Source organism: Paramormyrops kingsleyae, chromosome 1 (assembly GCF_048594095.1).
Source record: "Paramormyrops kingsleyae isolate MSU_618 chromosome 1, PKINGS_0.4, whole genome shotgun sequence".
NCBI lineage: Eukaryota > Metazoa > Chordata > Actinopteri > Osteoglossiformes > Mormyridae > Paramormyrops > Paramormyrops kingsleyae.
The window spans coordinates 25892687-26181044 of NC_132797.1; the positions used below are offsets into that span (position 1 = coordinate 25892687).

At 43.8% G+C, this 288358-nt stretch overlaps 6 protein-coding genes across 27 annotated transcripts; 5 read left to right on the plus strand and 1 right to left on the minus strand.

Annotated features, from left to right (window-relative positions):
* The first annotated feature begins 2480 nt into the window (after positions 1-2480).
* LOC111850071 (laminin subunit alpha-1-like) lies at positions 2481-58076 on the plus strand. 3 transcript variants are annotated; one of them, XM_023823541.2, is made up of 64 exons: positions 2481-2842; positions 6402-6572; positions 7162-7274; positions 11790-12032; positions 12774-12953; positions 15400-15489; positions 16263-16380; positions 18213-18391; positions 19243-19348; positions 19817-19974; positions 20055-20195; positions 20524-20643; positions 22481-22582; positions 23183-23397; positions 23629-23740; positions 23942-24052; positions 24620-24747; positions 24913-24957; positions 25651-25737; positions 26918-27129; positions 30072-30178; positions 31553-31733; positions 31831-31967; positions 32946-33179; positions 33632-33775; positions 34652-34831; positions 35175-35342; positions 35556-35677; positions 35763-35883; positions 36119-36256; positions 36638-36759; positions 36963-37049; positions 38031-38224; positions 39060-39193; positions 39420-39518; positions 39618-39729; positions 41792-41936; positions 42086-42296; positions 42566-42682; positions 43110-43264; positions 43488-43605; positions 44410-44512; positions 44702-44812; positions 45305-45487; positions 45568-45722; positions 46345-46488; positions 47205-47338; positions 47791-47938; positions 48030-48154; positions 49163-49322; positions 49517-49661; positions 51390-51531; positions 51814-51928; positions 52039-52206; positions 52306-52454; positions 52689-52874; positions 53222-53366; positions 53906-54012; positions 54591-54780; positions 55128-55286; positions 55723-55876; positions 55970-56103; positions 56921-57143; positions 57628-58076. In XM_023823541.2, the coding sequence occupies exons 1-64, from the start codon at positions 2743-2745 to the stop codon at positions 57798-57800; spliced, it is 9210 nt and encodes a 3069-aa protein (XP_023679309.1). In that variant the 5' UTR covers positions 2481-2742; the 3' UTR covers positions 57801-58076. The 3 variants fall into 3 exon arrangements, with proteins under 3 accessions (XP_023679309.1, XP_023679311.1, XP_023679312.1); XM_023823543.2 differs by lacking the exon at positions 24913-24957; XM_023823544.2 differs by lacking the exons at positions 2481-2842; positions 6402-6572; positions 7162-7274; ... (3 more) ...; positions 16263-16380; positions 18213-18391 and having other exon boundaries at positions 19283-19348; positions 19785-19974.
* LOC111850137 (rho GTPase-activating protein 28-like) lies at positions 57870-85750 on the minus strand. 4 transcript variants are annotated; one of them, XM_072712359.1, is made up of 15 exons: positions 85375-85750; positions 71503-71708; positions 70787-71004; positions 67052-67139; positions 66015-66157; positions 65711-65879; positions 65517-65608; positions 63406-63483; positions 62571-62730; positions 62296-62378; positions 60684-60881; positions 60402-60539; positions 60132-60259; positions 59969-60033; positions 57870-59850 (listed from the first exon to the last, which is right to left on the minus strand). In XM_072712359.1, the coding sequence occupies exons 1-15, from the start codon at positions 85644-85646 to the stop codon at positions 59759-59761; spliced, it is 2130 nt and encodes a 709-aa protein (XP_072568460.1). In that variant the 5' UTR covers positions 85647-85750; the 3' UTR covers positions 57870-59758. The 4 variants fall into 4 exon arrangements, with proteins under 4 accessions (XP_072568460.1, XP_072568461.1, XP_072568458.1 ...); XM_072712360.1 differs by having other exon boundaries at positions 59969-60030; positions 65711-65882; XM_072712357.1 differs by having other exon boundaries at positions 65711-65882.
* A 28284-nt stretch (positions 85751-114034) lies between these two features.
* Positions 114035-181738, plus strand: LOC111850092 (lethal(3)malignant brain tumor-like protein 4). 4 transcript variants are annotated; one of them, XM_023823606.2, is made up of 19 exons: positions 114035-114134; positions 121680-121736; positions 123424-123518; positions 123733-123787; positions 127892-127977; positions 128757-128861; positions 129025-129160; positions 129500-129591; positions 129813-129967; positions 136257-136333; positions 139363-139448; positions 139596-139706; positions 141819-141933; positions 144438-144540; positions 153595-153774; positions 158285-158367; positions 174576-174748; positions 179601-179663; positions 180166-181738. In XM_023823606.2, exons 2-19 carry the CDS (start codon positions 121730-121732, stop codon positions 180325-180327), a joined length of 1884 nt encoding a protein of 627 aa, XP_023679374.1. In that variant the 5' UTR covers positions 114035-114134; positions 121680-121729; the 3' UTR covers positions 180328-181738. The 4 variants fall into 4 exon arrangements, with proteins under 4 accessions (XP_023679374.1, XP_023679377.1, XP_023679378.1 ...); XM_023823609.2 differs by having other exon boundaries at positions 129816-129967; XM_023823608.2 differs by lacking the exon at positions 114035-114134 and adding an exon at positions 114508-114864.
* A 661-nt stretch (positions 181739-182399) lies between these two features.
* LOC111850093 (transmembrane protein 200C-like) lies at positions 182400-195747 on the plus strand. Of its 4 annotated transcripts, none has more exons than XM_023823613.2 (2): positions 182400-183504; positions 192794-195747. In XM_023823613.2, the coding sequence occupies exon 2, from the start codon at positions 192827-192829 to the stop codon at positions 194393-194395; it is 1569 nt and encodes a 522-aa protein (XP_023679381.2). In that variant the 5' UTR covers positions 182400-183504; positions 192794-192826; the 3' UTR covers positions 194396-195747. The 4 variants fall into 4 exon arrangements, with proteins under 4 accessions (XP_023679381.2, XP_023679380.2, XP_023679382.2 ...); XM_023823612.2 differs by lacking the exon at positions 182400-183504 and adding an exon at positions 183742-184771; XM_023823614.2 differs by lacking the exon at positions 182400-183504 and adding an exon at positions 185426-185582.
* Positions 195748-212978: 17231 nt separating this feature from the next.
* Positions 212979-266607, plus strand: LOC111850085 (band 4.1-like protein 3). Of its 6 annotated transcripts, none has more exons than XM_072712379.1 (25): positions 212979-213002; positions 235127-235298; positions 235911-236102; positions 240581-240685; positions 240759-240801; positions 240990-241065; positions 241840-242058; positions 243647-243734; positions 244543-244695; positions 245417-245514; positions 246775-246950; positions 247867-247950; positions 251070-251290; positions 254517-254567; positions 255490-255525; positions 256047-256235; positions 257177-257254; positions 258584-259180; positions 260625-260744; positions 261724-261798; positions 262031-262162; positions 264104-264205; positions 264641-264721; positions 264870-264986; positions 265548-266607. In XM_072712379.1, exons 2-24 carry the CDS (start codon positions 235137-235139, stop codon positions 264978-264980), a joined length of 3189 nt encoding a protein of 1062 aa, XP_072568480.1. In that variant the 5' UTR covers positions 212979-213002; positions 235127-235136; the 3' UTR covers positions 264981-264986; positions 265548-266607. The 6 variants fall into 6 exon arrangements, with proteins under 6 accessions (XP_072568480.1, XP_023679361.2, XP_023679360.2 ...); XM_023823593.2 differs by lacking the exon at positions 212979-213002 and adding an exon at positions 223390-223474; XM_023823592.2 differs by lacking the exon at positions 212979-213002 and adding an exon at positions 223419-223512.
* A 784-nt stretch (positions 266608-267391) lies between these two features.
* top1mt (DNA topoisomerase I mitochondrial) lies at positions 267392-278134 on the plus strand. 6 transcript variants are annotated; one of them, XM_023823597.2, is made up of 24 exons: positions 267392-267676; positions 268157-268291; positions 268527-268593; positions 268686-268726; positions 269662-269731; positions 269847-269869; positions 269996-270112; positions 270277-270334; positions 270485-270579; positions 270777-270831; positions 271021-271313; positions 272459-272574; positions 272729-272850; positions 273221-273343; positions 273581-273768; positions 274248-274392; positions 274824-274967; positions 275356-275541; positions 275913-275981; positions 276227-276341; positions 276826-276953; positions 277069-277163; positions 277387-277536; positions 277649-278134. In XM_023823597.2, the coding sequence occupies exons 2-24, from the start codon at positions 268194-268196 to the stop codon at positions 277749-277751; spliced, it is 2601 nt and encodes an 866-aa protein (XP_023679365.2). In that variant the 5' UTR covers positions 267392-267676; positions 268157-268193; the 3' UTR covers positions 277752-278134. The 6 variants fall into 6 exon arrangements, with proteins under 6 accessions (XP_023679365.2, XP_023679366.2, XP_023679367.1 ...); XM_023823598.2 differs by having other exon boundaries at positions 267392-267635; XM_023823599.2 differs by lacking the exons at positions 267392-267676; positions 268157-268291; positions 268527-268593; ... (6 more) ...; positions 270777-270831; positions 271021-271313 and adding an exon at positions 271398-271825.
* Positions 278135-288358: the final 10224 nt, after the last annotated feature.

The window sequence follows — 288358 nt, forward strand, 5'->3', positions numbered from 1 at the left end:
TGTCGACAGGTTTGGTATGACTCCGTCTTTGTGGAAAGACCCATAGTCACGTGTAGTTTTGGTTGCAATAAGTAAGTTTGGTGTAAGGAAGGATTTTGAAAGTGTGGAGCAACACAGTTTTTTGATCTCAAGCGGGATCTCAGTATATTCTCCTCAATAACGGTTATCTTAAACACATCTTGAACCACTCACTATGTTATCAGTTGGTGCAGGATTTTCAGAGCAATCTTTCTGTATGTTTTGCTGTCATCTAAGCTGTCATGTGAAGAAGAAGCTATAGGAAGAGATACTGGGTAGTAGCTTGTGTTATTAGTAATACTTACCGGTCTTCCGTAACCACTTATCCAATGTAGGGTTACAGTAAGATATCCCAGCAATGACCCCAGATGAGATGTCAGTCCATCCCAAGGAATGCAGTGTCACACCATGGGGAAATTAGACACACGTAACTGCCTGTCTGCTGCAGAGGAATCCCACATAAACACATGGAGAACATGCAAACTCCACAACAGGTGGAGGTAAGACTCGAACCCCCACGCCTGGAGGTGAGAGACCACAGCACCATGCACTGAGCCACTGTGCAGTCCGTGTGTGACCTCCTGTTTTAACATCTTAATTTTTTAAAAAAGTGAAAAAAATGTTGTGCTTATACAAAAATTGTCATGCCTTTCAAAGACAACATTAAGACCTGACTTAGGGATTCTGAAGGATAAAAAATACATGGCATCTGTCATGTCCTGTATCCCTGACCCTCCTGTCTCCTCCCTCCCGTGGCCCCGATGAGCCTCGCCTGGTGCGTGTTGCCCCTCATTAGTCTTTGTATATAAGTCCCTGTTTGCTTCGTCAACCTCAGTCCGGTCATTGATGTCGGCCTTTCTGGTGCCTGTGCCCTCCCTTGTTCCAGTCCTCCCTTTTTGATCCCTCGCGATCCTGTTTGTTTCCAGCTTCCAGCTATTCATTTAGTTCAATAAACCCCCGTGTGTCTCATCACAATGCCTGCCCTTGAGTCCTTCGTTCCTCGAGATGCGACATTATCATCTTTAGGTCCAGGTAAAAATAGGATGATGTAATATGGATGTGAAAGGAACATCCAGTCCATCATCTTACTGTTCATATCTAATCATACTTTTGAGGATTTTTTTTCCAGCACTGAAGTGACTGAGTCTAATGTGTCGGTACCATGATGTTTATCCAACATTATTGCCTACTTCTGATTTGAGTATCAAGAGAATGAATTCCATCAGAGCAGAATTTACCTATAACCCATAACTGTAACTCAGAGTCCTGTGTACAACGAACAATACTATTTGGCAAATTTGTCCTGTCCCTAGAAACAGTCATATACTGTAACACAAGTAGGCCTAATGCAAAATAACATTATTATTGTGATTATTATTACTATGACTATTATGATTTATTACTGTAGCACTGGTAGGGCGCATGTCCCAGCATGCCCCACGTGCAGTTGTAAACAGCCCTTGTTGTCTTGTTGTTAATGTTAATGGTTACATTCCTTATTGTTGCGCACGTGTTTACCGGTGTCTTGTGTGTACCCCGTCAGATCCCCGTGTCTATTTAGCTTACGTAAATCTCCCTCAGTGTGTGTATCTTGCAGTTCGGCGTCTGACAACCTTGTGTTTCCTTTGTGTTATTGGTTCCGTGCTTGTTGGGTGCCTTATATAACCCTTTTCAGGACCGTGTAAATTAAAGACACGCTTGCTACATGATCTGGAATCAACCCTGACAAACTTATTAGTAGCACACAAAATATCCTCCTGATACCCCACCCATTCATTTATGTCCATTGTAATGGACATTTTGTTTTTGCATCTATCTTTTCACTGATGTAAGGAAACGTATTTATTCCTGTTGTACACTAAAGAGGACATGCTGTGAAATTAAAAATAAAAAAAAAATTGAAAAAATCTAAATTGTAAGATGTATTATTTCCTCCAAAGACAAATAACCTAAAATTGAAAGACACTTTTTTCCTTGGGTCTCAGGAGGATATAGTAGGATTTCAGGTACAGAAGTAACGCATTTAATATAAAGAACCGTTACGTTCTGACCGTATTCTAAACTAGACATACTGCATACTCGAGTCTTGTAACTAACTCAGCACTTTTAATACTGTAAATCACCACACATAGTTTCTTAAAATATTTGTTTTATTGTTAATATTGATTGGTGCTCCCCAAAGTAATATACTGCGATACATTTTGAAATCGCTGAACAGAGGTGGAGATCAAGGCAGTTTTTAGCTATTGAAAAAAAATCTGTGGCTAAGTCAAGTTTACCTGGGCCTTGACTTTTTTTTAATTGAAAATAATTGGCATCGGGGATAAAATACTCGGGGCCCCGAGTGATCGGACCTAACGACGCCCATGGCGGGATTAATCCTTGCGTATTATGTTTCGGGAACCTTTTCCTTACGGTATAGGCTAATAAAGGTTTCACAGAGGTAGCATAGGTTAAGTAGTCTAAATGTGAATCGATCAGAGACTTGAAGGAAAAAATTAATATATATCAATTTACAAACAAGAATAACTATTTTTGTGCTTGCCAGCTGATGTAACACCAATAAACAGGCCCCCGACAGTCGAATCCTCCACCCGCAAGGGAGGGGTCCTAGCTGTTTGTAGACTTTACAACGGCACTTTAACTTAGAGCTGAGCTCACGTTAATGAAGCAACAGAAAACAAATTAGAAACGATAATAAGAAAAAAAACAAAGCGAATTACTATGTTCCCGTATAGTTCTCGTTGCGTATATGATCATATTCTTAAAGTTTACTTTGCAGTGCTGCTGTTTTGCGCATCCTCTGTGGAAAGTCAACAAAGAGGTGAGTTTTCTTATAACTATCATAAGTTTTGGTGTATTATTATGTATTGTGTACATAAAAAGTGGTATAATGTACCATGTCATGATGTGTAACGTTACATTATGACAGGAACTGACTGAAAAGCTCTAGACAAGCAATTTGCGTAGTAATCTATCCCCATTTAAATTATTGTTTCACATGGTTTTTTATTGTATTTGGTTGTTCGCATTTTATTTAATAATTTGATATATGCCATTATTTCTAAATGAAAAAAATGCATCAATCCCGGTCTTCAAAGTATTTAATGCTTCCGGAACATTGTTAAATTACTGAGCAAAACGTTATACCACGCAGATTTCGGAGACCTGGTGTTTTTATCAGTCACATAATTTCAGTGCGCAAATCGTTTTAAAGTCTATTTTTTTTATCTTGTTCAGTCCATTGAGCCGACTGCAACAGTGAGCCCGGACCTTTGTTTTCTTCTGTTACTTTGTATCCACTTACAGTAAGCTCGCGGTCTAATTAAGCAATTGTTTTAAGAGATGCATTTAATGGTTCAAGAGAAAAAACTCCTCCGGGACTTTTTTCCAGCACACGTTTGTGGTGACCTGCCAAGCGACGGTGCAAAATTAATATCAGGACCTGCTGTCTCCTGATAACAAGGAAAAGGAAATTAGCGAAGTAAACTTTACAACTTGCAATATGAAACATTGTTTAACGGTTATACTAGCAGACTGGGAACCGAACCCAGGATTGTTGTAAACTGGTTACTTTCAAATGGCACCTTTATTACTTGTGTATATAATAGGTGGCAGGCACAATTACACTATAAGAGATTTTTCACAATAAATTACATTCTTTCAAAACGTTGTTTTCTGTAGGTATCGCCGTTGTGCCGCACAGCGGCAGGCAATAAGCCTACACAATCTAATTACCGGGAGGCAATTTGGCATCTGAAGGGTCGCTGCTGTTTTGATCCCTGTCTGTTATGTCTAATCTTCTCTAAATTGGTAGCAGCAATTTCCCTTTTGAAATTTCGGTTCATAACATTACGGCGCCTGACACTACAGAACATCATGTTGTGTCTGTATCTGCATCCACAGTGCGAAATTGCAACGTGTAATCCAGGGGTTAACCTGCCTTGTGAGGCGGCCTTTCAGAGCTGCCACGGTCATAAACGGTACACGGCGCTACTCTGCACCATGACGCTCTCAGAAAACTGGACCCCTGGGGTCTGTTAAGCAAGAAACACGACAAAGGAACCGAAGGAGTTGAAAATTAGCTAGATGTTCTTCCCACAGTCACCTTTTCATTTAAAGCTGAAACCGTATAGTTACTTACGTAACTTTTATTCAGTAAAGTTAATGGACAAGTTCGTAAATTCTTTCGAAAGACCAGGCATGGTTAGCATTAATTAACACATTTTGCTTGTGATTTTCTTTAACTTATAATGTAAATAAGCAGAGGGTAGGCTATCTAACATGTTAATCCCGATGTTATGTTTAAAAGACTAACATGCCCAACAACATAAAGTTATATTTGTTTGTTTTTAATGTAGCTCTTGGTGTCAGAGCCAAAAAGCATGTCAAACAGATTCACACTAAATCCAGGAATCCATTTTAAAAGTAACATATGCTAATGAGGTTTCGGCGCAACAACCCACTAAATAATTCATTTTTTGTCTTTCCCAAATTAACCCAGACAACATACAGTAGTAGCCCCTTCATACTGTCAGATTTTTAATTTTTTTTTACTTCTGAACATGTAAAACCAGGCACTCATCTAAGTTTTCCAGCACAAGACAGGAGCAGACCATGGGGGTGTAATTGAAGGGAGCTCGGGGTGTCCCAGAAGGTGTCAAGGAAGTGGGCCATGTCCTCTTCCGTCCTTGTACACTTGATCTGCAGGTTATCCCCAACCAGCCACATTAGTAATAGCCGTGGGAATCCAGTTTCCCCATTACCTCTGCCTGCTGCTAATGGAAAGTTTAGCAGCTTAGACGATGGTTATATTCAATGCATCTCAAATATTTTTTCCATTCATCCATACTGTAACTGTATAAATAGCAGGACCCTGTCTGAGGCAGCACAGGACCAATGAAGGGGAAAACCCTGAATGGGACATCAGTCCATTACAGGGCACATACACGATCACACACTACAGGCCAGGTAGAGACACAAGATTGCATATCTGCATGTCCTTTGACTGAGCAGGAAACCCCAAAATGCAGAGGAAACTTGTAAAATGTGGGGAGCATAACCTTACACTGAGCCTGGGCTGGCGTTGGTATTTTTTCCCTTAAACCCTTGGATACCCAACCTGCTTAATAGGCACTAGGAGAAGGTCCATCCTGAGATGGCCATTTGGGACAGCAATCCTTGTTCCTTATCGATTTTGCTTCATCCAGTGGTCTGGTGACTAGAGAAGAGGAAGCTAGCAAACGAGACACCTACACTGGCTCACCGAACCAAAACAACCACCATGAAGGAACATGAAGAAGACCTCGTAAGCAATGCAACATTCAAGACTTTTCAATGCTCCACACTTCAATGCTACTGACACAGGTGCTCCTGTGGATATAGAGTTCAGTCTTTATGAACCCAACTAATGGTGTCAGACAGGAGCGCAGGGGACCAGTTAATATTAGAAGCTGAATTATGTGCAGTACCCCACAGCTGAATACGGTGGCAAACCGATGCCGTGTCCTTCAAAGTCAATTTTAAAGTCCTTCTTTTAACATCTGGCTCCTTTCCTCAAGACGTCCTCCTCACTCTGACCTCAATGCATTCGCAAGATCTCTGCCAGTAGGAATTAATGCCTTGTCACTTTTGCTGGCTTTTAAAAATGGATAGAAAGATCTTCATATGCTCTTACACAGTCCTTACTGTGGTGTTAAGCCTACCCAGTCTCTGCAGGTTTAGAAGAACTGAAGATTTTGAAGCTGTGATGGCTTTGGTTATTTGGCTTTTTCGTGGTTATTGCTTTTTATCTTTAAAATATGGGCCCCATCATTGTCCAATGACCCATTTCTCTGCATGAAGCAATTAGGGGCAGCTGGGTGTGTCTTCAGCTTCTGCTTTAACTCCTGGCCCTTCAAGTGGCTTCTCAAGCATGGCTCATCTGACAGTCAGTTAACATTGAGTTTCAGGCTAAAGAAATGTATGTGATGCCCCCCCCCCCTGTTCGGTGCTGAATGTCTCAGTGTGAAGAGTTCAACGATTCTTTTAGACTAGGAAATGCTTGTTTCTTTAATTAGTAGTGCCTTTCTCGAGTGGTTTGCTTTAAGATACGGAAGGGAGGACAGGAAGAAGACGAAGACTGTTTACTGTGGGGTTATGGCTTGGCCTCAGAGGAGGCTGTGTGAGATGTGGTTGGTTTAACCATCAGAGGTGTGATACTAATGTAGCAATGGAGCAGAGTAAGGAGGTGAACCAAAGATTCCCAGCCAGTGAATGAGAGACCCAGGTCAAGCACATCAGTTTTCTCGACCACAGAGAATGGACTTTTAGGGTATTACCAGGGGGGGGATTCCTTCAAGGATATTCGAGCCACCAGCTCACCTTCATTCATGTTCCCTTAGGGCTCTTCCCGTCCATCTTCAACCTCGCCAGCATCTCCCAGATATCCACCAATGCCACCTGCGGTGACCTGGTCCCTGAGACGTACTGCAAGCTAGTGGAGCATGTTCCAACACGACAGATCCTCGCCCGGCAGTGTGGGATCTGTGACCTACACAGCACCAACTCAGAAGGTACCAGCCCTGATGTAAACACCTTCGATTGCCAACTGAATTCTGATATGGTCTTAACTGATTCTTGCCAGTAGCAGGAAGCTTTAATACTGATATTATATATGTTACATAGTTCATTACATAAATTGTCTCCGATGAGAACTCCTGTTCTGTTGGATGTGTTTGGCTTGTTACCGCTCCCAGCCAATATACTTAACTCAGAATTACTTTCACAAGCACCCAGCTGTCTAAAACTGACTAAAAGCACCTTGTGCGTTAACTGAATTACAAGTCTGGAATGAAATGGTCTCCCCGATGGGCAAAAACTCTTCGAGCTGAAATTATAGCCACTCCGTATGGGGTTTTGTCCAAAGCAAATTACCTGCATTTTACATTTCAGAATTTATACATTGTCAGAAGTGTTGTTAGGCAACACCTGTCGACTAATTAAAACAGCAGGGCTCAGCCTGGGACTTTCACTCATAATCTTTTAGCTACAATCCTGTGTCGTTTTCTACTACATAATCCGCCGTCCTGATGATAAGCTATAAAGCAGTCAGACGATGTGCTTGGAATTATGCTCTGACCAATGTGTTGCTATGGGAGACAGAGAGGCATCCCATTACCAACGCCATCGACGGGACTAACGCTTGGTGGCAAAGTCCCAGTATCAAGAACGGCAATCAGTTCCACTGGGTGACCATCACTCTGGACTTGCGACAGGTAAGACACGGTGCAATATACACATACGAGTTACAGCAGATGGTTTAGCTACTCTCATACTGCTCACTGTTCAATGGCGCCATCTTGGGGTGGCATAGAGCCATCTTCAGTCAGCCTTCTTAGAGTGAAGTATGGCTCATTAATAGGCAGTCTAGTGGGTAGCACAGTGACCTCACACCCCCATGGAATTAGGTTTAGTTTCATCTCCTGGCTCTGTGCCAGTGGTCTTTGCAGGTTCTCCATGCGCCTGTGGATTTCTGGGAATTTGAGTTTCCTTCCACAGTCCCAAAGCATCATAGTTAGTTGAAATGGTATGAGTGTATGCCCTACAATGGTCAGGCATCCCATCCAGGGTGTCCTCTACCTCGTACCCTGTGCCTGCTGGGGTCAGCCCATGCTCACTGAGACCATGGATAAGAAAAGTAGTTATGGAAATTAGGAATAATACACCTTATCTTCTCATTCTCATTCCCATTCAAATTCAAATAAATTCTATACAATTTGGTATTGTGTTGTATTTCTTTAAAAAGCTTTACTGATGTCTACTTGTGATTCCTGTTACTTGTGAAAAGGAGAGCATAAGTTCTGCATTCGTGTGTAGATTTATATGATATCATTTTGAAATGGCTAGTTTAAAACAGTCTATTGTGCCGTCCTCCTTCCAGAGGTCGCTTGCGCTCATTAGGAAAAGGGGCTGTCTGTAATGCTGAACCTTCTCTGAGCTGAAGCCAGTGGCATCGACTTTGAATTCAGATCGAATTGCTTGTTAGAGGCGAGAGGGACACAGGACCCGCATTTCTTCATCTTGCCACCGAGACTATTAGCTGAACAGGAACGGCGAGCCGGTCGGATGGTCACGCGGACTCTAGCCCACTGAGGTGTTCAGGTTTAACACGACGATAAACAATGTGCTTTAGAACATCACAGATAAGCTTTGGCAGAAGTCGCAGTCTGAATCTGGAGGAGCCTCGAGTGAAGTTAGAGCAGGTCAGTGACGTGTCTCATCCAGAGGAAGTGCCAAAAACCCAGAAGTAGCTGCCAGGATGTGCTTCACAGGCGGTGAGATACAGGATTGTGAGCCTCAGGCGACAGGAGACTCATCCGGGAGGAAGGACGGCGCAGGGAGAGTGTATGACCTCCAGCTGCCACCAGTCTGAAGGTCTTCATCTAGCTCTTTCTGTCACCACTCATCCTCGGTGACTACGACGTGGCCCCCCTTCTGGGGGAAGCGGTGAAATGAACCAGGAAGAGATGGGAAGGAGTTAAACAGGGGCCTGATTAAATCAACCCCCCCCCCCCCAACCCAGTCTGCCACTGACAAATTAGAAACCCAGACGTGACCGTCGTTTCCGTGGTGATTTCGATGTCGCGGCTCTCATTTCGGAATCTGGCACGGATCAGCGGCTCGGCCGCTTGAGATGAGAGGATGGCTTCGCGTGCCGGATCCGACGGGAGAAGGTGGGTGACCTTTTCGGGAGAACTTGGCGTTAATGACCGCGGACGTGGAGGCAGGGTGGGCCGTAGCTGCCAGGAGCTCCTCTGCTGGGGAGAGACACACTACCACTCTGAGTGACTCCTCCAAATGACTGTTCAGGCTGTTCCCAGTGGGGAGGTGCGAGACCCCGAAGAGTCGCTGAGGAGTCATGCATCATAGGACACCAGCCCCTGATCCACTGGATGGAGTGACTTAAAATTCCATGTGACAAGTACCTCTCTACATTGCTAGCCGAGCACGGCATGACTCAAAGCACTTACAAAGCCAACCAGAATGATCTGTAAAGCAAAAGAGAGCAGAGTTCTAGAATGACCTCGCACTTTCACTGATATGGGTTTGATTCCCACCCACCAAAATTTGAGGAATGTGCATGTTCCCCCCCATCCAAAAACATGGCTTGCTATCCCAGTCCCAGCCTTGAACCCTTTACTATCAAGGATAGGTTCCAGGTGATGCTGTACTAGATATGTGGTTATGTAAAATGTAAAATGCTTTGAAAATAGATGGACATGTCTGTATTCCTTTTTGGTTTAGTTAACCCCTAATGTATAATGCGGAAATATTACCCTTTGCATCACCTACACCTATATGACATCAAGGAAAAATCCTTCTGATTTTCTTCAGAATAAGAATCAGATTCATTGGCCAAGTGTGTTAAGGTAACACTTTTCTTAGCAAGTCCTGTTTCTGAGATGCTGAGTATCTCAGTTAATAAGATGTTTATTATCTGGCTGCAGGCCAAAGCCTTCCCAGTAACCAGTGTCCGTAAATCCAACCTTTATCCAGGAAAAGTCTCATTTAACGGCTGAATTACATTTATGGAAAAAAAATGCTTATTGATGCTTTTTGTACAGAATGATATACAGTACTGTGTGCGAGTCTTAGGCAGTCAAAGAAAACAATGTTTAAATGATCTTCATGCTGGTGTAAAACTATGACATGTCTGTAAAACAACATCAGTTTAGCCGTTTTAAAACAACTCCAAAAGTCACCCTTGGATTTGCAGCAACCATCCAACACATCCACCTATTTCTTAGCTTGACTGCTAGCACACCTCGTGCGGCTAATCAATGCCTCACTGACTTTTTTAACGAATTAAATTAATTACTGACGTGAGCTGGTGGTGAAATTTAATGAATACCTGGAATGTCTGTGTTGCCCGTGAGGAGAGGTTTGGGAGCTGAAGCGATGTTCATCTAGCCATCCAATAATATATTAGTAAATTTTAGGAGAACAGGTTAAATTTTTGTTCGTTTTTATTGTGTTATTCTTAATTTGTATCTGTTCTAATGCTAAACTGTGTTTTTGTTCTGAGCAAATTTACATTTACTACCCAGATAAATAGCTTTAAACATTTCCGTTGTCTTCCTAAAACTTTTACATCACACTGTATATACAGATATTTTGTCACTGCCTTTGGATTAAACACGGTTTGCATAGTTTGCATGGAATAAAACGTGATTCGTTTATGTTCATTGATACAGGTTGTGCACTTGGATGTCCTAATTCCCAGTTAAGTTCGACCTGAATGGAAATAATTCTTTTGACATCAATCAAACGGAAATCAGGCTTGTGTGGGATCTGCAAAGACATCCTACTGAAAGCACATGCAGATATATATTAGATAGGTGTCATATAAATAATTAAAATATTACAGAATATTGGCCATCTCCTCAAGTGTTGGACACCAGAGCTTGCTGCAGCCTCACATGGGGGGGGGGGGGGGGGGGTGGGCGTGTGGGAGGGCAGCAGGGAGTCCCAACCACCCCCTGATGAATTCTGCCTTGAGCTTGCTCCTGCTGACCCTTCCCAGAGGCGTGGGAAGAGGTATCTCTTAGACTTGCTGGAATCTGTATTTCTCATTTGGGGTCTTTGGGGCAAAGCAAGCATGCAATGAGGCTCTGTACTGCAGTGAGCCCTGGTGTGAAGGGATTCCCTGTACGACTCCGTGTGGATGAGTTATTTAGCACTCAAGATGCTCCCCTCTATTTTCATAGCATTCTTGCTGGAATTCTTGCCTTTCGTTTCACAAAATCATTGCGTATGTTGCAATGAAAATGGAGGGTAACTTTTGCAGCATTTACCCATTGGCAAAGCCTGCACGGCACGTTGATCTGAACAGAACTTTGCGCAGACGTACCACCCTTTGAGATTATGGTTAGAAATACACAGGTTCCCAGCACGAAATTCTTATCTCTACAGTGTTTTTTGCTTGTTTGTTTTGTTTTGGTGCCAGTGCTGCTAGCCAAAGCTTCCAGTGGTTGACCAGAAACAAGTATGAGATATTAGTGGGGAAATAAAACCTCACATCATTTAATATCCCTCCAATAATCTAGTATGTGAAATACAAGAACACAGAAGAGCACATAATAGTGTCAAGCAAGCCATCATTTTTAGCGATTGATTAGACCAGGGATCCCTGGACAGTGGAAGTCTGGGCAGTTTCTCTGCATAATGTGTCTAATGACCACCTTCCCGTTTCAGCTTTTTGCAAAGAACGCAGCCTGTTAGCAGCTTAAAGGAAGCTGCAGCTCTTACTGATGAGGACTGTCACCACTCCTCATAAATTAGACTGTGGAACTCTTGTATTCTGTAAAAATTAGGTCAGTCACTGTCTCCATTACTTCAACGTTAATTGTCGCAGAGAATTTCTTTCTATTTCAAGGTTAGAGGGCATTTTCCCGGTCATGGAAGAAGCGTGCGGCAGATATGTTTGACTTTCTCAGCGGTTTGTGCATTTGTGGGCAGTGGAAATGGGTGAATAATATATCTTTCAAACAATATCATTCAACCTTAGCTGTCCCTGATGTGCTGCACAGCACATTCTGAAAGAATATCACAAAACAAGTAATTCAAACATTTGTATCATTTGTATTTGTAATTTTTTCATTCTGAAAACCTTGCATTTATGTGAATGTGTGTAGAATTAGACATGATCACCTGACCAAACACCAGGCAACAAAATGGAGATTTAGTGGAAAACCTTTTATGATTGTGTCTTGACTCCTGTATTTGTCCAGGTCTTTCAAGTGGCCTATGTTATTGTCAAGGCCGCTAACTCACCGCGACCTGGAAACTGGATCCTGGAGCGATCTCTGGATGACATTGAGTATCATCCCTGGCAATACTACGCCATAAGTGATGCAGAGTGTCTGACTCGCTACAACATCACCCCTAACACTGGGCCTCCTGCCTACCAGCAGGATGACGAAGTCTCCTGCACCTCTGAATACTCGCGGCTCGTCCCCCTGGAGCACGGAGAGGTATGTTTGGGCCGGCACCGTGGCTCATTTTCCCAAACATCCTTGCTTGAACGTTGGTTGTCTTGAGTCTTGGGAGACTTTACTGTAATACACCCTCAAGATGCATTGGTGGGCCAGCCAAGCTGACATACATGGAGCCGTTTTGCACTTGAACTTGCACTTGTCTCCCAAAAGCCCTAAAATACTCTCCATGTCTGACAATGATACAAAAACACTCGAAGCTAACAAATAAGTTGCAGGACATCCATGCTACCTCAATCCTTTATAAAAAACCTGGTGAAACTCTGTTTCCAGGTTAGTGTCTAGGGATGCATATTACTGGTACACAAGTACGCATTCACCTTTAACAGCGCAAACGCATACATATTTTATGTGCAATTGTGCTGCTATGACGAGAACTGACAAGGCATTTTAACCTTTATGATGTACGAATTAGCGTATATAAAGGTTAAAATGCACGGTAATTTTTTGCTCTGTTACAACAATCGATCTCTGTACGTATCGCTTTTAAGGTGAAATGCGTACTTGTGTATCAGTTATGCGCATCCCTGACCGTATCTTTTGCTAAGTGGACCAGACTTTTGGCATCTAGTCATGGACACCCCTTGGGAAACAACTGAATGTTATGTCAGTCCTTTAAATTTTAAGATTCTCCCCATTTTATAAAAACTGCATAATCCTTTGAAAGTAAGGGAGCCGTGTTTCTTTACCTGTGCTCCTTGCATTTGGCTTATCCATCAGATTCACACCTCCCTGATCAATGGGAGACCCAGTGCAGACAACCCCACCCCCGAGCTCCTCAAGTTCACCACCGCCCGCTACATTCGCCTGCGGCTGCAGAGAATCCGTACCCTCAACGCTGACCTCATGACCATCGCCCACCAGGACCCCAGTGAGGTGGATCCCATCGTCACACGGCGGGTGGGTGCGGCCGAATTGCAACCACCAATCATGCTTGGGGAGTATATAGTCCGCGTCTTTCAGGCTACAGCAATTGTTTCTCATTATATTTTTTGTGTCTGATGTTATGCTTTTTCAAGCAACTAATTAATTAGGCTTGTTAAGATGGTTGTTAATTAAATCCTCACCATTAATTGTCAGGGTATAAGAGCATGTTTTTTTACAGGTTTAAAGCAATTTTTATTTTTTGTTACAAATATGTTGAAATACGTGAGTAGGTGAATTGATGTCTCTCAATTGCCCTTTGCCTGTGGTTGTGTGTGTGTGTGTCTGTGTGTGTGTGTGTGTGTGTGCGAGCGGGTTTACCTATCCTTATGGGGACACAATGTCCCCATAACGTGATAAATATCTGTTTTTTTCTCCTATGGGGACCGGTTTCCTGGTCCCCATAAGGGAAAACTCTATTTTATAAAAATCGGTGACTGTTATGAAAAAACTAAAAATGCAAAAACTCTTGTATTTTGTTAGGTTACTTATGGTTATGGTTAGGGCAGGGTAGGGGTTAAGGTTGTCATAGTTAGCGTTAGCATTTTTCCCATTGAAATGAATGAGCGGTCCCCATAAGGATATGTTTACCCTACATATGCATGTGTGTGTGTGTGTGTGTGTGTGTGTGTGCCCTGCTAAAGACTGGCATCTGGATAGGCTGCAGGCTCCTGGCGACTAAAGACTGGTTATAGAAAAAGTACAGGGACTGATTAACTTCTCTGGGGGCTCTAGGCTGACATGGGTAGGGGGGGCCTTCAGCAGGCCATAAGAGAAATGAGGGGGAATTAATAACGATGGAGCATCAATAATTTACTAATCAAAGCGTGGAGTGTCAACAGTAAAACTCCGATCGGGGGGGGGGCCGGAGTGTCAGCTGTAAAACTCCGATCGGGGGGGGGGGGGGCGGAGTGTCAGCTGTAAAACTCCGATCGGGGGGGGGGGGGGCGGAGTGTCAGCGGTAAAACTCCGATCAGGGTGGGGGCCGGAGTGTCAGCGGTAAAACTCCGATCAGGGTGGGGGCCGGAGTGTCAGCGGTAAAATTTGCCAGTAGGGGGATGGGTTTCACACTGGCAGATCAATTGGCCAAATCTAGGATATATTGTATTGTTGTATATTATGCTTTAGCAATAATTGTTGCTTTAAAAAAAAGGGGGACAGGGGGCCCCTAGACTAGAGTGCGAGGCCCATAGTAGTTACCCCCCCCAAGTTCTGCCCCTGAAAAAGTACATTAAGTGACTTCTTTCAGTAAATTTATTGACTACTTTAAGTGGCTTGTTCTTCCTGTAGGTATATCCTGAAACGTTTATGCTTTAGCTGTGATATTAAATTAACAAAATGTGTATTTGGCTTCAATTTCAAATAATATATATTTTTATGGCATAATACTCCTAAATTTAAAGCTGGTATTATGAAAATCCTTTGGGGTGTTAACACTCTAGAATCATTGCAAAGTTGAATCATAGCATAAAGAGAATTGTTCTGTCTAGATTTAATGTGACAGCTGCTGTCATTGAAAGAATTCATTTCACATCTCAGTTTAAATGTGTATGAATTAAAAGCTTCGAATGGCTTCTTATTTATAAATGTGGAAATATAAGGAAATAACAATGATTTATGATGCATCTCAAGTCGAAGAGAAAGGATATTTATCAGAATATTCCATTCACAGGCATTCACCCAACACGTAGACATATTTTCACAGTCTCTCTCTTGGGAAGACTGCCATATGTTGAAAGTGCCTTTGCAACACACGCTGTAATCTGCATGTTTACAGTCATGACCGGCGGTGATTTGTGGCCGTCGCTGAACACACGGAAGTCCGCCGTAAATTTCAGCTCTTCGCGTCTGAAGACGACCAATTAGCGTCGGCAGCGAGATGAATCATAATGATGCATCACCCGCAGGCGTTGGGTGGCTTGCGTCGACGTGCAGCTGTAATTTGCCTGTCAGCTTAAAGTCTTCCTGAAACCAGAGTTTGGGCTTTGACTGTAATACAGTACCAGTCAAAACTCTGGACACACCAAGCCACCTATAACGGACATATGTCATTTTACAGTTTTGATGTCTTTATTGTCCCACTGGGAGGAGGCCCCAGGGAAGACCCAGGACACGCTGGAGAGAATATGTCTCCCGGCTGGCCTGGGAATGCCTCGGGATTCCCCCAGAGGAGCTGGAGGAAGTGGCCAGGGAGAGGGAAGTCTGGGTTTCCCTGATTAGACTGCTGCCCCCACGACCCGACCCGGAAAAGCTGTAGATGATGGATGGATGGATGGATGGATGGATGTCTTTATTGTAAAATGTAGAAAATAGTACAAATCAACGTATAAATCTATAAGTAGGTTCTGTCCAGACTATTGACTGGTGCTGCATAAGGGGACCCGTGTCACTAACAATGTCCCCCTGTGTCTCTCCTCCACAGTACTACTACTCCATCAAGGACATATCAGTGGGTGGTATGTGTATCTGCTACGGCCATGCCCGCACCTGCCCCTGGGACCCCGTCACCAAGGTACCCCCCACACCACCTTCTCCCAAAAGCTCTCAAACATATAATACTGTAGCAAAATAACCTGTAACCCTAATCAGGATTGGATGCATGGATGGATGGATGGATGGATGGATGGAAGGCGGCAGGATCACCATTAATCTAAGCAGCCTCCATTTTAAATGACATTTCATGCCATCTTTAAATTGAAAACATTTATTTCATTTTTGTATCACATCACCAGAAGGTCAACCTACATCACGATTCTTTTTCCTCCCAAAGAGACGATCTGCTGATTTACCAGATCTGTGAGACAAGTCGAGTTGTTAAAGAACGCGCCAGCGAGTATCCGCTATCGGCAGTTATTGCCCCCCGTAGCAGGAAGGGAACAACTTAATCTTTCCTGCTTCCGATTGTCTGGCATGTGCTTTGACAGCAGCTGAGGACCATCAACGTTTGCAGAAAATGCAATTTCAAAATCAGCATGTCTTGCAAAACCGCAGCTCAGGACGCTTCTGTCCTCCCATAATCTGAGACAGTAAAAAAAAAAAAAAAAAAAAAACGACCCCCAGCTGCATCCTGCACGGTTCAGGCAGCTCGTTGTTCTTTTTATTGCCTCTATTTATTTTATTCGTGATTGATGAGAAACTGGGGAACAAGGCAGGAAGAGGGCAGAGCCCGGCTGTCGCGGCAAGGGACGTCAGCTGGACGCTCGTGAACGTCACACGCAGAGGAACGGGTCAGGGGAGATGGAGACGCCGGCACGGCTGTCGTGACTTTGGTGTGCTGCCATGCAGATGCTCCGGTGCGAGTGTGAGCACAACACGTGCGGGGAAAACTGCAAGGAGTGCTGCCCGGGACACCACCAGAAGCCGTGGAGGCCGGGAACAGCACTGAGCGGCAACATGTGTGAAAGTAAGCGGAGGCGAGCGCCGCCGGAACCCAGGCCGCGTCACACACTGCCATATATATATATATATATACACACACACACACACACACACATACATTATATTGCCCAAAGTATTGGGACACCTGCCTTTACACACACATGAGCTTTAATATGCAGTTGGCAATAACAGCTGCCACTCTTCTGGGAAGGCGGTCCACAAGCTTTAGGAGTGTGTCTATGGGAATTTTTGACCATTCTTCCAGGAGAGCATTTGTGAGGTCAGGCACTGATGTTGGACGAGAAGGCCTGGCTCGCAGACTCCGCTCTAATTCATCCCAAAGGTGTTCTGTCAGGTTGAGGTCAGGGCTCTGTGCTGGATAGTCAAGTTCCTCCACACCAGACTCGCTCATCCATGTCCTTATGGACCTTGCTTTGTGCACTGGTGCGCAGTCATGTTGGAACAGGAAGGGGCCATCCCCAAACTGTTCCCACAAAGTTGGGAGCGTGAAATTGTCCAAAATGGCTTTGAAATCTGCAACATTAAGAGTTCCTTTCACTGGAACTAAGGGGCCAAACCCAAACCCTGAAAAAAGCCCTACACCATAATCCCATGATTTGGGTGATTGGGGTGTCCCAATACTATTCTGCTACTTTGTGGCTCAGTTTCTGTTATTCCTAAATGCTTACATTTTGCAATAATACCTCTTAATACCAGATGACTGTGGAATATCTAACAGGGAAGAAATTTCACAAACTGACTTATTGCAAAGGTGGCATCCTATGATAGCACCATGCTTGAATTCACTGAGCTCTTCAGAACAACCCATTCTTTTAGAAATGTTTGTAAACCTGACTTCATGGGAGAGGTCTGCAATGGGGCGGGACACCCGCGGGACTCACGGGACGTGGTGCAAAAGCATGCGACGCGGGTCTACATTTGAGTGTTTCTTGCGGGAGCGGGCGGGAGCAGGACAGAAACTTGAAAAATCAGTCCCGCGCAGACCTCTATGTGGGACGCCGGCAGAATGGAAGCGCAATGAGCGCACTGACTGAGGTTGGAATAAACGCAGAGCCACGCCACAAATTTCAATGTTTCCCTATATTCCTCTCATTTTGACTGTGAAATGTTTCTATTGAGACTGTTTAGATATTTTTAATTCAGGTCTGTAGCCTAGTTAGAAACGTTGTTGGCTGTATTTTTTTGTGGAAAACTGGTTAGCCAAATGTACCCTTATATAAAAGACATCTTTAATTCGCAGCCGGAGTCGTGCCCACATAATATAGCCTACGTTTCATAAATTCCTGTATGTCAGTTAGACAACAAATAAATTTGGTACCTTATTTAATTTTTATAAGCCAAGATATTATAGCATTTAAAATTTTTGGCCCACCCTATACTCCACCAGCCTTGCTTGCGGGATTCAGCAGGCGGGAGCGGGACAAACCATAACAGATGTGGGCAGGAGCGGGTCGAAATATCACACATTTCTGCAGGAGCGGGACAGAAAATCAGTCCCGTGCAGACCTCTACTGCATGGCTAGGTGCTTGATTTTATACACTTGTGGCAGTGGGTCTGAATTAAACGCCTAAATTCAATAATTAAGAGGTGTGTCCCAATACCTTTATACATATAGTGTATAAATGTAAATGTAGATGTAGGTAGGACCCTTGATCTGATCTGACTCTTTAAATTGAAACGCCAAGCCTGGCATCGACCTGGTTATTTTCTCGTGGCATGGCGCATACACCCTGTGGGCATGGCGCATACACCCTGTGGGCATGGCGCATACACCCTGTGGGCATCTGTCGACTCGCTCCTCCGCTGTACAAACTCACTGCCGTCTGCATCCGTAGGGTGCAACTGCCACAACAAATCGGACGACTGCTTCCACAGCCGGACAGTAGCTGAACTCGAGCTGAGCCTCAACTCATACGGTCAGCGCTCTGGCGGGGGCGTCTGCATCAGCTGCACTCAGAACACCGCCGGTGTCAACTGCGAGAGCTGCGCAGATGGCTTCTTCAGACGCAAGGAGGTACAGTAGGAGCTCTGTTGGCTGCGGCCGGGGGCTTGGGACCCGAAATCTTCAATGCTGCATTCTGTACCTGGAAGCGATTCATTTTTTAATTATAATGCAATTATGAGATGTTATTTAAAGAAGCGTCAGCTGACTTATTAAAGGTGTCACACTGCACTTATTTTTCTTGATTTCTGGTTCATTTAGAACCATTTGACTTATGTGTAATTAAAGTAAAATTTTACAGTGAACAGCTAGCTAGGGTGGACTAAGCTTTCTAAATTTCCTTTGGAATTAATAAAAGTATCTGTCTATCTATAAAATGTCATTTTCAGAGTACATTAGTCCCTCCAAATTCACAGGTGATACGTTCCAAGACCTACCACAGATAGTCGAAACCATGGATATAACAGCGAACCATGTGCAATTAACCACAGAAAGACATTACTAACATTAAATACAGTAATAATAAAGTCCATTGTACATTATTATACAGTTACTACACAGTACTGTACTCTCAAATAAAATGGCTCCTGATGTTTTAGTGTAATTATCAAGAGATGATAAAGTATTAAAAAAATATCATGTATCAAGAGATGACAGAGCAATGAAAATCATACTTTTTATGCTCTTCAAAGGACGATGGAACAATCAAAAAACATTTTACAGTGACAGTTTTTTGACTGCAGTAAACTGCAGATAACAGAAACCAGGGTAATGAAATTGCAGATAGAGGGGGACTGTTGTATATTGCTGTGTCATAAGCATGATAAAAATCAGGGAGGAACAGACAAGTGTGAACCGTCTTGGCTGAACGGAAACCCAGCGTAACCGCAGCTGACTCTTTTCGCCCTTTCCCAATACTCGAGGTGTCCCCATACGATGACCACCCGTGCGTGCAGTGTGAGTGCAGCTCCATCGGATCCCTGAGTCAGGTCTGCGTTAAGGACATGGAGCACGCCAGGCCGGACGAAGGTGCTCAGGACTCCTTTTCCCGCTCCTCCTCTTGTTTCGGCATCATCGCTGTGCTCTAGGAGTAAACTAGCAGTTTTCTCCTCTTAATCAGGAAAGAAACTGTAATTACTGCTACCAGGGGGGCACAGTTTGAAATTTTGGGTCCCCTGGTACATTTTGCCAAGGGGGGGGGGGGGATTTTGTCAATTGGGCCCCCAAACACATATTTTTGGGGCCCCTATGAAGTTCTGGGCCCCCAAATGTGCCAGAGTATCCATACCCCTCCGACCCCTCTGACTGCTGCCGATATAAATATCTCTGAGGTAGCGGTATGTTAGGAACAAAGCATAAAAAAACAGCCAGATACGATGCTGTTATATGAGTTTGTTCTAGGTCTTTGGAGGCATTGAAGTTACCGGGCATCATTGAATGCAACGATATTTTGCATTTCCACCAGGGGTTGATGGTGGGTAAAACTGTGTCGCTCAGGTGTGCTGCCTGGACAGTGCCCCTGCAAAATGGGCTTTGCCAGCTGGCGCTGTGATCACTGCGCCGCCGGTTACCGGGACTTCCCCTCATGCACGCCCTGCAGCTGCAAGCTGGACGGCAGCCTCGGCGTCGACCCCTGTGCACAGTGCGCATGCAAGGTACAGCACGGCCTCGCTCTCCTCGTATTCACGATTCACAGACGTCACTTGACCACGACCTTCTCGAACATCCCGCCCAGGCCAACGTCATGGGGCAGAACTGCGACCGGTGCAAAGAGGGATTCTACAACCTGCAAGTGGCCAACCAGCAGGGCTGCACAGAGTGCTTCTGCTTTGGGGTGTCCCAAGACTGCAAGAGCAGCCCCTGGTTCAGGGGTCAGGTCAGCCAATAAGGACATAGACAAATGTTATCAGGCAATATTAATGATACCCAACAACCAAAACACTCAATGCAACCAAAGGGGTTGAAATTACCCAGAGTGCACCCTATTTAGGTTTGCCAAACAAGGAAACCTAATTAAAAAGTGTATCACAAAGCCTACAGTGTTTATCACGGAGGTACACTTTATTGTTATTGAGCATATTACACAAAATTGTCTTCTTTCTGTAAAAACTGTCATACCTGAAACATGATTGAGGGGGCATTTATGTGTCAGTGACACATAAATGTGTGACAGAGGCTGCGTCTGACAGAGGCTGCGTCCGCAGGTGATGCACCGTGGTGCTTTGATGCTTCCGGCCCCCCTAACCATCCCTATGGCCTCCCCCCTCGGAGCCGCAGAGCTCCTGTTCTCCTGGGCTGCTCCCAGATCATTTTTGGGGAACAAGGTGAGTTATTGGTCCTGGCAGGATGGTGAACAGAAAAATGTGACAGTGAAGAAGGAAAAGGGATGTCATTTGAAGAGAGGAGAGGAGAGGAGGGCCGGGGAGGGGAGAGGAAGCCAGGGGAGAGAAGAGGAGGGCAGAGGAGAGGAGGGCAGGGGAGGGGAGAGGAGAGCCGGGGAGAGAAGAGGAGGGCCGGGGAGAGAAGAGGAGAGGAGGGCAGGGGAGGGGAGAGGAGGGCCGGGGAGAGAAGAGGAGGGCAGGAGAGAGAAGAGGAGGGCAGAGGAGAGGAGGGGAAGGGAGAGGAGGGCCGGCGAGAGAAGAGGAGGGCAGGGGAGAGAAGCGGAAGGGAGGGGAGAGGAGGGCCGGGGAGAGAAGAGGAGGGCAGAGGAGAGGAGGGTAGGGGAGGGGAGAGGAGGGCCGGGGAGAGAAGAGGAAGGGAGGGGAGAGGAGACTGGTTTAGAAAATGATGGGGATGAACAATAAGAGCAGTTGAGGGTAGAATGGGATGTAGCAGGGTTATAATTGTTTTAATGAAAACTAAAACTATAAGAGGACTTTTTCATAAACTGAAATGAATAAGTAACAAAAATACAATACAAATTAAAACAAAATGAAAACTGTAAATATTGCTTCCAAAACTTAAATAAAAACAAACATCAAATACTTTCCATTACAATGTTTTAATACTATTTATCTAAATGAATGGTTTATTTATCATCCCTCCTTGAAACGCAATTTACTATATTGGCTTTAGATGACCTGGAGCATGTTTTGCCCATTTTGAGGACATTAGTACACTACAGTACATACCACTGCATTGTGCATTCATCTAAAGATCAGACACATAAAATAGCTCTACAACTTTCAGTATACCCCTAGTAATAAAATTATTAAAAATGAAACTTAAAATAGAATGCATAAAAACTAAATAGAAATATATATTTAAAATAATAATAAAAAACCACACTGAAAACTAATTAAAACTGAACTGAATTTCAAATGAAAAATGAATTAAAATCAAAGTATATTAGACTGGTGTCTAAGGTCCAAGACCCTAAATCTGGGTTCCTTGAGTGATCGGCCTTTGTCCTCCCCCAGGTCTGCAAGCCCCCCCCCAGTACCCAAATACATGTCCCTATCATGTAATGCCCCGACTTGTTCCTCTCTAGAGTAGCTAGCTCTTGTTATGGAGCACGTAGTAAAAGTCAAGTCAATTGGACTGCGCCGACTGCCTTCCCCGGGGGGTGCGCGGCATATTTTGCCGTACTGTCTCTGGGCATCGTTTTGGGCTGGGGTGGGGTGCAGGGGTAATGAACTGCGAGTGTTGCAGAGACAAAATTGATTTGAACAAGCTTGTAGGATTGGGGAAAGATCTCTCGGTGTCCCTCAGGGACCTCGTCTATTACTGCGCACCATCCAATTTAAATTCTTCTGCCCCCCCCCCCCCCAAAGTTAATGGATCATGGCCTGTAATTACATTCGAACGGAGCTGGGCAAATTATGAAACCTAGGAATAATTAGGTTACACTCTTTACTAATACACGTACCCATTAGCCCCCCGTGTGATTAAGCGAATTTGAATTCGTAATTATCCATGACATTTACTTCACATTTTGAGGGAGGGAGAGATAGGGCAAGTAATTATCTGCCTCTCTGATATCTCCTAGATACTTGGGGAAGATGTAACGTGTGTAAAAGTGTTACGTCAATTTACTCGGGTTGGAGGTTGGTCACATGGTTCGCATCGAGGCAGCAGGTCATTGAAACGGACGTTGTCTGTTGATGTTGGCGTTACAAAGTTGTGCTAACGCGTCCTCCGCATTTTCCTCTTTCTCTGAAGCTCACGTCGTATGGTGGCTTTCTGAGTTATGCCATTATGCTGAATGGTTCCGTGACGGGCAGGAGTCGACCCCCCTCCTCACACTTCTGTATCGTTATTCAGGTAAGTAGTTCTAGCCTGTGGGCGTCAGGCATTTAGTCATAGGAGTAAATCCGCCATGAAAGGTTTTCGCTGGGCTATTACTGTCAATGGAAATGGGACGAAGAGAAATTACCCCGCTCTAATCAATCCCACCATGGATTTTGCCGCTGTGCCGTTTTCACGGTGGCCCATAAAACATTCAAACATAGCATCTTGATGTGCCTTTAATAAACCCAGGAATATCAAACGTCAAGCTCATCCTTGCATCAATTTCAGAGCCATAACTTTTGTAAGTACTCAATAAGTTGAATACACCCAGTGCTCATTTGGAAGCTAGGTCATTACAGAGGCGGTCTTATATCGATCTGTAGACATGTTTTACACAGCTCCTTCAGCTAAACTTCTTTATTTAAAAAAGGATGTATTTAACTGTGAATTAAAAGTGCATAATATTATTTTACATGCTGAGTGCGATTTTCAACGCTTATTTTAAATCTCATCCTATGAGAAGTGCAAAAACACTTTTTTATCTATATATGTCAGCTTGGTGTGAAACATAAACATAACGATGTCAGGTCAATCAAAAGAAATGATCTCCTTAATTTTCTCTGGCGCCCCCAGGGGAATGGGAGGACCCTTCGGCAGGCAATGTCTGAGGAGCTTCAGCTGGTCCCAGGGAAGGAGTACCATGTCGATGTGAAAATCGAGCCAGGAAACTTTGTGAACCTGGACACGAGTGTAGTGGCCAAGCGGGCCGAGCTGATGACCATTCTGGCTGACATGGCACACCTTTGGATCCAGGCAAAATCCATCAAGAACTTGGATGGAGAGCTGTGGTGAGGCAGGGTGACCTTCAGGACCGTGATTGCCGATATGACCTGAGATACAAAAATGTTTCACAACTAAATTCTCATTTTAATTTTTAGAGAATATGAACTTAGTGGAAAGGCCTAAAATCCCATACAATAGTTGGAGAAAATTCTAACTCTGTTATTTTTGTGGGCTTGGCTATGGCTTCAGCTGGTCATGGCCTCATTCTCTGATGCCTCTTTCTTCGTGTCTGCCAGGTTGAGCTCTGTGGCTATGGACATAGCCGACCCCAACGGCACCAGCTACACCCGGGCCTTGGAGGTGGAGAGCTGCGAGTGTCCCAGGGGCTACGCCGGGATGTCCTGCGAGGTAGGGTGGCCCGGCCCGTTCCCCTGGCGTAGGAGTGACTCTGCTTCACATAGCATTGATTTTACTTCACTGGATGCTGACCTCCTACCAATATCTAATGAAGCAGGACTAATGGGGTGGAGGAAACTAGGGACCAGAGAAGCAGCAGACAGGAAACCTCTATTTCCAAGTTCACCACATGGGGGGGCTCTCCGTCCACAGCTCTGCCTACCTGGGTTTTACCGTGTCAACGGGACTCTCCATGGCACCTCCTGCCTCGAGTGCCAGTGCAACGGCCATGCCTCACGGTGCGATACCAGCGGCGTCTGTCTGGTGAGCCCCTCTCGCTGTTTACCTCTCGATATAGAACAACCTTTCAGGGGTCACGTCCAGCACTGATGAATAAGCAGCTTCAACCAATCATTCTCTGGCTGTTCTGCTTTTTCAATCTTTGACATTTACTCACTGCTGTATCAAGCTACCAATTTTATAACATTCATCTCATTAATATAGATTTTAATGTAGATTATACTATGATCGATTAGAATGCACTTTAATCCCAGACGGAACACAACTGAGTGTCATTTTTATCACTGTGTGATTTTTGTATTGCTGTAAATGCACATGGGACTCATGTTAGCATGCGCTTCTCGCTCAAGGGCACACATTAGTGCTCCAGGCAAGAGCACGACCTGCAACCTCCTGCTCGTAAAGCCATTTCCATAATGGCTGGAGCTTGGCGTGCCCCGATTGGCTGAGATGGATCACGGGGGGTGGAAAATCGTGCACAAGCACAGCGCTGTCTGCGATACCATGGAAGACCATGGCAAAAGTAGCATTTCTGGAGATGGTTGCTTGAATGTGTCATGGGCAACCTGTGCGATGCTGTTTCCACCCCAGGGGTGTGAGCACAATACCACCGGCCCACACTGCCAGTGGTGTCAGCCTGGTTTCTATGGTGACCCCACAGCGGGAACCCCAGAGGACTGCCAACAATGTAGCTGCCCGCTACCCACCATGGACACCAAGTGAGTTAAGCTGCCAGCATCAAAGCTAATCAATAAGTTAGCCGTCATATTAGAGAAGAATGACAATAACGCTGTTAAAAAGAGCGATGTCCCAATATTGAATGAAATTGATCCAATTTATACCTAACAAATACTCCTAATGGCATGTTTACATTTCTTCCTCAGACTTGTTCATTTTAAGCCACAAGTGGAGGAATGTGTGGGTTTATGGTGAGATAATTTCTCATATGATCCCTAAGACAGAGTGCAGTACTTAGCACTAGACAGGGGTGTTGTTTTCCATTGCTGATAGGATAAAATAGGTGTAAGAGTGCTTATACTCTGTATAAATAAATTGCCACAGAACTACAGTCCCAGTCAAAAGTTTGGACACATGAAGCTACTTATAAAGGATAGTGATAGTGTTGTATCACATGACCAGGCCACCTGACCTAAACACAGTAAAAATTGCTTTAGAGGACTTTGACTAGAGGGTGAAGGAAAAGCAGTCAATGAGTGCTCAGCATATATGTAGAACCTCCTTCAGGACAGCCGGAAAAGGGTCCCAGGAGGCCACATCATGAAACTGGTGTAGAGGAGACAGTATGGGCAGCCGGTCCCTGGGGTTAAGGGCCTTGTTCTAGGGCCCAATGGTGGGATCACTCTGCCGACCACGGGATATGAACCAGCAATTTCCCAAGCCACAGAGCTGAACCCTTTCTAAGGGTTTCCAAACTTTTGATTGGTACTATATTTATACTGTATTTTCCAGTGTTCAGATAATACAGAAGGATTTGTCTTTCTTAAGTTCATGTTTAAATGCGTTTTTACCAATTAGCTTATTTCCCAAAACACTAAGACAAAACAAAACAGAACACACTACGAGATTTGAGGAGGCCTGCTTTTAACGGCTAGCTGTTTCAGTTTTAGTCCCACTTGCCACCTTGACGATGAGGGACAGATGATGTGTGACCAGTGCCAGCTGGGCCACACAGGCTCCCGGTGCGAGAGGTGAGTCACCCGTGTGGTTCAGCCACAGGGGACATCACGACACGACAGCCATACAACAAATCGGAATGCAAACATACAAGTGGACTTGTGCCTGAATGAAGGGCCAGTAAAGACATGCCTTGATTATGTATAGAGGAGAAAAAACTATGTCTCACAACAGAAATGATCAGTCAGCAGGTAGTAAGTCTGACATGTTACCAAAACGTGGCAACTCCTGCACAAGACCTCGAGTCCATGACAGGGAGTGCAATGTCAGTGCATGGACAAGCACATCTGTGGTGAGACTCACCTGTTTCGGTGGCAAAATGTTTTGAGTGAGAAAAAAAACTATGTATGTCCTTAGCAAAAATTTTAATTTTGATCAAAATGTCTGTCAGAATTCATTATGGGGCTGCCCCCTGATCCATGGAGACCTGGAACTGCATGTGATGCCTTACAAATAGAATTGCTCTTATACACCATAGCTTATGGCTGGCAACCTTCAGTCAAGCCAGTCATGTGACTATCACACAACAGCTGGCACCACACCAGCTAACATTCTCCCTCTCAGCTAATTACATTCCATACCTAAACGCAAATTAAAATAGTTTATGGAGTTAATAAGACCATATATTCTGGCATAACCCTTGGCCAATACCACGATATTTACACTCCAGCAAGAAAATTAAGATCTGCTATGCCGCACGTCATTCTGGACCAGGGCAACGCAGCAGGAATCCTTGCCATGTTTAGCTGGTTAAATGGCCGATCATAATATAAGGTTTTTGTAAATATAGTGTTGCAGAAGAGGCACATTTGAGCTAGAAAGGATGATGGGGACACGATGTTGAAAATGTATCCTGTCTGATATTTTTGGACTGCTCCCATTGCACAGAAAGTAAAGCGTCGTATGAACAATGCAAAGGTCATTGGTTCAAATGCCAAGGAGCACATAAATTGTAACCCTTCCCTCTAATGTAAGTCACTTTGGATAAGAACGTCAGCTAAATGAATAAAATGTAATTGTGTGAGATGGGGAGCAAAAACGGTGGCCTTACAAGTGCGAGGCTACGTAGGTAAGGGAAGCGCTAATGAAAAACAGTAATGGAAAAGTAGTCATTGACATTTAAGGTAGCTATGCAGGGTTTATGGATTTGACATCTGTGATTCGCTGTCATTAACTCCGCCTTAATTCTTCAAGGTGTTCTGACGGTTACTACGGAGACCCCATGGCCCTGGGTGGAGGCTGCCTTCCATGCGACTGCAGTGGTAATGTGGATCCAGAAGACCTTGTCAAATGTGACCCGATCAGTGGAGAGTGCCTGAAGTGTACAGGCCACACGGCGGGCTGGCGCTGTGAGAGGTGCCGGGACGGCTACTTTGGGGATGCCATAGTTGCCAAGAACTGTCAGGGTAAGGGTGGGTCCCCTTACGTTTCCTACTCCAGAGTTGTGGTAGTTCCTCCGAAAGTAATTTCAAAAGCCATAAAAGCAGGATTTTGTCCCAGTTTAAGGGAGGTTCTCCCTCCGAACTGCCCCTGAATATACACAATATAGACAAAAGTACTGAGACACCTGGCCATTATGCTTACAGGAGCTTTCATGACATTCTATTCTAAATCCATAGGCGTCAATATGGAGTTGGTCCCCCTTTTGCAGCTGTAACAGCTGCCATTCTACTGGGAAGGCTTTCCGTAACATCTTGGAGTGTGTCTATGGGAGCTTTTGCCAATTCATCCAGAAGAGCATCTGTGAGGTCAGGCACTGATGTTGGACATGAAGGCCTGGCTCACAATCTCCGTTCTAGTTTATGGCAAAGGTGTTCGATGGAGTTGAGGTTAGGGCTCTGTGCAGGGCAGTCAAGTTCTTCCACACCAAACTCACCCAACCATGTCTTTATGGAACTTGCTTTGGGCACTGGGGTATAGTCATGCTGGAACAGAAAAGGTCCTTCCCCAAACTGTTCCCACAAAATTGGAAGCATAGAATTGTCCAAAATGTCTGCTGAAGCTTTAAGAATACCCTTCAGTGGATCTAAGAAGCCTAGCCCAACTCCTGAAAAACCCCATACCATTATCTCTCCTCCACCAAACTTCACAGTTGGCACAATGCAGCCAGGCAGGTAACATTCTCCTGGCATCCACCAAAACCAGACTCGTCCATCAGGCTGCCAGACAGAGAAGTGTGATTTGTCACTCCACAGAAAATGTTTCTACTGCTCCAGAGGCCAGTGGAACACCATTCCATCCAACGGTTGGCATTGTGCTTGGTGATGTGAGCCTTGCATGCAGCTGTTCAACCATGGAAGCCCATTCCATGAAGCTCCCGGCACACAGTTTTGTGCTTACAGTTGACCGTGGAAAATCTAGCAAGGAAGAAATTTCACAAACTGACTTATTGCAAAGATGGCATCCTGTCAGAACCACACTTGAATTCAATAAGCTCTTCACAAGGACCCATTCTTTCACAAATGTTTGTAAAACTGACTGCATACAGCTGTGGCAATGGGTCTGAATGAAACACCTGAATTCAATGACTGAGAAGTGTGTCCCAATGCTTTTGTTCATATAGTGTATATGCATCCGATCACAGAATGCACTGGGAACCAGTCACCCCATCACAGGGCACACACATGCATGCACTCATTTACACAAACAGTCACAACCGCAGCAGTTTAGAAGCACCGGTTCAATAAGCATCCCAACTGTGGCAGGAATCAGGGAGTGTGAGGACAAAGAATCTGTACAAACACATGGACACCGATGTAAACACAAGGAAAGCACATGGACACAAAGAAACAATGCAAACATCCGGAGGCAGGCGTAAGAACCAGGAACCAACACAAACACTAAGAAACTGTACAAACACCTGGAGACCGGTTTAAACACGAGGAAAGCACGTGCACACAAAGAAGCACTACAAATACAAGGTGATCTGAGTAAACATGAAGAACTCAGACAAACACGAAGAAACTGTTGGAAGACAGGGAGACTTGTGTAAGCACATGGAAACCATACAAACATATGGTAATCTGTGTTGACACAAGGAAACCATATAAAACAGGGGGAAGACGCTGGAAACAGACCTGGGGGGGCATGTTATAGCTGACATATGATCATCATCACATAATTAGTACATAATTATACGTAGGTGTATGTGATACACTTGGGCTGTCAGCGCTACCATGTTTAATGTGTTACACAAGGTGATTAATTGCATGCGTTAGCTTGTTAACGGCTCTCGCAGATTATGTATCGCCTGCTGAGATGCAGCGCTCCGGCACAGAGCCTGGACCTGCTGACAAAGCCTTTCATTCTCTGACTAGCAGGCATCTCCATTTCGATTTATTTCCACTCCCCGGACACAGCACAAAGCATTACATTTAGATTTATTACATTTCTTTATTTAGCAGGTGCCTTTGTCTGAAGTCGACGGACAAGTGAGGCAGATAATTCATCACAGGCTTACAGCTGTCAAGGAGCCACTGAGTGACCAGTAACAAGTGGAAGATAAGGGACTAAGCTATAAAAACCACTGCTTAGAGCCTAACGTCAGGAAAACTATACGAATAAATAACACCAGGGCAATTTGGAACGAGCTGTAATTAAAATATAATAACGGAGCATCTAGCAGTGGTAGTACGGTAGATGGTAGAGTTCCCGCATTTATCCTGCCCTCACGTGGTCCCACGGTCACCCTACTGAATGGCAGGAATCCCCGAACCTAGTACTTTCTTCGTTTCTCTCTTCCCTTTTCAAATGGGAAACTTTAAGGATTTCCGAGCATTGTGGATGCCTTCCTCAGGTTACTGCTGAGCGGAGAATTGGTTTATCACTGTTTTCCAGCATGTCTCTGACCACAGCAACGGAAGGCGAGTTCGATCCTGTGTGGGCATGAGGCTGGATCAGTTGCATTTAAGTGCTGATACGCCGTATTAAAGTGCCCATAGCGACATCTAGCGGGGGCAATCCTGCATGGCTCCTATTCTGTCTACCAGCATACTGAGAATCAAATCGAAGCCTTAGAAAATTAATATTTGAAACATGGCACACTGCTGTAATTGTCAAGCAGTTATTTATGTATTATTCCCATGTTGGATAAGCTTTGGTAACAAACTTACAGGTGCATTTTGAATAGCTTTCGGAGTGCCGGCGGTTTTGAGTGCACTTCTGGCGAGAGCAGCCGCGATGAAGCATCCTGCCGCGTTACTAACAGAGCCTGTCGTTATCAACTATCTTTTTTGTAGCTCATTAAAATAACTTTCTCGATGTCTCATGGAGCAACCGACGCTTCCCTGGGGGATAATAAGGCGCTGTTACCCAATGCTCTTCGGCTTGTGTGTTTGTGTCTATCTAGCGTGTGGGTGCCATGTAAACGGCTCCTACTCCGGCGTCTGCGACCTGACAACGGGACAGTGCGCCTGCAAGCCCAACGTAGCGGGACGGAAGTGCAACCGGTGCGAGGTACGGGACAGCTCACCCTGCTGACCGTGTCCACCCCTCCGCCCCCCAGGGCTGCAAACATATGCACACCCAGTTACGGGGTTGCCAGCTCTCACGCTTTCTGACTTTCAAACTCACGCAAGAAATCCCACGGTAAATCGATATTATTCCATTATAAACCTAAAACTAGCTACAACAAAAGCTTTGGGGTAGTTTGCAAACCCTACAGACTATTAACAAGGTAAAAAAAAAAAAAAAAAACTCTTACATACTTGTAAATGCGTGTTCAGACTTTTCAAATTGAAAATATCACGCCAGGCAGCTGACCAAAGTTGACAACCCTGCATCTACACGTATGTAACACTTCTGTTACCTTGTAAATAGTCTGTATGGTTTGCAGACTACTGCTTTTGATGTAGGTAAGTTTATGTTTATAATGGAATAATATAAATTTGCCGTAAGATTTCTTGCGTGAGCGTGAGAGTCTGAAACAATGAGTGTCACGCCAGATTCCTGAGAGCTGTCAACCCTGCGTTCCCCTCACCATTTTAATATTTGTGTTGTGCTCTGTTGCTACCTCCCCCCAATCCTTCCCGGATTCAGAACTGGGGCAAAAAAGCTGGCACGGGCGGGGGGAGCCAGGTTTCTTCTCTTCGCTCCAGCAGGCTCCAGGTGGTCCGGGACCGCAGGCGAATGTTTTCATAATTCATTATGCATATCAGATTGTCTTTTCACACTCGGGCAGAGGGGGAAATGACTGATTAGTTAGAGCGGGGGGCTGTCTGTCTGTGGCGCTTTGGAGGGAAGGAGCGCCAGTGGGCGAAGAGCAGATGTTCGTCAGGCCGAAGTCCAGATGTGAGGATACGGGCGACTCCAGGCCTCGGTGGGCCGTGGCGGACCCCCGCCAAGCCCTCGCCTAACCGCCGGCCAGCTCATTTCACATGCTGGCCCGGGAACCTTATCATACGTGCCCAAAATGGCATTTATAAATGCTGGGTAGTCGGGGCAATGCTGCCTCACGGTGCCAGCAGGCTGGACAGGATTTCCAGGCTGGCGTCGCCTTGATAAGTGGCCCTGCCCTCCCAGGGTTCTCTCCTGGGCTCCCAAAAGTTTCCGAAACATTGCGGATTTGGCAGCATGTGGCCCCTCCGTGTCGCCATTTTGGCGGCGTGCAGATAGAGCCCCGCCCGACGACCGCCAACGTGACATTGACTCACAGATTTAATTACACCCCAATTTGTGTGTGTGCCCTTGACTTTGGTGGCATTTCTGTGTCTTCCTCACCAGAGTAGTGAAGTCCACACTGAAGAGAACCTGGCATTGGGGGAGGGGGGGGGGTTGCAATTGATGGCGGAAGGATGGAAGGAGAATCTGAAATTGATGTGTGTGTTTAAGGTAGGATACTACAGCCTGCTCAGCGGGACGGGCTGTGTGACGTGTAACTGCAGCCAGGTGGGGTCGCTGTCTGACCGCTGCAACAGAGAAGGAGCGTGCCTCTGCATCCAGGGCGTGGCAGGGGTCAAGTGCGATCACTGTGCCCCCAACCACTATGGGACCGTGGAAACCGGCTGCAAAGGTGAGTCTCGCATGTCCTCGGTCCCCATAACCACCCCCCCGTTCTGACATCCACATCATCATCACACCTCACTACTGACGTCTCTCTCGCCGACCAGAGTGCATCTGCGCACACACGCATGGCCACTGCCTGCCGGACACAGGGCAGTGCGTCTGTCCACCCAACACACGGGGGCAGGCGTGCGGACTGTGTGAGGATCTTCACTGGGACCACAGCTTGGAGACGGGTTGCAAGGTAACCTCAGAGGGGATACGATCTGTCTATGAGCACTTGTCACCCTTTAACAATTCAGCATCTTCTATCACATAAGATACTCTTCCATATGTAGGCTGAGGCCATCCAGATCATTACAGTTAAGTCACATGCTTGCTATACAAAAAATAATACAGAGAAAGTTTCATTAGTAAACCTGGAGGGCGTTCCATGAAGCAGGATTTTTCTTCTAGCTTAAATTAACCCAGCTAACTGAGACATCCTGCTTTGTGGAAATCCCCCCTAGGTCTCAGTTATGAAACATTGCCTGCGTTGTCATTGGCTGTGTACATTGATTGACAGCTGTGAAACCCCCACATTGCTGTACTTGCAAGGGGTGGCCTATCTTACGATTGACAGCTATGAAATTTCACGAAGGGGTGTCCTGTTTTTCTGGTCACAACGGGTTTTAGACACTAAATTTAAACTGGCTTGCGGTTCAGATTTTCAAAGCCAGAAAAAACTATAATGATAAAAAATGATCTTTTGCAGGAGGCTGAGTGTTCTTAACCATTGTGGTGTTAAATGGAGTGACAGGTATAGGTACACTGAGCTTCGGTACAGGCCGGCCAAGTGAATCCAGATGTGATCCCTACTTTATTTGACTTGTTCAGCCCACTTAGATCAGCAGAGATAAAGGAGAAGGATGTTGGAATGGATATATGTGCTGTTTGTTGGAGGTCTAAGAGCAGGGGCTAGGGTTGCCGATTTGGTTGTGCCAAACCAAATTTGGTTGTGCCAAACTGTGCATGCAGTCGGGTTTCCAAGCTCAACAGTGTCTGCTGTGGGGGTGTGTGGGGGCTGGTCCACCCCCAAGAGACATCCGGCTGTGGGAAGCCTTAGAGTCAGTGTTTGCTAGCATCGCCAATCCCTGTAGAAAGGTGGCTCTCAGTGTAGCGCGTGACACAGCAAATGGTACTAATTCATCCCACCTGACTTGCTCGCTGTGCTCCTCCCCAGCCATGTGACTGCAGTGCCGTCGGCGCCCTGATGCCCCACTGCGACCTTTCTAGCGGCCAGTGCCTGTGCCGGCGTGGCTTCGATGGGCCCAGGTGCGACCGGTGCGCCCCAGGTTTCAGCGGCTACCCGAAGTGTGCCCCCTGCAGGTGCAACATGCGCGGCACGCGGGAGGAATTCTGCAATAAGGACATGGCTGCCTGCATCTGCCGCGACCGCGGCATCTGTGTCTGCAAGGTACAGATATAGTTGCCCAGACGTGGCTACGGTCAGCCGGTCTCTGGCTGTGTGACGGATGGTCAACGTCCCCTGTTTAACTGATTGGCTTTCTGTAATGTTATTACATAATGGGGTCCTGGCTATTATAAGGACATTTGGAATTTGGACTATCTGTAAGTGATGCTACAAAACCGGCCTCGTTCCGGCAGCTTAAATATCCCACAATCCTCTTTGGTTTCACAGTTTGATTTCAAGCCAAATGCAGTGCGTCGGAAAGAAGCTCACGATTTTACACTGAGCGCTTCAAGTTAACATGCTTTGCTCGCATGCTCAGATCTGCCTTTGTGAAAAAGGCAGCAGCCTTCTGATCCCAAGTGCCATTAATCAGCCGAAGGGGTCGTGATGAGGTCACGTCGGAGACCCACACCTGTGACGGCATGTCCTCCCCCCTGCCCTCTCTGGTCTGCCAGGACAATGTGCACGGTGTCTCCTGTAACAAGTGCAAGCGGGGGGCCTTCGGATTGGCGGCGGCGCTCCCCGAGGGCTGCAGTCCTTGCTTCTGCTCTGGGGTCTCCTCAGACTGCGTGGAGGCCACCAATCTGCTCAGAGCTTCCGTAAGCAGCGCCGTCCGAATGCTCGTAGACCGCGGGGAACCATGGCAATGGGCATCAATCAAACACTCTTAAACTGAATTTGTTTGTACTTAAGTATTTTAAACAAGGTATGTATGTCCTAACGCAGAAAATGGTTTAAGTCAGTGTTTCCCAATCTGGGACTCGGGGACCCCCAGACAGTCCACGTTACCGGGAGCTGTGAGGGAGCAAAAATGTGGACCTTCAAGGGGGCCTTGAGGACCGGATTGGGATTCACTGGTTTGAATAAACAGGAAGTGACATCATTAGGTGCAGGATATAGAATATCTACCCTAAGCTGAGCTCACTACTCCCCACACATTGTGCAGAGATGATGTGGTGATTAGGAACATCGAAATAAGTGGATCCTTATTAGCCTTGGAAGTTCAATTAATGCCCCAGTTAGCTTGCATTTAATTGGATCCGACAGAGAAGTAACGGGAAGAACAAACAGCTGCCGTAGCCCGGGTTCCATGGGACACCCATTTGCTGCAGGCCGACAGCGAGGCAGGGCCAAGGCCGCGTGCGTTTGTCACAGCCCGTGCTCCACTATACAGGATCTGTTGGGGAAGCGTAGGTGTGTTTGCACGCGTCTGTGGGTAGCTGGTGTTTGCGGAAGGCGGCGTGCATGTTTTGTTGCTGTTTGAACAAGGAAGTTGGAAATACAAGCCAATTTACAGCAGCCAAGGAATACTGGACAATGTACGCGATGCCATCGGGAGCAAGCAAGGCTTCCAATCCCAGAGTGAGCAGGATTACTGCTCACCGTCCAAGCACTGCTTGAACTTCTGCAGGAAAACCGGGATATGAGTTCAGATGGTTATCCCGCCTGCCCTGGGTTTCGTTCTCCAAACCTAGATCACGCTGGGCGAGTCCGACCAGCTGGCCATGGTCAGCAAAAAGGATGGGATAGGCGCTATGGACAGCGTCGTCTCCGATGAGAACATTGTAGGTCTGGACCCCAGCCCGGCCCAGAGCTCCTGGTGGCACACTGGTCCTTACTACTGGCAGCTCCCCCCCAAATTCAAGGGAAACAAGGTAATGCTGGTCACTAATTTAGGAACAGTCATATAAACTCCCTCCTACGGTAACTTATCTGTTAGTGTCAATATTTAAATGCATATCATTTATCTTTACTAGGGATTTTTATGGTTGTTTGAGATTATCCAGTGTAATAAGGCTTTGATTTATTTATTTTAACTAGCATAACAGGGCAGGAGTGTCCTGCCGCTAAGTGGTAATATCTTAAAATGACGGCTTCCCTTGACGTGGCATCAGGACATTAATGGACGTGAAGAATGGTGATTCCCTGAACCCAATTTTAAGCCACATCTTGGCATGTATAAGAATGGAGGGTTGATGCTTTTTTCTTTATGAATAGCTGATGTCTTATGGAGGTAAGCTCCGCTATGCCGTGACCTTCCACGCCCTGGGCGACACACCCCAAGTCCTCATGGGGGGAGGACACCAAAATAAAGCGGTCATCTACCTGGACGTTCCCGTTCTGGATAGCAGGATGAAGACCGAACACGAGATCTGGATGACAGAGGTGAGCATTTTGAGACCAACGGGGAGAAATTATGTTATTTAACAAGATAACATGGGATCAGCTGGGATAGTTCCTACAGGACGGTGTTGCCGACGTGGGAAAGGGTGGTCTGAGGATTCTGTCAGATTGTGTTTGTTAATTAGGACCAAGGCAAACTTGAACTGTGTCTCTGCGGGAAACTTCATTACAACTTTCCCTAAACTCTCTCGGCAGCACAAGTGGAAGTATTTCGGCTCCAGCCACGGCGTCACGCGTGCAGACTTCATGTCCGTCCTGGGCAATGTGGAATTCATCTTAGTCAAAGCCTCACAAAGCAGCGAAACGAATTGGAACAGGTTGGAGCGTGTTTGTTTCCTGTGTCTCTGTCACCATATATCTGATGGCTAGGCGATCCTCACCGTTGGTGCTCGTGTGTTCCAGGCTGACTAACTTCTCTATGGAGACCGCGGTGGAGGCTGGGGAAGGTCCGATGGGCGGGGAGGTGGCTCGATTCATCGAGAAGTGCAGGTGTCCATCAGGGTATGCTGGACTCTCCTGCCAGGTGTGAAGTGCCACCCTTTACCCTAAACTGTGTGTGCAAACAAATGGATACTGACCTGACATCTAAATGCTACACACTATGGATTCTGTGATATCAAGTTTAGATGAAGCTTTGAGTCATACTGTGTTCTGTGGGCCAGTTCAAAGCCCGAGTGCTAAACCCAGTTCCTCCTTCATTGCTTTAACTGTCTGGTGCCACCTTGACCATGTGCCATCTTCCCCACCTGGGGTGTCAGGATTGTGCCCCCGGCTACTTCAGAAAGGCCAAATCAGCACTGAGCCCTGGAAGCGAGGATCTGTCTGTCCAGCCCTGCCTCCCCTGCCAGTGCAACAACCACAGCTTGGCCTGCGATGTGCTCACTGGAATCTGCCAGGTATACCTCTCGTCCTGTCCCCACCTCGCCCATCACTGGATCTCACCTGAAATGCTGTTTGTCCCCACCTCGCCCATCACTGGATCTCACCTGAAATGCTGTTTGTGCCCAGCTCACACCTTTTACATTAGTGACCAAAATTGTGGAAACACTTCCAGTTTTTAGAGATTGCAGAACTTTATTCCAGTTACTCCAGTTACTTATTTAATCGTCCAATGTAAGATATTTGTAACATTACCGCCAGTGTAGTAATTTTTATAGCGTAATGCCAAAAATGCTAGGTGTTTCCACAATTTTGGCCACTAGTGCACATTAATTAGGTAATAATAGCAAGCATTGCTTATTTTGCAGCTTTAACGATAACATTTTTCTCTTGACAAGGACTGTCAGCACAATACCATAGGGGACCACTGCGAACTCTGTGCCCCAGGGTATTATGGGAAAGTGGAGGGCTCTGTCAGTGATTGCTCCATGTGTTCCTGTCCTCCTGGAAATAAAAAGAGGTACACTCCCTTCACACACTTCCATCTAGCACTGCCCGAGCATTAGCTTCATTTCTCCAGCAGATGGCAGAAAAGTTTCAGCAGCCTAAGTATTTGCGTGGGTGGGAACAATAGATCCGTCAACAGGCTTACATGTGGGGGCGTGCTTACGTGACTCCGCTCCTGCTACTGTGTGCTTAGTTCCTCCACCTCATCTGTTGCAGCTTTAGCCCCACCTGTCATCTGGAAGGCATGAATGACTATCGCTGCGATGCTTGTGAAAAAGGCTACAAGGGGCAGTACTGTGAACGGTGAGAACGCCGCAACGCTATATCCTTCGAACCTTGGCAAGCAAGGAAAAGCCAAGTTAGACCTGCATCAGGGTCCAGATGTATATACAGCACCATGCAGAATCTTTAAAGCTGCTCATATCAAGTGTATATGTGCTCAGAACAAGAAACACAACTTAACTTTAGAACATGTGCAAACTATGAGAAACACAACAACAGCTAATAAGAATTTCCTCCATTCTCCAAAAAGTTACTGGTGGACGGCTAGATGAACACCGCTTTGGTTCCGAAACCTCTCCTTAGGGGCACCCCAGCCAGTCCATATGTTTGTGACATTTCACATCCAAATTATCTAATTAATTAATAATGAAGCAAGTAAGAAAGTAAGTTTTAAAAAGTCAATGAGGTATTACTTAGCCAAAAAGGGGGGGTAGTGGTCGAGACAAAGAATGCATGTCAACTTTTGCTCAGTATTGTGTATGTATGCGTCTATATATGGATATATATATATATATATAAGCTGGAACGTAGGGGGCGCTGTTACATAACTAACATTCTTCATTGCTGTTTTGTGATTCAGAACAGAGCAATGGCCTTTGGGGTCGTGAGGTCCTCACCCTCTGTGGTCGCTAAAGACCTCCTGGTGCTGATGGAATCCAATAACGCTAGCCTCATTCAAAGACTGATTAAAAGGCTTTACCTTACCCAGTATTTACATTTTGCTTACTCATCTTCATGCCCACTATGTGGGCTCCCTGGGATTTAAACCCAAGACCTTTGCATTGTTTCCAAAACTTTGCAATATTGCACTTGCTGAGCTACATGAGCGGTATTGTGAGGATTGTAATGGGGGGGGGGGGGTGAAATATGACCAGGGTGAGTTACCCTCCGTCACACTAAATGTATAATCTTACAGCGAAGAGCAGGCTTTGCAATTGGGTGGTGTGTAGCTTAAAAAGCCCCCCCCCCCTTCCAGGTGGTCCATGTTCAGTGTGTGTGCAGGTGTTCCCCAGGTTACACGGGGACCCCCACCGAGGCTGACGGCCGCTGTGAGCCATGCCAGTGCAGTTCCAGCGGGGCCCTGCACCACCGCTGCCACCAGCTGACGGCGCAGTGCGAGTGCAGGCCGGGCATCCGCGGGCTCCGCTGCGACGAGTGCGAGGAAAGACACGCCCTGTCCGGGGAGCGGTGTATCGGTGAGTGCCGTAGAGACTCCCGCTGCCACTGACAGCCCCCGTCCACCACTCATAAGGCCAGTCAACTTGCACTTCCTCTCTCGTGTTTTATTTAACCACCCTCTGGATCAGTGGTCACTGCAAAAAAGGCTGGAGACCTTTTCCCTACATCGGTGTTTCCCAATCGGGTCTTCCAGAATCCACGGACAGTCAACGTTTTTGCTCCCTCCCAGCTCCCTTCCGGAGGGAGGAGAACCATGTTCCGACTGTGGGTGCACGAGCACCAGATTGGGAAACAACACCCAAGATAATTTAACGTTCATTATATATCAGCAAATTAACTCTTAAATTCCCATTCAGAATTTTATGCTTTATGTAATATATCTGTGGAGTTATGTAACTCCAAAGGCAGTTTGCGTTCCAGCACGGCTAAGCCTCTCTGTCATCTGAGAGTGATGCTTTTGAAAGAGCCAAGTACAGGGGCCAGAAAGTTTTCTTTAGTTCTGTGGTTGCTATACATGTAACAAAATCCAATATCCCCCTTGAAATCTGCACATTCAGACATTTCTGTCTTGAATTTAGCCAATGAATTTGCAAAATTTCCTCACTTCACAGAACAGGACAATGTGAGAGAGGTGTGTCTGTGAGTGTGTGGCACGTTTCCCTTCCAAAGAAAGATGTTAAAGAGGTGGTTCCCAGTCCAGTCCTTGGGGACCCACAGCCAGTCCACATTTTTTCTCCTCCCTAGCTGCTAGTGTGACTGCCTGTGGGTCTCCGAGGACCGGGTTGGGAAACACTGTGCTAAAGTCATTCTGGCTGGACGTGATGATGAACGTGCATGCCTCTCCATCTGCAGCATGTGATGATGAGTGTACCGGAGTGATCCTGGACGAATCTGAAGGATTGGATCAGTCAGTGAAGGCTGCTAACCAGGTCCTAGTCCCATACAGCCTTCTGTGGTCCATGGAGAGCAGCACAGAAGAGCTGAAGGTCGGGTGCTCCTCATATTTGGCTTTGTGTCTTGCAGGAATGCCTTTGTAGCTACAGCTCTGGCCGCTGTGGTGTTTTTGTGTTTCACCACAGGGACACTAGTAGCACATGGCCATCTGAACACTCAACTTCATAAGCACTACTTCCTACATGAGAAGCATGTATCTGCCCCCGGATTCTGTTATGTGTTCTCAGGGCCAGTTTTACTTTGCCTTTCCACACGCAGACCCTCCTGTCTCCTGAGACGCTCCCAATCAGTTTGTCACTCCAAGCCCAACAGCAGCTGACAGAACTTTCCAAAGACATTTCAGCACTGCAGATGAAGGTGAGCCACCAGGCCTGCTTCTCACTCTGAGACCATTGCAGCCTCATGAAATAAGGGCCACTCATTCGACCTATACCCACCGTTTGCCTCTTTTGTTAGGCAAACAAGCTCTTGGATGAAGGAGACGTTCTGGATGAGGACACCAAACAGACGCTGACCATGAGCCAAGAACTACTGGCGCTGGTTGCTAACATCCACTCGGAAAGTTGTGGTACCTTTTCACAGTACTTACTCTCAAACCTCCCTCCAGTAATCTTCCTGTATTCCAAAAACCTTCTAATTAGAGTTGTACATATACATTGTGTAATTTTAGGAGCGCAATAATCAAAAAGAAATCATTTGTCAGTACGCCCAGAAAACACACTCTGGATATACAGTTGTGTTCAGAATAATAGCAGTGTGTCTAAAAAAGTGAATAAAGCTGAAAATCTTTATAATAGTTTTTATTTCCACACATGCAAATGCGTCGGGAACACTACACATTCTATTCCACATCAAAACAAGAAGAGAAATTCATCACATTTGTGTTACTCCTTTACAGAAAGTGAAGGAAAGGGAATATTAGGCTGTTCAAAAAAATAGCAGTGTCCACATTCTTCTTTACAAACTCAAAGATTCACACTATGAACTGAAAAATGTTTTAAGATTTTACTTTCCTTTGAATCACTGAACTAATATTTAATTGTATAACCACTGTTTCTGATAAATGCTGTACATCTGTGTTGTATGGAGTCGACCAACTTCTGACACCTGTGAACAGGCATTCCAGCCTGATTGGACTACATTTCTTGGTTTTGCCTCAGAAACTGCATTTTTGATGTCACCCCACAAGTTTTCTATTGGATTAAGGTCCGGGGATTGGGCTGGCCACTCCATAAAGTCAATCCTGTTGGTCTGGAACCAAGATGTTGCTCATGTGTTCAGGGTCGTTTTCTTGTTGAAATACCCATTTCAAGGGCATTTCCTCTTCAGCATAAGGCAACATGACCTCTTTAAGTATTTTGAGGTATTCAAACTGATCCGTGATCCCTGGTATGCGATAAATAGGCCCGCCACCGTAGTATGAGAAACATCCCCATATCATGATGCTTGCACCACCATGCTTCACTGTCTTCACAGTGTACTGTGGCTTGAATTCAGTGTTTGAGGGTCATTTGACAAACTGTCTGGGGCCCCTAGACCCAAAAAGAACAGTCTTGCTTCCATCTGTCCACAAAATGTTGCAGCGTTTCTCTTTAGGCCAGTCAATGTGTTCTTTGGCAAATTGAAACCTCTTCAGCACGTGTCTTTTTTTCAGCAGTGGGACTTTGCGGGGGCTTTTTGCAGATAGTTTGGCTTCATATAGGCATCATCTGATTGTAACAGAACTCACAGGTAACTTTAGACCTTCTTTGATTTTCCTGGAGCTGATCATTGCCTGAGTCTTTGCCATTTTGGCTATTCTTCGATCCATTCGAATGATAGTTTTTCGTTTTCTTCCACGTCTTTTAGATTTTGGTTGCCGTTTTAAAGCATTTGCAATCATTTTAGCTGAGCAGCCTATTATTTTCTGCACTTCTTTATATGTTTTCCCCAATCAACTTTTAAATCAAGGTACGCTGTTCTTCAGTCTGGAATGACCCATTTTACTCAGAATTTCAGAGAGAAATGCACTATAACCAGCATGTACAACATTTGCTGCCTTCCTTCCTTAAATAAGGCCCATAATTGGCACCTACTTTTTCACAGAATGAATGACCTCACAAATTGAACTTCACACTGCTATTATTTTGAACACACCCCTTTCAGGTAATGATTCTGTTACACATAATCAGCAGCATTCATGTCATGACTGTTGGGTCTGTTGGTTTTCCATTACTCTGCTACACCTACTAGTAAATTATTTGCCATGTAGTAATATAATTTCTACCAAAAACGGTGATTGATCAGGTTAGTCATGTCGGACTGCTATTATTTTGAACACAACTGTAAAGTGTGCGCAGCAGAATTGTTCTGATATACTAAACTGCAAATTATAAATCAATCTGAAATCAGTTAAAATCTTGATGTAACAAACTGGAATAACAGTTAAATGTAAACAAGCAAGAACATTACTTGTTAGGCAGCCATTTTGTGCCAGGTGATGGAGCTTGGTGCACTCTAGGTTGCAATGAGCAGTGCAGACAGAATGACTATAAGCAGGAAAGTTTTTTGTAGGGTTAAAGCACACGCGTCTGCACATGTGTCAGCTGTGGCAGAAGCTAAGTGCACCAAAATATTACTGTGTGCATCAGCTTTAGAGGAAACAGTCAGCAGTCTGAACAAAACCCTGCAAGATGTCAACACCACCCAGCTGATGGAGCTGATACCACCCATGCTGGGGGCCATGAGCCAGGTCAACATGAGCCCTGGCCGGACCACGGCCTCCGACGCACTCGGGTCAGTTTCAAGGTTCCGTATCTGGATGTCCGACGGCCAGCCCGTACAGATGGTGAAATGCACTGCGAGAAGAATATTGCATGAGCAGTGTCCAGGCCAAAGAGAAACGTAGCAACCCATCTAAAAAAATGTGTCTGAACCCTGCGCAGGGCCGCAATTGGGCTCCATTGGATGGTTCAGAGGGATTTCCACACACCCTGGCAGGAAATGGAAGCACTGGTCAAGTCGGTCAGCTTCAAACTATCACAGAAGGATGTACAGCTGCAGAGCGCACAGGAGCAGCTGCTGCTTATCCGCTCCAAGATAAGCCACACCCTCCGGCTGCTGGTCCCCGCCCCTGCCAACCTGGACAAGTTCCATGTCAGTCTTCTGTCCCACGCTCTCCGTCTCTCCAGTTCCTATTGTGGTGCTGATTTGTTTATCAGTTCACACTCATACCAGTGCGATTTCATAGCTGCTCCCTCCTGATTTGTATTCGCTGGAGGCTTAAGGTCCGGCTTTTGGCCTACAGAAGCTCCTTTCCTTTGTCATTTAGGCTCTGCATATTGTATCAGCGTGCAGCACCTCACTGGATTGCAAGTGAGCGCCAGCCTTCACACTGTGTTTAATCGTGTCTCTCCCGATGTCAGGAGCGGAAACAGAGCGTTGGCGTCCTGGTAGAGGCGGCCAAGATGCAGCTGGTGGAGGCCTGGGATCTCCTAGCTGATATTAACAACACGTTGGACAATACAGGCACTGCTCCAGTTGTAAGTTGGGCCTGTCGTGCAAATGTAGATGCTTAAAAAAGAAAATAATTATCACTAAGTCAAAAAGTCGAAGTTATGGCATATTACTGTGCAATCCAAACCACATGTCCAGTCTAATCTCCATCTAAGGTCACACACACACACACATAAACACACTCACTTTAGAGACACCAACTGATGTCCTTGAACTGTGGGGGGGGGGGGCTTTTACATTTTTACATAGCTTGATATATACTCCTTATGTACCTTAAATGTGGGTCTGAGAGCAGGTTCCCTGCATGGGGTTGCCCCTTCAGGGTGCAGGTTACTTGAGGTATTGAGGTTTATTATGGGGTTTTGCTGTATAAATGCTTCAGTTCCCCTTGAGGCAGTAGCTGAACTGGGATAGTATTTACCGGTAAGTTCTGGTGCTGGTGTGTCCTGGCAGCTTTCGGACATCCACGGTCAGCTCGGGGCTGAGAGCACAGCTTTAAAAGAGCGAGTGGACACACTGGGGACTCGCTTGGAGAATGTTTCAGAATTGATGTCTGAAGTGGAGGATCACACACAGCTGCTGCAGGACAAGGCCCTCGTGCTGCACACGTATGTGCTCCATCCCCAGATCATACGCTCCGGGGTTTTATTATTTGATCAATAACAGCACTGGATTGACTTTTTCATTCATTTATGTTTTTCAATGAACATACTTGATCATCAACCAAAATGGAACTGAAAAGTAAACAAACAATGAATATTTAGTGTAATATAAACATTTTAAAAAGCATAGCCAGTCGCTGTAACGTGTTAACACATTCATTCATTCCAGAGTTATACTGGCCGCAAAGAATTCTTCCCTGAAAGCAATCAACGCCCTCTTTGTTAACTTCAAAATCTTCCTGGACATTCAGGAAGCAGAGTACTTGGCAGAGCTGGCCGACATGATGGTGAGCCACCACCTTTCTTTTCTGCAGTCTCCCACAGACCATCTTGTATAGCTGCTTGTCTGGGGCAGGATCTCCGTGATGCTGAGTGTATCCCAGGATGGCCCCAAGTCCATTACAGCGTACACACTCATCCCGTGTGGATAATTCAGAGACTGAATCCATTCATTTAAAGTGCTGGTAATGCTTTACAGTAACTGTACCTTTATGAAGGTGCACTTAATGTTCTATGAATGCATAATGAATGCATTATGAAGGTGCAGTTAGTGTGAAGTGTTACCAGAGTGCCTTTATACTGTATGAGGAAAACTGAGAACATCTAATAAGTGCATGCAAATACAAGGAGAAATGCCCAACTCAACACACAAATAAGAGAGGCTGGGAATCAGCGATACTCAAGTGGAGGATGACCATGCATAGAGAGCATTTGCTTTGGAATGCAGCCCCCATCTCCTAGACCTGTGGGGGATGAACGGTTCTAATTAAGTGAACTTATCTCTGCTGTGTCCAGTCATCCCACAGGAGCAAGTGGGAGTGGGAAAAACAGTAAGTTGATTAGCAGGCTGGAGTGTAGGAGGAGTGTTACTTCATCTGGATGATCTTCGATTTATCATAGTTTAGTCTAGCAACAAAAATGATATTGCACACATCGATTCCAATTACTTATCTGTTCTTAAGCTGACATACTGACTAATTTTGCCTACCCTAGGATGTGTTTTTCACCATCCTACGTTTTGTGGAAGTTTGTTCTCTGTGGTACACCACCGTTGGGGAAGGTGGTTTATTTACGACATCATCGTTTTCCAGGCTCCCGTAGTGGACGACTCTGTGAGAAACCAGAGCGTTGAGGCTATGCAGCACAGTCACATGATCTGGGCAGAGGGTGCGGCACTCAACAGTCCTGTTGTCGGTGAGTCGTGGGACATGGTGTCATGATGAATGTTGCTTGACTAATGGTAGCCTGATGGCATGACTGTTAAGGACATGGACCAGAAGTATAGAGGCTCCATTATCAGTCTTGCTGTTGTACCTTTGAACCTGAATTGACCATGTTGGTAAAAGCTCAGTGGTCCAACGTACAAACCTGTTTTCTGCCTAGACCTCTCTATGAATGTCACTGAAAGGAGTCAGGAGCTCAACTCAATCCGAGAACGGATCCACAGCATCCCCAGCCAGCTGCCCAAGTCCTTGACCATCAGCGAGGCTAAGAGTATGTATCCATGGTACCCTCGAGAGGAGCCATTACTGAGCACCTTCAATGTGATCAGAGTGAATGGATGCCGGAAAGGCACATGCCAGGACAGGAGGCTGTATAACCTGTGATCACTATGGCTCACTGGGTACAAGTCTGAGTTCTGGTGTTGGCTCCGTGTCCAAATGGAGCTTTCAGGTTTAAGTACTGCCTGTTTACCTTAATTTTCCCTTGAGGATCAATGGAGTCATCTGGATGATGACTTTGTAATCTCAGTCCCAAGGGGATATGACCCCATCTTTAATAATGTTGTCCACGGTTCAAAGAGTATTATGTTTAGATACAGAATTAGAAACCACTTTTAAAAATACCATAGTATATAGTATGGCATTTGAGGTTATTCATGCAATACACCGGTCATCATGTGTGCTACTTCTAATGGGATGTAAACTTTTTGGTTAAGGGGTTCTCACCCTAGTTGCACTCTCTACTGATCTGCTGTCTCCCTAGCGACCAGTCAAAAGATCCTTGAGTCCAAGGAGCTGGTGTCTATGGCTAATGCCTCCCTGCAGTCCACGCTGCAGCTGCTCCAGAACCTCAGCCAGAAGCTGGAGGAGTCCTCCATCTTGGCAGCTCAGGTCAATAAGGACACAGAGGCCACAGAAAGCTTGCTCAGCATTTCCCAAGAGGCTGGTGAGCCGGGTAGCTCTACCTCGTCTATGGGCTGACGTGTCATGGATGCTGTTCATGCTAAGAGTCTCATCTTCTCAAAGTGAAGGCCATGGAGTCTGTGTTTGGGGAGGTGGAGGCCCGGGTTCAGCATCTTTCGGATCGCCTCGGGCCCCTCAGGACCCTGGGCGAGCATCTGAGCCGGAACCTGTCTGAAATCCGAGAATTAATCAAGCAGGCACGCAAGCAGGCCAGCTCGGTCAGTGTAACCCCCCCCCTACTCCCACACCCCTGAAAAAACAAATGAATTCTCAGCCATCTTCAAAGTTTACAGTTGGACAGTTTCACTATCGAGTGAGTCCCATCAAATATTACAAAGAACCCATCCTGGGTCTTGAACCTGCAGGATTTAAAGCCTCGGCCAAAATGTTGTTTAGTGTTAAGATTAGCGAAAGTTTTTGTGAAACATGAAACAAAAAAACACAAGCATGAAACTTTCCATTTGGTAACTGGATCAACGGCTGTAGTTACATGTGAGCCATCTCCTGACCCTTGGTGTAGGCCTAACTCTGACCTTCGGAGACCATACTTCAGTAGTGAGAATGGTTCAGAGTCATATATATACTTGTGATTTAATTACCAGTAGTGTAGAATTTGTATAAATAACCAGATAGATTCTTGCCACCTTCAAATCCATAGCTCTTGGTTGTGTCTTGCTGCTGTTATTATTTTTCTTATTTTATAATATTGCCACAAAATATTTCAAATTAGTCATCCTGTAAATTGGGCATTTAAACAAACAGCTGAAACTCACCTGGGACTTGACATGGGAAATGTTGGCCTTCCCACAATGCAGCAGTCCCCTGCCTTTCCTTGTGCAGATTAAAGTGGCCGTGTTGGCAGACCAAGACTGCGTGCGCGCCTACAAGCCTGAGCTGTCCTCCAGCAACCTGAACACCCTGACCCTGACCGTGAAGACCAGTGAGGCAGACAACCTTCTCTTCTACATGGGCAGCAACTCCAGTGTGAGTGAGGAAAATGTTAGGGCTGCTGCTTAATCTCTGACTGGTGCAGAGATTGCAGTGTGTGTCAACAAAGAGCCAGTGGTCTGGTGGTGAGGCGGGTGTTTGCCAGGTCTCAGACAAGCAACATGAACTGTTGGCATCCTTTAATATTTAATTTTCATAAAAGGGAGAACAAATAAGGTTCCATGGATGGTGGTTCAAATTCCATCCCACACTACCTGTAATGTACAATTTGCATGTTCTCCCCATGTTGTGTGGATTTCCTCTCACAGTACAAACACATACAGTTTTGCTAACTTTTGTCTCCAAGTTGTCTGTAGTGTGTGCATCTGTGGACCTGGTAATGGACTAGTAAGCCCCCCAGGCTGTACCCCCATATTGTGCCCTGTGTTGCCTGGGTTAGGCTCCAGCCCTCCCCCCACGACAATGTACGTGCTAATTCTATAGTCAGTCCTGGATCAAATCTTCTTTAACTTGATAGCTGTGATCCCTTTAAAACGACTAGCTCCCTACCAAGAAAGAAATATGGTTTAAACTTGCAGTAAACGGTGTCGATTTTCCTAAATGGTTCACAATTCTGAGGTCCGTTTCCCGAATCAATACAACTCTGGCCGGCTTTCAGCATTCGCCATGTGAATGAGAAATTGCAGAATGTACGTGTGCCGCTGCTGCAGACAGATGCAGTCGTAGCAAACTGAGAGTGACATGTTACCCAGGATGACTTCCTGGCCGTGGAGACGCTCGGTGGGATGGTCTCCTTCCTCTGGGATGTGGGCTCTGGACATGGTAAACTGGAGTATCCTGACCTCCAAATTGACAACGACAGGTGGTACCGGATACATGCGAGAAGGTCAGAATTTAACATTTAGCCACATTTTAATGATCTTCTTTTATTTTTACATGGTATGTCAGGATTTTCATCAAAACCTAAAATGCTAAGTGTGGCTAATCTCTCCAAATGATCATATTAATGAAGCATATTAATGACTCCTGGCAGTCTACAGGGGCTTTGAAAAAGGACCGTATGATTTTTCCTGCTTGACTGGGTGGAGGGCTTCCTTCCACATGAGCATGTAAACACTGTTAAATATTTCCCTGATTTGAAAGAATTAAGCCTTCAGTCTTATTTGTTAGCTATTTACAAACCTGTGTTTCATTCAGAAATGAGGTTGTGACCCATACACTTAATAAACGCATGACATCCTGCTACATTAAGGTTAACACGTATTCACTCAACAATACAAAGTGGTTAATAAAATGTGTGTGCAGTGTTTGACGGTGCATTGCACGCGTCATCTGCAGGTTCGGACGACGTGGCTCCCTGAACGTTTGGGACCTGCAGTCGAACCCGAGACCCACTGTGGAGGCCTCTTCTCCTGGCCTCTCCGTGGTGCTGGACGTGGATGAGTCCACCCTGATATTTGTCGGGGGACTTGGCAGACAGATCAAGGTACACTGGGCCTCTGCAATGCCTCTGAGGGACAGGGACACCATTCAGAAGGTTCTCATTGCTCATTGTTTTTTTGTTCCCCGCTGAACAGAAATCTGAGGCTGTGGAGGCCACTGACTTCAGTGGCTGTATGGCTGAGCCCTGGCTCAACGGCAAGAACATCGGGCTGTGGAGCTACGTGGAGAGACACGGGAAATGCCAGGGCTGTTTCACAAGGTACTTTTAGCGGAAAAAAATCCGCATCCGCCTGTCTGTCGCTGTCATTTTCTGTATGGATAGGAGAGTGAAGCCCTCTAACTCAAGCGGGAATCATCTATCACCTCCAGGTTCATGGACCATGTTTGTATTTGTTAAACGGTCAAATTCGATCCTCAAACATCCCAAAGCCTGGGTGCCCAAAGCAAGATGCTTCATGTGTCTGTTTTGAAAAACCGTACAAACGTCTTAGGCAGTCATGGAAAATGATGCTTAAATGATCTTCATGCAGGTGTAAAACGTTCCTATCATGTCTGTCAAAATGTGTTCATTTCCTAAAATGACCCCAGTATTTACGGCAACCATCCAATACACCCATTTATTTTTTAATTTGACCACCAGCACACCTTGTACGCTAGTAGTCAAATCACTGACTTTTTAAACTATTTAAATTAATTAATTGAGTGAACTTGTGATAAAATGTAACAAACACATAGAATGGCTGAGGTGCCCCTGAGCAGAGGTTTGGGAACTGAAGTGGTGTTCATCTAACCATCTAACTGTTTGGAGGACAGAAGAAATTACTGTTAGTTTTTATAATGTTACTCTTCATATGCATATATTCTAAGGTTCACTTGTGTTTTTTGTTCTGAGCAAATATATATTTACTACTCAGATGAATAGCATCAAACATTTCCTTTGACTGCCTGAGACTTTTGCACAGTGCTGTATATCTTTGGATTGCAGTGATCTGCAGTTTGTCCAGGGCAGTACAGGGCTTAAGGCAGGCTATCAAAGCCACTGTTCTCTCTATGTCTGGGTTCCAGAATCATGCCCCGGGGGTGTGAACAGTGGGCAGCGCCTCGATAAAGATGCTTCTTAGATCCGTGCATGTTGATACACCTCTCAGGGCACTGGTGTCAATGGTGACCCTTTAAAAACAGCAGAAGACCTGTCGCCTGACAGAAATGTGTTGCACTGTAGCGCTAACATACCGCTGGTGTCCCCTTTCTCCGTATGATGTGTCAGTCTGCATGAAGAAGAAGAAGAAGAAGCCTCTTTTCAGTTTGACGGCAGCGCGTACGCGGTGGTGCAAAAAGCCCTTCGCTCTTCAGCAACCCACATAGTCATGCACTTCAAGACCTTCTCTCCGAACGGCCTGCTTATTTACATGGCCTCTGACACCATGGTGCGTCCCCAAGTTGTCACACGAAAAACGATGTTTTTTTAGATCCCGTTCTGTATTGCATTTACTAGTTTAAAGAACCTGTCATTTTAGTGGTAATGGTTGTTTGAGTCTTACACATGAAAACCTTACATTTTGTTGATATTGCTGTTCAATATGTATTGCCAGTTTCCATAATGCTTTCTCTCGTTTTTTAGAAAGACTTTTTGGCCATTGAGCTTGTGGATGGAAGAGTACAATTGACCATTGAGCTTGGAGAAGGGCCGCTCGTCCTCAGCACCACCGAGCCCTACAACACTGGGAAATGGCACCAAGTCACCCTTCATAGGGATAAACATAACGGTGCGCCTTTTGTTTTTGTTTCTTTTCTTCACAGTCCTCCTTGCCACATTACCTGGAATGATACTCCCTACAAAACGTGATCTTCACAAACATATCTTTGAGGTGGTCCCTAACTTGAGGTAGACTTGAGTTTGAAAAGCACTGAGAGTTTTAGGGTAGTCCAAGAGAATGTTGTCTTTAAACATGTCATCATCTCCATTAGAGCTGGACGATTTATCAATTTCAAGTCGGAATCAACGGGATTAGCAAATCGCAAAGGCTGCGATTTAGGATATACATTATATACAGCACGTCGGACCCAGGATTTAAAACTGTTGTGAGAATAGTTTTACAACTTCATGCCATGCTCCCTGTGTGACAGTCATTCTCACCAATCACAAGTGCCGTGCTTCTTGCGTGCCAGTCATGCTCACCAATCAGAAGTGGCCTAAGAAGGCGTATAGGCCCACAAACAGCAAACACGTGAAACCCAAGGAAAATGTTACATTCGCGGTGCGGAAAAATACTGATTCCGCTACTGAGCTACAGTATAAGTGAATTGCCCTCCTATTTCATGGTCCGAGATTGTTTCAGAAAGGTCCTTTTAGAACCGGAGACCTCTTTTTAAACACCAGCAGCAACATATTTCAGCATGTCAAACCTTTTGTTTGTGATAATGGGCAATAGCATTAGCATACTGCTAATCCATCAAAAGAACAATGAGACAGTCAGTAATCCTCACAGCAAAAAAAGCCGTAAAACCCATAATACAGTTGTGTTTATGTCATATGTTTTTGTGCTTATGAATTTAAGTATTTCCAAATATTAATCTTGTGAAATTAATCTTAATCTCACAATAGTAATAAAATAAAAGTCTTGCTTTAAAATAAATACTAAAAGAACAGATCGCGTTAATCGCTATTACAGTTGGGTATGGGCACATGGTCTTATTATTTAGAAAAGATACAAAAAGAGATGCATATAATATTCATTCGTTTTGTATTTGCCCGAATAACAAAGCAGAGGAATGATAAGCTGCTTCAGTCGAAAACTGCATTTTACTTCTCATTTAAAATAAAACGCAGGGTTGGCAACTTTGGTCAGCTGGATGGAGTGAGATTTTCTGTTTTCCGTATGCAGTTGTTAAAAGACGTGAAACCAACATGAAATCACCAATAAACTACTTATTTTTATTCAACATTTTTTAAAATGCATACTACTTTTAAAAATTTCCAGCTTTGCAGTTTCAGGACAGAACACCCACTCTGTTATGAACATTACGGCTTTTTGGTTGAGAGTGTTAGATTCGCTGCTGTTATTAACACTAACACATTAGTGCAGACAAAAGGGCCGCATACACCAAAGTAGTTCTTGCTTTTTCATTGGCGTGGGAAAAGGCGGTTCTAGTGTTATTAGAGGGGTAATTAGGGTTACCTGCAAGATCGCTATTGTTTTTCTTTTTGCCGCAATTGTTTTCATTATTACTTTATTTAACTTAACACACCACATCTTTAAATTCTCATCCTTGCATTAGAATATTGACCAGTTAATATCTTGTTATTGGTATCTCATGTAATGCTGTGTCATGTTTTAAATTTACTACACACTTAATATTGAACTGAAGCTTGATATAAAAAATTATATCGCAAATCAAATCGTAATCGCAATGTCTGTCAGAAAAATCGCGATTAGATATTTTCCGCCAAATCGTTCAGCCCAAATCTCCATGCATATCTTTGCCTCCTTTAGGTCTGCTGACGGTAATAGACACCAGTGACCCTAGCAATAAAGAGGAATTGGAGGGCCAGTCTCTTGGCACGGATTCTGACCTGAACCGCTCAGAACATGACCCCATCTACATTGGCGGGCTTCCTGAAATCAGATCAGCCTTGTAAGCATTGTCCTGGCTACAGGTTTGAAGCAGACCACAGTGTCTAGTGAACCAGAGCTACATTTAGTTTCATGTTCCTCACTAGTTTCATGAAGACATTTTGGCAGTGTTCCCACTATATACAGCAATGCTGCTGTATATATTTACCATTTCCCAGATGATATTCAGCGTGGCTACCAAGAAGGGGTCTTCACTGGAGGGTATATACTGTATGAATTTGCTAAGCCCCCTAAAACATATCACTGCAGCTTCCAGTGAAACTTCTATCTGTCTGTTTTCAAGATTGCTGCCCAGTACAAGGTCATTCACTGGATGCATCAAAGACGTGGAGATCAGTCGTACGAACTTCGACCTGCTAGATAATGCTCACGGTGTGACAAAAGGATGTGTTTTAGAGGTAGACCATCTGTTTTATTTTGCATTTGGGGGAAGAACATCTCCTGAACAAAAGTCTGGGTGAAGTAGGTTAGGTTACCCAATGTAATGGCAGGTCCCTCTGTTCTTTAGCCTATCCACAGTGTCACAGTCCGAAGGGGGGGCTTTCTGGAGCTTCCCGCCTTGACGCTGCTCCCACAGGCTGAAGTAATGGCCACCTTCTCCACACACAGTGGTAATGGTCTCATTCTGGCGGGCTTCACTGAGGCCGAGCGGCGAAAGCGCTGGCAGAACAACCAGGTACGTTATAACTTCGGCAACCCCAACCTTCGTTATTACGTCACTGTGATCACATGACCTTCGGAAGAAGAATGGCACCTCTTTGTGTCTGCGTCGCAGCCTTTCCTCGCTGTCGCACTGGTGTCCGGCCAGCTGGAGGCGCACGTGAGTGCGGGTGAGGGAGACACACGTAAGGTTGTGCTACAGTCGAGGACCGGGACCTTCAGCGATGGGCAGAAACACTCCCTCATCCTCCAGTGGCAAAACAGGTTCGTGGGAGAGATCTCATCCCGTGAAAGCTGCTGCCGTTGCTGAAACACGGAGATTCACCAGATCACCCTGGCAGGAAGTGGACATCATGTACTTCCTGTTTCTTTGCCTTGTTGACCACATCGAATTAACATTTATTTATGACACTTCTGTCCAAAGGCAGATAGTATGTCACGGCAGAAATGCATTGTGGGGGTTTATCATAGCTCACCCTATTGTGTGTTTGTGTGCAGGACAGTGACGTTGCTTGTGGATGAGGACAGTCAGGACACTGTGACCTTGGGCCCATCATCCGAGGATGAAACCCTGAGCCAGTCCGTCTTTTACGTGGGTGGGCTTCCTCCGGGGATGGCTGCTGGGGCCCTTGGGATCCTCGACTCCTTCCACGGCTGCATCAGCGACTTGGCCGTGGACTCCGTGTAAGGCACTTGTGGCTGTGTTCGGTTCTGGACGGAGGTTGAGGTGGAGGGATGGCATAACAGTTAAAGAAATCACGACCGTATTGTTTCTGGCCCTGAAGATAACCATGCTGTTGTTTTCAGGCAGCTGAACTTCAGCCAATATCCATATTTCCAGCCATTAAATTCAAATAACATGGTTTTAATAAGTGAAATATTCACTAGAATTAGAGTATTTTACAACCTGTTTCGCAGTTTAACTTGACATTTCGATGGCTCCCATTTATGCAATATCAGGAATTGGTTTGACGAGGTGTTTGGTCATGATTCTGCTGCTTATTCGTGCTCCTCTGTTCTTTCCATCGAAGGCTCCTGAACTTCTCCAGTGCGGTGCAGCATCAGGGCATAGAGATGGCCTGCATGCTGGTCCTGCCGGAAGAGACGACGGCTGGGCCCACCCAGACCCCACCTGCTTCTGTCACCTCCCCCCCAGCCACCCTGAGCCATGCCACAGTAAGCCCTCCAGTCTCTCGGAAAACCAGGCCTGCTGTGACTGGTTTCAACCTCAAGTTCTCCATCATGCTCTATCACAGTAATTAGAGTCAGCTGAGTCATTGCCAGTGTTGGCAATTTCACTCTAATTGCATCCTAATTATGTCAAAGTTCTTTGTCTTAAGCCTTCCTACATCAGTGACTCGACAACCCTCTTCTGCGGCTTTATGATGATGCTTAAAAATCCAGTTATACGCATTTGCTGCAAAGCTATCGCCAAATATGAGTATAAATCACCCCCCCCCCCCCCCCCCAATACACTGGGGCGGAAATACTGCCATGCGCCGGAAAACGCCAGGGGAGTGAAAGGGAGACGCTGTGTGTTACATGATGGCGAGAGCTTCCTGTGGTCCGGAGCAATTTTAAATGAGGCTTCAAAAGATGCCCCCCCACCACCCCAGATCAAAGCAGGGCTGTGAAGAAGGGTCCCCCCCCCCCAAATCAAAGTGAAGGGCCATATCAAAGTTGGCAGCTCTGTCTTTTCTTGTCGCCCTTACCAGTGTGCCGCAGCAGATCAGACAGAAAGTATCCCCGGCGCCTACCAGTTCGGCATATTGAGGCACAGTCACATGACCCTCAACATTAGCGAGCAAGCCGTTCGGGCCGGGTCAGTTCGCCGCCTTCCGTCGGGAACATGCTGGAACACGCCTGCTCCAATTATGAAAGTTTGGAACACATTATTATTATTATTATTATTATTATTATTATTATTATTATCATCACAAAAAGGCCCTCCACTGCATAAGTAGTTATGGAGGATGGATGGATGGCTAGTATCATTCATTTTACTTTGGCTATATGAAATATATTCAAGGACTAACATTACTGGTACTCAAGTAAGCATTTGTGGTATAAATATCTAAATATGCTTTAATTTCCTGTCATAACTGTGTAAATGCATACTTATTTTATGCACAACTGCATAAAAAAATTAGCACGCATTTCATCCTTTATATCATGAAAATGAACTCAGGTACCAGTTATGTCAATCACAGAATATATTTTAATTTATCAATATTCCCTAAAAAAGGTGTTTTATAAGGTACAATACTGGAGAATTTTAGCAGCATTCAGAGATCTATAGTTACACACGGGAGACATTCTAAGACAAGCGCAGTGCTGAGAAACAAGGAATTGTCGTGGTTCAGGAGAACCAAGGAGGTAACATTGTGAACGTCCCTACAGCTTCTCTTTGGAGCTCTCCCTGCGCACCTTCGCTTCCAGCGGCCTGCTCTTCCACATGGCGGCCCCCACCCAGACAGACTACGCCACGCTGCAGCTGTGGGGGGGGCAGCTCTTCTTCACCTGCAACCTCGGCAGGAATGCGGCCACCGCCAGCCTTGCCGAGCACGTCGATGACGGCCAGTGGCACGCGGTGAGTGGCCTTCTCCAGAAGAATTCCAGATAAAGGCAGCTGAATCTCTTTGTGGCTGTTTTCATGTCTATGAACCCAAGAACGCTGAAAGTGAAGCACCCCCTCTGGCTGTTGGTGGTAATTCTGTAGAATTACCTGTAGAATTGCCTACAGTTTTCATCAAAAAAAAAAAAAAAACAGAGGCAACATTATTATATTATACCACGACACTGTTGAATTCTTGAACCTCAGTGGTCAGAGGGGTGTTTAGTAATGATGCCAATGAACTTTTGTTGGTTGTTACACCTTTCAGCCCTCTGAGCTCAAAACATCTTCCCATGCCTCTGCGTTAACCCCCCTGGTTACAGATCAAAGCAGACTTTGGGAAGAGGAGTCTGAAGATCAGTGTTGACGGCCAGGAGTCCACCACAGTGCAGGCCAAGGGGAAGACCAACAATTTGGATGTGAGGGGCATACTGTACCTGGGAGGCTTGCCATCAAACTACAAAGCCAAGAGCATCGGAAATGTAAGAGTGATCTCTCAGCTCTCTGTGATGCATTCTTGCTGAAAAGAAGGAGCCTGATTTTCATCCATATTTTGTCTGGTTTCAGTAAGTTCTTTCTAAGTCAGGGTTGCCATGGTCCTGCATCTGTCTCGGAGCAACCCGAACACAAAATGAGCTCACCACTGTCAGTCACACACACGCACTATTTTTATAGCTCGTTTAGAGTGCACATCTTTGGACTGTGGGAGGAAACTGCAGAAAAATATGCACAAGACATGAATGTTCCACACAGATATTCAGGCACTGGAAGCTGGAGCTGATTTTGCTAAATAAACGAGTTAATTTTGGCAGGTGACCCCCGCCCCCCAGAACTGAAATACAGCTGGGGATGGTTCATTTTATGACAAGGGACGCTCTTGCGTTGACATCCATCTGTGGGTGGTTAACTTTGTGACAGGTGACCCACAGCATCGCTGGCTGTGTGAGAGGAGTGACCCTGAACGGGGTCCCCCTGGACATGGAAAACCCCATCGCGTCCTATTCCACCTCAGGGTGCTTCTCTCTTGTCCAGAAGGGAACCTTCTTGGGTGGTAGTGGATTTGCAGCTTTCGGTAAGACCCAGAAAACCTGACTTTCACGGGGGCTTTAATGGTAGCAAGTGGCACATTGATGGATGGGGTACTCCCTGTCGTGTACCTCCCCAGCTAAGGAAGGCTACAAGGTGGGCATGAATGTCAAGGTGGACCTGGAGTTCCGCACCACGGCCCTCAACGGCGTTCTGCTCGGAGTCAGCAGCACCAAGGCGGATGGGATTGGGCTGGAGCTGATCAATGGACAGGTGAGAGTCAGGGCAGAGTCACAGTAGCGTCACGGCAGACGCATGGGAACCGTGTCCATCACAGACGGCACCACCACAATCACCATGACCGTCCCGTGTAGCACCAGGCATACAGAGATATGAATTTTGCATTTATACATTTAAAACAAGGGATCCTGGTAAATGCATCCTGAAATGTTAATGTGACAGATCCATCAGTCTTCCAGCCACTTACCCTAGTCAGGTGGCCGAGGGACACTGAGCCCAACCCAGGATGCCAGTCCATCAGAGGGCACATATGAGGGCGACACGCCGGCTGGGACGCCAGTCCATCAGAGGGCACATACACATTATATTTACTTTTATCCAAAGTTTGAGAAATTGAGAAAGCAGGGTCAGCCAGTCCCAGAATTTGGGGGCGTGATGCAAAAATCACACACACACACACACACACGTACAGGTTTGTATTCATATCTTCGTGGGGACCATCCATTCATTTCTATGGGCAATACCCTAATCCCAACAATGACAACCTGAACTCCTACCTCGGCCATAACCTTAACCATAAGTAACCAAACAAAATACCGGTCTTTTGGCATTTTTAGTTTTGAACGCAGTCACAGATTTTTTATAAAACTAAATTTCACTGTTTATGGAACCGATAAAATGGTCCCCCCAATGTCAAAATAACAGGTTTTTATCACGTTGTGATATGTAATGTAATGTAATGTAATGTAATGACCCACGCACACACAGTGATGTAGGAGGTATACTAAAAAAAAATCTTGGAACCCCCCCCCCTCCCGAAATGCACCCCCCACCATGTTGGCACCTGCAGGTGTGGTTCCACGTGAATAACGGGGCGGGCCTCATCTCCGCCGCCTACGACCTGGAGCAGCACGGCCAGCTGTGCGACGGCCTTTGGCACACGGTGACGGCCAATAAGACCAAGCATGGCGTGAGTCTGACGGTGGACGGGGTCACCGTGCGCAGCGAGAACCCGCATCCCCGGGCCTCCTCAGTGGACTCCAACAACCCCGTCTACGTGGGGGGCTTTCCTGGTATGCAGATCCCCTCCTCCTCCTCCTCCTCCTCCTCCTCCTCCTCCTTCTCACTATGCTTACTCACTTTCCAGGTGCAACTTCCCTGTCTTATTCAATACCCTCCTGAGATCCAGCAGTCCATTTTTGTCCCCTGTAGAAGACATCATGTTTTTGCCCCTATCTCATAATATTCATGCCACCATATTAAGTCCTATAGTTCCTTTAAAGAGGACAGTCGGGGCTTAAAGATGACATCACATAAGGATGTGTTTTCTACCATGCCCATTAAATAGTGACCATACCTAATGCTTTCTGGCAAATTCACAAACATTGCCATCGGTAGGGGACAACTTTTGCTTTACATATTGGGGCATGCTGGTGGGCTGTAGGCTGAATGTCTGTACATCGTCATGGTTACCTGGGGACATTATTTTACCTGCCGGCTGCAGTAAATTACACAGGGACATTTTAAGGGTCTCTCCCGATGTGCCCCCCCCCCCAGCTGGAGTGACGCAGAGCTGCCTGACCACCAGGGCTCCCTTCAGCGGCTGCATGGCTAACGTCCGTCTCGCTAAGGGCGCCCAGGTCCGAAAGCTGGACTTCAGCAAGGCCTTCGTTCTCCGTGGGATCGTCCCGTATTCCTGTCCCGGAGCGCCGGCATCACCCCCTCAGTGAAGCCCCCCCATGAAGATATCAAGGCAGGAAGAGGCCCCCAAAAATACCTGTGCCTTCTTAAACCTTGCGTCCATTATATACAGTTTATTTGTTCATAAACACATGAAATGATAAAAACCGAGTTTGGCAGAAAATATATCATCTTTTGAGGGAAAAGATTCACTGAAGGTAATATTAGTGCCAAAATTACATTGTAACACATCAGCAAACAAACAAAAAAATGGTACATTTAGGTATGGAGGAGAAAAATTAAATAAAAAATAAATATAAAATCTTCTTCCGGAGTCTGTATGTTCTTTGTACATTTCGATGAGTCATCTTTAGCTAATCATCATCACCCTACTTCCTCTCCCCTATGAGGTAAGGAAAATATACACCTGTCAATCAAAGAATCAGATCGCTGGGTGTGATGTCAGTGGCCAGCCATATACTAACTAGTGATAGATTATGAAATTACTCATGCTGTTATTCATATCCTTCATCTTAGGCAACAGTGACTGCTCTCCATTTATGCAATAAGCAACGCGGAGGATTGTGAGCCCTGTCAATTATTTACTTAAATTGCTACTGTGGGTAAAATCCCTGATCCCATGTGCTGCAGCTGTTAACATGGAAAGCAGCTCCTTGTCCACATTGAGAGTCTCAGTGTTGCACATCTGTACTAAAAAAAAGTGCAAGATGTCAGGAAATAACAGCCATGTTCCAAAATCAGCCAATGTTCACATTGGTCAAGTAGTTTTCTCTTCTCGTTGTGTCAATAATACAGATTATGGAGGTGCATCAGGCAAAATCTGAACTGGCCAGTGTCAATAACGTGGAAATAAAGTTAATATATTTCATAAAAAAGTCATGCCAAGAGAAACAAATTTTCTTTCCAGTGTTAAACAGTAATTAATCAAAACAGAAACATATACAAAACAATGGAGAACAGACATTCAGTGTTTCTGTATACGTGCATATAAGTGTTTGACAGGAAGTGGATCTTTCCTTTGACATGGAGACAGGAAGTGGACCTTTCCTCATTAAACAGCAGTATGTTTCGAAACCCAATGCCATACATCCAGCATTTTCGGTCCCAGGAGCACTGATGGACTACAGCCAGGTGGGAAATACACCATTGCAGTGGAGTTTGTGGTGAATGCTAGCCAACACCCCAGTAACGTCTTTCACATCCGGGGGGCTGCCTGTCACTGCCGAGTCCTCTTCGGATGTGGCTTTCGTCGCTACCAGAGCCACCGTCGGCGGGGCACTGACCATCGGGCCTTCAGTCAGAGGCACCTCTGCCTGCAAGGGAGAAACTCACTAGGCTTCCGGGCCTCGGAGCATAAGCAGCTCCAGCTGCCGACGTCGGATATATCCTACCGGGTTCACCTAAAGCAGGCCTGCTAAACACCTTCGGGGAAACCTTAAGGCTCGCCCCAAGACTTCATAGTGTTTATGCATCATCAAACTGTACAAAAGGTGGGATAAATTAATCATATAAATATTTTTATACACATAAATTACAGTCCAGCTATATTTCCATTGGCAAAAAGTTTCCAGACCTGTAAAGTCTTTACAGAAGTGTCCTTCTTGTGAGACATATAGCTGAAATTTCACAAGCTGAGCATTCTGGCAGATGGCTTGTATTTTTCTGGCAAAAAATTTTTAAGTTCATTATCAAAATGCTTTGAATTTATCTCAAGTTTATCCTGCACTTGAGTCCATGAGACAATGCCTGTAGAAATATGGAGGTCTGCAGGTCAGTGGCTTCCGCCTAGATTTTTTCCCCCAATAGCTGCAGCTCATCTTTCAGCTCCAGGCTGTCGTGTCCGAGCTGCAGCCCACTCGCCTCACATCTGCGTACCACCAGCTGAAACCTAAGTCACCCTGACTCGTAGTCCTGAGAATGTCCAGCAGGGGGCAAAAGAGGGCTTCCCCCCCCCCCCATTGTTATAATTTCCCGCAGCAACACGCTGTCACGCTGTCCGAGGCTTTAATATCCACTCGCAGTTGGGATTCACATGGTGCAAGTCGAGGAGATATGTCTCAGGATCCAAGCAGCGCTCACCTGGAAAAAATGATAAAACACTCAGCCTGGGAACGGATGACAAAGTGCTAATCAGTTGCAGCGCTAATGAATTCATTCCCGAAGCATCAAAAATCAAAAATGCTTATTCATTTCATACCTATATTTCCTCCAACTTCAAACAAATGGGCTCTATGTCTCCGGCTGGCGCTTCGTGAACCTCTGCTGGAGAGAAGATGAAGGAAATTTCAGGAGAGAACCTGAGGTGACACCTGGAAGCGAGAGGGCCCGATGACGGTGTCTCAGGCGGCCCGTCTCCTGACCTGGTTTCAGAGTGAAAGCGGGCGACGACGTCCCTCGCCTTCGTCTCGCTGTCCAGCCGTATCGCCATGGACACCTTTGCGTGCTGGGGTGCGTGTACCCGAATCACCCCATCCCGAAAGTCGGTGAGCTGTGCACACAAGCCAGAGTAATTCTTCAGTGTTTTGGGCCGTGACTCCATTCAGGATCACACACTAGCCTTTTGGTGTTAAACACTATCAAGTTATGTGTGGGCGGGACTAACGGCATTTAGAAATTCGCCAGCTCCATACTTCGCTTCTGTCTCCTTTGTTACGCTCCGGCTGCCTTCTTCTGAGAAGCTTCTTCTTGCACTTCTCAGAGGACATGGTCTTCCTGTTCATAGAAGCTTCATTCATCTGTCTTATATGACCAATTAAAAAGCAGGGGACCTGGGAAGAGAAAACCACCACTCGATTTTTATGATTTTTTTTTTTGGTTTAAAAGAATATTCAGGAAAAATGGATTTGGCCCTTTTATGGTTCTTTGTGTCACGTTGCTTGGGAGATTCGGTTGGATCTGAGGGGACGGCTTACCCTCCAGAGGAGGTCCTGGTGAGTAATGAGGAGTCGCACCAGGTAGGCCTCCTTAGCTGCCGCCTGGATCTCCTCCGGCCTGCCCGTCTTCCCCCGGGAGATGAAGAGGTTGGGTGCCACGATCATGGAGACGTTACACAGGCTCATGCGGTTCCTCTCCTCATGCGCCACCACCTTCCTCAGGAACTCCAGTAAAGCCTTAGGGAACAGAAACAGGATCGACCTTCATCTCCACTCCGACACCAACAGGCTGCCAACATTATTTTCCCGGTGGATGAGAGAGCAGGAGCAATATTATGAAGTAAATCATGCGAGAACAATCTCATCTAAAGTTATGGTAAAACCAAATAATAAATTTAAACACACGTGACACGCTTTTCCAAGCATAACCAGAACTATAGCAAAGCTATACAAAATGGAAGCAAGAAGAAAATTAAACCAAACTTCAAGCATAATCATGAACTAGTGTACATACCCAGTGGTTATAAGGGATAAATGTAGCTAAACAGCAGATCAACAGAATGATGAATATAGATTAACAGTGGATCATCAGATGGCTACACCACATTTTAATTTTAAAGCCCTTAATATACTGTTGATATTTCTGTTCTAGATGCCAATGATATTAATGGTATGGTAATTATAAATGTTGCCTTCTTTGCATGAAGCGTTTCTTTATACAGCTCTGCGTCTGTGACACCAATTCTGACACCAAGCCATGAGTGGCAACCAATTACTTTGTGTTTCTATACGACACAGAGACTGGTGCAGTTACCACTGAATAATACTGTACGTCTAACCAGGGAAAAACGCATTGTCATCTTTCCAGATTTTCACAATGTGGAAGATTTGCTGGTCAGACTTGTTTTTCCAACCTCCTGAAGCTCGTTCATTTTCAAATAGCCTATGCTGAGTGTTTAAATGCTTTAAATAAGAATTGAACATTTTGGGTTCTTGGGCTTTTCCCGGAACTTAAACGTACAGTCAGACCACAGACATTCGCGAGGTTAGGTTCCAGAACCCATCGTGAATGAGGAGGATTCGCGGATGTTTGGTAGAGTCACTAAAAATGGTAATATGTGCTTATTTCTATTGTTTAAACCCTAAATACGACCCCAATCATGCTCCCAAAACACTTTAATTTCATTTAAAAGTTAGCTTAATACATTACCTTTAAAAAAACAAATGTTTGATGTAAAAATAGAGTACAGTATCGCCTAACGGATATTTGTCACACTAGCACATTTACAGTACAGTAAACTAATGTTACCCCTACTAATTCATAGAACACGGCATTGGCTGCCGTTTTCTTTTGCATTCACAGTAAGGTAAAATGAGTAAATGAATGGGACTGTAAACTTATTGACAGACAGAAGTCATATACATAACCAAGGTACAATTCAATAAAATACGTAAAGGAAACATGTACATGTAATTTTCGTGGATCTGTGAATTCACGAATCACGAAGCGTGAATGCACTAGGGCTGACTGTATTCCACAGCCAAGTGAAGGTCCTTCAGGAATTCAGAGTGTGATAAATATTCACTGTCAATTGACAACAGGGACTGGAGATGCTGGACTGCGAGTCCCGCCAGTTTAGCAGAACGTTACCTTCAAGGTGTCTCGGTGGGGTTCGGGCAGCAGCATGATGAGCAGGTGTAGGGCTTGAATTTGATGCCTCTGCGATGAGATACCTGACAACCAGAGCGACAGGTAGAAAGTCCAGTCAATGTTACATTCAGCACAAGTCAACAGGCTTTTAGAAGATTACCAAGGTTTTTATGCACCTAACAAGACTGGCACCCTTGAGGTGAGGTTAAGAGGGAGAAGAGGCATACAGAACTATAGGGTAGAGCGTTTCACAGGACCACAGAACCAGGACTCACTCAGCACGGAGGTGAAGGTCGGCAGGTACCGCTGGGTGAGCAGGGGGCTTGGAAGCTCCCGGATGAATGTCTTGAGCAGGCCCGCAGCGTCGTTTTGGCGCACCTGCTCCCAGTCAAAGCGATCCTCGTAGAAACTGGCCTCCAGTTGTTGCCTCAGGTGCTGCCAACAGTCGAATGGGAAGAGTGAGTCACCGTGGCGATAGACTATGGACAGGAACCGCCACAAAAGCCAAATCCGCTGCATGTCTTTGACGGGCATGCTCTAAAAGGTAGGAGGCGAACTGTGCAACCGCTCTTCAAAAAGAGCAGATCGAGCTGGGACACATGGACGTCCTGGCTTGACCCCGGATTGAGGATTCCGGTCTGTCCCATGAAGGGAGTAGGCGGATATCTGTGGAACCTTTGGAACCTTTAGCACCTGGAGTCCCCAAGACCCAGGTGGGGATTTTATGTACTGTAGCCTGCCACTGCATTTCAGTGTTAGCCTGGCAAGGCTAACCGGACCAAAGGCATGCGGCTAAGGCTAATGCTGAGAAATGGTGTCACGTTGCGACACTTGACACCTAGGCTAAATTAGAGCAGCGCTCAGCCAGCCATCGTGAAATCATCTGTCTGTACTTGTAATATAAAGTACAGTGTTTCTGAAGTGAGAATAGACTTCATCTGATCTTGTAAACTCTTTTATATGGGGGGTTTGAACGCATTAACACATTATGGTATTGGTCGAGAAGGGTCTTGAGGAACTCGCATGCGTCAGAATGCTGATCTGCAGAGTCGGGTGAACGGCATCTCTGCTGTTGGGTTAGTCAGCTGCCACCGTCACGCCCGGTCTTACCTTTACCCTAGAAACAGACCCCGGGATTCTCAAGATGCCCTCCGTCTGCAGTCCGGTCTGCTCCAGTTTGGACAGCAGCTGTGCAAAGACATAACACGTACAATGGAGCATGCATACACTCTCTGGGACATTGTTTTCTTACCATTTTCACCACACAGCATAACATAATGCTAGTAGCAGTGGCGTGCCACAGAATATTTGAAAATCTAATTACAGACCTTGTTTTAGTTCATTGTGTTATAAAGAAACGCTACATGCTTCTTAAGAGAAACACTCTTTTAAAAATAATTTGAAATTCACTGAGATCTCATAGCATACTAAAGAATAATGAAAAATGGACTGAAATAGCCCCAAACCCTTGAAATGCCTACAAATACAGGCAATATGGTTTTGTAATATTCTTACTGGTATCCCAGAGATAAGAGCTCGGGGATTTATTATGAACTACAGTGTCTGCAGACACCTCAAGGACAGGTTTCCTGCGTCCTGATAGCACTGAGACTCTAAGTCCCTCATTCAGATGCAGAGACAAAACAAGACTGCAGCCCGTCTCAGCTCCCTGGCTCCTCCCACTCTTCTCAGTCGCTTCCTCTCTGCTCCCTTTACCCTTTAGCTCCCATTTTGGGCAAATCATGAGGGGCACGAATCTGCCAAGGTCGGGAGGAGCCTCTCGCCAAGCAGCTGTGAGCACTCGTCTGACATGTTCCCCTTTAGGGGCTTTCATCCACAAACCACATACGGTGTCAAAAGGACACTCCCAGGGCAAAATGCTAGACCGCCACACAGGCTGCAGAAACAGCAACTTAACATGTTATCCCACCCTGAAGTGTAGTACCAGTCCGCAGAACCCATTTCAGCTAACATTAACCACAGGAATGGTTATTTGTTGATACAATGTATATTTTTACTCTTATAGTACCGACCAAAAGTATGGACACACCTACTGAAAATCATTTGTTTTTTTAACAAGATAACGACGGTAAGCAAACTCAAGGTTATGTAAAAAGTATTATCTTGTGAACAAGGAACGAGATGGAGCGCTGAGGAAGGTGACCTGACCCCCACAATCCCCCAACGTAAACTCAATAGAGCTGGTTTGGGATGAGCTTAATCGAAGGGTAAGAGTAAGGCAGCTCATTCGTGCCCTGAACTTGAGGAAACTCCTTCAGGACTATTGGAGAAATATTCCAGGTGGCAAAGCTGTCATCGAAGCAAAATATGAAACATTTTTGAGATGTTGAACACTTCTCTTGGTCATTACAATATTTGATGCATTAATTGATTGCCTCATCATAAGCTGAATAACATACCTAAATCAGAGACAAATGCATCAACAGCAGGTGTGTCCAGACTTTCAACTGATACTATATTTAACAAAAAGCTCTCCAGAAAAGCCAGAATAACAAAACCGTAAGTAGGTATGCAGAGATGCATGTATGTCTGCTTAGTAATGAATTACCATGATTATCAGCAAACCCATGCAGCTCTATCCAGGAAATTTCCATATTATACCAAGGAATGACTTGTTTGGCCAGACGGCATCTGGATGTACTGACTCACATCACGACCCCAAGGATGAAAGTACTCATCCTTCTTGTTTCACCCATCTGGCAAAACCAACAGCAATCACTTCTGGACCATGTCCAAGGTTGCTAAAGACTGTTTGGGGGGGGGGGGGGGTGGTAGCTAGTATCTGTGGGTTTCAGCCTTTCTGGGAGACAGGAATACCATGAATCACAAGTCTCCTCCAGGAAGGACGAGATTAGCTGTCATCAGGTCTGACGAACTGACCCGTGACGTGAGGTACATCGAGACAGCGATGGCCAACCCCTCTGAAAGACCTGAAAATACCCACCCAACCAGAGACTTGTTTCCCGTTGCCGGACACCCTGGTGTACAGCTAAATCACAGCATTGAATCACTCAGAATGGCTAATGTTCCACATCAGAGATCATACATTTCAAGAATAAATAACTACAAACACACAAACAAGCTCAAACTCTGAGAGCCACTTTTGGTAAATGTTGTTCTTTATGGAATTTGACAACAACATGCTGCAGGCAGTGTGTCCTAATAAGGGAAATGTACTTTTTAGACTTAAATTGTCTTACCTTTCTGAAAACAAGTGGAACCCTGGAACCGGGTAAAATCTTTCGGTCATTTTCCAGTAGTGTTACAAGGGAAACTCCGAAAATTCCACTTTCTGCAGAGAAACAAGTAAGAACGGTAAGTTCAGAAACACTGATGGTGGAGACAGAGCAGCCTGACCCAAGAGAAGAGGAAGGAAAAAGAATTTCTGCCCAACCTCGACCGGCCTTGTGGCGAATCAACGTGCGGTTCTGCTTTAGCTCGATGCCCAGGCAGTCGTAGAAGGTCGTGAGCTCGATCAAAGCGATGCACCCGATTTTCGCCATGTCCTCCGACGACAGGTCCTGCACGTCCGTCAGGCCCAGCTTAGGTCTGGGGGGCTGAAACTTCTTCAGCGCAGACAGAGACGAGAGAAGCGTTTGAGTGCGGCCATTTCCGAAACACTACAAAGTGGATCTTCTGAAGGAGGCTACGCTGGTTTTGGCGGAACGAGTGAAACAAGCTCGGAGAAGGGGACGCACCAGCATCTCTCCGCCGACATTCCTGAGCGCCCGACACTCCCGGCACTCCCCGTCTCTCTTATGCGCGGCAGCTGCTTCAGAGTACGGCTGCTCGAACGAAAGGGTCTCCGTTCTCTGCTGGGTAATGGACGCCCGGCCTTCCCCTGCGGTAGAAGGTGGACGAAAGGAAGTATCAGGATCAGAATCCCATGTTATTCACCATGCAGAAACAGCACACGCCAGTGGTTATGACTGTGGCACGGCTATGCAATTTGTACATCGTCAAGGCAAAAACAAGCAAAACAACACAAAGACGAAAACAGAGAATGTACTATTAATAAATGAACAAATAAAATATACAGACATAGATATGCATGAGACAAGATGTGGAGTACAAACCGTTTGGGATACGTGTAAATGAAATATATACAAGTATATTGTACATAGAATCAGAGCCAGCGGGAGTATAAAATACAGTGGTTGACTAAGTATGGACAGGATCCCCTCCCACAAAATAAGATCTACAAAAAAATGCAAAATAATACTTGTGGGGTGGGGGGGAGCAATGAAATCGAATGGAACAGACCTTGGGCATTTGGTTGGGGAGAAAGTTTATATATACTACCATGATCATGCAAGGTACAGGATTACAGTACTGTAAGCAGCACCGTAGAAAGCTGTCACTGAAATCTCAAGCTTTAACCCTATTGCTGTCATATACTGTATTCAAAATTGTGGAAACACCCAGTATTTTTGGCGTTTCGCTTTAAAAATTACTGCAAGAATACTGGCAGTAATGTTTATAAACGATCATAGAATGTTTACAAATATCGTACAATGGACGATTACATAAGTAACTGGAGTAACTGGAATAAAGTTCTGCAATCTCTAAAAACTGGATGTGTTTCCACACCTTTGGCCATTAGTATATATTTCTTTTTACTGTTTATCATTGGCTGTATTGCTGCCGTCTTCAGTATCGGTGTCTGTGTAAGAGGTGATGACCAAGAATACTTTTCCCTCCCCTGTGGGAGAGGTGGTCAGACTGGGAGACTCACCACCTCGGACGGGCATCCAAACAGGATGTTTGGGCGGGACTTGTGGTTTGGGGGAGGGGACCTCGCCAACCCCGGGGTCGTGTCCAGGCTGCAAAGAGCAAATAGGTTTCAGATTAAAGGGAGGCGCAGTGGCTCAGGGCGTGCCTCTTTAATTACAAACCTCATGGTATAAAGTAATCTTCTTTGTGAATGAAAATGAGTTAATAAATTCATCTGCAACCTTGCCATCAGCGAGCAAGCCGTCAGGAACGGAATCCGCATAATGAGAAGTTTAATAAGAATGAACGCAGAGCTGAACTCCCAATATTGAGTCATTAACATAAACAGTAAGGCATCTCTTATAGCCTCTAGAGCGTAATCACGGGGCAGCCCGGGTGTCGTAAGAGGGATATTTTTAACCTTGCGCTGAGTAAAGGCAGTATTATTATAGTTTTAGTGTGTAATAATGTGGTTGTAGGACAAGGTTCACGGGCATCTTAAGGTGGGGCGAGGTCAGGTGACCAGCTCATTCATGTACCGCAGTCTCAGTGGCAATAAATTAAACGTATCTTCCGTCTCTTCCTGATGACACAAGCAGCTCAGCTGACGGACACCCTGCCCATCCGCCGCTCAGGAATCCAGCACCGGAACAGAGATGGCTGGCTCTGCCGTTCGCTTTTCCTCTCTGCCATTTTGTCAAGCCCATCTCCACTTCTGTTCCCCAAATAAAATCTCCCAGTCTATCTTCCCAGCCCATTGCCACATGATACCAGTCACCACTGCAACTGGATCCAGTCTTACAGCAACTGGATCCAGTCTTACAGCAACTGGATCCAGTCTTACAGCAACTGGATCCAGTCTTACAGCAACTGGATCCAGTCTTACAGCAACTGGATCCAGTCTTACAGCAACCTTTCAGAAAGATCGGCGACATGTCAGCACTGTATGGGACTGAAAATCCGTGCACCCAGGTTATGGAGTACAGCAGGGCCAGATTTGAATGTGTGTGTGTGTGTGTGTGTGTGTGTGTGTGTGTGTGTATGTGTGTGTGTTACAGTAAGACTGGGGGCTCTCCCTCGGATCATAAGGCAGGGACACCGAGGACATGGTGTCCCCCCATCCTGGGGTAAGATAAAAAAAAATTAATAATAAATTAAAGACTTCAAAGAGGATCAGTTTGGAGACTCCAAAAAAATCCCCCAATCCAGATAACAAAAGTGTTTGGTCAGCTGTTTACTGGAAAGTAGAACAAAGCCGACACGGCGAGCAGGCGTCTGAGGTGAGAGCGGGTCACTGGCAGAGGCCTGCCAATTGGCCAGCAGTCCATGGCCAACACACTTTGGCAGGGGGGGGGGGGGGTCTTCCAAGGAACTTTATCTCAGTTACACACACGACGACGTCTCCCCGCTTCTTAAGCCACGCTTTACCTTTCTGACCCAGAAACTCGACAGCCGCTTCTCTTCCTCGTCTATCTCCCTCTAAAATTCATCAGCACGGCCCATGAAGCGAATCCCCACGTGAAGGTGCGAAAAGTGGCTTTCGAATAGGCCGGTGTCACTCTCCCGCAACGGGCCTAAGCTATCACACTTCCTGGGGACAAAGCTCGCGGAAACTTCCAGACCTGGAAAGTCTGTTTCTTTGTCGGTGGAGATAAATTCATAACCGGACTCTCGGCTTGAGGGTATGCCAGGTGTCACTAATCTCGGTTCTTCGGTCGAGTGGGCTGGCACTGTGATGGTGACGTGACGGTGGTGTCACGGGCACTGCAGAGGGGTGTGGCAGCCATTTTTATTAACTGATAACGGGACTAGGGGAAACTGACACACAAGCAGCGACACACGCCGCGGGCAGGAAGCAGCTGATAGGATGGATGTGCGCCCTGCGTAAAATCGCCCAGCACCCTCGTAATATTTGCTTTCCCCTTCACTAGGCTCAAAGCCCATCAGCTATCTAGCTAATTTAGCCGGCCTTCTAAGCTGCGATAGGTAATTTGGCAGTACATGCTTGAGGGCTGTAAACAATGGCTCATAGCTTGATGAAGTAATCATTACCTTAGGCAAGACGTTCTGTTACCATGCATGTGTACCAAGGTGATTTCCCATGAAAGGGCAAACGGCAGCCAACAGAGGCATTCTACTGTAACTTTTATGAGCGGGACCTTGACCTGTGTCATAATACTTATTTAATGCCCACTATGTGTTACCTTTTACAGCTGCATTTCCACAGATCTGTTACTGATTAATCAATTTGCCTTTATGCCCTTGATATTAATATAGCTATGGCTAAAGACATCTGAGGGTCTCATGGGACGACTACTTCAGCGCAGCCTGGGGGGAAGGAGGGGGAGGGACTTAACAGTCATTTACTGGCACAGAGGAGAGATTAAGTACTTTTATTATCCAGCTCGTCGTTATATTAGATGTCGAAGATTCCCAAAGTGCTCCCCATTTCAGGATGTTCAGAATGCGTCACTGGTTTAGTCACTCATCTCAGTGTGGGGGGGGGGGGAGGGGCTACATGACTCCCAGTGAAGCTAAATGTCCAGCAGGCAGCCTGGGATGTCGTCACCACACACCACGTGACATCACAGCCAGGGATCCTACATGACATTTCACCCTCGGCGACAAAGGTCTGGTCTGATTGGACACGGCTATAACAGGCCAAGCCCCCCGAAGCCCTTGCTGTCATTTGCAAGCTCGTCACCATCCCTCCGGCCTCCAGTGGACCCTTACTCCTTTCCCATGAAGGTGACCTCGGAGCTGCAGTGCAGAACTATGTAACGGAATCGCAGACAGGGAGGCCAGGGGGCTGAGGAGACCGGCAGGAGGATGAGATTGCAGCGTTATCACCTAATCGAGCATCAGCGAGCACCACTGAGCATCGACGAGCATCACTGAGCATCGGCGAGCACCACTGAGCATCGGCGAGCACCACTGAGCATCGGCGAGCACCACTGAGCATCGGCGAGCATCACTGAGCATCGGCGAGCACCACTATCTCAAGCCAAACCATGTTGCCATTCTGCCATGTGCTCAGACGGGATCAGATGGTTCCATCCACTGCATACAGCTAAATATCTCTCTAGTGGAAACCATCCCTGTTTGAAAGCCACAGAGTGGATGTCCAACTGTGCTCAGTGCCTCCATCGATTTATCAAAGTCTTTATCTTTACACTCCCAGGCACATTAGACAAACTGAAATACAAGAGAAGCTGTTTATATTTACCTCTATAATTCATTCTCTTACCCCTCCTTAGATCAGTGGTGCTTAACTGGCTTAGCCTGAAGACCCGCATTACGTCATAGTCATTGGGGGTGCTCAAAATGGCAAAAGGATCCTTTTTTAAAACCACACACTTGGTGTCCCATTGAGAATGATCCTGCGATCCACCAGCTGAGAAACGCCACCTTAAGTCGTACAATAAGCACGAACCCAGATGAGATGACATCATTGAATTCCATCCATCCAGCCACCCATCCCCCGGCAGCTCATCCGATACAAGATCATGGGGGGCCGAGAGCCGATCCCAGGCGGCAGAGGATACGGAGTAGGGGGAATGTTTTGGACAGGATGCCAGTCCATCACAGGACTCACACACAAGCTCAAACCACTGATGATTTAGAGATGCCTCCTGATTCAATTCAATTCATTTCTAAATAGCACCCCAAGGGTCTTTACATGGGTGTATTGGGATAATCCATCCAGTGCCTTCTATGGAAGCATAGTTATGGTCGAGGCTCCGCCCAGCCCACTTACCACACCAGGAAAGACGTCCCGCACGTGCCGCACACACTGCCTGTTGCGGTTGCGCAAAGTCTGCGTGTAGTTATCCATGCGCTTCCTGACGAGGGCGGCCTGCGAGCGCGTCAGCGTGGACAGCAGCGCCTCCGCGGGCACTTGCGGGTCCCCGGGGGTGTCGGACACCAGTGTGGACAGCCCCGCGTCCTTCAGCCACGCCTCCTCCATCTCAGCCTCTGAAAGCAAGCCGAAAGAGAGGACCCTCCCATCACTCACGGCATAGGTGTCCGTGAAAAAGCCTGTTCTAAAATTCTAATTTAAATCAACCAAAGACTTATAATGGTCAGTAAAAAAAAGTCACACTGCACTGTGCACTGGTACAGCTTACTGACATGTCAGTCATCACTGGCTCATGCATTAGATAGTAGCACATAGTATTTTATAGTTTTCCCCTGTATGCTTGGTACTTGGCTCTGGATAACAGCCTCAGCTAAATGCCAATATAAGTAGTAGCTGTTTGTACAGGGGAAGGAACACTGGGGCAGTGCCCCCAGCTGAAAGCTGATTGGCTCCCTGAGTGCCCCCTCCCCTGTCACTCACCAATTCAAATTATATTATTAGGTAATAATAAGGTTGGCCTCACTGTAGTGAGTGATAGAAGACATGACTGGCTTGCCCTCCCCAGCCCTGGCCCCCCCAGGCTCGTTTCCCCCGCTGATACCCTACGTACGTACCATCCATGCTCCGCCTCTCCAATGGTGACACGTTCCCTCCCTGACTGCCCTCCTCCTCGATGCTCTTCCTCTCGCTCCAGTAGTCCTCCATCGAGCAGCACTCCATAGGAGGCGGGGCTTCCTGTGAGGAGGCGGAGCACCTCCGAGGGGACGCATGTGTCGCCTCCTCAGAATTCATCCTCGCCGTACCCAGGCAGCACACCTTCCTGGGGAGCACAGCAGTACCGGGGTCAGGGGGCCAGCCCTCATCCAACATTCAGGAAATTTCTGGACATCGTGTTTGTTTCTGTGCCCGACAGCCGCTTCGGTCAGTAAGAACACGGACACGACAGAGGAACTTCAGCACCAGGGTGAAGATACAGGAATACAAAATGGACGTCACATTTGGGGCCACATGGCTGGGTCTATCGCAGTTGAGAAGAATGAGGAGAATGTTTCATATCATCGGAAACTGGCGTCAGGTGAAGGAAAGAGCTTGTCGGATGACTTCAGCCCTGCCCAGAACTTCCACAACCCTCCACATCTTACACAAACCCTTCAGCAAATACAAAAGTCCTACTGAGCTTCTGTGTAGTGCGGTTTCCAAGCACGTAATCCTTCGACACGGCGAGCAGTTACCGCTCCTACTAATCTCCCTCACGCCGGAGCTTTTATCAGGCCGATGAAGGAGCGTTTAGATCTATGACGGCAAACGAAAAAAAAAAAAAAACACAAAAGAAAAACTCTAGCCTGTGTTCCTGACGAACCTCGACTTAGCCGTCAAAGCGCTTTCTGAAAACAACTCCACAGAAAGCGGCAGTGAGATGAAAGGGGATTCTCAGAGTTCTTGCCTTTAAACAAAGGTGCACACACACAGAATTACCGCACAATAAGGGGCCCAAGCATTAGGCCAGAGATCTCACTGTGCAAACCAATTGATCCTGCAAAGCACAACTGTGATCCCACTTCAAAGTGACACCAATAATCCATTAATCCACATTCCTGCACAGTGACTAATATCTCTCTACTCAACAGTAATCTAACATCTATATTTGTGGCAGCCTGGATGATATTTTAAAAATGCTCCATTGTAATTAAAAATAATTGCAGATATATTTACTTATACTTCATACAAAACATCAGATCCATGCTTTTTCCAACCACTTATCCTCGTCAGAGTTTGTGAGTGATTCCGCTACTTGTATAATTAAACAGAGCCGGTGTCAGACAATCCCTGGAGCAGCTGGGGATTAAGGGTCTTGCTCAAGGGCCCAAAGGGAAAAAAAAAGTCACCCCGGGATTTGAACCAGCGACCTACTGATTAGAGGCACAAGAGAGCCACACACCACCCCCATACACACACAGAGAATCACACCCCACACACACTGTGAGACCATGCCATGCCCGGGAATTATTAAATTTGCCTTTTCATGATGTAAACAGATATCATGTCCTGGTTTCTAGGTCATTTAGCTGATGTCCAGTGTTGAAGGGACCCTCGAAACGCGAACGCCACGCCTCCTGTTTTTGGACAGCTGACCGTCACAGGACAGCGGGAAGCTGCTTGCACTTTACAGCATGGGGCCTACAGGCCGCTCCGCCCATGTCCATTTGGACTGAACCCAGCAGATACCTTTAGCAGCTTTCCACTTTTTAATGGGACCTCTAACAGGAGGTGAGGAACAGCCGATTCCTACAGCATTACCTCCTACCCCTCTTCATGCAGAGACTCCATGCTGACCGACTACCAGGTCACCCAGAAGAGCAACTACAAACTTCTAATTTTAACCGAAAATCAAAGTACGAAAGTAATAAAGTGAAGTTTATTGTCAGCGTTCTTCATAAACCTGTTAAAATGTCAAATCAATTCAGAACTGACCATCATCAGACTGCAATTCTGCATCGGTGTTAACTAGCCACTGAAGACCAGTGTCTTTTACTCCAAAAGAAAACTCCATTAAACGGAGCAGCTGTGCTTTCTTTGCATAACCCTCTATCACCACCGGGAAGCATCTCCGCTTGTGTTTTTACTGGCCATGTCAGAAGACTGGAGTTGTGTTCCTGATTATGTAGCAGTATTTAAATATACTTGTACTCAAAAACACACCAGAAAATAAGATTAAATATTTGTATTACAGTAAACAATATATGTGTTGATTATGCTGAATTTCCATCAAACTACCCTTTAAATTCTGATTAAAGGGGAGCTCTCCTGCTCGCTTCTGAAAGATGACTTATTTCCCTCTTGTTGAAATGTGAAGTGCCCATTAAAGGCCTTCTACTACTTAGGGGGGACACTGGTGGGAACGACGAGAGGAATTCCTTTCTGTGCGAGTCAGATTGATCCACCGCGCACCCCAGGTCACGTGACCACCGCATTCATGAATAAACACGCCCCTCTCGAATCTTGCCCCCAGCTAAAAAAAAAGCAGAGATCACTGGTTCCAGAAGGATGCATCAATCTTTTTGTGTCTTCAGCCCGTAATTTATGTGTTTTTCTCTTTCGCTTTTTATCCTGCTTCCCAGAATCAGGACACGCTGCCGACACAGGTGACCAATATACAGTACAGTGACCATTAAGCAAACAAACTCTGCCTTACGAGAAAAGATAAGACAACAAATGAAAAACGAAAGAGAGAGACATCTCCACATGCTGATCCAGCCAGAACGACACCGTCATGGCGTACACGTTTGGGCAATGCTATTTATGACAGCAGCATTGTTGCATTATAGCACATTCCTGCTCCATTCAAGATAAACCTAAGGAGGAAGGCTCTCTACTGTCATGAGGTTGGCTGACACCTGCCATCTGTTGCTAAAATGCATGGGGGGGGGGGGGTGGTTGTGGTAGTTTCAGTTCCGAAAAACAAATTTGCTCCATAAAGGTATGCACAACACACTTCCTCAAATTCACTCTCCCTGAGAACTGGTTCTGAAATGAAGAACTCTGAGAGACACTTGTGGAAGGACAAGCTTGTCCAGTTTGATGCATTGGGCAGATGAGTCCACCTCTGGTGGGGCACTAACTACCAACACACTCTTCCACCCAGCTTTCCGTGTGGCACTATGCTAATGGGTAATGCGTGCCAGAGCTTCCCCTGAGTTTAAAAGGAGACAAGTCAGCTGACTGGACCCATACAGCTGATTAAATATCTGCTTGTCTTAAAGATGCCATCATGGTTCATAGGTAAGACTGAACTCTGTTAAGATATGTAAGAATACTAACTCATGTTTGACTCTAATGCATAGGGAACATTTAATCAGATTATTCTTTCAGTTCATTTATGCGTCCTCCAGCCACTTATCCAGTACAGAATCTCGAAGGAGTGCACTGTAGTCTGTCTCAAGCAGGCTTCTGGAGTTTGCATTTGGTCCATCATCCTGCAAATAGGATAGAGTTCAAAGACAAGGAGAGTAATGGCGCTTTTCCACTGCTATCAAGAACCAAGCCGTGCCCAAGCTGTGCCCGAGCCGACATGGCCTTCCTTACCAGCAGTGTCAATAGCGGGACTAAACCAAGGTGTTGCGCCCACACCATCTGATTGGTCGAGTTGCAGGGAGATACCGGTGATATGCATCGATATGCATGGAATATAATTCATTACTAGTAGAATCACACTTTGCCATGTATCAATGCATTCCCAGATCTCAGAAATTTCAGAACTTGAAAATTTCCAACCATCTCGTTAAAAAAGTATTATAGAACAGCTGAGCAGAATGAATTCGTAATGCAAATTTCTGCAAACTAATGCTAATTCCACTAATGTAAAGTAAGACAGCGATTCTCACTGACTTGCTAGCGGAAATTAGCACATAGTAAATCATGATGTACACCATGTGAACAGTAAACAAGCATCTCTTCGGGTCGACATCATTGTCGCCCTCCGAACCCAGCAACATGTTTACCCAGTTGACCCTCCTGCGCTGGAAAATCAAAGCAAGCTGGAACCGAGTTGGAACTAGTCTGTCTTTGTGTTATGGTTCAGGTACGACTCCAGTTCCTGTATGGCACTGGAAAAGCGCCATAAGTTATAAGGCATTCACAGGCACAACTAAGCAACACACTCAGACTGCGACCTGACACCAAAATCACAGCATGACCTAACACCAAAATCACAGCATGACCTAAACACCAAAATCACAGCATGACCTAAACACCACACCCACAGCAGGATACAACAACATGCTGACAACTCACGTTAAAGTCACAGTGTGGGGACAGCAGACCCTGGGTGGCATATGGTATAGTCATTTGTGCAAAAACAATATGAAAACTAAAAATAAAGCTAAAAGCTTTATACAGAGTGTTTATTTTACAGCAGCACTAGTCAGGAAAAGGTGTCCCCACTCCCCTGAGGAACCAAATATCAAGAAAACTTTAAGAAAACTGAAGAGTGTAACTTGACGAACATTAAAAACCAACTAATTTGAATACCGCCCCATTGGTAAGCAAAGTTAATTAATGTCAAAAGCCAAAAGAAGATCTCAAGGAGTTACCCTTCACCCGGGATTCCAGCGATGCCAAGTGACACGACTCAGACGGTACCCAGACGCTCCTTCTACGCCTCACATCGTCAGCGCCGCGTGAGAACCAGAGAGAAGTTCTGCTTCACCTCTGACACAGCCAGGACCTTTCCCGAAACTGGGCATCCTGCCCTGTTGCACAAATCCACCAGCCCGTAGGCTCTGAGGATCAGATCTCCTGTGTAAGGCTTTTTCTCTCTCCCTCCCTCTCTCTTTCTACACTCCTCCCATTTTTATTTGTTCCCTCCTTCTCCATTCCTTGAGCATAACTACGCACCATTTCTAACGCTTCAAGAAATCTTTTAAAAGTCTTGGTACTGATGCTGGATTAGCTAATTAAATATAGATCATATTAATGAATAAGTGATGGTTATACATTTGTTGATATTAGAAGGAAGGAAGTAACATGGCAGGGATTTAAATTCTGTGCTAGAAGATCTGGAATTTTTCATTAAAAACGTATAACCAGCATCAGTCACATGTTGCAGTAAAATCATATACATGTCAGCATTCTGAAAACATCACTGAAATGTAAGGGGTTTACCCTCAGGGGCTGACTATTCTCAGCCTGGGGGGCACAGGGGCCAGCACAGCACTGCTGAGGAGGGGGTTTGAGTTTGGCATGTTCTAGTTACACTAATTGTTGTCTCCAAATGCCGTGTAGTGTGTGTGATGGAGTGGTATCTCACCCAGAGACGCGCTTCGGGTCTCCCCATGACCCTCATCACAAGGGGTTGGACGGTGGATGAATGGAAGTTTAAAGCTTGAGGACTGTGCAGCAGTAAGATAAAAATCCATGAAGCAAATTTCACAATCCAAGTGAAGGGAAATAAATCCAACACTATGTCTGTTTCTGCTCAATAGCAGGCAGAGAGCTATTTGACAGAGGATTCCAAACAATCCATAGTGAAAATCCACCATAAAACCCTGGAATTAGCAGTGGCCTAAGAAAATACAAAATACAAATCCACAGCTACACCAAAAAAGGTTGTTATATAACAAAGCATTAACCCCCATATCTGATTAGTCAATTGAAGCAATGGGTCTTCTGGTACAAGGCTTTTACTGTGACAAGAGTGTTTAATCCAAAAAGATTAGGAGGCCATTTCTGACATGCCAAACATTTCCTAGCAACAAAGCTAACAATGTAGGAACAGGTTCCACAGCTGGGAAAACGTCGGCTCGAAACTATAAACAGAATGCGACGGAAGCCTTCTGAATTTAGCACAAATTCCGAGTGTATTTATAGGAAAGACGCATCACGCACGGTTCTGATTTACGTTGGTGTTTATGTTGACAAATGGTTAAGAATGTTCTGGTGTAGTTTTTTTATGCACCAGCAGTATTTGTGTAGAGAAAGAGAGAGAGAGTGAGCGAGAGAGCGAGAGAGCCCCTGGCACTGATGTGCCAAATCAAGCCCCCCGTTGCCCCCAAATGGGAGACGGCTAACAGCAGACGGGAAATCCTCATTCCAACTTGGGAATTCCGGCAATCCTGACATAGTGCCCTGTCAGCACATCAGGCCACTGTGGGACCATCCTTGGATAAATGGACCTAAGAGCAAACTGAGGGGTCAGCAGCATCCGGATTTTACCCCCCAGAGGGCTCAGAGGAGCCGGAGGCCATTGGCCGGCATCCAAACTCGGCCTTCTACACGACCGCACCCAACCCTTTGGTATTTTTCCAAAAAAAAAATTTTTTTTTTTAAATACTCCTTAATGTAGATGGCACCAAGAAAAATCTTTCAAATTAATAGTCCTGCATGTAATTTAAATATGTCAGCCATCTGCAAGGTGACTTCACCTTCTCAAAATCAAAGCGATCCTCATAGGCAGCCTTTCCAACACAAAGCACTTATTAAACCACTTACCGTCTTCAGGCCTAAAAATAGGCACGTGAACGGAAATTAAAGGCTACTCTGCCGCTTCTCTTGCATCCTTAAAACAGGAGGCGATGCATTTCGTTTGCCCTCAACATACTGCTACAACTCCTCATGTTAAACACTCCTAACCGCATTTGTTCAGAGACGTAACACCGGCTACAAGGGCCAGGGGCCCAATGTGTCCACCGATGTGTCCCCTCTGCCAACAGCACCATGCTGAAGGATCTCAAAGGACTGATTCCAATGTGAGAACCATAGAAGCTGCCACACTGGTATGAGGGAAAGTAATAAACTAAGCGCTAAGACTTCTATAGTTTTGAGGTGGACTATTGTTCAATAAGGGATTAAAAGTCCATTGGTAACCGATTTATTAGTCATAGTCCAGAGAGAAAATAATATTGCCTGGATTTTCCCTCTAATAATAATCAGCTAACTGGAATGGAGTCCAAAATAACTTGCCTGCAACACATGGTGGTTGTTAATTCCTGTCCCAGTAATGAATTTTAATTAATCAGCTGACATCTAACTGCACGCTAGCGGACAGAAGGGAAACGCCAAGCAGTCACAGCCCTCTGCAGGCCTGGCTGGCTTTCTGTCTCTCTCTTCCACATCTTAAATTAAATCACTTTAATTGTCATCACTTGACACTTGGGAAGTACAGGTGAATGAAACACTTTGCGTGCAAGTCTCACAACCGCAGTGACGAAGCACTGCAAAAAAACAATAGAGCAAAATAGAAAGTGTACCCAAAAAAATTGTAATAGACACCATTGTAATAAATAGTGTACAAATTAAAACTAATAAACACAATAAACAACCATATGAATAATAATGTTTTTGTAGAATATGGATGATAGAATGTGTTCAGAGTTCAGCTTTCTGATGGTTCCACTTCCGCAGGGTTTCTGCACATACTTTGTTGAAAATTTCTCCACCAGCAGCTTATGGAGATCAGTCACATCTCCGCTCCAGCTCACCAAAGCTATCCTGACGACAGATTAGGTTTGCCACTGAGTATGTAGTTGGGACATATGCGTCAAGTAGGAGAGTACTTATCCATAACAGGAACATGCTTGGAAATGACGTCTGCGAATACAGATACTTAGGACAGAGAAATGCGTTCATCCCCGAGGAAGGGAGTCACTCAGCCCTTATCTCCCATCAGGATAAAACAGGATTTTAATCTCTGATAATAAGAAACACCAGTGAAACCAGAAGGCGATAAAAAGAATTAAAGGTTCTCTCCAAAGGCCCGTCCCTTCATACAAATATCATGAGCACCTTGGTGGCGATTTGAGAGTCAGTTGGCTCATTAGAACTTCAGATTTCTTTAATAGCTGTTCAGTATGATCGAGAATCTACTGTTATTAAGCCATTTGGAGAATGGCGGTAACCGAAAAAGCTTCCAACAAAAAAGTAAATGAGTAGGTTTCTGCTTATCGATCAAGAAAAACACCTCAGTGACAGCCAGATTAACCATTTTTTGCATAAATGGTTCAATAATCTGTTCGGTAGCACGCTGCAAGGGTTGTTTGTTTACAAAAACAGGGCCTATTGTCATTGAGATAGACAAGCCCATTAGGCTAAATGGAGCTGAGTAATGAGGACAGAGGAGGCTTTTAGCAGTTTTACTTCTCAAGGAGGCCATTTTAGGCCCCCAGGCAAGCATCTCCAGGAAATAGCAAGTCATGGACGGTAAATGACAAACAGGTTAGCATTAGCATGTCATGGACAAACAGGTTAGCATTAGCATGTCATGGACAAACAGGTTAGCATTAGCAAGTCATGGACAATAAATGGGGAGCAGGTTAGGTTTTTGAGTAATATTACACATCATCGGTCTTAAATGAGAAACGTAATGTTATTAACATGGTGCCAGGGAGGAATCCCAAAAACAGAAAAATAAAATTTAAGATTTATCACTTGAAAAGAGTTTGCATTGAAAGGTAAGATGTAACAATTAAGCTCCATAAAGATCCACCCATCCAGCCACAAAAATCACTTACCTGATTAAGTTCTTATCCCATCACAGACTTCAGAGAGGAAATACAATTAGCAACTCATTAGGAATCAATAATTCATTAAGGGTCCTTTTCATAAAAAGCACTTTCCTGGTTAGCAGCATTTTAAGACCAGCTGCCCTCGGCCAGGTGAGTAAATTTAGTGTTTATTTTATAAACCCGAGTCACTTTACTATCAGTCCATATCTCCTCCTCGCTTTGTGTCACTCCCCATCTCCACCGTAACATGTCAGAAAGCAGCTCATCTTGCCTCAATGAAAGTCGCTGTGATTTCTGCTTTTGAAGCGCATACAAGGACATAAGAGTGTTTGACTTTAAATGGAAAGGTTTTCTTGTTTTTGGGGGGGGGGGGGGTGAATGAGGCCAAATTAAAACACTGGGGGGGTACGTGTCCCCCCCAATTCTTATGTCCCCAATTGCACCATACCATCAGCTAATTTATTATAATTTTTTCTTAATATTTATCTCATTTATATTCCATTATATTTTGTATTTCAGGATTCCACTTGTGTTCTGTGCACTTTTTAATATATTCGCACTATGTATTCGCACTATGTTTATCCGGCTGCATTGTGCGTGCTGTCTTTGCACCATGCGTCTTGTTTTGCACTAAATGCTTACGCGTCGCTGTTCCACGCTCCTTGCTGCTGTCTGCACAAGAAATTCCCTCTGGGATCGATAACGTTCATCTGATCTAAACTAATCTATGGCTTAAAGCATTTCTGGGGTTAAAGTTTCAGGCATAAGCTAGCAAGGTAAACAAACCCTCGTTAAAGCGAGTAAAAACGGCCTGATCGCCAGGCATGGGTAAGGACATTCTCCGCATCACATTGATCCATCGTGGCAGTCAATCTACATAGCATGGCACCTCCAGAGCCCCCTCTCCGCTGAACGACATCCACAGGAACTTCAGGAACAAGTGTCAGAAAAGCAAGACAACAACGGTCACACCTCCCGGGCGGAAATCCACCTGGAATGCTGATGGGCGGCATTGCTGGATAGCAAACAAGGAAGTCACCCTAGGTGCTCCTTCAGCTGACGTCATCGCCACATTTAGCTCTGCCGATCGACTGCTCTGGTGCCGGAATGCAGCTTGGGCTACATAATCACCACCATTACTGGCTTTCAGTCTCGTCAGAGTGATTTAAAGACTTAAATATGTGTAAATGTATTACAAGCGTATAATCCAATGAACATAGTGTGTCAGTCTGCATAGGATATGCACGGTTAGCTCCAGCTCCCCTATGAACTTCCCCCACCAAGACCTTCTCAGCTGCTGAGACTTTTTGTTAAGTTGTTAAGGTTCATGTTTCCTCCACATGCTGAACTCTTCTCGCATGTTTCTGTGTTGGTACAGCTTCACTCTGGTTCCGTTTCGATCCAGCTGCCTGACAACGTGACACAATACAAGGGCCCCGACGCCTCCTAGTGGTCGACATCACAGCACGCCTTCAACCAACCTCTGCCAGTCTGCCAAGCTGTGCAGCAAACATGTCATCTGCCATGCAAGCAGCATGGTGCACACCCATTCCACAGTCTGTTTGGAAGTTTCCGGAGCATCCAAATGGTCATTGCCAGACACCAACAGCTTCTTCTTACACTTGAACATTCTTCAATTACACCACTCTGCACATTTGCACTACACTGTACACATGCACAAAATCAAACAGTTTTCTACACGTTTTATATTGTATTGTGCTGTTGATGTTATACATTTACTTGCTGTATTTGTATTTATGTCTAGCAACAGAGGGGGCCCAAGGACAATGGAAAAACTCTTCGGTGTTGAGTCTTGAAATCGCCGTTTCCGAGTCCCGCTAATGGATGTGCTGGTGCGTCCCACCGCTGACAGTAACAAAGCTGCATCTCGCCACTGCCGATCTCCGAGTGCCGTGGAGACAGCAGACGTGGCTACACTCATCTGACAGCACCTGTCACTACCAGAGTTTGGCCACAGCTTAGAGACGGGCTGGCTTCTGTTCCTGGCGTCCACAGCTAGATCACTATAGAAAATCAAGTTCTCTGACCTGATGATCCAGCTGATCAGCATAACTAAAACCCCCAGCATTGCGCTATATGAGTCTGACACCACTAGGGGGCGCTGTGTGGCTCAGCCTTTTAGGATGCTGTGCCTGTGATTGGAAGGTCTCACACAGGCCTGCAGTTAGGTGACTAAAGGTGGTTAAACGTCCATTTGTGTGTGCCTTGCGGCAGGTGTTCCCTGCCTTTGTCCCTGTGGTGGCTACGAGAGGCTCCCATAAGCCTCTGCAGGATTCACAGTTAGAAGATCAATAGCCTTCAGTAAACTAACCTAGATTCCTCCAGTAACACTTCCATTTATAGGTGAGCCGATGAGTTATTGTAAACAAAGCTGCATATCAGTGAATTAACAAAAGCATTCCGTAAGCACGATCTTTAAATAGTCAAACAGCTACAATAGGAACCAGTTCTAGCTGTTAATATCTGAATTGTTAAAGCCCTCTACAATGACCATTGACATCTAACAATAAGTGTGAATTTTCAAACATATCAACCATGTAACCATCAACGTACTGGACTATGGCTCCTCACACATTACATAATGTCCTTCCGGTTGAGTGTTTGTGTGATGCCAATCTTCTGGACCATAATGTCACTGTGAGTCAGGCATCACACCACGTTCCTGTGCCAAGATGTACATCAGAGCTCAAGCAAGAGCTACATTCCACCTTATCTAACGTTACATAATTATCTACGACATAATGTTTCCATGTCGCTTACCAGCTACACATTTTTATGTATTATCAATCTATTAAAAGGGAATGATTTTAAGGACAATACACTAAAATATAACATATTATAGTCCTTATTCAGCTTTATAATAAAAGTCTTCCAAACTATTGACTTGTCTGAAGAGCACTGTGGGTGTAGATGACCATTCAGCTAAGCAAATGAATTTTAACAAATTCCCCGAATATGTTTCACTAACCGCAAGATGCTACAGAGCAAAACCCAGGTGTACGAGCAGCATGACATGTGGCCTCAGAGCGCGAATCACTGCCGGCACGCGCCTGGCAAACACACCTCACGTGAGAGGCCGGCCAAACACAACCATCCTGCGGGCCCCTTACACATAGAGATCTCGGTTTTTAAGGGAATCCAAAACAGATCAGAAGCAGAAATTAGAGCTTACAAAACAGGAAACTACATTCTCATGGTAATGAAAGTTCTCTACCAAAGAAAAGCTTCAAACAGTCCCATATTCATGGACACACAGGCACGCTACTATCTTAAAGCCGATGCAAAGGAAAATTTGGTTTGCAAACTCAAAGTCAGTTTGACACTTCCTATTTCCAGTTCCACCGGTAAGTGCTGAAGCAGTCAATGCATTGCTACCTATTGTCATGTTATCAGAGAACAAATCTTTTACTGACAAATGTGAAATAGCGTAGAATGCAACAAAAAATTACAACCATGAGCCATAAACAATAATATTAATCTGTCAGAAAGAGGCAATTTTATACCACGGTATATGATATAAAACCTGAAATACAAGGAAATATGTAGACATATTTCTGACAATACTTGGGCGTTCAGCGGAAAGGGGGCTCTGGAGGTGCCATACTATGTAGATTGACTGCCATGATGGATCAAGGCTTGGCTATTAATAAAACCGTAAAGGCAGTATTTATTTTAACCTATGACAATATCACAGTGTTTTTATAATTGCCCAAGATTGTTCAATCAGCCTCGCAAAAAATACCCATGAGTCCCCAAATCCTTCTTTATCAGCCATTGCAGAATGACTCAGTCTGTTCTTGTGATCTTGAGTAGGCATGCGAAATGAAATCAGACTTTATTTGCGTGAGGTGCAAGCTGTGTTTACACAGTTTAGTGCACAGAGATTTTATAGTTTGTTCCAAACGTGTGTAAGATACTACTTTCTTTTTTTCACTTACTTTTTTCTGTAAATAAGTGCACACAAGAGTCATCGTGGTAAACAAAGAAACCCAGAGCCATAGCGCTCTAGAATTTGAACTGATACCAAAAAGACACAAAGAATCCCTTAGATACGTTTTAAAGGCAATACCCTGTATAAAAATCTCACGATTGCTTTGCTTATTTTTCATTATTGTTAACACTGATTTTTAATTAACTGGTGACCTGGAGTCTGTATCAGGCAGCATAGGGTACAGGGCAGAACGCACCCTGGAGGGGGGGCCGGGACACATGCACACACTCATACTATGGGCAATTTAAGATGACAATTTACTTAACTGTATGTCTTTGGACTGTTAACAGTAGGACACCAGAGTCGCTGGAAAATAATAATTATAATAATAATAATAATAATAATAATAATAATAATAATAATAATAATAATAATAATAATAATAATAATAATAATAATAAAGTACACATTGATACCGGATGCCCTGTTTCCTTTAAACACTCTTTGTAATAAATGAAAAGATCTGCTGATAGCTTCCTAGCCAGATTTTACCCGCCCTCACATGATCCTTTCCTGTGCTTCTGCCCGCAGCTGCTGAGTGACCCTTGACTGAACGGACTCCTACGTGACACAGGAGACAACTGTCTAAACAATGCACGCGAGAAAGGAGGGCAGATCGGCCTGCTTGCATACCACAGATAACCTACACTTGAGTCGCCTTGTCAGAGGAGCCAAACACGAGTCTGTTCATTATAGATAGAAATACCTGGGCTGAGCAAAGGAAAGTGCGACGCGTAAAGGTTTGGACGGGAATCAAAGGATCAGTCACGTGACGCAAACACATCGCAGTAAAGGATGTAACTTTGGATGGGCAAGAGGAGAGAGAGAAGGGATCACAGTCAAAGTGAATACAATGATCAGATCATGATTTCACTGCATCTAAATTAATGTTGCACAGTTCATCTAAGCAGTATTTGAACCTGGTACAATAGATCTGGATAACTTTTGCACCCCGATAATGACATGACTCAGCTAACTGAACAGCAAACTTGCTGATGCTACCCCCCTCCGAGCAACTGCAGTGAAGTGTCCCATTGCATTCGGAGACAGCTGGCTGAATGTGAGGCATATATCTGTGCGAGAAAAACAAGTCTGTGGAGATTTATTTTCGCATGCCTGTCCGTTCTGGCTTGACATAGGTATTCATGACGGCTTCATAAAAGGTATACGTATGAACCCCTTAAAAGTCACCAGATGTTAAAATCCGCACTCCGGTTTACCGGCAAGCAGAAACTTTATTCCGATACAGAGTAACTGTACTGCGCTGTCAAAATCCTTACCGATCAAGTTTTTCAGTGCCGATCGTCACTAAAAACATCCCGAAACTCGCTTTTCATAGCCACAGAAGCCAAACAACAGGTGCGGGATCAAATAAATTAATTATTTATTTGCTTAAACGGTGAAGGTTAACCACCCGATCGACTCTGAAACAAAACATTACGGGAAAAAAACAAGCATTTAAATACCCCACTCACTTGTTAATAGATGAGTGTCCGTGGGACACAGCAGAGGAGAAAGTGTCCTCTGCCAAGTATATCCTAGATGGGCCATATGAGAGGTACGACTTCAGAATGACGCTTCCCGAGTCTTTCAGCTCCATGCTGAGACACGCATCACCTTCCAGCAGCTGCCGGATCGGAGCGAAGGTCTTCATCCACTTACTCGGTTCCCCTCTTTCATAAATACATGCAGCGAGGCTTTTGCCAGCTTTGTGCCCCGCTACACCGCAACCCGATACTGCCTCCATCGCCCAGCCAAGCCATTTCAGCTTCTCATTTGCATTGCCAGCCCTCGGCGTAGCGCTGGACACGCCTGCCTTTACTCAGCTCAGACACCGACACGCATGCAAACCGCCTGGGAAGCAGTAACCTTTCGGCTGCATGATATGCCGCTTTATATATCCGGGAGCGGCCAGGGTGGCGGGTAGGCCTCACACCCCCCGGTGTTGTGGGATCGCATCCTAGCCCCTGTGCTGTGTGTTTAGTTTGAATTTAATCCCTGTGCTGCACCAGCTTTCCCTTACACTGCAAAGACATGCAGCTATGCTGCTGGGTGTGTCAAGCACACAAATCTGTGTTTTAAAGAGTGAAACAAGACCCATTAAACACTTAAAAAATTATCAGCCTCCAAACAGGAAAATAATATGCAATGTACTGATTTTAAGATAGAAGATTTACTCCTAATTAATTGCATTTTAATTACTTTTGATGAGAATTACTAAGATTTTTCGGAGGTTTGGCGAGTGGTTTGGTTAGTTTAGTAAATAACTGGATTCTTCTAAGCATTTGGTGTCTGTGTTGGTGTGTAGAAGGACAATAAAAAGAGATAAAGATCATCATGCAGTGCAATCGGAGCTTCATGTTGCACTCTGGGAATATATTGAATTATTCCCACCTGAATAACCTTCATTTAATAAACCTTTCATTTACAGTATCTGCAGGGAGGCTCTTGGGATGATCATTGGCTGTCTCTGAAATGATAAGTGACTTGTGACTTTTTTTTTTCTTTGGCTCGGCTGCTAGGCTCTGCATTTTCCAGTGAGGCGTTGACGTTCTGACCTCTGCTGCCCACCAATCTTGAGGTGTTTCAGGGCCTGACAGCCATAAATCATCCAGGAGACTGACCCAGGTAAACAACAGCAGACACGCACCCCCTCACCTGTGCCTGAGCAAATATTAGGCTCTAGGAGGTGTGAGAATGTCTGGTATGTTACAGAAAATAACAGGTTGTAGAGAAGTATAAGCATGTAACTTAGCAGCAAGTAACTATGCCTCCTTTATGGTGTGTTTATTAAATAACTAACCCAAACAAGTAGCTTTGATTTTTAAAAATGAATTAGCATTAGGAAGTCACCTATTAGTTACAATAGAGTCTTCGTAAAGTTTACTATTCCCTAAGTAACATTTTCAAAGTCTGGCCAACTTAAACCGAAGGATAATTTGGCTTAAGTTACATGTTTTGTCCCAGCTGCTTTGGGCCCGAATCTCTCCCATTCCGGATGAACAAAAGAGGGCGAAACGTCTCACTGCCGAAGCGGATCTGCGTGTTTCTCAATTTCCCAGTGACACAGGGTCTGGTGAGGCTTTTCCGCCCACAATCCCGAAAGACGGCCTGTAGGCATGTAACGGGAGAGAGCAGTGTTTGGGGCTACGTGAGCCTTGGGGCAAAGAGGAACAATTTGTGCTAAGCTGAATGCTCCATTGCAACTCCTCCTAATCAGTATGTTTATGTCCATAAAATCATTGTTTTTCAGGTCTGCAGAAAATACGATAAAGTTCCTTAACTCCCTGTGTCCGCAGTGGGTCTGCAGTTAGTGTGATATGTGAGCACCATACTATATACATACACACACACACATACATATATACGTATATCGATAGATAGATAGATAGATAGATAGATGATTGATTGATTGATTGATTTATTGATTGATTTAATTGATATTTTATTAATCCCAAAGGAAATTGCAGGTTTACAGTAACACAACACAGACATTTACACAGTGAAAATGCATTTATATATTGATAGACAGTAGCAATAAATAAATTGACAACAGTAAACCGTAACCATGCAAAGCTACTATAAAGGCAGGACACTGGCGTTTTGGCAGGGAGTGATGGATAAGATCATTCTCACAATAGACCCTTATCTGTCCCTTAGCATTTCGAATTTCTTGTTCATAGGGAAAAAAGAGGTGGAAGTGAGGGTCAAATAAACAACAGAAGGACAAATAAACACAGAAGAAGATTAGCGGAGGGTCGAAGCCGTGAGATATCGGCGAGGGTAGATGCAGTGTCTTCAGGTCGTGACCCTCTTCCTGACTTTAGCAGCAAAGGTTGGTGCTGTGCTGTTTCCTTTAACTCTTAACTGGAAGAAAGTTTCAGACTGAGTAACGCGTGGCTCGAGTCGAGCCAACATGCTATTACTGCTTAATATGAAACTGTTCTGCCCTAAACCACGTGCAGAGTTCCATTCATACTTTCTATTCATACTTTAACTAACCAAACATGAGCTAGAAAAAGTACTTGGCTAACCAGTCATGCATTTTGATACAATTAGACCAGCTACCCTAAGGAATCCTGTTAAGACCAGAATACTGTTTTCACTTAATGACTAAGTTAGTCATACTGCGCTTCACCAGACCATATTTGGTGTTCTGTACCTCGTCTCCTCCACATGGTGGAATGTGAGGATGCAATACGACTCTCTCCAGGGGGAATTTGGCTTTATCTTAGGTTTAGCAGGAGAAACGGTGAACTCACGGTGACTTAACGCTGTCCAGCTTGGTACAGCAAACTCCTAACCACCAGTATCAACAAAAAATGTCTTTGATCAGCAGAAATTAGTACCCAGAAAATACATTATACCCAGGCAATAGTCACTACGGATGAGTTTGTGATATCTGTAGGTAGTATGTGGTTGCGTGACTTAGGACTCTGTGCCCGTGACTGCAAGGTTGCTGCTTAAAATCCTCTGATTGGCAGGGTGGTGTCACCATTGGGCCCATGATCAGGGCCCTTAATTATAATTGTTCCAGCAACTGACTGACTTCACTTAGATGTTGCTTAACTGCATATGGTAATACATGTATGTAAGGTTTGTATCTTTTGTATTTTATTACATAAAGCGAATGAGCCTGGGGAGGCCTTAATGTAAATTGTGACTATCAGGTTTCCGTCCGCTTCCTCTCGCTCATTCTTACAAGCTGGGCTGTCCTATCAGAGTGCTCGTATTGTCGTCGAGGAATGGAAAACAGCAGCGGACCGTCGTGGGAACATACAGGCCGTAAAGTGTAAGGATCCAAGCCCAAAGTGGAGAAGATGGTCATGAGAGAGACGCCTAAAGTCTTCATTAGAGCAGTGCGGTGCTTCAGAGAGGAGCCACAGCACTTTGAAAGAGAGAACACAGGGCTAAAATAGCCTTATATGGGAATGTAGGGTAATCCCGTCCTGGGTGTACCATGGCCTTGGGTCCTGTGCTGTCTGGGATAAGCTCCAGCCCCCCCCCCCCCCCACCCCCCACCAAAGCTAGGATAAGTGCTTGGAAGATGGATGGGTGGAAACTGGTCTTAATTTTGAGACTTTCACATCAGTCAGCCGAAGCCTGAGATAAACAGGAGGAAACATACTCTGTGAGAATTCATCTGCAGATGTCCTCAAGGCAAATAAACCTGTTAGAAAACACTCCCATGATCCTGAGGATAAACAGTTAGAAGATGGATGGATGGATGGATGGATGGATGGAGCTAGAAAACAAGAACACATCATGTTTCCTCATTAATCTGGTTTCCCGGCAGATGCAAAGTGATTCCTTTTTTTCTGAGAAAACTATCTATAAAAAGAGGAGTATTTTTGTTATACTTGGTATAGTCATCTCCCTTTGCCATTGACTGTCTTCAATCAGAAAATCAGTAAATTAATGTGGCAAGAAGCTGAAAACATGATGTCTAGAATGAAGAGATAAGCTACCTCAATTATCAGATCATATCATCTTTACAGTGTTGATTCATCTGTTTCTTAAATCAGTTATCGTGTCAAGTTGCATTAAGAAACTGAATATCTACTTAATTATTGAGTTATAACATTGCTGAGATTTAAACAAAACTGTATATGAATATTATTTGCTATCAATTATAAAATATATCACATAAAAATTCAATTAAACATGATACACACCACTGCATCACCCAAAACAGAAAATACTAGTCAGTTACAGTCAATATCAATCAGAGACCTTTCAGGTTAAATTCTTGATTAGTTAGGATTTTTTTCTGTTAGGTCCAGTCTCTGAAATTACAGTTTTGAGGAAAAAGGTTGCAAGCTTAATCAGTTCTGGCAACCCGCTGGTTAACTGATAAGTTGCTACGTGTGCTGATCAAAAGTGATACGCCTGTAAAAGAAACGTTTGTGAACCCTCTTAGAGTTATCTAGATTTCTGCATGAATGACTCGTAAAATGTCTTTTGATCTGCATCATGATAGTCTTAACAGCCCACACAGACAATTAACACTGTCATATCTTTTCTGAGAAAATGGTTTAAACAATCGGGGTCATTGATGAGAAAAGCATGTGAACCCATATTTTTAGTTGCTAGGGGGAACCTCCTTCATTGGCAATAACCTCAATGAAATACTTCCTGCGGGTGCTGGTCAAACCTGCAATTAGGAGGTATATTAGGCACTTTCACACCACCAGAACTTTTTTCTGGAACCAGGAACTCAGGTTTTTTTTTTCTGATGCAGGAACTCAGCCTGATTGTAGCTCCTCAGAGGCAGTTCCAGAACCCTTTTTTAGTCCCTACTCTAGACTAGGTGTTTTTTTTTTTAAACACAAACTACTGGGGAGATGCTTACAGCGACAGCTTGCTGATTGGTTGACCACAAGCACCAGTGCTATCATGGAAGTTACACAGAAGTACAGCAAAAAGAGACGTTGCAGAGCAAATACTGGAAAAGGGTGGATTGCCCTCTCCTGGGAGGGGATGAGTTACTGCCTCAAGTGGAGGAGTGTAAGTATCTCGGGGTCTTGTTCAGGAGTGAGGGAGGAAGGGAGCGGGAGATCGACAGGCGGATCGGTACAGCATCAGCAGTAATGTGGAGGCTGTATCATTCTGTCATGGTAAATAGGGAGCTCAGCCAGGAGGCGAAGCTTTCAATTTACAGTTGATAAAACAGGGACATTCAGGAGAGGCTCAAAGTAGAGCCGCTGTGTCATGGATCCGGGCGGCTCGGGCACGGGAACGAGGCATGGTGCACAAAAAGGGCGGACGACCCACTGGCGGCTCCGAGAACAAAAGGGGTTTATTACATAAGACAGAAAAACTACAAACACAAAACCAAAAGGACCACGGGGGGTCAAAACTAAAGGGAATAAACTAAGACTAAATCACAAAACCGAATACACATAAAATACTGAAAATAGCAGAACCATCAAAGAACAACAACGCATCATAAACACATCATAGACAATCATAGACAATGAACCAACGGGGAACTGAACAGAAGCAGGAACTAAAATACTAAGGGGTAACGAGACTAACACAGGACAGGTGAGGCTAATTAACAAAGACCAGGGAAACAGGGCACAGGTGAAACTAATGAACTCAAAAGGAACTGAAAACAGGGAAACTAAGAACTAACCAAGGAAACAGAAACCAACACTAGGGAATTAATCAGGTAAAGACACAAGCAGGGGCACAAGGAACAAAACCAAAACCAACTACAAAATCAGACACAAGAACTAGAGAAACTCAAATGAAACACTAGGGAGCAAAAATACAAAAACAGAGGATGTAGGATTCAAACACAGGACAGAAGGGTACTCAGGACAGAAGGTACACAGACAACCACATGCTCAACACATTGAGCCACATGACCAGACAGGTAACAGGGGAGAACAAAGACTAACATACAGAACGGGATGACCAGCGACACCTGCTGGTCAAACAGGGAAGGGACACGGAAGGACCACAGCAGGGGCTGACCCTGACACGCTGCTCCACTGCATTGAAAGGAGCCAGTTGAGGTGGTTCGGGCATCTATGGAGGCCTCCTGTGGAGGTGTTTCCAGCATGTCCAACCTGGAGGAGACTGTGGGGTAGGACAGTAGGACATGCTGGAGTGATTATATCTCTGGGCTGGCCTGGGAACGCCTTGGTACTCCCCTGGAGGAGCCAGAGGAGGTGGCTGGTGAGAGGGAGGTCTGGGCATCCCTGCTCAGATTTCAGCCCCTGCAACCCCTCCCCGAATAAGCAGCAGAAAATAGTTGGTTGGATGGATGGATGCATTAAAGAGGCAAGGAGCTACAAAAGTTCCAAGTCAGGCCAGCCCAGGAACTTGTAAACTTTGGTGTGAAAGCAACTATTGATCCACATTGTGTCTTAGTTCATGTATTTCACAGATTTTCACAATCCATCTCTCACAACTGTATGAGCATGTGATTTTATGTGATCACGATCAGAAGGTCACTGATTCAAATTTCGTGACTGGCAGAGTGATGCTACCGGATTGGGAAACACTGATATAAATTGTTAGCCTTTTATGTAGTACATGTATGTACTGTGACCGAAGAGCAAATTTCCCAAAATCACTCTGTACATGGTATACATTTTCCAGGAAGTTTCTGCAGAGTTTTGGAAATTTAACGAGTGAAAGGTCTTTTTGTATATGAGGACTGAATAAGTTTTGGTTCCCAATAATGTAACATATGATGGGGAAGCCTGACTTTAGGTCATTGCTGATATAATCTCAAAAACAACAAAAAATGGACTGAGTGAGTTTCAGAAATTTTCTTTTCAATTCTGCAGACTTGTCAGTGGCAGTTGGGGTATAAAGGGGGAAAGACAAGGTCCCCCCCTCACACTCAACCAAGACCCCCAGTAGAGACACTGCGACACTGAGAATGACACAAATACTAATTTTCACTAAGTCTGCTGCCTCAGTTTTTATGATTTTTTTATGAGTTTTTATGCAATTTGCATATTCTCCAGAAAGTTATGAAGAGTGATCAGATGAACTGCAATTAATTATAAAATTCCTCGTTGCCATGAATATGAACTTAATCCCAAAAAAACCACTTCCACTGCATTTCAGCTCTGCCATAAAGAACCTGCTGACATCATTTCAGTGATTTTCTGGTTAACACCGGTGACAGTGTTGATGAGGACAAGGCTGGAGATCACATGCTGACATAGAGAGTTCTGATTGGTTACAGCCCCATCAGCCTCATACGGTGGCATTATAGCTATGCTCAATTATGATGTCAGTTTTCGGCATTTTGCTAATTGAAACTAATAGATCAACAGCCTCTTGATCCTCCTGCCGACCCTTAGTGGGGGCCCCTGAATTCTGTGGGCCCCAGTGTGGTTGCACTCGCTGCACTGCCTATAGTTCCGCTATTGGCCCCACACAAATGCTTTATCAACATGCGTGAGCGATCATCAGTACCAGGCAAAATGGGCAGCACCTTCTACAAACGTGAGAGTTCATCTTTCTAAATCTAAGGTGACGTCTTTCAGCAGCACGAATTCAGTGCTCCGCTCATAAAACAACAGACTAGGAACAGAAAGTAGGAAGCTGGAATGAGTGCAGCTCTGTGGAATGGGGAAGGAGCGTCACCGGGTTCCCAGTCCTGTTCAATGAGTAATGCCCTGCAAGAATAACTACCATCACTGGCAATTCGCCCCTTTTTATGCCAGAAGTCGTGTTTTTTGTATGTTTCTGGGCATGTTCGCTTAGTCTTTCTAGCTGGAATGTAACTGTAATAAGCTATGCATCCATACAGCTTACAGAGAGCCTGTAGCCTATCCAGGCAGCAGAGAGCATGTTTAATAATTGTACTAATTGTAATAATAATAAGATTTGTGATTGTAGTGGCCAATTGTGGAAACATTTCCAGTTTTTAGAGATTCCAGAACTTTATTCCACTTACTCCAGTTACTTATTTAATTGTCCAGTGTATGATATTTGTAACATACATTTGTAACTTTGGTTGTGTATAAACATTACGCCAATAATGGTGTAGCAATTTTTAAAGCGTAATCTCAAAAATACTAGATGTTTCCCCAATTTTGGTACTAATGTACTAATAAAACTTGGTGACGGATTATAAACAACTGCTACACATGAAATTGGCCAGACCACCGATCCTTACAAATACTCAGCGGTGTGGTGTGTGGGTCAGTCTTTTAAGGTGTTGTGCCTGCGATTAGAAGATGGCAGGTTCAGATCTCATGGTCAGCAGGGCCCTAATCCTGAGCCTATCTGACCCTGCTTCCTCAAGCCAAAACAAAAAAAATACATTGCTTTGGACAAAAGCATCTGCTAAATAAATAGAATGTAAATGTTCATTATCCCTGCAGTACTTTGTCATAGATTCTAAGGTTTTATTTGTCACGTGGAAGATTTACAGTCAGACTATAACCAGCAGTGAAATGCTAGGTGATCATCTGCTTTAACAAAAATAGTGGATGGCAATAAACCAAAAAGGTTACAACATAATAAATAAGGAACAAACTGGGAAGAAAGACCATAGATACCCGGCACAGATAATGCATCAACTATTTGGTCTTTGTTTTTTAGTTCTCTGCTGAGAATTCGTAAGTCTGAGGCTTTTATGTGTCCTGGAGAGGCAGGCAGGTCTAGTAAAAGGCTCCTGCATAAATGAGTGAAATGTAAGTGAGGCGAGTCGCCCAGGAAGAGGGAGACCCGCCAGCTGTAACATAACGCAGCCAGAAGCCGGCGATCCCCTACTGGCCAGGTCACCCTGCTCGCGGTAAAACTGCGCTGCCCTGCATGTTTGGAATCTTCCTGTCTATCGTCATTTGCTTTAGCATTTACATACAGGCTAACACAAGCCTTCCTCGCTACATGATTTGGCTGCGGTTTACGCGATGGGAGCGAAAAAAACTAATGCGGTCCCCTACAGTTAATGGCGGACGGTGAAGAGTTGGGTGTTACGGTGAGGTGGACGTCCAGGCTCCGCCGTTCGCAGCGCTGTGCTGCCAGGCTGACCCCCAGCCCCCTTTAGGGCACAATGAAAACGCCCCCGGGTGCCATACACTGCCAAGTCCAGACACAATTAGCGGGTAAGGAGAGGATTCCTGTGTGTCTCCTACTCTGTGCTATAAGCCCAGGAGAAAGGAGACCTTTGTGTCTGCATGCAACCAACCCCAACAGCAAATGAGCTGAAAAAATAACAAGGTAAACATCTCGCTTATTTCCTCACACATAAACACATATAAATACTCATAAAGCTCTGGCCTGGCCCTGTTACATCCAAAACAAAAGCATTCCAGTAAGTTGTGTGTTGATTGTGTTAGACTGTCAGCAGTGGTATGACACAGAAAGAATGAGGAACATCATTCACATGAAAACGCGTCTATCGAACTCAGAACAACAATACTGACATCAGACGTTCAAGACATCTGTTAGACTTGTGATTTCCTATTAGCAGAGACACTTAATATAAAAGGAAGGAAACAATGCAGCACATTAAACAGTACTATTTAAGATACATGAAACCACTTAGTGGGAGGAACAGCAGTGAAGGTGCATAAAAAGACATTTACTTGAAGCACCAATCACGTTAGAGACCTTCCTCCTCCATCCTCTGATTGGCTGCCATTTCCAGCTGGGCCTGAGGTGTGCCCCAGTACTGTAGCCTTCATTGGATGGATTACGGTCTCAGTATTTCATCTCTTAATTAAAGTTTCAGTTTAGTCCATTTATAAGAATCTGTCAGTTTGGTTTGTGGGCCACAGGATTCCCTAGAGGGGCTTAGCGGCATTTTGGGGGGTAAGAGGTTGGATGGTCCATCGTTACAAACTTGGCTTAATCCTATTTAGAACAATTAAAAAAATGTTGCCATTGGGTGGCATTTTCAACTCATTCATGGGGGGGTGGTTGTAATTGGGGGGGGGAGGGGGGGCAGGGTGGCCATTCCAGTATTTGCGCAAATGTTTTTTTAACAAGACCCTTTACGAAATGGAAGATCAGTAGATACAACAGTTGACAAAAAATGTCTGACACTTAGAATCTCTTGCAGGCTGGCACCTTGTTTTTCCTTCTCTAAAGGAAACTACATCACAGTTTCAGAGAAAGCGTGTGCATAGCGTAGATACCCTAGGAGTCTTAGTAAGGGTCTCTGGTATTGTATGGGACCCAGGTGCTGAAATTTCATGAGACACCACATGTGGCAGCCCTACAAGTGCTAAGCCCAATCCACGTGGTTTTCCCAGTTTGCAAACCCCTGTTAAAAGCTATTCTGGAAGGTCTGATGCAAGACGGATGCAAGGGTTTATCGTGGGCGGTGTAGCCTTGCTGATTGGCCTCCCGGACTTTGGGGCTAGGGTCACCACACCCTGAGGGACAGGCCGCGGTTTGGGTCTCACCTCGGCTGCTTCTGGATAAAAGCTGCATACCGGAATTTGATGTCAGTATTGTTAAATGCATACAGGGTGTCCCTGCAGACCATCTGTCAATGGAGCCCCAACTGACTTAACCGACTAACACAAAAGCTCTTACTTTGTCGTTAGATTCGATCAAATTTATTGTGGTTGTACAAGATCCAGAAGTGCAACATAAACAGAAAAAATACATCTATACAGTGGTATACATGGAGTGGTATAAGTAACAGGTATATAAAGTACCTATGATTGCAACAATGGGTTGGCACCCGGTCCTGGGTTATTCCTTACTTTGTGCCTGTAGCTTCTGGGATAGGCTCTGGATTCCTGAGACCCTGCATGGGACAGGCAAGTATAAATGATGGATGGATGGATGAATGGATGGATGATTGTAGTTAACTGAGAATGAGAGTTTTGTAGAGTATCTATAGATAGATAGATAGATTGTGGAACTCATTCTTTTATTGCAGTCATATACATGGAGCAATCATAGCTTATGAACTTGGTTTACAGATCAAAAGTATTTTTTATTTCATAATTTTTTTATTTTTTCTCGAGTTATTCTCACAGATACTGTAGAAACAATCAGCGGAAAGTGACGTAGCTGTTACTGCGGGCGTCAATCTGCACAAGATCAAGCTCACGAGGTTGAAGAGCTGAAAAAATATTGCTGCGCTCTCAGCAAACCATGCTGTGCCCCCTAGGCCACTATCAGCGAGCAGCTGTGCTCTCTCTCTTATAAATGCCATAGCCGTCCCGCGGCGGCGTAAACAGTGGCGATCATCACGTGTATGTTAGCTATGCGATTCACTAGCCCACCAACTTAGAATTTAATGATTAGTGGTCATTATTGACACACCACACAACAACGATTGTGTCCTCTGCATTTAAGCCATATGTGACATCGTAACAGGGGGCAGCTAATTCAGCGTCCGGGGGCAGTACCTTGTTCAGGGTACCTCAGTGGTACCTTACTGGTCGGGGATTCAAACCTGCAATCTTTCAATTACAAGTGCACTTCCCTAACCATTAAGCCACCACTGCCCACAATGAAGACCAAATGTGCATTTCCTTTACTGTACAGATTATTTCAAAAGTCAGGTGGATAAATAAACCAATCACAATGAAATATAGATATGCTCGTCCTGTGAGATATCTCCTAAATTTTTCTCGTTTATGATTTGACCCCATGTGACCCCTAAGACAAGTAGGTACAGAAAATGAATGGATGAAGCAGTTCCTGCCCTATCCCAATAAACCAAGAAAATCCTGCCCTCCCCCCCCCCCCCAATAACCCTCCGGTCCTGCTTGCATTATCAAGTCATTTTCACAGCATATAGCCATAAATGTATATTATTAAACAATGTATAGCAATTTTCAAAAAGCCATCATAAATTACATTTCCATGTTAAGTAAATACGTTACCAGCTGACTTTTCCATGATTTATAAGAATTAAATGTGCAAATAATTAATTCTAATCCCAGATACCTAATTTGGCATGTAATTGGATGCCCATTAAGCCCCATTTGAATATGCAGATCTACAGGCAGTTTCTCGGTAAGCACGGCAGGACCTGTATTGCTGTGTGTCCATTGCGCCTTATAAATTTCTCTGACTATGGTTTTTACTTTGCCTTAAAAATTCTGGTAGGTACCAGTCTGTACTAATGTCTCATACTGTCAGGGATAGAGATTTGACCCCCAGCCGGCTTTCTGCGTGGGCTTCCTCCCAGCAGTTAGGCGAATTAGCATCTAATTCTAGGATCCATCTACCCAGGATGTGTTCCCACTTCACCAGGTATCGACCGCTCGGCACATCAAAACAGTATGAAAGTCAGCAGTACTCCTTGTGTTCGTTCTGCACAGGCATGGAAGACGGGCACCAGCGCAGAATAACATTACCTTCAGAATACACCCCCCCCCCCCCCACACTGCCAATAAAAAGATGGATTTCTTTTGAAAATAAAGTTTTTGTTTTTTCCTTTGATTTTCTTTCCTCCTTTTTGTGTCTCTTTTTATCTTTCACAGTCAATCAAAGTGAAAAGCAGCCGTTCCCCCCCTCATTTCAACTGCATGTGTTTAGGGGCAGGTGTTTCTCCCGCTCAGACACAAAACAGATAGCTACACTACTACTGCCACCTACTGGCCATACACTGTATAACCAGCAGATGTAGAAGATGAAGCACGTGCCGAAGTGACATATATACACAAGAAATTACGGTGCAGTCCGCAAAATTTTTCCAGTAATTACAAATGATTCAATCTGTGATTAATTGGTCCCACTAGATATTATTATAGGTTTAATCTCTGGAATATAGCTATTTTCCTGTCCAGTAGGCAGTCAGGGTCTGTATGTAGGATTGATTATTTGTGACTATTTAGAAAGCTGGCACCTGGGTGTGTTACTGTACCAACACTAGCAGGGGACATTGTATTCTGCTGGATGATGGTGGTTAAAGAACCTGTGTGGGCGGGGGGGGGGGGGGGGGATTAGGCTGCATGAGGGGGTGCTGCGACCCTTCCTGTTCCTGAAAAATACCCCTGCGAGTGAAACAAATCCTCCCCAGCCCTTGGGTAGTCGCCCGCCTTTATCTGCAGCAAGGCTGCTGTTGTCCCCTCTTGCTGAAAAGCAAATAATCCTTTGGGCTCCTGGCACCAGAAGCGATCAGATAAGTCATAGCTGGCAAGCCTGAGTAAATAACCGGGCCGGGGTGCAGTGGGGGGGAAATCCCGGATCGATGCTGAAGGCTGGCTATCACACAAAGTTTCAGAGGGCGAGTTAGACGGTGTCATGCCTGAAGCACACTGACAATGCCTTTGCATTTTACAATTGCAAATACCTCTGAACACCTACAGGGCTGTAAGAAAGCAGGATATAGGCATGACTTCATCCATCCATCCATCATTCCATCTTCCACCTTAATCAGTATAGCATCATGGTGATCCCTACAGGCTCAGGTAGTTTATCCTCCCCTATACTTAAGATCCCCTCAAACATGCTTGAAGCCATTGCAGCAAAGGCGTAGGTTTGGTTCCAGCATCGGTACCAATAAAAAACCCCCAGCCCAATAAAAACACAGAGAACTCCCACAATGTTGTTAGGGACACGCCCCCACCATCCACACCCAAATCTACACCCTTGCATTGCAGTGTTCATTTCCCATGCAGAACAATGAAGTATTATTAACATGGGTGAGGTGCAAAGCCATAAAAACCTGTAGATCTACATGGTACCTCAGAAAGCTAGTAGGATATAAAAATACTTATTACAAACCTCAGTATGTGTTTTATTTGTTGTGTATACTTCTTATAGGTAATGCTATCTTTCCTCAGCATACTGTTGTCCACAGAGACCAATATGACGTTATATAACTATGTAAACATATTTAGAATGGGAATCTATGTACATCTATTTTAGAGTCTCTATAGATGTAAATGCAAGTACTTACAGTAGAAAGTTTTTTACAGTTGTATAAGTTTTTAAGTAGAACTGTATAGGGTTTTTTGACTTGTTAATGAAGAACCCTCCTTGCTAGAACCTCATTGATCCCAAAAAAATCCTTTTGGAACCCTTGTTGGTAAGACAGGAATATATATTTATGTCTCCATTTTCCCATGTTGCTACAGTCTAACGTACTGAAATACCACTGACCATCGACCGTGCCTCTTAATGTTTTCTTAGGCTTCATTTTAATGTTATTGAAAAGGGTCATTTGCTCCTCCTGTCCGTCCCTGATTCCCGAGTTCTCAGGCTAGATGAAATGAGATTAGTGTGAGGTAGTATTAGCCAGCTGCTGATTCCAGCCACTACCATTTTCAACTGGTCCGCTAAGAGTTCCATCTCAATGACTGGTTATTATAGAGCAGGGATCCCCAACAGGGGGCCTGCACGCTAAATCTGGCCTGTTAGTCAAATGTTTGGCCCATACGAAACACATCACTCCCAGCAGTGTGTGTATATATACGATCCTGTCCTAGCAGTGCACTTCACACCTGCACTTAATGTTTCCCATTCCTGTTGAAGGTCACTTGATGTCATCCTATGATTCATGAGAAACTGTTGGATAAGTTGTCGGTCATCTCTGGCATCAGAACGTTGCTTCTGCCCTTTGTCTGGCTGGTTTCTGGTCATTCCCAGTGTCTCCTGCTCCACCTTATGTGCTGTTGTCTTGAACCTGGAAACATCCTGCTGCTCAGTGTAGCCTTCTGCCAGCAGAACTATGATTAAGCCAGGATTTAAAAATGTAGATTTGCTTAACAATATAGAGTGGTCTCTTAATTTTTTCCATGGCTGTCCATATATGTTTGAGGGGACTCTCCATTACTTTCTATGGGGAAAACGTGATCCCAACATCATAACCTTAACCATAAGTAACCAAACAAATTACAATTAAGACTATTGGCATTTTTAGTTTTTTCATTGCATTCACAGATCTTCTTGGGGACCTGAAAAATAACAGGATTTTATGACATTGTGGGGAACACCTGGTCCCCACAATGTAATATAAGCATAATCCACAGACACACACACAAACTGACCACTTTATTAGGTACATTTGTTCAACTGCACTTTAAAGCAAATATCTAATCAGCCAATTATATGTCAGCAGCACAATATATAAAATCATGCAGATAGAGCTCAGGAGCTTCAGTTAATGTTCACAACAAACACCAGAATATGGAAGAAAGGTCATTCAAGTGACTTTGAATGTGACATGGCTGTTGGTGCCAGATGGGCTGGTATGAGTATTTCAGAAACTCCCGATCTACTGGGATTTTTTACACAGAACTCTAGGGATCTCTTTACAGACAATGGGCCGAAAAAGAAAAAACATCCAGTGAGTGCTGGTTTGCTGGGCAAAATGCCTTGTTGATGACAGAGGTCAGAGAAGAATGGCCAGACTCATTCAAGCTGATAGAGAGGCAACAGTAACTCAAATAACCACTCGTTACAACCCAGGTATTCAGAAGAGCATCCCTGAATGCACAACACATCAAACCTTGAAGATGGGCTATAGCAGCAGAAGATCACACCAGGTGCCACTTATGTCAGCTAAAAAAGGAAGCTGAGGCAACAGTGGACATGGGCTCACCAAAATTGGACAATAGAAGATTGGAAAAACGTTGCCTGACTAGAAGAGTCTCAATTCTGCTGCAACATTCAGATGTTATGGTCAGAATTTGCCATAAACAGCATGAAATCATGGATCCATCCTGTTTTGTATGAAGAAGTCAGGCTGCTGGTGGTGTAATGGTGTGGGGGGTATTTTCTTGGCACACTTTGGGCCCCTTAGTACCCACTGAGCATCGTTTAAATGCCACCGTCTACCTGAGTATGGTTGCTGACCATGTCCATCCCTTTATGACCACAGTATATCCAGCTTCTAATGGCTACTTCCTGCAGGATAACACACAATGTCACAAAGCTCATATCATCTCAGACTGGTTTGTTTAAGTGAGCTCACTGTACTCAAATAGCCTCCACAGTCATCAGATCTCAATCCAGCAGAGCACCTATGGGATGTGGTGGAACGGGAGATTTGCATCATCAAGGTGCAGCCGACAAATCTGCAGCAGCTGCGTGATGCCATCATGTCAACATGGAGCAAAGTCTCCGAAGAATGTTCAGGCACCTTGTTGAATCTATGTCATGAAGAATTAAGGCAGATCTGAAGGCAAAAGGGGGTCCAAACCAGTACTAGCAAGGTGTACCTATTAAAGTGGCCAGTGAGTATGTAAACATACATTTATATATTTTTATTATAGCAGAGTGACCACCTTTTTTCACTGCAGGTAATATCCTGACTGTACACCTTGTAAGTGAAAATAACCCTTGAGACCTTGAATCACCATCAGACAAAATCAGGAAAACTGGACGATCGATCTGCCAGCCAGCTTGGCAAATTTTATTTTCTGCACCCCCCAACCCCCACCCCAGTAAATTTTATCGACTTAAACCAGTATAACAGAACAATATTGGGGGCGGTGACCCTTGGCTTTGTGTCATTAATAGAATTTGGCCCACAGGGAAAAATAATTGGGGACCCCCAGTGTAGAGAATGTTCTGGAAGCCCTGGCTCCAGTTACCCTCTCTGCAAGACTCCTCCCCCGGCTCTCCTGGTTCCTCTGCAGAAAATCGTGAACCTCTTCCCTTGACAGACTGCTTGTGAAAGAGCAATGAAGTCGTGCCAAGCGGAGAGCCAACCGGGCGGTGGTGCATCTCCACCCCCTCCTCAGGGAACACAGCCTCTGTGGGGCCTGACAGCAACGCTGACAGAATACCTATTATTTCTCTGCCATTAAAAGTCTGGGCTCAGCACTTTCGCGCCAGTCCCGGAGCCCGGTGTGGGAGTGTTTTCTCCTCTTCTGTTCATTAGCTCCATGAGGGCAGAGCGTCGTGACAGGCGACGAGAATGAAACATTCGTCCAAAATGGGTACAATTTCGACACAGGCAGGGGAGGACACCGAAAAGAAAAGACTAAGGTATTCCATTAATAAAACTGCATCTTTCTCAAACGGCGCGTCCTCCTTGATATGTTGCCGAAAAAACACCAGCTCTCAAGATGGCTGGGATTTCTGAAGAGAAGTTTGAGATGGGCAGGGCTGTGTGCTCTTACCCTAGGACTGGACGATATGGCAAAAAATTATATCACGATATATTTCTTAATTTTGGTCGATACGATATAATTCCGATATCGATATGGACAATATTAAAAAGCCTCAGGAAAAAACTGCCGAGGACACACACAATGGATGTCTGCAAACTGAATTTACAAAGTCTATAATACCTCCAGGCTCCTCCTATTAAAATGATATATATTTTTTTTAAATAAAAACAGTACAAAAAAAATAAGGTTCACTTTTTATTTGTATTTAGCCTTTACAAACAAGAAATGTGAAATAAACTATCAAATAAATAAAACTCTCAGACTCAGCTTATTAACAATAATATATTTCCATTTAAACTAGAACAGGTTGATTGTTCATATACAATCGAACCCGGTTATGTTGCTGGCCTAGGGGGTTGCCAAAAAGTGTTGAGATAACCGATATAACTGAAAACCAATATGGCAGCAATATATTAACATGTGCTTGAAATTTATTTATGTGCGTTAATAACTGAGAATGTACATGTACGGGTTTTTGGTGTTTTTGGCATTGCCGCGATTTGTTTGACGCGATCGGCATGCTATAAATATGTACATACATCAGGGCGGGTTCTAGACATGCATATATGAGGGGGCAGACAGAAATGTGAAGGGGGCACATGGTGGTGACAAAGGCGGGAAAGGGTTGGGGTGGTGCTCTGGATAACTGTTTTTGTCATGTAATTGGATTGCACTTTGTCAGGCCTCTACCCTAAAACCTGTCCAACTTGGGTGTCCCACCTGAAGGCTAAGCTTCTGCTGGTGTAGCTCTTAGGGTCACTGAGGCACGCAAACCCCCTGACCACATAAGGTGGCAATCCCTCAGGGGGAAAACTGAAAAGTAAAACAACAAAAAATAAAATAAAATATTCCTCATCAGATTAAAACAAGTAAAAACATGACATTTACCTTAATTGGATGACCTATATCAAACATATTTGAACCCAACAAAACACTTTTCACTATTGCCAATATTACCAAAACTAAAAAGGGTATTCTAAGTTATGAAAAAGAAAAAATCAATTCACAGAGTCTTGAAATATAAAACTGAAAAATAGGATCGGTCAGGGTTCATTTCACTACATTTTGTACTTGTTATAACTATGTATGTGACAAATAAAGAATCTTGAAATCTTGAAATCACAACGAACAAGTCGCTCAATGAGAATGAATGACGTAACCGTCTGGCTAAGCTGCTTCTAGCGCCGAGGTGGTTAAAATGGTACGGTCCACACTAGGGGTGTCTGAAATCGTTTCACATAAAATTTTCCTACAAGGTGAGTTTTTTTTTTTTTTAAAGAAAAATGTTAAGACCCCCCCCCCAAACTGCTATTTTTGTCTATTTGGGAGGGGGTCTTGATCGGGGGGTACTGGGGGGTACAGTACCCCCCGATCAAGACCCCCCCAAATAGACAAAAATAATTCGAACCATGATCTCACGAGTCGCTATGATTGTGACGAGAGAGATTGCTGCTTCCTCTAAACCTCCCGCAATCACGCGGCTCATTTCGCTCTGCCCTGCCTACTGAGAAACTGTCTCATTTGCATACTAACAGTGATTGGATGTTTAGCTGGGGGGAGGGTGAATGGGGGATCTCTGCCGAGTGCCGCGTGAGCCCGCGCACAAATAGAACGCGGTGGGAAAGAGCGAACAAGAAGTGAAACTTATCATCTCGTTTGTGCCTTTTTCAGTGGATTTTTCAGCTACTGTAGTAAATCTTGTCCATATTCAGTTTGTGGGTAATTATTATTTTCTTCCTCAACTTCTAAAAGTTTGATTTAAGGGGGCAGGACGTTTGCTTAAGGGGGTGTTGCCCCCTCTTGCCCCAGCGTACAGCCGGCCCCGACATACATGTTGGCTAACAAAAGGCATATGTGCACCAACTAACAGCAGAGATTTACCAGTATACAATAAAAACCACCGTCGTTTCTCGATACAAACCTTTAATTATATTCTCCAACATTGATTGAAAACACAAAGATCGCTCACAAAATCACAAAAAACCTGCGGGGTGTAACAAAATTAAATTCACGAGTCATTTCGCTCTGACACAGCTCTGAAAAGTATCATACACGCGGTTACTATGGTTTCTTTACAAAGTCTAAAATGCTTTGTTGCTTTTGCCTTTGACAGTCTGCTTGAAAACAAATGCTTCAATATTATTTATGCTGTCTAAAAAAGTTTTACCTGGATCGCGTTTCACAGCTGCGTTGTTCAGCAAATTACCATGCGAATGCGATTTGAATACGCGCTGTTTAGCACTTGTGATACATTTTTAAAAGCCAGCGAATCGTCACGGGGATCGAGATAATCGATGTTAAGTGGCGATTTTGGCCCTCTTTTGTGCTCGAGATATTAGAGTTCGGTGACATAAAAGAATCGACATAACCGATGAGGAAATGCTAAGACAAAGAGGGAATTTGGCGGTTCCACTTCAAAAACGTCGACTTAATAGGGTTGGCGAGTTAACCGAGGATGAGATAAGTGGGTTTGAGTGTATGTGTATGTATATATATATATATATATATATATATATATATATATATATATATATATATATTCAAATGTATATCGAAATATCGGAAATGTGTTTAAAAATCATATCACCGTTATTGAAAAAAATTCTATCGCGATATATATTGATATCGAATTATTGTCCAGCCCTATCTTACCCCGGTCGAAACAGGCATCTAAGTAAAAACCCAAACATCTCAAAGAGCCTCTGAAGCGTTTGTGGTCAGACAGCAGAGGAGCCCTTGGTGCCAGTAGCATAGGAACCAGGGGGGGCATGGTACCACCCAGTATTACATTTGGAATCATTCATCCCCAAATTAAATTATTAAGTTGTGCCCTCCGCAATATCAAACTGTGTCCTATGCTGATGCTTGGTGTATTCCTCTCTGATGCTATCCTGTTACTGCTGTATTTAGAAGAAAATGGACCCTAGAACGCATCTGAATAAGTGGAGGCGGGGCATAAATGTAGAACGCATCTGGAGGCGGGGCATAAATCGAATAGAATAGTGATTCGTTATTAATCCCTGTTGGGAAATTTACTTTTCCCCGTACAGGTCAGAGCAAGCTCAGGGGTCAGAGCAAAGGGGCAGCCACCTTGTGGCACCCAGGGAAGGGGGTTTAAGGGCTTCGCTCAAGGCCCCCAGGCATGTGACTATTCTGCCAATACCGTGCTTGGACTGCTGCAGTTCCAATCAAAGGAAGAGAGGCTTAGCCCCTTGAGCCACACAGCAACCCCCAAGGTTAGCAGAGGGTGGTTTGATCCTTCGACATCGAGGTCGTGTGCCCAGCACACGTCTGTGCCGCTCCCCTCAGCAATGACTATGTCCTCTTGTCTGTCTGCTTTTTGAAAAACTCAGCCTTTTGATTTAAAAAATCACACACATAATTCTGGCCTTCATTACAGTTTGCATTAAATTATTTGTAGGGGAATCCCGAAGGTTTCTGAGGAAGAGGACCCTGAGGAAAACACGAGGCAGACCGAAGTGTCATAAAACGCAAAATGCTGCCTTTGTGCCAACTGCTACCGTCCAAAAGGCAGCAGGACAGCTGCAGGGTGACAGACAGCTCAGGTTCAGCAGCAGAGCCTCAGCACCCAGTGCAGCAATCCTGCATGAGGGTTAGTCAGACCTCTGACACAGGCTGCACTGCTTCCTGTAATAACACACCCAACAGAGGATGGTGCAGTGGTGCAGTGGTGCAGTAACACTGCTACCTCACACTTGCAGTGCTGGCTGTTGGAATCCTGTCCTGCTCTGCATTTCCTCACCCATTAGGTATATTTTCAACTTTTCCATTATCCCCTTAGTGCTTTTTCTGCAGATGTTCAGTCTGAGCAAATGGCTTTGCTAATTATAATGAATCATTTATGCACTGTGTTGAATTATAGTACAAAAAATGCTGCTCTGCTGTGATGTATCAGTATTGCAGGCCTTTTTAGCAAGGCTATATTCCTCAGATTAGCAAAATGGGCGGTATATTTACGGTAGCGGAGAAGAATTCAATTCAGAGCGTATTATCATATTACTAAGGTCTGCAAATACTATTATGTGGCAGTTCTCGTGCATATAATGCGAAAATGTTGCTGATGGCAAATCAGTATGTTTTCATAGCAGATGTGATATGATCAGAAATGGAGCAATATCTGAAGTGCAAACCAAAGCAAAACACTCAGGCTGGGAAATGCTATCAGAGGTTCCCGGGCGATGGGAGTTCACTCGAGTTCACCATCGTTACATCTCCGTTTGAAAGTGCTCACTGCCCAGAACTGTCCATCTCACCAACCACAGGTAGCATAATCTGAACCTTTTCCATGTCCTAGAAGCCAAGCATATGTTGGAACCTGTTACACTAATTCAAATTCGGGCAGTAAAAAAATAGTCCTTGTGACATCCAAGCTTGGATTCAATGTACCTTACAGTATCTAAATTTATTTCTCATGCATAAAGAGAGTGAAGAGTAATGGACTGATTTTCTGACCCAATCCAGGCAGATTTGGAGATCATTATTCAACAGGCAAGAAAGTGTGGGGTGATGTTCCAGAGCAGAGAATTCTGGTAGAATGTCTATAGTTCAGATTGATTTATATTTGGAGGCGAATCCTTTCTTTAGGACCCGTATCCCGAAAGGCTTCTGTATACGGTTTAAACACTATTTGATTAATTAGACGCCCAGTCAAACCTACAGAGGACTCCATAAGATCTGTCCTCTCAATCCTTTGAGGACTCCTTAGGGAAGCTGATCCACCAGTCAGGTCAAGTGGATCGAGAGTCATGCTGTACTCTTCCAGCAACTGGGGAACATGTGGGGGACACGAGAGCCATAAAACACAAGGAGCTGCCTTTGTGCCAACCGCCATTAATGTCCATCGCCAAAAAGCAGCAGGACAGCTGCAAGGTGACGTGGGAAAGGGGACAGACCACCCTGGAATCTGCATGGGATTAAACGGCAAACAGCTTAATCACCTGCAGGCAGCTTAATCAGATTGCTAATGTATTATTTTATACTGTTATGCTGCTTTGTGTAGCACCACAGCAAACAGAGGGTGGCGTAGTGGGATCCAGTGCTGCTTCACACTTCCAGGGATGGGGGCTTGAATCTTATTCCATGATCTCCTTGTACTGCATGGGCTTCCCCCTGCCTGGACGCTATCCTGTATAGGATAAGCTCCAGACCCACTACTATGGAAAAGATTTAGGCATTACAAAAAAAGTATGTTTAAATTATCATCATCTTGGTGTAAAACTATGTAATTATGTCTGTCAAAGTGCGCCAGCAAAGCCACTCTGAAAGCTGCCCTAAAGTCACCCCAGCACTTGCAGCAGCCGCCCCATAAGCCCACGTGTTTTTTACTGGACCACTAGCACACCTTATATGGCTAATCAGTATCTCACTGAGACATTTAACCAATTTAATTCATTAATTACAGTTTTCCTCAATTTTATTGGCACATTTCTTCTCAAGACTAAAAGAGCATTTCTCAAAATGAATATAACACAACACTATGGTTTTGCTACAAAATCCTGTAACTTACCCAAGACAATTAACTCATGTCTCAAGAATTCCACCAATGAATTCAGTCAGCATCGTTTTATCCATGAGAGTCAAAATGCTCTGATATATTGTCAAAATGTCAGTGTGAGTACGCTCCTGAGCTCCACAGTTCTGAATGATAGTCGGATCCCACTTTGTCTCATTATCACTGACCGATCATTCTTCTTTAGCAAACTCATACTTATTCATGTGAAAAACACCCGTCTCAACTTTGCAAAGCTCCATATTACAGTATGTAACCTGCACTGTTGAGAGGGAGCACTCGCACGTATTTTTCAGATCTCAAGACAAAGTACAATAGCAAACAAAAAAGTCACACGTAGCACTGTATAACACAAAACAGCAAAATGGCAACACGAGAACAACCACATCATGTTCCGTGCACAGAAAAACACAACAATGCTGTATCGCTGCAATTTATGGAAGATGTTTTAAAATCATTTTGAAAGCTTGGTTAGCTGTTTTGCATGTGGTGGCTAACAGTGATCACATACATAAATGGTTTTGGGTGTAAAATTATTACAATCCAGTAAGAGCGTGTTGTGTGGACAGAGGAGAACTGGTCCAAAGCTAATTTCAGTGATGAAAGAAAATTGAATTTAATCGGTTAAGATGAGAAACATTATCAGTGGCACTGAATCGAGGAAAGAATCCACCAAGAATGTGTGAAGAAGTGAGAAAAGGTGGGAGGGGTAAGAGTCATGGTGTGGGTACGTCACTGGAAGAGTAGTCGGGCCGCTCATACGGCTACATGCTAAGGTGAATGCTAACGAGCATCAGAACCTCCTACAGCAGCATGCAGTTCCTTCCCCATGAGCGTCACCCAGTCAGCCAGTCATATTTATCCAAGACGATGCCCCTCACCGCACTGCCAAAGGGGTGAAGCGTTTCCTCAAAGCTGAGAACATCAAGGTGATAAAATGGCCAGACCCAGAGTCCTGATCTGAACCCTATCAAGAATCCCTGAAAGGTTACTGGCGACAAAATTATGGCAAACAAACCCGCTACAGTTACCAAATTATGGAAGAAACTGGAAGATGAGTGGAACAAAATCAAGTCAGAGCAGTGTGAGAAATGTCTCGTGGGCGTCGACGTGCCAGGCAGTGAACGCAAGGGCCTCTAAGCTACTTATTCATTTCTCAAAGTTGTAATCATCAAAAAAGTTGACAGAATTGATTTGTAGGCTTCTTCTACAAAAAATAATGTAACCGTTGTCTAATTTTGATCGCATTTATTGTTATTATTGGATCATTTATTTTGTGATGTGGCATTGCTTTCACTGGTGAAATATGATTAAAATGCATCTCTTCTATTCATGTTAGAATAACTTTGAATTTGGTATATTACAAAAACGTCTCTTGTTCTCTAATTTTGATTGTCGCTGTATATGTGTGTGTGTGTGTGTGTGTGTGTGTGTGTGACATGCTGTTGTTCTTCTAAATAGAGAATTGTTCTATGGAAAAATAAAGACCTCATTGTTTAATTAGAGGGTTATGTGTTTTCATTTTCTTTTTAAATACAGTTATCGAAACCGAACCGTTACTGTGGTCCACAAACCGTGACACACACCAAATTGTAGAGACACCCCTAATAAACACACACACACACACACACACACACACACACACACACCCCATCTCACCCCAGGCAGCTGTACGATTGCTCTGGGGGGAAACTAAACCAGAGCACAGAATGACTCAGAGGATGGGCTGTAATCCTGACACTCACTCTCTGCTGCATGGTCTCTGTTTTACTCTAAAAGCAATTTGCTATAGAGCTTCAAGGGAGCAACAACAATCAGGAAAAAAAGTATTCAAAGTTCTGGTGGCATTTCTTTGTACGGTACGCGCATAAAAAGAAATTACCACATAAAACCTGCAGGATAAATCAGAGAGAGAATTTCTAATAATCACGGTTTAGGTTGTGATGCATTTGGCTTTATTTCATTACCCCTTTGTTATCTGCTTGTCTCACTGTAGCCTAAACCGTGCGCTATTATGTGGATTCTGCCCAGACGTGGGGGGGGGCGGTTATTACATTAGAAAAACACGCTTGGCTGGAAGCGCCGCGGGCATCTCGCACCGTCCCTCGTCCCCTTTCTGTCCGCTTAAGATCACACACGAGAGTGAAGGGGCAGAAAATTACACGTTGTGAGCAGAGGACGGCCGGCGGGGGGGCGGGGGGCGGTTGCTCGGTTAACCGTGGACCGGCGTTTGAAGGAGCGCCCAGTGGATCACCGGAGAGAGCAGCTGTAATCAGAACCACCATGGGGATGGTCCGGTCAGCGTCAGGGGGAACCGGGGACAGGGCGGGGGGTGGCCAGCAGCCATTCGGAGGGTGGGAAGAAGCAGGGGGTGTTATCAACCGGTGGAGAGCATTCAACCACGTCAGCTAATCGGGCTGGGTGGCATTTAGTCGGTGCGAACACGCCCAGTATGGACACGATAGGAATGCTGCTGTAGTACTGCATAGCAATAGGTTGTTTACTGTGTTTATGGGCCACAGTGTGGCTCAGCGGGTTTGGCCTCTGATCGGAAGGTCGCTGGTTCAAATCCCAGCCTCAGCAGTATGGTCTTATTGCCGCTGGGCCCTTGAGCGCGGCCCTTAACCCCCACTCTCCCTAAAAAATGCTCCGGGGCACCAGATAAATGCTTGACCCTACGGTCAGACCCCAAGCATCACTCTCGGCTGTATATATATGTGAGGTTATGTCTCAAAGGAGAGCAAGGTGCAATATGTGAAAAGAATCATTCCAATGTGCCTGTGCCAATGGCAGTAAAAGGTTCATTCCAGTGAGTCCTGTCTACTGACACAATGGAGGATTAAACCCTGAATCCCAGCGATGCTGCACATCGTATAACGACATGCGCTACTGGAATCATCCATTTTTCCCGAATCCAGAACACGGTCACACTGCGCCTGAAGCGTCGTCCAGGAAGTGCGAGGTTGGGGACACTCAGTACAAATACAATCATTCGGGGACACCAATTCACTCGACTGCATGCTTTCGGACAGCAGCGGGAAAGCAGAGCACCCTGGGAGCACAGAGGGAGGATGCAGCCTCCACACGCACCAAGTGGGGGAGGAAGCAGACCCCGAAAACCTGGAAGGATGAGGCCCCACCTGCCCACTGAGCCTCTGTGCTCCACTGACAGAGGCATGAAAAGCCAAAATGAGTTACATAATAACCACATTAACATGCACTGCGTGCCATTCAGTCCCAAGGCTAAGCCTATGTTAATCTCATGTTCTTTATGATTACAATGTAAAAACACGTTTTGGATAGGCTTTAGTGGCTGGATTCTAATCTCGAGAGGCACCTATCTGACTAAATTACCCAATGACACCTGGGAGCCCAGTTCTTTACAGGTTGGGACCCTTGAATACAAAAAGGCATGAATTTTATTGGGTACGGGTGCCCAAGGAGGCATTTCATCAGAGGGCCCAGAATTTCTCGCTACGCGCCCATGTATGACCATTTCAATCATTCCAGAACAATAATTACACATTTCAGATAAAAAGGTAAATATGTGAGTGTTGAGACCAAGAGAAAATACCTTTGGGATAAATGATTAATGGTGCAGAACATGGACGCTGACTTTACTGTCAAGTTCTGTACTGGTCATTAACGTTAGGGAGGGATTGTGTGATGCCTGTACTGAGTAACCCTGTACTGAGTAACCCTGTACTGAGTAACCCTGTACTGAGTAACCCTGTACTGAGTAACCCTGTGTGACATGCTGCACGCCCTGTTCAAGCCACTTATAGCTGCAGGGGGCTGAAGCCTGTCCCAGGTGACAAAGGGGCCAAGACAGGGGACACTCTGGACAGGTCACCAATTCTCTGCAGGACACATTCACCAATCAGCCATAACATTAAACCTAATACTGTACGTTGTAGGTCCCCTTTGTGCTGACAAAACAGCCCTGACCAGTCAAGTCATGGATGCCACAAGACCTCTGAAGATGTCCTACGGTACTGGCTCCAAGACGTTAGCGGCAGATCCATTAAAGCCTGTAGGTTTTGGCTTCCATGGATTTGACTTGTTTGTCCAGCACGTCCTACAGATGCTCAATCGGATTGAGATCTGGGGAATTTGGAAGCCAAGTCAACACCTTGAACTCTTTTATCATGTTCCTCAAACCATTTCTGAACATTTTTTGTAGTGTGACAAGACACATTATGCTGCTGATGAAGGCCACTGCCATTGCGAAATACCATTGCCATGAAGGGGTGTATTTACTCTGTAACACTGCTTAGGTAGGCAGTATGTGTCACGTCAGCAAAAATGCCAGGACACAAGGTCTCCCAGTAGAACATTACCCGGAATATCACACTGCCTTTGCCAGCTTGCCTTCTTTCCATAGTGCGTCGGACCAGATGGGGGGTCTCTGCTCCCCCCGTGCATCAGTAAGCTTTGGGCGCCCATGACCCCGTCGCCTGTTCACTGGGTGGCCTCCCAATGGACCCCATTTGTTAGGTAACGACCACTGCAAACTGGGAACACTGCAAAAGTCCTGTTGTTTTGGAGACGCTCTGACTAGCCATCACAATCTGACACTAAGCAAAGTCACTGCGATCCATATAATTCACCATAGTTATATTGCTATTGCTTCAAATCGGGGCAAATTTTTTTGGGGGGGGGCTGGGGGAGCCAGTGTCCCCCGCCCCTGCCATGGCCCACCTAGGTATGTATGCTGCTAGGGTCTGAAATAAATACATTGTCATTATTACAATTATTATTATTTACAGTTATATATGTGGGCTAAAATTTAGTGCACTGGGAACAGGCGAAACAAGCGTAAGCAGATTTGACGGACTCTTAACGTGGCTGCGCCGGGTGGTCGAGTCGCTGCAGTTGGTGAAAAGCAAAGTTAAATGACAGAAAAAAATAATCAAGCTTGTGGAAGCAAGAGAGTAAAATCAAGAAATCAGAGTGAGTTACATATTTGTAGAAACTGTAAAATGTGACTGCAAATCATCGAATAAATAACATCGATTTTCAAAATTGTCTTTTGCTTCTTAATGCTGGCAATCAAGTAATACTTGGAGGACATTAAGGTCAAATGCATCTGCCCCCCCTAATAGAACAACTGACCCCAGTCTGGCTCTCCCCCCCCAATTGAAAAGGTTTATAAGCTTCATTGCTTCCATCACGTCAACTTCAGGAACTGACTCTTCACTTGTCTAATACATAATGGCAGCCTTGTTTTAATGTTATGGCTGATCAGTGTACATAGACATACTATAAGCAATTTAGGGATAGCAATCTGCTAACTTTGAGGGGGGACACAAAACTTGGAGGGAGCATGTAAACTGCACACACAACGCAGGGGCAGGACTCAAACCTGCATCCCCTGACAGCGCGAGGCAACACTGCTAACCAATGAACTGCTGTGCCACCCATATGGCATACAGATAATCCCAATTCAGTCACTTGTCCTCACTCTCTCACCTTTTCTTGCACATTCACAGATCTGTTTGCTCTGCCAAAATGAGGAAACTATGCAACAGCCATAGACTCTTCCTGTCATCTACAGCTAGACCTATCTGACTGAAATCTCTGAAACAAAACCAAATATTTAGGACTGTACACCCCAGTCTCACTGAAAACCAATGTTACGCATCACTGTGCACTTATTCAAATACATCCTGATGTTTGTACAACAAAAACGGCTGAAACATAACGCAACTTGAAAGGGGTGTTTAAATATTTGCAGTAATACTTGGGATTTTAATCTTCTAAGATTTTCGTAAACTGCAGAAACATCAACCTGAGCCCATTTCTCATGGCATTCCGAGGTTAATAGTTGAACACCAGGCTAAACACAGATAATAACAAAACAGAAAGTAAAGTCTACCTCCATATATCAATACTAATGATTTTTAAGACACCGATTACCCCAGTAAGAGCTTCTTTCGGACATTTGTTGGTTTTCAAGATGCTTCTGATGCGGGTAATTAGTTAATCCTTATACCTGTTAGAGGGCGGCGGAGCGGCGGCGGCCGCCTCCGGCAGAGGGCTGCGCGGCGCATGCGCAGAGGCGCACGGACGGAGTCCGAGTCCCCCCTCCCGTCACGGCGCTGAAAACGGGGGCGAGCCGACTGGCGTGCGGGTAAGAAATTAATAATTTCGTACAGCGGCAGGGATGGGAGCCACCTTTTTTCCTTTCTTTCCTAAGTTTGATAAGGCGAGTCGCAGTTTTCTCGATGTTGCAGTTCAGAAATAGCTCGAGAGAGAAAGGTGCTGGGGGCTTCCTATGACGATCGGATCCGCATTGAGATGGTCTCATGTGTCCACATTAAGATCGCACATGATAAGGTGCCTTTAACGGGCCACGATAGCCCATCACAAATACCGGAGGGGGGGTCATATAATATCATTTCCTCCCCCTTCCCCGATTCTCGTTTGCAAGCATGTGACACAATGTAAACACCGAGGCAGCCTCCTCCAGCCAAGTGAAACTGTTCTTTTTCTCTTCTCGGAAATGTTTCCTCTCTTATTTTTCTGTCATTCTTAAAATATTTCATTTATAAGCACGCAGAGTGTCTCTTCCTGGAGTGTGCCAGCACCCTTTATTAGGGCCAGATCCCCACACCCTCCGTCCCTGGATACTGTAAAGTAGTGAAAAGGCACGAAGTGCGACTCATTTTTGTTTAATTTCGCGCAGCTCCTGTCGGCGTCGGGGCTGCTCTCCGCTCGCTTACTGTGTCAATTTCCTCTTACAATTTACCCCAATTTGTCTCTCGATCTTCGTTTTGAATACTTCCGCCATTTTGGTTTTAAACCTATTTTCATTTACATGCAGCTGTCATTTATGGCTGTTTTCAGTTCAGGTGTACGCTGTAAGTATGATATAAATGCGTTTTACTTTTTTATTGTTAACAGAGGCCTTCCGATTAAATTACACAGGGCCGACACTTGTTTGCTGTGTACTGTGCGTTAGTGGTTGCTTTTTACAAAGACTACTTTATATTAACCTTTATGCAATTTATATCGTTCCGTCATACTGTCCTGAAGTTTTTAAAGTTTTTAAAAAATATTTATTTGTTTAAAATAATTGCACCTTTGGCTCAGTACAATGTGTTATATTTGAGAATGAAACAGATCTCCAAACGCGGGCACCTTCTCTTAGGTACCATCACCATAACTGCGTATGTTAAATTATTACGACACCGACGCGGTGGCGTTTAATTGCGGCTACGGCGCCCCGTCGGACTGATGCGAAGTCGGGAAACAGCCCCAACTCGTTGCAGGATAAACAATGAAACAGATGGTTTACGTGTGTCTATTAAATATTATGATGTGAATATGCATTTTATAGCAATTCACTTGTTTTTGCCAAAAGTTTTACGCTTTATTGCACGTCGACTCTACATATTCCTGTATTCTTCATATAATACTATTATAATGTGGTGTATTCTGCTTTTTGCCAATACAAAACTCTATTGATAAATGGGTAGATAGATAGGCTTTATTCTTTCTTTGTTATTTACTTTTAAATGCCGTGACATGTGACTCAGTGCCCCGGCAAACAAGCAAATGTAAACCCATGCGGGTAATGCTTTTCTTGGTTGCTGGAACAGCAGCGTGTCTCTTTAACCTTTGGGAGGGGGGATTTGCCTGTAATAGCCACTGCCCAGGTGTGCAGACACCAACAATTAAAAGATTTTCAGTGACTTACTTTGGTGGTGTCTCTTCTGGGCTGGAGATCCAGCAGGAGCTCCTAATTTAAGCAAAGTTGGCCGGGGTTCTGTTCAAGTTCTGCTTAAAGAGCATGACATGGCATCATGTTTGTGTTTATCTTTAGTGATGTATACGTAAGTGTTGAAGACAATGACGTTTGTCAGAGGTATGTGGTTTGCCCTGATATTGGAATTGACCAATCAAATGTAATATTGCAAGACCCTGTAGTGCCGTGCTTCCTCATTGGACTCACCTCTTGATGCCTGATTTGTATGAGCTGTACCTGAAAGTTGCTCATACAAAAGGTGCCTAATACAGTATAGGTGTTAAGTACATGTTTTCAAAGCAAACGAGAAATATAGCTTTAAAACAACCCTGCGATGATGATGATGAAGATGATGATGATAGCTATTTGTGGGAGCATTTGATGCTCATTTGCCGGCTTGACCTGGCATTCTCGATTTGAATCTCTTTCCACAATAATCACCATCGTTTAACAAGTGGCACAGTATTATCCCAACCCTTATTCTAATTAGTAATATTATTCCTTCCATTATAATGATAAATATTAGAATGCACCCATAATAGTGTAACAGATTTCTTTTATTTGACCAGTCTTGGGAAAATCTCTGTAGGCTAAAATAGGCCTGTTTTTAGTCCTCATGTTCTATTGACACTCTGGTCAGTGCAGTATGAGAGAGCAGCTATATTGAACACATGTGACTGCGCCCTAACTGTCAGTAAGTGTGAACTTGCCGTTTTGAGATGGAAGTCTTCGTCCATCACATACCCACATTTAGCTTGACTGTCGTTTGATGCGAGCAGACAGCTTGTAGACCAGCTAGCCGGCCGCCAGCGTGATCCTGACTGGAATCGTCGTGACCTACAGGCCAGGAGGTGTTTATTTGCAGAGCATGAGTGCCTCAAGATGATGGCGAATGTTTGGCTTCTCTGAGCTGCAGACTTTTCTCTCGCTCACCCTTATTTCACCTTCGGCCCGCTCTCGACTGATTGTACGTGGCAGCTGGCTGCTTGGTGCTTGCTTTTTGGTGATTTGGGTTTGGATTGGATGTTGCTGGTGCTTGATGGTCCTCTGTGATGCATGTTTGAACTTCTGGTGCATTCTGGTTTGGTGGTCGTGCTTTATCAGTCATTTTCATAAACAGCACTAACTTAAACCACATGCATTTCCACTTATTGATAGGTGCTTCCATCCTTGTTCTGATCATTTATCCTGGTCAGGCTCGCAGGGGAGGCCTGGAGCCAATCCTGGGTGGCACAGGGCATGGGGCTGCCCTACAGCCCTGGACAGGATGGCAGTTTAATGGAATCAGACGTCTGTTAACCTGTTCTCCTTCACTGTACCCTGACTAAGTACAATGGTAACATAGATAAAAGTGAAAACTGGTTGAACATAAAGACCTGAAATCCAAAGGTGAAAGGGGAAATGTGTTAAAATGATTTGTTGTAAAATTTACTGTATTGAAAATGAAGTTATTTCAGTTGACAAGGGTGATATAGATGGAGGCATTACGGTAACTAGTACAGGTATCCAACGACTTGCGTCAGCTTGTTAATTTGACTTCCTCTGCCGACCCAAAGTGGATGGGCTCCCCCTTTGAGTCTGGTTCCTACCAAGGTTTCTTCCTTCTAGGGAGTTTTTCCTTTGCACTGTCACCTCTGGCTTGCTCACTGGGGGCTTCGGAGAGGGATAATGTAATGCACTTTGAGGCAATACAGTGTTGTGAAAATGTGCTATGCAAATAAATTTGAACAGAGTTGAATTTGGGACCTGGACCACTGGATTCAAGTCAATTTCAGCATATTTCCATAGTTAGCCCGCATTGCTTAGTCTCCTCTAACGTCCTACCGTGTTCACTTTCTGCCATCTCGGGCGTAAATGCTGTTGGATATTACTCGATAGGATGTAGCACGATGAATACCTTTATTTCTTGTATACATTTCAGAGGAAATTTGAATTTATTGGATGTAATCAGATAAAAATTCTGTTCAAACATTATTAATTAGGGACACTGTGTGACTTAGCAGGTCAGCATGCAGTACCTAGGATCAGAAGGTTGCCGGTTCAAATCCCAGCATCAGCAGAGTGATTTTACTGTTGGGCCCTTGTGCGAGGCCCTGAACCCCCATTTGCACCAGGGACCCTCTGACCCTGTTTTCTCAATTGTATAAAATCTAAAGTAAAATGTGAATATTGAATCTTTTTCTGTAATATGGTTCAGTTGGAGGCAGGCATGGTAATAGTCTCCTTTAAGCAGCTGAGTATTTTGAATGAAAGGCCTCGTTGTTTGATCCGTCGAAGCTTATAGGTTTAATTGGTCGTCCAATTAACTGTCTGACAAGTTTCTGAGGGTTCTTCTACCTTCAGCTCTGCAGAGATTCAGCCATATTTACCCTCCACTCTCCTTTCCTGTCATGGCTGCGGTCTCCATTTCCGATGCATTTTCAGTTTGCTTGATGAATAACCTTCGCAGTTCTGGAAACTTCCTGAATGTAAAAATACCTTGAGACATGGTATATTGTAGTTTGGCGCATAGCAATTTACCTCCGTGCGCGCGTGAAGTTTAATTTATGGGCGATAGACTCCACACGGCTCTAGGCATGTGGAATTTGCGTGTTGTCCCTGTGTCGTTGTGGAGTTTCCTTCGAGGATCTCCAACGTGCCCCGTGCTGGGTTGGCGCCCCATCCTGGGTTATTCCCTGCCTTGATCCCATAGCTTCCAGGTCAGGCTCCGGACCTCCACAGCCCTGCATGGGACAAGCGGGTACAGAAAATGGGGGGCTGGTAGTCTGATAATCTATGAAGTTCTGCTTTTATTTAGTAAAACTGGAGGCTGCAGGTTAAAGAATTAAAAGAGTATCAATATTTCAGTTCATAACTGGTAATTATAATGTGGTGTGATAAGCTGATTATCCATCTTTTTCCAAACGCAGCTCGCTGGTTATATCCGTGTATATATGCTGAGCGGTATACTTACACAGGTCTGCCGGCTCAGGAAATGGAGTCAGAGTCAGTACCTGTGGAGTCACCTGTAGGGAGAGTAGGGGATTCAGTGTGTGGGTTGGCGTGTGCTCATTGGGTTAAGACTCTGTGCCTGTGGCGGGAAGGTCACTGGTTCAAATCCCAAGATATGACAGAGTGATGTTACCATTGGGCCCTTGAGCAAGACCCTAAATCTCCAAATGCACCAGCGACTGTCTGGTCCTGCTTTTGTATGTTGCTTCGGATAAAAGAGTCTGCTAAAAATGCCATGTAATAATGGGGGTCGAGGATAGATAAATAGATACGTTTTATTAATAATTGAGGGGAAATTATGGATGTAGAGTTAAAGGAGAGACATGACAGCGGCTAAGAAAAGAGCAGAATGTTTTGAAAGAGACAGCAGAAATCAGTTCATGAGCATGGACTCAGATTTGTGCCACAGAGATGTTAAATTTAGGAAATGTACTTGACTTTTCCTGCATTAAATGCTGCAGTTGTCCTTTGGCTGGCGTTTTAGCATTTTTTTTATATACAGTACTGAGCAAAAGTCTTAGTCATTCAAAGAAAATGTTTAAGTGATGTTCTTGCTGGTGTAAAAGTATGATTTTCTGTCTGTCAAATTGTGTCAAATTTCAAAACCTCTCCTAAAGTCGTCCGCCTATTTGTAGAAACCATCCATGTATTTTTTTAACTCATCCACTGCAGTCCTATTTTGGCATTCAGCACCATGCTGAGTTATTTAACTAATTAGGTTAATCAATAAAGTGAGCTGGTGAAGAAACTTATTTACGTGGAATGTCTGTGGTGCCCCTGAGGAGAGGTTTGGGAACCAAAGCGGTGTTCATCTAGCCATCCAACGAGATATCAGCAACTTTTTGGAGAACAAGAGAAATAGTTGCTAGCTTTTATTATGTTACTTGAATATGTTGTTATGTTAAATTTGTGGTTTTTTTTTTTGCTGAGCAAATGTACACTTAATACCCAGATACTTAGCTTTAAACATTTACTTTGACTGCCTGAGACTTTTGCACAGTGCTGTATAATCGATTTCGGTGCGATTTTGGGTTCCGGCTAATTTTCTCAAGTTGGCCGTGACCGACGCGCCTCATCACACGCGTGCAGCAAACTGCTCCGTCTAGATCCCCCTTCGCCAGCTCTTTTCAGTTTGCTGCTAAAACGCAGATTCATCCTCCCTGTCCCCTGTCCATTAGCGTAATGGAAGTTGTTAATCAAACATCGATGGGAAGGTGCAACATGTCCTTGCGAAGTCCCGTGTGTGTTATCCTGAGCGTCCTTCATCACAAGTGTCTTAACACGTTTGTAATCCTTTTTTGTTTAATTATCCCATCAGTCAGTAATAAATGGGGGTGTGTTAATGTGGATTCTCTAAACAGTCACAAAACTGATAATTAACTGGGTGTTAAAGTTAATTTGTGATAAATACACTATTCTGGTGAACTACATTATACAGATAATAACACACCAACTGTAACGGTGCTGCATCAAATCACTGTGACTTTTTCAGGAGATGTCACTCTGTAATGTCACAGTCATGACTTCATTTTTTATTTCATTATTTTGTCTGATGCTTCAGTCCAAAGCAACTTATAGTTGAGGGAAGAGTAACAATTTTCGAATGCTCCCTGGGATTTGAACCCACAACCTTTGCTGTCGGAGTGCATTTCTGTACTTGCTGAGCTCCAGGGTTGCCTTCAGGTGGTGTAATTTCAGGTTTAGTCAGACTAATATTATAATAGAAATAGAAAGTTCTGTGTTCTTACCTCCAAAATATTCAGGGCAGTATCATCTGTCAAACATTACTTATGCCTTTTAGACTCATGTCATGTTTTACTTTATTGAACCTTCAGCAGTTTCTAAAGCAGCTATTTCATGATAGTAAAGTTTCCATCTGTAAACATTTGTAAGGCAAAGGCAACTCTTTTTTTTTCTCTCCAATATCTTTCTGTGAAAAGCCTTGATCTTCCAGATGATAAACAGCCCCAGAGCAGATGGATTGGAGGATGGACCAAGGCAGGTTTATTATTGGGGGGTGGTGTGGTTCAGCGGGTTAGTGCCTGGGATCGGAAAGTCGCCGGTTCAAATCCCGTCCACGGCAGAACAGTCACATCTACGCTGGACCCTCGAGAAAGACACTTATCCCCCCCATAATGCACCAGGGGCTCCAGATAAATGGCCTGATCATGTGCTTAGACCCCAAGCGTTACTCTCAGCTGTGTGTGTCTCAGCGGAGAGCATGATGGGATACGTGAAAAGAAGCATTGCATTATACCTGCACGTGTGCAAATGGCAAATAAAGCATCATCATTAGTATGATTGAAGCTGAAATAAGCAGGCAGACTGAGAAACATACAAAATATCCATTTTACTCTCTAAATCTAGCAGAAGGTGTCCATGAAGGCTGAACCATCACTCCCTGACGTTTCCCCTCTAACACACAGACATCTTGCTTTACACTCTGACTGTTAATTACAGAAGAGTAAAGGGACTTGTCCACCAACCAAAACAAACATCTACCCTGCATCCTACCTTTTTAGGCTTTCTGATGGCTTCTACAGAAGCATCTAAAGGTATTCACTCACCCTAATTTGTGCCTAAACAGACAGCCCTTCTGCTTTAAAATAATGGCCCTTATTAAAGGCAAAGGTAGTATTCCTTCTGCTGAAGTGTTCGAATTGTGCTTTGTTATTGCCTGTGCTGAATGCTATTATGAGACTCATTCTTTAGGGTGATGTAGAAGCTCTTTATATTACACACTAGCAGAGGGGGCTAATATAGCTTTCAATCCCCAGAGCTGAAGGAATATGTAAGAATGTGAGTATGTTGATTAGTTTTTGGAAGTTTTTGTTGTCATCTAAGCTGCAGAAGGTAATGTCCCATTGATGATGTCATTCTTGTCTCATTGGGGAATTCCCAGTCAATGTTTACACTGTTTTTTCCTCTTTTTTTTAGGTATGGTCTTGGATAGTTTGGCTGGAAAATGAGAAGGTGATGGTCCTGAAATGAAAGGTGGGTGATGGTGTAGGACATTGGTTCCCAAACCGTGGGTTGTGACCCCCCATGAGGACGATAGATAATTGGGATGGTTCGCAAGAAGATTTTTTGAATATGCTTAAAAAAGGTTTTTAATCTAAAATCTTAATCGTCATTTGGCAAATTTTATTACACCCCCTGGAGTTTGGCTTTGTGTCACTGATGAAATTTGGACCTCGGGGAAAATAGTGAGTGTCCCTGAAATAGAACATGGGGATTGGGAGCGAAAGGGGTCGCAAGACTTATGCAGTGTTCTTTTCTTGTTTGGGGGTGGGAGTGGTGTAGAAAGGTCATTTCTATTGGCCGAAAATGTTGTCAATAAACACCATCTCAAAAACAGACAGGCCATGGGTTGCACAAGTTCAGTTGTAAGGTTGGGTGTAAAGTGTACCTTAAATCATACGTTGAAACTAGCTAGTTTGAAACTAGCGCCGCGTTCTTTGTCTGTTGCACCACTGCTACTTATGTTACGTCGTAGTTAGCAGCTAGTAAATAATAATACTGTCACACAGAATGACGTTTTTGCCGTGGACAACCAATCAGTATCATTGTCTGGTATTACCAGAACCAATTCCTGTTCCATGTGCTTCCATGTGTGGATAGCAAAGATTTTGGAATCCTGTGTGATGTAAATAAGTGCATTTGTCGTCTAGCCTCAGTATCGTCCACCCACAGTCTTTGCTTGTTTGTTTGGTATGTTTGTTGAGTTTGGGTTATACAAAGCTTCCGATTTGTTTTCTCTGTATTCTTCTGTATACTTCAAGAAGTATTTCAGCCACAGCTGTACTGGTAACCCTTAATGTGCCATGTACAGTGCAATGTAAGAAGTGTGTTAGCTAAGTAGCTTGCTGGGTATGCTTTAGGGGTGCAACAGATCGTAAAATTCATGGTTCGGCTCGTATCACAGTGTTTGTGTCGTAGATCGGATCATTTTTCAGATCAGCAAAAAATACTTAGAGTACTTAAAGAAAATTTAAATGCAACTGACTGGACTAAGGCTGACATATCAAGCTGGCGACCTTGGTGAATCGTAAATTAGTGGAAAAGGTAACAAATTATTAAAATGATCTGTGAAAACGTTATACTACTGCATGAAACATTTGTTAGGTTAGTGCCATTTTCACTGCTTTTAAATGTCTTTTTTTTACAATGGACCTTACCCCTAATGATAAGGAAGTGTAAAATTACTAACACTAATAACTTAGTGTCATGTTGAAACTGTTTGCGTGGGGCAACCGATTTTTTTTTTTTTTAGTAGTTAATAAACTTGAACATGGGGCAGTTTACATCCACCATAGGCTACGATTGAACTTAACTGTTGCAACCCACTATAGACATTCAACAGACATACAGGTCAGGCAATGACTTATTGATTAAATGCCTGTTTCTTATTTGTTCATATAGTTTAAGGCAGTTCCTGTGCTTATTTACACTTACTGGTATATTTCCAGAAAGCACAAAGGAAAATACATGTCTGGTTCCTATTCCTATTCCCATCCTATTCCTGCCAACACGCCCACTACTCCACCCTGCAGAGACCTATGCTTGGGTCAGGGGCCAAGGATGGGATTCGAACCGACAACCTTCTGATTACAGGCCACACACTGCCACCCCCCTTATTACTGTACCTGATCATGCTGAACACCATCTTCCCACCTTGCAGAATCCATCGATCCTTTGATGATGCAGGGAGAGGAGCGGAAGAAGAGGAAGCTGACCGTGAACCTCAAGTCCCCTCCGGACGAGTACCATCTCCGGGTACGTGCATGAGGTCTATACAGGGGCGGGGCACTGGCCACAGCTGAAATCTGATTGGCCCCCAGACTGCCCCCTCCCCTTTCTCTCACCAAATCAAAGCATATCATTGGCTAATGGTAAGGTTGGCTTCTCTGTATAAATTATGCCCCCTCGTATGCCTTCTACCTTAAAAATTCCTAGAATTGCCCCTGCTGATGCCTGCTCTTCATTTCAGGAGCGACCTAGAGAAGATGAGGCAAAGGCGAGAAACAAAGTGTCCATTTCGCACAGTGAGTTATTACTTGTGTTCGTGCTGCCTGATCCCGGCTGTTCACCTCTGAAACAAGTGCCCCCTGGTGACAAGCTGCAGCATTACTGTCTAATACTTTGGGGTGTGATTAGCAAAATGCTGTTGCAGCTTCACTGCATCAAGGTGCTAAACATAATTTACACGTCGTGCAACGAAACGGCAGTGTGTTTAACAACACTGTTAACGTAAAAAAAAATAGTGCATGTCCATCTTTAACCATTTCCCCAGACGTGCTTTGAGGCCTAGATGTTTCAGTTCTCCACTACCCGCTGACAGTTGACTGAGAGATACCATAATGTTTTCATAAAGTTATTTGTTTAGGATTTAGTCATTTTTGCTCTTTTTTTTGTATGTTACAAATCACTGATTTAGATTCCAAGGCCAGATGAGTCATTCCCGCTGCATTTAGAAAGGCTGGGAGGAATGTCCTGTAACACACTTTGTATATAATGCTTTCTGACATTAAGCTCACCATTTTTCTAACGTCTAATTGCACTGTTCTTCCGAAGAACAGCTGGCCCTCTTAATATTAGCTACATCGGCTTGTAGCGTTGTTAGTGAGATGCGTGTGACATTTTAGCCGAAGTTGCCATTGCGTGGCTCGAACGAGGCCTGAGTTCATCAGTCACCTGCCGGCTTGTCCCGTATTTTCAGCGGGTTTCCGAGAACCCGAATATAATCCCACCTTTGACCTCAATTGGAGGATGATGGGGTGCGGCAGGGAGAGAAACACGGGGCTGTTGCTGCTTCCCTGCATAGCAGTGGCGGAATTCCCAGTACGGCTTCTGGTCTTATTGTAGCAGGACTGTTGTTAACTATTTATTAACCATGCTTTGCCTTATTTTTATTTATTGTACTGGTGATAAATAATAATTGTACCCTATGGACTATATATTGCTTTAAGGAACCTTTAAAGATGTTTGGTTGCGGTTCCAGGGTGGTGTTTGGACGTATGCGAGTAACGTGCTGCTTCCTTGTTTGGCTGCAACCGCAGATTCACGCTGTGAGGTCAGACTGGCTCAGCTGGACCTTAGCTATGAGCAAATACCCGAAGATGCTAGTTTCGTTTATTTAACAGAAGCGGTGTATGGCTCAGTGGGTTAGGACATTCAGTACGTTTACATGCACGGCTAAGTCAAGCTACGGTTATAGCTTAACTACGCCGCTTAATCGGACTACTGTCCTTGTCCTAGTATACATGCATTGGAGGGGAATCGATTCATTGACCGAAGTATGTCCGACTGCTACAATAGGTGGCGATATGGGTCCTTTCAGCTTGTTAGTATTGCGCTTTTTCTGGTTGACCTGTTACATCACAAATGTAAATAATAATAATAAATAATAAAATTGACAGGCTTTAATTGTGATCTGGTCGGAAGAACAGATACGAGATCAGGATGGCATGACAAGGAATAAAGTGTTTAATATACTTTGACAGCCTGCTATTTACTGGAAATTTCTCACATATTGCAATGTGATTTTGTTGTAATAAATATTGGGGCATTTATGAAAAAAAAAGAAATTCAACATAAATTTCTCATGAACCCATCTAGGAGTGATTTAAACAGCAATTAAGGATGAAAATGATTATTATTGTCTGGGAGAACACATGCAGCGCTCAGGCAAAAGCAGTGGAGGTAAATAATAATCATTAAAATTGTAAAACTTGTAAAGCTAGGTTTTTTTCCTATGGCAGTAAAAATGTTTTTGTGTGACTTAAACTCCATGTGCTATAATCTTCATACCAAACTGAAGGTAAGAAAAAGCCTAATCTTAATCTAGCTGACTAGTGATGTAAGAATTGGATGTGCAAAATATGCGATGTGAGATAATATCCCACGTTGTCCAGTCCTGCTACAGCCATTTTTCGATTCATTACAAAATACGCCACCTTGCGTTGTGATGTCATTCAGTGGGGCTACCGGTTTTTACGCCAGTGGAAAACAAACATGTTGGAGTACCGTACTTTTGGTATCTTCTTGAAGTACCAAAAGATTCAAGAGATTTATTTGTCACATACTGTACAGTACAACATGCAGTGAAATGTATCTCTGGGTCGCCCTTTTTTGGCTGAGTAAAAATAAGAAGTAGTAAAGCTAAGAAGTAAAGTAGGAGTAAAAAAGGAAAAATTACAATATATAAATACAATCTATCAAATCAAGTATATAATCTAATGTACAATCCAAATATACAATCTAAAAGCTAAAATACAGTGGTACCTCAGAACTCGAATTTAATCCGTTCAGAACTCCGGATCGAATCATAAAAAGTTCGAGTTGTGATAGAATTTTCCCCATAAGAAATAATGGAAAACCAATTAATTGGTTCCTGGCCACCAAAAAATTACACCTAAATATGTTTTTTAGTATTTAAACACAAAATGAACTGGATAAAACAAGAAGAGCATATACTGTACTAAACACATCTAAGCAGATTTATCAAAACAGTAATTTGTAAAGTAAGAAAATAAATGTATCCAAACAATGTGTCCTGCCTCAATCGTCCGCTCTTTCCGTGTGCCACGCCCCCTCGTTAACCCCGTGTGGAATCACTATGTGATCAGCTGTTTCTGGTTGTTTTCATTAGCCCTCTGTATTTCATCTGCGTTTCAGTTTGTTTCCCCAGTCCGGTCATTGCGTCTGCGTTTTGCCTGCGTTTTGCCTGCCTTACCTGTAATTAAACCCTGTATTCCCCGATACCCTGACATCTGCGCCTTTATCTCCGTTCCGTCCCCACTGGGCACAACAATATTATTATAATTAAACGTATTAATGGTTTATTATTAATATTAAAATAATGAATAAGAAATCTTTATTTTTTAATGTATTTTATTATATAATAATAATTACTATTGTTATTGTTACTGTCTATCATTGTCTACATGTATTTTTAATGTCTAAATATATGTATTCAGTTAGTGTAAACATGCACGGTGCTATCACAGCGAATGCGAGGCTGAGACTGAAGCTTTACCCTTTGTTTCCGCTGAGAGACGTGCTGCGTGACTCATTTCCCCTCACGTACAAGTTATCTTAGGTCGGTGTTCAAGGTTTGACTTCTGAGATTCAGATTGAGTCCTAGGTAATTTTTTTTCGAACTGGTTGGTTCGACTTTTAAGAAATTCGAGTTCTAATGAGTTCGAGAACTGAGGTACCACTGTATAGTGCAATGGCGAGTGCAATGGCTAGGATGTACAGACTAAAGTTAGTACAGTAAAGTGAACATGTGCAGTATATGTGCATTCCAGTACAAACGTACATAGTGTACAGAAGGACCAGAATAAGTTTGAGTTGAGAAGCCTTATGGCCTGGGGGAAAAAACTCTGCCTGAGTCTCTCTGTCCTCGACATTAGGCAACGGAACAGTCTATCGGAGCTCAGCCTGTGGAACAGACAGTTTGCGGGGTGTAAGGAGTCCTTAATTATCTTAATACCTCTGGACCTGCGGCGTTTTTTGTATGCTAGCTGATGCGGTGGAAAAGCGCCCTTTAGTTGAGAGGTGAATTGGACAGCTTTACTGTGCTGCACATTTCGTATGCGCTGTACGTCCTCCGCTATGCCCTGTGCTTGTTCTTTGTACTGGCCTCTTCTCTGCCTTCCAGAGCATGCACAGAGCGCCTCCGCCAGTTTGAGTCCGATTGAACGTATACATGCAGGAGTAAATCGACTCCCAATCACACTATCTGGGTGTCTTAGTCCGACTAACAGAAATTCAAGTCAGTACGATTTCAGTCAGACTAACATGTTTACATGTACTTTAAAAGTCTGGTTATAGTTAGACTAATGCAATAATTTGATTTTCTTAGTGTGCACGTAAAAGTAGTGATTGTCATCAGAAGGTTGCTGGTTCAAATCCCAGTGGTAGGCAGAGTGGTTTCATCGTTGGGCTGCTCAGCAAGGCCTTTAACCCCTAATTGCCCCAAGGACTGTCTGCTGTCTGACCCTGCTTTCTGAAGAACATGTCCATCACTTTGTGTAAAAGTGCCTGTTAAATAAGTTAAAAGTAGAAAGGCCTTAGTCATTCTGTATGCACAGTGTTGAGGGAGCACTAACTCTGTGTTCTCTTCCTCACTTCATCTGGAGCAGTTAACAGTAAGAAGAGACCCTGGTCATGGGACAGGTACCTGGACGAGGAGGGCGCGGTGGCGGCACCGGTCAGGGTCTTCACAGAGGTATCCGTTCGCCGAATTCCCCCTTTGTGGGCAGCTCAAGGCAGGCGGCTAGATAAGAACGCAGCTGGCCATTATTCCCTGGCCTGCGCGAGAGAGACTCGGTACAACTCAGTTTGATTCATTCAATTAGTGTAAAATGATTAACGGGTTGTCGGGGGAAGGAATGTGTCGTGATCATCAAAATCGTGTTTCTGGACAGATTGGAAGAGCTTGAAATGTTTAAGGTTTTCTTTGAGTGATCAGACATTATATTGTATAAATTTCTTACACCAGACAGACTGAAAGGGTAGCAGCGTGGCCTCACACCTCCAGGGTTGTGGGTTTCATTCAGGGCCCTGATCTGCTGTCTATGGCCTTTTCAAGTTCTCCCCAAGTCCTTTGCTTCCATCCCACAATCCAAAAACGTGAGGGGATTGGAGTGCTTGATTCAGTGTGAGAGTGCCCTGCAGTGGCCTCTTCCCCAGGCTACCTACCTCCGCCTCCCTGCTTTCTTCCATATTCCAGAACATTCTAAACTCGCCCTGTACATGCATCGCCTGGATGAATTTTCTTGTGACAGGATCCGAGGAGACACGTATTAAAAAAAACAAAACAAAATTGCAGTCACTATGGCAACCTAGCCACAGAGATACTTCGGGGGAACACCATAAGAAATCACAAACACAAATAGAGAGAAGGTGTGTGTGTGTGAGTGTGTGAGGACCTGCTTTTGGGGGTGCAGCCAACAGCCTGTCATCCCGTCGGCCAATTAACCCCTCCTTTCTTCTCCTCCTCTTCAGCGCCAGTCAATTCCATCCAATAGGAATGGCTTCAAGGTGGGAATGCGTTTGGAGGGCGTCGACCCGCTCCACCCATCCATGTTCTGCGTGCTCTCTGTGGCAGAGGTGAGCTCCGCCCACTAGGGACCCTGATTCTGTTCTGTGATTCGCTGCACTGGCTCCTGGTTGAGAAGACGGGGGTGTGTGAGTGTGGGAGGGGTGCTCTAAAAGTAAACCCCCTTCTTTTGAGTAAAATGCTGACGTGATCTTGCCCTCCTTCCACCCAAAGGTGATTGGCTACCGATTACGGCTACACATTGATGGCTACTCCGACTGCTATGACTTCTGGGTAAACGCAGACTCCCCTGATATAAGGCCTGCAGGTTGGTGCGAGACGACGGAACATAAACTCCATCCGCCAAAGGGTGAGTGGCTCCTTCCCTATAGCTTTCGTGACATCACTTCCTGCAGTAGCACCAGTAAATGAACAGTAATTTGAAATTTGGTTCAAAGCATAGCCTGTAAATATACTCGATTTCATTAATTCCTCTCGTGTTTCTCAGCTAACATACTGCATGTAAAAACTGCTCATAAAATACAATCCATAACCTGAAAGCGAGTGGAATTTCGGGTAACCAAACAATTTTCCGACTAATGAATATGCCATTGAGAGCCTTGCAGTCCCAGACAGAAGACAGAACATTCTGGAAGAACGCAGTCCATATGGCTGCCGACAGTAATAAATTGCTGCCTTGTTATTTTAGGTTATAAAGAAGATGAGTTTACCTGGACAGCGCACCAAGAGACCTGTAAAGGCCAGACTGCACCAAAGAATTTGTTCAAGACACATAATAGTGTAAGTATTCAACCCCCGGTGCCCCCCGCCCCTGCAGTGAGTGGTACAACCTGAAAATGGTTTCACAGCAGCAGCAAATAACGATCGCATTGAGCGCGAGGGTGCGTTTAGCTGAGGAAGTGGCTATGGGCTGCTCCCCATTTACAGATTGTGTGGGCAGTGGTTATAAAACGAGTGTAGAGTTTAAGGCCCGGTCAAACTGAGCGCGCTCCGTCTGCAAGCAGGCGCCGGGCGGCCCGGAGGTGAAGATGGGCATGAAGCTGGAGGCTGTAGACCAGAAGAACCCCTGTCTGGTGTGCGTGGCCACCGTGGCTGACATCGTGGATGGCCGGTTCCTGGTCCACTTTGACAACTGGGACGACACGTACGACTACTGGTGAGATCCCGCCCACTCAAGTGTTTCCTCAGCTTCTGACCCCTTGCTTGATTTACGTAAAAACCTCTTCTTTAAAGATGGGTATTTTAATTAAAAATCACTGGGTAACTCAGGGGTCCCCAACTCCGGTCCTGGAGAGCTACCATCCAGTAGGTTTTCTGTCCCACTTGGATTCTGATGAGCCACGCCTGCTCCGGGTATTTACCTGAGAACAGGTGTGGTTCATCAGAAGCCAGGTATGATAGAAAACCTACTGGTTAGTAGCTCTCCAGGACCGGAGTTGGAGACCCCTGGGGTAACTATTGTCTCACACCTCCACTGTTGGGGGTTTGAATCCCACTCCCCACCATGTTTGTGGAGTTTCTGTGAATATTCTGTTTCCGTGTAATTGGATGGATGGAAAATAAAAAATCACAGCTCAAAGCTCTTTCTGGTTTGCAAAGAGCATGCAGCCATGACATTAACATCGAAAGGTTACACTAATCAGTGACAAGGCTGCGAGTGATACCTCACATTCAGTTATACCTCTGGCTGATTTTTTTTTATTTTGTTTGGCAGCAAATCCATTTCAAGCAGTAATTTACTGCTGAGGTGCGATGATACTGATTTAGTTTACATAATTCTAGTGTTTCCGTTGTGGACCTTCACTGGTAATTGGTTTTTCTTTTATGGGTTTTACGTAGTTTCAGTTTCTGTCAGCTGTGTGATAAAAATCAATTTGAGGTATGACGGCCGGTCTGACAGCCCGGTGTGGAAACTCCCAGGATACGTTATGTGTAGTTTTCTCTTTTGAAATGCATCCTAACCATCAGAGCCCAACTGCGGCCTCCATCAGAACCGAAAGTGAAACTGAAAGTGATTCATTCACCGATTCCGAAGTCTTTATTGTCAGTCATGGGGGAGGTGTTTGACGGGATATGTTGTACACCCTATTGAATTTAGATTTGTGTGGCAGAGTGGGAGCGTCAGGCTCTCTCTTAGAAGAGTGGAATTGTAGATTGGCTACATTTCCTGAAACTGGGCTCCAGACTAACTTTTCCAGTGGTTGCACTGGTGTTACCAACTTTCTCAGCTTATCGCACCAGCACATGATTCGGTCACGTCCTGTTTTTTTGGTGCAGCATGGTATTAATTAGTGACCTTGCATGCTGCTGAATAGTTGTCCTAATTTGCATACCTAGATTTTGTACTGATAATAGATTGACAGTGATTGAAGACTTGATAGTGTAACCCCTTCACACTCGAGAGGGTTAGGGGTGGCAGATCCCCGCGAATGTGAAAATTTGCAAAGGATAGGCAGCGCTAACCTCAACCCATAACAGTCTGCTAGTCTGAACGGTAACAGCAACAATAACAAAGTCTGTTTATTACCAATTTCTAAACAAACAGGACTGTATTGAGCACTTTGCTTTGTTTTCTTTCTGATTCGTATGAAGATCTTATATAATATAAAAACCACCTGGATTATGCCCCAGTAGGTACAGAGTTACTACTCTGCGCACTGGGAGCACTATGCTTTGGATTCATTATTAAAAATGCTAAATTAACGGCACTGAAAAGTTTAAAAGTTTAAAAGAAACGTGAGATTCCACAGTCAGAAAGGCGGCTGACGTGAGTCATGCATGGCGCAGCCAAGCCAAAACTTTTAATATTAAAGATATAATATGCATTTACATTATTATATTATGTATTACTAATATTTATATATTACATGGTTTTATGTGATCCAAATCATTTCCAGTATTGTTTTTGTCGGCAGTTTGTTTTGTTTGTCTGTGAGTTTCTGCAATCTTTTGTCAAGCTTCCTGTTTAATTGTTGGCCAACTTGCGAATGACCGAAACCGCGAATATGTAATGCAGGAATGTGAAGGGTTTACTGTATTTGCAGAATATTATAATCTGAACATTAACTTGAATAACTTCACTCTCACCTTCACTTATGTCTGTCTTGGGGTTTCTCCTTGGCTCTCCCTCTCCACCAGTCTCCTCCTCGTTCCTCTCATTTTGCTTTTTAAAATAATCAAATATAGACTGCTTTATTTTTGGAACATATTAACATCACAGATAAAGGGATTGTTTTGCACGTCCTATCATCAGATTGGTGTATACATATATATATACTCCGGCATGCAGGTAAGGAGACACTAACTTAGCAAAAAGAAAGAGACACACTGAACCAGGGAAGAAGGAAAAATAATCTTTCAATCACATTTTGTTATGCAGTACCCATGCCAGAGCGAAACACCTGATGATTATCATACACTTGCACATATACGACCACATGAAATTTTAACTCGTACACTATCAATAAACAGCCACATATGCGACCGTTTTGGTGTCGGTGTGAAAGGCCCTCGGGTTCCTCATTTTATTGCAGCCTGTCTTATTTGGTAATGTCTCTTTAACAGAGACGACCCTATTAGAACCCATTCGTTTTTAGTCTTTTCCCCGTTTGTTCAGCTGGTGTCTTCGGTCGGGGTGATGATCCTCTAATTAGCGGCGGAGGAGCGGTTTGTTTTGTTTTCTCTTGTTTGTTTGGCTTCTGACATTTCTCATCGCTTAAAGGCACGGGCCTCAGACCAAGTATAATTGGCCGGCTAGCATTAGGTCCCATATTTAACCTCCCGCCCTGAGGAGAATGACCGGTGCAGCAGTGATTGTTAAGCTGGGCGCTAGGAGGACACGCAGTGGGCGTCCATCGCCTTCACCTTCTGACTTCTCCACTGCTGTCGCCGATTCAACTGTTTCGCTTTTGGCTGGACAGCAACCTGGAAAATGAAAGAGTGGAGAGAGGAATTTCTGAGCAGCTGGACTTTTATCCTGCGCTGCGCTTGCTCCCTTTTCCTGTTCTGTGTTATTAGCAGCTGAGCTTTGCATCCGTGTGTGTGTGTGTGTGTGTGTGTGTGTGTGTGTGTGTGTGTGTGTGTGTGTGTGTGTGTGTGTCTTGCATTTGCATGTTCGCTCTGTACCGCTGGGCTTTCCTCCGTTTCCTCTGGTTTTCTCTCCCCTGTTCCTAAAATGTACAGTTATGTGACTCAGTGTCCCTGAGCTGCCCATTGTCTATGTCTGTGGGGACCATCCGGAATGTTCTGGGCTTCTGGCTTGAGTCGACCCCCTACTGGATAATGGGTGGAATAACAGCTGGACAAATGCCAGTTTATCAATTCCACCCCCCCCTCCCCCCATCCGTCTTCCATAAACACTTACGCGGGACGGGGGTCGCAGTGAGTTTTTTAATCATCTTTTTCATCCAGCAAGGTTGCGAGATGTTGGTTATCAGCCCCCGTCCGCCGGGAAGGCTGTGGGCGTGGTCGGACCTGACAGGAAGCCCAAACTCACGGCAAAGACACCTTAATCAACACGTTCCACATTTCCGTGAAAAGCTGTTTAATCTTTTTCATGCGTCCGAAGTTCGAGCCACTTCATCGCCATGTGTACATAGTTTGATGGAATGTGTACTAGCCTCACTTCCTGATTAACAAAGTGCCGAATAAATATAGACAATAAACTCAAAACAATAAGCACTTCACTGACCCCTGCCAGGTGCCCTGTGCATTCTGGGATAGACTCCAAGCACACCGCGACCCCATACTGCATGCACACTCATGGCTGTTTTAATGAATGTGTAATAATAGAACCTTTAGAATTCCAGTTATGCAATTCCCCTATTCCACGTTTCTCAAACCCCTCCAATCATGACCCCCCTACTCTGTCATTAACCATTTAAGCATGATTGAAATATAGAAAGACGTAGTAAAGCTATCATCCTTCCATCGCCCATACTGCTTATCCAGCACGGAAGTGATAGTAACCGTGATCATAACAGAATTAATCAGCACACTTTTTATTTCAGCTGCTTGGAGTCCTCGCTTTTCTCTGGGCTACGTTAATCACGGCCCACAATTTGGAATTAACCGTGATTCATGAATTAATTGCTATGTTCTGTATAGATCCCGTACTTTTCTTATTAAGGAGTGCTACAAACCACCAGCATTTACAGCCCAGTTTACAGCCCTACAAAACACAAAAGAAGGAGGCTCAAAACAGAACAGCACCATTATCATCAGAGGTAGGGCAGAGAATTAGCTGTGCGCTCACGCTTTGTGTCTAATGCCCTGGCGTCAGGCTGTACAGCCGACACGTTTCGTCCCGGCTTGATGAGTAATTAGCTTGAATACATTAGCACTGGCTTTTTTGTCACAACCTTCACGGGGTCTAATCCAAAGCTTGCCGCATTTAGTGTTTTTTTTTTTTTTCTTTCTTTCTTTCTTTAGTGATTATTATTTTTTTCTCCAGTGAGTCGCAAAGTTCCGGTGCTTAATGTGTCCCCAGGGCACCGCTTCCTATCGAATGAAACCGAGTGAGTCTGGGCTCACCCTGAAAGTCGAAACAAAGCTCCCAAGGTTCCAGAATGCTGTAGAATTACCACGCTCTCTGTGCTCTGACAGGAAGTGTGCCATCACCGGCTCTCTGTGCTTTTCTTAAAAGTAATTGTTTCCCCATGTTTACTTTTGGTCGGAGTCAATCTGCCCCTTGCTGACTGTTGTTTTTGTACTGATGCATTTGGGTCATTTGGGACTTTTCGAAATGGATCACCGTGAATCATGACAGATTTTGAAGTTTGGAAGAGAGTTTTCTTTTCTTATCGTACATTTGGGTGATTCCGTGGGAAATTTGGGACGATTGATATTATGACAATAATGCCCAACTACGTTACCCAGCTGGCCAGGTAGATATCTAGGGGCAGATTGTATTGAACAGTGGCCTTTGTCTGCAGGCATATAAAATCTTACATTGGTTTATATTTGGTTTATGTTTCCAAATCTCTGGGCAATGCTGACGCAGTAGAGGTCAGAATGGGAAGTTCTAGCTGCTTCAGTCTGTATCAGATAAACAGCAAGCCCACGTTCGGAAATGAGTGTGTATCGAAAAGAGGGTTTCAGAAGCGGACCCACAGTAACCAGATCTTTCCACTGTCACCTCCACTCTGTGGTACATTTTTGGGACTCTTGGAGATGATACAAGAAGTCTTAGAGGAAATACCTTAAGCCTGTAGGCCCTTACTGAGTGGGGCTTTCAACACTGACATACATCCTTATCGTACCATGCATCCTTGTGACAGGAGAGATGTGATCCCTGAGCTTTGCGAGGGAGTGAGAATGGTCTGCAGATCCTGGGTTGGTCCTGGTAGAGTTCTTTCTGGAATGTTCTACCAGTTACTCATGGAGAGTTTGGTGAGGTGGTCAGTCCTGGGAAGATCTGCTACCGTCCCAAACACTGATGGTGGTCCGTCGGAGCTGCAAAGTCACAAAGCCTTAGAAATAAGTGGCCCAGATCAGATGTTACTGTTTACCAAAGTTTCAATTATTTCATTATTTGCTTTTAATAGGGAGAGCAGTTACTTTTTCACATTGAAGAAAGTTGATTGCCTTGCACACCTAACAGACGAAAGATTTTAGTGTCATGTTCTGCCCTCTCAGACTGTCTAAATACTTCTACAAGAATGTTAAATCATGCAGGGAGCACTAATCTTTTTTTGTAATGCTATTTTATGTTCCATCTGCATTTCTCAGCATGCAACCTGGGAGGTTGAAAAATCAGGTTTGCTATGTTTGGGCCTGATCAGACTTTGATGGCTCTCACACAGAGACTTTCAGTAACCTCCTGAGATCCACTATTTCATTTTCTCCTGTGTAGAGGACATTTATGTTTTCTCTCATTCTGTACGCTATTCTATTCAGTCCTATTGTTCCTTAAAGAGGACAGTTAGGGCTTTAAGATGATATCACACCTGTGGGGGTGTGACCTTGCCAACTTCCTCTTCTTGTCAAATAAAAACTGTGAACAATATTAACAAACCAACCAAACATGCTGATAGACAGGAGCTGCATGATGTGTACAGCCAGGCAGTATCAAATAACTGATTTTGGAAAGCAGGAGATGTGACCTTAGTGACTTTCGCATGATGTTCTGTCTGTTCCTCCCTTTCGTTTGCAGAGTGTTACCTTTGTAACATATGTAGAACGTTATTGATCATTACGGGATGCACTGGTGGATTACAGACAGGCAGCATTCCTGGCAGGGAATTATGGGAATTATGTCCTCTGTTTGTATAGTTACTACAATTATTCTTTCGTAAATGTTTTATGTGTCTATGTCCAGTTTTGCCTTTATTGTGTTAGGTTAAAATCAGTATTATCAGTATGTTTCCACTTCTGTTTTGGGAGTTTCCCTCGTCCTGGATTTGCTGCGGTTGTCCTGAACCTTTCTGCTGTGCTTCCTGTTGCAGGTGTGATGCCAGCAGCCCATACATCCACCCTGTGGGGTGGTGCCAGGAGCACGGGCGACCTCTCACGGCCCCTCAGGGTGAGTGCCAGCCAATCATGCGTGCACACGTGTAGCTGTTTGTCAGCCAACCAATGGCACATGGCCCCTGTCTTTTGGGTTTGGTCCACCGGCTATCAGATACATCACTTGCGTTTCAGACACAACCGCTATGCTACCCTCTAGTTAGCCCTGCCCTCTCTGTGCTCCTATTGGGCAGATATCAGCAAGAAATTTCTACAAGTTGGCCAATTACATGATGCTGCAGATATTCAGTGTGGTACCTCTATTTTTATTTGTATGACCTATACAGAGACATTGGTAGGAACTGGTACTGTAATCATAATCTTGTGCTTCTTTTCTTTTAGTTTACAGCTTGCTGTTTTATTTATGATCCTCGTCTCAGCATCATATGACAGTAAAAGCCAAGAATTATGGACTTTGTACTTTACCCTGCATTTATGAAAAAAATTTAATCTGAAACCATATTAATTACTTGAACAGTTTATGTTATATAGAGGAGGGCTTCGGAGCTGGCCTTTTACAGTATTACACCTATAACGGCGATCCACTGAAGGAACTTAAACAAAGAAAATGAAAATTAAGACTGCTGTCTCCCCCCCCCCCCAAAAAGCAAGTTATTAGATCATAAATCATCAGAATAGCAGTGGAATAGTCTAATTTTTATTGTGGGAAATGTTCCTGTATAATAACAGATAGCCATTGAAGACAGTCTTGAGCTAATCAATTAAACAACATCAGCTTTAGTTCTGTTTTGCTCTATTTATTTATTATCTTGCTTACAAATGCTCCAAATCAGCTTCAGCCATCTTCACACATGTGCTCCAAACCCACTTCTACATGTAGCCTTCATCTTCAACCATCTTCAAACCTATGCTGTAAACCCACCTTTACATGTAGCCTTCAGCTTCAGCCATCCTCACACTCGTGCTCTAAACCCACCGTTACGTGTCACTTAGTTTCAGCCATCTTTACACGTGTTCGAAAATCGACTCTTACATGTAGCCTTCAGCTTCAGCCCTCCTCACACCTGTGCTCTAAACCCACCATTACATGTAGCCTTCAGCTTCAACCATCGTCAAACTTGTGCTCCAAACCGACCTTTACATGTATAATTAAGCTTCATCCATCGTCAAATTTGTACTCCAATCCCACCTTTACATGTAGAATTCAGCTTCAGCCATCCTCAAACTTGTGCTCCAAACCAACCTTTACATGTAGAACTCAGCTTCAGCCATCCTCAAACTTATGCTCCAAACCCACCTTTACTTGTAGAATTCAGCTTCATCCATCCTCAAACTTATGCTCCAAACCCACCTTTACATATAGAATTAAGCTTCAGCCATCCTCAAATTTGTGGTCCAAACCCAGCTTTACATGTTGCCTTCAGCTGCAGCTGTCTTGTCCTGCACATTTCTCCACACAAGCCTCTCACAGATATATTATTTAGAGAATAACAATGAGCTGGAATGTATCCATTAGGCATTTCTCTAATTGCCTCACTCATCAAACTTCAGGGCGGCACTCTGATGGGTGCAGATCTTCCCCTCCTCCTCCTCAGGCAGACTGTGCGTCCTCTCTCTCTGCGGGAGATTTCTGCGAAAGTGCCTTTGTCATCAGTTTGCAGACTAAAATGAATATTGTAGCGGAGTCATTATGTGCCAGATAATTTGCTGCAAGGCATAAAAAAAGAAACACTTTTGTGTTCTGTTATACGAGCTGTTCATTTGGAATAATGTTACGCCTTGTACGAAGTGCGTAATCGATCCTGGGCAATAATGCAGATAGAGGTTGATGCAGCTGGGGTTACAAACCCACGGTGTAGCAGATGGATCTGTGCCCTGCTAGGTGATGGGTGGTGTGTGGTTCACTGGCTTAGGACGCCATGCTTGTGATTGGAAAATCACTGGTTCAAATCCTACAATTTGCAGAATGGTTTCATCACTGGGCCCTTGAGCAAGGCCCTTAGCCCAGAGTTGCATCAGGGTCTGGTAGACCTTGCTTCTCCTTTGTACGTCACTTTGGATAACAGTACCTGCTAAATAAATAAAATGTAATATAGAGTCAGAACCGTGGCAGAAATGAAGACCAACCAATAAAACGACCCCTTCGTACACTTTCATGCATCTCAATTCTTCAGAAATTACACTTATTGTTTTTTCCTTAAACTAAATGGCAATGTTTATGGTGACTTGTCTTGAATTACCATTCTGGATCCTTCCACCACTTCAATAGAAAATGATCTTGCCGCATCTGTCTAGTTTAATGAGCCGGTGAAAATGCTAAATGTTATAAACACGGTTTATGGGTGTAAATTGCGTGTGAAGAGTATCGGACTGGTAGGAAATCCATTACCTGACCAAAAGTGGCTCAGACATTGGTATGTGGGATCTTTATTGGAGTGGAAAACCGTGACATTGTTCAAAATGGAATAAAGGTCAAAGGTAAACCTCCTCACTTTGGAGTGGCCAATTTGATGCGGATTTTCTTCTCGAGTTACCAGTCCGCTGGACGTTCAAAACGCCAGTAAATGGCACCTCAAAAGCTGGGTGATCACAAGCGGAAAAGCCAGGCAGTGGAATTAATCCACTTTGTGTACCCACATGTGTGATCCTGACCTAGCAGAAAAGCAAACACACATCTCCCATCTGCAACAAAAAAGAACATAATTAACAAACTGTTTTTTTTCTTCTTGCTCACCGTTCCGTTTATGATACCGACGTTCCATCTCCATCTGCATGACGCTTACGTGCCTCATACAATAGATCTGTTAAGAGCTCCTGGCTTCCTGTTTGGTTAGAGTAGCAGGTGGTGTTGCTGTGTTCTGAAGATCAGAGACGATAACCCTTCTTCTCGCCCTGGGTGGAGCGGTGTGCATGGTAACCAGACCTGGTAGTTTCAGTCCGTGTACTATCAATGTTTAGAAGAAAAGGTTCATGGGCTACTGGATGTGAAATAAAGACCTTGGGTAGATATTTCTGCTTGTCTTCTCCTTTCATTGTCTTATAATGAGATCAGTAACGATTGGCCTGATTTGGGTTGTGTTCCAGGACATCCAAATCCGGAAAATTTTGTATGGGAGGAGTACTTAGCAGACACACGTTCCTCAGCTGTTCCAAGTGAGGTTTTTTGTTTGGTAAGTCCTTCCAGTCTTTTGTATGCAGTTATTTTTATTTTCACTCCAAAATGCTGGTATCCTCTATTGGCTGGTGCAATGTTTCAACGTAATGCTCATGATAAGCAGCCATAGAACTGACCTGTGACCTCTGACCTTTGACTTCAGAGGGCACCTCATCGGTTCCAGATGAACATGAAGCTGGAGACGGTGGACCGGCGGAACCCCAGGCTGATCAGGGTGGCTACCATTGTGGACGCCGAAGACTACAGAGTGAAGGTGAGGAAGGGGATTCCACTACAATGTATTTCTTTGAGAACCTTCTGGAAATTGTTTATCTGCTGAACAGGTGACTTGGTAAATAAAAATACACCTCTGTGCAGGTTCAGTGTGCAGTCTGTCCCCCAACATCTTGCGACCCCACGTGTCTAGGGGGGTCCGGCTTGATCTCCTGCTGGACTGTCTTCATCTGATATGTTGGCCGGGGAATCTATAACGATTCAAATAATTTGGACGCTGACAACAACTCTACCCCCCGAGCAACCTATATCAGGATTGTTTACTTGGATTTTATTGGTTTATTTTTAATTCTTTATGAAGTAAAGACTGGGCTGCTTAGGTTTTACTTTTTATTTTTATTTACAATATATATAAGTGTTCCCTCCTGTTCCCTGTGTTCCTCCTGTTCTCCGGTGAGCCTGCAGTTTTATTGAGTAACGCATCTACTATTTCCTCATCGCTTTTAGCGGTAACTGCAATTTGCTCGTCCTGCCCGCTGATGCACGTCATTGTCCAGGGAGCAGGAGGAGGAGGAGGAGGAGGAGGAGGAGCTGTCTGTATAGCCTCCAGCTGTCTGTTGGCATGATTCACTTCCGGCTACTGGCTTGGGGATGGCTTTCAGGGGGCATGCCGAGGAGAGCCATAGGATTGACATTTTTTTATATATACTTATACATGCATTTTTAGGCTTGGGTGGTGGCGGGACCCAATTTATAGGACAGCAGGAATGAGTTTGAAATGTAACGTACATGCATGCATCCAAAGGTATATCGCATAGATAGATAGATAGATAGATAGATAGATAGATAGATAGATAGATAGATAGATAGATAGATAGATAGATAGATAGATAGATAGATAGATAGATAGATAGAGAGAGAGAGAGAGAGAGAGAGAGAGAGAGAGAGAGTGAGTTCTGGATTTATTGACTTGTCATTTCTGCACAATACAATATCTATGCGCAGAACTGCAAGAACTCTGTTTTGCTGGGTCCAGCATGACATTAGCATTCAGTCTATTTTTGGGACAACTGCATTTTTGTCTTCAGAGTTACACACAGATTATAGATTTCCCATTCTTCGTATTTTTGGTCCGATTTTTAATTTCTTCTATACGGATATCAGTGTTGGCAGATCCTCGGTAGTCGTAGGTTCTGCTTGGCCTACTGACCCGGCTGTCAGCACTGCTAATGAAGTAGTTTCCCGCTCTTTCCTGTATGAGCTACACTGTCAGCCCTGTGTGGGCCGGATGTGCTTTATCAGCCGTGGATTGTCCAGTATGCGGGTTGTCTAACGCCCGCGTGATGTTTTTCTCTCTGCCGTCTTTGTCTTCTCCTGAAGGTTGTTCAGGTGTCCCTAACCTCCGGGATTATTTCTAGCACCATATTGCGACCCTTGAATACCATAAAGGCAGATTCTGATTTATGAAGTTCATTATAATACACTTGTAAGGTTTTTAACCATCCATTCAACAGAGAGACTCACCAAACGAGCTCAAACACGCCATTTGACAAATTACATCTGATCTGACCATATGAAGATGCTTTAATGGGTGCAGAAATATTAAATGCATGTGTCGTGAGTGTCAAGAGTACTTCAGAGTATTAACATGCTTTGTGGCTGACTTTAAGTAAAGTGCTCTGATTTATGGCAGATAGACGTTTGAATTGTATTAGTGGCATCCTGAAGGTACCTCTTTTGTTTCCATCATTCAAGTAAATATTATGGATTTCCATTTTTTACACATTTTATTTATATAGCAGGCACTTTTTTGATGAGCAACTGAGGTTTAAGAGTCGTGCTCAGGGTCAAAATGGTGAAATTACTCTGCTGACCCTGGAATTTGACCATGCAATCAGAGATGCAGTGTCCTAATCTACTGAGGTGCACAACACCCCAGTCATTTGTGTTATGTGGTTATTTGGGACTTTCCTATAACTGGAATAAGCAGATGGATGGCAATGAAGTGGCAGTAACACATACGGTAATAATGCAGTGCCTAACATGCAGTAATAATGCAGTGCCTAACACATGCAGTAATAATGGTTTGTATGTGACAGTAGGAAAAGTGTGAGCTGAAACGCTAAATGATGCACCTGTGTCCTGAAAACAGGTCCACTTTGACAGCTGGCATGAAAAGTTTGACTTCTGGGTGGACTCCGACCTGCCAGACCTGCACCCCGCCGGCTGGTGTGCCAGGACGGGCCACCCCCTGGAGCCCCCATTCCGTGAGTCCCCAACCCGATCGCAGGACGGCCGTGACATACGATACAAGCGCATTGATGCTGAATCAGAACGCGTCTGGCTCTCCTGTCATTTTTCATGGAGTCTCATGACTGGCATCACACACAGGGTGTGAATATGCAGTGAATATGCTGGCAGGGGACACCCAGGGTGGGATGTCAGTCCGTCACGGGACACGAGGCAGGGGACACCCTGGGTGGGATGCCAGTCCGTCACGGGGCACGAGGCAGGGGACACCCTGGGTGGGATGCCAGTCCGTCACGGGGTACGAGGCAGGGGACACCCTGGGTGGGATGCCAGTCCGTCACGGGGCACGAGGCAGGGGACACCCTGGGTGGGATGCCAGTCCGTCACGGGGCACGAGGCAGGGGACACCCTGGGTGGGATGCCAGTCCGTCACGGGGCACGAGGCAGGGGACACCCTGGGTGGGATGCCAGTCCGTCACGGGGCACGAGGCAGGGGACACCCTGGGTGGGATGCCAGTCCGTCACGGGGCACGAGGCAGGGGACACCCTGGGTGGGATGCCAGTCGGTCACGGGACACGAGGCAGGGGACACCCTGGGTGGGATGCCAGTCCGTCACGGGACACGAGGCAGGGGACACCCTGGGTGGGATGTAGAGTCACAGATTCACCTAACTGCATGTCTTTGGACTGTGAGAGGAAATCAGTGCACCCAGAAGAAACCATTGCAGAACACGCAGAACCCACACCAATCCACCTTCAGGGCGGAAATCGAACCTCCAAATCTGAAGGTGCAGTGCCATACCAACACCTGTGAAAATACATATTTTACATGTGCAACAAACAGACAACAGGTAACTGGGGGAGGGTTTTCACAGTACAGAAAGGGCAAACCGCAGGACAGTACAAAGCGGAGGAACTGGACACAAATTTATATACATAGTGCAAAGCGTATGCTAAAAATTAGTAAGGCAGCTGCATCATAATGGGGTGGAATTAATATGGTTGATTGAATAAACAGAGAAAGAATAATAATAATAATAATAAGTTAAATCGTAGAAGTTTGCGATGGAAAGCGATGGTGCTGCATTTTCAGTCAGCTCCAGTGTTTAATCTTCGACGATGCATTTAAACACCCCCGGCTGTTGACGGTGGTCCCCCCATTTAGGAGAACGGACACCTCGGCTCTTTGTTTGACGTGACAGGGATGGATTTGGAAGGTGGCCTCATGAGTTAGTCCGGCTCTGGGGGGTGGAATCATAAAATACTTACGGTGCGGAGACCTGGGTCACCTGCATGCAGAGCCCGAGATGGAAAGTGAATAATCGGCAGTGAGAACACACGTCTGCCGTTAAAGGGAGGCCGGGTGACGCTGATGGATGGGAGTAATTACAGGGTAGCGGCGGCACTCAGGAATGCCACGCTCCGGGTGGGGTAAAGGCGTAATCCATCTGTCAAGCAGCACGGATCTTTCCGGAGTCACTCGGACCGACAAGCCTTGTCCTTTTCTTTTGCGGCGGCAATTTGTGCTGAAACCTTGTAAATGTTTAGGATTTATTGCTACTAATTTTAATTAAAGTCTTAGTTTACTTTAACTTGTTTATGCTGTTATTTATCGTATTGGTGCTGTCTTACCCACGAGCCTGAATAGGATAAGCGGTTACAGAAGTTCGATGGATGGATGGATGGTGCTATCTTAATTTTAAGGGTTTGTGTTGTTACTCAGTAAATGTTTAAGAATTATTGATTCTTAATTTAATTCCATTCTTATTTTAATTTATTGATAGTGATATTGTTATTGCATTGATACTGTGCAAATGTTCAGAATTTGTTTAAAAAAAAATTCTGTAACGATTTTTAGAGAGGGAATGAAAAAACGTCAGTGATTTAGAACCCCGAAAGTGTTTTTTTAACTCCGTAGTAATTATAGGTTGTGGATTGTAAAAGATATCATCATCCTGATATTACAGGATCATTTGCCGAACTGTGGCCGGATTTCAGCCGTGAGCGGACTTGGTTATTTTTCACTTTCAGCAGTTTTTAAACTGGTTTAAATGATATCACGTAAATATGCAGACTGTAAGGAATCTCGCTGAATATGACAATATCAATTAAACTGCATCGATTCCAGAGAATTTTTAAGCTGCAGTTTAACAAAATATTGGCATAAACTGCAGACGTGATGATTTATGTGATTTATTTGTCTATATTATCTAGGTAATGTATAATAAAAATAAACAATGTGATAAAACATAAGGATGATTTAAAACAAGGATTTGCTGTTACTTGTCATACGATTGTTAAACAAAAATTGGTATTGACTTACTAACTAGCTCTATAATAACTTTATAATCTTCAGTTTAAAGCAGACATGGTGAAATAAAATTTTGTTTAATGAACCAATAAACTGAGAAGGCTGAGTCTACCGCAGCACGATTGGCTGAAGGCACTTGGGGGCGGGGTTGCAGAGCAGGAAGACCAGGTTTTGGGCATATCGACCAATAATGTTTATTTGTGCTTCCAGGGCCTTCAGACCTCAAGACTTCAACCACCCAGGGAGTGTGTCCAACCCCAGGGTGCAAGGGGGTGGGCCACATCAAGGGGGCACGATACACAGGACACCACAGGTGAGTGGCCGACGGACGGCATATCAGAAGGACCAAAAAGGGCATTGGGCCTCCTTTTATGAAAAAAAGCACTTGTTTTAAGAAGTACTGGTATTTTAATAATAATAATAATAATAATCATCACTTTATTAATCCCCATGTGGAAATAGTTTTTTTTACACCTCCCTCAACTTGCTCTTTGTGGAGTAAGTTGTGCGTGAAGGGCAGCTACCCGTAGCAGCGCCCAGGGAGCTGGGGGTTAAGGGTCAAGGACCCGCAGACGTGCTGAGGCTGGGTTTGAACCGGCAACCTTCTGATTACAGGCACACATGCTTCCCCATTTTATGGGGTATCGATGTCACATCAGAGAACCAGAACCATGCAGGCATGTTACTAATTTATATATCCAGTATTTCTGACTGCATGCACTATATGGACAAAAGTATTGGGACACCGGAGCATTACACCTACAGGAACTTTTATGGCATCCCATTCTAAATCCATAGGCATCAATATGGAGTTGCCCCCCCCCCCCTTTGCAGCTATAACAGCTGCCAATCTACTGGGAAGACTTTCCACAAGTTTATGGAGTGTGTCTGTGGGAGGTTTTGCCCATTTATCCAGAATAGCATTTGTGAGGTCAGGCACTGATGTTGGATATGAAGGTCTGGCTTGCAATCTCTGGGCTAGTTCATCCCAAAGGTGTTCAGGGAAGTTCAGGTCAGGGCTCTGTGCAGGCCAGTCAAGTTCCTCCACACCATACTCACCCAACAATGTCTTTATGGACCTTGCTTTGTGCACTGGGGCACAATCATGCTGGAACAGAAAAGGTCCTTCCCCAAACTGTTCCCACAAAGTTAGAAGCATAGAATTGTCCAAAACGCCTTGGTATGCTGAAGCATTAAGAGTTCCCTTCACTGGAACTAAGAGGTCTAGCCCAACCCCTGAAAAACCCCATACCAGTATCCCTCCTCCAAAAAACTTAACAGTTGGCCCAATGCAGTTAGGCCGGTAATGTTATGGCATTTGCCAAATCCAGACTCATCCATCAGATGCGTGATTTGTCACACTTCAAAAACACATTTCCTCCAGAGTCCAGTGGCAGTGTGCTTTACATCACTGCATCCGACACTTGGCATTGTGCTTGGTGATGTGAGCCTTCATGCAGCTGCTCGGCCATGGAAGCCCATTCCATGAAGCTCTCAGTGCACAGTTTTTGTGTTGGGGTTAATGCCAGAGGAAGTTTGGAACTCTGCTGTCTTTGAGTCAACAGAACACTGGTGACTTTTACACACTATGCCCCTCAGCACTCTGCGACCCCGTTCTGTTGCTTTACATGGTTTGCCGCTTTGTGACTGTGCTTCTGTTGTTCCTAAACACTTTCACTTTGCAGTAATACCACTTTCAGTTGACCATGGAATTTCTAACAGGGAAGAAATTTTATAAACTGACTTATTGCAAAGGTGGCATCCCATGACAGAACCATGCCTGAAATCACTAAGCTCTTCAGAATGACCCATTCTTTCATAAAATGCTTGTAAACCTGACTGCATGGCTCGGTGCTTGATTTTATACACCTGTGGCAATGGGTCTGAATGAAACACCTGAGTAAAAAGGGTGTCCCAGTACTTCTGTCCTTGTGGTGTATCTTTCTCTCAAGTACAGCAGCTTTTCCACAGAGCTTCCTAAACAGCAAGCCAATCACTGTTCCCGTGGTCAGCGGCATTGGTTAGCACCACTCAGAATACACATGTCCATGCCCCCACCCCCGAAGTTTGGGGGCCATCCTAGAGGGGGCTTGTGGCCCCAAAGTTACTTTTTGCATGGGGTCCCACAAATAGCTCATGGGAATTTTACTTACACAGAAATGTTTTTTTTTGGAGGTGGGACCAACCAATGAGTTATCTTGGTCCTGCCTCCTCTAGTTGCTTGATTGGTTATCTCTCTGTACCAAGTATCTTTCCTTCTGTGCTCAGAACATTTTTGGTTATGTATTTGGTGCGGCAAATTTTTTTGATGATGATGGAAAAGGTTGTTTGGTTCAGCAAGAATTTTTAAGCCTCTATCTGAAGAATGCAAAGCCTGCCATCCGTCCCAGATTCCACCGTTTCAGTTAACGAGCACACTCATGTGGAACCGAATTAATTGGTCACCATCGCCAGCACTTTAAATGAAAGTGCATTCGCGGCGTGTCTCATGCATGACAGAACTGCATTTTTCTCATCTACCTTGCTTTACCTTCCAGATTCTCAAAGCATTCCTCAGTCTGCCTCTGTTTATACGTTGCATTTCAATGTTATCTCTCTGATCCGGAGACTATGGCTTGATTGACATTTCAGAAAACATCCTTAGTAGTACTTGTTATGTGCTGTGTGCCCTCTCTTTGTAAGAGCCGTCGCTTGAGCTCGGGGCATAATTGCCATGCCGCATCCACAGTGGTGATAGCAGCCAGCTCCCCCGTCACTTGCCCTGATTTGAATTTTTCACCTTTGTTTGCACTGCCTGGCTCTCAGCATTCAGAGTCGAAACCCAGAGTCTGAACTTTTAATAAGGCAGACGTGTTTGTTTTTGAAGCGTATGTTCTGCAGACTTAGGATGAAATCTGAAACTGTAGCTGATTTTATGGATTTGTATCGGGGTGCTGTGTGTGGCTCAGCAGATTAGGACGTGGTAGCCATCACCGGGAGGTTGTTAGTTTAAATCCCAAGGTCAACAGAGTGATTTAACTGTTAAGTGATTTAACCCCCGTTGCTGTGAGGATTGTTCAACCCAGGCTTCCTAGTTGTCTGTTACTTTGGGTAAAAGTATCTTTAATTTAACTGACTAATTAATGGGTTTCTGTTAAATCCAAATGTCTGTAAAACAGCATCGATATGAAAGTAAAGGTCTGTTAAGTAACCAGTTACATTTGCAAAGCACAGCACTCCTCATTTTTTGCATGAAGGATGAACTCTGTCTTACATTGAGTGCATTAAGAATAATAACCAAATACTGAACCACATACCCGCCTCCAACAAGGACAAAACTGAACATGATGTAATGTGTTTACAGCCAGGCCTGCTGAAAGATTAACACACTTTCCTACGGTTCCACTCCCCATTTTTAATTTAAGCTCCATTCTAACTACTGCTTTGCATCCCATTTTGTCATTTAGTATTTAAACTACCCATAGTTTGTGTGTGTGGGCCATAAATATATTAGTGTGGGGACCAAATGTTCTCACAATGTGATAAAAACCTGTTATTTTAATGACCATTTTTTTCTGTCCCCACAAGGGGAAACTCAGTTTTATAAAAATCTGTGACTGCAATAAAAAAACTAAATGACAAAAGTTTTGTATTTTGTTTAGTTACTTATAGTTAAGGTGTGCCCTGCGATGGGTTGGGCCCCCAACCCGGGTTGTTCCCTGCCTTGCACCCGTAGCCTCCAGTTTAGGTTCTGGACCCCTGCGACCCCGAATAGGATGAGCAGTTACAGTGGATAGATGGATGGTTAAGGTTAGGGCTGGCAAGGGGTTAAGGTTGTCATTGTGATTAGGGCTTTCCCCATAGAAATGAATGGATGGTCCCTACAAAGATATTAATCTAAATGTGTGTGTGTGTGTGTGTGTGTGTGTGTCTTGTGATCGACTGGCGTCCCTGCATGACTGCTCCCTGTAATAGGCTCCATGTTTGGCATGACCCTGTATTAGATAAGTGGTGATGGATGGATGGATGGATGGATCAGAGAAGGCAGAGCGCCATGGCCTTCATCCACATTAAACGCCACATTTCCAGAGTCTGTGGCCTGACCTTCATGTGTGTGTATGTTTTTTATGAGTTTTATAGTCTCCCTCCATCAGCTCCCAGCATAAACGCTTCCGGCCAACAGTGGAGAGATTCCCGACAGCTTTCTGTAAGCCCTTAATCTCCCGATGACCGGCCGGTCAGCTGTGGCGTATCTATGAGCTCTCCACCTCCAGTGGGGAGGAGGAACCCATGGCATGGAGCCCGCATGCGCAGCCCAATCGACCCACGTGCCCCCCTTGGGGTTCCAGCTCATTTGGGTCGGAGAGCCCGCCCTAACATGGCTGAGATCCCTTCATCTTTCTGCATTCTGTCCCGATTGACTGCCCCTGTGCCCACTGCACCGTGACAGAGACGGGCATGGCTATCCGCAGGCCTGACTGTGTATGGGTGCGGCTCTCCATTGGCGAGACTCTCTGTAGAAATATCCAGCTAATGGTGGGCCATCCTTATGCCTTTGCATATTTGGGTGCTTTCGTAGCTCTTGTCTATTAAGTAAGATTTGCTTTACGCTTCTTATTGTAGCAGATATTATCATATTAATGGCTTATGATTGGCTCTGGTTCCCGGAGTCTAATATGTTGTCCTAATGAATGTTTATTCAGGCCCGTCACACCGTGGCTTTGGGTTCTCTCGAGCTGAGCAGCCCCCTAACCTTAAAGTTACAACAGAAAGGGATGTTAACTATACCGATAAAGGAAAATTAACGCCACCCCCTTTTTTCCATCTCTAACGGCCTCAGGATCACACGATTATTAACTCAAATTTCAGGCTACAAATGATTTTCCAATACTGTTGCAGGTGCTTTCCACATAAATTTCCCATCTAAAATATTCCCTTAACGGTGCTGTTCTGGGGAACAACCTACCACTGGGGGCTCCACTGAGTAGCCTTTATCACTACAGTTACTTCACAATTATATTACTGTACATTATTTTTACACATAATTACAGATTAACAAGCAAGGCTGACTTGTGCGTCAATTTGCTTTTGTCTTGTGGCAATTATTTTTGTTCAAACCGTTGTGTTTGTTCAAAAGTACCACAAGTCTGTTTTTTCCTGCAATGCACGCTGCAGATTGCGTGGAAGGTATAACTGGCAATCATGGAGGTCTGTTTCAGTTCGATTTCTATTTACAAGCCACCACATCACCGAAAACCACAATGAAGAACGTTAACTTGTAGAAAATCTTTATTGTTTATCTCAGTTGAGATGAGCCTCTGCGGATGGCAAACATTTTCCTAGGTGACTTTTGGGCCACCAGTGACACCAGACGCTGGCAGATGATCTGTGATCTCCTTTCGCGCATAGTTGATTAACGCTACAGCATGTCGATCGTGTAGCTATCTTTGAACTTATGAATGTATTTCGCTGCTGCCAGCCGTAAAATCGGGTTTTTATTTACCGCAACGACATGCCAAAAGTGCGTCGCTTCGTGTGTAGCTAACATCAAGCGTAAAAGCCAGCGGATGTGAAGCAGATTTCCAGCCGGATGGAGTTTGGTTATGCTTCGACTGACATTTGGCCCTGGGACCAAGTATTCATTATTGATTATGTAACTTAAATAAGAGCGGAGTGGGCCAGCCTGCTGCACAGGAAACACTGAGTAAGCATTTTAAGAATCGCGGCTCGCTAATCGCTAGCATGATCGATCTGTGACGTGTTCTTCGTGGATGATTCCGCAGGTTGAGCCGAAAATGTCCTTTTGAACAAAGACCCTGACTTGTTTCATCCTCTCAAATGGCATCCTGTAATTTTGTTTGCCAAACCAGTTTGTGAGCCATGAATATTTAGCAGAGTTCATCTGGGGATCTTTAAATAGTAGAGCACCCTTGACTCTCTTGTGCTAACAGTTTTTTTGCCATCTAATGTTTGCCCTGGGTACAGACTCTCATAAATAATTGCAGTATCTGCCTGCCTACCTCAGTATAAGGAGGCCGTCAGATTGTATTTAATGCCTACACTGGAGTCTTATGTAATTCTGGAAATTCAAAGGGTTCATCCGTGTTAACTCTGAAACGGCATCTTCCCGCAAGGCAGATCACACACGACAGTGAGCCATTATATTCGCCGGTGGACTCAAAAATGGGGCCGTTTCTTAAAACTCGCATAATTTCACCCTGCGGGTGGATGATTTTCATTTTAAAACCCCAGAAGGAGTGAGGCATTGATCGCCGTTCCCTTGAGTAGTCAGATCCACTCTGTGTCTCGGAAAAAGGCGAGCACTGGCTTTCTGTAAGAGAACGAGGTGGTAATTAATCTAGATTTATCTATGTTTTTTTCCTTAATGTGCAACCAGCAAGGATGTGGCTTTGGTTCCAGCCTTGCCCCCTGGCGTGTGGCCTCTATCATCTCCCCCCTGGTCCGTCCATCATTGCACAAGAGGCTTTTTATGCCCACAGAATCCCAACCAAGCTGGGATGACTGCGGGTGTCGGGTTACCATTTCCGACACAGACTCAGTGTTTGGCCAGCCAATCGTGTTGTAGTGGGGGCGGAGCATGAGAGACACTAACCTCAATACATGGGGTTGCGCTATATATATGACAAAGTGTACCTGTCTGGACGAGAAACCATATTAAAATTCTGATTCTTCCGCTCAAACATTAACTTTTAATACAATCTCTACGCTTGGCCTTTTAAGCATTGAAGTGAACAAAAAAAAAAAAACACTGAGGGTGATTATGGTTTAATGAACACGTAACGCAGACTCTGTGGAATCGTTTTGGAGCTGCTGGGGTTGAAGTCGGGGTTTAAAAAGCATGGCTATGCAAAATTCAGTAGGACCCTAACGGCATGCCTGCTTGCTGCTTTTCATGCTGGTCAGTAATGATCTCAAGACATTCATCAGTTGACCGAAGAGGTCATTCTGTCCAAAAAAGACAAATTAATTTCATTCTTTGTTAGATGGTCTTCTAAAGTTCCAAAGCTTGTCATGCCAATCAGAATGTTCTGAGATGTTTCAGTCTCTGGAATCAAGATGTTTCTTTTTTCATATGGAAGCTTTTACACTGTACAGCTTCTAAAATCAGTTCTCTGTGCAGATTCCCGATCACAGTAGGCACAAGGAACCATACACTGCACGGAGTGCCCCCCCACCCCCAGTATGTTACCTCTCAGTGAACATCTTTCTCATTCTTAAACTGCAGTCCCCCGTTGAAAAGTAACAGCCATTTCTTTGAGTAGCATATGTTCACTTTGACTGAGTGAGCTGTGCAATTAAAGGGGTGAAGGTAGGATGTCTTTCCAGAAGAGAGACATGGAGACCATATGGTCTGTCGGCTGCGATTGAGTGAATTTGCTAAATGGATGGCTGTCTGTCATCTGGGGAGGTGGGGGGTCACCATCCGGTTTCTCCCCAAAATAGGCTGGGAAGGAGACCCACAGTTCATCATCGGTCACATGTCACCTGAGACGGTCTCCTGGGCTGAAGCACAGCACTCACTAATCCCATAACTTTAATCAACTTGTTTCTTTAGCACAGGCTTTGACCGAAAGGGGTGTACAGTTGAGGATGTCGCGCCAGACAGTCCCTAGAGAAAGTGGGCATTAAGGGCCTCATTCAAGGGCCTGACAATGACATCCAGTGAACTTCTGAACACAGGCACAGAATCCTCACCCGCAGAACCACACTCTGCCCCCCCCCCCCCCCCGCCCGATGATCAAATCACAATGATCTCTGAAAAAGAAACAGATGTTGCCAAGGCGACCTCTCAGCTCATGCTCGGGAACGGAGCATCCCATGCCGTCTCGCATTCTGCAGCGCCGGAAGACCACAGAAACGGAAAAAAGTCCTTGCAGGGCAGCATCAAGGTGAAGGATCTGTTCACAAATCAGATCCTTTGTCTTCATCTGTGGGTGAAGCTCGGGAGGCTCTGATATCTTTCATGTATGAGTGAATTGATGTGACTCAGCTCCTCTCTCACTGAACAAAACAAGCCCTTGCCGTAATAAAGACCTCAGATCCGTTCTGCAGGTTGAATATCGTACCCTGGCCTCTGCTTCGGCATAACTTCAGGAATTCAGGTCCTGAGAATGGTTTATGATGCAAAACTGTCAAATAAAAAGCACTTTTCTCTCTGTACACTGCAGCCACTGCAGCGCAGTTCCCAGCATCCATAGTTCACACCTAAACTCCTGTTTATCCAGCAGTGTCTCTTCATAAGCCTTTAACATGATGCTATTAAACTTCCAATTTCACCTTCTTAAAAGGGGCCATCCTTTCTGCAGTGCTGTTAATGTGGCCTGTGCCTCGGCGACTCCATGGCCAGCCAGGTTGTCTTTTAATAGGATAAGTAAAAATGATAAGTCTTAATAGTAAAAATTCTATATAGAAAGAATACAAATTCAGGACATCTATAAATTAATTTTGATTAGTACAAATGATCATTTTTACTAATAAGAACTGCATTGGTACTAGTAAAAAACCATATTATAGATAACTATAACTCAGTTTTTACTAGTAATGTATTTCCCCTGACTTCCATTGAATTTTTGCTTCATATCCAGAATTTAATGTTTACTAGTAAGAAGTCATATGGTAGATATGACATAATTCAGTTGTTATTACTATTGTTACCTTAAATGTCAATTTCTACAAGTATGTGTTATTTCCAGTCTCTAAAATGTAACTGCAGATATCAAGTGAATTATAGATATCTGCAATATAACTTCTTAGTAGTAAAAATGGAATTTTGGGTATGAGAGGCAAAAATTCAGTGTAAGTTTCTACTAATAAAAATTGAGTTATTGATATCTATAATTCATATTCTTACTAGTAAAAACTGAATTCTTACTAGTTAGAATTTTATTTTCACTAGTATAAATTAAGATATGATGACTAAGTCTTATACTATTGAAAGACAACTGCGTTTGCGGTATTGGCTCTGCATTGAAGTGAGCCTTTTCTGCCGCACGCTGAACCTTTCTGAGTGTGTTGTATCACTGTTTAATGAGAACATATGTATGCTAATGCACAGATGAATAGACATACCAGTATAGTGCAAAACACTATAGTGCAAAGGTGGTACACATTCTGCAGACAAATGGAAGTGGTGCAAATAAAAAGTGCACAGTACACAAATATCCTAAAAACGAAATATTGTAGCATTACAGAAATATTTACAGATGATAATAATAATAATAATGTCATTTGTTTTAGACTTGATGTCATTGTCAGGCTTCGCTTAGTGTGGTCAGCTTTTTAAGACTAGGGTAATACAGTGACCTGCATTAAGTGATCAGGTCCTGACCATCTTCTTGTATCTCGTGGCTCCTGCCTCGTCCCCCAGTGCCTTCGGCTGTCCATACTCAGACATCAACATGAAGAAGGACGTGATCTTACCGGATCGCCTTGGCGGGGAGAAGCAGATCACCTTCGTTCCCGTCCGCTTTGTGCAGAAGACCAAGAGGCTCGACCCCAGCGAGGAAAACCAGGACGAGGAGGCCGACGGCGGCCAAGTGGAGAGCAGGTGAGGGGGGGGGGGGGGGTCACTTGGAGTACGTTACTGGGAAAGATCATGGAAAGGGTGTGATACTGGGGAGCCAGCTGGGTTTGTGTTTGTGTCCTACTTGGGATCTCCATACTGCTGAGACTCTAGAGCAGGGGTCTCCAACTCCAGTCCTGGAGAGCTACCGTCCAGTAGGTTTTCTATCATACCCGACTTCTGTTGAGCCACACCTGTTCTCAGGTAAATACCAGGAGCAGCTGTGGCTCATCAGAAGCCAAGTAGGATAGAAAACCTACTGGAGAGTAGCTCTCCAGGAGCGGAGTTGGAGACCCCTGATCCTTCCTCTTCCCTGGATCTGCCTGTACTCTTACCGGGCCCCATCCTGCCCCTTTCTGGGCCCTGCCGCCAATTAAATACACCTTATTTACATTGTTTATTTATTTGTTTGTTTGTTTTCGTTTGATACCCCGCCTGATGGGGCCCCTGCCTCTACAGATGGGGGTGGGGGTTACTATCCCCCGCGCTCTTAACGAGGCGAGCCAATTAAGACGCCGCTCCATTCAGAAACTGATCAAATCCATGGTGCGCCAGCCAGGGGGGATCGAGAGGCACGAGTCTGGCTGCACGCTGAGTGCCACCAGGTGGCGTTACCGCGGTAATGTCGCCACAGAGATGAAGAGGGATCATGTTGTGCATTTTTCATTCTCTGCGAAAAATGGACTGGATCAAACTCGGAGGCGTGTGCAGGTTACACAGCCACGATTCCCTGCAATCACACAGCGGGTTGGCCGGTCAGGAATGAAAACCAGTAAGATCAAATTCCAGGTTTTTCTGCTCCACTAACAGACCGGCGATGAATTATTCAGATGGATAGGGGTAGAGTGGGGTTCAGAATGGAGAAATACAACTGAGCCCCAGAAACTCAGATTTGAGTCCTTGAGCGCCAAAGGTATTTTTTTCGAGACCCTCATTCCCAGGGAAAGATCCTGTGGCAATTTCACAATCCAGCCTGTCGACAGCGTTAATGTGATCTGGCTTGATGTAATTACAGTGTGATCATGTGTCAAGGTCCTGCCGTGCCTCCTCAGTTTATCATGACCATCACCTTTCAAAACCTCAAGGCTGAGAGTGTAAAAAAAAGTGACATTTTTATTTTAACAAATCACTTTTCATGTAAATAGCCCCTTTAACCTCCCGCAGGCATGTGATGTGAATTAAAAAAAAAGCAGCCCGTTGCTTTTTTGGCAGATGTAGTGAAAAGGTCGTGTTTTATAGTGCTGTGTGACAGAGGGACATGCGGTGGACAGCCAATCATGTCTGACATTCTCCTGACAGACAAATAAAAATCTGAAACCCAAATCCATGCCCTGAGATGAAGGCAGCAAGGAGAAGCCGTAGTTAGTACTTATGAGTTTGCACCATGTTGGCTCAGCATGTTGGCCGTTTTCTATATTTTGTTTTTTAATTAGAAAAAAACTTCTTATTTACTTGATCATTGGTCAGATCCTCCAATAGCAATATGCCACGTCATCCTCATTAGCCAATCCTAGAGGAGAAAGGCGGTGCCAGCAGCACAAGTTCAGCTGGAAGGCGAGAACTCAAACGCGTGGCAAACAGGACCACAGGTGGCGATGTGGCCAGACCAATGTGGCAGGTTAATCTCGGGTTCGAATACTGGTCCGTGCAGGTTGCCAAGAAGGAGGCGTGTGTGACTTGGCAGGATAGGACACTATGCTTGTAATCAAAAGGTCATCGGTTCAGGTCCCAGCAGTGACAGGGTGATTTCGGTGTTGGGCCCTTGAGCAAAGCCCTGAACCCCCATTTACCTTTTTTGTGTAATTTTGCGTACAGTGTTAAATCCTTATCTGGAGAGAGGTTGACCTGGTCGTTACGATCATTAGCTCTCAGCCGGCTGATGACTTATATTGGATAGTCGCCTGCAGAGGGGAGGGCGCGGGCAGATGCTCCATCTTTCTTACACCCCCACAGAGATTTGCCTCCTTTGTGTCATTTCTCCCCTGGACCTAAAGGGCACCTTTGTGGCGTACAAGGTACAAGAGAAGATCCAGTGGCAGGTTTTTTGGTTTCTGGGGCCCAACTCTAAAATAGCTAGCAGATATAGTCAGAAGATTGTAGCTTGCTAGCTGGTTAGCAGAACATGGTGCTTCAGCATTGTAGCTAGCTAGCTGGCTAGCTTTTCACTTCAGGAGATATTTCACAGCTCGTCACTTCCTTTTCCCCCTATTTAAATAGTTACCCCCACCCCCACTTGGCTAAAATAGGCGAAAAGCTTTCACAGTGGAGGATTGAAGCCTTACGCACTTCATGGCGCTTTGTGAAAGCCTGCAGTTTGCGCGGGTAAAGCCTTACGCACTTCATGGCGCTTTGTGAAAGCCTGCAGTTTGCGCGGGTAAAGCCTTACGCACTTCATGGCGCTTTGTGAAAGCCTGCAGTTTGCGCGGGTAAAGCCTTACGCACTTCATGGCGCTTTGTGAAAGCCTGCAGTTTGCGCGTGTAAAGCCTTACGCACTTCATGGCGCTTTGTGAAAGCCTGCAGTTTGCGCGGTAATGATTATGCAAGAAAGGAGGTCAGGAACTCCGGGCACTTAACGCTGCCGATAAGAGCAGCTACGACCCATTCAGCCCTAAAACTCACCCGCTAATAGTGAAAATTAATCATCTGCCATTTACAGCGCAATTAAAACTCACTCTGCCTGTCCTTTGTTTTTAATTGCTAATGAATGTATAAACTGCAAAGGATTAATTAAGTCCAAATTAGTATTAAGCAAGTTTGTAACGTTATTGTTTTTTTTGTGAAAGTTGCTGATGCAGTTGTCATTTGCAACGGCGCCCCCTATTGTCTATTGGCACAGTAAGCCTTGCCATACTGTGGCAGGACAGGTACAGATTTAAAATGTGCTGCCAAATTTTACTTTTGACAGCACTGCGCTGAGCTGTGTGCTAGTTCTACTCACTGGCTCTGTGTAACACTCCTATTAGACCTTCTCTCCTGGGCAAAAATATTCACTTCACCCTACTAACTGGTAGCAGTTGGTGACCTGAAGTTCAGTGTCTCCTGTGAGTCCTATGAACTGTCTACCACTGCCCAGTTGGGTGGGTTCTAGTGACAGTTGAGGTGTCATTTGAAGTTTGACTGACTCCATCTACAAAAGATCAGGAAGCAGAATTGGAGGCCTTCCAACGACGTTCTGGCTCATTGGGCCCAAAAACCCCTCCACTGTCTGAAGAAGAGGTGTATGCATGGATTTGCAGGGCAAGGAGAGGAAAGCCCAAGGACCGAGATTTTGGTATGTAGGGACATGTCCCTAGCAGTATTGTGGGAGTACCGTGTGTTCGGGAGGCAGGGAGTTAAGAGCTGATTTGTTGCCTACCAATGTTGAGATCTATGCCTTTGGGAAAAGCGCTAAATGGCAAGCAAGAGAAACACTGAGGCTCTGGTGCTGGGATGTTTGTACTTCAGTACTTTATAACATTCGATTTATGACCTGATTGCCAGATTTGAACCCCATCATCAGCTCAGCAGTATCTGTGTCGGAATTGACACTTACTCCGGTTCTACAGGGAGGACCAGGAATTAGAGTCATGGTTTGATGGGAGCACAGTTGTCTCTGGCAGAAGGGGGGTTGTCAACCCAACAAGAGATGCCAACAGGTCTCCCCAACCTGATATCCCAAGAGCTGACCCCAACAAGACACCCCAACACAGAACCCCATCACGATACCTTAACAAGACATCTCAAAGAACCACAGCATATGGAAGAGTTTTCTGGGATGTTGATAGAGTTACCAGTAGCAGTTACCTGGTGGGGGGTTAGAGTTTTCATGTGTGATGTCCATTCATATTCTGCAAACCCATGGCAGGGGATCAGGTGGCACGACGTCTCCATGTGAGGTTTTGGTAAATAATAATAATTGATACTTTATTGTCTCCGTGGGGAAATTGTTTTTTACGCCTCCCTCAGCTTGCTCTTTGCAGAGTAAGCTGTCTGCGAAGGGGAGCCACCCGTAGCGGCACCCAGGGAGCTGGGGGTTAAGGGCTTTTCTCAAGGACCCACAGACATGCAGAGGCTGGGTTTGAACCAGTGACCTTCTGATTACAGTCACACAGGCTTAGCCCACTGAGCCACACATTGCCCAAACGCGCAGTGGTGGGTGGCAGGGTCCAGTACCAGGGTGGGAACATCATTACTGGGAAGGTATGTGTAGGCCAGTAAGACCCCAGCTGTGGGTGCTGCATGTTGAAGGCTGAGGCGTAGGAAGGCTGCCTGTATCCAACGCCCTGCGTGATGATAGGCTGCCTGTTTCCGCCTGTATCCCACGCCCTGCGTGATGATAGGCTGCCTGTTCCCGCCTGTATCCCACGCACTGCGTGATGATTGGCTGCCTGTTTCCGCCTGTATCCCACGCCCTGCGTGATGATTGGCTGCCCTAGCCTTGAGTGCTCTGTACTGGGCTTTAGTCCCATGTCACAGGATGATCATTTTGCGCCCTCCCCCCCCTTCTTTGCCTAGGCTTGCACCGTCAACAAGATATCTCAAAATCAAAGAGGAAGAGGAGGAGGAAGAGGAGATTGACTTGCACGCCGTATTCAAAGGTATTTCATACTCAACAACTTTTCCCTTCCTCGTATTTGCCATTGCAGCATCTCGCAGATGGAAGCGAATGCGGTCTTCATGAACTTTCCAGAACTTTCTTTTTCCCCAGAGTTGTTGAGGCGGCCCTCCTTTGCCGTCACGATCATTGTCTATTGATGGATTACTGGCTCCCGAGATTGCCCCAAATTGGTTTTTGGTAGCGTGAGAATTCAGATAACTTCCCGAGATATGTCAGTATGTGTTTTGAGGCCTACCTACAGTGAAATGAACAACGTGTAGATTTAAATTGGAAATCAATGTTCTAATGATGATAAGGAGGATGGAATCTCCAGTAATTGCCAGTTTTTGATTCTAGAATCCTGTGTTTGCAAAAGTGAAGCTACACTAATAAATGCTGTACTGCTTTCCTTATTCCATTCATCCGTCTTTCCTACTGCTTATTCAGTATGGGGTCACCGTGAGACTGGAGTCTCTCTCAAAGAGCAGGGGGCATAAGGCAGGGGACGTCCTGGCAGTGGGATGCCAGTTCTATACATGTATAATTAATTATGCACTATTACCATAATAATTAGAAACTTTACATACTGAGACTCCTCTGTGATGCATCGAGTAATTGAGTGTTAAACAGTAGTATCTAAAATTCCGGTGATGTATTTTCTTTGCATTATTGGCTCCTCAATTTCCTCATTAATGGCACATGAGACCCTCTGGTCGGGTCCAGTGTAACCTTCAGACACCTGGCAGAACACAGCTCCCAGTCGGCCAAAACCGCTCGGCGCGGCTGCTGGAACGAGTGACACTGAAGTATCACTTCATCACTAGCAAACAGCTTTTGCTGAAAAAGTACACATTTTTGCGCCGTTTGAGTGTCACGACCGTCTTGGTTTCCTCGTTTTCAGCTCGGCTGACGGCGTCGTTCGCTCTGGCTCATCACCGAATAATTAAATCCCAGAACATATGGAGGAAACCGGCAGCCTGACAACTTGTCATTTTTCCCTCCTTTAACTAAGTGATTGATTTGTTTGGGGTTGTTTGTTGTGAAACCTTTGCAGAATTAAGCGGGAGACACGACCTCAAACAACAGTCGCTTGTTTCGAGACTGACTGAGTGCCCTGCCTTGTCTTGCCATGAACGTATTGTGAGGTTCGCCCATTGTGAAAGCCGACCCCAGCTTTAAGGGAGCACAGCGAAAGTGGAGTGCATCTCTTTAAGCTGACAAACCCTGGATGTCTGCCATTTTGATTTCAAGGCAGCTGCACGTGTTCTGTTATTAATGATGCACGTCTCGCCCTGGGAAAAATTTCTGTAACTTGGCACAGTGACGTAATGGGGGTAAAGGATAGAGTAATGAGGTTGGGTGCGCATCATTTATAAAAGCGTTATAAAACCGTCCACTTGGTGCACACTTAGGACTGATTATTATTAACCATCCGCTGTAGTAAATCCATGTGAGTCTGGCCTGGCTGTACTGGCTGTACTCCGCCACCGATAACCTCTCCTCGTACTAAGGAGTTACTCAACGGGTACAACTTGGCAACCGTTTCCATGGATACCAGAGTCTTATCCAGCTGTCAGCTTGTGCAGAAAGTCCTGAGCTTGCTTAAAACTTTCATCACCCTCCCCAAGAAAAACAAAACGACTGTCCTGTGTGTACATGTGTGTATATATATTTATACATTTTTTTTTTTTAAAATTCTCCCCAGAAATTAGCATCTGAAATGGGTGCCATTTGAACACCAGCACCCCCCAACCTTCCAGGATGATATGACAAGGACACATTACTTCCGTCACCTGACCAGCCAAGCGATTCACCTCGGGGCTCTGGGTGTGACCTCAGCGGCTCCTTTATTCCATATCTTCGTGTATGAAAGGGGGGGCCGAGATTAGAGCCTGACTTATTGTCATGGAGATTCGGTTCCTTTTCATTTTGGGGGAGGAATGATTTACGGCGTGTCTGTGCTGGAATCTCCACATCCTTCATTTTGACCCTGATTCTCCCGCAGACCAGAGATGAGGAAAGAAGCCGTTCGGCAGAATATGTGAACATATGTGAGACAACCATATGGCATCACCTTCATTTTATATGGTAGAAAAGAGCATTATTAGCATTTTTATTCAGATTTTTTTTAATGAAATGATGCTTTATTTGCCAGTTGTAGGAGGTACTTGTTTTTTCACCCCATCTCACTGTCCTTTGACACACATATTCACACACGGTTGAGAGCAAAGCTTGGAATCTGAGAGCAGAGCCTGCTATTTATCCTGCATTTTGGGAGGGGCTAAAGGCCTTGCTCAAGGACCCAATGACCATGTAACTAATTCTACCAAGGCCAGGGCTCGAACCACCAACTTTCCGATCATGGTGCAGAGGCCTATACCACTGAGCCACACACTGCTGCCTTAGACTGGCATGGGGAAGCAGGTTTAATTGCACTCATGCCTTATCCGTAGCGATAACACCACCATCTCCACTTTCATGATTGTGAGGCGGGTGCCGGCACGTTGGGAACGAGGACCCAGGATGTCCACAGATCGTGCTGCATGACACTTATCCTGCAGGCAGATGGAGGGGCAGCCTCAGCAGGAGGATTCAGGACCCGGGCTCCCGTGGATCATTTCGTCCTTCGTCTCAGACAGGACACCCCAGCCTGTCCTGTAAAGCAAAAGTCGAACCTGTTCTCCGGGGGGTCTGCAAGGCCTCACCCTGGGTTAAAATAACTCCATCCAGTAATGCAAGTTATTCTTTTTCCATCTTTCAGTGATGACCTTCATAAGGACTCTGTAAGATGTACACCGAGTCCCCGTTTAATGAGTCTCTCACGCATCAATGAGACCTTTTTTTAATATGCTTTGTAGTCATTTTTTCCATTAAACATTCAACACATTTCACCTTGTACCCCCCCTGTGTTGTATGGCTGCCAGTCATACAACAGAAAAAAAAATCATTTTTTTGTGTATGTGTGTGTGGGGGGGTCAGGTTTTTAAATCATGTTGCAGTTGACATTGTTTCCACATCGCAAGTGGAGCACAAGCCTTGTGCATGGCAGGAAATTCCAGGGCCTTTTCCACTGTTCACGGCGGTCAGAAACTCAGCGGCCCTGCCGTGGGATTTATCTCAACATGAGACACCCAAAGGAAATTTCCAGCACTTTGAATGGAATAATAAGGAGCGAAATGGGGTACTTTTGACAGACCGCTGTGTTTTTTTATGGAAATATATGCCTGCATTGACACAATCCTCAATTGTGGCAATCCTGTGATAATTTAACTTTCCATCTAGCAGAAGCTACTGTACCTAACTCACGTCTCTTACTATACCTTGATTTTCCAGCTTTTTTTTTTTTTGACGTGACAGGCAAAGACGTAGCTGAATCAGTGTCCATCTCGCATTTAGTTGCAAGTTTTATTTTTAAAAGAATTTTGTGATTTACCTCAACACTTTTAAAATAAAAAATGGCATAAATGTGCTATTCTCCTTGTAAATTTAAAATGATTCGCTCTAGTCTTTCCAGTGAAAGAAGAGCATTTTCAGCCAGTTTAATGTTACAAAAAGCTTCTCGAATCAGGCAAATATGGCGAAGCCTCCAGGGGGTTCGATATTAATCAGCAGGCGGGTTGTTCGTTTTCTCTAGCGTTCCTAGCGCTGAATCACTCTCTCCTCTCCCTCTCCCCGGCACAGAAAAGCAGATGGCTGCTTGCAGACATTCGTTCGACAGAAAAACAGCCCATATACTGTTATATTAAACATAGAAGACAGCCATCTGGTCCTCAGAGTTTACACATTGGCTTGTACTAGACATTTGACCAAAGGAAAAAAATTCATTCCCATTTTCTCCACTACTAGTTGCTCAGAATTTAAATCCTGTATAAATTTTGACATTTTCCCTCCATTTTTCAGCCTCTGTTTAGGCGGTTCTGTCCTCTTGGTGGTCGACACAGTGTCGTCTGTCAGGGCAGGTATTTATGGACTAAAAATGATCTGTTTAAATCAATTGGACACTGCTGATTTGGACGCTTTGTGTTTGTGGTAGCAACTGTCCTTCTGGGTATAATCAGTCTGTTGCCATAGCAGCTGACAGAAGCCCCCCTTTTTCTGACCAGCTGGTATCTTTGAAAACCAAAATTCTCTGTTTGAAGAAAGTTCTTCATCGCCTTTATGTGCTGCTCTGCATGTCATAATTTCATGCTGGGAGGATCATATTTAGTTTGTCTCCATCTTGTAAACCATCCTATTTATGGTCCGAATAAAGTTACTGATACTTAGTGATACTTAGTAATCTAAGCCAACCAGTAACCTTTAAGAGAAATGGTCTGAATCATCTTTAGGTTCTCTTAGACTAGCTTGATGGTAAATTCCGGAGGTATGTTTGTTCCCAAGTGATTCTCAGTTTTCTTTGTGTTTTGAAAGTCTGAAATTTCAAATAGAATCAATATAACAGGAATATAAAGGGAACCAAAAAAATTGTTTCTTACTTAAATTGGAATTAGTATTGGAATTGCTATCTTATGTTAGGAGCGTAATGGATGTATTGCATCCAAAAATAAGCTTTTTTTAATCATAAAACACTGGGGGCCGTGTGTGGCTCAGTGGCTTAGGATGCTGTACCTTTGATCGGAAGGTCACTGGTTCAGATCCCTGGGTCTGCAGAGTGATGTCACCGTTGGACCCTCATGCATGCCCCAGAGATTGGCTACCCTCCTTTCTGAGCGGTGAAAAGCTTTTTAAAAGCACCTGCTGAATAAATAAAATGTGTAAATCAATGAAATACAAGAAAGCATTGAAACAAAGTCAGGTCAGACATCTAGCTGTTCACAGGTACGTTGGAACTCATTTTCTAACATTTTATTATTAGTTCAGCTCTTTATGTGTTTTGCAATATTTTGCTTGCAATTATTTTTTTTTAAAATACATTTTCCTACATCCACTGTAAGGGGACTTCATGGAAATTAACTTTTAAATTTGACTTGAATCAAATAAAATTATTAACGATGGCTCCAACAAATGGAAGCTTCAAAATGGAATCATATAAATATTTTCAGGGTTTGATTAATAAGGATTTTCCACAGCCATTGTGCCAATCTTTGTAAGTTCAAAAAAATGGAATCTGCAAGAACAAAATTATCTCTGCAGCCCTTTCACGATGAAATGTGAAGTAAATTGATTACATTGTAATGGAATTTAATACAATGAGGTTTTTCCAGTAAAAGCTATCTTCAGAAACAGTTCTGTCTGGAAGAAGAAGGATTAGCTAAACAACTGGAACAGAGTAGAATTAGAAAAAAAAAAACACACTCCATTGTATACAAATGCAGAGCTCCTCAGTCCATAAACTCGTCTCTCTGAAGATTATATAAACATTGTTTTTGTGATTTGCTCTGTTACCTTATTAACACTGAAGTGTCCATCCATCCATCCATCCATCTCATCCTGCACAGGGCCTGGAGAATATTCTTCTGGGTTTGCTGGGAGGAGAGTGGCTGAAACTGGTTTAAACACATTTAAGTGAGCACACAATACAGTTCATGGCATTCTCCGCGTAGGGGACATCGATCGGTTGCCATATACAGGTATGCGTGTTTTAATTTCAACCTGACACCGTCTCTGCTGTAGAGAATCAGTTTTAGCTCCCTAAATGTAGGAGGCCACATGGGAGAGGCATGAGAGAACCTCTGCAGGCAGGCGATTCAGACGAACGTAAAGTTCAGCGTAAAAGCAGGTAGTGTGGAGAACAGTAGCCCAGAAAGCAGGACCAGAATGACCACGATACAGAAGTAAACACTGTATACCGGCATAAAATGACTGTTACGCTGAGGATCACTAACCTGCAGAAATTAAAATATCCTATGGTCTAATTACCATTTTTTAATGCTAGCTATAGTCTTTATTGTTACAGGAAACAGCATATTGGCAGATATCAGATTCAAGTCCATAAGATACTGAAATATTTACGCGGCACATAACATGATATTTACGTACGGTAGCTGCGTAAGAAGGACTCGATTTGAGTGGTTAGTCATCTCCTAGTTATGCATATTAAGACTAGATAATTTCATGATAAAGTTCAGTGATTTTTATGTGTTTCAATAGGGTAGCAGCAGTCTAACATGGACACACTGCAGTAGAACTTTCGGCACCTTTTACGTTTGTTTCGGCAAAGGTATTGTACAACATATAAATTTACATGGGAGTCTGGGGCATACCAACTGGACTCGGCTATACCAATGCCAGGCTTTTAGTGGGGGGAGGCACATCTGCTAGAAGAGGGAGTAACACACCTGTGGATGTTCTGTAAATTAAGATGTCTCCCCCTTGGCAGATGGGAGCTCATGAATGTAGCATTCTAGCGTGTTATTCCTGACAAAAGCAGTGTCACTGGCACCAGTAATAAAAATGAAAATACCGCCGGTAATTCATTTAAGTCTCAGCTGATCAAACTCCATCTGCGGTAAACAGAATTGCAGCTATATGATGTAATTCTAATACAGTTTCTCTCTGTAACTCATACATTTTGTTTACAGTGTTGCAGACCAAAGTATGGTCGATCTGCATTGAACTTTCCAGATATCTCCAGCATGATTATTAGCTTTGAAGGTTTTTGTTTTCTGCCTCCTGATGACCTTTCCATGGATATGCAGTCAGTCAGGAATATGCTGTGAGTGATCTTAATATTTCTGTACTGGCCCTGTATGTCAGCCCTCCCCCCCACACCCGGGCAATGTCAGAGCCCAGCCACTAAAACCACTCATGTTCTTCCAGTCCTCATGAATACATTATGTTAATCTATGCAGCAGAGCTTCAGTGTGGGGGGGAAAACATGAGACCCCAGAATAGAGGCACCAGGACAAGATGGGAATCGTTTATAAACTACTTGTGAGGGTGGGGCTTTTGAGGACGAGGGTGGGGCTATTATGGGTTTTATATCATTAAGGAAATATACAGGGATGGGGCCACATGGGCATTGGCTGTCCACCGCAGTGCCCCCCTCCATTGTTACTCACCGATTCAAATCATACCATTGGCTAATAATACGGTTGCCCCCCCCTTAAAAAAATCCTTGAATTGCCCCTGAATTCAAAAGCTTTTTTGTCATTTGTACAAGTAAAATAAAATATTTGTTGTATACATCCCTGCAGACACGACATATAATGATCAAGAATTATAAATAGCAGTAATAGAATAGTGAATGATAAAATCAGTTATCAGTGTGTATTTAACATTCTTTTTACTATCAGGAAGGTGTTTGAGTCTTGAAATACGGGTCCTGATGGACTGGCAGCATCTTTGTCTATCCTTCCTCTAGCAGATAAAAGCGTAAGTTAAAGATTAAGTTGGAAGCACAGTGAATATGGATGTTTGGGGGCAGCGTGTGGCTCAGTGGGCTAAGCCTGTGTGACTGTAATCAGAAGGTCGTCAGTTCAAACCCAGCCTCAACATGTCTGCGGCTCCTTGAGCAAAGCCCTTAACCCCCAGCTCCCTGGGCGCCGCTACGGGTGGCTGCTCTTTGTGGACAACTTACTCTACAAAGAGCAAGTTGAGGGAGGCATAAAAAAAAAACAACAATTTCCCCATGGGGATGATTAAATGATTGATTAAAAACAAGGTGCTGTGTTGGACAATTCGCAGAGACAAAGAGTGAACCGCAGTAATATCATGCCTCAGTGCCACTTTGAACAGCGCCAGCTTGCGTCTTTCATCAAGGTTCAGTTTTGGCTCTATTAAGACTCATAACACATAAGAGGAGCGCATGCAGACAGCTGCTTAGAGAAATCCTGTCGCTAATCATGACTCGGAAAATCCCCCAGACCCATATTCCAAAAGCACCTAGCATGACAGTTAATGGCCCTTCGGAAACACCCCCGGGTTTGTAGCGGGTTGCACGCAGATTCTTAGGTCCAGCAGACTACGATTCGGGAGGTAACCAGCAGTATTTAGCATCATATATCAATAAAAAGGTGAAGGTTGTAGTTTTTCTACTTTCTTTATTTATGGACATTTTGATTTTGATATGACAACTGCTTCTGGCATGTTTTTGCTGCACCCCCCAGGTCTGGTCATTTTATATCAATATCCAAAAATAACTTGCCAGAAAAAATATTGTGGCTACATGAGGCCAAAACGACAGCTCAATAAGTTGTTGAGTGAATTGTGTTACTCAGGATAACTGCCAAGCTATATAATTTGCAGGAGTCATTCATCCTAAGTGCTTCCCTTGGGTCACATCCAGCAAGCCACTGACGCCATGACCTTTAACCTTATCGCAGGTGAAGAGAGCTTTATCGGAAAGCGGTTGGAAAGACATTAAAATTGTAATCATAATGAAGGGGGGGAAATTGTAATACCTAGCTTCCTTGAACAGTGTGTCTGTGTTTTCTCTCTCTGAGCTTTTCCGAACGTATAACTATGCAAGGTAACCTTTGGAGTGGCCTTTTACAGAAGCATTTACGCCGCTTCTGTAGAAACGTTATCTCGCCAAAAGCGATTACAGTGCTAAACTGCAGTGTGTCTGCCTTTAGAAATGCAGGTAGGAAAGAGCAGGTCCCGTGCAGAACCTCCCGCGTCATTCTGAGCCGCAGCAACTCACTGGCATCCGAACACTGCGAGGTTATTAAAAATTCAGAAGCTGACCTTCCAAGTACTGGTGTGTTTTAAAGGGAACGTGTGATCCTTTGCGCCGTTTCATTGTTTAGCATAGGTGACGCCGTTCCCTTTATCCGGCCAGTGAGGCGGAGAATCGCGCTCCCAGTGTCCTTCACTGGAGTGGTATTAATAAGCTGTTAGCAGGGGAAGCACCCAAAGTTTGTAAATGTTAGCCGTCACGCTGTTTATTCTGGTGCCGCAGTCGGGATACTGTTCTGCTTACCTTTTGGTTCTGTTTGTTTTTCCTTCTAATGCATATGCAATACCTGATTTTTTTTTTTAAAGAAACAGAGCATACATTCAGAGATTTATGTATGCTGTACTGGTAGGTAGCTGCATTGTACTTTGGCATTTTAAATCAGCATTTTTACTGTGTGCATCAGTTTTGGTGAGCGGTGTGAGCAGTTTAGGTGTCAGATCGCTGAAGTCTTTCGTATTTTGTTTTTTTGTTCCGTTTCAGCCTGGGGGGGGGGTCATTTTCTGAAAATAGGCATGCAGCCAGAGAACAATAGGCACATCCATAAGAATCTGTGTGTAGGCCCATAACCTCTTGAGACGTTTCTCATAAATACCCGAGCAGAACGAGGCCCAAATGCGAGCACAGACTAGCAGAGGCTCTTTTAAAAATAGATTGACTTATTGCTGGGTTCTCACGTGGCGAAGCAGGATTTGGTGCCGGAAAGGCGGGCCGGATGTGTAGTGATAGCTCTACACGCCGCCAGTCTCTGATCTTAGCATAACGAGAGGCTATCAGACATGCAGGTATTGGAGAAAGAGCCTCAAGTCATGGCAGAATTCAGTGTGCTGGGTGGGGTTGGTTTCTCAATTCTGTCACCCTTCATCCAATAGCAATTCAAGCCACTTGGGTCACTCCTCCTTATTGGTCAATAATGTAATAAGCCCCTCCCCCCTCTAGCAGGGTCGTCCTACTGTGCCTCGCTACAGTCGGCCCACAGATTAAGCTCGATTGCGGCTGCAGCTAACTCTATCAGCGCAGGCCATCCTCTGCTCAATCGAGTCTCCATCCCATTGATGATAAATGCTGTTTGTAACATATCAGTCGTCTTAAAATGTTCGGTGGGAGTGAATTCGCCCGCCTGCTTATTTCGGCCCACAGGCACAAGAAATCAATCCCACCCCCTAGCTCCTCCACTACATGATGTGATTTTTTCGGAGTCGTTATTAAAGGAGAGAGAGAAAGGGGGAATATTGGGGGCATGGCGCCCATGCATCACTGCCTGCCCTGATTAGCTTGTCGAACATGGAGGGCTGGGTCTTACTCTCAGCCTGAGAGGACCAGAAATGCACCGTGACGGACAGCATGGAGGAGCTTTAAGAACTTGCATGGGATTTCCCTCTGAGAGCAGATTTACAGCCAACAGGGCGCCCCACAGTCTTAGGTCTGGTTGTCCCTCTGGGGGGATGGACAGACTCCTAGGGATGGTGGTCCCCTTCTGGGAGATCTCACAGTATCCACATTAGTGCCCTTGCTAGTGCCCTCGCTAGTGCTCTGACTAATGGTTCAGTGCGAGGCCTGATTTCATTTGAACATATGCCTTAATTCTCTAATTATTATTTAAGAGGCTTGAAGTGGTTCTGTAGTGCAGTGTCAATACAAGAATGTTGCCCCGTATATTCTGTTGATTTCATAGTACTGTCATTGATTCTGTATTATGGTCTCAGGTGTTTTGGTTGGATGTTAGCACAACTTTACAGCTGATTCAATCTGTATCAGTGCCATGTTGGGTCCAAGGTACAGTCCTCAGCCTGCTCAAATATACAAGCATGGCCATGGAGGAGAGAAGCACAAACCTGCTTACATGGAATCCTGTCATGTGATAGAATGTGTCCAATCTGATAGGACGTCCCCCATAGCTGTCCCAGGCATACAGCAAATCATTAGGACAATAGGAATCTCAGCCAGTATGAATGCCCTGGGAGGCCGGATCTGTCGCAGTAAATTCTGACTCCGTGTATTGTTGGGAGTTATAGCTTATACCGGTGCTATTTTGTTTTTGCATGTGAGAGTAATTTGATTATTTTATAGAAACACGATTTCGCCATCGTTTGAGCAGAGGTGCAGACAGGAGACATTAATGGACGTGTATTCTCAGATTCATCTGCTGCGTTTTGATGTGTCCCCTCTGCATGCTACAACAGCTTGCCTTCTTGAAACATCAAATGTTTCTCCTGTCACTTGTTTATTTCTCTCGCTCCCCCCTCGTCCTGATGATGCGGCCTGGTTTGCATGAAGGAAGTGCCACTTGCCTTCCGTGTTGGTTTTTATAGTGCAAAAAATGTGAGACCAGACGATCAGTTTCTCTCCAAATCATTTATTATGGAGTTTAGTCCCTTAAAATCTCTGGTGATCCCCAGCTAAGTGAACGCAGAGTGCCACAGGACTCACACAGCACAGACTCCATGGAGAGGACCGTTTGAATTACACCCTGTCCCACTCAATCTCCACATGGGAAATTGCCTTACATTGTCAGTTTGCCATTTTCAGCGTGCACAAAATTCTCTCTATATAGTATTTTTGGCTTTTTTCCAGTAGTGTCTCCAGAGTTCTGTTGTGTATGTACATGCATTTCCAGGTCATATTCTGTGTGCATATGCATTTCCACGCAGCATACTGTGTGCATATGCATCTGCATCTCTAAATGCATCTACACAGAGAATACTACCTGGAAATGCATATGCAGACAGAAAACTATTTGGAAATGTATGTGCACACAGAATAGTACTTGAAAACTACAGTACAGTAGAATACTACCAGGAAATGCATGTGCGCACAGTATATTACCTGAGATTGCATGGGCACAGAGAATACTATCTAGAAATATATGTGCTCACAAAATACTACCTGGAAATGCATATGCACAGAGAATACTACCTGAAAACATATATGCACATACGTTGTATTCTATACTGTGTGCATGTGCATTTCCTAGTAGTATTCTATGTGCACAAACGTTTCCAGGTAGTAAGTATTCTGTCTGCACATGCACTTCCCAGGTGTTGCTACGCTTTTGTGAAGAGCCGTTTTGATGCAATCTCTCCCACGCTTTTGTAACACCACTCCGGCAAGAAAACAATGACAAGTGAACGCAAATGGTTTCAAAGGTTCCCCCTGCTCCTCGCCCCCACCCGAGGTGTCTTTGAGGAAGTCACTAGCTATTAAATGTACTGCATGGTGAGTCTGGCTGTACTTCCTGAACCTGTTCAAGTCCTCGGGAGCAATTCTGCCACCCGGTCGTCTTATTGGTAAATGAACAGTGATTATAATGCCTGGATGTGATTAACTGAGAGTGTGATCTCAGCCTGTGGATCTTCACTTTGGTAAATCATTATTCCCAGAGCAGAGATGCAGTCAGTCTGTAACTACCAATGCCCTTGAAGACCCTCCCAGGTGGAGACCACCTATGATAATTAGCATTAAAAGGACGTCTCTGATAGGAAGAACACCATTGTCTGGTTACATGTTAATATTATAGATATTAAGATTATGCCCTACCACTGTCACTCACTGGCTCACTGTCTACTGGATGACGAGTATCTCTAAAGTATGTCACTCCTGGATGCTGTGTTCCTCTATATCGCACTTTGACTTCGACTTAGACCTTGTCTCCTTACTGGACTCCCTCCTGGGTGATATTTGTGTGTGTAGCATTCCTGACACGAGGTTTCTAAGTAGTCTTCCAGTAGCTTTTTCTCCCCAGATACCTTGTACTTGTCTCGGGTCAGTCACTGGAAGTTCAGGCCAGCAGTACTGGTGCAGCTGACTCCTTGACAGCTGTAGTCTTGTTATTCCTGCGGAGGGAGTTTGACCTCGAAATGTGCAAGAGAGCAGCATCAGCGATCTGCGGGGCCGGTGATGTTTTGGTGGTTCACGGTCATGGTGGGTATTTGACAGAAGCGTGGCTGGCTGTGCAGTGCTGGGCTGGAGCTGACAGATGGTCCCCAGGCTCTCCCCAGGGCTGGGCTGGAGCTGACAGGCGGTCCCCAGGCTCTCCCCAGGGCTGGGCTGGAGCTGACAGGTGGTCCCCAGGCTCTCCCCAGGGCTGGGCTGGAGCTGACAGGCGGTTCCCAGGCTCTCCCCAGGGCTGGGCTGGAGCTGACAGGCGGTTCCCAGGCTCTCCCCAGGGCTGGGCTGGAGCTGACAGGTGGTCCCCAGGCTCTCCCCAGGGCTGGGTGGCCGTCTGCTCTGACCGCAGAGGCTTTACTGGGTATTTCAGACTCACCCCAGAATATCCAGAGGGACTTGATATCTCGGCTATGCCTGCTTTGTTCTCCCCAGTGTGAGGTTTAACATGCGGGGGGTGGATGTTTCTTTCTGTATCTCCAGGGGGGGGAAATAAATAAATAAATTCTGTCATGACTTGATGAATTGTTCCTGAAGTGGATTTGGGAATAAAACATACTGAATAGCCGTGCAATCTGAAGGAGTTTCTACTCCCAAGCGAATTCATTCAGTTCAGATTTTAAAAGAACAACACCAAAATAAACATCCTGTTATGAAATCCAGCCACACATACTGCCTGTATATAGATTATTATTATTATTATTATTATTATTATTATTATTATTATTATTATTGTTGTTGTTGTTTTATCATTGTAGTTGTTTGTTGTGTCCATGCAATATACAGCCACGCTCCCTGGAATCCTGGCACTGCACGTCACCCCACCCTGGTAACCTTGCCAACGCTGCAGCCCTATTGGCTTATCCCTAGCCTTGCTGGCCATCGCAGAGCCTCTTTTCCATAGCATCCGAGCACGCTGCCCACCAACACCCACCAGGCCGTCTTGCTGGCAGCGTCGTGAGCCATAAACCAACTTAGAAAGCATGGCATCGTGCCCCCCTTTGCGTCGACATTGCAGCCGTCCCGGAAACGATTGCCACGGTAACGTCTTCATTTGAAGACGGGAAGGAGAAACATAGACCCTGCTTGTTTATTAATCCGTATTGTTCCCTGGTACAAAAAATCACACCTTGTTCCAAAGACTAATACGGAGAGTGTAGAATTACTTAAATGTAAATGAGACTTATTGTTCTTCCAAATTGTAAAGGAAATCGGTAACGATGAAAAGGGGAGATTTATTTAAAGGGTTTATAATTGCAGGGCTGACACCATTGTCTCCATTTCCTCCATCATTGTGTAGCATAAATGATCAAAGATCAGTGATCAAAGCCGTTGGCCTTTAGTATTCTTATAAAGGGGTTTCATACTGTTTTAGAAACCTGTGAGGATTTCTGCAAGGATGATCAGGCTCCTTTGAGCTCCTCATCACAGTGTCCTCGCTGCCTGGAAACGGGCGTCACGGCGATGGAAGCTCAAAAAGGTGGGGAGCCATAGCAAGGTGACATCATTGAAAGGTGCCTCGAAATAGTGTCAGAGTAACAGTGGAGGGCTATGTGATCTTAGACCTTCGCGGCCGAGGGCGTGTAGTTAGCAATTAGCAGTGCTCTTCAGTTTGGTCTTCACCTATACGGCCAAAGTCCAGAGAGATTTATGCTTTTCTGTTGGACCCTGTGGCCAGCAGAGTGGCTTCGTGGTTATAGCGCCATTGCCTCACACCTCCAGGTTTGTGCCTTTGAATCCCGCCCCCAAGGTTCCCCCTGCAGTGTGTGGGTTTTCTCCAGGAAGTTGGGAATCCTTTTGCAGTGTAACTGGCCACTGTAAATGGTTTGACTGTGACATGGCCTGCAGAAAGAGAGAGAGTGTGAGATGGCACTTTTCCACTGGCATACAGGAACCGAGCCGTACTTGTCTTGTACCATGAACGGAGACTAGTTCCAGCGCGGTTCCAGCTCGCTTTGGTTTTCCACTGCACTTGGTCGGCTTGGCAAAGGCGTTGTCAGGTTTGCAGAGCGCCAATAACGTAAACCCAAAGAGACGTTTAGTTACTGTTTACATGGTGTAAACTCACTCCTGTGAGAATCACCGTCATGTTAGCATGAAACGTAGGGGAATTGGCATTTATTTGCTTGTGTAAATTTGCATTACAAATCCATTCCGTTCAGATGTTCTATAGTACTTTAAGTAGAGGGTTGGAAATTTCCAAGTATGCATTAATGAATTCCGATGTGCGACACTGCTAATAATTAATAATATGTAGAATATGCAGTTTTTGCCTTCAGATAATCCATGGATATCGATGCAGATCACTGGTACCTCCATACATTTCGAACAATCAGATGTTGGATGCAACCATCTGGGATTTGGCACACTGTAGGAAGGCTGAGTCAGCAGGGGAAGGGACAGGTTCGGGCACGGCTCACAGACTGCAATAGAAAATTGTAAGTTTGTGGTATGGCTTGGTTCCTGGTGGCAGTGGAAATGTGGCCAGATGGATGGATGGATGGATGGATGGATGAATGGATGGATAGATAGATGGATATGCAACTCCACTTTCTAAACAGGCAGGTCATGATTTAACCCGTTTAAATGGCTCATTAATCTTTAACCTAATTAATCTGAATTGTTTGACATTGGAAAATAAAATGCCTAATTACATAATTAGCTCAACTGAGGTGGACTGAAAATATCTGTGTCTCTGCATGTCTGTGCATCTGTGATTTCCCACACATTGAGAAGCCATATAGTTGGTTATATATGTGGTTGGGTTTCTTTTCAGGGGAAATGTCCTTTTCTGGGTATAACCTCCATAGACAGTCAAGGATCTTTATGACCAGTAGCATAATTATGGGATTAAATGAAGTTAATTAGAACTTTAAGGCTTTTTCAGTTTGTTTAAATTTTTGCATTTAAGGGTGACAGTTAATGACCCGGCAAGCTATAAATTGTATGCTGGCATTAGTCACGCATGTAGGACTCACGGGGGAGAGTCGAGCTTTATTCTTAATACCCCAGCAGCCAGACCTGTGGATGAGAGCCTGACACGCGCGTCACTCTCTATCATGCCGACGGCAACATCCAGCAGCGGCTGGGGACCGGGTCGCTCCTCTGTACCACAAATCCTGGATCACTGACTCCTCCCCTCCCCTGAAGGAGCTTTCTGCACTGTTAACTCTGCAGTAGGTTCTTGTGAACTAGAGGACCTCCCCCAGGATCAGCACTTAATCTGATAGGAGTGATCTTATGTCTTTGAACATTTTCCTCTTGGACCATAATACACATACAAACATGACCCATCCAACCTCGGTGAAATATTCCTCTGGGGTAAATTATCTGTGTTTTAAATGTTTTTGTCCAGGGTTTACAGCAGAGCTAAACAATCCCACGATGCATTGCTCTTCCTGCACTGATTAACCTTGGTTTTATGCATCTTGATGTTTTTTTTATCCTTTGTTTTATGCAGTTTACAGTAATGTGCTCAAGGCTATTGCAGCAGGATGCACGTGGTATCCATGTTGCAGTCATCATTAGTCGTGTCTTTTATTGGCCTTGTTAACATACATTAATTGGATCCGAGTCGGGTGATCTCCGTGCATCAGTGTGTCTGGACGCCACCTGTCACGAGCAAGGCGTGATTAACAGGGTGCGTGGATCAGGCCAATCCAGTAGGTTTCCTGACCCCACCCCCCATGTGTCGTCCGTCCCCCCAGCTGAGCGAGACCCTGACAGCATGGAGCAGGCCCTGCACCAGTCCGTCTTCCTGTCAGCGATGTCGCCACACCCCGGCCGCGAGCTGCCCCTCTGCTGGGAGCAGCACTGCAAACTCCTGCCTGGGGTGGTGGGAGTTCCAGCCAGCAGCGTGGCCCAGTGGACCGTGGAGGAGGTAGGCGAGGACCCGCGGGGCGCTTGGAGGGGGGCACTTGGAGGGGGGCGGGAGGGTGTATCGAAGGCCTGCCACCAGCTCAGGAATCACTTAGGGAGATGTAGATATGGCCACAGGCAAAATGCAAAATCCTCACGTGCTGATAGTCAACTGAGGACTTAAGCAGCTACATAGAATGTTTACAGGTGGGCGGATCAGTAAATGGATGGATTGAATCGATGATATGAGTAGGTGGATGATGGATGGATGATTAGTTGGATGCACTGATAGATGGATGGATGATGGATTAATGAATGGGTCAGTGAATCGGTGGATGCATGTGACAGTTTCCTACAAGACCCTCAGCTGTAGGATGAATGTGGGCGACGCAGCTTATGCTACATGCTAAGAATTTCATTGCACACATTTGACTATAAATTTCTTGAATGCCAAGGCCCGTGGCCCCATATCCTTAATGATAATAATGGGGTTAAAATCCCACTCCATCACAGAGCAGCAAAAAGCTTCCAAAGTGCCATCGTGCCACTGATCATTACTGATTGTTCAAGCTGCAGTCAGAATGTTCCCAGTTAATACTTACGATCACTTTATCTCTCTGAGATTTTGTTTCTTTTTCATTTAATTTCTTAGCCGAGGAGATCATACATCTCATGGAGAGGAAGCTGTTAAACCATTTCTTTCTCAGCAGATTCTGTCTGGATAAATATAGGCCAGAGTATCATTGTGATACTGGAATCTCTAATTGTGTTACTCGTACATTTCCTTTGTATTTATAATACTGCTCTTCCACTTCCTCTGTCTGTCCTCCCATGACACTGTCTGCCCTCCTCACAGCCCGACAATGACAGATGAAAATCCCTCAGCTTGAATATTTTGTCGTTTTTCCTCTAAATCGGATCTCGCGAGCTGTGATGTCGGGGATACGTCTGATCTCCATGGCAATGCGCAGAATGCCAGTGGATCTACAGGAGCGAGTCAATGTCAAGGGTAGTGATGTGATAACGCCCCCTAGGGGTCGTGCAGCTCAGACGGGGGCTCGCCGGACGATTGTCAGAGGGAAACTTGGGGTCCTGCAGTCCCACAGAACCTTCTGGAACAGTCCCAGCTGTCAGCTGTAGCCTGTCCAGTAGTATCCCGACATCTTTATACACAAAATAAACAAAATAAGCGGTAGCTACAGATCGCAGATCACAGAAAACAGCCAAATGGGAGATCATGTAACCGCAGAATGACGATATGAGAAATTAATGTGCATCACAGTTTTTTCTCTTGGCTTAATATTAATGGCATATGACATTATATGTGTAAAACTTTAATGTTATAGGTGTTTCACCCTTTTGCTGATCTGGGTCATGCAATATCAGGATTTTCTCAGGATAGTTGTTTAGACTAAGTATTGTCTGCTAGTGCCAGACATTCACTGAACGACAGACTCAGGCCACACCGCAATCATCTGATGGATCCTGCTCTCCGTTTATCTGCAGATCTTATAACTGCTTCTCACTCGAGGTAAAGCCAGCGCTCAACGCTCAAGAGCCGGCCAACCTCTACAGCCAAAGATCTGTATTAAATCACTGTATAATGCAGCATCTGTGTATATTCCTACAGGAAGGTCCCTTCGTTTATGTGAAAGTCACACCCTTACGTCAGCGTTTCTGAAAGTAAGAGTCAGTGTCGTGGCTCAAGGTCGCAGCCGCGCGTGCCTCATGGTGCGTTTCATAAGCGTTTAATAATAACGAAAGGCACTATATTATGATGATGTGGTTTGGTTAGTGGAGAGTTTTCTTTGCACTTCCAATAAGCAGCTTCAGCTGTTCCTCCGAGAGTTTCAGCGCCGCAAAAAGGACGATTAGGATGGGAGTTTCCATCTGATCGAGGTTCTGATTTTTGACCTTGACCTTTGATGAGGTTTTCCCGCGGTTTGACTCCTCAGCAGCCAAATATGAAGACACCCACCATCCCCCCCCCCCCAATACCGCCTTAGCGGTTCGGGTTTATTTTAAGCCACCGCCTCCCCTGGGGAGGAGGAGGTCATTTGGAGGTTCATGCCGGACGGCTAGAACCCGTCGGGTCCATAATGTCACATCGTGTTGCATTAAGCTAGTTCCACTAAAATCACCAGTAAACCACAGTGACTTCCCTGTCACCGTGATACAAACACAACTGTCACCTTCATCGGCAGATTTTACCATATATTTAGGTGACTGGCTAAGATTTTGTGTGTGTGGTTCTACTGAGTCTTATTAGAACTATTCTGGTATCTATACATAGATCTATATATCTATATCTATAGATCTATAGATATAGGTACAGATCAGGGGTACTCAACTGACAAAACACAATTTAATCCAGACCATGCTATCAATCTGCCCCTCCCCAACAACCTTGTTCTGCAAAATCTACGGGGGTCCCTGGAAGTGAACCTTGGCTTTATATTGCTAATGGAATTTGAACCTTGGGGAAAAATACTTGAGCACCCCAGGTATAAATCATATAATATATAATTGAAATTTTTTATAATACATTAGTATCAAGCTTTACTTTGTGTAATTAAGATGCAGTTTTTTTGTAATTATTATTAAATCATAATTACAGTTCTTAAAACTGTATTTTTGTGCAATTAACTTATGGATTAAAGCAAACCTTATGGCGTAGAAGCTGTGTTTATTGTTAATTGGAACATCTGGCCACTGATTGGATGGATCTCACACCAGACACACCAATGGCAGCGTTTGTTTACAGTTCTGTGGGAGATGATGGGTGCAACAGTGTCATAATTTGCATATGAACATAAACAGCACTTCAGTCTGGTGCACCAGACCAAAAAATTAGGTAATAAGACTTTTTCAGAACTACTAATGAACCGTCCAAATGATGCTCCTTGTAAAGGGTCTAGTTTATTACCTTTTTGACTGTGTTGCACTGGAAATAGTGGACAATGTAGAATCGAGAGGCCATATCTGCATTGATGATAATTATATGTTTATGGGGGCAGTGTGTAGCTCATTGGGTTAGGACGCTATGCCTGTGATCGGAAGGTTGCCAGTTCAAATCCCAGGGGACGGCAGACTGATGTCACCATTAGGCCCTTGAGCACCACCCAGATCCTTCAGTAACTTCAAGGATTGTCTGACCCTGCTTTTGTGGGGGGGGGGGACATACATTGCTTTGGATAAAATATCTATTTAAATAAATTAACTGTTGCAAGCCAGATATTTGACATTTTCCTAGCTATGTATCTGAGTGACTGCAGAGCAAAACAGTTATTTTGCTGACTTTTACAGTCGCTTGAAAGTTGCTGTATTTTTTTTTTATTTAAAAATCACAGTTTATCGTCACTGTTGTGTTTTTCAGTATAAACTCAGGTTATCAAGTCATAGCCGTAATCTACATTATTATCGGAAAACATTACAGATATAACTGTGTCTGTCAGGCACTTTATCTGGCTTTTTCTGCAGGGCAGCGCTGTCCAGCTCCCTGCCTAGACCAAGAATAACATAGAAGAGTAAGTCCACATTTACCCATTTGCCACCGGATAGTGGGCTGCCATTTTCGGAGGGTTTTGTGCCATTTCCAGGCAGCAGAGATCAAAAACGAGGCAGAGTAAGGAAAGCACCCATTATGCAGACATTTAACTGTGAGTGTTTAGTCCAACAGTCACTCCTGGCCTTGCTACTGAGATATATGAACATTCATGCAGGATCGTTTACTTATTTAGACACTTTTATCTGAAGTGATGAACACTTTTTCGGGAAAGCAGGGTCAGCCAGACCCTAGAGCAACTGGGAATTAAGGGAGCTCAAGGGCCCGATGGTGACATCACTCCCCCAGTTATGGGATTCAAAGCAGCAAACTTCCAATCACAGGCACAGCGTGTAAACCTGCTGAGCCGCACACTGAAGATCACATTTGTAAATTGAAGGTGTTGATACTTTATAATTCAGAAATATATAAATGATTCTGTTGACGTTTAGGTAACACCGTGTTCTATATGCAGCCCAAATCCGCCCTGTTTTCTGTTTATTTCTTCTTTTTTATGATAAAACAGCAACTGTTTTTCCATCGTATTTACGCAGTATACCAAGTTAAATTGGAGGCCAACTGTAATCCGCATTGCCATATTCTGATATTAAGAAAGTAACTTCATCTAGCAGATATTTTACTTAATAATGATACATGTAACTAACTAAATATGTACTGGTACCAGTGGTAACTACTTCATCATATAGAAATCCATTTGTGAGCTTGTAGAGTCCATGATTATAAATTCTGAAATCTTGAGTTCACGACAATTTATTTGGGAGGGGGGATGGATTCCAGCACAGAAAGTACCAGAAAAACAGGTGGGGAGTCCCTGTAGGTGGCTGCTTGCGTAAGGGATTAGCGGGTAACCGTTGATCCTATTTGGGAAGCTGAGCTGGAGGCATCCTGCGATTCTGCAGGCCCTCGTCCTGAGAGCCTTCTGATCCGCAGGGTGGAATAATTCTTTTAACCCCTAGGATGATTTAATGCTCCTTCAGGCTGTGATTTGACTGTAGATGCCCATAGGGTCGTCCATGCAGTGTCTGGGTTCTTTCTTCGAGGTTCCTCCAGGGAAACGGGTACTCCAAGGTGAACATGCTGCCACCAGTATAGCCGCTGGGGCTATCTTTGGAGCCAGGATGCAGCATAGCAACAGGAATGCCAGCCATTTTATTGACCACACCGTGGATACTTAGTTTTGTGATTGGCTGGATGCTGCAGCATAACCTTCTCCCAAATGGTTCTCAAACCTGTAGCTGTCATTAACATAGAAGCTCCACCCCCTTTGAGATGATCCCATCCAATCGGTGTCCGCTTCTTTTTCGTCTAGGTGTCCGAGTTCATCCAATCGCTGCCCGGCTGTGAGGAGCAAGCCAAGCAGTTTAAGCAGGAGGTAAGGAGGCCGGAGTGTCCCTGGTGCCCTTCATGCAGAGGAGGAAGATGCACCATAAACAATAAGTAATATGTGATGTTAGCACTCTGCTCGTGATGCAGTGGCTACACTGCCAGGAAGGAGGGGCAAACTGCTGCAAAAAACATGCAGAGTTTGTAAGGATGTACTCAGTCTGAACGGCATGCAGTTTCTGCCAGAGATGCTTTTGCCAAAAGCTGAGTTCATGGTGATACATGAATCTATCAGGAGGCTGGAGTCTGAATTAAAAATTAGTCAAGGTGATGTAGCGATTGTACTGGAGACTGGGGCACATCAAAGACTGGAGTCTCTGGCAGCCCACTGTCACTGACAATATAATAGTTTAAAAAGAGAGAACGTAACAACCACTCACAATAGTTAGCATCAATCGCTAAATATTTTACTGGTTTTTATTGTTTTTACTGTCTTCCCCCATTATGGGGATCTGAATTGAATGAGCATGGTTGGTCCATCTTTTGTCCAGCAAATAGACGGGAAAGCCTTTTTACTGCTGACACAACGTGACATTGTGAAAATCATGGGAATGAAACTGGGGCCGGCTTTGAAGATCTACAACTCCATCCTGATGTTCAAGCACGCTGAGGACACCCGGCCAGCAGGGGGCGACGCCGACATTGACACCTGAAGCCAAAGTGACTCCACCGTGCACGCACACCTCTCCGAATCCGAGAGCAGCGGCACACAGATTGAGGTGGAAATAAAACAATAAACACCTGGTTTATACTAAATTATTTACGTGATTGTCCCGGTGGCCTTTTTCACCGCGACATGGCCTCTAAGCCGAGGTTTTGCCTTCGCAGCAGAATATTTGAGTGCAGCTCCAGAGCACATGTGTTTGTTTATATGTTTATAGATTTTTGCTTGCTGTAATGTTCCACAATAGGCTGCAGAACTGACAATCGCCATGTGTAGGGATGGAATCTCACTGAGGCTGTTATCTGCTGGGTCACAATGGTGCTACCATCATTCCTAAATATAAACGGGAGACCAGATTGACTTCTCATGCATCGTCTTCTTTTACCTACTGAATCCAATCCAGAAGCAACCTGCTAATTTTGCGGACTTTTATTTAATTACATTTTGTTCAAATGCTATATAATTTCACTGTACCAAACTACTGATTCATTCATATTTATTGTGAGCTCTTTGCAAGTATTTGCAAGTGAAGGAATTTAATATATTGTGTACCTCTGGAACATCAAAAGAGTTTAAGTTGTTACAGATTTTATTTAATATTCTATTACACATTTCAGAGTTTTTAACAGGGAATTGGATAGTTAGAAACAATAGTTGTGTAGGAATATAATACTTAGTTCTTAAAAAGCAGTACTTTATATCTTTTCAGTAGCTAAAGCATCATATTGACTGATGGTTTCATTGCAGACAGTCTATATTTTCCCTTTTATTACATCCTGGCATGCAGAAGTTCTTTTGTTCCATGGGGATTTAGGCAGATGTACGAACAGGTATGACAGCAAACATACTTCAGGAAATTAATGAACTGGTTACAGCTCATTTCAGCCTTGCCTTTTTTAAAAAACAAAAGAACCTATGAAAACACAAAACTTGTAGTTTGTCGTTTATAGCCAAGTAAGATACAAAAATAAATAAATCTATATTTGCTATGTATTGTAAGAAATGGTGCAACGCCGAGGACTGGAGCACTCGCTCTTCGCGGTAACCCACTGGATTTTGGTAGCTTAATCAACAGGACAGCAACAAACCTTCAGGAATGTGAATCTGTTTAATGTCAAAGATCTTTTCCAGAGGTCTTCTATCTAAACATTTAGAGTATTCAGATATATATATATTTTTTTCTTTCCGTGCTTTTACTTCTGTGTTCAGAGAACGAATTCTCTGTTTTCCTTAGTGCATGACATGTACCAGAGTAAGCAGGCATAAGCTCTGGCCACTGGAAGTGACAGTCTTATCATAAAGTTTACTATACCTGTTTGTAATGTACTGTACATGTTTATTGTACTACGTTCTTAACTTTGAATTTCCACTTTATACAATAAAAAGACTATCAAACCTCATGATTAGCCCCTTATCATTGAAGAAAACAATGGATAAGTCACGCTCGCTGCTTTAATTTTGTGGTTTTTCTAAGCTTCCTTTTAAGGGGCATCTTTGTAACAATCACCCAAATAGTTAGATAAGGAGCCTTGTGATTTTCAAAGTGCAGACGTAACTGTGCAGATGTACGATGGCTCAGATTCAATGCAGCCTGGAAATTTCTTATGGCTGCAGAACAAACAGAATGATGTGTTCAGATGATTGAGCTTCTGTCTCTTGTGATAGATGGACAATTACTCGTGCATATTTGAACGACTTGTAAGAAGTTCTTCACAAAAAGAAGTTCCAGTGAGTTCTCATTTATGAAGCCATAGAAAGCAAATTGTTCCTTAATGTTTTGCCGAATTAAACTTAACACAAACAGTAACGACCAAATGGACTGATTAATTTAAACAGTCAAGAGTGATTTCAGGGTCTTGTTATTTTAATGCCAACAGTCACTTAACATGTTGTATAACATCTTGGTATACTGCCCTCTGGATTGTTTACATGCTTATGTGAACCATCATTCCAGTGTAGCACTTGTAGAAGATGCACATTATTATATTGGCATCTCTTATTTGACCACTTCCATAAAAATGGGGGCTGTGCAGTAATTACGGCCTAGTTAATGAAGTTGCACCTATAGAAGTTCTTCAGAGAAGTGCTTTGGAAATCAGGTGGTTTAAAACTGGTCTTAACATACAGCCTCACGTTCTATCCCTCAGAGAACAGCGGTACTTTTGAAAACAAGTACATTTTTAAAGTAAACAGCGGTGGAGATGTGTTGTTTTAACCACTGGTGAACGGGGATGGGCAGAGCTCAGTGGGTGACGGAGACATTGCTCCGGAACCGAGTGAAGCCGTAAGCCTTGGGGTGGAGGAAAGGAGCGCGATCCAAAAATTCAGAGACGGACGGTCTCTGCAGCACGGTAATAACTGAGCCGAAATTAATCTGAGGAACAGGTGGCAGAGAAGGCGTGGAGGAAAAGCGTGTGAGGAAGCGTTCCATAAGCACAGTGAGAGCATGAGGGGGACTGGGTGACAGGCCGTGTGTCACAGAGATAAGCACCCATACTGGCTGATTCCAGAGGATTGGGGTCAGAGAGACCCCGCCTTCTTCGAACCCTGTAAACATGCCCTTGACAACGTTAATTACAAACGTTAGGAAATTAGACTAGGAATCATATTTGTTTAAAGATAGACCAGCAAATACATTTTTTTTCTGACTGAAGCAATTAAGTAACAATTTACGCGGTAAAATGTAAGTCTGTGAGCAGCAACTGCAATAATGTTCTATGACATTTGATGGTGGAGCTGAGATTCGTGGCAAACTATGAGCAGATCTGGTTTTAAACACCTACAGCTTACCTATACAGGGCTATTCGTCCAAAACCTGAATGATGTTAGCTGGTTAATTCGGACTACGGTTTATCAGTGAAATTAACTTAAAGGAGAGGTTTCATAGCAGTGTATAGCAATACATCAATATACATTCATTAAACTGTTCTTTGGAAATAAAATATGAATCTTTAAATTTAGATAGGAACCTAATTTTCCTAAAAGCCTCAGGGATATGATTTTTTTTCTTGCAGTTTAATGAAATCATTTATGCTGCTGGCTGAAGGAGAGGTCTCATCGAAAGGGACGGAGCACTGGGTGATGAGCCGCCTTCATAGGGCTGCTCTTCGCCTTTCCACTTACGAGGCGTTTATGTGACGCTGAAAACGTCCTTCTTCAACTAAAGGTCTTTGAATTGTGTGCTATTTTTACCTGATTTGCATTCACGAATAAGTGTCATATGTTGCATTTGGTGGTGTTGATTTACATAAACTCTTTGAAGCGTTACCTTGCTGAAAAAAATAACCTAAAAAGAATACATTAATATTGTTGTTGTTGTCGAGAATTTTACTCGACGTTTAAGGTATATCTTTAAAAAATTAGTAGTTAATATCATTCCACTTTGCCTTAAGGACGCAGAGGATATGTGGAAACGGATTATTTAAGGGTCATTATTTTAACAATAAGGGTGAGAATTATTTTATAGCAAGTCTAATAATTACTAAATGTAACAGCAGTTGCTTAAGGAGTATTTAAGTAACGCCCTCTTGCAAGATTTCCTGACACACGCGTTCCTACTCCACACCCCCACCCAAATACTCTCAGCCTCCATACAATGAACAGTTTTTCCTGTTACACTTCCATGATCCTCATAGGAAATTTCGATTTACTTGAGGTGTTTCGGCTGCAATAAAGTAGTTGTAGTAATATATGCAAATTAACTTCATTTTAGGCACTTCCGATTAATCAGCAATGGAAAACCATGTGCGGTTTACTGGAATATACGTTCTTACCACAGCGAGCTTTTATTATTTTATTATTTATAACCACCTTTGTCATTGAAAGCGCTGGATATATTTTAAAGGAGCGACTTGCATCATCATTCTACGCTGTGGCATCAATGCAAAGACAGTGTGATGAGGTTATAAACGCAATTAGATTGTGCATTTATGGGGTTTCTTGGCCTTGTTCCTAGTGTTGTCCGCATATCGCGATATGCTGAAGAGGTAGACGCACCTGCTCCGGTGCAGTTAGCCGACTCATTCTCCAGTTAGCTGGGCACCGCGTCTCCAGCGGAGTGTTTAGGGAGGTGACTACTTTAGTCCTGCTGCAGATTCATGTTAATCGCCGCTGTGGTATCGTAGCAACGACGCTGTATATCCACTGTAGCATCAGCATCATCGTCGCCAGTGGCTGGCAGCGCAAAAACTCACCATTAGTAACTCAGCGGAGCTCTCCGACTGACGTTCCTGGGAGGACTGCGCCGGTATGCGGCGGGATTTCAATGGGGGCTACAGCGCCATGCTTGGAGAAGGCGTCCATCCCTTATCTAATGGAGTTACGTGGAGTATCTGACCTTTCCTTCAAATGCATAAGGCACACACACCCGGAGAAACTTTGTCTTGGCGATAACAACTAAGGGATGGCTTTCTGTCCCTTCACTGGCTTCTTTGGTGAGTGAAGTCGATGCTTTGGAAGTCATTTCATGAATTTCAGAAATGTTGTGGTTCACCCCTTATTGATAAATTGTAAATAGAGAAGTAGAATAGCCTTTGTGTGATTTTATCTTTTAATAACTGCTATCTTGTTGCTACGAGGTCTTGTGTGGCTTGTCATTAACTGGTTAATGACTTATCTGCAGATTATATAGTACGTTATTAAGCATACCGAAACGTTATCATCATTGAGTACTTGGTTCGTATATACAGTATGCTGATGCATGCGTCTTCCACTCATTTCACTTTTCTGGTATTTTATTAAATCAAACCTGCGTTTTACATCATTGAACTTACTGGACGATGTATACTGTATGATGTAACTGAAAACAACTGAGCACATGGTATTGTATCAAATAATGCGACGTGCAGGTGTTTTTCACATAGAAATCAACTGAACTTTCTTTAATTCTTCTTGAGCTTCTTTATTCCTCATTATAGGTGTTAAAGTAGCGTGCGGGACTGCGCACAACGCAGGGACCGCGATTGGTACAGTATATGTTTTTTTGTATTCACATAGCCTGTATTAGACTGGGGTTTGCGTGGTTCAGTAACGTTTGGAAACCACATTTCAGTTACTATCGATCCATATTTTGATATTCGTTGACAAATAGTAAACCAGCTGGAATTTTACTGCGTGTTTTGTGGTCTCCGTATTCGCGCTACTGTTTAGAAGCCGACTCCCAGATGTATTACAGTATTTTGTAATGCTGGAAATGCGGGCTTTGGATTTTCGGCGAGATGAATTTACATAGCCCGACACTTGCAGGTAAATTGCAAAATAAAATCATTATGTGTTTTCATCGTTGTTATAGGAATAGCTGCCCTTTTTATATTTAAGTTTTAACAATATCAAAAGCCGTGTTGGCTACTGTAAACCGCGCTTTGCTCCGGAGAACTCAGCGCTGACCGCACCCGGAGCCAATCCGTCAGTGTTTGGAGGTCAGATCACTGTAGTTGATATAAATGCGTTGTATCTGCATGGACTCAGATTATAGTATACAGTATAGACATTGAGATGACATTGTTATTGCTTATAAAGTTGAGGGCCGTAATTATAACTAAACAAAGAATATTTTCTCAAATAGTAATTGCAAAATAGTTTCATGGCAATACAAAAAAAATCAACTGCACTAAATAGCAGTAGGCTTACAGTAGCTTAGATGGTGCCATTTGGTTTGTGTTGCTTATTTATGATGGTTTTCTGGTTTTTGCCAATTTATTCAAATAGTGTGATGCCAACAAAGTTCTGCAGCTGTCCATTAAAAGCATAAAATGATAAAAGTGTATTGTAAGGTCCTCACTGAAAGTTTATCTGACTTTTTATCCGAATTTTGCTTTATTTGAATTTTGATACGTAACCTGTGTGTCACCCGGTCTGGTGCGTTTATAATCCTGGATATACATTCATGTTTCCTAAATCAATTAGGATAATGCGCTATCTTTATTACATCTCATGTTGATCTCATAATCTCAATGCTTTTTGTTCGTGGTCATTCATCTGCATTGCTAATGGAGGGTTGGGGAATGGCGCTAAGTGCCCTAAGCTTTAAGGTGATCCGTAGAACCCCAACAAACCTTTCAGTCTAATTTAGATTTAAAAGCCCATATCGCAGTAAATGGGCGTCTCAACTATTCCATTGTCTTCTGTGATTGGTATTGGGGAAAACCCCGGAAGGGAATATGGCTGTCTCAGGACCGCAGCGCTTCACTGTACTGAGATTTATGTTCTGCTGGAGATACCATGTGAACAAAGCTGGGACTTAAAAAAGCAAATCCTTCGCAATATTCGATTGCTTGAAGATATGGGGGGCTACATTTTACAGTCAAAATGTAGACCACTAATGGAGTCTTCACGTTTTATGGTCATCTTAGTTTAATTGCGACTTACTGCTTAAGACCCTTAAGAGATAGAGAAATCATTCTTATTGCCTAATTATTCCGCACATAAGTAAGATGATTAATACTAGGCCATATTCATTACATAGGCATAGTAGTTAAAAATATGGCCTTGGAAGTAGATTTACGTATAAGTAGTGCCGGTGTTTCCGTGGGAAAAGTCTTTCAGATGAAATCAGGTTAAATACTTTTCACCATGAATTCCAACCATAATTTTCCGTCCGAACAGCGAAACCAAGCATTTAATTTTGATTTTCATGGTGCGGCCGAAGTCCCCTGAAACTAGTTAGGTTTAGCGAATAAGTCTGTGCTGAGTTAAAGCGGAAGTTTGGGCTGGGGGTGGCGTGGGGATTACTGACGCGCGCTTATATTCATTTCCAATCCGTTTTAGCCGGAACAATTTTCCTGCCAATCAGTAGTTAAGACTGTTTCCTTTACACTTTGCGATGGCCGCCTCTTCCCAATATTTGTATTTGGAAGGATCTTTAGTTTTTTATTCTAGATTTTCCATTGCATCATGTCATGCGTTTCATTGCAATTACTCTAGTTAATTACGTCGGTTTTAAAACGCCGACTATTATTAGGCTCTTACACTTTGGCAGGGGATTAGGTGCCATTTTATTGTGACAAATTTCTCATCTGGTCGTTTAAACTTGTAATAAACACGTTACGCTTTTTACAGGAAGTCCTGTGCTGCAATCGGCCCGTTTGTGTGAAAATCCTGCGTGATTAAGCGTTCAAAATGTATTTAAGTACAGAAACGGTTCAAGTGAGGTTAACAGTAATTTCGTAATTGTTACAGGTAAACGTTTTTGTTTAATTTCATCATTACAACTATGTCTGTACAGGGTAGGCTATGTATTTTGGTTTATATTGTAGCCAAGCGTCACGATATTGTGTATGCAGAATAGTAACACATTAATCCTGCTTCAATATTATTAACAAAGCAGCACTGGGTGGTCTGACTGACAGATTCCTCTATATAATTTTGACTGCATAGCCTCTTCCACAAATTGGCAAACATCCTCACTGTAGATGTCAAGCATTTGTTTTAAGGGGCTTGTCCATTAAAGTTGCTTGGAAGGGGAGATCCGTCCTGCTGTTATCTTTATCGGTTTTTGTGGGGCCAAAATAAGATACGCAGGGGGCCTTTGACAAACGAGGGCTGCTTCGTGATGAAGCAGGGATGGGATGTAACCTGTACAGCAGAGAGTAAATGGCTGCGAGTAACATTTATGGTAATGAGAGGCATTAATCAAAGGTTACCGCAGCCTGGAGATACCGAGCACACAGCAGAAGAGCCTCCGTTGGGTGTCCTTGGAGAGCTGCGCGCTGGAAGCTGCAGGATAAGGCCCCCCGCCGGCCCCGTGTAGCGCTTCATAAGACTTCCAGCGCCGACCTGGCGCCTCCATGCAATTTTTCATCTTCCCTTACAGTTAAGGGGCATTTCGTTAAGCGGAGTCAGTGTGGTGTCCCGTAATTTTAAACACAGCGAGAGGTAGGCCTGCTCATATCTCGCTATAGCTATTACCCTAGACGGTCATTTTAAAGTTGAGATTAGGGTGCTGATGCTGCTAATAATGTAATGAGATGAATCAAAGTTTTAAAAATAAGCGTCTGATTAATTCATCTTAACACATTTATGTAAAACATCGGAGGTTCTTTTAATATTCATTTGAGTTAGCTGTGGTCCCTTATTGTCAGAGTACGTTATTCTGGATGTACTAATTCCAGTTCGTACACTTTATATCCTGTTTGGCTTTTTAGCTGCCATCTGTATCACTACTTTGCCTTAAGAAAATTTTATATTCTTCCGGTTAAAAGACTTAAGCGTTTTACCTCCCTGTTTTTCCAACATATGTCATTGATACTCATGTGAAAACGTTGTATTGAGGCTTACAGGTGTGTAGTAGTTAAGGAAATTAACTGGGGGCAAAATGTGGTGCCTTTATATCTAGATGAGACTGCTGTTATACCCTAGAGCGTGGAATCAAGCTTCTGATGCATAATGTAACAGTACGCAAATGTTTAAGAGTAAAAAAACATCCTTAGTAACTGCATTAGGGCTACCAGAAAAAAAAATTGAATTACAATCCCAGTTAGCCAAACTAGGTGTTTGAGACTGTTGTAGAACAGATGTGCGTTTCAGTTCTGCATTGTAACTGTCACAATAGCCGCATATGCTGGCTCATGTAGATGCTGAACTCTTTAAATGCCTGTTTGTTCTCATACTTCCATTGCATTCCGGTTCCATTATTATGCAAGAAAACAACAGAAGCTATTTTCCATTGCAGCTTATCAACTTAATCTTATGACGGGGATTCAACGGCGGCGCTCAAAATTGAAATTAAACTTAATCTCGCAGACAACATAAACATCAAAAACGGTGCTTACTTTTCTCTCTCCTCATTATCTTCACACTAACTATGACCAGCATGCTCATTAATTCAGCGTCAGCTGCACCATCGCGAAACTGATCTTGCCATTGACACGCGTATCCGTCCGTTGATGTTTGACGTCCTTCGGCTGGTAAAACACATAAACAAATTCCTTCTCACGTAATGCAGGGTTCTGTAAGTTTTCACAAAGTTTGAGAAATTCAATTAAAATTTAACCCATTATTTTTTTATGTTTTTTAACAGTGTGGTGAAGTTCTCACATAGCCAAAGAGCAAATGCACATATAAAAAAATCCCCATATAGGCCTAATGTTTGGACAAAAGTAATCTCAGTGCATTTCTTATTACTATATTAGAGTATATTTTGTGTTGGTTTTCCTTGCATTGCAGTAAGGTTCAGTACCCTCCCTTCCATTTTAACAGTGAAGGAAAGGAATCAATTAGGACTCAATTAATGTGGACGCTTAAGCCGGGAAGGCGTAAGGCTGGAGACGAGGGGAGGCTCTAAGGTGTTAGACACTGACAGCCATACCTCCCAAATGCACGATAGCCTGCCTACGATCCGAGGCGCAATCAGCGCAGTTTACAAAGCTCACTTTCCAGTTCCCGTCCATCTGAGAAAGGGAAGCTAATGAGCCTTTTCCCTTCTGGCCGAATGCTATTAGGGGGGTCGCTCCTGCGCCACAGTCATATTCCGCGGCAGAGCACGTCAACGCAAATAGAGAAAAATGATCGCAATGTCAACGACTTACGGCTCTATCCTCTTACTACTGCATTGCCGATTAACGGTGTTCAGCCCTTGCAAGATTCACAACCTCCTGCGTCTCTATATTCCTCCCAACCAGTGCAGCTATCTACAGATTAGTGGCTTGTACGTATATTTAAATTTACTCTACACGTAATTTTAGCAAATTACAAAGTCTGGAATAATCTAACAAGCTATGTGGTTAAAAACATGGAGATGAACCGTAGTTTTAAACTTAGGCTATGTGCGCCCGCGAGCGTTCAGTGGCCGCAGATGCTCGTTAATGCAGACAACCTACATCCACCAAACACGGAATCGTATTTTATATCTTATATTAAGTTTATTTACTGTGTGGTTAACTATTGGTGCAGCTAAGACGTCTGATATAAGTGGTTTTCAAAAGCGGTGTGATTGTTGATGCCATGCAGCCATGGCGGTTTTAGCATTTCCTGGGATTTTCACTTCCTACAGTGTCTACATAAAAACACATGCATTGAGTGGCAGTTCTCTTGCCGAAAAGAGAACTTAATGAGAGGTCAGAGAATGGGCAGACTCGTTAAAGCTAGCAGGAAGAGCAGAAGTACAAAAAAGCTCAGTAAGAAACATCTCTCTTTGAAATGCTTCTGGAGGTGAAAGCGAGTCCTACCTGGATCTATATGTAAAAAGTGGCCATTAGTGTAAAGCAAACCAGCAGCAGCAGTTGATTGGCTTAAGGAGAAAACTGATCCCGTAAAGACTTTTCCCAGAACAGAATAGTAGCAATTTAGACAATAGCTGCAATGGCAGTACAAAGTGATAATATTTCCCCCTCCCCCCGCACCATGACTTTAAAAACAAATTCATTGGGCGTTGCATATAAAATCCAGCTCGAAAAAAAGTGGATGACATGAAAAGGCAGGTTTTGTTTACTCTTCATTGAATTGTTACACAATTTAACCGTATAGATTATTTATAAAGCCCCACCGACTATCAGCCATAATTAGCCATACTTAATAAAATTACATAGGCCTACCTACGGGTCTAGATGCTAGTAAAACAATCCCCTTTTCGTGTTATTTTTGTGCTTTAGTCCGATTTCTGTCCTTTTTAAGTCCTATAGCAGGGGTGCCCAACTCCAGTCCTGGAGGGCCAGAGCCCTGCACATTTTTGGGTTTCCCCTCATTTTCAACTCCTTGTGCTAATTACCACACAGTTCTTGAGCTGAATAATTTATGGTGGAACAGGGAAAGAACTAAGCTACACAGGGCTCCGGCCCTGCAGGACTGGAGTTGAGCACCCCTGTCCTATAGGCTAGCTACCTGACGCTGTACTTACATATCTATATCTATATGTCATAGAACAGGAGCCGTCCTTGACAGCTTGTTTTTAACAGGCCTATTAGTTAACCTAATTATCCGACTTGGCAACGTACTGCGCGATCTCGTAACAACATATGGGTAATTAACTTCATTAATGATTTACTGATTTAAGACAGCACAGGTCCGTGCAAGATCGCTGAGAGAGAAATGAAAAATGCTGCGATTGGTTGGTTAATAATTCAGTCCAAAATATTCGACTAGTACAGGATTTTACTAAAACGTTTTGTCCGTCTGCACTTTTAGTACAGTAATTGCGAGTACTACCAGTTATCTGCAGTAATAACCGATATCTCCGTAACTTAAGTTCTATAACGCTAAACAGATAACACGTCTCTAATTACGATGTATTTTATTTTTATTCTAATTTATTTTTACTGAAGCAGTTTGCCCCACTAGACAGCAATACTGATTTGCAATTCACTTCATTATACATGCATGTTATTCAGCCTGAAATTACGGTTAATGTCTATACACAGAAGTACACGTTACATTTTTGTAGTAATTTGCGGGAAATTGTGTCATGACAATTAACTAGCTCCTTTTCTCGAGGCTTCAATCTAAATCTATTTTGATTGTTACTCTGTCTTTGTTATCGGTAAGGAAACCTAGTTTCAGCATGTGATTTCAGATCAGCGGAAGATCATTTATGTTCATTAGGTTGTTTGTGACAGGCTGCTGGCTGGAAATTGATTTTGCCTTAAAAAAGGTTTCAGAAAGCATCAATAGACGTGTGACAGAATTTGTTGATTCGTAAATCGGAGTACCAGTGAAATAAATAAATTACTTTTAAAAAAAAGGTTTGGTTAAACATCTTCACAGTCAGATGTTTAATGTAAAATGCATATAGTTCATTCGGTTTAATTCTATTAATCAATAAATCTATAAAGCTTAAACAGTTATAATTACACAGGAGTTTCTCTTTCTCTGTCAGGTGATTCATTTCATAGACCAGTGGCCAAGTAAGAATGAGAGAGGACTGTTTGATTCTCTGTCCTTTAACATCTGGGGGTGTGCTACAAAGCAGGATTTCTGTTAGCTGGGTTACATAAGCCAGAAGTGATAATTGTCCTATAGGAAGAGAGATAAGTGACATTCCTATTCGATAATCCTTACATTTGGCTTCAGTTATCTGACTAATTTCCCTAACTATTATTAACATCAGGAGCGATTATAGGATTTGACCCATGGATCAGATTTTCTGAGCGGTCCCCTGCGATTAAATCTATATGAAATGTGTATGAAAATACAGAACAAATTGCTAAATGGGTTTAGAAAAATATGTTTTTCAGAGAGGCTCAGACAAAAAATAGGGCAGCTGTATCCCCCTAAATAGGGTCTATAATAGCCATGCATAACATCTAGCCATCTTTCATAACAGCTTATCCAGAACAGGGTCACTGTGCCATATTAAAAAGGCATGCAAAACAATTTAGATTGACAGAACCTTTAAAAATAAATAAGACTGTTTTATGACTCTGGACTGACTGTCCAGTAACCGGAAAGTAACAGTAATGGAAGGAATGGATGTTGAAATCGTGGTGAGGGCCGGGAATAAAAGTGTCAATTTCTTGTCTTCCCAGGATGACTGACAGCTCCGCCATCCAATCTGGATCATGATAGCCACAGGAGGTCTCTTGCGGATCTCAGCCAGGCGTCAGGACTCCCTGCATTCCAAGAACCAGTTGGAGAAGAAGCGCAAGAAGAAGGCCAAGAAGAAGAGGAAGAACGATGTGGTTGTAGTCAGGGGCAAGCTGAAGTTGTGTTCCATCTCGGGTTTGGTCGCTGCCCTGGGGATATTGGTCCTGCTGGTGGGGGTTGCAATGGCTGTTCTGGGCTATTGGCCCAAGGACTACCCGCTTTATCAGACACCCAAAGTCTCAATGAAAACTGAGGAGGTATATGACAAAACACTGTCCAACTGGACAGGCAGTAATTCAGTCTTAAATCAAATGTACAGTGAATTCCCCAGCAGCAATTTATCCAACAGCACCTCAACCGTTGCACCCCCTGCTGTTGGCTTCTTCAGGGAGTTCTTAGCCACGTACCTGCATTCAGACAAGCTGAAGGTTTTTGGGCCCCTAATCATGGGAATTGGGATATTCATCTTCATATGTGCCAACGCAGTGCTGCACGAGAACAGGGACAAGAAAACCAAAATCATCAACCTCCGGGATATCTACTCCACTGTCATTGACATGCACAGCCTTCGGGCCAAGGAGTGCACGCCGCACAATGGCTTTGTGAGTCACGCCCAGCCGCAGGCCGCCGAGGGCCAGCCGCGGCGCAACTGCAGCGCCGCCCTGCTGGCCAGGAGCTCCTGGCCCTCGACGTTCTCCAACAGGCAGCAGGAGCTCTGGTTTGAGAACCTATCGAAGGGTAGCTTGGCTCAGGACAGGGAAACGTTCATTGATGCAGTCTACAGCATATATAAGGAGCAGAACAGGACGGCAGAAGTGATGCTGCTGCCCAGGCAGAGAGAGGCTGAGTGCACAGCCACCTCCTCCATGACTGCATCCACTCTGCCAGCGATAAAACTGAACCCCAGTGTTGAGGAGAGCCAGCCTCCAGCGCCGATGGATTCAGAGAAGGCCCATAAGGACGGGGGAGAGCCTGGTCATGAGCCAGAGAGCAATCTGGCAGGCTGTAGTGGCCCCACATCCCCGCAGGCTGACACATACACCCCCCCGGGCCCCACAGATGTCTATAAGAGCTCCGGTAGCCTGCGGGGGGCGCCAGAGGGCTCACAGGCGCAACTGCTGCCCCCATCCCCTCGACAGAGGCTGAAGAGGTCGCACTCATCCCTCGGTACCCTCTCCGATTACCCCAGGTCAGTCGACCTGGAGTCGTGCGCATTACCGGCCTCCGACAGGCAGGGGGCGAGGACGCGGCGCTTTAGCTGCTCACGACTTGAGTGTTCCGGTATCTGGGGTTACATCAAGCTGGGGGACCTGGGGGGGGATTCTTTTGAGTCCTCAGAGGCGGTGTCTTCCAGCCGAGCCGTCTCAGCGGAGGCGTTGTTAGAGGGACAGAGGCCCCCGGTGACTGGTGGCCACAGAGCTGGCAGCAGTGAGCCGCATAGGGGACGGGTGACCACACAATACTTGAATACAGAAACTCTTTTGCCAGGATCCAAAACCAGGGCAGCGCTGGATGAAGGGGAACCTGGAAGCTCGGACATTTGAATGAATATATCTCTTTATGAAAGATCATTTGCACAATTTTATAAAGTTTGAAAGGTCTGTGAAACTTGTTGCAAAGGGCACAACAGAAGTAATGGATGGCAGTTCACACTTACTGCCCAACTCCCCGTTAGGGACACTTTGCTATTGTAATGCAATCAAGCATAAAAAAAGATTCTTTTAAATTTGGTTTGACGATATGCGAATGGGTTTGAAATTATAGATGCTTTTTTTAGGAGTTGGTAGCTCTGTTGTGACCCGTGGAAGATACCATAACCCAAAGAACATCCAAATGTAGGAATTTCATATGTTTGCCTCTGTTTTGTACTTCCTTTCACGGCAGGAAAGCCGTGGAATACTGTCATCCGACTTACCGACTTCATGGTGTGTATAAAAAATGAACGTAAACACTACTGTTCTCTGTTAATACTCATAGTTAATCCACCAAATTCACTCAAATTGGAACTGCTGTCCAGCCAATATAAATTATATTTCATTTCTTGAATAGCTTATTATTTATTATGGCAAATATTTTGTATTGATAATTTTTAACAAGTTTGAAACCCAGATTAGCAATATTATGCTTAACGGATTATAATTATTTATGGGGAAAAAGAAAAGTAACAATGTTTGCTGTTACAAACCAGTTATTTCAAAGAGATATGCTGTCATTTAATTTTATATGCCTGGCAAGCTTGAGTAGGACTTTACATCTATACTGCTATTTTGGCATGAGTTCAACCCGGAGTTTTGACATGCTCACCGGAGTCTTGATTTAACTTGGCCCTTGATGAGAAATGTAATCTGACGTCTGTAGCACCCAAATTGCTTAAGTTTCAAAATAAATGAAAACTGATTCTGTGCAAGACAATTATTTTTTTTATGTTAATACAGTGGGATAATAGCACTGAGAGAAGACCGCCAGAGTTCAGCCTAGCAAACGAAAGCTATATATAGTATCTTCAAATTCCTTAGCGTCTCCATGAATCCGGATTCTCTGTCAAAGATGTTTTTCCTTTCTGCGAAACCAGGAGGAATCAAAGATATGCTCATTTGTGACATCTTCAGGGCACATTAAATGTAATCTCTCTTCTTCAGTGCTTATGTTGCTGGTGCAAAATAAAAACTGTGCATTTGACTAAATGGTTAAGGTCATATTATAAGTGCCAGTTGTTGGTTTCCCAGCAATATATCTGAATTGCTCTTAGGAATTTGGCCAAAGTGAAAAAAAAAAAATGTCATGAAATATTACAAGAAACCCAATGTTCCAAAAAGCCACTGCCTTTAATTCCTCTAAGTGAACGGGACACACAGACTCCCTATGATGTACATTAAACAAAAAGCTCTTATTTTAACTGCTGTTCTTTTCGTATTTAATGTGATTGCAGGCTTCTTAACCTCCAGGATTTCATCTGGTGAAATGCATGCATGTTAGAAAAGTTCACTCTCATGAAATATTCTTTGACTGGAAGTGGGGCTGAGATATGCGGGGGGTATATATAAAGGCGGGGCCACATGGCCACTGGCTCCAGCTGAAAGCTGATTGGCTCCCAGAGGGCCCCTTCCCCTGTCACTCACTGATTCAAAACATATCATTTCCTAATGATAAGGTTGGCCCCTCTTGTAGGCCCCACTTTAAAAAATCTTATACTCGCCCTCAGAGGTCTGCGGAGGACAGCTAATATAGCAAAACTAGCAAATAGACTCCATCACTCAAGCTATAACACAAAAGCAGGAATGATGCCCCTTTAAGGGGGACAGGCTGGAAAAAGCGACGAGTGAGAGATGGAGACCCCAGAGTAACACAGCTAGCAAAGCCTCATACACGCTGACTGCAAAGAGGAGCCTCCTCTCTGCTCTCCCCAGCCCTCCTCTGTGTGCCACTATCAGCCCTTAATGGTCTAATTAGTCCAATCAGGGTCATTTAGGTTTCATTAACAGAGGCCTCTGTGGGGATGGGGTTGGTGATCAGTTGCCATGGAAATGCTAATGACGAGCCAAACCCAGCCCAATGCTTTACCTTTACGTCCTACTGGCGTGCAACCGCTGTAGGGTTTACCTAACAATGCGTTGTAATTCATCTAAGATGCACACTAAACCGGGCTCTAGGAGTCACTGTTAGGCATCACCATGGGCGTCGTTAAGCCCCGAGTATTTTAGCCCCGATGCCAATCTTCCTTCGAAAATAAAAAAAAACTCAAGCCCCAGGTAATATTGACTTCACCCTTCAATAATCCTGACTGATCGTTTCAAGCTAGAAAAGCCTCAGGGCATCACAGCTTCCCTGGGGCCATTTGTGGTGTTTTGCACCTGCCCTCTAGCCTACAGTTTCCAAAAGGTGCCTTAGGTACACACAAGTAAAAGGGAGATCCAGGTCGATGGGATGAATGTACAGAGGGAATACAGGCCCAAAAACTGCCAGCCTACAATCCTTCCTGGCTTCCTGACCATAATCATGGTTCATCTCCATATCCAAAGGATTTCTTGCTTAGCCAGGTAACTTGTCAGATTTAAGGTAGTCTGGGGTAAATGTAAGTAAAGTCCATTTCAACTGGTATATGTTTAAATCTGACAAGTTATCCAGGTAAGCAAGAAATCCAGCCTTGTGATACAGGCCCCTGGTCCACTGCTTCTGTCAGCACAAACGCTCCATCAATCATCAGCTTCCCAGTCATGAAGGTCCCTCCACAGACTCTTCCATAGCCCCCTTCATCCTGCGTTTGAACAAGCTCTGCATCACAACACAAAATGGGTCAATTACAGTTATGAATTCTTAATATGCAATATATATCTCTATTATCACAAATATTTATATGTGTATTGTATACAAAATATAAATTGTGAATGAGATCAATATACTATTCTAAATTAATTATTAATGGATATTCTAATAGACATATAAATATTTGCATGAAGTGGTTGTAAATATAGTAATAAACAATTATGATAATGGGCGAACACCTCAAATAAAAGAGTTGTTTCACTTGCGCTTGACACATCGTCTTACGGTCCACTGGCGACGCCTCCCGACTGTGACGTCGATCAGAGGGCTGCAGTTTCCATCTGTTCTCCGAGGAGGGGACGGCTCAGGTCTTCCTGATCGGGGAACTGGAGCGAGCGACACCAGTCCCCGCTGTTAGCCGGGGGTTTATATATTGTATCAGACATGCCTGTCACGTTCTGCCTCATCAGAGTGATAAAATATAATAACGAAACAAGATTTCACAGCATTTCAATCGTTTGGAGTAATTAAGGGGCTTCTTATGTAGGAACTGTGCACAAGTATGGATAGATAGATAGATAGATAGATAGATAGATAGATAGATTAGATAGGTAGATAGATAGATAGATAGATGGATGGATGGATGGATGGATGTCCCAGTCACTGCACTGGGAAATTGGGACCCACACAGACCACAGGATGGGCCGTCCTGTTGGCCACAGTGTCCCCGTCACTGCGCCAGGGCTACGGGATCCACACAGACCACAGGATGGGCTAACCCGCTAGCCACACCAACACCTCTTCCAGCCAGGCCCAAACCTGCTTATCTTCAGGTGGATTACCTAGTCTGAACCGCAGGTGGGGTGCTTGTTTTGAAAACCAGACATATATAGGGATGTCTTTGCTTCTTAAGACTTTGATTGATTTATATTGTTTAAAAAGCATCAAGAAGGATTTATCTAGCTGCCATGCATTTGGGTTATTATCCCCAGGCCAAGGTCACGGTAAACGAGGGGTGATTAGTGGCCCCTCACCCAGGCCAGGCTCCCAGCACCGTCTCAGGTATTACGGCTCTGCTGCTTCACTGAGGCCACCTGCTAGGATTCCTCTGCCTTTACTTCAGCCAGTTGGCCAGTGTTTCTCAGCCCAGTCCTCAGGACACACACACAGTCCACATTCTGGCTCCCTCCCAGCGCCCAGCACACCTGGACCAGGTATTCGGTTCTCTTGATTGTTTGTTTCATTCTTGATTGGTTCAGGTGTGAACCAATCAAGGTGGGAGGGAACCAAGATGTGGACTGTGTGGTGGTCCCCGAGGACTAGGCTGAGAAACACTGCGAAATACTATACATGATGTTATATATGCACCCACATCATTCATATATACAAACATATGGTGTATATGTGTATATATGAATGTTGCATGATGCGAGGCGTACATGTGCAAATAAAATGAATATTCACAGTTTTGTAAATGGAACCGTCAGCAGTGTATAAAGACAAACATAAAAATGTCTGTCATGCACAAGCACGCATGTGCATGGAAAGCATACGGCCTGTCCTCGTTCAGTATGAGGGCGCCGTAAGCAATATGTTGATTTATTCCTGGCAGCTGTCCCACGGCGCTCTGGCAAAGGGGCTGACGCAGGCCTCTGTGACTTTCAGCAGGATGGCGGCACCCACAGACGGCTGTGTGACAAAGGGAGAACTGCACAGGCATGAGGAGACACCGGGATGAAGGGGGAAGGGGGGCTTAGGGACAAACGATGGTGAAATGCAGAGGACGTAAGGTCATGCAGTGTTGGCATGCAGTAGATCCTAAGTATAAACACCAGGAACATGCAGATGTGCAGCAGGAGCCACATAGTCTGCACAGTGTCATTCCACATGCACGTGGTCTGCAGTGTGATCCTACGGGTTGTGGTCTGCAGTGTGATCCCATGTGCATGCGGTCTGCAGTGTGATCCTATGGGGCGCATGGTCTGCAGTGAGATCTCAGGGGCACATGGTCTGCAGTGTGTTCCCAGGGGCGTGCAGTCTGCAGTGTGATCCTACAGGCATGTGGTCTGATATTGTGATCCTACAGGGCGCACAGTCTGCAGTGTGATCCTACAGGCGTGTGGTCTGCAGTGTGATCCTACAGGTGTGAGGTCTGCAGTGTGTTCCCATGGGCATGCGGTCTGCAGTGTAATCCTACAGGCACACGGTCTGCAGTGTGATTCCATGGGTGTGCTGAATGTCCAGTGGGAAGGGCAATATCAAATAGGAGGGACAATGCCAAGCAGGAGGGGTTTATAACAAGAGGCCTGTTATCATCTGATACCCTAACACAGGGGTGGGGAACCTGTTCCATGGAGGGCCGGTGTGGGTGCAGGTTTTTGAGATGACCTCTCAATCAGCTAATAATAAAGCAGTGGTTCTCAACTCCAGTCCTGGGGACCCACTGTTATTAGCTGATTGAGAGGCCATCCCAAAAAACCCGCACCCACACCGGCCCTCCATGGAACAGGTTCCCCACCCCTGCCCTAACCCTAACCCTTGTTACAAACCCCTCCTACCCCTTATGATAAACCCCTCCTACTCAATGTTGCTCCTCCCACTCAACACTTGGTTCCCAGCTGCAGAGATATAGGCCCAATCCCAAACCGGTCCCTACACACTCCGCCTCACCACTCTGCCTTCGTTTGCGCGTTCCTGAGACCCGTCGCCATGTTGAAGTGTGTCTCAAAGCAGCAAGGGCTAAGGGGGAGTGGTCGATTATGCCCTCATTTAGCGAGTCAGCAACAATGGTGGCTCGCGCGATTCCACTACCACTTCCATATCCCACAATTCCTAGCGCACAGGAAACAGAACAGCGCGATAATTTAATAATTGGATTCTAACAGCACTGTGAAATACACATAGAAAGTCTATGTTACATGTTATAATTCATCGCTGCAGAAAAAAAAATAGGAAAGCAGTTATTTGTAGCTGGTCAGTACAGATGGACTTTATCGTGATCCGATTACGAGAGATTTTGTGTACTTTTCAAACTAGAAACCACGCGAAGAAACATTCGTACGCAAACTCGATCAACATCACACCAGCAATAACAATTTATGTTTCATATTTGCCTGTTTTTTCCCTCTACAGATTTTATCTGGTATTTGGTACAGAAGTAATGCGTAATGTTTTATGCGTGTAAACTAAGTTAGCTATGGTAGAAATTGTACAATCGTCAATATGACACGTGTATATACTTAAAATTGGTCAGTGCAATAAGACGACGTAGCCGTCGTCTTCTCGAATTAGATAAACTATGTGCTTTTTTAAAATAACTGATAAGTCATTAAAGAAAATACAATACAGCTTCTTGATGGATCATTTGGTCAAATCACTACGTAATGCATTTCCTGTTTCCGGTAAAGAAGACTGTAAAAAGGCGCTGCGAGGGCAAGTCTGTCTCAAATCTTTCTTGTGACAATTTCCTTCAGTTTAAGCGCATAGGGCATGTTGTGAGGGTGGCTCGGCGGGAGTGCGATTCGAAATGAAGGCGGAGTGTCCATATATTTGCCCCAGGTGGCTCAGCAGATGGTCACGTGACCCTGCGCTCGCTATGCAGTGTGGAATGTGGATGGATCAACTTCTCTGCCAGCGCAGTCTCAGATAAACCCCTTTAACAGATATTTAAATACTATTTACATGCTTCCAAAAGTCCAGTTTCCTGCTCCGCTGTTTGCATACCATAGAGCTCTGACAATCAGCGGTATCATATGTGAGTTTTCTGAGGTAGCCAAATGGTTCCGGTGAAGGTTAATAGCCGGTGTGCGAATCGCAGGTGCATGTGTCACGAAAACCGGGGAATGATTTAATGTGTCAATGGGAACAGTCTGAAAAATTATGACAGGATATGGCAACCGCGGAGCAACAGCACCAGCAGACAAGCAGTGGGTCCTCACCCACAGGGGTCTCCATTCAGAGTCAGCCTCACAGAAATCAGCTTTGTTCGCCAGGTACATTAGCATGCACATGGAAATCGCTTTTGCCCAGTGCCATTGCTGGAGTTATTAAAATGGCAGCCTGCTTCAGGGAAATGTTTTAAAACAATCCCCTACGTTCATCAGCAGGACGGAAGAATATTCACTGTCACGTACCTAAAGGCAAAGCTAAGCTTAGGTGAGATTTTAATTTGTGGACCTCAAACCGTCATCTTATCAAACCTTTCAAGGCTTTCGAAATTTCTGAGAAAAGCCTTAAGTATAGGCTCCTGCCGTTGTATTTTTACGTCTTCTGGCATTCTACTCAATGAACAGATTTTGCCTTTCTAAAATTTACACTTATTCATTAAAACTACCACTGCCTGTTTTGGCACCCGAGGATAGTAAAAACAAACCTCTTAAAAGTTTTACGTTGAGGCTTTAACTAAAGTAATGTTGCATTAACTCCACCTGCATGGTAAGTCTGCATTTCAAAAGTAGGCAGGCCTGCCGACTCTCACGCTTTCAGACTCAGCCTCAAAGCGTTGCAGTAGCCCACACTGCACACCCTACAGACTATTTACAAGTTAATAAAACTGTTACGTATGTGTGTGTGTAGATTCTAGCCAGCTGACCAAAGCTGGTCCAGTGTAATAGTTTTGTCGTACAGTATTACCATCTACCACCAGCTCATTTTCCTGCTTTTCAATACACAGCACTTACAGTAAGGCGCACTATTTGATAAATTTAACGGTGGTGACAGTCCTATGCGCATTTTTAGCCCTAAAACACCGAGTTGTCTTTCGATCTAATTCGTTTTCTTTGTTTTTTTTCTGTTCCGTTTTGATGGGCTGGTAACAACTGCAAAGGTAAAAGGAAAAACAAGAGAGTGGTGCATTTTTTGAAGGCTTCCCTCCATGCAACCGACTGTTAACTCAAATGGGATAAGAATCATTAAAAGAGAAAATCCTGGTTATTTGCTCGGATTTTTGACCCTGAGAAAACAGGCTTGGGAACGAGGTATTTGATTTGCGTGTCCCACTGCATCGGAGAATGGGAAAGTCATCGGAAATTGTGACATGACTCCAGACACACTTCCTGTTAATGAGAAAAAAAAATCTGGATTTATATAAGAGCGGAGGTAGTGTGGACAGACACACACGCACACGAGCTGCAGCCTTTAGTGTCCCCGCAAACCAAGATAACAAATAAATAAATAAATAGAAACGATTCCCGGACACCAGCTGTCAGTGAGTCACCAGAGCCGATCTTATGCTGTCGAGTTGCACCTCATTCCTTTGAAGCTCATCATTATGGTACTGACACCTGGAGGTCTGCTGCGCTGCCAGACCACAGAGGAGGCGCTGCGGCTGTCAGCTGCGACACCGGCCGTGTCGCGGGAAATCGCGTCCGCTGACACCTCGCGCATCTCCTATTCAGCGCCTGTTTTGTTCATTATTAAGACAAATACTATGATAACGGATGCTCCAGCTTTTTTTTTTATTTAGTTCAGTGAATGTTTTTTCCCCAAAGATGGGACCAGAATTGAAAGTATTCAAGGTCATTTGTCAGTGGTGCTGATAACGCCCAATCTGAGTAATACTAAATTCTGCGAAAGGGATTTTGCGTTATTGAAAAGCAATGCTGTATAATAATCCAATAATAAACCTATTTAATATTTTCCTTCTCTGATTTAAGCATGATTTTGCCGGAGTGCTATGACCATTTCTTTGTGTAAGGCATCAAATTATTCAGATCAATTCAAGAATATGCTTACGCATTGTAATTTGGTAAGCCAGACTTAACAAGTGAAATCGGTGCCACCTGTTTAATGGAAACAGACACAGTGGTGAACCTTGTGCTTTAATTAATCACTGAATGATATTCATAGCTATATTTAGACCAGACATTGTTTACCACTCTGGAGAATAACCAGTACAGTTACTCAGAGCATTGATTAAAAACTTACAGGCCCCTATTCTGAAAGGTGATTCTGCAAGCCTGGATCTGCTGCTGAAAACTGTTGCCTTCTGAAGACAAGATTTATCCGCCATCAGCCAAGCAACAGCCTGGTTACCTGGGATTTCTGCAAGAAATATAGTTCTACGTGCTTCAGGGTTTACTCTGAATACGGTACCCCAACGTGGGAGCAATGGACAGCTCTCAGAAAATAACACTTGGAAACAGCTAAATTAATTTTATTAATAATAATTCATAAGTAATTTATGAACTTAATTGCTTAAGATAACCTCTTGGAGTATGTCATTAAATGGGTTCGTTGTAGTCGGTATTTCTACCACGTATCTAACGCCATCTTGTGTCTGCTTTTATACTGCACAGTAATCGGCAAAGCAAGATAATTGCAGTCGATGAACTCCCATACCCTTATGTTTTGGTTATGTTTCTGGGCTTATTACAAATAAAATGTAATACTGCATAACATTATTATTTCATGTATGTTGCTGTTTAATAACTGGTTTCAAATTATCTATTCTTAGCACAAAATAGTTTCCATGGTTGTGCAGCGCTAAAACGGAGGGCAAAAAGAAATACGATCTGACAAAGAAATACCTAGTACGCGCCCTATACTTTTAGAAAATTAGCTGCACTTATCTCTTCAATAACAATGTGATGGTCTGAATCATTCTCGATGAATCACGGTTGAAGCTCCTGGTGAAGCACTTCAGAGTATTTATTATGTTAATCGTTAAAGTCGCTTACTCGGGATGCAGTTTGAGATGACAAAATATAACGAGCAGTTATAAAATTCCAGCCACGGTAAAATCTCTCGCGGTAATAACATGGCCACTTGCCATAAGATCATTATTTATATGGTATTAAAAAATAGGCCTATCTTTCAAAGATTGGCATGAAAATAGCAACTTCACACGTCATCGGGAGTTGATACTCTGATATCTTTATACTTGGATATTTTTATGTTTCTGATGTGCAGCCGATATTGCCCTTGAATGGCTTTTTGGTTTGCGCTCACTGCTCTGCGTAAGGACCGAAAAAGAGTGTGAATTGCAAGTCTATGTTATTGCCACTAGGAGGCAGCCTCTTCAAACTGAAAAGGCAAGGCAATAGTGAATATTAACACCCAGCTGACAAATGGACGTATGTCCAGAATAATTTAAATCAAATCTTATGTGTTGTACCAGTTAAGTTGATTTATAATCCAAGTGATTACTTAAGCTAAGTAATCAATAAGGAGCACGTTCCAGATACACTTGCTGTACTGTGAATACAGATAGCTTATACATTTACAATGAAACTATATAGGTGTAAATGATTCCTTGAAAAAATTCTGGAATTCAAGGATTAGTACCAATTTGTAGATTTATACATTTTGATGTGTTTTCTGTAAATTTATCTTAATTTCAAAATTAGCAGCACTGTTTGGCTTCTGCCTAAAGACAACAATTCCAGGACGCGCTCCTGTGTCCCCCACACTGCCCGATTTGACCGTATCCTTGGTTTCCATAGGAAGATCTTGCATTTAGGATCCCTTCAGATTGGTGTTCGCTTTGCGGCTGAAATCTTCGACAGTCTTCTTAAGGCGACCTCCCGTGTCATAATGCAATCGAAGGGCCATTAACAACATCCATAATCGTGCTACTGCTCAGGATATTCGTGAAAATTAAATCATTAAAGAAAAGATAGATAGATAGATAGATGATAGATAGATAGATAGATAGATAGATAGATAGATAGATAGATAGATAGATATATTATATTAGCTATGTGTCAAAATCATGCTTCAATATGGTGTTTTGTCTTTCCACGTGTGATTAAATGTGATTTGGCATCTTGGTCGACCCATCAGGTCACATCTTCTTCAAGGTCCAGAAACCAAAAGAGAGGAAGCCTGACATGTTCAGGGAGCTGGATTTTACTTCCAGTACTTTCCAGAAGCACTCGATTCTAGCAATTTGCGCTGATCAAGCCCATTTCACATCTTAAAAACCATACATAGGCCTACCTCCAGTGGCAGTTCTAGCCTGAACGGCGCCCTGGGCAAAATCTGACTTTATCCCCCCATCCCCGTTAACGAAAATTGTACATTCATCTCCTACCCCCCACTCCCCCTCTGCCAACATAAAAAACACAATTTGGCAATAACAGTCATTTTTATTAAGATGATAACGATACAAATAAACAATAATAAAATAAGATTTAACAAAGTAACAAAGACAAATAGAAACAAATTGTAGTATGCAAATAAAAAGATGAAGAGAATCGAATAATTACACTATTACCCTATTGGCTAACAATCATACAAGTGTTACAATGGCCCGTTTCATTACAAGCATAATATTATACTCATAAAGAGATGAAATACCTGCAGACCTTTATCTTTTTCACGTTTCTCCTCTTCTTTCCTCTTTTTTTCCAAACTGGGCACTTCTTGACTGAGATTTTTTCTCATCCATTTATGTTAACAGAGAAGAAACAGGAACACTGTACAGTAAGCTGTGAATAGGAAAACCATACGGCGACTTCAATTGACAGAAATCCTGCCCATTTCTTACAAGATATTGGACGATTACACACACATCTGCACCACAGTGGAGTGTTATTACACGCTAAATGACTGGTGCACGCCTGCAGACTGGTCCCATTCAGGTACGGCTACGATAATCCCACAGCACTGGTCAGCACAGCAGGGTTCTACCATGATGCTCAGGTCAGGGCTGCCCTGTCGCTTTTCTTTATATGTGGGCAGCCTCTGCGTTTTCGTCTCGACATTTCCTGAAACTCATACTTCATGCATGGCGGCATCTTGACGTGGGGGCAGCCTTTCCGTAAAATCACCGCTTTTCTGCAGGGGAGAAAGTAGAGACCTTTCAGTTATCGGTGAACATTGTAGTTCCAGCTAAGGCTGCATGCCGCCCACGGCAGAGTGAGCACCAAGCTTTACCCTCTCCTACGTTAAAGACTCACATCCTTCATCTCAGAGAGCTGTCCCATCACTCTGCATTGAAGTCAGGCACATGCACCTTCTGTTTATTAATGCACATTGTATAAATATCAGTCATCTGGGGAAGTTCCCCTAGGTTATGTGGGCAGTGGGGGCTTAATGGTTAGGGAAGCGCACTTGTAATTGAAAGACGGCAGGTTTGAATCCCCGACCAGCAAGGCACCACTGAGGTACCCTGAGCAAGGTACCTCCCCTGGGTGCTGAATTAGCTGCCCCCTGCTATGTCACGATGTCACATATGGGTTACATGCAGAGGGCACGTTTCATTGTTGTGCACTGTGTGCTGTGGTGTGTCAAGACTGATCTCTAAATTCCCACTGATATCATCCATAAAACAACTGTGGTTATCGTTCACATTTCAGTTACCACCTAGGCTGCTTGCCCTGTCTCTCCGGTCCTTGTGCTCTCAAAAAAACGTCTGATGAAGTTCAAGCACAGAGTGTTATGTAATTAAACCATGTTTCCCACAATGTTGTGCCATCTCCTGATAAGGCGGAGGGTGACCCGACCACCACAGTCAAGATGCCTCCGTCACCAAACTTGGAATTCCATGGATTTCGAGGCAGTGCCTGGGAATAGGAGACCCCTGCTGACTGCCCAGTCACCTACTCAGCCTTGAGGCGTCCCTTGGCACTCCAGGTCAAAGCACTTTAGTCCCCTGTGGATTCCCACTGTTCCAGACTTTAGCCTGTTTTTCATTCCCTGCTTGTTCCCCGTCTAGTGTATAACTGTTTACCCAGCCTGTACCTGCCACTGACTCCTGCTGATCCCCCCCCCGACTATTCCTTCATCTCACCTTTTTCCTGTGTTAGAGCACAGAAGACACTGCTCACCATCTGGTCACCTTGCCACCTTCTAAGGATTTTTCTTCTCCATCCTGCAGCCACATCCTGCTGACTGTCAAGTACCCAGTATCGCCGCCGACAGGCAGTCAGGTGGGGAGCCGTAGCTTTGGGGTAAATGAGAAGCCACAGGAGACGTATCCAGGAACATTTTGCATTTGTTTAACTTAGCAGAGGCTTTTATCCGAAGAAAGCCGGATCAGACAATGCCTGGAGCAACTGAGATTATGGGCCTAATGGTGACATTACTCTGCAAGCCATGGGACTTGAACTGGTAACCTTCTGGAGTTGCTCGGCCAGTATGGTTTTGCATGGAGCACAGCGTTGTGAAAGAAGTAGCCTGTGGCTCAAGTGGGTGGACAAAATCTCCTCAGAAATGGTACTGAGCATGATGGGATTGCTTCACAACCCACCGCTAAACAACCTGAACCACTGGTCATAATCATTCCTGCCCTTCATCATCTGTCATTTGGGGGTCTGATTTCCTAGTTCTCACTATGTCATTGTTGTGATTTTTTGATGGAGGCTGGGCAGTCAGGGGATGTGGGTGTCTCGTTCACCTGTTGAGGTCACCTTCAACCAGGCTGGCATCTCATCCAGCCGCTTACCATACACCCAACCCCGTCCAGGAAGCCAGGGTGAGGGGGTGAGATGCCTGGCTGTTTACTTTGGGTGTTTTTGACATGCTGTTCCCCCTGTAAGCACACTCGGGCAGCACATACACGACATCGACAGCGTGTTCCAGAAAGAAAAAAAAATCTGCTGAGCCCAAGCTGAAAATATAACATCTATTTCTATTCCACTGCAATATGTATAACTTGCATATTTTCTCAATAATCACGACTAATTTTTAATTTTCAAATGTGCTATTTTAAACCTGACGACTGCAATGCAGAAAAATACAATTATATCCCCTGTGATGGGTAATCCCATTAAATGCATATAGGGAAATCTAAACACAGATGGCGTTTATAGCCTGCTCACTCATGTTTAACACGTGTAACCATCATTTTCACGTTTGCCTACATAAACCCTGTTTGTATTTCCTCTGGCTGAATTAAAACAGGTCACTCTATCTTCCCTGTTATTTACAGCAACTAAAAGCATTTTTTTTTTACTTCCAAAAATAATCATTTGGGGACACTTCAGCGATCACTGCCAGCTTTAATAAATCTCATTATGCCTCCGCTATGCGCTATTTGCATAATCCTGGCCCATTTTTATAGATCCACACCGGAAAACTCTAGAAGAGCACACTCATCAATACTATCCTGCACTGAGCTTAGGTACAGCTCCTCTAGTACATTGTTTATATCTGTTGATATGCTCCTGCAGGGGCTGCACAGTGGGGTGTCATGTCTCTAGGGTTGTTGCCCTCCTCCCCAGCTCTGTACAAATGGAGCTTGTGTGTGGCTCAGCAGTCAGCTCAGCGCAGGTTCAAGCCTCAGCAGAACGGTCACATGTCTGTGGGCTCTTGAGCCAGACCCTTAGCCCCCAGCTCCGGGGGTGCTGGGGGCTAAGGGACCCCCAACGCTTGTTCTCACCTGTCTGTGTGTCTCATGGAGAGCAAAATGGGGCAGGCGAAGAGAGAACTTCCCCATGGGGATTAATTATCACCCTTCTTTGTATTCCCAGTGTTTGTGAGCGTCTGATCCATAGATATGTGGTTTACATTGATGAGTGCGCATGGACTCTGGCTCCCTGAACATCCTTCTAGGTAATATCTGCCAACTGAGATATTTGTTGTGCATATTCTTGGCCTGGAGGTGGCGCTATTTGCACACCATTCTCATATAATTATTTTTTTTGATCGGTGTGGTTTAAACAAGATCTGTCCTACAACTCGGAGGCAACAAGATGTTCTACCAAGGTTGTGTAGCCAGCAATTCACCACTGTACATTTTTCTGTATGTTGACCTCAGCCATCCTATAGTTGAAAATGCTTTTTCAGCCACATTAACCTCAGAACATGCTGTAGTCGACCCCCGCCATGCTTGACGGGTACCTAAGTACCTTCCCATATTATAGGTTGCAGATTGAGAAATCGCATCACAATGGTATATGAAGGAAGGTTAAAGGGTTCAGCAGCCTTTGAACCGTTAATAGAATATCCAGGAGATGCTTATCTTGCGTGTGATGAGAAGGTCCCAAGCTGCAGTTTCTCTTCTTTGACTGCTGCTCCTGTTTTCTTGCATTTCTGTTGAGAAGACACTGGGCCTGATAAAGATCTCAACCATCTGACAACATGAATGCCCTGAAGCATGAGAAGATCCTTCTCAGAGCGGCTGTGTGAGATACCCTGTGGATCTGCCTCTGCTAGAAACCTCCACTCAAGAAAACAACAGCAACAGCGCCCCCATATGGCCTGAGAGGTTTTTGCCATCCTTGTTGGGTCTTGACAGCTTTTCCCAGACTCTCGGCGGTCAAAGTGGTGAAGTAACATCTCCCTCCAAGTAGCGCATAAAGGCTCAGCATGTGGATGGTTGATTCTGGCTTCTGCACCAAAATCCTGATAGCATTTTGTGGTTCTTCAGCAGCTTCTTTGTGGTAGTTGTGGAGGACCCATTTTCATCACTTTGCCTGTGAGCAGGGGGCTTGCTAGTGATCCACTTACAGAGGTGCCCTGATGAACATGCAGGGCCACACTGTCACACAAATCCATGGCTGAGCTTTATATATAATGCAGTAAAATGCTACGGAGTGGCTGGATTCTAACCTGCGTAAAAAGACGTCTGGGCTTCCCTGGAACCCCACTCAGCGCTGGCAGGACCTTCATGCTTCCTGGGTTGTTTGCCATCACTCTGTCTATGTTTTCTGGAGTGCAAATTCCGTCATCTGTTGCCGAGACGGCGAGAGTGAACCATTGCGGTCCTCGTCATTCCGTCCCCGAACTAACGCACCTCCCTGTCACGTCTTAACAAGTCTGACCCTTAGGCCTGCTCAGTTTCCGCTTTTTAATCCTAGTTACTTGGCTTTCTCTAGTATCTCTCCTTGGTTCTTGGAACTGAAGCACCTGAGCAGCCCATATGGCATCGTCAGTAGATCAATGGCACAGTGGTTCTGTTTAGATCTCTGTAAATGTAAAATATGTCAGATAATATGGCACAGCCATCACTGAGAATTAGCATTTTTTCACATTTATTTTTCACATTTATTCAGTACCCAGAATATTCCGCATATTCCATCTTCCTCCTCCTCCCTAAATATGGAATGATTAAGTGGACAAAATGCTTAAAAGGGTGACTAATGATAGAATTAAGTCCAGATAATGTAAAACAAACAAACCCCACACAGGGTACAGGATGCATAAAGTAAAGGAAATGGACTTTAATGGTGACTAATGCATAATATAACCGCGTCTGAAATTCGGATTGCCCTCCTACATTAAACGGGACACCAAAATCAAACGCTGTAATTGTATTCATGAAAAGCTGTCTGCGTTAAGTTTTACTTGCTGGTGTGCGTCATTCACATTTTTCTTTGTATTTTTGAAAAGGAAAAGTTGTAGATATGTAAGATAGCTGCTCGTCCAATGAATTCACACCTCGGAGAGCTTCAGAAGGATTCTATATGTTTATAACGCACTCACACTGTCCCTGCTAAGAGCAGAAGCTCCCAAAAATCCCTAAGGGGGTCAACTGACTGGCTCAAAATAAAACACCTTGCCATTAAACTGTGATTACCTTTAGATGTGATTTAAGTTAACTTTCATGTAAAAGAGAACTGTCTGCTCGTGGTAAGAATAACCTGCATTGTGTAGTAAACATCAAATATTTACATGTGTCCTGTCCAAAGGTTCTCGTCCTAAGATTCCTACTTCCTGTCAAACAATATACTGTAGCTAAAACATGATTCTGGGTGACAGAGTGATCATTTCACTCTTAGGCTCTTGAGCAAGGCCACTGAAACCCAAAAACTGTTCCAGCGATGCAGGGGAAATGATTGGCCTTTCACTCTAACCACAAGCTTTGCTCTCACCAGTTAAGTGTGTGTCCCTTAAGATAGGATATGTAACAGCTAAAGAATTCCTATATACCTCTACTCATAGGAACGGCAGGATTAAGTATCCTTATCGAATGGTAGGATGGCATTCCAAAAATGCTCTCACACCAAGGAATTTTAAGATTACATGATTATCTTAGTCCTTTTGTGGCGCAAAAATATATTCGTTTGTTTTATTGCATCGTGTAAATTGGAAGAATTTGCCGGTTTATACTTTTTGTGTCTGAAACAGATTAGTGTAGCAGATACACGTGTTTTTTTTTTCTTCCTTAGCTCCGGTCACACGGCTTCAGACTTCCCTTCCCTTGATCCACACGCACATTTTGGTTATTTTTAACTATCCTAGATACCAACCTCCCCTGTTACATCTTTGCCTCATTCTCCTGGACCCCTCCTTGTCTTCCAGATTTCACCACTTGACTCCAAATTCAAGGTGTTGTGAAATACAGCAGGGGGCAATTAAATTATACGCACTGAAAGTAAACGTAGCTTTACCGTGGGTTCGCAGTATGAGGCTGATCCTGTCTGCTACTCGGGGCGGCCAGTGGAGGAGATTGTAGGCGGAGACTTTAGCAGAGATGATACATCATTGTTCGTTTTAGCGTTTGCTCAAAGTCCGATGTACGGCTGGGGGGCTGTTGAGTATTATAGCTCAGCCTGCTGGACGTGGATTGAAGCCATCTCCACTTACCTGCCTTTTTTAACTGAAGGAAACCAAAACAGGATTTCGTGAAAACTCATACTAAAAATTGATCAACGGTAGGTTGCAACAATTTATTTTGATCTGTAACACATTTATTTCTAAGCTTGTATAACGCCGTAAATGTCTTGTGACCGACGGTCGGGGATTTAAATGCTCTGACAGCTATAAATGCAGAGCAATTTATTACAGTCCATCGTTGTCTATTTTCAAAATGCGATTTGTTATAAAATGTATAAATTCAAACGAATGAATTTATACCGCAATGGAAATGTAATATACGACATGCCCTGTGCTGGATTATGCATTTTGCATCTTTTGGAAAAGTTGAAGTAGAGCAGAATATGCATAAGAACCGTGCAAATATGCTGCTTGCTGGTGCTCTTGTAACTTTTAATTTCCTTCCGAACTCGTTTAGAAAGGGAGTGAGTTACTGAACGTCGACGTCACAACAACAACAACAACAACAACAATAATAATAATAATAATAATAATAATATACATTTATTCCTTTTACGACAGGAATAAAATATAGTTTTAATTAGCCTAAAAGAGGAGTTATATGTGCGTTTTTTTCTGCTGAGCTCCTGTTCTGATTTCGCTTCTTTGTAGGCGGCGGCATTATCATGCGTCTTCATCAAGAGCGTTTCGCTTGTGCGATTCGTTGATTTGCCGCTCTGTCTGAATGTAGATTATTAACAGATTTCCATTATTACCTCTTATAGAACGAGATATTTGTTTGGATAACCCAAGTGTTTTTCTTTTGCATTCAACATTTGGATTAATGGTTGATTTGGTCATCTTCCTATAGCCTAATGTAGTGTACGAGGTAGAATTAAAACAAACTATTTTTAAATATATATTTGAAAGTCTGATGAACTGAGAGCAAGCGTATTTTCTTTGTAGCAAGCGCAAGAGACCATTTTTGAAAAATCTAGTGGCATAAGTACACAGTGTTTACGACTGTGATGCATTTACAAGAAAATTCATGTCCCTTGACATAAATGGTGACTCAGGGCGTCTTCTTGAGCTTGTATGTATGATTCAACGTAAGTCCATACAGAGGCATGTACTTCTAATCGAAACATTGTCCACTTTCCCTTGAGATCATGCAAAATATAATAATAATAATAATAATAATAATAATAATACATGTATAAACCAATTAATTAATTAATTAATTAATTGGTTGATTGATTGATTGATCGATTGATAGTTAATAAGATTACCAGAGAAAAAAACTTCTTGAAGATCACCTGTGTTAAATGTGCGTTGTGGGTTATTGGGTCTGTCAACAAGATGTAACTTTCTGTGTTCTCTCTCTCTCCATGCATTTTCATCTAACGTCAATCTTGGTTCATCCAAATCAACTCTCCTTTTCTTGGATGTGTTGTGCCCGCTCTTATGGTAAGTACATCAGTTTTAAAGGAAATTCATCTTATTGATGCTCCTGCGAGCCTGACCCGGGTACAGTGGAAGATGGATGGATGATTTAATGCTGTGAATTGTTCTACACATTACAAATTAAACAGGAATGCAGTAGTTACATACTTTAATGGACATCTGTACTGATTTGCATGCTTGTTGGTGTCATTATATAAGTGATAAGTCCGAAGTACAGCAGTGTTAGAAGCATACTTAGGTTTGTTGCACATCAGGCTCGTAGCAACATAGTAAAAGTATGAGTTTGCAACCACCCCCCCCCCCCCCCCAATTTGTTTGCTACCCAAAATCTGCCAAAGGGGATCCCCATCCTCGGCCGGTAAAATGTGGTGAGGGTATGAGGGTATGTTATACTGGAAACTAAGTTATATTACCTGCAAACCCAGCAAACACCCAGGCAATGAGAATGGCAGAATCCATATCTGGGTATTAATCACTTATCCTGTCACCTTAGATTCTACATCCATCTATCTTCAGTTGTTTGGAATGTCCCATGATAATTATAAATGAAATATTGCTATTGACAGACATTTTGACTGATGGATAAGGATTGTGATAGGCCTGATGGATTGTGGGAACAGCAAGATTTTTAGGGCTGGTGTAAAATCAGATTTAAATGATGAAAACAAACTTAAATCAAGGTTTTAATTAACATTTTAGCGATGGATGACTTAGGGGGTTTATGTGAAGAGGTGGAATAGGTGGACCTTGATCATGCTAATGGGATGTGCTTGGTTGGCATCAGGGAGCTGCAGGTCCAGATGCAGGTTCTAGGTGTTATTCAAATAGATTTTGATGGTCAAATTGCATTATTTTGATGTCTGATCTCCTGGGTATGATCAATAATTTATGATTATGTTCTCCACATTGTGAATGAATATAAGTGGTTAATACCTGGATTGGACCAACAGATGGGCTGAGATGTTCCTAAGGACTGGGCAGAGAACTGTTGTCTTGTGCATTATTGTTGTCAGTTCCTTTATTTCTTTTTTATTTCTCATGACTTTACCCTCATATTGTAACTTATTAGCATAACTAGTCATGATATTCAATGGAGCTTTCAGCAAATACTGACATGGAAATCATTGTAGATGAATGTAGATAAATAGTGACTATTCATTCATCCATCCATCCATCCATCCATCCTTCTGGCCTGGGCCATGGGGGACCTGGATCCTTAAACACCATCTAATATGGAGCAGAATCATTTTGAGAAATATCTGTCAGGGTGGGTCTCTGTCCTATGACGCATGTTCCCAGTATGGCCAGCAGGTTACTGTCTATCCCGTGTCCTTAGTACCTAATGTGTTCCCCCTTCCTTGGGCTGCTGTGTGGCCGAATGGGCTAAGTGGTTGGCTTTCAAACAACCAGACCAGTCTCACCTTGCTTGACATTCTTGTGCCCTGGCATTTGTTGTGCTTCTTGCTAATTGTTTTCTGGTATATCCGTTTAGACCCTTCCTTTGTACCATAGTTTTCACTGATTGTTATCTTATTATTGTTATTGTTATCTAGTCTTGTACTATGTTCTGTTCCCACGTTCTAGTTTCTCCTTGTGTTTGTACACTTAGTATTGGATTATTGCCCTCACCTGTTCCTCGTTACCCCTAGTCTCTTGTTTGTGTTTGATTGATTGTAATTGGTCCACACCTGTCCCTCATCTTACCCTCATCATCCATGTATATATGTGCCTCCCCTTGCTCAGTTGGTCACTGTGTGGTTGTGCGCGCGTCTTCAGCCGTGGTTGTTACTGTGTTGCTCCCTGCCTTCATTATCGTAGTTCACCTGTTTTGTTTTTGACCTCTCGCAGTCTCTTTGTTTTCTGGTTCTCCCCTTGTGTTCTGTTTTGTGTAATTACACCCTGTTTCAGAGCTGCTGTGTGCATCGCTCCTCCTTCATCATGCCCTGTCGTAACACCTTAAACAGCAATCAAAAGTGTAGTTAGAGGGCAGTCATCTAGCATCATAAAGTGTCTTATTCCAAAAAACAAAATGGTCCAAGGAACAGGAAGGCTTCACGTACAGTACTCTGAACACATGGTTTGTTATGAACCAAAAAGAAACAAAATGACTGGCGTAGGTTGAACTACTGTGTGGATAAAGGATGCAAATCTGCATGTAGCTAATTATCAGCTTCTGTCATACATGCATATGACTTAACACCCAATTTTTAATGAGCTTTTCCCCCTTTACGGGATTTTTCTGCCCACGTTTAAGAGCTGCATCCTCCTGGCATTGCAAAGCTCTCTGAGATCACTGACCTTAAAAAAACTTAAAAGGCGTTATCTGACTCCCTGTCCCGGGGGAGAGGATGTCCATGCTTGTGGGAGGAAAAGAGAAGCGTTAGGTGCTGCTGTTCAGGGGAGATAGTGGGCCGTGACGTTCTGCACCTCGCTTCATAAACCCCGACTCTCTACTAAGCAGCATCAGGTGGCGGTGAAGGAATTAAGCTTAAAAATATGAATGTCCATCCTTCTTCCAGTGGCTTATCTAGTAGAGGGTCACAGGAAGCCTGAAGCCCATGTCAGGAAGTGCAGGATATAGCGGGACACACAGATATGCACAACATTATGCATTATGGGAAATTCCAATAACAATGTTATGTTATTCTTTTTTGGATTTCCTATAATTTACCAACATAACATGTCACTTGCATCAATGGCCCTGAATAAGATTCCATAAAATTCACACATAGCATTAATAGATAACTAACATCATGAGGTGGTTCAGTGGTTAGGTCATGTCTCCAGAGTTCAGTTCCCGACCCTTGCTGCATGTGTGTAGAGTTTATCACTGTCTTTCCATGGGATCCCTCCAGATACATGACTTGAGATGAGCTGGCATTGCATCCTCCGGTCTGTACTTCCTGGGACAGGGGACAGGCTCACCATGCGGCGTAAGTGGCTATGGAAGATGGATGTTGGACACTGTCAGATTTTGCCCCAGGAAAAAAATAAAAACAAAAAAACTCATCATTTCTATTACATTAATCCGCAAGATGGTAGCGATTAATTTTCAGAAGTGGGCCCCTGGTCATATAAAGCAACCCCAGTTACTTGCCAAAGCAGCAGTAATGACTCGTGTAAATGCTGCCAGAAAACGATGGGCTTCGGCCTTCGGAGTGGGGAGGGCAGCCTCTTCAGAGAGTTCTGTGGCCCTCATGTCATCTCGACCTTGTTTTAGACAGGTAATTTTCGCTGTGCAGTGCAATAAATAATAAACAACAGTGAAGAGTCTGTGTCGGTGAGGACCTGCATGTCTCCCCATGTGAGTCAGGCTGGTGGCTCTTGGACCGAACTCCCCACCTGACACTGAGATGTACCCGCACTCCAGAGACGTCACGCAGCATGAGCCGGGGAGAATTCATTTGAATAAGTAATAAGGGAAATTAAATTAATGTGACCTCAGGAAATTCAGCAATGGGTATATGGGCAACTTAGACAGCAATAGATTTGGGCCACTTACATAGGACCACTAAGTGCAACTGGTGTTTTGGACCACTAAACTGGCAATAGATTTGGGCCACTATGGACCGTTGATGACTTGGACCACTTAGATCTGGACAAATAAGGGCTCCCATTGTTTTGGACAGGCAGTAGATTTGGGCCACTTAGATTTGGTCCATTAAGGACAGCCAGTGTTTTGGACCGCTTAGATAGCAGTAGATTTGGTCCACTAAGGGCAGCTGATGATTTGGACCACTTACACTGGACCACTAAGTGCAACCGGTGTTTTGGACCACTTAAATAACAATGGATTTGGACCACTCAGATTTGGCCCACTAAGGAGAGCTAATGATTTGGACCACTTAGAATTGGACAAATAAGGGCACCTGTTGCTTTGGACAAGCAGTAGATTTGGGCCACTTAGATTTGGTCCACTAAGGACAGTGAGTGTTTTGGGCCTTTGATTTGGACCACTTAGACAGCAGTAGATTTGGCCCACTTAAATGAACCTGCTGTCAGTTAAGGACTTTTAAATTTCTATATTAGGACACTGTTGTAATGTTGAGTTTAGGCTAATGCCCAGTCCATTCAGAGCTTCTCAAACCGGCTATTTTTACAATCAGGATGGATGCCGCAGAGATCTTATCTTACAAGGAGAACCACATCTATGTTAAGAGTGATGTGTCTGCATGTTGTGGTTATTGAAAGAAGAGATGCAAGTAGGATCGTCAAGGTCAATTTGTTTGTTCGACTGAAAGAATACTTATGGCACCAGTAAACGAAAGTCACTCAGCATGGCTCAGAAAATGCCTTGTTGCGTTAATTTTATCGTTTTATTGTCTTACGGCTGATTTTGCGGCAGGAATGTCTACCGATGGTACTTAAAATACTCAAGAGGTAATGCTCCATTAGCTGGGGAAAAAACATAATTATGACTGCATACAAATATGTTCATCCTGACAACTTTTAATTAAACTTCATATTAGAAATTCCATGGCATGAGGGCAGAATATTAAGCCAGTAGCATGACATCATTGAAATGATGTTTAAAATGTAACTTCGATTCCTCTGCCTCATTGTAATTACAACTCGTTCTGCCAATATCAATGGCGTGCTTGTTGGGGGTGAACAGCAGTGATGAACATTTCTAATACTGAAGCCTTCACTCCCACAGGAGGATGTATGGAAGTGGTAAATGCCATCTACCAGCTTCGTAAGGTCAGAGTATCGGGGGTATATATATACAGAGGGCGGGGCCAAATGGGGCACTGGCCCCCAGCTGAAAGTTGATTGGCCCTCATCACCTGTCACTCACCGATTCAAAACATATCATTGGCTAATGACAGATTTGTCCCCTCTGTATGAATTATGTCCCTCACCTTAAAAAAATCCTATAATTACTCCTGGTAAGTGTTAACATTTTCATGGGTCTTTGACAGTAAGCTGCCTCGGTGCCTGGAACATCCCAATTTTATCAGCCATCTACAGGCAGAATCCATTTCTGTCTCCTTTTCATTACAGCATGGGATCGTATTGTTCCAAGCCCTGCTAATATATTCCTGTGTGGCCAGATTGTTTGTTTGTCTGCCTGTGATTGATCCACCTTTTATTCTACATGTGAATAAAGGTGTACAGCATAAATCTCCTGGATACAGGGAGATGAAGCGACCTCCTCGTCTGAATATAGCACATTAGCGGACATGGGCAGCGGCTGTGGGGATACCCAGCCGGACACCGCCTCAAAACAATTTTGTGTTCATTTGTGAAAGTCAAGAAATTAAAGCCAAGTTATATTTCACATTCATCATGTCTTTGCACCAAGGTATGGATGGTTGTTTTTTAGGCATCTGTTTCCTGTGAGAGATTTAACCCAGGACTCTATAAAATAATATGTTTGAAGAATGAATAGGACAGTGTTACATGCATGACCCGCAGAACGCACATTCCCTTTAACAGTTTAATATTTCTCATATCTTTAATGGGCTCCTATGAGGATCCCATTCTTATCGCCTATAGCCTGTGTGTGCAAGCAAGCAGCAGACTGGCTGCCAAACCCAAGGTTCTGCTTTAACGCTACAGGTTAGCTGTGACAGGTGGTGTCTCTTACTGCTGTCACCCAGAAGCATGCGGCTGACACACCCTGGCCAATTTACACCCTCCTCTTTAAGGCAGAACTATAATAGTTATGTTTCCAAACTGCCAGCAAAAACTGACACTCCTCCATCTCTTGTATTATTAACCGGTAAGTTTGATATATTATGAAGTTGTTTCTGTTATATTGTTATCTGAGATATAAGACAGCCTTCACTCAGGAAGGAATACTTACCCTCTGAAGTATTTTGGAGCCTAAATATTGATTCGAATGGAAAATTCCAGTGGTGTTACTGGAGTTCTAGAATCAAGCTGCTGTCACAGAGTCTCTGAGTCTGGTAGCCACATGTACTGTGACTCACACTTCCAGGACTGGGGCTGTGAATCCCGTTTTTCTCTGTGTGTGTGGAGTTTGCATTTTCCTCCCACAGGCCTTGGGCATGGGTTTGACTCATTGATGTCTAAATTGCCTGCAGTGTATGATTGTTGTACGTGCCCCGTGATGGACGTCGTGTGACTGTGGCTAGGATTAGTGGCTGTAGGAAGGAGTAAAAGCTCTATCATGTTGCATCAAAGTTTGCATTAGTGCACATACCTGACCAAGTATAGTTGTGGGTCAGAGATTGGCACCATAGCTCACTGTCATAGGGCTTTGGGTTTGAGTCCCATCCCTGACTCTGCGTACCAGGATTTTGCCTTTTCTTCCTTGGTTCCTGTGGGTTTTCTCCAGATTCTTTGGCAAACTCTCGCAGTCCAAAAGCACACCATTTAGACGAATCAGAGCCTGTAAGTTGGCTATTATGAATGTGTGTCCTGTAATGGGATGAAATCTCCCAGTCTTAAACTACTTAAACATAAAACCATCCATCTTTTAACCACTAATCCTGGACAGAGTTGTGTGTAGGTTGGGGGAGGGGGGGTCGGAGCCTATCTCAGGCAGCACATAGGGCTGGGGTGCACCCTGGATAAACAAAATTGCACATATTAAAATATAATGTCTGTCTTGAGTGATACTGAGTTCTGAGACTCGCCTGGAGTGTGGGCTGTGTGCTTCAGGTGCATGCATGCTTCTCCAGGGCAGAAGGAGTCCTCCTGATGGCCGTGACTCCACATCATGCCCAGAAAGCCTGCAGGTGCCCACTCAGTTTCGGTTTCTCTCCATCGGGAGCACAGGTTATTCTCACAGACGGAGGCGAGCGCCGATTCGTGTGCAATCTCATCTTTCAGCAAGGCTGTCGGCAACATTTGTGACTATTCCCAAAGCTAGGTGTAATCAGGCGGCATGAAAGAGCCTAAAGGAGAAGGGAAAAAAACATCAAAAGAGATAAGATTTGTGGCTTTTATTTTGCCTATTAATGTTTAATTTTGTGATTGGTCGTGCAGTGGTACTTCAGCAGGGGGAATTGGCAGGGTGGGCTGAGAGTTACAGCGAATTTGAAAACCTTCTGTGATTCAGTGGGTTGGGAGTCTGTGCCTATGATTGTACTGTATGGTTGTTGGTGCAAATCTTAGGATCAGCATAGTGATCTCAGCATCGGGCAAATGAGCAAGTCCCTTAACCCCCGAATTGCTCCAAGGACTGTCTGACCCTGCTTTCTCAAAAAGAAAATGCATGTCTACTAAATGAAAAAAAGAAAGAAAAAGTTTTCACCGTAGCTGTCGTTGTCTGTGTCCTTTGGCTTCGCTTCGCTGTCTGGCTGTAATCACTGGCAGGCGATGGCCATACAAAGCAGCAGGGAGTTCATTCACAGAGCCGGAATCCAGCACGGCACAGAAGCCATTCTGTCTGCTTCCAAATAAAAAATCCATCACCCTGTCCCCAGTAGCAGTGCTGTGACATTTCTCATCAGACACATCACCTGATTCATTCTTTTTGTCCGTGTTTTATTTTCATAACACCCCAAAGTGCAGGGATCCATTTCTGCACTGCAGACCCTCCGAATCACTGTCCCACCACCTGAGCGACCATTCTTGTAACACACAGTTGTCCAGCGGGAAACGGGCTTCTGAAAACCCAGTGGTCACTGCGGTTTCATGAAACCCAAACCGGGAGACAGATTTAGTAACTGGCTGAATCGATGCTGCTTTAAAATGTTTTATTACAGATATGGACATACTCACGTGCTTCTACCCAGATGGAAATATACTGTAACTTTTTTTAGGTTATTGATCTTGGTGTAGATGGAAATATACTCAAACTTCGTCAGGGTATACAGATGGGTATAGATGGAAGTCTACTCAAACATCTTCGGGGTGCAGATCTGACTCTGCGTTTTGTGTGATGTTTTGTGTCATCCCCTAGGTCAGTGTTTCTCAACCCAGTCGTCAAGGACCCCCAGACGGTCCATGTTTTTGTTCCTTTCCAGCTCCCTGCCAGACAGTTCACATTTTTGCTCCCTTCCAGCTTGCTGGGAGCAAGCAAAAACATGGACTGTCTGGGAGTCCCCAAGGACCAGGTTGAGAATCACTGCTCTAGGGATGTCACTTGTAAATTATATGTTGTATGATTCTTTGTATCATACGACACTACGTACTTGCATATCTGGTAAATCATAGTTTTGTTTGATGTTTTGTGTCATGTTTTTCTGTCGTCAAGCAGTATAAGAATGGGGGTTGAATGCGTTTGTCTGCTAGATGTAGTGTTCTTGTATGGTGTTGTTTTCTAACATACCTGAAACCTGATCCTTATCCAAAAAAGAAAAAGCAATCCTCCAATCACTAGCCAACAATCATCCTAAAACTGCTACTACCACCACCACCACCACTACCACTATTTTTACTACTATTATTATTATTATTATTATTACTACCACCATCACCACTACTACTATTACTACCACCACTAACTACTACTACCACTACTATTACTACTTCCACTACTACTATTACTACCACCACTAACTACTACTACCACTACTATTACTACTTCCACTACTACTATTACTACCACCACTACTACAACAACTACTACTACTACTACTCCTACCACCACTACTACTACTACTACTACTACTACTACTATTGTTGTTGCGGTTGTTTATAGTTCATGTACTAGAGCTGCCTGTTTCATCAATCGATGTCTAAGAGTTAGACCTTGTACCTCCTCTCTGTATCATAATGTGGCGAATGCACCGCAGCAGGTGATCATATGCGTGACGGAAGCCGTGGAAATTTTCAGCAGGAAAAGGTCATCTGAGGGGGAAGGCACTGAAGCCTTTTAGCGAAAGGTCACTGTATTTATGTTCTGATAAACTCCCTTGGATGCAGATTATATGCATTAATCGGCATCTCTAATATTGGTTCTGATTAATTTGAGGATGCCTATTAAGTCTAAAACAGCTTGTTGGCATGGTGATTAATTAACGTGGGCTTGTGGTCCAGATATAGGGAGAGACTTACTGGTTGAACCGAGGCTCTTCACCTTGTTACGTCATTTCAAGTAAGATGCACATGAAGTCTGATTAACTATGATTGCAGCTCCTTTCACATAAAGGGCAACTAAAGGTCTGGAGGAATTTAGGTCCCCTCCTTCCCGTAGGCAATTATGTGGCTGTGAGCGAACCACACTTCCTGAAGATAACCATATGGAGGGTGGGGGTCCACAGAAATGGCATATTAACCAGTGCTGCATGGCCAGAGATTAATTATTATATTCCGGATAAGCCAGGTTCCTGTAAAGTCAGTAAGTAAAAGTCTGGGAACTGAAGTAACAAAATAATTTCAAATACCCAGACTAATAATCAGGAGCACAGCAGGTTCAGGGGCCACATCACGTTTTAGGGGCCCTTGATTATGGACACTTATAAAATTATATAATGTAACAGGGGCCCAAGGTGATATTTTGCCAGGGATCATGTGGGGTGTAGGAGGTGGAGGGGGGGGGGGCTGCCCCTTTTGCCCAAACAATTGAAAATGCCCCCCCCCCCCCCTTGAGGTTCTCAGTGCCCATTTTTGATCACTGGACCCCAACACTCCATCCCACCCCCCCGAGAACCTGCCTCCAAAAAAGTCTCTTCTCAGCACTGCCTTCTTAATGTCACACCAAACTCTACACATTATGAAAAAAGACCTGAACAAGCAGCGAATATGACTTGAGAAGGGTCCAAAGTGGACCGTAGCAGACTGCAGGAACTGTTCCCATGCCATTTTCACACAGAGAGCCTGTTAAAAAGCTTTAAAGAGCACATAGAGTCCAGCTGACATTCAGAGATCACAGGAACTTTATGCAAATGGAGATGCTCTGTAGAGCAAGGACGCTTTAATTTAATGGGCACTGGGATGGCTTGAGTGTGTGGCAGATTGTCTGTTCCCACTTATAATTGGAGGGCATGAGATTAAGTGGACTCTTGGAGATGCTTCTAGGATCTGTTGACATCCTGGCCCCAGCAAGCAGACTCGCTTAAAGTTTCCCTTGGGGTCCAGAACCATTCCATTGCTGCAGCACTCTCTGTTTCTACCCTTACCCCCCTGAATGAGGTCACCTGACCCTGATTAGTGTGCAATTGCAGTAAACACGCAAGCTCCTAAAGGTAAACAAGATGCTAATTGCTGAAGCAAGTCCTTCTGTGGAGACTTCCCTCTCATTTAATGGCTCACTGGGGATCAAAGTAAAAATACTTTTTGGGAATGTATTTGCTTTAAGAAGGGATTGGGTAAAGAAAATAATAATCTTATAGACTGTAAGTGATGGGAAAAGTCTCGTCTCCGATGATAATGCTATTCTGCTGAGAGAGTACTTATTTGCACAGCATTTTTTGCCCGGTAAATTAGTTTTCTTCCACGGGATGTCCTTGGGTATCCCAGCATGCAGCGCTGCCCGATCCCAGCGCTGTACGGTGGGCGAGATCTGCTGGTGCACGAGGACAGACTTTGGGGGAGTCAGCAGCCGCGACTGTGTGAAGGTACGACCTGCCAGCCGGAGGGGAGGAGGCAACACCCGGTAAACGGACAAACGGCATGTCCAACTGAGCAATTCAGAATTGCGGTTTAAAAAAATAATCGATACCTTTATTTATATGTCTGTATATACATACGGGACAGTTTGCGTGTGGATGTTCCTCGTCTGTGTGAGAAGGTCCGGCTTTCCTAGGATGCTGGTTCTCCTTGTATTGTGACCGTTTAAAAAAAACCCACAGATATATTGTAAGATGCTTAGAAATGTAGAAGCTTGCGTGGGAGTTGTGTGCAGGTGCTTCCCGTCACAGTAAAGAAAAACACCGGGCTGAAAACAGGAAAAAAAGAAGCTTCGGCCGTGTAAATTTAGGCTACCCGCATTTGAGGGAAATCCATGTAGTATGTTCGGGACAGGAGAACATCCTATCATTACGGGTGCTGAGATCATACTTAACATGTTATTATAGATGCTCGTAGGCGGTCTTACTCATTATTATAGAAAGCCTATAAACTAGGAAGAAAAGTGCCTCGGATCACTTGTAAATGATGCTGTTTTGGGGCAGTAATATTTTATAATTTGTTTTCATTTTTGCGATGGGTGCATCAGAAGGTAGATGTTGCGGTTGCTGTCGGGACGGTGTTAACTGGCAGCCCCGATGCGATGCTTTCGGCGTTTCCATGGCCGGTTCTGCAATGCGGTGGGTGTGGCCTGGAAGCGCAGCAGCGGCCGGGCGGCGGCAGCACCTCTGCAGCCCCTCCGAGCGGCCGTCCTCTTGCCCCCGAGTGCGTGTGTGTCTGCGCATCGGTCATATTGCAGATGTCGCAGCAAGCAAAACTTTGCGCCTCTCCGGATAGCCGGGGGATGCTTTCTGGTGGCTGTTATAACAGCCTAATAATGTCCTAGAGGCGATCGCAGGGTATACGTGATTTTTTCCCCCCGTTAGTTAACGTCGTACTGAAATATGCTGCACAATTGTGAGAGAAGATGAACGTTCAGTTTCATAATTATATTTATGATAAGTAATTGTGTGCGAAGTTATTTATTGTATGATCTAGCATTTAGCGGTATAGTTTGAGCGTTTTCAGTCTCAGTGTCGCAGGGATTAAAATCAGCTCGCTTGTTATCTGCTGATCGATTATAGGCAGATATTAATATTTTTTCTTTTATTTTGTTGTTGCCTATGCGCACAGCATTAGTAGCCTAGTGTAGTATATCTCATCTCTCCTTTCTGTGTCATTGAGTCCTCTGGCTTTGATCATGCCGGAGTCCTGTTAGGCTACCTGTTTGCGGGCGTAGGAGCATCAGCCAGGCCAGGGATAGAAATAAATGCTGTTAAATTTCACATGATTCATATAAACCTTTGTAATTCCGCAAAAATAAATACTAAAGTTAAGTGCGATGAGTAAAATTAACAAGGAGTAGAGTAATACATGCGCACTTCAGTTTTTCACACAGTCTTTTTCATTGATTGTAGCGACGCTTCTGTCTTGCAGCCCTTTGTCGGAGTATGAAGGGCAGGAAACCGGTTTCAGGACCGGCCGATTCCGCAATACCGGTAACACATAGTTCTAGTGGGGCACGTATATGATGATGTTACACATGAAAATACTCATGATCACAGTTCGAACCACATCAAATCAATTTATAACTAATTGTTTTATGAGATGAATTCACCTTATCACTTCACTCAAAATTAACTATTTTTTTTTATCGAAGCAAAAAATGTACTTGTTGGCCTACTTTGAACTGTTAAATAAATATCGAAAGGTAAAAACCCGCATTTATACTCTTAAAGCTGTATCTTGTAGGCCTGTTTATCTGCAAATGTGTCAGTGTTTGCATACAAGTTACATTGTTTGGACTATTTCATGTTTAATTCCTAAAAGCTAAGAAGCTTAATTAAGCCCCTTTATCAGCTACTGTCACGGTGTTTCGGTGTTGTATTCAGTCACGTTTTATTTTTTCCCTGAAATGCAATTACCAGTGTTTGTTTTTTTGTTTTTTTTTAAAAAAAAAGAACTGACAGAATCTGATTTACTTTGGCACGTGTCACAGCCTGACTGTGCAGGGTACAGCTTTTAATTGGAACAGGATGACTAGCTGATGTAAGGAGCACATTAATCACCGAACAGCAGGTTGCTATCTAGCTGGACCGCTAACAGTGATAAATACCATACATTAAACACTATGGTTAAGTCAGGCAACTTTTAGAAATCAACAGAAATTTGATCCATAACTTTTACATTTGGTTTACTCTTTTAAATATGATGAAACAAAGGAGTCTTATTGTTCTATACTGTCAGGTGAACATCTAGGCCTATGTCGTCTATACGCTGGATAACAATAAATCACATATGTATGTGCATCATAATTTTTTGCCCATGAAATGGTATAATAAAAACCTTTTAACGCAAATGGAAGCCTCACTGCCCTTTAGTTCACTTCACCACACTCACCAGGGTGTGAGGAAACTATGTTTTCATGAGCGGGCAATTATACCGCTAACTATCTGACAAAAGTATCCGGTCTAATGTAAGAGAATAAAGAAAAGGCAATTGATGGTTCACGCATTAGAAATAATTATTGGCCTGGACTGAAATCCATAATATGTAGATAGGTGAGGAGAATTGGACCTTTACAGTACCCGATACTGACTGCACGCTCAAAGGGAGCCTCTTTTAGACCTGCACCATGCTGTGTGACTTTCACAGGTAATTTTTTTTAATCGGAGCGAACCGAAAATGGTGAGTCAGAACAGTCTCTGTGTGATCTTTTTATCAGGAAAAGGTCCGTACAATAATGTCTGACACAAGTAGCAATTTTAGTTTGAATACCTTGTTTCGAATGTCTTACTCTGTAGAAGTTCAGTCCAAGCTATCTATGAATACTTATTGCAAGAACATGAGCACTAATGGCACTAATTTTGATGTGCCTTTGGGTCTCCTCACGGCCGTGACAAAGATAAGAAGATGGAGGTTGGATGGATGGATGGACGTGAGTAGCATTACTCACATTGTGCTGTTTAGTTTTTGTTAAATACAGCTCTGGAAATAATTAAGAGATAATATTTTTTTTAAATCTGCATTTTTAAATCCTGGTTTAATCCTGATTCTGCTGGCAGAAGGCTACACTGCGTGGCAGGCTGCTTCCAGGTTCAAAATTCCTAAGACAGTAGTCCTTAAGAGCAAAGCGAAGCAGGAGACTTTGGCAATAACCTAAAACTACCCAAATAGAGGGCAGAAGGAACTTTCTAATGCCAGAGATGACCATCAACATCCCTCAGTGCCTCATAAATCAGAGGATAACTTCAAGTGACCTTCAAAAGGAATGGGAAACATTAAGTGGTACGAAGTGCACTGTTAGAACAGTTCGTATCAGGCTCCTAGAAGCAGGACTGAAGACCCATAAAGCAAGGAAGAAGGCCTTCATTAATGAGAAACAGGGAAGAGTCAGGCTGGAGTTTGCAAAAAAAAACAAACAAGATGTATACAGACGCTCCTCTATTTATAAACTTTCAACTTACGAACTTTCAGACATACGAACAAAGAGGACTGTAAGTCCAAAGTATGTTCTTTGGGCTCCCGTTTCCTGTCCACAACATAATTTTTTTTCTGCGCGCCAATTCCGCCTAGTATGACTTCTGGCCGCTACTCCCGCCGCGCAGCAGCGTAGCGTGCAAACTCCCAGCATCCTAGTTCTTTGTACTTGCGTATACCCTTAAAATGATGTTAAATGACGACTTATGAACATTTCAAGTTACAAACGGCCGTTCGGAACGTATCTCATTCGTAAGTAGAGGAGCGTCTGTATTTTACACAGGCGTATACCCATAAATTGGGAAATATGTGAAACTGAAAATTTTGCTGTGGTCACTAATTTTTTTCAGAGCTGTATATGGATATAATTTCTAATTAAAAATAATATTGCGTAAAAATGTATGCAGCTTTTAGCTGGTTGAAGCCAAAAAACTTAAAAACAAAGTGTGTATGTGGAAACTATCCGTAACACTTAACACATAAAAATAACTTATGATGTATTTAGACCAGGAAGTTCTAGCTTGGACCACATGCCAAGTGCCCCGTTTTTTTGTTTTTGCATGATTGCTGCAGTTCTTTGTTCCAAACTTCATGATGTTTTTCAAACCTGTATATTTAGATAAGGCTAAGGTTTCCTTGTTGCCATCTTTAAAGAGTTTCTCTTTTTCTTCCCATTGGTACATATTTCTGTCCACTTGTACCGAAAAAACATTTTTGTGGAGGACAGGATGGGTCAATCATTGCCGAATTTTGTAGTTTTGGGGCCCCCATCAAAAAGTTCCTTCGGGGGCCCCTGCTCCCCAAGAGTAATGATGGTTTGTAGCCAACAGAGGGCCCCCAACCTCTGGAGGGGGCCCGCAAATGCGTGTTTTCAGTGTTGGTAAACACCCACACTGAGGTCACTGCACCAAGAAGGGCTCAACGCAGACATAATTTCATGAATAATTTTGTTAACTTTCACGGTTGATGCCCTTCTCACTTCCTCAATTCCATGACCCAGTAAAAGTGCACTTATCATGGCCATTAATGTATCACAGGCTCAAAGGCTGTTTGCTGGATTTCCTTTACTATGCAGCACCTCTGAAACCTTAAATCTGACCCTAGCTTGCAGACCGGTATATAGGATGAGTCGAGCAGCACAATACAAAGTGCTTTTTGGTTTCTCAGCAAAACAGGGAGTAAAGTAATGAAATGTCAGGTGTTTTAACACATCGATTCATCTTCCACGCCGCTTATCTGGTCCAGGGTCACGGTGAGCTTGGAGCTTATCCCAGGGAATATCGGGCTGAGGAATATTCTGGAAGGGTTATCAGCCTTGAGCTGTGTTAATTTGCTTGTAAATGTTATTAATTGCCCTGTGATGTTTTTGGGACCTAATGCATGCCGGTCCTGTTTGGCTCTCTGCCATCGGACTTGTGATCCGAATCTGTCATGAGCCCCAGAGTGGCCAGTGTCTCCTGCCTCCCCATAGGGCACCATCTTGGAGAGGTTCCCTGAGCCAAGTGTTATCTGAGGGGTGAGGTGGCTAAGTGGCAGGGTTATATTTTGAGGCGGGGCCACAGCTGAAAGCTGATTGGTCCCCATATGGCCTCTTTCTTGTCACTCACCGATTCTAAACATATTATTGGCTAACGATAAAGTTGGCCCCTTTATATGAATTATGGCCCCTCTTATGCCTCCCATTTAAAAAAAAAATCTTAGAACGGCACCTGCTAAGTGGGGTTGTAAAAGGATCAGGAACTGGAACCTTCATGCCCTGGTAAATTCTGTGGACACCTGCACTTGAAAACCTTTGGCGGAGAAAGACTGAATTCTCTGTTTGTAAGTGATCCCCAGACAGCTCGAGGGAGCTTATGGAAACCCGCTGAGACAGATATAACCTCCCCGATACTATGTCAGTTTCCCAAAAAGGCTAATTGGCATCAAACGAGCCTCTGCCTGGTTCTGAATCAAACATTTTTTTTTTTAATTCACTCTTTTGCCTTCAGTTACATTCTCTGCCCTTAAAGTTTCCGTTTGAACATCCGGGTCCGTAACACAATATTACGGTTATAATGAGTAAACATAATTTTGTAACTTCAGGAACTGGGACACCATCAGAGGGATGGTGGTAAAAATCTGAATACATTAGGGTGGTCTTGCGCTGTGAAACGCTTTTGAAACGGTGCTTTTAAAAGGAGGTTACTTGAGGAGGGACGACTGCAGTATTTAGTACTATAGTATGTAGGATCAATTGCATCTTGGTCTTTTTTGTACAAAAGATCAGGGCATAGGCAAGTGAGAAAAAAAAATCATTAAAAATAATAGTTAAGACCAACATCTAGTAACCAGTACATACGTGTCTATTTTACGGGACTTTTCCTACATTAAGCTGTTTTTGAATGGATTTGAGTTGTATATCTGCTGGTTTGGAGACCCTGAACACACTTGTGGAGCTGTATGTATCAGAGTTTCCTGCAGGTGTTTCCACAGTCTGGAATACATGCAGGTAGGAGGACTGGTAACTGATTTGCCCATCGTTTATGTGAGTGTGCGCCTCTCCTGGGACAGGCTTCAAGCTCTCCTTGACTCCACACTGGATAATTTGTTTGGAAGAAGAATCGATGAATGCATTAATAAAGCTACCACTGCAGAGCTGAAGGAGCTGGAGATGCATTTTTATTTTGTTTTACTGTTTTTATTTGCTGCTTCTCTGTTTCACTCCCTCTGTGAGTGAATTCGGTCGATCGTGTCGGCGATGAGTTCCCATGACCGCCTCCAGTGCTCCCTCGCCGTCCGTGCAGAATTTATTCAGGACACCTGTCTTCGTGCCTTTTGGTTAAAGACACAAGCTGGCTGACATGTCACCAGCTTAACGGCATCTTACAGCCACCTACGGACGCCCTCGCCTGGTGTGGACCATGAGTGTAATTTGGAACAGCTCTTGGAATGATTTTGGCTGTGAGCTTGCTGGAATAAGACGAATGCACCATTTAACGATCGCTCCACAATGGCAGGTCAGCCATTTTGCATTCTTTCCCAAATCCCCATTTAAAAACATAATTTCCCTTTTGTTTCAGTACGTGGAGCCAGATCCCATTAAGACTGATTTGTGCTGGGACCATTTTGGTGACTCTATCCATTATATTTGCAGATTAAACACCAGCCACTGCATTACTGGTCTTGGCTCACTAGGTGTGTGCTATGGGACCTTTCTCATATTTACTTATTGAGTTTTTTTTTGTATATTAGGGCTGCACAGTAGCTTAGAGGGTAGCAGTGGGGCTTCATGCCTCTGTGTGTTCAGCTTGCATGTTCATAGTATTTGTGTGGACATCCTCCAGGTTTTCCAGTGTCCTCCTGCTGTCTAGAAACAAACATATTAAGCGAATGGGTGTCTGCAAACATATGTGTGTGAGTGTGTGCTCTGTAATAAACTGGCATCCCATTCAGACTGTTCACTAACTAGTGGTCTGTGCTTCCTGTGGCTCTGAATTTGATAACTGGTTATAAAAAACAGATACATGGATGTTTGGATACTTCCTACCTGATCTAACAATCGGTATACTTTATTGATCCCCGGTGTGGAATTCTGGGGACATGCAGGGGAAGATGGCGTTCGTTTCTCGGAACATTATACCCTGCCTTCATAATGGCATTATCAGGAAAACAAGATGTACGGAAGCACTGAGGTCCGGCGTATTGGAAAACCAACGGGCAAGACATTATTGTCCGTAGATGACGTGCTTTCCATTCAAAAGTAGATTGTCCATATTTCATCTGCCTATAAATGTGTTAGGGCATCCAGTTCTTCTTTACCAGCGGACCAGCCAGGGAAGTTCGTGGAATGGTGATAGGAATTTGAGCAGCGCACTTGGAGCCTGTGCTATCAGCTTTCTCCAGTAGCTCCGTGACTGATAGCAGATCGCCTTAGGTAGTGTATTTTTTATTTTTTTTTAACCAATGGCTGAAACAGTGAGCCAGCTAAGCCCGGAACAGTTTTGGTACACTTCCATAATCCTTTATATGCAGTTTCTTAAAATGTATCGCTTTATGAATTAAAAGAGGAGAGATTCACCTTCTCACTTTCTCACAATCTGTGTTGCATGTTTTTCTGTAGTGGAATGACTGAATAATTTGTGTGAAAGCCGAAGATCGACGGGGAAAGAACATTACATGTAGGGGGCGGTATGGTGGTTAGAACCGTTGCCTCACACTTCCAGAGTTGTGTGTGTGGAGTTTACGTATTCTCCATGTTGTGTGGGTTTTCTCTGGGTACTCCAGTTTTCTCCCACAGTCCAATGATATGCATTTAGGTTAATTATTTGAATTGCCCCATGTATATGATGCAGGGGGGTGGGGGGCATCCAGGGTGTACGTAGCCTTGTGCCCAGGGGGTTGAGATGGTTGCCCACGGTACACGGTTGTCATACTTAAGAGATATTTTAGACCTGAAAACTTTAGTGCCCACATATTAGCTGGCATTAATTAGCATCCCTATCTGTAAATCCCTACTAGGCCTCAATGCTGGACGTGCAATCTTTCATAATCTAATTATAGCCATATTTCTGCAGGTTCCTGTGCTTTCAGGAATTATTTGCGCTGGTTCACTTCTGTTACAGCTGGAAATTGAGTTAAAATGCTTTTAGTTGATCAGTTAAGTCTTTAGCGTCCTCTGGGAAAATTAGGGCGAAATCTTCTTGCATCAGTGAGCATACTGACAGCTGGCATTTTAATTTCCTAGCAAGATGTCTGAAGGTGATTTAACTTAAAGGGACAGTTCATCCCAAAAATGAACAAATATGGTTTAGAGGGGCTTTAGTGCTATCTGTCTAGGTTGCTCTGCTGAGAGTTGCCTAGTTTTGGAGATATCTGGCATAGAAATGTTGGACTTCTCTTGAATATAATGGGAATGAATGGTATTCTTTCTATGGTGAATAAAGCGCCAGAAAATTACATTTGAAAAATCCAACAGAAATCAGCAGTGTGATTTTCACTTATGGGGTGAACTGCCCCTTTAAGACCAATCATCTTCATTTCCTTCCTGATGTTACTCTATACATCATTCTTTATGTTTTAATGTATGTTAAATTTGTTGATTATTTGGAGTTGTCATAATGACCAGCATTCAAGATATGCAGTCACTATATCTCTACAAGAGCTAATTATCCAAAATTGGCTTGTAAGTGGATTTTTAACACTAATTCAGCTATTTCAGAGTATATTGATTGAGCTTAGTTGTGTGGCTTTTAAAATCTTTCATTCTTGGTTGGTTGCGTTCCCAGATAACAAACGATGATTATGGGAGCAGTTTAGATGGATGTCGATGACGGCTCTGGTGATGTATGCTGCTGTCTTTCTCCTTGCTACCGTGGGGTACAGAGCTACATTACTCTCCTACTGAAATATTGGAAATGCTCGTCTCGTGTTGTATTTCAATCCAGACCAGCTCTGCCTGTAGACCAGTGTCTCTCAACTCAAACCCGAGGGACTCCCTGATGGTCCATGTTTTTGTTCCCTCCCAGCTCCCTAACCCAAAATCTAATTTATTGTAAAAATAGGATATTCAAATGGATGATGCTATAAATGTTCATAATCATGATACGATATTTTGTCTATGTCAGCACACCTAAATCAAACAACTAAACACTGAATACACTTGTAACACCAAAGGACTAGGCTGACAACCACTGGTCTACTCTTATAGTCCGAATACATGCAGTGCTGTCATGACCATGAATTGCTCATTGTGGGTGTGACCCTGTAATGGGCTGGCATCTTGTCCAGCATTTGCCCTGTGCATTCTGGGATGGACTCCCACCTCACCCAGTACACGCTTATAGAAGGTGGATGCTACCTGCATATTAATTGTTTAGGTATGTTTAGGTTTGTGTTATTTCTAAAACCATAAGATTCTGACAGTTGTAGGATTGAACCATTTTCTGGCTTTTCTTGAAGGATTTGGGTATTTCTTTGTCTTGAGAGATCGCCACAGCCAGGTCAGAAGTTCCCTCGCTTTATATTAAACTTGTACTTCTCAAGTGAGGCAAAAGTGGTGTAAATGTATGAAAATGGGACCCGTCCCTGGTACTGAAGCACATTGAAGCTCCTCGCATGCGTTCCGGGGGGCAGCTGAGGCTGAGGTCACTTCAGTTACCTTTTGATATCGTTTCCTGAGAAGAGAGATCCAACAATTTAGCTGTATTTCAACATTCAAACGAAATATTTAATTGATACTAATGGTGACATTTTGCACTGTTGCAGAATTTAAATTTTAAAACATGCTGTAGAGATTAGCCAGTCCTTCTAATGTTAAGTGGCTCAGTGAATTTAATAATTGCTCCAGGGTTACAGTTTGAAATGCAGTGTATTGAGTGCAGGACGTTCTCTTGAATTCTCCTGTTTCCAATCCAGGATTGCAGTCATCATAGTTCAGGCAACTTGGCTGTTCACAAGTAGCTTAATATGAAATTTTATCTTTGTTATTGCTTGTTTAGGGGGAAAAAGATGTGTTCCAACCTTAGAGGGCCAAGTTGGATCAGCTATATACAGACGCTCCTCTCCTTACGAACTTTCAACTTATGAACTTTCAGACATACGAACGAAGAGGACTGCAAGTCCAAATTGTGTTCATTGGGCTTCCGTTTCCTGTCCACAACATCATTTTTTTTCTGCGCGCCAATTCCGCCTAGTATGACTTCTGGCCGCTACTCCCGCCGCGCAGCAGCGTAGCGTGCAAACTCCCAGCATCCTAGTTCTTTGTACTTGTGTATACCCTTAAAATGATGTTGAATAACGACTTATGAACATTTCATGTTACCAACGGCCATTTGGAACGTAACTCATTCGTAAGTAGAGGAGCATCTGTATATATATTTTTTTTCCAACATAAACCCTGAACCAATAAATAGTCGTGAATGAACCAATTTATGTCGCGTTCTGAGTTCTTAGATGTCGATAATGAGAGCTCCCCAGGACAGGAATTGAGCGGCCTATGAGTGAGCCCATTTGACATGCCAAGCGTGCTTCGTTGTTGACTGGGCAGGACGATTGTGCTCCGAAACCCCACCCCCCACTGCGATCCATTCACCTCCAAATAGAGAGCAAGAGCTATTGTCACCTAGGAGAGGCAAGAAGTAGTTTAGTAAATATGTTTTGCAGTGCTGTAGAAAGAGCAGAAAATTACAAGCAGTTACAGCAGCTGAAAGACACACACAATACACTAGTGACATGATAAAAAATAAATACAAGAAACAGTAACGCAAGGTGCAGATGTATAATGTGCAGTTGAGAAGGGATTTACAGCAGTGAGGAGGAGTAACAGTGAATTATGATGGCTACAGGGCAGGATGGACCTCAGCTCTCTTACTGAAGGTGCTTCTTTGTCTGGCCACCAGGGGTGCTGTTGTGCAAGGGGTGATAAACATTATACAAATTGCTAACTATAAGTGTTTTTTTGTATTGCCTGTTTAAAAAGTCTGTACATTGAATTTAACATTTATGTAACTAGTTACCTGTTGTGAAAACAGTCATTAGATTTCCATGAAAGAGAGGTGTAAGGAGCATGCAGTGATACAGTGTGTTGCCCCACCCATCATATGACAAACCACCTCAGGGGTGAGACCTGAGTGCAGCCATGTGGTGGCTGATACCTCAGCACCACACTAATCCGAATGGACCAGCGAGTTTTTTTCCAGTGGCTGGAGTGCCAATCCTGCCAGCAACCCCCAAGTTATTCCCTGTTAGTCAGAGGATGGATGTAGATTAACGTCATACCCAGGACAAAGCAATTGCAGGTTGAGGGCTTTGCTCAAGGGCCCAATGGAGTAGAATTACTCTGGGCATTCACGGAACTTGAACCAGCAACCTTCCAGTTGCTGACATAGATTCCTAGCCTCAGATCCACCACTACACCCATGAAAACTCACCAATAAATATTCTTACAAAGCATTATTTATGATCTCAAACAGCTGATTTTTAAATGAAAGATAATTAAAACGGGCGGTAACTAAGCATTTAACTAGCTAATATGATCATTTTCCATGGTCATTTCCATAAAAATGGCTGAAGCATGTGATATGCACAAATGTTTTTTTTTTTTTTCTTTCACCTGATGCATTTCTCTTGGGACCCGTGGCCTGCAGCTTGATCGCCATGACGACCGAGGTAGGCACCGAAGCCGAGCCCAAGCAGGAGAGCCAGGGGCCCGCAGCGACACAGCCAGGGCCAGCCCAGAGCACCCAGACGGCCTCTCAGTCTAACGGGGAGCAGTTCCCAGCCGCAGCCGGGCACAGCACACCCGCCAGGAAGGACCAGGTGACCAACGACACCCTCATATAACAGTCCAGGCCTTATGGAGAAAAGTCCGAATTTGGGGAAGCTTTGAAGCATGCGGTTTTAACGATTTCTCCAGTCATTTTCGTCCTGTAACATGAATCCAGGCCATTATGTCTTAATTTCTCGAATGTGAGACCACCCATCGTGCTCTGAGACGCCCCCTGCTGGTGTGGCCTTTAACTACGCCAACACAGGTCAAGTGGATTTTGCCCATGTTTTTCACACCAGAAATATGATTAAACCAGAAACTGTTGGGAAAATTTTGTTTCTTGTTCTATTAAACTATTACTTCCCTAAGGCTTATTTAAATCAAACAGATTATTAAAATAAAGAGTTATTTATTAATTTCTTAGTCTGCATTATCTGGAATAGTTTTGTATCCAATTATGCAAGTTATTTTACTGGAGCACTTTGGGTTTAGTTGGTTCCAAGGTTCTAGAGCAGAGTCCATGTGACCCTGAACCACAAACCTTTGGTTTGGTTTATAGGTCTGTGTTCTTAATCGCAGTGTTACTTCACACTGAGAACAGTCTGTGGTGGTTCTCAGTGTAAAGTGTTTCTTCTTATTGGATCGACGTCTTCGCTCCCCAGAACGGAGAGAGGCTTCTGGAAGGCACCCCCCCAGGGCGACACGACTACTTACAGTTTGAGGACGACAAAGCGTCTCAGAGGTCCTCGTCCAGCAAGCTCTCCAGATCCCCAGGGAAAAGCTCCAAGAGGCCGAAGAACATGCAGTGTAAGGTCACGCTCCTCGACGGGTCCGACTACACCTGCGTGGTGGAGGTGAGCCGGGGGGGGGGGTCGATTTCTCCATGAGTTACTTTGTTTCACCTGGTTGGTGTCTGAGTGATGAGCAACCTGGTGGTTATGTATCATTTCATTGCTGCTGAATTCATTTCATTTCATCTTTTAAAACTCATTTGCGGAACGAGCGTTCAGTCAGCCTTAAAATGCTGGTCGAGCTCCACTGCTTCCTCTTACCTGACGCACAAATCAGCAGACAGCGCTTTTCCCTTAGAATAATAGGATTTCGTTGCAATTTTTATTTAACACAGATAAATTTCACCAAGCAGCAGGGTGGTCCTCCATAATAACTCACTAATGGATGCTAATGACAGCATTTGTCGGGGAGTTGCCAAAAAAAATGTCTTTGTATATTCTGAAAATCATCTCACAGCCCCTCCCAATTATTAGAAGATTTGGTTGCAACCCACAGTTTGAGAATAACTGATTTAGCTGACACTTATATCCAAAGTGACACACATTTCTGAGAAAGCAGGGTGTAAGGGCCTCACTCAAGGGCCCAACGGTGACACCACTCTGCCAGCCATGGGATTTGAACCAGCGACCTTCCGATCACAGGCACTGCCCCCATAAAAGTATCATGATGCTTTTATATCTAAAGGAGATTATGAGGAAGATTACCATATGCCATTAGCCTACCCTGAGTAGTTTCAAGGTCAGAGAGGTACCCTGGAACAGCCTTTAGTATTCTTATGCTAATTATAGTACATGATGTAATGAATGTCTCCACTAGATTTGGCCGTGAGCTGAATTCAGCATGGTACTCACTGGGCATGCTCTGAACGCATATCAGTTATTTCTAACCCAGTGACAGCCTTGGCGTGTTCCAATTTTTATAGCTGATTGACAGCTGCATGTCCCCTCATGGAAGGGGGGTCTCCCAGCGGCACGGGGAGCGGATGAGAGACTCGCGGCATTGATCTGGGCCGAGCTTTTTATGCAAAATCGAGTTTCGACTTTTGCCGCCATATAAAGCGGAGGCAAAGGAAATGTTTCATAGTGAGGCTCCCAAACTGAAGGTTATCAGATGCAAATGTCTGGTTTGAGGTATTTATTAGTGTAACTTCCATGATACAGCTGATCTAGAGGATCACTTTTGTGTTTTTCAGAGGTTTCCTCTTGCAGTTCAAAAATGTGATTCTAGGTCAATTTACATCTCTGAATTGTCCAATGCATGGACCTGGTGATGCATCTTAATGGGGGGGGGGGGGCATAAAGTCTAAGTAATTCTGACTTTTTTAAATACAGTTTAGTGGGTTTGCATTATTTTTTTTGCATGATTGTTCATCATTGTGTTCATAATCCAAAATTTCAGTGAAAACAGTGAGCCATCAAAAATATAATTATTATTGGTAGTACAAAATAACACTGTTAAGCAGACACTAGAAAACAACAATCTGACTGCTCCTGTCTAAAAATACTGAAATAACTGTAATAGATGTAATGGGATGTTGGGGTATATCTCCAGGTGTGTGGAGTTTAAGTCAAGGGAGGTAATGCTAAGATTATACAATTCCTTGGTGAGACCTCACCTAGAATATTGTGTACAGGTTTGGTCACCATATCTTAAAAAGGACATAGCGGCCTTAGAAAAGGTGCAGCGTAGGGCCACAAGAATGATTCCTGGTCTTAGAGGAATGTCGTACGAGGAAAGGTTATTTGAGCTAAATCTGTTCAGCCTCAAGCAAAGGAGACTGAGGGGGGACATGATCCAGGTCTATAAGATTCTAACAGGTTTGGATGCTGTTCAACCGAATAGTTACTTCAGCATTAGTTCAAATACAAGAACTCGTGGCCATAGGTGGAAATTAGCGGGAGAACATTTCAAACTGGATTTAAGGAAGCACTTCTTTACACAGCATGTAGTCAGAGTATGGAATAGTCTTCCTGATAACGTAGTGCAAGCTGAATCCTTGGGTTCCTTTAAATCAGAGCTAGATAAGATTTTAACAACTCTGAGCTATTAGTTAAGTTCTCCCCAAGCGAGCTCAATGGGCCGAATGGCCTCCTCTCGTTTGTATAGTTCTTATGTTCTTATGTTCTTAATCAAAACACTGTCTTTGTGTATGTGGACTTTGATGTCTCACCAACACACCTATCAAACACACAACTTTCGCCTAAATCTTGATTTCTCAATACAGTCATACTGAAGGCTCCACTGTTCTGCAAACTTTGAAAAATGATGCCGGCTGACTGACTGGTCTCTGCAATCTTGGGGACATTTGACAGCAGTGTTGCAAAACTTACTTCACTGAAGTCAACTTTTTTGATTGGTTTAAGTACATTACAGTCAGTGAGACTCATATCTTAGCGTCAAGAGATAGCAAGAAAGACAAAAAACGTGAGTCCCATAGGTAAAATGTGAGACTTGATACCTATGTTTGAACAAGAATGGTGAAGTTAGTCCAGTGAAATTAGAAAGACTGGATAGGAATGAACACATCTCCTCTTTGGGCAGATTTTCTCCAGTCTCTGCACCAGAGGTGGATAGTTCAGGTTCAGAAAGTAAAAATGCAGACCAAGATTTTGTTTCACCCAACCTGTTGAGTACAATGTGACTGTGACTCTATATGCTCAACTGGTTGGTTTAAACAAAATCTTGTTCTGGATTTTTACTTTCTGGATCTGAAACTATCCACTTCTGCTCTGCACTAATGATGCACCATGATTTCTGGCTCGTCTCTCTGTGAACTGGGACGCATCTTTAAGCAACAACCATTCATTTTGCATTAAAGTGTATTGTACATATTACTCAGTAATGTATGTATATCACTGTCTAAAGGATTCTGTCATTTTTAATTCATTTTTATTACTGCAACTCATTTTATTGTAAAACTAATAAAATGTAAATGTCATTTGATAGACATCTAAATAAAATCCTTAAACAGGAAATGGAGATCTTTGAAATTAAGGAAATGGATGTAATTTATCTTGTGCGACATTTGTAATTTTCTCTCTTAATCTTATTTTCCCTGGTTAAGCACTCCTAGTAAGTGGATCGAAGCTCTGTTCTTTCTGCAGGGAGCAGGTGTGAATATGCATTTTGTAAAGCCTGGAATGTCAGCCGTTGCATTAAGCCGCATGTGGGGAGGTAGAATAATGTAGCATATATGTCTGTGATTTGCAAGGCTGATCTCTGAAGTCTGAGCATTAAACATCAGTGTCTTCATCAGAGACGATTCTCTAAGTTCAAGTGTCTCGGAGCGAGCGTGATTTTAATGAGGTTATTTTTGATGTGGCACGGTCTCCATCAACTAGCCTAACGCGTCTGGAGCGAGGGGCCGACGAATCCCCCGGATTACCTCATTTGTGCAAATGAGGGATCTTTTCGAAAATACTTTGTTTTCTGTAATGACACATTTTTCATTCACATCAAAACACTTTTTTTTTTTTTTTGTGCGAGATTTTCTGCAGCTGGGTCGTGCCAAATTTGTCTAGTCAGGGGCTTCTGACACCAAGGGATTTAAAAATAGGCCAGAGCTGGGCAGCAGTAACGTGCTCAAATCCCGCTGCTCTGTGAAGCTGCAGAAATCTATCCTACGATTAATCCAGTAGTTTTCCCGTCTCTATACGTTTCACATCCATTTAGTCAGGTAGCTGGGCTGCAATTTACTTTATTTTTGACCATTTAGACAGCTGGACGCTTCGCTGGAGTAATTTCAGGTGCAAACTGAATAAGCATCAGTGTGGACCCTCTTAGGAAACACCTTCTTAGTCTTTTATGAGTTGTGTGTGTCCTTGAGATGCCTCATATTCTTGGAAATAACTCTTAAAAAACACACTAGACAATTGAACCTGCCGATGCTGTAATTGCCTCCAACCATAATTGCCTGCATTCATCCATCTGTCCATCGCCCAAACCACTTATCTCATGTAGAGCCTTGGCGAGGCTGGAGCCTGTTCCAGGAAGTACAGGACAGAGCGTGGGGGAAAACCTTGAATGGTCTGCCAGAAGAAACATCTGAACGATTATTTAAACAAAAAAACTTACAATACTCACTCAGGGAATGCTTGACTGTAGGAGGTACATCACTGAAATCTATAAGCCAATATTTGCACCATAAATTATAAACAAAGAAATGTTGGGCAGGAACCATGTGAGAAGTGGGGGTCTTCCTTTGAACTTTGATTTGCACAAAAGAAAAATAGCTCATATCACAGTCTGTCTGCAATGCTTCTGGAAAACGCCCAACCACTAAACAAGACCAAGGCACATGAGTTGAGGTCTTACCATGTCCCCATAGGGATGGTGGCCTTCTGGTGACATTTATTGATTACATTTAACTTTAATCCAGAGCAACTTGCAGTAGAAAGAAGGGTTACTTATTCATTTATGTGCATTATCTGGATTTTGAACCCACAACCTTTGCATTGTTACTGTGGTGCTCTACTTGTGGTGCTACAGGAGCCATCACACTGCTTTTTTTGCTTCTCTCTGTGCCGACGTTCATTTACAGAAGCGGGCAAAAGGCCAGGTGCTCTTCGACAAGGTCTGCGAACATCTGAACCTTCTAGAACGGGATTACTTCGGCATCACATTCCGAGACAGTGAAAACCAGAAGGTGACGTGCTCGCTGTGATGGATGTACTGCAAGGTTTCGTGACAGCTTAAATAATGCATGCTTTATTCCGCAGAATTGGTTGGATCCAGCTAAGGAAATGAAGAAACAGATAAGGAGTGAGTAATCCGTCATGGCTTTCGCTGTAACCTGTAAAGACAGAGGCTTTTGATGTCATTCATATGAGACGAAGACCCAGAAGATGGTAAACTTTATTTTTCTCTTTCTCCATGTGGGTTTCCACTTGGTAGTGCAATCGTAGCATTTTCCCAGGCTTGAAGAATTCCCTTTCTCTCTTGTTGTTTAGATGGACCCTGGAATTTTTCATTCAATGTCAAGTTTTACCCACCTGAACCCGCTCAGCTGTCAGAGGACATCACAAGGCAAGACCATAAGAGTGAGCCGTGGCTCGGCCAGAACAGCGGCTGTTTGAGGGCCCTGAGAATTCTGGCTGCCAGCTTGTCAGCCTGCTTCTGTTTTTCATTGTTCACTTTGAGTAAATAGAAACTGCTGATCTCTGATCCTTTGGACATTTTCTGGCCTGGTCCAGCACCTCTCAACTGTTTCTGCATTGTACTGTTTCTCAAATCCGAATGTGTACATGTACAAATCAAATCAAAATTTATTTTGAGAGCACATTTAAAACAACAGAGGTTGACCAAAGTGCTGCACAAAATCAAACAAATCGAACTAAATGGGAATGATAATAGGAATAATATACATACACATAATTACTGAAAATGCATGTAAACCAGGTTTGGGGCCATTCCAGAATGCATTGATCAGTTTCAATCCAAATCAGGAAATGGAACTGGAGTTGGAATTTAAAACTCCCTTAAATTTGAATTCCATTCCAATTCTGTTCCCCATAGTTTTTTTTTCAATCCCAACTCCAGTTCCATTTCTTGATTTGGGCTGATATTGATGAATGCATTCCGGAATGGCCCCAACCCTGATGTAAACTATTTGACAGTTGTTTTTATTTATGGTTAACTCATCTAATCATTCCTCTTCTGAATTCTTGTCCTGAGCACCATCAGGGTTTAAGAATATGGTGCGATTTTATTTACACTGTTTGGGTTTGTCAGGGGGTTCGAAAGCTACAGTGAAAAATCTGCAGCCTCGTCCGGTGCTTGATGCCTGTCTCGCTCCCTCAGGTACTACCTCTGCCTCCAGCTGAGGGACGACATCGTGTCGGGCCGCCTGCCCTGCTCGTTCGCCACGCACACCGTCCTGGGCTCCTACACGGTGCAGTCCGAGCTGGGTGATTACGACCTGGACGAGTACGGCAGTGACTACGTCAGCGAGTTTCACTTTGCCCCAAACCAGACCAGGGAGCTGGAGGAGAAAATTATAGACCTGCACAAGACCTACAAGTGTGTTACGTTCCACCTGGCATTTCACCCACTCAGGCTACTAAAAAAACTACCGTACATTGCAGTGTATTATAACTTTGATTTTTTACATTGAATTAATATTTTTATTAGGGCTGTGAAAATAACTCCTTAATTTCGATTAATTAGTTATAGAAAAATCACTGTTAATCACAAAACCTGTAACTGATTAGATTAATCATTTTTGTATTATTTCAACTCTTCATTTGAAATCCAGTTTAGTTTTGTTTAATTATTCGTGTCGGTTTAATAGTTATTAGTTTATATATTTCTGTTTAGTTTTTGTATATGTTAGTTTCAGGTAAGGTTTTAGTAATTTTATTTCTAGAAATTTGTAGAGATATGTCGTGTGTAATCATTAGAGTAACCTACGTGAGTACACTGTACATTATGTACATCCTCTTAATGGGCAAAACATATTCCAGGTATTATTAATGATTTAGAAGTAACACTGTCAGGTACCAGTAAAAAAACAAAGCTAGCTAAACAAGAAAAATGGTACTGGAAGTATTAGACATTTTAAAAAATTTTATTCAGGTATTTTCTAAAGCAATATTTATATAATTATCCTTTAGTAGTGGTTTTTCATTTTATTTATATTTATGAGAATGTTTTCCATAAGTTGTTGTTAACGATAATAACCCTGCTACACTATTTACTTAGTGAGTCTGTCTATCATGGGCATTTCATGTGGTATGCAGGTTTAGCACACTGCGCTGACAGATAGTTAATTAAGCACTGCTCTCATTAGAAAATCTTATTCCTCCCCTGAATCGAAATGCCTGGCTGTAAGTCTGCCTCATCATTTTACATAACAAATTCACTTTTATTCTCCAGCTTCCTGATATCATTCCTGGGTTGGAATTTTCCCCATTCTCATATTTCTTTATTTTTTTCCGCTACAAAAAATATGTAGGTAATTTATTTCAAAGAAAAGGTCATTTGTGGTTGTGAACATTCAACATTAAATCCATTTGCAATCTAGCAAAACATTCATCCAACTTCATCGAGCATTTATTCACTGAAGGGCCAATGGGAGCCTGGGGCATGAGGCAGGGGGCACCCTGGACAGGATGCCAGCCCGTCATGGGGCACACACTCAAGGGCAATTTACTGACAGCAGCTGACTTAAACACCTGTTTCAAGTTGTAGAAGGAAATCTAAAGAAACACAGGTAGAACATGCAGACCTCATACACACGCAGCCAGGGGTAGGAACTGAACTCCGAGGCAGGAGGGCTACAGTACAGCTCACTGAGCTTCTGTGCCACCTAACTAACAGACTGATGTTTGGAATTATAGCCTAAGACATAATCACTTCTGAAATAAACACTTTTAGGGATCCTGCGGTGTAAGGAGGAGCCACCGATGATTAGACCTGTTTGATAGCTCAGTTTTTAAAGATATTTCCTCAGATGCCCATGAAATAGAATCGATTTCACGAGATTGGAGTGTTTGGTAGCCCATCCCTATGGGGACACACTAGCTAGTTTTGTACACAGTGTGTCTGTGCACCTGGGGCAGAGTGACGCAGCTCTGGTGTCTGTTTCCCCCGCTCCTCCCCGACGCAGGGGTATGACTCCAGCTGAGGCTGAGATGCAGTTCCTGGAGAATGTCAAGAAGCTGTCCATGTATGGAGTGGACCTCCACCATGCCAAGGTGCCGACTGCCGCCTTCCGCCTTCCGTACGACCCCTAGTCCCAGTTAGGTTCTGGAATGGCTGCCAGAACAGCTGTGCGATGTTTAGTGCTCTACAAGCTGTATGCTGGGTCTCTTTCATTGGTTTGCTTCCCTTCCTCATGTTAGAAGCTGGATTGTTTTTAAAATGAGACATCTCTGTCTTTGTGGATTACAGCATGTTTGCATCAGCTCTTCATAGAGCAGTGACTGAAGGGCTCTCCGTTTAAATTTATGCTTTACTGTCAATCTACTCCTTCCCTGCTGCAAAGAGCCACACCCGAAGTGATTTAAAATTTAATGTCCTATTTTCAAGTCCGGTTTTGTTCCCTCACACACACTGATATTAATTGGAGCATCTTTGTCAGCTTTGTTTATGAGGCTGCAGTGGGTCTCCTGCTCGGAAAGGGGTTAGGTTGGGTAATTAATGTCAGAAACAGTTATGATAGTGTCAGCTAAATTAGGAACAACCCAGGTATTAGCTGTTAACTGTAGCGAGATTCATACGTTTTTTTTTTCCATTGGTGCATAGTAATCAGTAATAATGATGCAGAATTCAGTCTTGAATCAGTGTTTTTCAATACCATCTGTATTCTCAGCATGTAGTAGTTACTGTTGGTTACAGTAAAATTCTAAATAGGGTCTTTAAAGATAAACAAGTTTGTAACCGAGCAAACCACGTAGAAACATTTGTTGAATATGTTCAGTGCTATTAATGTCGGAGCACTCCCAGACAGCCCTGTAAGTCCCATAATCCCTAATGGGCCAGTTTTATGTTCAATGGCCGCAGGACTCCGAGGGTGTGGACATCATGCTGGGCGTGTGTGCCAGCGGCCTGCTCATCTACCGTGACAGGCTGCGCATCAACCGCTTCGCCTGGCCCAAGGTGCTCAAGATCTCCTACAAGAGGAACAACTTCTACATCAAAATCCGCCCCGGAGAGGTACGTCAGCCCTAACGGCGATGTCACATGACGCAGCCTGCCGAACCCCGGCCCTCTCCATTGCATTGTGGCATTAAAAAATCACAGTGATGTGAAAGACCCAGCTGAAAAAGTTCTAGAAAAAGAAAAAGTGAAGTTTCCGTGCCAGAAGTCCCACTGACTACAACTGAACTGAAGTTCTACTTTAAAGTATTGCTCAAATAAAACTACATTTTATACTGCACCTTTATGGTAGATTATGTAATTGTGGTTCTCATTACGGCTGTTTGCCGAACATCTTGGAACAAGCTGGAGACTTTTCCTCTGAGAGTCTTGATTTGTGAGATACTGGTATGTGGGGGAAAAAAGGTGAAATTTATCCCCAAAACGGCTCATTGTTCCGTTTGCTTAAAGTCTGGCTTGCACCATATTAGTGGAGTATCATCACACATAATATCAGGTTTCGAAATCACCTTTATAACAGCCTCTCCTGGCATTACAGGAGCCTTGAGTGATGTCATGTCCCTCGAAATGTTATGAATTGATGTTGCAGCCCCCATCCCGGATTTTTTTGCTAGATGAATCATCTTATGCTGAATATCACCATTTGCCGTGACCTGTCTACTCTCGGCTGTTATCACGAATGACAGATATCGCTCTTGTGAAGGTGTATTAAAAAAACAAAATGGCCACCTAAGGTGCCGGAATGTCGCATTTACTCCTGTTTCTCCGCCCCTTCGAGTTCGAGCAGTTTGAGAGCACGATCGGATTCAAGCTGTTGAACCACCGTGCGGCGAAGCGGCTGTGGAAGGTCTGCGTGGAGCACCACACCTTTTTCAGGTGCCAGCCTTGCCACCACTCGCCCGTGCGCCTCCACCCACTGCACGATCTTCACCTTGCAGCCCAAACACAGCCCTGTTCTTGTGAACCACATCACACATCCTGTAGCCACGCTTACTGAGGTGACAGTTTATATGACTTATCAGTGTAAATCAGATTAACAGGGTTGGTAGCTCTCGCGCATCTGGCGTGACTCTCACGCTTTCAGACTCTCAGGCTCACTCAAGAAATCTTATGGCAAGTCTGTATTATTCCATTAAAAACCTAAAATTAGCTACATCAAAAGCGCTGGGGCAGTGTGCAAACCCTACAGACTGTTTACAAGGTATTAAAACTGTTACATGCATGTAAATGTGTGTGCAGACTTGTCTCGAACTGAAAATCTCACGTTGGCCAGCCAGCTGACCAAAGTAGGCAACCCTGAATTAAATCTGATCAGCATTCGGTAAGATAAGACGACCACCACCATCACCCGCCAACTCCCCCCCCCGCCCCCGACACACACGCACAGTCACACACAGAGTTCATGATCATCCTGATGGTTCAGGATTCAACTGATAGGTGACATGGGCATCTCACTGCTGTATGTTCTTTGGCAGTGCGTAGGCCTCTCCTTCAGTGTGTAACGGTCTTCTGTAATGTGTTAATGGACATGTAGAGACACGAAAATACACTGCAGAAAAGTCTAAAACATTGTACAAGATGCTTGTGCACCTTGCACACTACAGAAGAGCCTTACACACTGCAGAAGAGCCTTACACACTGCAGAAGAGCCTTACACACTACAGAAGAGCCTTACACACTGCAGAAGAGGGTGACACACTACCAAAGAGGCCTGTGTCAAACTCTATCACTAGACATAGGAGAATGGGCGTATTCCATCTTTAGTAAAAAGTCGTCAAAAAGTAGACATATGTGGTTTCCATCAGACAGCAGTGATGCGGTAGGAATTAATGAATTATTGTTACAAAATAAGAAAAGCAAAACTTTGGCGTATTTGACTTGGTTGAGCCAGTTTTGAGGAAAAGGGTGTTTAGATGCATCAATATTCAGGTGGTAACACTTCCGAAAGGGAGAGCGATGGTGATGTAACAGTTTGCAAGAGTTTACGCTTCACACAGACACTTGATCCTGCTCGAGTCATGAGCCGCTCTCCCATACTCAGGGCCCTAATTAAGACAAAATTAAGAGGGATGTTTCTGTCTACAGAGTAATGGCATGTGAGCATAGGTACCAAACTTTTATCTTTCCCTCCCAAAGGTTGGTGTCTCCAGAACCCCCTCCCAAAAAGTTTCTCACGCTGGGCTCCAAGTTCCGCTACAGTGGTCGCACCCAGGCCCAGACCCGGCGGGCCAGCTCTCAGATTGTTCGGCCTGCTCCTTACTTCGAACGCTCCTCCAGCAAACGCTACACCATGTCACGCAGCCTGGACGGGGGTAGGTCCTATACACCTTTGGGGACACTTTCACCTGGGGGGGATGTTTCCCACCAAAATGTGGAGTCACGTCTTAGTTCAGACCCTCAGTTTATGATTTCTGGCCCCTCTTTTCCCCTGCCTTCTTTATTGGTCATCCCCAGGCCAACATTAACAGGCAATTCACAGAAATCCCACAATGCACTACTCCTACTTAAGCTAAGCTGTGTTTATTTTGTGATGCCTGTAGAGAGATTAGCCGCCATGTGCTTTTAATGTTTTCTCCATATGTTTTTTTTTTGTCGTCTTTTGTTCTACCAAGCATATCTGTGCTGTTTTTTTCCCCTTTACTGCCTCCTGATTAATTAGGAGACTATTTTTTTTTATCACACTCCTTTGAGCTGTCTAGAGACAGCCGGCTTCACTCAGTTGCCAGCAGGGTCCTTTAGTGATCACAATCGGGCACAGAAAAGGCAGCTATTTGAACACGGATAGTTTTTTCTGTCCTAATTGGGGTTTCACTCTGGGAAATAAAAAAAAAAATTATAATATAAAATAAAAGGTGCACACATGACATATAATTTTCGACACTGAATGCACTATTCACTCCTTTACACAGGGATCACTCTGCGTTGCTGGATCAATCATCCAATGTCTTCCATAAATTTCAGAAATCCAGTGTCAGCCTTTGGGTCGCCGGTTTTGCTGCATGTGCGTGATTTCCTTGTAGCTGCTGCATTGCTGCACGCAGGAAGACTAAGCGGACATTTATGTAAGAGCATGCATCCCAGAATCGCTACCTTGCAGCTTTTTTTTTTAATGATTCCAGGCCTGCAAGATGATCCCAGATCAGTTCTCCCATCCCTCATCTCATCTTCGGTCTCCTGTTGAATTGTCGATGCTGAATTCTCACCGCAGTGTCTTAATTATCTCTCCAGCTCAGCGGAATAATCCAAACAATGCGCGGACAGTTTTTCCCGGAAATAAACTGCCATTCCGAGTAAATGACAATGGTCTAACAGGTAGATACGTCTTGTGCTCTGTTTAACTCGTAGGTGTAGTAGCTGGAATGCACCCCACCCCCCCCACACACACACCCTGGCGACACCAATCTCCCGCTTTGGCTCAGTCACTGAGGTGTCCGTGCCCCCTCCCCTACCCCCCACCGCTTGTCGTCCCTGCATGCCATAGTACATCCTGCTTGCCATGCGATAAACACCATTGCCATTTCTGACACACAATACAGTGGCTTATATATTTTTTCTCAAGCTGATACTGTAAACAAGAGTCAGATTAATTTGAAGGCAAAAAGATTTGAAAGACCATTTGCCCTCCAGGGATAGTGCAGGAATTATGACACATGTGAAAGGATTTTGCCATCATAAAAAGACTGCATTGATAATTAAAATTATGTGTACAGTTGAGATTAATTGGCATTTTAGTTTCTAAGACATTGGAGAATATTCTAGAATCTAAAAGTTTTTTTCAGACTTTGTTAACGAAATTTTAAAATGAAATAAATATGAGGTTATTCAAATATACTAGATGGTAAAACTTGACAGCTAGGAGAGGTAGATCCTGTTTAACAAATCTGTTGGAGTTTTTTGAGGAAGCTACTCAGGAAGTTGATAAGAAGGCCTATGATGTCATCTACTTAGATTTCCAAAAGGCTTTTGATGTTGTTCCCCACAAGAGGCTCTCACTTAAACTCAAAGCGACAGGTATTTTAGGAACTGTAGCGACCTGGATTGATAACTGGTTAACGGATAGGAAGCAGCGAGTAGTTATAAGACGCTCAATGTCACAGTGGGCCTGCGTTCATAGTGGGGTACCGCAGGGTTCAATTTTAGGACCACTTTTGTTCCTAATTTACATAAATGATATAGACACCAATATATACAGTAAACTGGTGAAATTTGCAGATGACACCAAGGTGGGTGGTGTAGCAGATACTGAACTAGTGGCTCAGCAGCTACAGCGGGATCTTAATTTAATTAGTGACTGGGCCGACACCTGGCAGATGAAATTTAACATAGACAAATGTAAGGTACTCCATGTAGGGAGCAGAAATATAAAGTACAGGTATTTTATGGGACCTACTGAAATAAAGGTAGCTGATTATGAGAAAGACCTTGGTGTGTATGTTGATGCTTCCATGTCTCATTCTCGCCAGTGCGGGGAAGCAATAAAAAAGGCCAATAGGATGTTGGCGTATATCTCCAGGTGTGTGGAGTTTAAGTCAAGGGAGGTAATGCTAAGATTATACAATTCCTTGGTGAGACCTCACCTAGAATATTGTGTACAGGTTTGGTCACCATATCTTAAAAAGGACATAGCGGCCTTAGAAAAGGTGCAGCGTAGGGCCACAAGAATGATTCCTGGTCTTAGAGGAATGTCGTACGAGGAAAGGTTATTTGAGCTAAATCTGTTCAGCCTCAAGCAAAGGAGACTGAGGGGGGACATGATCCAGGTCTATAAGATTCTAACAGGTTTGGATGCTGTTCAACCGAATAGTTACTTCAGCATTAGTTCAAATACAAGAACTCGTGGCCATAGGTGGAAATTAGCGGGAGAACATTTCAAACTGGATTTAAGGAAGCACTTCTTTACACAGCGTGTAGTCAGAGTATGGAATAGTCTTCCTAATAACGTAGTGCAAGCTGAATCCTTGGGTTCCTTTAAATCAGAGCTAGAGTTTAACAACTCTGAGCTATTAGTTAAGTTCTCCCCAAGCGAGCTCGATGGGCCGAATGGCCTCCTCTCGTTTGTATAGTTCTTATGTTCTTATGTTCTTATGACAGTAAATGTCATTATCACAGGGGGAAAACACCATAAAAAAAAAAAAAATTATACATGCAGCCTGTTATTGTGTCGTATTTATTGACATTACAGCTTAAATGATATACTTTGTAGACGTGACAGTAAAACTGAACTTGATAGGCTGATTTCATACCCAATCAGTAACAAGATGCCGTAACATTATGGAGTAAAGGAGAGGATAATGTAATGTAATGTAATGGATTGCGTCTCTTCACTGATTCGGGCTTTGATGTCGGACATGGTGAGGGCATAACTTGAGGGCTTTGGCCATCAAAGAACTTCAAACGTCGTCTATGTCAAGCATCTCCAGAGCAGAAGTCATCTAAGCAATGCCACTGGTTACCCCTTCTGCTTATGCAGCTAACCCAAGGCTGTCTAGGTGGTGCTGCATTATTAAAACATCTCAGAGTGATATGAGAGGCCGGCGGGGGCGGGTGGCATGTGCGCGTGTCCCAAGTATATATCGCTGCAGCCGGGTGTCGAGTATCAAGTGGGAGGGGCAATGTCGAGTGGGAGGGGCAATGTCGAGTGGGAGGGGTTTATCACGAGGGGTAGGAGGGATTTATAAAGAGGGTTAGGGTTGCGGTAACAGTTATAAACCCCTCCCACATTGCCCCTCCTACTCGACATTTGGCTGTTGCAAGGTGCTTCTCGCGTGTCCTGTTTTACTGCCAGAGGCATATTAACATGGTCAGAGGCCCCTTTACTTCTTTCCACGATGCCATAGTTGTTGACTGTCAGTATGGGAGGTTTGGCTACAGAGAAAGTGATTGACTGGGGTGTTTACATTTTATTAAGTAAGATTGAGGCCCCTTTTGTTGTGGAAGCCCCCGGGTAAGCCCGTGCATTAAAGCACGTGTTGGATTGTCACTTTGGAATTCCATTTATGCCTGCCAAGGTATGCCAAATGTGTTAGACTATAGGATTTTTTAGTGTCATTCTAGTTGTAATTGTAATCATAATTGACACCAATGCGGTTATTTTTCTGAAGAAATCCGAAGGCATTTCTCTGTTCAGTCTAAACCAGAGCACTGGAATGACTGCGTGTTACGTCAGCCTGAAATCAGACTTTAAGGCTATACTGTTAATAACATGACTGACCACTTGTGGAGATTTAACAACGGGACCATGTGATCAGCATGAGATGCAGGTTAATTAGTACATTAAATGTAAGTTTTTCTCTGTTATGTTATATATAGTATACTCTCCTTATTTATGCTTAAAGCTGTGTTATTTTATTTTTTTTTAAATTAAGAAGCTTATAAATGAATGTTGATGAGTCATGCCATCATCACTGCTCAACTATCTCTTTGTGATGTAGCCCCCGTGTGTGAGAGCAATGAAATCCTAATGAAGGAACCAAAGATCACCCCGAAGCCAAGCCCCGCCCCCCGCACACCCGCTAAAGCGACACCCACCGTCGTGGCCACTGTGACGCCGGAGAAGGTGGTGAAGGAGGAGATGATTGAGGAAGAGGAGAAGACTGTGACCACGGAAGCGTCGGAGCCAATCCCACTCACACCAGTCCATCTAGAGGCAAAGGTAGATCCTTCAGGAATCCGCTGGGGATTCTGATTTTGGCTGTTTGTAAGAATTACGTGGTGATGATGGACTTGGAGTAGGTGGGAGTTTAGGACGACGGCCCATTTTGGTGTCGTGAAGAGCTGTGCCAGCTTGCTTGACGTCATTGCCAGCTGCAGAAAAACCCTGATCGTCCTTTGGAATTCAGTAGCAAATCCTCTCCGCTGTGACACTGCAGTTTTTTCAATCGCTCGCAAACTTCTGAGCACCTTTATTTACGCCTCCCTCTATTTCAGGCAGGAAACACACTGCTAATGCTTATCATCCATCCATCCGACAAAATCACTTATCTGGTATAGGAGTGTGAAGAGCAGAGGCGTCAAAAGCACATGCATTCTTCACTCAAGTAGAAGTATAGATGCATGTTTTTAGAAATACTCTAGTAAAAGTTGAAGTATTGACTTTTACTCAGGTTAAAGTGAAAAGTACAGGCTCTAAAACATACTTAAAGTATAAAAGTATAAAGTACCCTTGCTAAGGACAAAACCACCATTTTAGGGCAAAGCTGACTGGACTCCATGTAGAACTCAAGCAGAGAAAAATAAAGCCAGATATATACTTAAAGCTCCATTGGCCATAACCATCATTATACATGATGATTGCCTTTTTCCTAAACATATCATGCAAAAAATATTATAGTACTATATAAGATTGAGGGATTACAAACTCAATGTGCATGGTGTTCAAAAAACTTTATTTGTATGCAAATATATTAGATGTTTGTGTAAGCCAGAAGAACTGAGGCACGCACCATAGGTCCACCAGAACCCTCTGTTTAGCTTCAAAAGACGCTGATTTTCAAAGTTCTTGGAATCAACGCATGCCCTTTTCGGTGTGAATATCAGTCCGGCAGTGCTGAACAGTTTCTCGCACGTAGCTGAGGCTGGTAGTGGAGTGTTAAGCCTCAATGACGGGTTGAATATTGTCAGGAAAGACTTGAGTATCTTCATTGCATCACCTGGGCATCCCAAGTAAATCTCCAGCTGTTTGGCCCTTTCTTGGGAACTGGGGTTCTGAGTTATTACAGAAAAGAAGTCATGGTCCTCCTCTGAAGAATGAGAGGTCTCACCTTGACTCACAGCATCTTTCAAATGAGCTGCTTTCTTCCACTGCAATCACGATATCTTTTCCCACCGAGTTGCCGCCTGGTTTTAGATATTCATGCTAAAATGTACGTAGTAAAAGTTAAAAGTTTACACAGAAATAAATAAAGTAAAGTACAGATACTCAAATTCTATTTAAGTACAGTAATGAAGTATTTGTACTTCCCACCTCTGGTGAAGAGGGCGTGACATGCAGCTCAGTGGGCTGGGATCCGCAGAGTGATGTCACTGTGGGGCCCTTGAGCAGGACTCTTAACCCCAAATGGCTCCAGGGACTGTCTGACCCGGCTCTCTTTCAGAAATGTATATCGCTTTGGATAAAAGGGTCTGCTAAATAAAAAGAAATGTGAATGTATAGCAGGAAACACAGGGGAGCCCTTTAGCTGGATGTGCATCTATCATAGGACATACACTTTGGGCAGCTTAGAGACACCAGTGTACTTCGCCACATCTTCGGGAGGAAACTAGAGTTGCCACAGGAGTGCTCTGCGAAAATGCAAATTCCAGGTAAACAATGGCGTACCCTGGAGGTATGAGGCTACAGTGCAGCCCGGTGAGTCACTGTGCCATCTTGGCACAAGTCATTTACATTTTAATCTGAATGCCTTCCATTCTGTGCCACTGCTGCCAGATAAACATGAAAATACAGAGACAATGCACTGCTTGAGGCGAGCATTCATAATTTATACCCCTCTGCAAGTCCGTGAAGTGTTTAGATTTTTTAAGGAATGCAGTGCATAATTTGTGTATTTGTTGGGGAAAAAGCCTCTCCGCCCTCCTTTCTGTACATGGTGGGAAACGCATCTCACATTGTGTTAATTAGGGTTTAATTTAATGGTGGCACTAATGCTGTCAGCTTGATGTACGGGCTGTGGTGTGATAAACAGCATGTGGAAACTCACAGGCCGCCATGCCCCCCCCCCTGTCAGAGGTGACCGATTGACCAGTGAAAACATGGCTCCCCTGTGCCGGCCACAAGGGATGAAGAGCATGACCCTCAGGGACCCGCTGGACACGTTTTTGAATCCATGCCGTCAGCGACTGCACCGTGTCTGTCTCTTCCATCACTTTACCCACAGGCCGTCCTCAATTCCTGAATCAGTAGCACATTTTTGCTGACTGATTAAAAGGTCAAAAAACTCATGTTGAGAAACAGATCATCTAATTTCATATTTCACATTATTTCCATTATTTTGCAAAATTATACATTTCTGGAAATTCTCCCTCTAAACCAGGGGTGCGCAATCTTATCTGCAAAGGGCCGGTGTGTATGCGGGTTTTCGCTGCAACTCCCTAATTAGATTACTAATTAGAGGACTGATGGGCGGAAGAGTCCTCACGCCTGGGTTTGAACAGCTGACCTACAGGTTCTCCCAAAAACCTGAATACACACTGGCCCATTGCGGATCAAATTGCCCACCCCTGCTCTAAACACTCTCCCAGCTTGTTACAGTTAAATTCAATTCAGTTCAAAGTTATTTAAATAGTGCATTTTCACAGTATTACTAGGGCTGTTACTATTGGTTATATCGAGTAACCTATGGATTAATTTGACGATTCATCTAGTAATCGTTTATAAATGATATGATATGATAGGATATGATACGATACGATTAGCACGAGGCAGGAATCAGCCAGCCTTTGCAGGGTGCACAACACTCAGTCACACAGGGTGAACATGCAAACTACACACACAAAGCAGCGCACCAGGCTTGCACGATGTGCAATGTTAATGTCGACGTGGCATTTCATGCAAGTGCCATTATCACAAAGCAAGGACTGCAATAGTCTGCTACGTTCAAACCATCAGTGAGTAGCTCGTAGCCTGTAGCCCATACTTGTGGGCTACAGGCTCTGTGGGGTGATCAAATTGGCCTTAACGTGTGTGTGTGCGAGCAAGTGTGTGTGTGTCCTGTGATTAACTGGCATCAGGTCAAGAATGTATCAGCTGTGAGTAAGCAGATGGATGGATGGATGGATGGATGGATGATCACCACTTGTGACACTTGAGTCCCCAAGCCAAAGCACTGATTAAAGATGGGGTCCCTCTGTTTTCCCTCCTCCTGCCTCGATGGACTGAGAAGAACAACAGTGAGTGGACGGACACCATCGTGGATGGCGAGACGGCCACGGAGGTGAGGGCTGCCGCGTGTTGGGAGCATGTTCCATGTTACATGGGGCGGATCTTGGCGAGGGCAACATGAGCAACTGTCCCCCCCCCCACCACTGGCGGAAGGTGCCAGCTGTGAAACTGGCACCATGTGGGCTTTGGCTGCCACTGCATGTATGTAACATGTCTCTCAGTCCAAATCTGTCACTTTCTGAGTTTTCACATTTTTTGGACTCAATTACCTCATCGTATCATATATATTATATACATGTTGAATCCTGTCAGATCCCTTTAAAATACCACGACTGTATCAGCGATGAAATAAAACCCCCTTTGTTTCATGCTGAAAAGTTGGTTGATGGTTTCTTTTTAATTTTTTTCCAAAGGCTCTGAATCGCATGCTGAGACATGAGCATTTATCATACTTGAGACATTAGGTTGCATTCAGAGAGACGAGTTTTAAATGTATAAATCCCGCTCCTTCTGGCATGAGAAACACCTGCTGTTTCCATGGCGAGCTCAATCACGCGTGTGCACCATTGAATGTGGTACGGTCTCAATTCACCGCAGCGTGTCATTGGAGCTCGGTCTCAACTGCCACATGCAAGCACCTTTAAAAGCCGATTTTAGAATAACTACTAATTTTGAATGGCTTGCTTTCACTGCAAACTTCTATAAATGCTTGTGTAATTTACAATGGAAGGTTCTGGAATCTCTGGTTCACTGTGAGCCAAGTTACTGCTGCACAGAAGAAAGGAGTCAAGTTTAGAAGCGATGGGGGGCGGTGCATTCTCTGAGGCTCCTCTGAGTGTCAGTGGGCAGGATGTCTCTCCTTGTATCAAGTTGATATGTATAACTAGATCATCTAGCTTTGTTGTACAGAAATTTCTGGCAGCGGTCACTGTTTCAGAATGGGTCACTAATATCTCTCTGTTTCATGATTACAGTCAGACCAAGAGGATTTATCAGAATTGAAGACTCAGGTACCTTGTTTTAGTCTCATACGGAAAGATGGTGGATTGTTGTTTATGTCACAAAATAGAGCACAAGATTTATAAATGGCATCATGGTATTTTGGTCAAGGTGCACGTCACAGGTGGCTGAATTAATCTGGTTAGTGCAGAGTGCTAAGCCGGCCTGGATATGCCTTACACTGAGCTGTCAATGGAAAACACCAGCACTCAAATAGACGACCATCTGCCTGATTAAAAACACCAGAGTCATGATCAAAAAGAAAGCCTTTATACCTCAGGTGCAAACACGGGTAGTGACATGAAAGGCAAGGGTACATCTGAATCTAAATCCCTCAGCTCAAAGGATTGGGAATGCAGTGCTTTTTTTAGTGATAACAGCATTTGTATCTGAAAGCCCATTGAGCAGGGATGTCTAGGGATATCTAATTGTAGTGTTGATGTTTTAGTTTTTGGGGTTGGTTATGGAGGGTGGGTGTTGTGCTAAAAACAGAATAGTGGTGAATCATTAACTTTGCATTTTGCTACGGCAGGAAACAGACAGGACCCCGGAGGAAGAGGCGAAACAACAGACCAACATTCGAGAGCTGAGGCGTACATTTCTGGAGACAGGCGTAGACACCAGCATTCTGACAGAGTGGGAGAAGAGGCTGGCCACATCCCCAGTGCGGTCCCCGAGGGCAGAGGAGGCACCCATGATCGAGCCGCTCACGCCCGACGACGTAAGCTCTGATGCCGACCGATACCTGGTTGCTAGGAAACATACACAGTGGACAAACTGATTGGCTAGTATCAAGGATACATGGTACATGGTACCACATTAGCATTTTATTTTTGTCAAATGTGAAGTAGCGGAACCTTGCGCTTGCATTGTCACATGTCCATTAAATAACTTCATTCACACTTTATATATATTTGAAGTATATTTAGTTTTTTATTTCAAATTCCCTCTGGGATCAATAAAGTTAATCTAATTATAATTTAGTATGTACATACATTAATATGAAAAAAACAGATGTTCAATTATTAAAAATCACAGTTAAATTATGTCAAAAATTGCTACCAAATATTTGAAATTATGGGATAATAATTTATGGAAGATGAATGGATATTTAATAATGTAACCTGCACAGCACAGCTGTTCTCACTGGCTGCTCATTAACTCTACGTGATTACGATAAATAATCAATAAAATAATACATCCTCTCTGCATCAAGTGATCAAGTTTCATTCCAATGACCAGGAGTGAGTTTCCCCAAGCGTTCTTAACGCTGTGTCATTCGTACATGACATGGAAGGCTTCAGGCTCAGGTCGTTAAGTGAAATGGACGCTAAACGAAGATCCCAGTAGCCTAGGTGTGACCACAACTGTCCTTCATGCTGTGGTGGCCTTTGGTTGCTGCTGTCTCATTCAGATGTGGTTCTTGTACAGCTACGGCAGCATTACTCACTCTGGTGTGCCTTGTTGTCAGGCATACAAAATTTGGTCATAAGTGTGGCCATTAGTCAAAAAATAAATTTTTTATTACCATATTATCATATTTGTGGAAGGTCTCTAACTGAGGAAGTCACAAAACAAGCGGTGTATCAAGTTTACTAGGATTTTAGTGGATGAATGGATGGAGTAGGACCCAAACTGTAACTTGACACTTCTTTGTTGTAGGTCAAAGAGGAGACCAGGGAGATGGAAGCCAGTGGTGTAGATGTGAAGCTGGACCTTTTTGACACCACTGTCTCCACGGTGAGGCTCGCTCCATCCTGCTCACTCGCGACTCTGTCTCCATCACCAAGCTGTGCAGCAAAGGACGCTGGGAAGGACTCCCTTGAGAGTCCGTCTGCACTGCCTGTCCTTGTCTGACTTAGGGCTAAATTTGAAAGCTGAATCAAGCCATGTTAAAAACAGCTAGTATATTAAACAATTTAATTTAATAGTTCATTAAATTAAATAGTTATTAAAATAATTAAAAAAAAAAATAGTAATTAAGTCGTAAATAGTTTATGAAATAAGGTAGGTCTACTTTACTTTGACATGTAAGAATGAGTGACATGTAAGAATATTGAAACAGCTTCAATCTCCCCAGAATGATTCCCAAAATGTTTTAAAAATGCACCCAGAAGTCGCCCTAAGGATAGCCAGCAACACTCAATCACAGAGGCTAAAATCCAGCGCCTGCCTGTAATTTGCATAATTTTATCAGTGATTAATGAGATGGAAATGGAAGTTTTTCCATTACATTTACTTCCATCGAGAGACATGGGTGTTTCATTCTCTAGGCAACCTCCCCCTGAGCCTCCATGTTCCCCAATCGGTCTGCTACCCACTATTTACATTTAAGTACAGTCTCAGGGTGAGTGAACACATAAAACGTTAATCCGATTCAGTTAGCCATCAAAGTCTGCCTCTACGGCTGTACTGGAAGGCTGGAAGAATTGTTTAATATTTCCTGTTTTCTATAAACAGCAGAGGAAGAGGCTGCACCGAGAGTTGCAGTACTGTAGAACAGCTGATTTTTTTAATCACTTTTTGAAGCCAGAATGGTTTGAAGACATCACAATTATTGTGTTGGCCGCCATCTTGTGCTTGGGTTACTAACAAAGCTGTGTGTGTCCGTGAATCAAAAGTGTGGTCCCATGATGCTTTCTAAAATAACCACCACAACTTGATAACTTTTTCTAGGGTTTTAGATACATGTAATGTTACCAAGATACAGGAACTTCCCGTTACAAATAGTAGCGAGAAGTAATATTGATTTTAAGTTCATTAAGAATAGTTATCAAGTTCCTAGTTAATAACTTAATTACTAGTTAATAGTTTGGGAACTAATTAATCTAATGACTGATTACATTTTGCACTGCATTATTATTGTCATTATTATTTTGAAAGTTTTTGTCCTCATAAGAGTACAAAACATCCAAAAGATCTCAAAAACCATTCTAAACGCCACAGTATGTGAAACGCATTGTGCTCAAGACCCTGGTTGTGACCACTGTTTGATGACCGTGCCTCATTGTGTCATGTGACCATCTCTTAATCTGCCAGCTAATGACACTCTTTGTATTTCACACTTAGGAGTTTGATGGGTGGGTTATTGTAAACAACGTGGCTAAAGTAGCAGAGCAGAAAAGTACAATGACCTGTAAAGTTACAACTGTAAGCAGCACTGAAGGAGCTGAAGGAGTTCACAAGGGTGATGATGTCAGAGAGTCTGAGGACATTCCCCGGAAAGAAGAAAAAAAGCCTAAAACCTCCTCTTCAGCAAAGACCTATAGCAAGGTATCGGAGAAAGTGGTTACCATCACAGCGCTCTCAAGCAATGGCGGGCCAGCCACTCCAACCAGCGAGAGGCTCTCCCCTCAGGTCAAGATAATCCCAGTGTCACCCAATTATGGGACCCCAGGACCGGTTCCAACAGAAGAAAAAGATGTGCTGATCACCGTTAAGGGAGCCGAGACTCCCTCGCCCACCAAGGCTACCGTGGGGACCGTGAGGACTATGGTAGCTGTCAGCCCATCCGAGGAGATGGGGGAGGCGAAAAGGCCCGAGGTCAAGCTGCAGGTGGATGTGGCACAGAAAGAAAAGGCTCGAGGCTCTTCTCTGGTTGAGCTGGAGTTGCCCATTCCCGCGCCACGCTACTTTACCAAAACCTCACCTACGGCTAGAGCAGTGGTATGGCACAGACAACACAACCGGCTCTCAACATAGCCTTCCTCTGCTCCTGCTTCTCATCCCACTGCTTCCACAAGCTATCCCAGGCTACCCAAATCTACCCCTGGCTGCTCCAGTTTTCCACAGGATCCCCCAACTTACCCCAAGTTACCACGGGCTGTCGCAAACTGGCCCAGGCTACCTAAATTTACCCTTGACTACCCCAGTTTATACTTTGGCTGCCTCGGTTCACCCCAGGACCCCCAACCTAATCAAAGCTATCCCAGTTTACTGCAAGCTACCCTGGGCTACCATGAGCTACCCTCAGGTCACACCAGCCTACCCCAAGCTGCCTCGGGCTAACTTGTACTGTGCCAAGTTAGAAAGAGCATAGCATGACACCTTTGCTAGCGACTGATTGGGAGCTCCTTCGGTATCACCCAAGGCTTTACAGATCTAACTTTGCTTGCCTTCCTTTGCACATGGCCCATTTGATGGGGTCCTTCATCGCTCATCAGTTTAATGTGCCCCAACCCCTCTGACAAATCCAACTTTTCACCTTGGGTAGAAAGACCGAGGCTATCTCACAGTGTTAGTCCTCGTCAACCAGACTTCTCACGCTATACGCCTCTTACCTCTTTGCCACACGCTTGGAATCGATCATGGGCCCTATTCATAAGAGCAGGATCTCGGAGATCTGGGATTGCTTCAGCTTCACCAAAACATAGCATTTCGTAACACTTTGGAAACTGTTGCCAAACCTGCTCGCCATATGCTTATAAATGTCTCCCCAAAATGATGAATGGAGCAGAAAAACTATTTTAGCACTTGTTGACTAGCTTAGCTACTATTATTCCAAAGGATTTAACATCTTGATAAGTCTGTTACAGTTCTCTGCGAAGCCAGACTGCCTGGTGTTTCTCAGTAACTGGGTATCATTGGTGATTTGTGGAGATGAGGGATATATCTTCAACTAAGGAGATCACAGAATACGTCCAGAGCTACTGAAAGTTTTGTCATTCTTTTTTTTTTTTTTTTTTTACAAATGATGCCACTACAAGTTCATAGCAGTTCATTTTCCCTACATGTATCCCCTCCTCATGGCCTGACTTTTAAGGGCAGGCCAAGGAACATTTGATCAGCAGAATCCACCATTCCGGTATCTTCTGTGGCTCTCCTTCTCAGTGATCTCCTTAGCTGGGCTATGGCTCTCCCAGGCAGTACTACTCGCACTCAGTAATTTAGGGTGACGTCAACGGCTCGTTTGGTGGCTTGTCCCTCCGACGCTCTTATGAATAGTTCCTCTTTCCCCTCCCCATCTCTCCAATGCTCTTATCACCCCCACTCGCTGTCGATTTTGTCTCCCTCCCCCACTCTGCCTCTTGTTCCTTTTGTCTTTCCACTGTCTTCACTGCTCCGTTTGTCCATCCCCCCCATTCCCCCCCCGGTCTGTCTGCACACGCAGCCTAAGCCGACGTTTGACGAGATGTCGCCAGAGCTCACGGCTCTGCTGCGGTCTGCACGGGAACAAGCCGGCACCATGGAGTGGGCTGCCCCTACCTCGCCCGGTCAGACCATTCTCAAGGTACCAGCCCCTACCCTGCTGTAAGGCACTAACACTGATTAAGCTATGCACCCCCCCCCCCTCCCCAACCCAGCTGGACCATGCCTGTTTGCCATGATGAATTTGTTCCCTCTTCTGCTTCTCCACATGTTCTGATTGCAGCGGTGCAGTGCTTTTCTAAATGCAGTATCTCAAACGTGTCTGAAATGTTTTTTTTTCCCACTGACAAAATGTGGTACGTATGAACATAATTGCCCATATATTACAGTATATACAGTACCAGTGAATCGTCTGGACACTACTAAAATTAATTTATTTTTCAACAAGATAATGACCCTAAGCACTCCATGAGTTTATGTAGTGAGTCTTATGGACAAGGAAAGAGATATAGGGCTGTGACAGGTGACCTGGTCCCCACAATCCCCCGGCCTAAACCCTATAGAGCTGGTTTGGGATGAGGAGGATCAAAGAGTAAGAGCAGGGTGGCCAGCTTGTGCCCAAAATTTGTGGCGACATTAAGGACTGTTGAAGAAGCATCACAGGTGGCTACATCTAGAAGCCGGTAGAAAGAATGTCATGAGACTGCAACACTGTCTCTGAAGTTACAGGGGGCTATTTTGAAGAGTCTGAAATTTGAGAATATTTTGAGATATTGAACAATTCTCTAGGTTGTTGCAGTATGTCATGTCTTTACTTCATTGTCTTGAGGCCTTTTACTATAAGGTGAATAAGATAGTTAAAATAGATAAATGCATTTAAAGCAGGTATGCCCAGGAGTTTGACTGATATTGTACTAAATCTCCTTATATTTCCTCGAGGTTAGCAATACACAAGCCCCTTCCCTACGAAAGACATCACATGCATTGTTAAATCCAGCAGTGTATATTAATAAAAATTTCCTTTGTGCATTTAGTGGACGTTTAGTGAACCATGTTATTTCATTGGTAGCTTATGCCTTATCCTCAGTTTGAAATGATTGATTCTCCATTTCTGATTGCAGGACACAATTGTCGTGACATCAGTGCACTCTCAGCGGTCGCATCAGGAGCAGACAACGACGACAGCTGTGACACAGGTGCGGTGAGGTACTGGGGCGGGGCAGGGTATGAAAGCATGCGGGACGGGCTACACTGATGGAAGCTCCATCATCTCCCAATCACGGCCACTAGGTAGATGTTGAGGATGTATGAGATCAGTATAGTAGGAAACGGTCAAATGAACCTTGCAAGTATTGCGCTTTAAGGACTCTTCCATATTCCCATCTAGCATGCTCATCATCATCCCCTTGACCTCTCTCTTTGAAACAGTCCCCGGCAACAGAGACAGGATCTCCGAGCTTTGGCGGTGTAGAACATCAACCCAAGAAGGAGTTGGAGACCATGGATACACAGGAGGTCTGCACAGAGAGCAGAACGAAGATTACTCACGGGACATCACAGGTAAGGCCCGTTCGTACTCAACACTTTCAATGTGTGCACTTATGTGAGCTGTCACTTTGCAAGCGGTGTTGCTGATCTTACTTCCCCATATAGTTTACATCAATCTGGAGGGTTAAAAGTTATGTCCATCAGGGGGCAATGTGAGAGATCCTCTTGGTCAGCACCATCGTTTCTGGTCTTACCAGTTAGTATGAGCTACCAAATATAATTCTCAATGACATGTATTGTATTTACAAGAAGACAAGCAGAGCAGGGAAAAGGAGCCAGGAAGTCAAAATAATGGGGTTTTAATTAGGGAAACAGGACCTGGGGAAGCACACAGACGAACGTCAATGACAAATCTGGCGTACACTCACCGAGACACGGACTAAATGCACAAGACTAGGCAAACGGAACAGGCAACAGGTGAGAACAATCAGGGATGAACACGAGGTAACGAGGTGGGCGTGGCACACATTAGGATCGGACGGAGCTTTGGGGCATAGTTCAAAATGAAATCATATCTCACAAACATTTCTATGAGTGACTTAAACAGCACGGATGATAATGATTATAATTGACTCGGAAATCACAAACAGAGCTCCTGCAAAACTAGTGGCAGTAAATTAAATTAAACTATTTTTTAAAGATATACTAGATAATATTAAAATGCAATAATAATTACAATTGCAAATATGCTGAGTTTTGTTTCCTATGACAGTATAAATGTTTTAGCAAAACTTAAACCCAACCGCAGTCGGCAAATTTTATCATCAAGATTTCTGAATAACAGGTCTGTAACTAAAAACAACGTCATGAAAATACCTTATACCGGTGTATGATGTCCTTATAAGTATGAAGGCATGCAAAAGTCTGATTTCAACTTATACTTTGTGCATGGACACTGCTTCTAAGCTCAGATTAAATTAGGAAGCGGAAGAAAATTAAACTAACATTAATATGATGTACATCGATGCACACGATAGTGCTCAGAAAAATGACTCACCTGCCTTTATAAAAAACCTGCTATGAATATCTTCCGGCCACTCATTCTAAAAAAAAAAAACAAAAATGAAATTGTACGTTAATATCAAGTGTAGCTTATTTAAACACATTGTTGCGTGATAAAAGTTCGCCATACTGCCCTCAATATTTTCGGTGGTACTTCATCTTGCATACGTGTAGCCTTATTACACACAGAAGACGTGTGGAATGAACGCAGGAAATGCATGACAGTTGTCTGTCTGTTGACCATTTCTATAACAACTGACTTGCCTAACCTGACCAGACTTTCTGTCTTAAAGGGACTATGCAGTATTTTTAAGAGCACATTGGAACATGATCAAATGCTAAATTAAACAATTTCCCTCTGAAAATTATCTGTAACTGGTTTATTCTATTTTTATTTTTTGTTTGTTAGCCGTCATATAAGCGAGATAAACCACTTCAAGGTGTGAAAATAATCAACTCCAACTTGGTTAGTGTCGGGCCACAGTACACCAGTTTGTCGTTAATTCTTTTCATATAACTGCACACCTCATCGTGGTTTATTCCTAACATTTTGGGAATATTGAAACATGTTTTTTTGTGTTATTACGATAAGATATACGATAAGATATAGTTTATTGATCCCAGGGGGAAATAAGTGCAATTTTCCAGTCTCACAAAGTCAAGTTGCACTACATTAAAGGGTCACTAAGACCAGCTAAATCAAGGTTTCTCAACCCGGTCCTCGGGGACCACCAGACGGTCCACGTTTTTGCTCTCTCCCAATTGGCAGGGAATTGGGAGAGAGCAAAAACATGGACCGTCTGGTGGTCCCCGAGGACCGGGTTGAGAAACCCTGAGCTAAATCATCAAATCTGTAAGTGGTGAGTGTAATGGTTCATCAATGTTGAGATTACATACACAAGCATGACCACGACCAGAGAGTAAGCCTGTGGTTCTATAAACGTTTGGCAGGACGAGGCGGCCAGCGGAGGTACCAGCGCGGAGGTCCTGACAAGCGGCCAGACCATCACATCGGAAACAGGAAGCACGACCACCACCACGCATATTATGAAGGTCAGTGGAGTTAGCTGTCACATAGACTCGTTAAAAGTTTTGGAACTAGTTTGTGACTTTTTTTTTAAATTGCGCCACTGTCTGCAGCAAGTGGTGGGTGGGTAACTGAACTGATTGCGACCCAATTTAGCTACTTTGACATATAATTGCTAAGAACCATGTGCCAGGTGCTGGCAGATCCCTAGAAGCACTTGAGAGGTTCTAGTAGTGCAGCTTTATGTTCAACTTCAGTTCATTGGCTGAAGGCATTATCTCTGTGGTGACTCATTCCTGGTGTAGGCCAGTTTGTACCTGATGAAGTCACTTTCAAACTTTCACGCGACCTTGGCCAGGAATTGGCTTAAGTTCCCCTGGAATTGGGATTGCCTAGCTTTGGTGGTCCTGATTTGCTGCAATGCGTTGGCATAAACCCTTCCTTCGGTTCACTGTCTGCAGACCGTAAAGGGAGGCATCTCCGAAACAAGGATCGAGAAGAGAATCGTGATAACAGGCGATGCGGACATTGACCACGACGAGGTTAGGACCGTCTTACAGTGAAGAGAATGACTACAGATTCAGGAGATTTCTTCGCACAGTTAAATGAATTGTCTTTGCATGTGAGATCTGCTCCTAATCATACTCGTCTTCCACGATGGCCCCCAAACCATGTTTTCTACTGAGTTAGGCTCTGGCTCAGGCCATTAAGGAAGCCAAGGAGCAGCACCCTGACATGTCGGTGACCAAAGTAGTGGTGCATAAAGAGACGGAGATCTCGCCTGAGGAAGGAGACGAGTGACACCTGGTAAGACCTGGGCCTGTTTCATCAAGGTTGGTCCTCTGTCCATTGGATGGGGAAATAGCTGAGGTGACATACTAGGGTTCTTCACAGGAAGGACATGTTTGCCTGGCTGTTTATGTGTGTGCAAGAGTAGGTTCAGAGAGCTATTGTGGTTGGCAGTCTGGTGTAGAGAAATGGGATTCTTTCAAAAAAAGTGTTTGACCTCAATTTTAGACGCACTGTCGGTTGTCTAAGTTGGCCTCATTCTTCCGTAGTACAAGTTGATTTATGACGTGTGTTGTCTGCCCTCTAGTGGTTATAATTCTGTTTTCTTATTTTCTCATCCATATAATTTTCTGGGTTATACAGCTCGACCATTCATCAATTGCCTAAAGACACACACACACACAAAATTTTGGCTTTGCTTATTTTGACTTTTCAGGTCATAGTCTTGTGGGACAGGCTTTCACCTGGATCTTTAACCTCCCCCTTTAACATCACTGCTTTTGCCGTTGCTAATGTGCGTTCTGGATTTATTGCTCAGTTTCACGCACCTGCTAACATCTCTTCTCTCTGTGCTTCTAGGCTTAAACCCTCACCCTTCAGAGGACACTTTTTTGCTTCATGCTGTATGGAATATGACACCCTTTGGGGCATAAAGTTTGGCTTCCAGCAGTTCCATAAAATAAATTCATACTTCACAGCACCGGAGCACTGCGAACCTAATCACCCATTCACACACAAAGCAGCATCTGGTGTAGCTCCCGGTTAGTGTAATCTGTCCATGGACAATGTGTGTTGCATGAAAAGGGATCCGTTTAGCCTATGTGTCCTTGCCCCCACCCCATAAAAAAATAAAGTTATTAAAAGTCCCCATTAAGTACAAATATGTATGGGTATGTAATCTCTTTACAAGTTCAGGCAAAAGGGGAGAGGGGGGAAGGTGAGAATCATAATGCCTTATGTAATGAATGAGTGATGTTTATTTACATCAATCACACTGTACTGATGAATTGAAAGACTACTCAGTCACAGGACAGGCTGCACAGGTGACCATGCTGAAGTTGGGAAGTAGGTGCATTCTACAAGGGCACTCTTCAATCCCATTGCTTAACCTTATGTGGTTCATCTAAAAAATGTAAAAAAAAATAAATAAAATTATATACAGATATACATAGTATAGATATAAATTTTTATTTATGGCATAGATTCACATATCAGATATTACTTGATCATTTTTACTTGAATTGTATATTTCTTTAACACTAAATTTTAAATTTATGAGTTGAACACCCCTTGTATGTAAGAGAAGTATAATTTACTGAGCTGAATAAGATGGCCGCCAGTGAGAGTCATGTTTGAGGAACCCTTTTGGACTGGGAAAGGTGCTCCTCGCGATGAGAGGTCCCTCCCCCCCGCATCGGCCCGGACCTTCCTGCTGTGCTCAGGTTGTCAGGCAGTCAAGCCTTAAACCGAACCGAAAATGAACCGCGACCTGCAGCCAGACGACGGTGGCGCCGTTTGTGCGGCCAGACCCATTGGAAGAGCCGCATGTCAGGTGCTCCTGTCCCGCCCACCACCCCGCTGCCACGCCACCCACGGTTAATGTGTTGCCATGTTCGTCAAATAAAAAGTGCTAAAAGCATCTGCGTTTCGCGTTTTTATTTTCCTAATACGTTGCACGCGTGATACTGCTGTGGTTAAAAATAGACTGCCATTCCAAGTAGGCCGCAGCTGCTTTGTACCGAGGATGTGCTGCAAACGCCGCCTTGCTACTTTGCAGCGGGCAGGAAGGCTCAGGAGGTGTTACTCTCGGTAAAGTATATTACCAAGAACATGGTACGCAGAACAACCCATTTCAATCAGCGTCCACTGTGCAATAAATCGACAATTTAGAAACTTTTCAAAGTCAGCTTTATTGTCAATTCCTTCTCATGCACTGGACATGCAAAGGAATCGAAATTGCGTTTCTCACTGTCCCATGCGCAGACAAGACAAAAGATGACAGGATAGGACAAACAGTGAAGTGCACAAGCACAACAAAAAACACATCCTAAGTACTGAGTAACAGTATATAAAGTGTATAAAGTGCAGGCAGCTTAAGGCATATACCGTTGGTACTGAGAGAGATATATAAAGTGTTTCCAGTTTTGCAAAAGTGTTTCCTGCACTTTTCAAAACTTTTCAACTGCAAGCCCTGCTTTATGCTTATAACTGGGAAAAAATCCATGAATACACTTCAGCTGGGCATTTCTTCACCAAAAATGGTCTTATTTTAGTAGTCAGTCTATAATGCGTTTAAAAGAATTGAATTTTTTAAAAGAATTATCCATCCTTAGCTTTACTATTTATGTTAACCTCCTGGGGCCTGTATCACGAAGCTGGATGTCTTGCTTAGCCGGAATTAAATCCGTTTATACCAGACTACTGAAACACGACAAGTTACCAGGCTAAAATACAGGCCTCTGATTTGCTAATCCAATGAACATAATTTAAATACAAAGGTCTATTTATTGGGGGCTCTACCCCTCATCCACCAAATTCCTGTGCCCCTGCGCGGACGTTTTGAAGATTCTCCGCAGACGCGTTAGATTACTCGGTTCTGCGGTGACATGCGCAGTAGGACTACAATTAGGCTCGTATGAAACCGAATGTTTATAAAGGGACATAATTGTGAGTGAAAAAAAACTGACATTTTTTCATCGTGTATGCAGGTAAATGTTACTCGTACATAAGCAGCAGCGCTTAGATTTAGACTTCACTTTATAAATACATTGAATATAGTTCGCTATAAAGTTTTTTCGGTCATTTTTGTCAGGTACCCTTGGGCTTGTTAATGTTCTTTTTATTTTTATATTTTTTGATAAAGATGAGAACATCTCTGTGATCCTTGATTCAGTGAAACTAACCCTTGCCACGATTTAGCTTGTTGTCGGGGTTGATCTGTTGATATGCTATTTAGAAGAATTTTTAATTATTTTCCTCTGTCAATTAAATATAAAGTTAAAGGCCTACTCTGCTGGTTACAAACGGGCAAACTGCTTTTCGCCGTTTGCAGATGGCACGTAGGCATTGCTTTTCATTTTTATATAGCCACCATAATAATGTCACTCCTAAAACGAGTGCAGACCTTGAAGGCGGCGTGAAATTCATTACGATGCGCTGGTTTACCTGTGTCTCTGTGGCTGTTAAAGACCTGCCGTCGTGTGCCTGTGAACAAAACTACGAGTGATGGACGCCAACTTTGGAGTAAGAAAATTCCAAAAGGCTGATGGCAAATCCGGCCAAAAGCGGAGCTCTGACTCCAGCAACCAGAAACCCCCGGCCAGGTCCGTTGTTACAAATGTAGGATAACTTTGTAATGCGGTTAGTTTGTTCACGTTATAATTTAGCGTGTATATATGGTTATTTTAATTGTAAGACCCACATTGACTTACAGTAAAACGCTGCTTTTTGCCGTTCGGGATTTCATGTCGGAATCACGTTATAGATGGTGTAATAAATATGTATTAATGCGCCGCATAGGAGGGTGATGGATTATTCTCATACGCTTTCACCACACAGTAAAAGGGTTAAGGAAGATGCGGAGGAAAAGCAGAAACGTTTGGAGGGGAAGGAGAAGCACAGCAAGGTACAGTCGCGCGTTTGGCTTTGGCTTCAGCTTCTTCTGTTATTTCGTTCCTTTATACCGTTATGTCCTGATGTTTGGTCCTTTTATTACAGGAAAAGCACCGTAAGCCTCTCCAGGAGGCGAAGGTCACGAGGTGAGGCCTCCATGAATTTATTATTATTATTATTATTATTATTATTATTTAGAAGGTCGTCTTTATCTCTGTTCTTCTACCAACATCTGAAAGTCCCTAAACAAATGGAACATTGGTCTTTTTTCATACAACAGGAATTCCATGTGGAGTTCAGACCTATTTTTCTCGCCCCAAATTTTAACTTGGTTTACTGGCTGAATTCTGCATGAGACTTGACAGTCTGGGTCAGCATCTCTGCCTGTCTTTGAGCTCTGGTACACTCACTGTAAAGTCATTTTGCCCTGGTTGTGATTTGTTGGGTGTGCTGTGCTGCCCCCCCCCCCCCCCCCCCCCATGGAGGGATGGGATCACCGGCGCCTGTAGGACCCATCTGCCTTCCGTCGGCTGAGACAGACCTGTACAGTAACCCCCATTGCGCATCACTGCCCTAAGGTTACATTTCAGTGTCCCGCTGAGATTCATTTCCCGATCTGCTCCCAGCTCCAAAAAATATACACTTTATTGCAGTCTGACCCTGGGGTTGCTTTCAAAAGAAGCTGCTTCACCTGCAGAACATCTATGAATGCAGTTAATGTCTCCAGGTTCACGTTTATTAAAATGGCCGGTGATCACTTCTGTGTCCCAGGACTTGCACAGTAGTATGATTGTAAGGTGTATCAAATAGAGTGATAATATCAACATTTTAAAAAGGAGACTAAATCATTCTGTTTACTTTAGCAGCGAATGCCTTACAAAGGATTGAATTTCAATTGATATTAGTAGTAGTAATAGTAATATTATCAGTCATTGAGTGTAACCTGTTACATTTGCATTGTCTGTGGTATTATGAAGATGATTTTCTCCCTTCCGTTGGAACTGGTCATAAGTCTTTTGCTCCAGCCTTTTGCTAACGACAGTACAGTTAGTTCCTGAGTCTGATCTCTGGATCTCTTTAGTTCTGACAAGCTGACTGGCTGTATAAAGGCAGAAGCAGCGAATGGCAGAAGGGCCAGTGATGCAGAAATGGTGAGAGGTTCTGCTGCTTTTAGGTTCCTACAGAACTTCTCAAACTGTGCTTATATAAAAGTATGTGTGTGTGCGTAGTATGGATATATATATTTTATTCATTATTTTTTTGCAGGATTCACCTCCATCATGTGAGAAGTAAGAATTTAATTTTTTTTTAATTATGCTAATTTACCTTTTTCAGGATGGTATTATAATGACATTTTACTTACGGTAATTAAAAAGCAAAGGCCATAAAGTAACTGACCTTCCAAACTCTGCAAGCTCTTTTGATATCAACAACAACATGTCTGCTGAACTTGAGGAGACATTTGCGGGAGGAGGGGCCATGGGTGACAGACGTGGATCCGCACTCGGGGACACGCCGTGGGATTCCGAGGGGTAGGGTGTCTGTAATAATCCTTATGGCGCACATGCTTGTTTTTCTTTTGGAATCCTCTGTGCAAAATGTTAAACACTTCCAATTTTCAGTTTTTTTTCCAACCTGTGTCTTGTCTTTTTACACAATAAAAAACTGATATCTTGAATTATTATCTTTTATGCAGGTTAGTAGATAAAACTGTGAAAACAAAGACTTTGGAGATCCCTGAAGGCAGGAACAAGGTATTTTGTTTAAATTAAGCCCAACTGAACATCTGCTTATTTTCTAACATCCTACATCCTTGATGTAGATCTATCAAACAAATGGGGAAAATGTTGCTTTGCTGTCACTGAAGTTATTTCCGGACTAGGGCTTCTCTTATCTCAATGCAGCCTAGGCCAAAGAGCAGCCGAAATGCAGACTCAAGAAGGGAAAAAGGTCAGGAGAGCAGGGGGCAAAGAGGGGACACGAAGTCAACAGGAAAAAGGTAAAAAACATGAATCAACTTAGAACATTTAGAACGTTGGCTAGATCTTTGTATTCTGTATCTTTCTATCTATTATCTCTTCTATGACCTATTGTAGCACTCGCATTTGCTCTGCAACAGTCAGGTTGTAAATGACGGTCATTAGGTCTTCCTCTCCTGACTACTTGAATCTTGTACCACAAGTCATTCCTCCACAGATCGGAGACCAGTAAGAAAAATGCTAAAGATGAAGCTGAGAGCGAAGGAGAAGAGGTAATTAGGTTGAAATAACCAAGGTTGACATTTATAGTCATTTTCTAACAGGAAAAATATTAATTTAATTATGGACATTGTGCATTATTTATAGACAAGGAGAATATTTCCATGTACATTCTCGATGTCTTAGACAACTGGCATCCAAAACATGTAAGGTGGGTTGAGAGGACATCCATATGATTTCAGGACCAAAACGGGAATGACGATAGCCCGGTTAAGGAGGAGGAAGAAGAGGAATTCCCACTGCAGGGCGATAGGTTAAAAGAAAAGTTACAAGCCAAAGCTAAAACAATTATAAAGGAGTCGAACACGGGGAGGAATAAAAAAGACCAAAAAGATGGGGAGGGAAATCCAGCGAAGAAGCGCAAGAAGGACCAGGGAGAAAAAGTCAAATCGAAGAAGAGAGAGAGAGCCAGGAAGACCAAGGTAGAGTGTGCTGGGGACGAGGACAAAAAGGATGAGGATGACAAGTGGAAGTGGTGAGTTCAGTGATGCTTGATTACACTGTATTCATTTATACACTTCAGGGTGCTGATGGCACATAAAACGAGTTTTTATTATGGAATTTTGATTGTTTTTTTGGTGGTCTTTTAGTGTAATGCCATTAAGGTAGTGCATCCAATCTTGCTGCTAATCCACATTTTTTTTAGTGTTCACCCTTGTTTTGTTGCCCTAGGAACGAACCGCAGTCCTTGTTTCAAGGGGGACACATTAGAATGCGACACGCAGCACTACACCAATGTGCCATTAGGTGTAATAATATGCTACATATGAAACGGATGAGTGGATTTGTGCCGTGATTGTTCGTTCGCGATGCCCTGGCTCTGTATTAATACAGGTAGTGTGCGATGAATATATATGCAGTCGGCATTGTCCTGCTAAAATGTTTTTCGAAACCGAACCGAGTGGCGTCCTTATTGCTGTCACGGAGGAGTTTTGGTACACGTGGTCCGAGCTGTCAAAGACAAAAACAGAGAGAAAAGGTAAAGAGGTAAATTACACTTTCTGTCATTGTACCTAAACTGAATAATGCAATTGCGAGGAAATCGTAAGATTTGAAATGTTAAGGGCCGTGGTATCTTGAAGTTGAGCTTAAGCAGGTCGCTTCTTCTGTAAGACCGTTACCTTGGGATTTCTGTATTACCTGCGCCGTTAGGGGCCTCACGTAAAAGATATGTTTTTTAAGATAAATTAATAAATCCAGTTCAAGTTGATGAAACAATGTCAGTGTCTTTTGGCCAAAAGTTGGTTCAAGGCTGATTGTAACTTGCTTTGCCAATGCATTCATACTAATCGTAAGCTGCATTAAAGAGTTTTATATTGTACCATAGTTTTCCCTTTTGAAATTAAAATTTAGGTTCTTTTTTTAACTTTTAAAAGCCCACTATGTATTGGTATATTTGCTTTGTTAATCAATGTTTAGAGTCTGTAAGCCCCACTCTGAATGTTCGTCTTTCATGTTTATCTTTGTATAGTATGTACTTTTTACTTTCTTTGCACTTGGTCTGTTTTGTAGTATATGTATGTTTCGCTGATGTATGCACAAGAATTTCTCCTGGGATCAATAAAGTTTCTTAATCTGAAGTCACTGCCTTTCAGATTTTAATCACTTTTTTTCTCTTAGGTGGGAGGAGGGATGTTCTCACGATGGTAAAAAATGGAAGACCCTTGAGCATAAAGGACCTCTGTTCCCCCCTGAGTATGAACCGCTACCAGAAAACGTGTCTTTCTACTACAATGGTGAGAAGCCCTGACCCTCTCAATCATCTGTTCCTGCCTGCGGTGCAGGTGTGTCATTGCCGGCTTGTGTTTAGCTGCCCTGTGGGGCTCTTCTAGTACAGCACAATCCAGCAGGTTTTCACAGCCCATCCAAGGTGTGTACCATGTGTTGCAGGTGAGCACGTGCAGCTCAGTCCCGCCACCGAGGAGGTCGCTACCTTCTACGCCAAAATGCTGGAGCATGAGTACACCACCAAGGAGGTGTTTCAGAAGAACTTCTTTGCTGACTGGAGAGAGGTGATTCACTTTGTCACATGCTTTGAAGGGATGAATATGCAGCAATGGCTTGCATGTACAAAAGTGCCTGAAACCTGTGTGTTTTACATCCTGAACATAATTCTTGAGCTTTAATGTTAAGTGGTTGTTTTAGCTGTTGTTCTGACGTCACTCCTTGTGGAATGTATATGCCCTGATTGACTTCACACAGGAAATGCGTGGTAACTTTAAAAAAAATTTGCATTGAGTTGTCACACATTGACTTTGAAAGTCAAACACCTAGATTAAAGACAACTTTTGGTCTCAACTTTATATGTAAAACCGGAAATCTACTTGATCCCTCAGTCCATAGTGTTAAAAATGTTCCTACCTCACATTACCATTAAACCAGGAAATGACAGATGAGGAAAGGGGCTTGATCCGCAGTCTTTCCAAATGTGATTTCCGGGAGATCCACCAGTATTTCTTGGATCAAGCAGAGAAGAGGAAGGCAATGACGAAGGAAGAGAAGCGGGTACCTTAAGCATTTTCATTTTATTTGATGCTCTTATCCAAAACGACATATAGTAGACAATAGGGTGATGATTTTATGTATGCTTCTTGGGATTTGAACGGTCAGTTGTTGCGTTAATTGAGCTATAATGTTATGCTGATGGACTGATGTCTCTGCTGACCCACTGGGCTCCATGTCATAGGTGTGCAGTGGCTGTGAAGGACGTCTTGTAATTTTTCGGTGAATATCCCCCTGCAGGAGCAGAAGGAGGCGCAGAAGTTGTTGACTGAGGAATACAGCTTCTGCACCCTGGACGGCCACCGGGAGAAGATCGGTAACTTTCGAGTGGAGCCACCAGGCTTGTTCCGTGGCCGTGGAGAGCACCCGAAGATGGGCAAGCTGAAGAAGAGGATCCAACCAGAGGACATCACCATCAATTGCAGCAAGTGAGCTGCTTTCTTGGCACAGTCCTATTGGCTGTCACAGTCCTATTGGCTGTCACAGTCCTATTGGACCAATGATGGTTGACATGATTAATAATTTTTAAAGAAACTTGGGAGGTGGAATGGCAGTATCAGGCATGCAAGATATTGCGATCAATATGTGATTTAAAAAAGAAATTGCATTCTGCTCTTTTTATGTGAATTCAATTTAATTTATTTTCATGCTGCACCTTTTACACCACGTTTGCCCAATGGCATTCGACAAGAACGGCAGTCTAATATTAGTTCATGTATAATAGATAAACTCTTTTGATCCTAGGGGGAAATTCGTCAATGGGTCATGATAGAGGGAAAGAAAATTTGGTGTGACGTGTAGCTGTTACCCCGGCATCTCTGTCGGGTGGTGCTGAGCTCTAATAAGATGGGGGGTCAACAGCTTATCAAGTTCCTGCAGACTAACCAGCCCATGTTCTTCTATATAGAGACTCAAAGATCCCTGCGCCCCCTGCTGGTCACAGGTGGAAGAAGGTGCAGCACGATGACACCGTGACATGGCTGGTCTCCTGGGTGGAGAATGTACAGGGCAGCATCAAGTACATAATGCTGAACCCCAGCTCCAAGCTCAAGGTGCGTGGTGGTGGGCCTCTTCATCTCCACTCCTCCCCTTCAGACAGTGTTTGGGACCACTGGGACGCATTTGGGATTTAAACCTGTTTCATTTCCTACATCTGTGTCCTCGGTAATGGTTCTCACATTTTTTCGAGGTGAATGAGGATAATGTAGAATTTTGGTTATGCGTTAAAGGTCAAATATGCTTATTGGATGGGAATTTTGAATTAGTAGCACAAGGTTCAAAGTTGTTATACAGTCTGTTAAAAGGTTAAAGTGTGAATGTATTAACTATACATGGTGAATGTAAAGGGCAGACATTTAATTAGATCAAGAGAAAGTCAGAAGTACCGGTATGCTGGGCAGTCGGTTTCCCACCTGTGATTGGTGGAGCTGTAGTATTCATAGAGTCATAGTCATTTGTCAAACCTCCCAATTGGTGGTTCTAGGGAGAAAAGGACTGGCAGAAATACGAGATAGCCCGCAAGCTGAAGCTGAAGGTGGATGCCATCAGGTCGGAGTACAGGCGGGACTGGAAGTCTCGGGAGATGAAGAAGAGGCAGAGGGGCGTGGCCATCTACTTCATCGACAAGGTAGGCCTGCTGGGCAGTGTCGCCTGGCGCTCCCCACCTAACCTGCTATGCTAACGCTCCCTGATGCTAACTATTCTCACACATGAGAATATGCAGCCCATATGTACATGCCCAGCAGGGGGTGTATATAGGGATGGGGTCACAGGGGCACTGGCCCCAGCTGAAATCTGATTGGCCCATGGAGTGTCCCCTCCCCTGTCACTCAAAGATTTAAAGCAACCATTGGCTAATGTGGTCAGTTGTTTTTAAGACACTGATACCTTTTAAAGAGTGCTTTAAAATTTTCGAATACCTCCTCTGGCCTCGACATTTTTATTGACATCATCAGACACACCCTCATTTGCTCCGTCTTCTCTCTGTGACTCCGCCCCAATTCCTGCGCCTGCAGCTGGCCCTGAGGGCGGGCAATGAGAAGGAGGAGGGCGAGACAGCAGACACTGTGGGCTGCTGCTCGCTACGCGTGGAGCACATCACCCTCCATGAGCAGCTCGACGGCCTGGAGCATGTGGTGGAGTTCGACTTCCTGGGCAAGGACTCCATCCGTTACTACAACAAGGTGCCTGTGGAAAAGCGGGTGAGTTGGGAGATTGACGGGGATACCATGGTGGTGTCATGCAAGAGCTGCCATAATGGGGGAGGGGGGTACTCAGTGCCTCGTTTATCTTGTATCAGTGGACAGAGCCTCTGTGCCTGTGACCGGAAGGTTACTGGTTCAAGCCCCAGCCTCAGCATGTCCCTGGGCGCCATTACGGGTGGCTGCCCTTTGCTGCCAATCTTTCTGTGACCTACATATGTGTCTGTGTGTCATGGAGAACAAAATGGGACAGAGAATTTCCCTATGGGGATCCATAAAGTGCCATGTATCCTTCCTGTAGCTGCGTTTGTGTTTTGGGTGGTGAAGTGTTTTGGCTTCTCAATCTTGTCAGTATTTGTTCCCACATTCAGGTTTTAAAAAATTTAAAGCTGTTTATGGAAAATAAAAACCCGGATGACGACCTCTTTGACAGAATTAATGTAAGTAACATGACATCTGGAAGCCTGTATATCAAAAATGGGTTCTTTTCAGAAAAGGAAGCAAAGTTATTTTATTTTTTCTGGCATTTTGAATATAATTATTAAGGGATGTTTAAATTTTTTTTATGTAATTGATTTGATATTTTGTCTGCTGATATGTGACTTGATAAGATCCAGTTGGGATCTCACTGGCTTTGGGTACAATGATGTCCCATTGGTCATGTGACCGTGTGTTCCTGCGTCAGACCACGTACCTGAACAAGACACTGCAGGACTCCATGAAGGGGCTGACGGCCAAAGTGTTCCGCACGTACAACGCCTCCACCACACTACAGGACCAGCTGAACAGGCTGACGTCGTGTGAGTGTTTCGGGTGGGGCTGGGGGGGCCAGGACCACTGTGTGGGAGGAGGAGGAGGGGCATTGGTGGGGGCGTTTCCCTGTCATGTCGAATTACAGCCCTCCCCCTTGCTCAGTATCTGTCTGTCTCTGTATGTCTCTATTTCTGTCTATAGAATCAGTCTGTCTATCTATCTGACTCTGCCTCTCCGACTTGCTTACCTCTGACTCAATCAATATCTATAGTTTTAGGTAACAGTCCAAGACATTGTCACAATTATTAATATAATTACCATGTACACATTTTTTAAACCCCCCCCAGCTATGACCCTGCACTGAATGAGTAGGTGGATGTATGTATTTAAAAACCCATTTTGTTCCTTCATAATGGTATTGGCCCAGATCAGATGTGTTTTAAATACTTTCATTCACATTTTTTTTTACCAGGACATACAAATGCTTACTTTAGACTTGGCTTCAAACTGTTCCCTTTTTTAAATTCACAGCTGATATGTCTGTGGAAGAAAAAATCTTGGCCTATAACCGGGCAAATCGGGCTGTGGCCATTCTCTGTAACCACCAGAGGGCAGCACCGAAGACCTTTGAAAAGTCCATGCAGAACCTGCAGGAGAAGGTGTTGTCATTAAAGTCATGTCTCACACATGTTTTTATGTGTGAATTTCTGTGATTTTAATGTGTGATTTTCTGTTTGTTTCACCTGATGTCTAACCCCAAACTGCTGTTTGTAGATTGAACTGAAGGAGAAACTTCTAGAAACTGCCAAAAAGGAGCTTAAGGAAGCCAAGAACCAGTACCGTCAAAATAAAACTGATAAACTAAAGAAGTAAGACACTGCTGTACAAAAATTACATTGGGTTTCTTTTGTGTGACATGCTGGAGAATGCAAAATGCACAAGACAAGTAATGAAATAATGTCAACATCTGTTTTGCTTTTAAGTTTTAGTCACAGTTTAATGTGGTGTGGTTTAGTGCATTTGTTTATTACCCTTGTGATGTTCTTCCTGGAGAAGAGATCTCCTACCTCACTGAGCTCTGACTTGTCCCAGGCTTGTAGAGCAGAAGGAGAAGGTGGTGGAGAGGCTGAAAGAGCAGCTAAAGAAGTTGAGGCTCCAGATGACTGACCGTGAGGAAAACAAGGTCATTGCTCTGGGCACCTCCAAACTCAACTACCTCGACCCCAGGATTTCAGTGGCCTGGTATGAAAGTGTCATTTCCTTCCAAAGGACATTGAATAAGATTCCGGTGCTAAACCTAAAAGTTCCATCTGAAATTGTTTCATAATGTGTTTTACATTTTTGACAATTGTAGGTGTAAAAAATTTGGGGTTCCAATTGAAAAGATCTACAACAAAACCCAAAGGGACAAGTTTGCCTGGGCTATAGACATGACAGACGAAGATTTCCAATTCTGAAAAAATGCCCTGGAATGAGCTTCAAATCACCATGGAATCTATATCTGACCTTGGCTTTGTCCTCCTGATACTTGAAGTCCTTTTTGTTGTTTTGGTTTGTTTGTTTTTTGTTTTTACTTAAACCAAGCAATTTATCAAGAATTGCACCAAATTATTCTTTAAAAAAATATTTCTAATCAGAATGATTTTGTTTGTTGGTTTGAGGTAAAGGTAGAGCACAGGGTGTTGATGTATTGGGAAACTGCCAGTTTACTTCTGAACCGGTTTCCCCATGTGAGTCAAAGCAGTTTGCCTCAAGTTGGTAAGGAATGTGTAGGAGAGAAATGCAATGTTGCTTTTGGTAAAAGCATCTGATTAGCAAATAAATATTAGAAGGAAATTTACATTTTGGTGTTTTTTTCCCCATCATTTAGGTAATTAAAATATGCAAGATCTCCCTACATAAAATCACTTGTAGGAGTTTTACATTCACGAAAATGTTCTAAGGGCAGAATGAAAACTGATTGGAACCAATCATATTGTAGAGGTGGGCCCATGCAACTCGAGGAGGCGGGAGCAAGATATCTGATTGGTTGGTCCCATGTCCTGTACAATTTGGTTCAGAGAAATAGCCAGTCATTTTACGTTTTGCCCTCAGAACATTTTTGTCTCCTTTAAACTCCCACAAGCCTTGAAATCATTATTTATTGTTGCAGATTTTTCTTACTCAAGCACCGAAATCCCCTGAATGTAACATGCATACATGCATGGTTTGTGTTTATATTCTAATTACAACGTGGCTTAATTCTGGAAGCTACATGGGAATTTCGAGCCGGTTGTGACTTTTTGGATGCACTCGTTCTCTGGAAGAAAACCGCATTGTGTGAAAGAGGCGCACCCTGTGTCTGGCACCGAGCTGAATTAAAGGGATTGATACTGACTGCCTTGTACACCCTGCGGTTCTGATCTACGATCACATCTTTCCCGTATCCAAGGCGCTCTAGGTGTTTTGTGCTTAAACTGACTTTCCCGGTGGATATCGTACCAAAGCACTTCATTGCGTCCAGCATAAATAATTGCCATATGAGGCGACCCCGTAATAGGGGTATGTCCCGCCTCGATAATTGCAAAGTAAGTCTGCTGAATATCAGGTGCATGGTATTGTGGAGCGGCCTCGCTAAGCTTTGGCTAGCCTGTGGGAAAGAGAAATGGCCCGACCTTGAGCAGATTTTGAAAACGACAGGATTTAACAGCGCCCCCGGTGTTGTTCCTTCATTACCCTGTATGTCATTTTTAATCGTCTGCCGATGCAGCTGTTAGTTCTACTTTAGCTGCTCCTGAGCAGACTGGCTCACATCTCACCGCTCAGTCCGAGTCTTGGTTTAGCTGTACGCTGTTAACATGTTATTATGATAAAACCCCATCTCAACACTAATTCAGTTAGGAACTTGGAATAATTCTTGATGGCGAGAAATAAACGCACAAAACGTTTTAAAGCTGTAGTTTCACCGATTCAAAATAAATACTTTGTTAAAGATTGCATAATTCACGTAAAATACAAAAAAAAATAAAAATCTGTCAGTTTAAAGCTGTAAAAAGACCCGACCCAGTGTCTGCGCTCATTAATCATAATATCATTTTCAGCATGGCGAAAACCACATTTTAAGGAAAAGCCCCTGATTTATCGCCCTAGAATATAATTTATGTTGAACCCGTCATTTTCACATAAAGTCGAGTTGTCGCTGTAATCGAGTCCAGACGTCCTGATATATCGCGTCCTTTTCTTCAGAGAATCCATTGCTGGTCATTTGGGTCGAGCCCATTAGCTGAAAGGTACGCAGAGCGGAGTTCATGGTGCTGTGGTTTTTAAGAGGGCAGAGGCACCCTTATGGACTACACGTAAATGGAGGTGCCTAGTGAAGACTGAAGTTTCTTTTTTGACAGGGCTGAGAGGTCCATGCAAGAAGATCCCCTTGTGAAGTTCACTCACTAATCAGGTTAATTAGCTACTGATTAAGTTTAAGAGATACATGGAGTGTCTGGGTGCTCCTGAGGAGGCGTTTGGGAATCAAAGTCGTATTCTTATAGGCATCAAACAAGATATCTGTGAAATTTCAGAGAACACAAGAAATTCATATCCTTTTTTTGCATTACTATTTATTTTATTTATATTATTTATTTATGCTATTTATTTGTACTATTTAGTTTGTTGGTGATTATGCTAATATTAAAGCATGTGTTTTTTTTCCTGAGCAAATACACTTATTGCACAGATAAATAGCTATAGGCATAATTTCTGACTAATAAGGACATTGAAATGGCTAATCTCAGAATGCAAAGGACAGTTCCATAAAACTCCCATCCACCCATCCATCTTAAAGCAGTTTATCTAATACAGCATTGCATGATCCATAAAACAGTGAAATGTCTGACTATACTATTCTTCATGAAAAAGATCTCTTCATTGTAACCTGCAGATACATTTACCTCTTAGGAGTGACATGACTCATATCGACCCTTTAATCTGCACAATATATGTGCTATGAAGAGTGTGTTTATACCGTTTCAGGGTATGAAGTGAGACAAATACCTATTGTATAACCTCACACAGCTGCACAGAAGTCAGGAAAGTGATGTGTGTCACTTTAGTCAAGCTGTTGCAAGTGCTGAGCAAATATATATATATATATATAAGTTTGTGAGCAAACATATAGAATCACCAGCAATTTCTGCATGAACTAAATTGAAATCAGGACTCCTTTTCCAAAATGAAATATTACTGTTGGACGCTGTCATGTTTTCATCCAGTGCTTGGTAATACCAAATAATTTAAAGAAAAAAGAAGCCTTCAGACTGAAACTACGTGGATTTTTCCATCCCTTACTTTTACGGTTAGTTCAGGTTACCTTTGAATCATCTGAAAATGAGTTGCAAAGATGTCCAAAGATGAACTGGCACTGTCAAGACAAGGACTGAAATGGCGGCCAGGTTACTCAGCAGCTGAAAACCCCAAACGTGTGGTCCCACTTGATATTATTAATAATAATATTAATATTAATTAATAATATTTGTTGACATTCCACATCTGAGCCCCATGGCTCTCAAGTTGAAGCAGAAATGGAATGGTGTGATGTTCCTTTTTCACCAAAAATGGCCGGTTCTCACAGATCCTGTGTGGCCTTGGTTTTTAATCCGCATCACCCCCGAACCTCTCCCTTAGGACTCTGACCTTCTCTGACCTCCTCATTTCTGATTGCCATGGTGTTGTTATTCACATGACCTGTGGTGCTGATTGAAATACATTGTGTTTGTGGACCTATCGTTACATGAGCGATTGAGTTTGAGGAATGAGATTTGTTGACCTTTTAACTGTGAACCCCCAGCTCTAGGCCTCCCCCACAGATAATGTTTTCATATTTCTTACCCCATAACTAGTCTAAAAAATCCATTCAATAAACCATCTAAAATACTGCATGTTATTGAGTGAAAGTGCACATAGGAAAGGGAAAACTGATACTTCAGCTGAAGGACACAACCACACAAGCAAAACAACCACTCACTTGTTATAATGGAAATTTTTGTAATTGGGCAACCAATATTGCAAAATTGATGGATTGTTCTTTGCAGACCAAAGTATATATGGAATAATTTTTTGAAATTATATTTGAAATGAATCTGACTAAACACACTGACGTTTTTTCTATCCATCCATACATCTTCTATGATAACTTATCCAGTAGAAAGGTGATGGCTTGACATTTTTTTCTCTATAAATATGACAACATGTGAATTGAAACCATCAAAAATATCTTCTTACTGATGCCTTAAACTGAGTAAATTGTTTCCATTACAGCTCTCATTTCCTGTGCTACGCACCATGTGTGATGCATTAAAGGATTTCATGAAGCCTAAGAAGACCATAGCACATGTTAATGTGTAGATCCACTGTACTAGTCTATTTTTTGAACTATAACAGAGAGATGTAAACTCCCAAAGAAATGCACAGAGAGGATTATTATTATAGTGCCTATAAATAAAAAAGATTAATTCAAACATGAAAAACTATGTGGTATAAAATCAGAGGCAGACAGTTCATGCGTTACAGCTTTTATTATTTAAAGGGCGGGGACTCTTTTCACTGGTTATTGTAATAACATCTAGCAGTACTCATGGACTACGTAGTACTCATGGACTATGTAGTACTCATGGACTACGCCGTACTCATGGACGTAGCCTTAATTAGTGTTAGCTATACTAGAATCTATATAGGAGCATCTTTTTTCTCTTTTTCTCAGATCCATACAAAATCAATAAAGGATTTAATATAAGTGTCAAATGAGGCCAGGATGCATCTATGATTGTGTTTCTCAAACCGAACCTCAGGGATCCTCAGACAGTCCACATTTTTGCTCCCGAGCTGGGAGGGAGCGAAAATGTGGACCTTCTGGGGGGTCCCTGAGGACCGGGTTGAGAAACACTGATCTATAACATCCAGACCAGGGTCTAAGAGCATTTCCCTTTCAGGGGGCTGAAGAGGCTCCTTCAATCAACATCTCAGCCTGACTGAAATTTACAAGCCTTAATCACTGCTGGCAATTACTGACAGCCAATGTCAGAAGCTGCATTCGGTTGGCCGCTGTCCAGGAACAACATGTGGCCCCGCCTTCCTCCTGGTTTATTCCGGCAGTCATTCTGGCCTTGTCCTGTAACCCCCAGATCTGCCGGACATGTGTCACAGTGATACAGACATGTTACAGTCACATAAATCATGCTTATCTGTCTACAAGCCTCCTTGGTAACTGTTCCTGCCAAATCAAAGAGTTGAAAAAATATCTATTTATCTCGAGGGAGGGGCCACGTAGCTGAGAGGCGCTTGGGGGAGAGAACCGGGGTGGACCGGGGTCAAGGGTCCTCTGGAGAGGTTAGGCTAGGAGGTCAAAGGTCAAAGCTAAAAATCTATAATGTTTTATTGGGTTTTGTTAGTATGCACTGTACACTACACAGCTAATATACTTACGGTTCCTAGAGGTTAGTGTAAGTGCAACAGAGGAACATAAAGACTGATAAGTGACAAGCACTGTGGTCACCAAGATTTATAATATAATTAATTATTTAATTATGTTTGTCTTAAAAAACAAAATTACTGCCTAATATTTCTTGTCCTTAGTTCATATATTCTGCATGTTAATTCATTTGTTTACTACAGTGAAGTCAAGCTTTGACACAACAGCTAGATATTCTGTTGTTACCTCATCACTCCAGCAGAGGGTGGGTAAAGTACACAAACAAAGAACCGGGATTAAAGAATAAGAAACAGTTTTAATTTACCAAAGCACAAGAATGGAAATTGTTCTGGTCCTGCTTAGTTCTACAAATTTCCCACATCAATACACATAATGGACAGTAAGCACAGTCAGGGTCAGGTGTGGCAACCTTGTATTTGCTAAATTTGTTTAAATAAGCTACTTTACTCTTTCCTAGGCTATTGATCTGCTAACTTGTGTCAAGCAATCAGGTGAGGTCAGGAATGCATGCAGAGTGATACAAAATTGACATTTTGGCTAATTTTCACATCCTTGTGGAGCAGAGTAAGCAAATTATTACTGCCTTCATTTCTGATTTGCCATCAGCCTCTGCATGTTCGGACAGCCCATACAGCAGGCATTATGATCAGCAGCTTCTGTAGGGGATTCAAAATGATCAATTAATTCAGTGTATTTGTCAACAAAAGCATTCATTAAATTCTTTTAAGCATCATGAGGTTCCAGCGACCTCTCAGACCTCCTTAGATAAGCTAAGAATTTATGCTTTATCGCATCCAAAAATTCAGGAGGGTGTTGTTTATTTTTCCCAGCTATGAGAAGAAAGGAACCTTTAACCAGGTGTGTTGGTTCTGCCAACCCATTCTAACCTCCACGGTGTTTGATCTGAATGATAAATTACTATCTTGAAACACTCAAGCTGCCTGCTAGAAATGCATGCTAAAAGCTTAAGCATTTCATTACTTATGGCAAAAAATATTTTTGTGTGCATATAGTGCATCTACAACCTAGACACACGTCCGTGTGAAGTATTTCACTCCGTGTCATTTTCTGTGAGAAACAGCCTAACTGCCCCCACTAGTAAAGTAAAATACATGAGCATTAGGTCTTTATTGTCTCTTGGGATTATTGTTGGAGATGTGTATAAGCTGTCCTAGTGGGTGAGCGGAGGCTGAAATCGTGTGGCCAACCAAGGAACTCCGTCTTTGGAGATAAGAAGCGGATTGGCTGAGCACTGCCGGACACTGAGGGCTGACCTCTACAGTTAAAAAATTATAATACCTGCTGATTTATGAAATAATTGCGTAAATAACATGTCATATCAGTTTGAAAGTAGATCAAAACACTGTTGTGGTCTCCTATCAGATCCAGAAAAGTGTGAGCCAACCGTTGCACTGTTTGACATAATTACACAGTTTGGCTGCTGCATTAAACAAGAAGGCAAATCACTATTAATCTCATAATTAAAACAGCGGCATATATTCGATGACTTATGACTTATATCAAAAGCAGAAGGAAAACATTATGTACATTATGAAGTTTTTTCTATTCATTATCCTGAAACCCTTTGGTTCATGATCAGCCCTTAGATAGTTGTCAAAGGATGAATTCACAAAGGTAAAGTTTATTGCTGTATTTCTGCACTTAAATAAAAGGTCTAAGAACCTTGAAAGGCTTCAGCTTCTTTTTATTGTTTTCTGAATGCGAGTTTAGTGACATTCGATTATAAATGTGATGCAATAACCACACCAGGATTTATTTATTTATTTGGGGGGGGGGGGGTGAAACATGGAACATGAACACTGTGTGTTAAAGTTGAACCACACACAAATCCATATTAAAGTTATGGTGGAGGTCCATGAATCCTAGGATCACAACCGTAGCCCTAAATGGTGAGGAGGACCACAAACTGGATCTCAAGCTAATTTGTTAAAGGTGACTCCAGCATACTGAAGACGGGACCCTGGGGAAGGGCCATCCCTCTTTTTAAGGTTCCCTGTGTTAGAAAACCAGCCTTATTTTTCAAGAACACAAGGTTCCCCGGGCCCACAATGCTTTTATGGATCAGTACGCTTTCAGCTTTAAGCTCAGCCTCTAATTACATCTGCCTGCTTTAACATTTGGTGCCACAACGTGTGGGTAAACACCAGTAAAAGGCATAAGAGGAAAGGCACAATTGTTGTGTTTTTTCATGACTGGGATGAAAAGCTTGGACCTACTAATGAAATGGATATGAATTGCAACCCTTCATGAAATAATGGAATATTTGCAAGATGTGATTTTCATCAACTTATGGTTCTGATTGATCTTTCAGAATAAGAAATATAGCTCAATAAAGGCCCATGAAAGCTAATAATTAGACTCCCTGTGATCGAGTATGATACAGCTTAGTAATTTGACAGAATTCTTCAAAGGATTCTCCAGTTACAGACTCGCATACTTCACATGAAAAACATAATTTTCACTTAACTTCCATTTAAACCTTTTTTGTGTTTTCAGTTGGGACCATTTCAAGGGTAAAGAAATGAGTTTAAGAGTCATGACCCCAGGCTGATTGGAAGATAGATGTCTCCACAGGGTGGAACATTTCTGCTCCGCAAATTTTCTAGCACTCAGCATGAATTAAGAGCTCATTCCCATCCAAGCACCGGGCATGTCCACCCCTGCTCTCCTGTGCCCAACCTCTCGACGTCCAGCAGAATGTGGGTAGATATACACTGAGGCTATGAGGCTTTTCAGTCTTGCAGTTCCCACAAGGCCAGACCATGTGATAATAGGGCTGCTTATTGCAGCATAGTGGGTGGTGCTATAGTCTAACAGGTTTGGGACTGGAGTCTCACCTCTGGTTGGCTGTGTGGGGAATCTATGTGTTCTTTTCATGTTTACCCACAATCCACTTGGGCAAATCGATGATTCTCAATTGTTCCTAGTGTGTGTGGGCCCTACTATGAACCAACATTCACTCCAGGGTGCCCTATGCCTTGTGCTCACTGTGACCCTCTACTGGATGGATGGATGAGTATTGCTACAAATACTGAATTCTGCAAGACAATGTCTCAGTAGGAGCCTAGATTTACAAATTGCATTTTATCAAGTATAACAAAGTACAGGCTCATTCCTAAAAAGGAACGTTATATTATTATGTTATATTTAATCCTAATTAACTTTTTGTGGACCAAGTGCAATTAAACTTTATTTTATATTCTTTGTACATTTGATGAGAGCAGCCATAAGCTAAGAATAAATTCCGTTAAGTACCCGTCATGATAAATTCTGTTTTTAAACATGTTATTATTTATCCTTTTAAGTCGTTTGGTGCCATGGGACCGTCTGCTGTGTTCTGTGTGTTTTGTCACTGAACTGCAGTCACAGTGTTTGGTTTTGTCATCCCCTTTATACACCCCATAATTCAGCATGTCTGTTGTTACAGGCGACACGTGCCATCTGCGATTGGTGCAGTGGTTTCTGTGAAAAATAATATATTAAAGAAGCAGTGTTGAATCTTCTGGGTCTGAAGGATTTCTGTAGCTGCAGATTTTAACGACTGATGTTAATTTCATGAAGCACAGCTTAGGCTGTGAATTTATGATCTTAAGTGGCTTTTTCATCTGTGTTTGAATCTCATGGTCGTGTTGCTTCCACGTCACTTGCAATGGACGATGTGGCCAAAAAGTTACAGCCTGGGCTGGAAATTAAACTTTTGCTAAGATCTGAATTAGCCTTTTGGGCATCTTGTCCATTGCGTATCCAACGCTGTCCAGGATATCACTTATTAATTATTCATCTCCCTGTCCGTGAGATGATTTATTAATTTAATTCGGACCTCATTTCAACTCTGTTTATTTTGATCATCTGCATCCAGCCATTGGAATGTAAACAAATGTAAATGAGGACAGGATTCTGAATCACAAAGAAAACACCTTCCCGGGATAATACAAAGTTTTTCCTGATCATGTATTTTATATTTTGCAGATATACAGCGCCATCCACAATTATTGGCACCCCTGGTAAAGGTCTGTAAAAAGGGTTAGAAAAAATCCACCTTTTAGTGAAGTAGCTTCATGTCACACTGAAACTGAAATTAGAAAAATCCAACCTATCATTGAAATACATTTAATCAAAGAAAAACCAATCCTTCATCAAGAAATAATTATTTTTAACAAAAACACATGTGCCACAATTATTGGCAGCCCTGTAAATTATAATGAACACAATGTAACTGAAGCATGTTTCCCATGTAAATTGTACATCTTTGAGTTGACTGGATTGAATAGGAACCTTCAAGCTGTAATTCATGCCTTCCTGATTAACTGGGGTACAAACATGAGGTGACAGAGGCCAAATTCCCTTAGTCACCCATCAACATGGGAAAGATAAGAGAACATACAAACCAAATGACCTTCATAAGCCAAGGAATGGGTATGAAAATTAGCCACTCGCCTAAAAATGCCCATTTCTACTGTTAGGGTAATAATAAAAAAGTGGACGTCAACTGGAACTGTTACAAACCTGCCTGGGAGAGGACCCAAGTTTATTTTTCCCCCACGTACAGTGTTGAGGATCACAAGAAAGGCAAAAAAAATCCCCAAGGATGACTGTTGGTGAATTACAAGACCAAGTAATATCTTGGGATTACCACTTCTCCAAAAAAAAACCATCAGGCGCCACCTTCATGCTAACAGATTATTTGGAAGGTATGCCAGAAAGAAAGCCTTTTCTGTCAGTTAACCACAAACGTAAGCACCTGTGAAACGCTACTACAGCTGACTGGAACCAAATTCTATGGTCTGATGAAACAAAAATCAAGCTTTTTCGCAATAAACATTCAAGGTGGGTTTGGTGTAAAAAGAAGGATGGCTATAATGAAAAGAACCTTATCCCAACTGTAAAGTACGGTGGAGGTTCTGTGATGTTCTGGGACTGTTTTCCCTCCAAAGACCTTGGAAACCTCGTTAGGGTACATGGCATTATGGACTCCATAAAAAACCAGGACATTTTAAATCAAAATTTGGCTGCCTCTACCTGGAAACTCAAACTGGGCCATCACTGGATCTTCCAGTCGGACAGTGATCCTAAGCATATGTCCAAATCAACGTAAAAATGGTTTGCTGACCGCAGAATCAAACTTCTGCCATGGCCATCTCAGTCCCTTGACCTGAACCCCATTAAAAACCTGTGGGCTGAGCTGAAGAGGAGAGTGCATAAGAGAGGGTCTAGGACACTGCATGAGATTCTGTAAAGAGGAATGGACTGCTGTGTGTTCTCCAACCCTATGAAATGTCACAGGAGAAGCTCACTGCTGTTATACTGGCAAAGGGAGGTTGTACAAAGTATTAAATGCAAATATAATATGGTCATCACAGTCAGAATCATAGTCAGTGGAGTCAGAATCATAGTTACCGGGGTGCAAATAATTGTGGCACGTGTTTTTGTTAAAAATAATTATTTCTTGATGAAGGATTTGTTTTTCTTTGAATAAATTTATTTGAATTATTCTCATGTTTTCAGTGTGACATGAAGTTACTTCAGCTCACCAAAAGGTGGATTACATCTAACACTTTTTACAGATCTTCATAAGGGGTGCCA

What these genes read in the sequence shown, in the direction of transcription:
- LOC111850093 (XM_023823613.2), top strand. Translation starts at nt 192,827, where the DNA reads ATGATAGCCACAGGAGGTCTCTTGCGGATCTCAGCCAGGCGTCAGGAC.
- LOC111850071 (XM_023823541.2), top strand. Translation starts at nt 2,743, where the DNA reads ATGTTCCCGTATAGTTCTCGTTGCGTATATGATCATATTCTTAAAGTT. An exon ending in CAGCATTTCCCAAGAGGCTG is followed by an intron (nt 45,488 to 45,567) that starts GTGAGCCGGGTA and finishes ATCTTCTCAAAG; the next exon opens with TGAAGGCCATGGAGTCTGTG. An exon ending in ACATGGGCAGCAACTCCAGT is followed by an intron (nt 46,489 to 47,204) that starts GTGAGTGAGGAA and finishes CATGTTACCCAG; the next exon opens with GATGACTTCCTGGCCGTGGA.
- LOC111850137 (XM_072712357.1), bottom strand. Translation starts at nt 85,646, where the DNA reads ATGGAGGCAGTATCGGGTTGCGGTGTAGCGGGGCACAAAGCTGGCAAA. An exon ending in GGAGAGGCGGAGCATGGATG is followed by an intron (nt 71,005 to 71,502) that starts GTACGTACGTAG and finishes GCTTGCTTTCAG; the next exon opens with AGGCTGAGATGGAGGAGGCG. An exon ending in TTCCACTTGTTTTCAGAAAG is followed by an intron (nt 63,484 to 65,516) that starts GTAAGACAATTT and finishes GTCTTTGCACAG; the next exon opens with CTGCTGTCCAAACTGGAGCA.
- LOC111850092 (XM_023823606.2), top strand. An exon ending in TGTTCAAGACACATAATAGT is followed by an intron (nt 129,592 to 129,812) that starts GTAAGTATTCAA and finishes TCCGTCTGCAAG; the next exon opens with CAGGCGCCGGGCGGCCCGGA. An exon ending in CCCAGTGGACCGTGGAGGAG is followed by an intron (nt 174,749 to 179,600) that starts GTAGGCGAGGAC and finishes TTTTTCGTCTAG; the next exon opens with GTGTCCGAGTTCATCCAATC.
- top1mt (XM_023823597.2), top strand. Translation starts at nt 268,194, where the DNA reads ATGGACGCCAACTTTGGAGTAAGAAAATTCCAAAAGGCTGATGGCAAA. An exon ending in CCATCTACTTCATCGACAAG is followed by an intron (nt 274,968 to 275,355) that starts GTAGGCCTGCTG and finishes CTGCGCCTGCAG; the next exon opens with CTGGCCCTGAGGGCGGGCAA. An exon ending in TGCAGAACCTGCAGGAGAAG is followed by an intron (nt 276,954 to 277,068) that starts GTGTTGTCATTA and finishes TGCTGTTTGTAG; the next exon opens with ATTGAACTGAAGGAGAAACT.
- LOC111850085 (XM_072712379.1), top strand. Translation starts at nt 235,137, where the DNA reads ATGACGACCGAGGTAGGCACCGAAGCCGAGCCCAAGCAGGAGAGCCAG. An exon ending in TCAAAATCCGCCCCGGAGAG is followed by an intron (nt 244,696 to 245,416) that starts GTACGTCAGCCC and finishes CGCCCCTTCGAG; the next exon opens with TTCGAGCAGTTTGAGAGCAC. An exon ending in CCGGTCAGACCATTCTCAAG is followed by an intron (nt 260,745 to 261,723) that starts GTACCAGCCCCT and finishes TTCTGATTGCAG; the next exon opens with GACACAATTGTCGTGACATC.